General features: G+C 43.5%; 1 protein-coding gene across 2 annotated transcripts; it reads right to left on the bottom strand.

Annotated features, from left to right (window-relative positions):
* Positions 1 to 680: 680 nt before the first annotated feature.
* Positions 681 to 153,769, bottom strand: ASAP1 (ArfGAP with SH3 domain, ankyrin repeat and PH domain 1). Of its 2 annotated transcripts, none has more exons than XM_081949857.1 (29): positions 153,696 to 153,769; positions 118,373 to 118,502; positions 92,912 to 92,984; positions 87,850 to 87,995; positions 78,284 to 78,358; positions 77,551 to 77,600; positions 76,026 to 76,155; positions 73,078 to 73,163; positions 71,718 to 71,793; positions 69,881 to 69,967; positions 58,588 to 58,688; positions 53,204 to 53,273; positions 50,512 to 50,599; positions 48,656 to 48,704; positions 47,665 to 47,828; positions 46,084 to 46,217; positions 41,185 to 41,276; positions 38,218 to 38,404; positions 30,993 to 31,078; positions 29,009 to 29,124; positions 26,497 to 26,564; positions 25,604 to 25,711; positions 23,246 to 23,477; positions 15,865 to 16,035; positions 8,758 to 8,824; positions 7,217 to 7,275; positions 5,698 to 6,149; positions 3,580 to 3,702; positions 681 to 1,116 (listed from the first exon to the last, which is right to left on the bottom strand). In XM_081949857.1, the coding sequence occupies exons 1-29, from the start codon at positions 153,752 to 153,754 to the stop codon at positions 1,042 to 1,044; spliced, it is 3,354 nt and encodes a 1,117-aa protein (XP_081805983.1). In that variant the 5' UTR covers positions 153,755 to 153,769; the 3' UTR covers positions 681 to 1,041. The 2 variants fall into 2 exon arrangements, with proteins under 2 accessions (XP_081805983.1, XP_081805984.1); XM_081949858.1 differs by lacking the exon at positions 153,696 to 153,769 and adding an exon at positions 119,418 to 119,591.
* Positions 153,770 to 288,358: the final 134,589 nt, after the last annotated feature.

Below are 288,358 nucleotides of genomic sequence, written 5' to 3' on the forward strand. Positions count from 1 at the left end.
AAAAAAATTATCTCTTCAAAATCTTGTTGCGTCTTATACTCCGGTGCGTCTTATAGCCCAAATAATATGGTAGTTAGCCAGCACACCGGCTGATATTTCAATCTGGGTGGTAAAGAGATCATTGCCCCCGAAACTGCCCTGCTTGAAGCCAAAAGACAACAGCTGATAAATGTTTTAAGTTCCCGCCTGAACTGAGACGATAAGCAGGGATTCGAAGCAGCAGCCATGCAGGCAGGAATGTACTTTGTAGCAAATGCTTCAGCCAGGAATCTTGCGGTGGTTTCCTTTGCGAGAAGGGAATCGTTTTTATTGGGAGACTTTGCGAGGGAGCCCGGTGAGGTAAAAGACCAAAGTTACAGAATACAAACATGAACAGGTGGCCTACGCACCGTTAACAAAACCCTACCGGTTTTACCTGTAGCATTAGTGCCTATTTCTGTTTGTTAGATGGATACATCGGACACACACATACGCACACACACATACATATATATATATTTCTTAATGAATACCAAGGAAGGGGATTTCACAAGCTGTCCACGGTGCAGGTGGGGTAGCCGTCGACGGACATCGGCCGTTCCTTTGGGGGGGGGGGGGGGAAAGGAACGGCGCTAGCTAGCTACTTCCGAGAATACTGATGTATTATTAAGGGCGGTAAATTCTGTACAGCTGAACGGGAGTGAATGGGACGAACAGTTTATTTAGAAAGCTGGCAGTTCATACACACAGACGGATTTTTTGTTTTCTTAAGTGCTTGATGCCAAGAATGGCTTGAGCAACCCAATAAGGCATGCCAGCTCCGACAATGACCATAATACTGGCAATGGCAAAGGAACACCTTCTATATACAATTGCAGGTATGACGAGCCCTTCGCATGGGCAGGACCGACTTCTCGTCTGGTTAACAGCAGTTTTATATATATATACATCGATATCCACAATTATGCACAGAATTACAGGGATGCAGCAGCTGTCTCGCTTCGTGCTTTAAAGCCTGACTCGCAGGAATGATGTGCAATGCTCAAAGGTTTCTGGCTGGAGTTAGTCTGACAAAATGTGGACAAAGGAGACGGGGAAGACGCCTTTCCGTTCCGGCTTTCCTTCAATGTGGCCAATCTGCAAATAAAGACCCAAGAGTGTGAGGTGTAATTTGGCAGGAGGTGCTCTTGCTCGTGTTCTGACCCAGCTTCCCAAACACGACAAATCCTCTGATGTTAATTCAAAGATTCTTTTATAAGGAGCCCCAGCAGCCCCAGCCAGGTTTCTCTCTCAATTCAGGCCAACAAGCCCATCCGGCATGGAGACGAATAATTGTCTGCCTCATATGTTCATCTCCGCCCCCTGCCTTCTATCCCCAGAACTAGGGTGGGGCTTCATTAGCAGCAGTGGTTCTTCTGGCCCAAGGATCGGCCCATGGATTTCCACTGCTCTCCTCTCCTCTGCCTTCAGCACATCTGGCACTGGATCCAGCTATTCCTCCTCTTTCTCATCAACCACCTCCACACCTGGGGGCTGTTGACTCTCCATCTGAGTGCTGACAGATGGCCCAGGCTCCACCTCTGTTTCTCTCTCTCTCTGCCAGCTCCATTCCCTCTTCCCCCTTAAGAGCTCTCAAGTGGCCTTGATGCTGACCCTGGACTCCCACACCTCCTCCTCTGATTAGGCTGCTGGAGGGGTTGGTGGCCGATAAGCCACAAAAGCGAGGAGGTAGCGTTTGAGAGGCATCTACCGTTGTGCACAGGTAGTCCTCGACTTACGACCACAAGTCTGTGCAACATTTCTGTTGCTAAGCGAGAACAAGTTGTCAAGTGGATTATGCCCCGTTGCACAATCTGTCTTGCCATAGCTGTTCAGGAATTACAAGGCTTGGCAAACATAAACATTACAAATTGTATGGAAAACGGGTGTCCCAAAGGTGCTTTTTTCCTTGAAGACTTTTCACTGCTCATCCAAGAAGCTGCTTCAGCTCTGACTGGATGGCGGGGAATGGCAGGATTTATATTCTTTGCAGACAAGCTGGTCATTTCTGTCTACAAGGAATATAAATCCTTCCACTTCCCATCTGTGAGGAATATAAATCTTTCCATTTCCTGTCTGCAAGGAAGGAAGGACCCCCGCCATCCAGTCAGAGCTGAAGAAGCTTCTTGGATGAGAAGTGAAACTTCTTCAAAGAAAAACCAGAAAGTCCAGTTATCTCTTAAAAAAAAAAAGCACCTCTGGAACAACCAGGACCTGGATGACATAGATATTGATAACGGGGTGCAGGCAGTGGTGGGTTCCGGAATCCGATGCAACTGGTACAGTGCAATGGGGCCCAGCATCCACCATGCGTGCAGTACACAGACAAGGTGCGCATGCGTACTTACCGCTTGCGACGCTCCAGCTATTTGGCGGAGCGTTGCGCAGGCTCCGTATGCTCCGTGAGCATGCTTGGAAGTGCCAAAGAGCTCACATACCAGTAAGGAGCGTGGGCAGGCAGACGAGCCCTCCGGAGCACCGCACCAGAACGGTACCCGGTGCTCACGCAGGCACCGGTACGCCTGTACTGGGGTGTATCGGTCGTAATCCACCACTGGTTTGAGGTCAAATTTCCAGGGGCCAAAAGAAACCAACCTTAGGTTTCTTTTTCCAGATGCAATAATGTAAAAACAGCCAATTACGGTTGTATGAGGCCTTGTACTTAACAACAACATCGCAGTGTCCACGTGGCTCAGTGGTTGGAGTGCAGTACTGCAGGCTACTTCTGCTGCCAGCCGGCTGCCTGCAATTTGGCAGATCGAATCTCACCAGGCTCAAGGTAGACTCAGCCTTCCCTCCTTCCGAGGTGGGTAAAAACAATCCCCAGATTGTTGGGGGCGAGAGGCTGACTCCGTTAACCGCTTAGAGAGGGCTGTGAAGCGGTATATAAGTCTATTGCTACCCATTGTCAGTTCTGACCTGCCCTGACATCTCCCTACAAGCAAATCAGTAGGGAAACCAGCGAGAGGTCAAAAATAGTGATCATGTGACATCCTCCCTTAATGACCCACCATAGTTTACTTAACGACAGCAGCCCAAAGTGGCAGAATTTCCATGGTGGTCATGCGATGTTGCACTTTCTACTATATCCCTTAGTGATGGAAATGCCAGTCCCAATTATTGCTGTTTATTGAGGACCACTTAGTAAAGGTTCCCCTCGCACATAGGTGCTCGTCGTTCCCGACTCTAGGAGGCAGTGCTCATCTCCATTTCAAAGCTGAAGAGCCAGCGCTGTCTGAAGATGTCTACATGGTCATGTGGCCGGCATGACTAAACGCCGAAGGCGCATGGAACGCTGTTACCTTCCCACCAAAGGTGGTCCCTATTTTTCTACTTGCATTTTTTACATTGCTTTCGAACTGCTAGGTTGGCAGAAGCTGGGACAAGTAACAGGAGCTCACTCCGTTATGTGGCGCTAGGGATTCGAGCCGCCGAACTGCCAACCTTTCTGATCAACAAGCTCAGCGTCTTAGCCACCGCGTCCCTGTTGTATACTGTTCTGTATTGTATCCTCAAAAGTTTATTTTATTTAACTGTTAAAAGTAGAGGGGAAACACTTACCCACCACTCTTGATCCTCCTCTCCTGTTACAATAATAATTTCACCTTCCACAAACGTAAGCTCGTCGTCGTTATCTGCTTGGCAATCGTAGATTGTCTTCACTCTCCTGACTTTATTCTTTCCCTGAGTAACAAAAGGAAACGGGGTAACATTTTAGCGAAGATGGAACAAAAATTGTTATTTGTTCGGTTGCTAATTGTAAGCGGAATGGGACAACCTACCACAGCCAAGTTGCCACAGCCAGTGCAGCGCCGGGTAACTCCCTGTGGGACAATTTAACAATTCTATTTGGTTACTTAAAATAAATAAAAACATATTTTAAGTTTTGCCATGCACATTTTATTCTGTCCCTCCTTCTGCATCCTTTCTTGAATGATTCTATTTCTATTTCTATTCCATTTCTGTTAGTGTAACTCTTGTCCTGCAGTGAGTTTGCCAGGGTAAGTTGGCTGTAGCGAATTAACAGATTAACAGAGCTTGAAGGGACCTTGTAGGTCATCTAGTCCAACCCCCTGTCCAAGCAGGAGATCCTACACCATTTCTGACAAGTGGCAATCCAGTCCTTTCTTGAAAGCCTCCAGTGATGAAGCTCCTACAACTTCTGAAGGCAACTTCTGTTCCATTGGTTGATTGCTCTACCTGTCAGAAAGTTCCTCTTTATTTCTAAGTTGAATCTCTCCTTGTTCAGTTTCCATCCATTATTCCTTGTCTGGCCTTCAGGTGCTTTGGAGAATAACCTGATACCTTCCTCTCTGTGGCAGCCCCTCAAATATTGGAAGGCTGCTATCATGTCGCCCCTGGTCCTTCTCTTCACTAGACTAGCCATGCCCAGTTCCTGCAACCGTTCATCGTATGTTTTAGCCTCCAGACTCCTAATAATCCTGGTCGCTCTTCTCTGCACTCTTTTGAGTGTCTCAACATCTTTTTTATAGTGTGGTGACCAAAGCTGGACTTGTCATAGATCCAATTGTAAGACCAATGAGCCTATTCAGATGCAGCCAGAAAATCTAGGGCAGGTTTCTGTGCCACTGAGCTGAGGCTCGTCCTCTTGTGGCAAAATCTTTCCACTTGATGATGCAATTGTCTCTTTCGGAACATGCATAGCAATCCTTGCTTTACTGATCATCTAGAAAACTAAAGATTTCTTGCTCTCAAAGCCATCACATTTTATAGGTATAATTTATCCCGTCGTGCAGGTGTATTTCTGAAATGCTGAATTCATACATATGCCAATAATTCTGATCAACCAACCAACATACCTGTGCCTGGAGATTATACAAATTTGGAGAATAATTAAGTCCTGCTTAGCATCTGCTTGCCTATTTGTTTTAGGATTACAGGTAGTGCTTGCCTTGAGACCACAACAGAGTCCAAAACTTCTGTTGCTAAGTGAAACAGTTAATTTGACTCCATTGTACAAAACCTTTCTTGCCACAGTTCACTGTTATGTGAACCTGGTTTTCGCTCTTGACTTTGTTTGTCAGGTCATAAAATGGGATCACATGACCCCGGGACACTACAGCTGTCATAAATATGAACCGGTTGCCAAGCGTCCAAATTTTGATCCCTGGACCATGGGGATGCTACAGTGGTTGTAAGTGTGAAAAACGACCATGTCACTTTTTTCAGTGCTGTTGTAACTTCTAATGTTCACTAAATGAATGGTTGTAAGTCAAGGACTAGCTATAGGGCACCATAGAACACTTCACAGAAGTAGTGCAATAGTGAAAGACAGAGACCGACCTAACTAGTGGTGGGTTGCAAGCGGTACGCCCCGGTACGAGTGTGCCAGAGTCTGCCTGGAGCACTGGATACCGTTCCGGTACGGTGCTCTGGAGGGCCCGCCCACCGGCCCAAGCTCCTTACCTGTCTTTTAAGGCGTACAGTGCCTGCGCGACACTCCGTGGAGCAGCTAGAGCGTCGCGGAGGCGCTAAGATGCATGTGTTCCATGTGAATGCCGCCGGGCCCCGTTCCAACCATACCGGTTGGAATGGGATCCAGAACCCACCACTGGACCTAACCCACAGAATCATTAAGAGTTGGACGTGACTGAATTGACATCATCGTCATCACAACAGCATGGGCGACAACATCAAAAGCAGAAGCTATCTACCTACCACGTTTATTTTTCTCGGAAGTGGCACAGGGGTTTCAGCTGACCCCGGGGTCGTATCTCCAGAGTCTTCAGATGTTTGTTTCTGGACCATCTCTTTCGATTGTATCTTTGGGGAAAGATCCATATTGGGCGATTTCTGATTGGCCTCGGGAGGCTGAGATCTGGGGGATTGTTCCCCACCAGGAGATTTTGCCAAAGTTTCTCCTAGTTGTGGCTTTGGAGGGAGGTCCTTCATTTGGGGTTTTGGAGGTAAGTCGGCTAGCTGGGGTTTGGGGGGCAGGTCCCCCAGTTGGGGTTTGGGGGGTAATTCCCCTGGCTTGGGGGCTAAATCTGCAGGCTGGGGCTTCTGGGGCAGATCGATGCAAAGAGAGGCCGACTTTTGAAAGATTTCAGAGTGGTGGCTGGATTTGTCTAGTGAAGGAAGGTGAATTGTTTCTATTTTTCGTAATGCCACTAAAACAGAAAGCAAAAACAATGTGAGAATTTCAGATGAAACCTTTCTTCTTTTCCTTCCTGTTTTCGTTAAAACAAACCCCATCTGTCTCCAATGCCATTTTAAAAACTGCGAATCTATTGAGCAGAATACATTGATTTATACTGGGACCTGCTGACAGCAGAAGAAGAAATGATAAGCATGCAATCTCAAAAGCCCAAACGCAATTTTTTGCTACAGCACCATGTTTTATTTATTTTTTTCTTGCAAAGATACTATTCTGACAATGGCTTCCCAAGAGCCTGAAGCAAACTCCTTGTCCTGACAAACACCCATTTTATTAATTTACTGAGAATTCTGCTCATTCCCATCCAGCAAAGTCTTTCAAGTGAGGATTTACAGTCATAGACCTTATCTGGCTTGGAGAGCTGCCAGGCCGATATCTGCAAATCTTGGCAAGGAGTCTCAGAGAATCACGAGCCAATTAAGAGAACTAATTGTGTCCTGCAAACTCCACTCCCCTTTTGCTCCTCTTTTATTTCCTCTGGGAGGGGCCATTCATCGTCCACCTGTGGCCTTACTCCCAAGTCGTCCCTTGTTCCTTAGCTGTTCCCTTCGTCTGGCAACTCTGCACATGCGCACACTGGGAACAGGCTCCAGCTGTTCGTCTGCCTCACTGATGTCTGACTCTGAAGGCATCTGATAACTGGCATACAGTTCTGGCCCCATCTCTGCCTCTGACCCAGAGCCCTCATCAGAGCCTTCCTCAGACTCCAGGACTGGCCCATGTTCCTCCCCAACCTCCCCACTGTCCGAATCTGCTGCCAACTCCACTGGCGGGCCACAACACTCAGATTGTCCAGGGTTTTCTTTTTTGGAAGTGAAAACCACTCAGCATAATACACGCTCACATAAAATCCCCCTTGAGTCAACTTCAACAGTTCTTAATAATGAAATTCTTTCATGGTTTTTCCCCTCCCTGCCTCAAGCTCTCATTTCACTTACAGCTCTGAGATATTCTTGCGGTTTCCCATTCCAAAGCTAACCTTGTCTGACCCTGCTTAGCTTGTTTCATGATCAGACTTACCTTTCTGAGGTAGTTTGGGAAGCACTCTTGGGCCCAGGGCAGTCTTAGCAGTCCCGGTGCTGATGAAGAAATACACAAGGGTTTAAATTCCGTAATTAATTATACATCCATCCATCTCTGTGTGTGCGTGGGCTCCAGCATAACTCTGGAATGCCTAGAGCAATTTCAACCCAACTTGGTACACAGATGACTTACTCTCTGGAAACAAATACTGTGGGGGTAAGACGCCCCTAAAAAACCCCGGGGTGTGTGTTCTGTTAAGATACAGCCTGTTGTGCCTTAACATGGCTTCTGCTGTACTGCCTTAAAATGGCTTCTACTGTACAGCAGTGGAGTTGCCGTGGTAACGGCTACACAGTACTCCATAAAGGGGCTCCCTCTGGTAAGGGGGAAAAGCCAAAATTAAAAATTACGTTTCATCTGGACATTTCCCCCCTACAAATAAATACTTGGGCAACACCGGGTTATCAGCTAGTAATATTTTTAAAAAGCCCCATATCTGGAATAGAGGCATCCACCAACATGGCCAACATAAACATATTCAGACTGAAAATCTTAACAGTGGCATTTATTATCATTTTTAACACGCTTACTAAGCAAACCCTGAGGTCTTTAAGTGAACTCAGCTTCCCTGATTGACTTCGCTTGTTGGGAGTCAGTTAAGGAAGGTCACAAATGCCGGTTGTGAGATCGCAAGATGCTGAAAACTTTGTAAATGTGGGTCGGTTGCCAAGGGCCCTGATTGCGGTGTGACTGTGGAGAAAGGGGCACCAATTGGAAACTAATCAAGGAGAGAACCAACTTAGAACTGAGGAGAAATTTCCTGACAGTTAGAACAATTAATCAGTGGAACAGAAGTTGCCTCCAGAAGTTGTGAATGACCCAACACTGGAAGTCTTTAAGAAGATGTTGGATAGCCATTTGTCTGAAACGGTATAGGGTTTCCTGCCTAGGCAGGGGGTTGGACTAGAAGACCTCCAAGGTCCCTTCCAACTCTGCTATTGTATTATTGTATTACTAATTGTAACTTCCAAGGATGGATCATAAACCACTTTTTCCAAGAGCATCGTAACTGTCAGCCATCATTAAATGAATGATTGTTAAGTCGAGGATTACCATTGGCTAGAACAGGGGTTGGCAACCTTAAACAAAGAGCCACCAAGGTCCTAACTGGAAGCCCCCCCCCCCGTTCAATTCTGGAGCCAACTGGAAATCCAGTTCTTCCACCATAGAGTCCCCTCCTAGCACGGCATTCTTTTCCTCAACTGAAAGCCCTATCAATTGTGGAGCCGACCAGCAACAAGGAGCCACAGCAAAGGGATGAAAGAGCCACATGTGGCTCCAGAGCTGCGGGTTTGTGACCCCCTGGGCTAGAAGAAGCTAAGAAAAAGGGGATAGCAATGTGTGTGTGTGTGTTTGTGTGTGTGTCTTTGTGTGTGTGTCTGTAAACTCCTTTACAACATGACAATTATATCTACTTTTACACAGTTTGTGCGATGACAGGAAGTATAAAAAGTAACATCAACACATAAATATCTCACCCTGACTGTTGAGACATCCCTTCAAATTTGTTTGCCGTTTTGGTGGCTGGTGGACCCAAATCATTACCTAAAAGTAAGAAAATTGAACCATTAAATATTTTAAATGCAGCAGCCCTGACATGAAATGAATAGAATCCTTACTAGATGCGGTATAAAGATTTGGATATATATTCTTATTTATAATGACTTAAAGCAAAAGATGCATTGCTTTCCAACACATTATAGGTAGTCCTCAACTTACGACCACAATGGAAGCCCAACATTTATGTTGTCAAGTAAGACAGTTAAGGGAGTTTTGGCCCCTTTTTATGACTTTTTTTGTCACAGTTGTTAAGTAAATCACTGCAGCTGTTAAGTTAATAACCTGGTTGTTAAGTGAACCCCATGGAGTTTGCTTGTCAGAAGGTCGCAAAAAGGGGAATTACATGACCCCGGGACAATTGCAAACGTCATAAATATGAACCGTTCGCCAAGTGTCAGAATTTTGAGCATGTAACCGTAGGGATGCTACAACAATCATAAATGTGAAAGACGGTCATAAGTCACTTTTTTTTTGTGCCGCTGTAACTTTGAACTTGTCACTTAAAAAGGGTTGTAAGTTGAGGACTATCTGTAATTTGAGACAAGAAAAACCAGGCTGCTAGTGGCAAAAGAATATTCAAAATGAAACACTTAATTCAACCTAATGTCAAACTCTTATTTCATCTACATTACGGGTGACAACCTCGCGATATGACGTTGGCGTCATGTGACTTCCCGCAATGTTTTCCCCCTTCACAGAGCTGGGGTGGATGTAGCCTGCGCGTGACACACCTGGCCTGCGGGCCGCTTGTTCAACACCCCTGATTTACATCGTTCAACACTGACTGCATCTCGGAGTCTGTCTGTCTATCATGCCTATATCTCTATCTCTATCATCAATCGTGTTTCCCCCCAAATAAGACAGGGTCTTATATTAAGGTTTGCTCAGAAAGACACATTAAGGCTTATTTTTGGAGAAATACAGCACTAAAATGTGTACGTCCAGTTGACAATCTTAATGGGGGCTTATTTTGGGGATAGGGCTTATATTATGCGCATCCTGAAAAATCATGCTAAGGCTTATTTTTCGGTTTGGTCATATTTTTCAGGGAAACATAATATCTATCATCCATCCATCCATCCATCCATCCATCCATCCATCCATCCATCCATCCATCCATCCATCCATCCCTTTCTTTCTTTCTTTCTATCTATCTATCTATCTATCTATCTATCTATCTATCTATCTATCTATCTATCTATCTATCTATCTATCTATCTATCTATCTATCATCATCTATCTACCTACCTACCTACCTACCTACCTACCTACCTACCTACCTACCTACCTACCTACCTAATATCTATCATTCATCCATCCATCTCTCTCGCTCTCTTTATCTACCTACCTACCTATCACATGTATCTATCCATCTCTATATATCTATATCATATTTGTCTGTCTGTCTATCATTATCCATCTACCCATGCAGCCACCCACCCATCCAATTTGTCTATCTATAAAATTAGTTGGCTGCCCATCTTACCACAAGGTAACTCTAGGTTTCTTACAGTCATAAAAATATATATCTACATTAAAACATAAATTAAAACCAAATATTAAAATCTAAGGACATGTGGGGAAGGTAGAGAGGGAGGGGGAGAATGGGGGCAGGTGGGACCTGTTGTTACTCGATCAACCACTGTGCTGTTACCCCCCCCCGGGCCCCAAGGCAACTGGCTTAGCCAGAATCTACAAAAAAAAACAGATCAACCCCAACTTTTTTGTGCACATCCATTCCCGCTACACCAGGGCTGTCAAGGCCAGGTGCGTCACACGCTGGCCACGCCCGTGCCTGTTTTAGCAAAGGGGGGGGGAAGTTCCGATACGTCACGTGACGCCGCTGTGATGACATGAGTTTGACACCCCGGCTCTACATTGTTTGTGGCTAAGAAGCTAGGCAGGAGATTGAAGAAGAAATTAAAATTTGACCTCACACTTGCTTTCAACTTTGTCAAAATTTGTCCAGATACGGAGATCACTATTTATGTAATGATGGATGGATAGATATTTTTAAAAAGTATAAGAAACTTCTTTTGTATTTTTCTTTCACTAAGCAGTGGCTACACATCCCATTTTTAGCCCGTTCCAGCCGCCTATTCCCGCTGCCTGGAATGGGCCAAAAAAGGGATGCGCAGAAACGAAAAATGAGGCAAATGGAGGCTGAAAATGGGATGTGCGGAGGCCAAAAATGGGGCACGTGGAGGCACCAAGAGGTGGCAGCAGTGATGGGCGGCAGTGATCCCCGTAGCCTGGAACAGCTGATAGGAGGTATTGCGGGAGGCAGATCCAACCACCAATCAGCTACTCATGCTGAATCAGACTGTGCTGAAGCTGACCAGTCTGTTTGCTGTTTGCTGCAAGGAGGCGAATTGTTGGAAGGCAGAGGCCAAAGGGTGGGGGCCAGCAGATGGGCGGGGCTTCGGCAACATTCGCTCTATAAGACACACAGAGATTTCCACCCACTTTTTGGGGTGGGGGGAAAGTGCATCTTATACTCCAAAAATACGGTATATACTGGTCAGTGGTGGGTTCCTGCTGGATCGCACCGGATCGCCCGCGCTCCCTTTCAGCGCTCCACCTGGCTTGCGCGCTCCCTTTCAGCGCTCCACCTGGCTCTCGCGCTCCCTTCCGGCGCTGAAACCGGAAGTACAGTCTTGCCCCGCCCCTGGCGAAGCAACGACGCCTGCCTGCGCTCCACCAGCTCGGCTGGGAACGGAGATGTTTCCTCAGCGGAGCGGAGCGCCTGAAAAGACTTTTCAGGCGCTCCGCTCCGCTGAGGAAACATCTCCGTTCCCAGCCGAGCTGGTGGAGCGCAGACAGGCGTCGTTGCTTCGCCAGGGCCGGGCAAAACTGTACTTCCGGTTTCAGCGCCGGAAGGGAGCGCGAGAGCCAGGTGGAGCGCTGAAAGGGAGCGCGCAAGCCAGGTGGAGCGCTGAAAGGGAGCGCGCAAGCCAGGTGGAGCGCTGAAAGGGAGCGCGCAAGCCAGGTGGAGCGCTGAAAGGGAGCGCGCAAGCCAGGTGGAGCGCTGAAAGGGAGCGCGCAAGCCAGGTGGAGCGCTGAAAGGGAGCGCGCGCGATCCGGTGCGATCCAGGAGGAACCCACCACTGATACTGGTGCTTAAAAGGTTGTGCACCCTTTTGAATTCTCAATTTTTTTATTTTTATTTTTTATGAATACGACATAAAACTAAATATGGCTTCCCTTGATTTGTTCTCCACCCGAGTCCTAAAAGAAGAGAACAATTTTATACCAATCCGTTAAAAACATTGTATTTTAATTTATTTATTGGAAGATGATCCAAAGCTACATATTTGTATTTTCTTTATCTAGTTTTTGGACGTGTGTGGAGAATAGATAATGTTTTAGCTCATGTTTATGTACAAATATTGAAATTATGCACACATTTAAAAGGGTTTAAAACTGTAGGGGGTGTTGAAACTCATTTTGTACATACTCATTCCTCCATTTCTAATGAAAAGTTTACTTAAAATTCAAAACGTACACCAAAAATTGCAAAACAACTGAGGTAATAAAAACAGACAAAATACATTCATCACATGAAAACTGCAGATACGCTAACACCAAAAACAATGCACAATACAGGGTCTACAAATTCCGTTCTTCCCCTCACCTTTCACTCTTACTACAGATTCAGAAGCTGACTTGTAATTTATAGTTAATTTTATTTTTTATCTGTCTTCTGCTGTTTAATTATGTTCAGGTTTGATCTAGTGCAGGGGTGTCCAAACTTGGGAACTTTAAGACTTGTGGACTTCAACATTCTGGGAGTTGAAGTCCACAAGTCTTAAAGTTCCCAAGTTTGGACACCCCTGATCTAGTGGCTAAGGCACTAGGCTAGCTAGAAAGTGGGAGACCATGAGCTCAAATCCCACCTTACTCATGAAAGCCAGCTAGGTGACTGTGAGCCAATTACCAGGAGACAGGGAATTCTAGTCCCACCTTACGCATGAAAGCCAGCTGGGTGACTTTGGGCCAATCACTCTCTCTCTCAGCCCAACTCACCTCACAGGGTTGTTGTTGTGGGAAAAATGGGAGGAGGAGTTTTAAGCATATTAACCACCTTGAGTTATTTTAAAAAAAATAATAAAGGGATATAAATAAAACATAATTTGGTAGTCAAAACAATATAGAATAAAATAACATAGTGGGAAGGGACCTTGAAGGTCTTCTAATCCAACCCCCTGCTTAGGCTGGAAACGTTACACCACTTAAAACAAATGGCTATCCAACATCTTCTTAAAAACTTCCAGTGTTGGAGCATTCACAACTTCTGAAGGAAAGTTGTTCCACTGATTAATTGTTCTATCTGTCAGAAAATTTATCCTTAGTTCTAAATTGTTTCTCTCTTTGATTAGTTTCCACCCATTGCTTCTTGTCTTGCCCTCAGGTGCTTTGGAGAATAACTTGATTCCTTCTTCTTTGTGGCAACCCCTGAGATATGGGAAGACTGCTATATATGAAGGTAAAGGTTCCCCTTGCATATATGTGCTAGTCCTCCCCCGACTCTAGGGGGCGGGGTGGGGCTCATCTCCATTTCAAGGCCGAAGAGCCAGCGTTGCCCGAAGACACCTCCTAAATGCCTAAGGCTCATGGAATGTTGTTACCTTCCCACCAAACTGGTCCCTATTTTTCTACTTGCATTTTTACATGCTTTTGTTGGCAGAAGCTGGGACAAGTAATGGGAGCACACTCCGTTATGCCGCACTAGGGATTCGAACCGCTGACCTTTCTGTTCAACAAGCTCAGTATCTTAGCCACTGAGCCATCGCGTCCTTCCTGATCTATCTATCTATCTATCTATCTATCTATCTATCTATCTATCTATCTATCTATCTATCTATCTATCTATCTATCATCTATCATCTATCTATCTATCATATATATATATATATATATGTATGTATGTATGTATGTATGTATGTATGTATGTATGTATGTATATATATATATATATATATATATATATATATATATATATATATATATATATATATATATATATATATATATATATATATATATATATGAATATATAATTCAACAGATTCCTGTTCAGCTGTTTTGCGCTTCAGAGAAGAACTACATTTTGTATAAATCTAGAAATATATCTGGCTATCATTATATGTCATTTGCACTGATGTATAAGAGACTTGAATATGTAGCAACTGCTGATAACCTTATAAAGAGATTAATTTGATTGTTAATCTGATATAAAGTCCACTCATCTAGAGCACCAGTGATTAAATATGACAGCCTCCACTAAGTTATGAATCAATGTTCCATTTCTATTAAATTTCAGTAGTCTTTTAGAAACAGTTTTTAAAATATTGAACATAAATCAACTGCTAAGTTTTTCAGTTCACTAATCTTTATGCTGTTAGACTCAAAACCATTCATAATACAGTATGTGGTTCTAACAATCCTTAGACCCTTTTTTAGAGCTAAAATTAAAAACAGATAACTTAATGCACAGAATCATAACAACCTAATCAAGTAAAAGTTTAAGGCCTCTGGAATGTTCTGAAACTATAACTGAAACAACCTGTTTTTATTAATTGCTTTTTAGCATTATAAAATTCTAATTTAAACCATTTTCCACACAACAGTAAATTCATGTGTTAGAGTAGGTCAACAGTTGGATGACAATAGGTTTCCTAGGATGTTTCAAAACTTACTGTCAACTCGTCTCCCAACACAAAATATACACTAATTTAAAGACTGTTATTCTAACAAACTTCCTGGCTTATAAAGGAGGTCATAAATTTCTATCTATGACAAGTTTCAGAAAAAACCCAATGAGCTACCCTGTTTCCTCGAAAATCAGATCTCCCTGGATAATAAGCCCAATTGGAGATAGAAAGAAGGAAAGATAGTAGAAAGAAGGACTAGGGGAGACATGATAGCAGCGTTCCAATATATCAGGGTTGCCACAAAGAAGCGGGAGTCAAACTATTCTCCAAAGCTCCTGAGGGCAGGACAAGAAGCAATGGGTGGAAACTAATCAAGGACAGAAGCAACTTAGAACTGAGGAGAAATTTCCTGACAGTTAGAACAATTAATCAGTGGAACAGCTTGCCTCCAGAAGTTGTGAATGCCCCAACACTGGAAGTCTTTAAGAAGATGTTGGATAGCCATTTGTCTGAAACAGTATTGGGTTTCCTGCCTAGGTAGCGGGTTGGACTAGAAGACCTCCAAGGTCCCTTCCAACTCTGCTATTGTATTAATTGGGCTTTTGAGCGCATGCACTAAAAAAAGCCCTCCCCCCAAAATAACCCCTCCCCAAAAATATTGCAACACAGCAGCAGCCATGAGGTAACCATGCTCACTGCCTCCTGCACCTCAAAATAATAAGACCTCCCTGAAAATAAGGCCAAGTGCTTATTTTGGGGGCAAAAAGAAAATAAGACCCCGTCTTATTTTGGGGAAAACATGGTACAACATTTTGGGTTAACTCTAAAATGTCAGCAGGAGCATCTAATTTAAAATCAGTGGTTCCAGCTCGATTAAAACATCATATCCAATCATAGTTGGTTCTAAAGTTGTAGAGAATTGCAACCACGGCTTAAACTTTCAAATGTTAAGACTATTTTTTTAACCTGTTTCCATTTTGAATTTGTTTTTATATTCTTTCACGTAGAAGGACACCAGACACACAGTAACATAAGATTTGTCAAGACTTCACACCAAGCCAACAGTGGGAATCATATTTCCGAAAGATCAAACCATAACACGGGACACCAGTTAGGACTGGGATCGCCTACGAGCTGGCAATTTAATCTCCCACTACAGTAAATCATAATGTGGATCTAATCAACTAACAGTCAGCATTACATTGGCATTAGGAAAGACTTAATGGAATTCAAGGGGGATCTGGATTTTGATCATTTGTGGGAACGTAATGATTCCAGGCTGGTTCCTCTCTTGACTCCATCCCCAGGCGCTCCCTGTTCTTCTCCTATAAGTGTTGAAACTGAATCAGTATGAATATTATTATAACTCACCCCAAGACATTTGGGCCTTATTCTGGGGCCCATGTGGTTGTGGGCTGGGTGGGTCTGATAGGGTTCTTTTGTGTCCAGGGGGTGGGGGAGGGGGCTTCTTCTTAGACAGGGTGGAGCTGCCACTAGAGGCTGGAGTGCTTAATGGGAGAGTTGAAGGAGGGCATGTTGGACCTGTGGAGATAAACAAATATCTTCTTATCAACACAAAGATGGGTTAACACCAATACAGCACACAGGAAACTCAAAAATCGGACAACAGGAAAATACAGCAAAGGACTAGGGGGAAAGAACAACAATTGGACATTCCAAAAAAATGCAAAATTATTTTCCTACTATTAACTTTTCCAGCAATTACTGTGAAGGGAGAAGCAGGTACATGTGGTAGAGACATACACATGGTTTCAGAGAGAAGGTAACACAAAGAAATTTAAGATATTAAGATGCAGGAAGAGTAGTTTACATATAATACCAAGTAAATCCACTGAATCCAATCTAGGTCGGTCATGGGGACTAGAGATTTAATCTTCGGAGCTTTCAGATTCATGCTGGAACCCATCCTCAGAGAACTTCTCTCTCACCAGAATGGGTCTCATGCATTCTTGTGTGAGAGACGCTCCCTTTGGGTGGACTCCAGCATGAGTCCAAAAGCTCAGATTACAAAACCTCTGGTCCAGAAACCGACCCGGATTGGATCCTGCAACATTATTCAGGGACATGTATATTTGTCTTCATTCGTAAATCAACAGGCTTACGTAAAGGGAAAGGTTCCCCTCGCACATATGTGCTAGTCATTCCTGACTCTAGGGGGCGGTGTTCATCTCCGTTTGAAAGCCGAAGAGCCAGCACTGTCTGAAGACGTCTCCGTGGTCATGTGGCCGGCATGACTCAATGCCGAAGGCACACAGAACGCTGTTACCTTCCCACCAAAGGTGGTTCCTATTTTTCTACTTGCATTTTTACACGCTTTCGAACTGCTAGGTTGGCAGAAGCTGGGACAAGGAACGGGAGTTCACTCCATTATGCAGTGCTAGGGATTTGAACCACCGAACTGGTGACCATTCTGATTGACAAGCTCAGCCACTGAGCCACCATGTCCCAATGGCTTATATTAAACCCATTATGAAATGTCTTTCAATATTAGTATTCAAAGATATTTCATAACAACATTCATTAGAATATTAAACCCATTATTTCAGCGGATGTACTTAAGAATAACTGGGTGCAATATATAAATACATTTAAGAATACAAATATTAAAACAAAAAATCATCTCTGGTCTCAACCTTACATTTTGGTAAAAGAGCTAATGCAAAGAGTGTTATTATTTAAATGGTGATTATGTCCCATAAAAATTATCTGCACTATGTTGAGTCTTAAAAATAGAATAAGTTAGTTACTATTGTAAATCTCATTCATCAAAGTTGGTGATTAAGACTAGATCTGACTCACTGTTTTCCAATAAAAATATTCATCAACATTGGTATGAGTAAATCTAAGCAATAATTTAACTTATTATATCTAAGGTTAAATCTAAAAGAATAGCGTCGACAGCCAAAAGTATAGATTTAATACAGTAAAGGCCCCAAGTTCAAAACACTAACAAGCCAAGGAGAACAATGATTTATCATTGTGAAATAGACTATTCTTGATTATGCATTTAACTATGTTGAATGTCATTTGAATTGAATTACGTATCTTTAACAAATGGATTCAGCAAGATCTAGTCTTGGAATAGATACGTTTCAACACTGTTATATCTGTTGTTTGTTTTTATATTAATTTCAGATTATTTATATTTTTGCTTTGATTCATTCTTCCTCTAGAAAATAACTGGATGTAGGATTATACGCAAATACATTACTACTACTACTACTACTACTACTACTACTACTACTACTACTACTACTATTTTAATGACCCCGTAATCGCATGTATCGGGATGGAATCATGGCAACTGAATGGAGCGGAGTGATTACTAGCCGGATGCCCTTCCTGACACCAATGTAGAGTTCACAGCAGAGATATTCTCATTGTGCCCAGAGAGAGAAACATCTACCTCTACCTAGGATCAAACTCACAGCCTCCTAATTGTGAGGTGGGAGCTCCACCTCTAGGCCACCATACCATTCAAGCAAACACATTAATGAAATAGATTTAATCCAACTATTCATTTTTGGGTGGTGTGCATACTAAGCAACAACACAGCATATACCAGTGATGGCGAACCTTTTTGGCTTTGCGTGCCAAAAGGGTGGGAGGGAAGGGGGGGTCATGGCCATGCGTGCCAAACCCATAATCCTATGCGTGCAGACCCCAATGCGCATGTGCATGTAACTACCACCACCCCCCGGGCATGCGCGTGCGACCCCCGCCCTCCCCCTTACTTTTGTTACGTGATGGTCCCGTTTTTTTACCCTTCCCAGGCTCCAGAGGATTTCTAGGGCCTGGGGAGGGTGAAAACGCCCCCACGCAGGCCCTCCGGAGGCTTCCAGCACGTTCCACTCACACCCGCAGGACCTGCTGCACCCTGCCGCCTTTAGAGCGCTGGCCTTGGCAGCAGGAAACTGAGCTTGGATAACTAATTGGAGGTGGCATGTGCTCTTCCTCCCTCCCTGCCTCTCTGTCCAGGCATACTGCAATTTGAGAAGGGGGAAAGGGGGCTTTCTTTCCCCTCAAGTCCATGGAAGGAGCAGCGCTGCGCTGAGGTGTCCCACCAGCCGTTTTGATTCTGAAGGAAATCTCCCTCCGTGGACTTGAGAAAAAGGGAGGGAGTGTGTGCGCTCACTCTCGCCTCCCGGATGGCTTTTCTGGCAGAGTTCCCAATGGGGGAGATGGGGTTCCCTCCTCCTCCTGCAACCCATTATGAAGGAGAAGCCCTGGCAGCCACGATGGGCGAGGAGGAATATGTGCCGGGGCGATTGCTGCTTCCTTCCCCCCCCCCTCCAGCTCGCCTGTCTCTTTAAATCGCACCTCTTTGCCTAAAGTGCCGGGACAAAGCAATTGGGAAAGGATTTGTGTGTGTGTGTGAGTGAGAGATAGAGAGAGAGACGGTGGGTGGGTGGAGGAGAATAAGACAAGGAGGAAGAACGGAGGCATTTTTGCTCGCCTCCCGGACTCTGTGTCCCTCCGCCCAGCTGGGCTTCATGGGTGTGCTGCTCCTGGGCTCATCAGCCTCCGGACAGACATCAGATTCCCACCCTCCAGCACCAGTTCAGGGAGGAAAAGGCAGGGCATCCCAACACAGGAACCTCTGCTATCCGGGAGGTGAGAGTGAGCCGAGAAGCCTCTGTCCTTCCTCCTTACCTTATTTCCCCCAGCCCAAAACACACACAAACCTTTCCCAATTGCTTTCTACTGAGGATGAGGTCATTTCAGGGGGAGACAAAGAGACGTGAATTAAAGAGACAGGCGATGCGGGGTGGGAGAGACTGTTTCATGAGCTTTTTAGCCCCGCAAATGATGGTGAGAACGGCACCCTCACAGGTCAGCTGCTCTTGGCCCAGCAGAGGGGGGGGGGGGTTTCACAAGCTACCCCACCAAGAAAAGCGGCTGCCTCCAAAGGCGGCGGGGTGCAGCTGCTGTGGATGGAAGGTGCTGGGCATTGGGGCCGCCGTGGTTTGCAACAGCGCTGAGAAAGCCGCAAGCTTAAAGGTGCCCTCGCTCCTGTGTGCAAACCGGGATCTCCTCACCCCCTCAGCTGCCGCTTTACCCCTCCTGTGGCTCCTGACCAGCGCTCTCTCTTCTATCTCCCCTTCGCCTCCCCACACTTGTTTACTCATCCCAGAAAGCTTGGGCTACCCCTCCCTCTGACGCTGCCGGCATCGCTCCTGAGCAAACTCCCTCCGACCCCACGGCTGTTGCAAAGCACAACCCAACATGCAAACTTCGTTCCCGAAGTTCCGGTTTCTGTGTTGGGTTGTTTTTTGCCCTCCGGAGGCGGGCGAAAAATGGCCAAAAATGAAGGCCAAAGTCAGCTGGCTAGTGCGCATGCGCACTGGAGCTGACAGGGCAACCCCTCGCGTGCCCTAAGAAATGGCTCCGCGTGCCACCTGTGGCATGCGTGCCATAGGTTCGCCATCACGGGCATATACAGTACCTTCCTTCATTCTATTAAGCTTGATTAGCATCCTGATAAAGAAGTGCAAGTCAGGCTAAGCTGCAATGGTTTATTAACCGTAATCACCAGCTTCTTTGCATTGTCAATTAAACCATTTTATTTGGAACAAGGCAATGTATATCACCTGAATTACAGAAGAATTAAATCAGATTAAATCTGTGTCCATTGCTCGAGAGGGAGAATGTATCAATTGATAAGGGGGTTTTCACCTCTTTTAGGTGTCTGTCATAGTTGGACATGACTACAATTAACCTTATGTAGACACTTCAGAGCCATCAAGCACTATAAAGCAAGATACCTTATTTTTCAGACTATAAGACGCACTGGAGTGTAAGACGCACCATGATTTTGAACAGATAATTTTTTTAAAAAACCGTTTTTGCACTCTGCAAGCCTCCCAAACCCCCTGCATGCCTTGTTTTTGCAAAGGGAACAGGGTTTCGGTAGGCCCAAAATGCTGTATTTAGTGTATAAGACGCACCCAGATTTTCACCCTCTTTTTTGAGGGAAAAAGGTGCATCTTACACTCCGAAAAATACGGTAGTTCATTTATGAAAAGGATGGAAAGCTATGGGTTCAAATCACCATGGGTATAGTAGGATGTGCAAAGGCAATCAACGAAGTTCTTCCTCCTTGATTACAATAAAGATTCCTTCAGATAAAAATGTGTCTGCAAAGGTTCTTTCGAACCCAAGCCTAGGCTTCAACTTTGCTAGCCAAAGTTATGCGGTCTCTGACTAAATTCAAAGCATTTCAAGAATGCTTTGAATTCAGTGTCAGCAGAACGATTCCCCTGAGTGTAGTCTGCATGGACTACTGCAACCACTAAAACAAAGAATTAAGTGTGTCCCTTGTCCTTTATTGCATCAATATATTTGTCTGTGACAGTGGCCCTTTTCCCATTCTGATTTGTCAGGTGAGAATAGCAATTCCAGAGAAGGGATCTATGCCTAAAAAAATTATGCACCATTTTTTTCGGAGTATAAGATGCACCAGAGTATAAGACACCCCAAGATTTTGAAGAGGTAGATTTTTTTAAAAAAAGTTGTTGTGAAAAACGGGGCATGCAGAGTTTGAGAGGTCTGCAAAGTGCTCCTGTGGGCTGGGGGGGGGGCAAAAACAAGCAAAAAACAGCCCGTTTTTCACCAAAAAAGGGCATGCATAGCCTTTAGGAGGCTTGTAGAGTGCTCCTGGGAACCGGGGGGGGGGGGGGGAGAGGGAATGAGCCCGGGTTTTGCTCATTTTTGCCCTCCCCAGCCCCCAGGAGTACTTTGCAGGCCTCCCAAACCCTCTGCACGTCCATTTTTGTAAAGGGGGCGGGGTTTTGGGAAGCCAAGAATGCTGTATTCAGTGTATAACCCAGATTTTCACCCTCTTTTCTGGGGCGAAAAGGTGTGTCTTATACTCCGAAAAATACGGTAGTTATTCCCCAATTTATGACCACAATTAAGAGTAGAATTTCTATTGCTGTTAAGTGAACATGGTACCCAATGTTCACAACTTTTTGGGTGTGCAGTGCATGCCAAGTGTCTCACTGCAATTATGAATTGAACGATGCAGTCCTTAAGGCAGGAGTGTCCAAACTTGGGAACTTTAAGACTTGTGGACTTCAACTCCCAGAATTCCCCAGCCAGCCATGCTGGCTGGGGAATTCTGGGAGTTGAAGTCCACAAGTCTTAAAGTTCCCAAGTTTGGACACCCCTGCCTTAAGCAAATCCAGTTTTGACTTGGCTTGTCAGAAACTGGCTGGGAAGGTTATAAATGGCGATAACATGACCCCGGAATTATACAAATGTCATGCTGGTTGCCAAGGATCTGAATCGGGTGGGATCCTACCAGTTTAACAACCAGTTCACTGAGCGGGTGCTTCGTGCCCACTTCGTGCCGACCTTACGGATTACTGCTTGGGAAGGAAAACAGCGGAGGTGTTGCAAACCACTCTGCCACACGACTCATCTGAGATAAAAGTAGGTAAAACGTGGGGGTGGGCGGGCAGGCCCACTTGATCTTGGGAGCGAACCGGTTCACTCCCAGATGATAGTCAGAGCTACCAGTTCAGGCAAATTCCACCACTGATCTGAATTTCCTTGTATCTTCTTGGAAGGAAAAAGAATGGAGTCACTTAATTGCTTGGACAAATAATCTGCTACCTGTTCATTACACCTTTAGTAGGTATGCACAAAAGTAGCTCTTTTAGGGTACTAATATTAATACACCCATGTTGGAAGCATCAAAGGGCTTCCGGTGGTGAAAGGATTTGCCAGTGACGTCATCATTGCCCAGGGGAGATCCAGTTGGAGGCTCCTTTCGCATCACCAAGAAGCTTTCGTACTGCTGGGTTAGCTGGAGCCAGAGCGTGGGACAGGAGTTCAACGCGTCCCGCAGCAGCAAACGAGTCTCGAGCGCGAGGCTGCCAATTGTCAGCCCAGCCTTCTTAACGCAGGAGCCGCCCTGCTCGTTTTGGGGCGATCTGTGCTCAAAACATTTATTTGAGTTATTGCTGGCTGAAGAATTCTGTGAGTTTGAAATCTTAAAATGGCATTTTGAAAAAGGCTGACATACGTTAACAGAATAACTAGAAGAATTTAAAAGTATTGCATGAAAATTTCACTCAGCAAGGTTTTTTAAATCTGTCATCTCTGATTATAAACAGGCTCTTTTTCTGGGGTTTTTAATTCTACATGCTACTCTATGGGGAAAAAAGCATAGTTTTATAGTTATATAATTGCAAAACATTAATGCCTGCCTATATAAGAGCCGAGGTGGCGCAGTGGTTAGATTGCAGTACTGCAGGCTAATTCACCTGACTGCTAGCTGCAGTTCGGCAGTTCAAATCTCACCAGCTCAAGGTTGACTCACCCTTCCATCTTTCTGAAGTGAGTAAAATGAGGACCCAGACTGTTGAGGGCAAGATGCTGAGTCTGAAAACTGCTTAGAGAGGCTGTAAAGCACCATGAAGCGGTATATAAGTCTAAGCGCTATTGCTATAAGTGCTATATAAGTCACTGTCCAGAAATTTTGGAATTTATAGCCTCGGTGCAATGCCCTTTAAAAATGTTACTCAGCTTTGTATAATACATAAAAGAGAAATAAGTTGTTCACATTTCTATAAATATGCTACTCATCACCAGGGTTCACCACACCATTTGAAAATCCTCTTCTTCCAGAAAGCTAAAATTAAACAGTTAGGTTTCTATAGGATTGGGGGCAAAACAGAAATCACACCCCATTCCCGCAACACTCACAACAGCGCCGAACAAATACCTTTTCCAGCATTTCTTGGAGGAAGCGGGGGCCCATCCACAATTGTTGGTGAAGTGGCAGAGTCGATGCTGCCAGAGACAAAAATCTGATGTGGGAAGGCACCGTAGGAGAGCCTCTGTTTGTCTCGTGGAGTGCTAAGACCTGGGAGAGCCATTTTGTCTTGAGGGGAAATACTGGAAGAATGACAAAAACTCTGGGGTCTCGGAGAACGTTCTTTCTTAATCGGACTAGGCTGTGGGGACAAAAAACAACAACACTTTTATTTCAAGGTACCCTCTCTATTTAACTAGTAAAAGTCAAAACTTTCCAGCTGAAGGACAGGAAATGATGTTGCTGGGTAAACTACCGAGGCATGAACAGTGATTTTCAGTTTTGTCATATGAAGTTTCCTTATTTATTTCAGCGACGGGTACAATTTTGCATTATACATCTCGTGAGAGAGAGAAAAAATCTACTGCAAAAAAGACGTTCTTGAGCTCATGGAAAGCTCAGGAACTCTTCTAAACTCCCCCATGAATCTTAGAAGTGTAAAAGGCAAGAAACTAGGTTAATGAATTACCATATTTTTCAGAATATAAGACGCACTGGAGTATAAGACGCACCAAGATTTTGAAGAGGTAAATAAAAAAAAAAAAGATTTTGCACTCTGCAGGCCTCTCAAACTCTCTGCACACCTCGTTTTTATGGGGCATGCAGAGAGTTTAAAGAGGCCTGCAAAGTGCTCCTGGGGACTGAGGGAGGACAAAAACGAGCAAAAAATTGCCTTTTTTTTGGCAAATAAACTGGGCATGCATAGGCTTTGGGAGGCTTGTAGGGTGCTCTGGGGGCTGGGGCAAAACGGAGCAAGAAATGGCCCATTTGTTTGCTCATTTTTGCCCTCCCCAGCCCCAAGGAGCACTTTGCAGGCCTCCCAAACCCTCTGCACATCCATTTTTGAGAAGGGGGGGGTTCAGTAGGCCAAAAATGCTGTATTCAGTGTATAAGATGCCCCCAGATTTTCACCCTCTTTTTTGGGAGGAAAATGTCCGTCTTATACTTCGAAAAACACGGTATACATGGACATATACTGTAGTTTCTAAATATATTTCATTATTGTCAGGTGCAAGTAACCAGAACTAACTTATGAACAAGTCAGTAACTTTACTACCATCTACCATGTTTCTCCGAAAACACGACCTACCCCAAAAAGCAGCCCAACCCTAATTTTTTGAGGGTGGGCCTAATAGTACCCCAATCCTGAAAATAAGCCCGGGGGGGGGATAGGCGTGAGCAGCATGTGTGGTGCCACGGGGGGGGGGGGGCAGCACAAATCCCGCTTTTGCCCTCCTCTTTCTGAGTGCAGTGCTTCTGCTTGTTGAGCAGTTTCCCCGAAGCCAACAGCTGTGTGGCCAGCTGCTCTGCTTTTCCCCTCTTTTTGGGAGGCTCATGGGAGGACGGTCCCTGTGATTGGTGCATTGAAACTGAAAACTAATTCAGGTAGCCCTTGACTTACAACCAAAATTTAAGCCCCAAGTTTTTGTTGTTAAGTGAGATAGTTGTTAAGTGAGTTTTGTCCCATTTTTAGATCTTTCCTGCCACAATTGTTAGGTGAATCCCTGCAGTTGTTAAGTTAGTAACACATTTATTATACCTTACAATCTATGCATAACTAGTTGTTAAGCCCCAAAGGTGCTTTTTTCAAGAGGCAACTGGACTTTCTGGTTTTTCTTTGGAAGATGTTTCGCTTCTCATCCAAGATGCTTCTTCAGCTCTGACTGGGTGGTGGGGGATGGAAGGATTTTATACTCCTTGCAGACAGCTGGTCATTTGCATTATTTTAAGAGAGTCGTTGAGGCTACTGGGAGGTTTATTTGTGTCTTCAGGGTCACCTTAGTACAAATGGGGAGGAGCTTTCTTGTAGCTGCTGAAAGGACTGTGTTGAGTAGACAGTTCTGTTCCACTCCTTCCATTCCTCACCACCCAGTCAGAGCTGAAGAAGCCTCTTAGATTAGAAGTGAAACATCTTCAAAGAAAAACCAGAAAGTCCAGTTGCCTCTTGAAAAAAGGACCTTTGGGACAACTATGACCTGGATAACTGAGAATCTCCAGAAACAGTTCTTAAGTGAATCCCCATTGATCACAAGATCACATGACCCAGGACACGGCAACCATCACGAATATGAGTCAGTTGCCCAGTTGCCCAGTTGCCCAGGGTCCAAATTTTCATTACGTGACCATGAGGATGCTGCAACGGGCATAAGTGTGAAAAATGGTCGTAAGTCACTTTTTTTCAGTGTCGTTGCAACTTTGAAGGGCCGCTAAGTGGACTGTTGCAAACCGAGGACTACCTGTAAACCCCCCCCCCCCATTCTTCTTTACCTTGTCATCGAGGTCATCGTCACTTTCATCCATTTCTTCCTGCCGAAGGTTCCACTCGTATTCGACGTGAACGTGGGGATTTAGTTTCCCCACTTTGGCCTGGGAAAGCTGAAACAACAGGTAATTCTGAAACGTTCGCCTTTTGTGCTTGTGAAAAGCATGTTCGCTTCTTGGCAGAGACATTTTGTACTATACTGAAATGCCTGGCTTTGTTCTGACTGATGAAAATCCTTTGTGATTGTAAAAGAAATTAAGAAATAAGGTAAAGGTTCCCTTTGCACATATGTGCTAGTTGTTCTTGACTCTAGGGGGCGGTGCTCATCTCCCTTTCAAAGCCGAAGAGCCAGCGCTGCCCGAAGACGTCTCCGTGGTCATGTGGCCGGCATGACTAGACGCCGAAGGCGCACGGAACGCTGTTACCTTCCCACCAAAAATGGTCCCTATTTTTCTACTTGCATTTTTACATGCTTTCGAATTGCTAGGTTGGCAGAAGCTGGGACATGTAACGGGAGCTCACTCCATTACGTGGTGTTAGGGATTCGAACTGCCGACCTTTCTGATCGACAAGCTCAGTGTCTTAGCCACTGAGCCACCGTGTCCCTACTAAATTAAGAAATAAAGCCTGGTAAACTTTCTAATGCAAGGGTTCATGCTTTCATCATCATCTTTTAACGAACCCATACTCCCTTGCGGGGTGGAGACTGGGCAAATGAATGGAGCAAGCAGAGTCTTTTAAGGCTGAAAAAGAACAAAATATCAGTCTGGAGTCTCTGTTTGTAGCCAATTCATCCCATTCTACATGTGCAAAAGACAGAGGGAGGGAGGGAGAAACAAATTTTCACGCAAATTTCCCCTTCTCATCTTTCAATGGTAAACAAGCATGATTTTCTTACCAAATCTTCACACTGGATAGCTTTCTGTCTCTTTGCCGTGTCCAGGGCAGTTTCGCCAGCTTGATTTACTGCAAATTGTCAGGATAAAATGAAACTATCAAACGTTGCAATAAAGTTCAATATTCATTCACCGTTAAAAGAAAAAATGCAACGAAAATTGTACAAATTCCTTCTTTTCTTTTCTAAAAAAGGTTTTTTTTAAAAAAGTTATTTTCCATTTAAAAATATATATAAACATTTCATCTCTCCTTAAAAAAAGTTTTTTATTCATTTTCCATTTTTTAAAAAAATATAAACATTTTATCTCTCCTTGAGCAGTGTGTCATCTGGGTACAAATATTTCTGTGCAACTCCTGTTATCAGTTGCCATTTTGTTCTTATCTCTATCTAAATATATCGCCACGATGTAAAAAAGATGTGGAGACTCTAGAAAGAGTGCAGAGAAGAGCAACAAAGATGATTAGGGGACTGGAGACTAAAACATATGAAGAACGGTTGCAGGAACTGGGTATGTCTAGCTTAATAGAAAGAAGGAGCAGGGGAGACATGATAGCAGTGTTCCAATATCTCAGGGGTTGCCACAAAGAAGAGGGAGTCAAACTATTTTCCAAGGCATCTGAGGGTAGAACAAGAAGCAATGGGTGGAAACTAATCAAGGAGAGAAGCAACTTAGAACTGAGGAGAAATTTCCTGACAGTTAGAACAATTAATCAATGGAACAGCTTGCCTCTAGAAGTTGTGAATGCCCCAACACTGGAAGTCTTTAAGAAGAGGTTGGATAGCCATTTGTCTGAAACAGTATAGGGTTTCCTTCCTAGGCAGGGGGTTGGACTAGAAGACCTCCAAAGTCCCTTCCAACTCTGCTTTTGTATTATTGTATTCTATTCTTCTTGTAAGGCAAATTCCTTCTATGTCTAACCACACTTGGCCAAATAAGTAATATGTATATATATAAAACTACAGGAAGGAGGCACTGTGAATTGGTTGCTTCTCCTTTCTAAAAAAGACCTCCAGAAAAAGTAAGTGGACTGAGGCATGACCAGGAGGGGAGAGGCCCCAGTGTTTGAGACCCAGGGAGTGGAGCATGTAGTGCCTCATGGGGTGGAGGAGCTCAGGGCAGGGCCACATGGCAGATGGGGAGGTGCTGCAATGCAGGCTGAGGCCTGTGTCAAGCTTCCAAGGGTGTCCCCGCTCCTGTGCACACCCCATGCTCCGTTTAACAACCCATGAGGTCACTAGACTACTGCAACAGGGCCAGTAGTCATTAAAATGCGATCATATGAGTACCTCCCTTAACAACCATCACAACTTACAACCAGTGAAATTCTCTGAAGTCTGCTACTGGTTTGCTTGCGCGTGCATGCACATGTTTCTTTCTTTTTAAGCATTTTTTTGCTACCGGTTCGGGCAAACCGGCCCGAACCGGTAGCATTTCACCCCTGCTTACAACCATAATTCTGGGCTTAATTGTGGTGGTAAGTTGAGGACTACCTGCAATTAGAATACATGGAAATTTATATGTGAGTCAGATAGACTGCACTTCAGAAGAAAAATACAAGATATTTTTCGAAGATGGCAAATTGGCAAAACGAAAATCATGTTTTGCTTTTGACCACGTGAGGAAATAGGCACAAACTGGGTTCTTGATTACCGGTGTAAAAACTAGATAGGGGAATCAAAGAAACAGAATAGCAAATTATGGTCCTTCCCATATTATATTTCATTTATGAATGTTGGGACCACACTTGAAAATTGTTCATTATTCAACCCTTTGATCAAGGGCATCTTATTTTAACAAGTTAGCTTCAAAAGCAGTGACAGCTTTGGTAAATCATCAAAGGCCTAACTGAAATATGAACAAAATGCAAATTGAGAATCATCAGAGATTGCACAGTGGGAAAAGCTTTTTAGGGTAATTACTAGAGGAATATTGATAATTACTTCCAGTCAACTGTGCCTATTTTATAGTGAACTAGCCGACAACCTGGCATTGCCCTGGTATTTATTTATAAGGGCAAAATGTCCAGACCAAACGTAATTTCTAATGTTGGATTTTCCCTCTTACCAAAGGGAGCCCCCTTGTGGAGTACTGTGAAGCTGTTACCATGGCAAGTCCATTGCGCTGTACAGTGGAAGCTATTTTTACGGCAGGTACAGTAGAAGCCATTTTAAGGCGCAACAGGCTGTATCTTAACAGAGCTCACACCCCAAGGGGTTTTAGGGGTGTCTTACCCCCACAATATTTGTTTCCAGATAGTAAGTCATCTGTGTACCTAGTTAAGCTGGAACACACACACACACAAAGCCTTTATATACATACATACATACATACATACATACATACATACATACATACATACTGTACATACGTACATACACAGAGGGAGGGAGGGAGGGAAAGAGAGAGAATTTTTAAAGTATATATTCACAGACACACACAGATGTATGTGTATCTGTGAATATATACTTCCAGTACTTTTTAATTGACTAATAGTGAAGAGAACATACTCACCTATATGCAAAGTTGGCTTCCCCTTCAAAACCAACTTCAAACACTCTGGCTTGTTATATATACTGCAATAATGTAGAACGGTATTCCCCAACACTGTTTGCTTATCCAGGTTTCCACTAGAAAAATAAAGGAGAAAAAAAAATCCTATATTCATTTTCATGCCTAATCATGGATTTAACCTTTGGGATATGCAGTACATATCCGTGAATTCATTTCATTCTGTAAAAAGTGTATAATAGACGCGAACCACTATGACTATGAAATGTGGAGACTCTTCAGGTAGTCCTTGGCTTACAACCATTCATTCAGTGACTATTCAAAGTTGCAATGAAAAAAGGGGATTTATTGCCATCTCTCACATTTTCACGATCTTTGCAGCATCCCCATGGTCACGTGATCAAAATTTGGAAGCTTGGCAACTGGCATGTATTTATGACAGTTGCAGTGTCCTGGAGTCTTGTGATCATTTTTTGCGACATTTTGACAAGCAAAGTCAATGGGAGAAGCCAGTTTCTCTTAACCCCTGGGTTCTTAACAACTGCAGTAATTCACTTAACTGTGGCAAGAAAGGTGGCACAGTGGGGCAAAATTCACTTTAAAACTGTCTTGCATAGCAACAGGAATTTGGGGCTCAATTGTAATGGTAAGTCGAGAACCAGCTACCTATTCAACATCAAGAGCCAAGAAGCCCTCACCCCCAGCTGACTCTCTCTCTCTTATCATATCTGTATGTATATCTATCTATCATCTATCTATCTATCTATCTATCTATCTATCTATCTATCTATCTATCTATCTATCTATCATCATCTATCATGTCATATCAGTCTGTCCTCTCTTTCTCTCTCTCTCTATTATCATATCTGTCATCTATCTATCATCTATCTATCTACTATCTATCTATCTTCTATCTATTATCTATATCTATCTAAATCTATCTATCATCTACTATCTATCATCTTATTTTTATCTATCTATCTATCTATCTATCTATCTATCTATCTATCTATCTATCTATCTATCCATCCACCTACCTACCTATCTACCCACCTACTATCTATCTATCTATCATGTCATATCATATCTGTCTGTTATCTCTTTCTCTCTCTCTCGTCTGTCTGTCTATCTATCTCTATCTATCTATGTCATCATATCTGTCTGTCATCTCTCTCTCTCTCTCTCTCTCTCTCTCTCTCTCTCTCTCATCTGTCTGTCTATGTCAAATCACATCTGTCTGTCATCTCTCTCTCTCGTCTGTCTGTCTATGTCATATCATATCTGTCTGTCATCTCTCTCTCTCTCGTCTGTCTATATATCTATGTCATATCATCTGTCATCTCTTTCTCTCTCTTGTCTGTCTGTCTGTCTGTCTATCTATCTATCTATCTATCTATCTATCTATCTATCTATCTATCTATCTATCTATCTATCTATCTATCTATCTATCTATCTATCTATCTATCTATCTATCTATCATCTATCTATCTATCTATCTATCTATCTATCTATCTATCTATCTATCATCTATCTATCTATCTATCTATCTATCTATCTATCTATCTATCTATCATCTATCTATCATCTGTCTATCTATATCTGTCTAATCTGTCATTCTATCTCTTTCTATCTACCATTCTAACTAACTATCATTTTTAAGAACTGACCATCTCCTTCACAGAGGGACGCTGGATGATGAACAATAAATATCGAAAGCATAAAAAACAGCATGTAAAATTGAAAAGAGGCCAGAAACGATGAGGGGAGAATTTTGAGGGTGCTAATCAGCCCCATGGCTGTCTTCTTATCTGCTTGCCCAATGAAGGGGACAGACCCATGTTTTGACTCACTTACGGAAGGGTCTACCCCACCAAGGTCAGGGGAGAGGAGAGAGTGAGCCCTGAGCTATGCATGTGATTACACCGTACAAGTCAGGGAGGTCGTATTTTTATGCTTATATGCCACCGTAAAAACAAAGAGCTGTTACCAGTTTTGTACAAGGAAGTCGATCAGATGGAGTGTGGTGTGATCAGCAGTCCGGACTGCAAAATGAAGAGCAGTTTCGCCTGACTCCTAAAGAGAGAAAGAAAAGATGAAAATTAGCAGCTTCTGGGAACGTTTGTGTCCTCACAGAATAACAGACTTGAAAGAGACCTCAGAGGTCCTCTAGTCCAACCCCCTGCTCAGGCAGGAAACCCTATAGTACCATTTCAGACAAATGATTGTCCAATCTCCAGTGATAAAGTTACAGCAGAACTGATAAAAAACGAGTTACGGCCAGTCCTCACACTTACGACTGTTGCAGCATCCTGGGGTCAGGTGATCCTCGTTTGTGACCTTCCCAGCTGGCTTCCAACTAGCAAACTCAATGGGGGAAGCTGGATTCACTTAATGGCCTTGTGTGTCCTTTAACAACTGGGGTGACTCACTTAACAACCATGGGGAAAAAAACCTCATAAATTCAGGTGCGTCTCCCTTAGCAACTGCCTCACTTAGCAACCGAGGTGCCCATCGTAACTGCAGTCATAAGTCAAGGATTACTATCAAAAATGTTTTTCAAAAAAAAATTATTAATGTTAACAATCAAGGCTGCGGATGTAACTGGACATGTGTCACACAATAGGAGCTTACTTCGCTAACGAAGTGGATGTGAGGTTTGTTTAATGTATGTATGTGTGAAGAAACATCTAGGCCGGGAACAATGAGGTCAAACACAAGGTGAGGCAAACGTCTATGAAGATTCTCAATCATCCAGGTCACGGTTGTCCCAAAAGGTGCTTTTTTCAGGAGAATCTTCAGCCAACACAACATACGTGCGCACTTTAAACCCAAGAATACATTAAGCTTGTCCACCCCAAGGACAAAACAATCAAGACAGAAACGGAGCAACATTGCATGCAGTACAACGCAGGGAGGAGCCACGGGCAGATCTCTACCTTGGGGAAACAAAACAGCCACTTCACAAATGCGTGGCACAACACAGGAGAACAAACCCCATCAGGAGAAGATTTAGCAGTCCATCTGCATTTAAACGACAAAGGCCGCTCTTTTGAAGAAAGCAAAGTCCACATTTTGGGTAGAGAGGATCGCTGGTTTGAAAGAAGGATTAAAGAGGCAATCTATGTCAAAATTAACAGGCCTCTCTCAACGGAGGGTAAGGGATACGCCATCATGTGTCTCCAGACTACAACACCGTCCTTTCAACAGTTACAAGAAGGCTCCACACCCATCTGCACCACTCGGGTGGTCTTGAGGATACAGATAAACCTCCAAGTGGTCTCAACGTCTCTATAAAAAGAATGCAAATGACCAGCTGTCTACAAGGAGCATCAATCCTTCTATTCCCTACCATCCACCTAGAGCTGAAGAAGCTTCTTGGGTGGAAAGCAAAACGCCTTCAAAGAAAAACAAGAAAGTCCAGTTGCCTCTTGAAAAGAGCATCGTTGGTAGCAAAATAATGAAAGTATTCCAGAGGTGTTTCTTTCGTCCAACTTCCTGAAAACCGTTCTGCACAATTCTGAGCGCAGAAGACAGATGAAAAGGACAGTGCAGTCCTATGCTGAGCAGAGGAGAGATGCTAATCGTATTTTTGCTTTCAAGATCATCATTGAAATGTGTGTGTGTGAAAAACAAATTATAATAACCCTCTTTTTTGCATTAGTGTTTGATTAGCCAGTCGAAGTTTGGCTGCTGAGGGAGATAAGAGTGAAACATAATGGAAGGAAAGACAAATGTTTAGCAAATGTCTCAGCACCGAGCAAGAAGTAAGACAATGGAAATGCAGAGTTGGAAGGGACCTTGGAGGTCTGCTAGTCCAACCCCCTGCCTAGGCAGGAAACCCTATATGGTTCCAGACAAATGGCTATCCAACATCTTCTTAAAGACTTCCAGTGTTGGGGCATTCACAACCTCTGGAGGCAAGCTGTTCCACTGATTAATTATTCTAACTGTCAGGAAGTTTCTCCTCAGTTCTAAGTTGCTTCTCTCCTTGATTAGTTTCCACCCATTGCTTCTTGTCCTGTCCTCAGGTGCCTTGGAGAATAGTTTGACTCCCTCTTCTTTGTAGCAACCCCTGAGATATTGGAACACTGCTATCATGTCTCCCCTAGTCCTTCTTTTCATTAAACTAGACATACCCAGTTCCTGCAACCGTTCTTCATACGTTTTAGCCTCCAGTCCCCTAATCATCTTTGTTGCTCTTCTCTGCACTCTTTCTAGAGTCTCCACATCTTTTTTACATCGTGGCGACCAGAACTGAATGCAATATTCCAAGTGTGGCCTTACCAAGGCATTATAAAGTGGTATTAACACTTCACATGATCTTGATTCTATCCCTCTGTTGATGCAGCCTAGAACTGTGTTGGCTTTTTGGGCAGCTGCTGCACACTGCTGGCTCATATTTAAATGGTTGTCCACTAGGACTCCAAGATTCCAGTGTTTGGTTAACCCAGAACGGAGTCCAACAAGTGAATCATAGACCTATTTCAATACTCACTTCTACACGCATGCGTGCACATTCACTGCTACAAATTATATATTACAAACAATGGTGGGATTCCAGATGTTTTCCTACCGGTTGTATGAGAGAGCCCTAACTGCACACATGCAACACTCAAAGACTGCCCTCAGTGTCAGCGCTGGTGAGCTGAGCTGTTCTTAGCTCAGCTGAGGTGCAATAATAATAATAATAATAATAATAATAATAATAATAATAATAACAACAACAACAACAACAACAACAACAACTCTGCCGTTGCCGGTCCCAAGCCCGGATGAGAAAGGAGGAGGGTTGAGGTCAGGTTGGCAACCTGGCCCCATAAAAAAACCCGCCAACCCATATAACATGGTGAAAGAAACAAATAAAAATTCTATACCGCATCGGTCGTCGCACGGGTTAACAAGGGCCGCGGCGGATGTTGAGGTCCCTGGACATCCGTCGACAAGTGGGCTACAAGTGGACCAGCCAACAAAACGACAAAAATATAGTGCCGATGAAAACCGTGCCATAATGGCCTGTTATTACAACTCAGAGCCTGGGAAAAGAGGTTATTTAAAGCGAATGTATGAATTATGGAAACAACAACATCCAGATTCAAATGTTAGTGAACAACGACTTGCAGATCAAAGGCGATTTATTACACGGAATAAAGTGTTTAGTGAAGTTGAACTTGAGGAAATTCAAGCAAATTGCAAAACTGAGAAAACAACATCACAAGCAGAAATAACTGATACTCAAGACACACCTAAAGGCATTGTAGTAGAACTCCCAGAAGAAGCTGTCGGGGAGGAAATAACAACACTATCACCAGAACCAGTTATCACTGAACCAACTGATGAACTAACTCAGAAACAAAAAGAATTGAAGGACAAGATCATGGAGCATTTTCTGCTTAATAAGGAACGGCAACGTTTACCATCATTAAAAACTGTGCCTAAGAAAATTTTGGCCCCTATCATGAAAATGGTTAATGCAGTGCTTTCAACAATTGAATCGGGATCCATCTTGGAAACGAACCAGTTAATGTACAGCGCAGCCGCAATAGTCACTAATGAACTAGGCATTAAAATCAAAGCACCTAGTTACACAACAGAAAAAGCATCAAAGCCAAAGTGGAAAATCCGATTGGAACAAAAAGTCAAAAAATTAAGGGCAGATGCTAGCAAATTGAAGAACATGCGTGAGCAACGACTTAGAAACAACAAAATTATAGATCAGCTAATCAGAAGGTATAGATTGGATACAAGAAACATCAATGAAGCTGTAGAGATTGTAAAACAGCAGATAACAGCAACAGCTAGGAAAATTGAAAGATATGAGGCACGAATCATCCAGTATAAATAAAATCAGCAATTTCGATCAGACCAACGGCGTTTTTATCAAAGTCTTAATGTGAATGATGACACCAAAAGTCAAAAACCAGAAAAGCAGGCCACAGTTGAATTCTGGAAAGAATTGTGGGAAAATGCAAAGGACTACAATAAGGAAGAAAAATGGATACATGACTTTGAGAAAAGCATTGGCAACAAACAAATGCAAGTATTAGAAATAACAACTGAGATGGTCAAAAATCGAGTAAAAAAAGTAAAGAATTGGACATCACCTGGAAAGGACCAATTACATGGTTTCTGGCTCAAATATCTGACCAGTTTACATGCAATATTGGCCAGGCAACTGAATGAGATTTTACAAAATGGCCAAATTGATGAATGGTTGACAACTGGAAAAACATACTTGATTCAGAAAGATGCAACTAAAGGAACAATACCTGAAAACTACAGACCAATAACATGCTTGCCAACAACCTTCAAATTACTCACAGGCATTATTGCAGATAACATTATGGATTATTTGGAAACAAACAACATCTTGCCAGTAGAGCAGAAAGGCAACAAAAGAAGGAGCAGGGGCACAAAAGATCAGCTCCTAATTGATAAAATGATATTAGAAAATTATAAGAACAGAAAAACGAACTTGAATATGGTCTGGATTGATTACAAAAAGGCATTTGACTCATTGCCGCATAGTTGGATCATAAAATGCTTAGAAACAACTGGCATTAGCAAAAATATTACATCCTTTACTGAAAAGGCGATGAAACAATGGAGAACCGAGTTGGCAGTAGGGAATGAGAACTATGGAATGGTTAATATCAAGCGAGGAATTTTCCAGGGTGATTCACTTTCACCTCTTCTCTTCATCATCGCGATGATCCCACTATCAGTAATCTTAAAAAAAATGAAATTAGGCTACCAAACAGGCAAAGAAGCCAAAAAAAATTCGCATTTATTATATATGGATGATTTGAAACTCTATGGAAAGTCAGAAATAGAAATCCAATCATTGACAAACACAGTCCGAGTATTCAGCACCGATATTTCAATGAAGTTTGGCATGGAAAAATGTGCCACTGTATCCATAAAAAGAGGCAAAATCACTGTGAGGGAATTGAAATGCCCAATGGCCAACTAATTAAATGCAATGAAAATGAAGCCTACAAATACTTAGGCATTCTGCAGTTGGATAACATCAAGCATGGAGAAGTAAAAAATATTGTCAGGAGAGAGTACACCAACAGAGTTAGGAAAATTTTGAAATCTAAATTGAATGGTGGAAATACAATCAAGGCCATAAACACCTGGGCAATACCAGTTATAAGATACACAGCTGGTATTGTTAACTGGACACAAGCTGATTTGGACATTTTAGACCGAAAAACCAGGAAACTAATGACAATGCACTACAGTTTACATCCACGTGGTGATATTGATAGACTATACCTACCCCGGAAATCAGGTGGCAGAGGATTATTACAAGTGAAGCAAATAGTTGAAGAAGAAAAACATGCACTGGCTGATTATTTAAAAGAAAGTCAAGAACATCTATTAATCGAAGTAAAGAACAAAAATCTATTGAAGGCCCAACAGACGAAACAAGAATACAAAAAAGATGTGATAAAATTAAGAATGGAGAGTTGGCAGAACAAAGCATTGCATGGCCAATTTCTGGAAAAAATAAAAGATAAAGTGGACAGTGAAAAAACTTGGTTATGGTTAACAGCAGGTACGTTAAAGAAAGAAACAGAGTCACTAGTCCTGGCTGCGCAAGAACAAGCTATCCGCACAAATGCCATTAAGACCAAAATCGAAAAATCCTCTGATGATGCCAAATGTAGACTTTGCAAAGAGGCTGATGAAACTGTTGACCACATACTCAGCTGCTGTAAAAAAATTGCGCAGACTGACTATAAAATGCGGCACAATTCAGTGGCACAAATGATCCACTGGAATTTGTGCAAAAATTATAACATTAAAACAGCAACAAACTGGTGGGAACATAAGCCTGAAAAAGTCGTCGAGGGTCAGATGGTCAAGATCTTGTGGGATTTTCGCATACAAACGGATAAAATACTGGCGCATAATACACCAGACATCACACTGGTTGAGAAAAAGAAGGTTACAATCATAGACATCGCAATACCAGGTGATAGCAGGGTCGCCGAGAAGGAATATGAAAAAATCGCAAAATACCAGGACTTAAAAATTGAAATTCAACGATTATGGCACAAACCAGCAGTGGTAATTCCAGTGGTAATTGGCACACTGGGTGCTATTCCAAAAGCACTGGAATTACATTTAAAACAGTTAAAAATTGACAAAATCACCATCAGTCAAATGCAAAAGGCCGCACTGCTTGGATCCGCACACATATTACGAAAATACGTTACGACGTCCTAGGCCCCTGGGTGGGGCCCGACTAGTAATCAATGCCAAATCCGGCGAAACAACTGGCCGCTGTGATACAATTCTGTTGATGCAATAATAATAATAATAATAATAATAATAATAATAATAATAATAATAATAATAATAATAATAATAATAATAATAATAATAATAATTTATTAAATTTCTAGACCGCCCCCTCTCCCCGGAGGGACAATCCACTCTGTTGTGCGAATCAGCTGAACTAAAAAACAAGGGAATAGAGGATGTGGAACGGCGGGGGTGGGAGGAGGGCGGGGCCAAAAAGACGTGGTACTTGCCGGTTCCCCGAACTACTCAAAATTTCCGCTACCAGTTCGCCCAAACCGGTTTGAACCGGCTGAATACCACCTCGGATTACAAAACCACATTACAAAAAAGACGTTGAGACTTTGGAAAAAGTGCAGAAAAAGAGCAACTAAGACGATCGAAGGCCTGGAGACAAAAACATATGAAGAACGTTTGCAGGATTTGGGTTTGCCTAGTCTAGAGAAAAGAAGGACTAGGGGGGCACATGGTAGCGGCATTTCAGTATTCGAGGGGCTGCCACAAAGAGGAGGGGGTCAATTTATTTTCCAAAGCAGCAGAGGACAGGACAAGAAAAAAATGAATGGACACTAATCAAGGAGAGAAGCAACCTGGAATTAAGGAAAAACTAACAGTGAGGACAATTAACCAGTGGAACAGAGGTTGCCTTCAGAAGTTGTAGGTGCTTCATCCCTGGAGGTTTTTAAGAAAAGACTGCACAGCCACCTGTATGAAACGGTATAGGGTCTCCTCCTTGAGTAGAGGGCTGGACTAGAAGACCCCCAAGGCCTCTTCCAGCTTTATTCTGATTAAAATATTATGACTATGATGCGATCCTCGTTCTTTTTTTATTTCGCTTTTGTTTGTGCGTATGCGTATCTCTTAAATGTATGTAAATTCAGATCCTTAGTCAGAGATCTCACCTGTCCAGGATCTAAGAGTGGTTCCATTAGCTCGACTCCTTCTGCATAGACTTGAAGTAGTGCAAGTAAATCCCTGGATCGAACAGCCTCTAGTAGTTCGTTCAGCTTAGCTGCTGCCGACACGCAGGTCTTTCTGGAGTACTTATGATCGACATATTTAGCAGTAATAAATTCTTTGCGGGCAGTCCTGAAAAACCAAACAAAGCAAAAACATTAACAGACTGCTTTTTTTTAACAGAAATGACCCAGTTCAAAGTTACATTTCAGACCAACCCTTCAGTTTGATGGAGAAAACATGGAGAAAATTGAAGAAGCAATTGGTCATCTTGGTTCATCTAGTCTCCATATTCCACAGATCCTCAAACTATGGCCCGCGGACCGGATATGGCCCGCCAATTCAAAGTATCCGGCCCACGGAGTGGTGGGATTCAGCCCCTCTCCTCTTCCTGCCCCTCATCGTTGGCCTTATCTTCCAGCCACAATCCACTCCAGCTGCACTTCTGGTTCGTTATTTCACCGGTTGAGCTGCACTTCTGATCCCACGGCTGCTGCCGAAGGTAAGGCCGAAGGGTGCGGGGGAGGGCCAGCTGACTGGGGGGTGATCTCCCCAGTGCAGCCACGTGATCCAGGGCCGGTGGGTGAATAGAGGAGGGGCTGCTGCCGGCTTGTAAAGTAGTGCTTTAAAAGTCTTTAAAAACGCTTTTAAAGCAGCCCTTCAGGTGAGTAGGGGAGGGGCAAGTACAGCAAGGACAAAGGCAAAATGGACTGTTAAATTGGCCACCCCCATCCAGTCACATGACCACCTAACCACGCCCCCCCCAGCCAGTCCGTCCCCCCCAGCAGTCTGAGGGACCGTGAATCGGACCCCTGTTTAAAACGTTTGAGGACCCCTGCCATAATCCATAATGGTCTACTAGTGAGATGCTTCAGTTGGGGAGTGTGGAAAATCAGCAAGCTCCTCGTCAGCTTTTGGGGCAGCTGTACCTACACACACGTGGTGAGTTGCAGGTGGTATGCCCCGGTGCAGGCGTACCGGTGCCTGCTGAGAGCACTGGGTACTGTTCTGGTACGGTGCTCTGGAGGGCCCACCCGCCAGCGCCAAGCTCCTTACTTGTATTTGAGCTCTTCGGCGCTTCCGTGCATGAGGCGTACGGCGCCTGCACAACGCTCCGCCGAGCAGCTGGAGCGTTGTGGAGGCATCGTGGAGGTAAGGACGCATGCATGCACGTACTGCCCATGTGAATATGGGGGACGCTGGGCCCCGTTGCACCACACCAGTTGCACTGGGATCCGGAACTCACCACTGCTACACACAGCTAGGGAGGTTATACTCATAGTCATGCCTGAGCTCATGTCTGGACTACTGCAAGGCACTCTACATGGGTTTAGTCTTGAAGAGCATTCAGGACCTTCCACTAGTGGAGAATGAGGCTGAATGGGCAGTAAAAAGCATCAGGTGTTTGATACAGGTAACACCACCGCTTTATTGAACTGCTTGCCAATGTGTTTCTGAATGCAATTCAAGGTGCTGCTAATCACCTGTAAAGCTTCTCATGACTTGGGGCTGGGTTTACCTAAGGGACCACCTTCTCCCAGTTGTTTCCACCTATCCTAGTCAGGCAGACAGGATGGGCATGCTGTGGGTGCCATCAGCCGGGGAATGCCAGCTGGCAACAATTGGGAGACGTGCCTTCCCTGCCATTTACCTCTGGAATATTCTCCCTTCAGGTAGGAAGACAGCAGCTGCATTTGGACTTATATACCGCTTCACCGTGCTTTTACAGCCCTCTCTAAGCAGTTTACAGAGTCGGCTTCTTCCCCCCCAACAATCTGAGTCCTCATTTTACCGACTTCGGAAGGATGAAAGGCTGAGTCAACCTTGAGCCTGGTAGGATTCGAACTGCTGGCAGTCGGCAGAATTAGCCTGCGATACTGCACTCTTAACCACCACTCCATCATAGCTCCCAGGATAAATTCAACCTGTGGGCATTTCACAAGTCCGTGAAGACGCCTGTGTCTGTGGCTCCGAGTGTATTAAGGGCCCCATTCCCTAGCTGTATTAACATCCAGAGTAACAGTTTTACGTGGCGTGATATGCATTTGTTTTGAACTGTTTTAACAGTTTCAATTGCTCGAACGGCGAGATAAATTTGAGAATTAAAAATTGTCTTTGTTCTTATGATGTGCACCAGTGGCTCCCCGACCCCTGGGCTGCAGTCTTCTAGTCTGCCAGAAATCATGGCTCATGGAAACAAGCAAAGCCCCATCGATGAGATGCAGATCGCACACAAAATCACGCCAGCACCGGTCTGCGGAAAAACCTCTCTCCGCGTAACCGCTCCCTGGTGCCCGAAAGGTTGGGGGCCGCTGATGTACAACACTCAGATAAATTTGATAACTAAATAATAAAAACTGTCTTGGTTTTTATGCTTTATGACAGGGGTGTCAAGCTCGATTTCACTGAGGGCCACATCAGGGTTGTGTTTGACCTTGGGGGACCTGGGTGAGCATGTTGGGGGGTGCCTGTGGTGGCCCGAGAGCTCTGTCAGCGAAAACAGATTCCCAAGCTCCGTTTTTGGCTGGGAGGGGCTCTGCCAGTGAAAACGGAGTTCGGGAGGGCAGTAGCCTTCCCAAGCTCCGTTTTTCACTGGCAGAGGCACCTCGGGCTGGTCCTTCACTGTTTCCAGGGCGGCTCTGTGGGCCAAATCTAAGCACCCTGCGGGCCGGTTCCGGCCTCTGGGCCTTGAGTTTGACACCCCTGCTATACATCACCCAGAGTAAGTTGAGATGGCCAGCTACAGAAATCAAATAAACAAAAACATCTACAGAAGGGTCCTGAAGCAGCCCCCACCCTCCAATTTTGCAGCTTTCAGAAGAGCATCAGAGGAACATGTCATTCCCAAATGAAGTCTTTGATGATTTGAACAAGCCTAATAGCTGCAAATTGTGCTTTTTTGGGTTACTTACATATCGCTTGATGGAGTGGGTTTTGGAGACGGAGTCGGTAAGTTTCCCTCCATAATGTCATTAAAACTATTATTTCCTATATTCTTGGCCAGCTAAGAAGGAAACAAAAAGGAAAAAAGAGCATGCCATTAAACATATGCCATTAATCTAAGGCTTTTCAACCACAATATACACTATATTGTATTTTAAGCCTATTTGATGTTCAAAAACTATCCTTCCACACAATTTCATAAATACTGAGAGGCTGAAAAGCAAATGCAAGACTTCCATTGTCTATGTTAGTGATGGAGATCCTTTTCGGCACAGTGCCCAAATCGGAATGCGCATGCATGCACGCGCACTGGACTGGAAACCTGAAGACCAGCTGGCCGGTGCGTGCATGCCTGTTTTGGGACCATTTTTCTGGCCATTTTCAGTCCAAAAAAATGCCTCAAAAATGACTGAAAAATAGCTGGAAAATGGCCTATTTTGGGGGGGCGTTTTCCAGCGCTCCGTCAGAAGAGCAGCTGGCGATGGCACACATGCCCATAGAGAGGACTCTGTGTGCCACCTCAACAGCCCAGGAGCTTTGCAGAAGATGACCTGCTTTGGTGGTCAGAAAATTCAGCCTCTGACAACCCAAAGGTGTTTTGTTCAAAAGGCAACTGGACATTGTTTTTTCCCATGAAGTTATTTCGCTTCTCATTCAAGAAACTTCTTCAGCTCTGATCGAATGATGGGGGAATGGAAGGATTTGTTCTTTCTGAGAGTCATTGAGGCCACTTGAAGGATTATCTATTCCCTCAGGGTCACCTGTATAGCGCAAATGGGTGTGGAACCTTCTTGGAACTGCTGAAAGGACTGTATCGTAAACAGGAGATAGGTTAGTGATGGCTAATCTTTTATATATAAGCATGTCGTTTGGTTACAGGTTTTTGTGCATCAATTTTTACAATTAGAAATAAAATCACTGAAATAAAATCAAACATGACTAAATACATCACTATCATTGAGCATCCTGTGTTCAGGTTACCATTACTAATCCTTCATTTCTAAAAAACCTTATTTCCTTAAATCCTTAATTATCTATTAAGCAACAATAAATCTTTATAAAATTATAAAATCACGTATCTCTATCTATTGGTCTTACAAAAAATAAAAATAGTAATATTAAAAAAAGAAAGAAAAAAGATTTCCCATCGACTCATATTGTAAATCATTACTTTCAATTAACCACAATGTCACCAATCAACCATAGAATACTTATAGTGTAACATATTCAACTCCAGCAATAATTTTCCATTCGTGATGGCTAACTTTTTGTCGTTTTGTGTCAAAAGTATAATGCAATGCACGTGTGACCCACCCACCCAATGCCCCATTTTGGGTCTAGTAGGCCTCCCTGTAGCCTCCTGGGACCAAAAACGGCGCCCTGGGAGGGCACCCCCCCCACATGCACACACAACCCCCTCACCTCTGCCACGCATGCATCTGTGTCTCCCACATGCACCCCTCCCCGCATATGCGCGGCAGAGACCCAAAAATCAGCTGGCCAGTGGGAGGCACGGCTGCATGCGCGGTGGAGCTGAGCTGGCTCTGCGCACCACAGGTTCCCCATCACAGATATTGGTGGTGCTGTATTCCCCCCCTCTGTTGAGAGAGGGCTGTTCAATCGTAATGTAGATGGTCTCTCTGACCCCTCTTTCAAAGCATCGGCCCTCTCTGTCCAGGATGTGGACGTTGCTGTCTTCAAAATAGTGCCCCGTGTCTTTCAAATGCAGATAGACTGCTGAATCTTGTCCACTCTCAGGAAGAATGCTAACGAGCAGATGACTGCAAGGAGTATAAATCCTTCCAGGCTCCCACCATTCTTCTTGGAGAAGCTTCTTGGGTGAGAAGTGAAATGTCTTCAAGGAAAAAGGAAAGTCCAGTTGCCTTTGGAAAAAAAGTACCTTTGGGACAACCGTGACCTGGATGACTCAGTGTCTCCATAAACCAGTGGTGGGTTCTGGATTCCGTTGCAAACGGTACAGTGCAACGGGGCCCGACGTCTACCACATGAATGCACACAGCACACGGATGCGTCCTTACCTCCTGCGACGCCTCCACGATGCTCCAGCTGTTGGTGGAGCATCGCACTGGCACTGTACACTCCGTGTGCAGTAAACACCGAAGAGCTCAAAATACAGGTAAGGATGGGCCCTCCGGAGCACCGTACCGGAACGGTACCAGGTGCTCCTGGCAGGCTCCGGTACCCCCATACCGGGGCGTTCCGCCTGCAACCCACCACTACCATAGACATTTAATCTCTGACAACAGAAGTATGGTCCAAGTGTGGTCCAAAGGTGCCTTCTGCAGATCTTAAAAGCCAAAAAGATTTGTAAAGGGAGATATGTTCCCTTGCGTTGTTAATGCCCTAAGCCAGGGGTGTCCAAACTTGGGAACTTTAAGACTTGTGGACTTCAACTTCCAGAATTCCCCAGCCAGCAGCTGGCTGGGGAATTCTGGGAGTTGAAGTCCACAAGTCTTAAAGTTCCCAAGTTTGGACACCCTGCCCTAAGCAATTAAGGAGGCAGCAGATTAAAGAGCTGAAGAAGCTTCTTGGATGAGAAGCAAAAGGTCTTCAAAGAAAAACAGCTGCCTCTCGAAAAAAAGCACTGACAATCTCCACCAACATTCAGCACATTAAATTGTACCTCCCAAACAACTGGAAAAGTGCTAAGATATTTTGGTACAGGTGACATATGGTCAGGCAATTGAGTTAACACTCCTACACACTAATTACAACTTCTGGTCACTTTTCAAAAGTATTTCTGCAGAGAGCATGTTGCAAACTGTCAAAGCAGTAATTTAATCAAGCCCCGGATAATCACTCTTAAATTTGATCAGTGCAAGAATAGTCAGTCACAGCTGGCCTGCTGGTCAGCAAAGTTCTCCTCCTCTCAGCTGCCACCTGCAAGTTAGTAGGAGTTGATCATAGAATAATCCTCAACTGCAAATCTGCTGTCAGGAGGACTGCAACCTCCCAAAAACAGGATTAACCTCAGTTCCTGACTCTAGTTTCATGTTTAGCGATAACACATTTGCTATTTGATTTGCCTTGTCTGGATTCAATTCAATAGGCTTTCCTCAACCCATTTCTGATCTGAGCATGCTCTGAACTTCATGGAAACTTCCTGAGAAGGCCCAATCTCTTAAAAACCACATTATATTAGTTTTAAAGCACAACAGGCTGTATCTTAACAGAACACACAGCCCGAGCTATATATATTCAACCCCTAGCATCCCTCGGGCTGTGTGTTCTGTTAAGATACAGCCTGTTGTGCTTTAAAATGGCTTCTACTGTACAGCGCAGTGGAGTTGCCATAGCAGCAGCTTCACAGTACTCCACAAGGGGGATCCCTCTGGTAAGGGGGAAAATCTAACATTAGTTTGGTCTGGACATTTTCCCCCTATAAATAAATACCCGGGTTATTGGCTAGTCTTCTATATAGGAAGAGACTCCGGGTATCTTGGATATGGTGTTGCAGACAAAACCAATCTGTTTCAGGACCAGAATTCCCTGGAACACCCCAAACTGCCTCAACTCCAGAATGAACATAGATTTCTGAAGAATTATCAGTGCAGAGTCAGTTTGGTCTAGTGGAAGAGACGGTTCGATCTAGTGCAGACGGTTTGATCACATGCTCATTTTAAGACATGTGGACTTCAACTCCCAGAATTCTCCAGCCAGTCATGCTGGATGAGGAATTTTGGGAGTTAAAAGCCCACAGATCATAAAAGTTGTCAAGTTTGAATATCCTTGGTCTAGTGGTTAAGACATCAGGCTAGACCGTGAGTTCACAAAAGGGTGAGTGACTTTGGACCAATCACTCTATGTCTCAGCCCAACTCACCTCATTAGTGTCAAGAGTATACACAGTGTGACTACAATTTTGAGACAAGCCAGGAGCAAAATACAGTACACAGAGGTTTTGTCTTTCAAACAGTGGTTTATCTACAAGGTCTGTCTGTCTGTCTGTCTGTCTATCAACTATCTATCTATCTATCTATCTATCTATCTATCTATCTATCTATCTATCTATCTATCATCTATCTATCTATCTATCTATCTATCTATCTATCATCTATCTATCATCTATCTATCTATCTATCTATCTATCTATCTATCTATCATCTATCTATCATCTATCTATCTATCTATCTATCATCTATCTATCTATCTATCTATCTATCTATCTATCTATCATCTATCTATCTATCTATCTATCTATCATCTATCTATCTATCTATCTATCTATCTATCTATCTATCATCTATCTATCATCTATCTATCTATCTATCTATCTATCTATCTATCTATCTATCTATCTATCTATCTATCTATCTATCATCTATCTATCTATCTATCATCTATCTTCAACTATAAAACGGAAGCACACAGGGAGAGAGAAACCACCCTCACAGGGCCTCTCTTATTTAGACATTCTCTTAAAGTGATAACTCTGCTGAGGTAATGATGATTTAATAGCTGACCGGCTGCTGTAAGGCTGTAAACTGAGATGCTGCAATGAGAATGAGTCAGCAGTTATCACTTTAAGAGGCTGTTTATATAAGAGAGGCCTTGGGAGGGTGGTTTCTCTCTCCCTGTGTGCTTCTGTGTTAAGAGTTGAAGATTGATTGATTGCCTGGTTTTGCCGTGTTTGTGTGTGTGTGTGTGTGTGTGTGTGTGTGTGTGTGTGTGTAGATATAATTAGGGTGGTTGTTTTGGGGAAAATAAAAGGAGTAGAGAGTAATAGGTTTGTTTGCTGCCTTGAGTTACTTATAACAATAATAAAGGTGGAACATAAATGCTAGTCTGACAACTTTTTCCCTTATAATTACAGCAAGTGCATAATACATATTTCATAAAGCTGTTTACCAAGAGTTCGGATGTTCCCAATTTGTCCAGTTCTAAAGATTGGATCCGAGAAATATGAACACCCATTTCTCTGTGTATTCCGGAACATTCTATACAGGTTAAAATGCCCAGGTTAGTGGAAAGCCAAGTTGGATCTGAAGAAAATGAAAAATAGGTAAGAATAACATTGCAAATCTTTTTTAAAAAAATATCTTCAATGACAATGACGACTTTGGGTACAGATTGTCCTCGACTTATGACCAATGGATATGACATTTCCATTGCTAAGCGAGATATTTGTTAAGGTGGTTTTGCCCCGTTTTATGACCTTTCTCGTTATTAAGTGAATGACTGTAGTTAAGTTGGTAACACAGTTGTAAAGCGAATTTGGCTTCCCCGTTGACTTTGCTTGCGAGAAGGTCACAAAAGGGGATCAGGTGACCCCAGGATGCTGCAACCCATCATAAATATGAGCTAGCTGTCAAGAGCCTGATTTTTGATCATGTGACCCTGAGGATGCTGCAGCGGTCGTAAATGTGAAAAATGGTCATAAGTCACTTTTTTTATTGCTGCTGTAACTTCGAACGGTCACTAAATGAATGGCTGTAAGTTCAAGACTATGTATAGTTTATTGTAATTGCAAATACCAAATGCTTCTTGATGCGTCTGTTAAACTTTAGACTGTGTATCCAGCAGTGGGATTCAGCCGGTTCTTGCTGGTTCGAGAGAACTGGATATTAATTTTACATCCAGTTTGAGGAGCCGGTAGTTCTGACGACCTGCTGGCCTCTGTGAGTTGGGAAGCCATTTTTTTTCAATAAATAGAAAGAAAGATACAAGACCAACTACATGGCACACCCTGGCATATATCAAAATATTTCAGAAGCAGTATAATGCAACTTCCAAGACCTTCAAGTGGGCATTGCGCACAACCCGGAGACTACCATATAAGGGCGAATCGTTTATTGCAAAGATCGTTTGGAGGTGGAAGATATTTCTTATGTAATCTACCAGATCTCCTTCATGGACTGCCTCTGTGATCATGTCGGACAGATGGGGAGGAAGCTGATCACCAGATTGCAAGAACACAAGCGGTCAGACGAGGGCACCTGAACTCATTGGTAGATTCACCTTGCAATGAACAAGGACATCCATTCAATTTCACAGCTACTAAGATTGTTGGCAGAGCAGGTACAAAAATAGCCAGGGAAATGGTTGAAGCCTTGGAAAGAGGCCCTTTATCAGTCAACAGGAATGCTTATATATCATTGGCTTATCAGGTACTTAAGAGCCCTAGGAAACAACACTGCTGGATCTACCTGCCTCAGGGTTATGTTTGCTATGGGTGTATTACTTGGAACTTTGACACAGCCAATGGCTTAATACTTGGCCATCAACACCCCAATCAATGAACAAAAAGACAGACACAATGGAATATCCCAAAGGACACATTCTGCAGGGACAGAAGTTCCCTGAGGATGGACTCCAGCATGAGTCCAAAAGCTCGGAAGACTAAACCTCTGGTCCTGGTGACCCAGATTGGATCTTGCAATAAACAAACACACTTCCTAAGCAAGTTATTGTTAATGTACACCCAAGTACCTGGTGATCCGCAGTCACAACAGATATCATTTCCAGCCAATCTCTGGACGTCATCAATGATGGCTTTTGTAAGATCTTCTAGACTGTTCTCCCCCGTGCTCTGTTCTCCACGGAAGGCCATATTTAAAGCTTCTTCTTTGCTATTGGTCAGCACTGATATCCACCTAAAACAAGACAGAAATGATCACAACATAATTTACCCAACGCAAGAAACTACAAAAGAAACACAACAGGAAAGGAACAAAATAGGAAAATTGCTCTATATCCTTATGTTATTCCATCGCCTTCAAACTTTGAAGGAGGTGAAACAAAAAAGTCTAAAAGACATGACACCATGCAGATAGTCCTTGACCTATTACCCAAAGTTTCCGTGGCTAAGCAAGACAGCTGTTAAATGAGTTATGTCCCATTTTATGAACTTTTTTTTTTGCCACAGTTGTAAAGTGAATCCCTCTGATGGTTAAGTTAGTAACACAGTACATAAATGAATCTGGCTTCCACATTGACTTGGCTTGTCAGAAGGTCACAAGAGGTGATCACATCACCCTGGGGCACTGCAACCGTCCTAAGTACATGCCAGTTGCCAAAGCATCTGAATTTTGATCTACTAGGACCAAAACGGGGCACGGGGGGGGGCACACGTGCATGGACAGGGGGAGTACAGGGGGTCATGTGTGCATGCACAGGGGGAGGGGGGTCACGCGTGCATGTGCAGGGGGCAGGACTAATGGGGGGGTTGTCACACGGGCATTGCATTATGTATGTGGGTGCGTGTGTTTTTGCCACGCAACGACAAAAAGGTTACCCATCACTGGTCTAGAATAACATGCTAGTGTGAAAATAACCTGGAAAGAGACAATGAGGCATTCACACATTGTGTGAAGTGCTAAAATATACACCCATTTTGCCAGCCAACATCAATCTTGTTTATTATTGGACAAAAACGAACTTTTCTAAAAAAAAAATATTCCAGGAATGAAAATGTCCTTACGCGACATAATCTTGCTCATCTTCTGCCTGAAAGTGGTATGTTCTGTTATCTGGAACATAAACATGCAAATCTTTCAAAATAATGAACGTATTAATTGCATTCTTAGAGGGGAAAAAAAATTATTTACAGACTTAAAAGTCAACATTTAGTAACTAAGCACATATGCTGAAATGAGTCAGGGAACCTTCAGAAGTTCTATTTTCAGTGGAAAACATTTTGTTCACATTTATTTTTATTTTTAAAAAAGAGCTAACTTGCTCTTACAAAAATATCCAAGCAAGAATAGCTTGCCTCCAGAAGTTGTGAATGTCCCAACACTGGAAGTCTTTAAGAAGATGTTGGACAGACATTTGTCTGAAACAATGTAGGGTTTCCTGCCTAGGCAGGGGGTTGGACTAGAAGACCTCCAAGGTCCCTTCCAACTCTGCTATTGTATTATTATTGAATAGTTCTAAATCAGAGATGGGCAATTATTTTTCCCAAGGGGCTGCATGAGAAACTGGGATTGTTATGGAGGGCTGACACTGCCCCCCTCCTGCCTCTGCCCCCCCCCAATGCCACCACTGTACCTGACCTCTGCCGCCAACTCTGCCGATGCCCCACCCAAACCGCCAATACCGTGGGCCTGATTGGAACCATCCAGAGTCCAGATATGTCCCAAGATCCAAGATATGTCAGGGTTCCAAATAACACCCCCAACAAAAGAAGACCCTGAGACTTGTAAGTTCCTCAAAGTTCCATTTTATTAAGGATATCATATTGGCACATGTGGGAAAACCCGAATCTGAAAGCTTCCAGGTTTTCCCCACTCAAATGAAAGTCCAAGTCCCTGCCTAGCACTCACATGTCCGTCACATGGCCCAATCAAGCACCATCCCCACTGGTGATGCCTCCCAGTCACACTACTCCAGGTGCAGGGCAAGACGTCCTTGACTCTCTGAGAAAGGAATGTTATTTTGACTATATCTATCCCACTCATATGATTCCCCGCTCCCAATTTCCCACAGCATTAAACGTGGCAGGTGGAAAGCCCAATTGAGTGGCCCAATGTAAAAGATGGCTTCCAGGCCTGATACAGGCGCTATAAAATGCCTAGGTCAGTTCTAAATAGATACATTGTAGGAGATGACTAGGCTGAGCCTGAGGGAGGAGTCAAATGCATCGTAAGTCTCAAGCCCTTGTGCACCCGCAAGAAATTTATATGTAGCCCATCTTGAATGCTTTTCTTATCTCCCGCTCATTACTCTTGACTGTTAGTTGGTCAGATTCTTGTAGCAAGCTTAAGCTTGCGCTAAGTCTTTATACTCATTTGAAGTGCCTAGGTCAGTTCTAAATAGATATATTGTAGGAGATGATTAGGCTGAGCCCGAGGGAGGAGTCAAATGCATCATTAGTCTCAAGTCCCTGTGCACCCACAAGAAATTTATATGTAGCTCATTTTGAATGCTTTTCTTATCTCCCTTGACTGTTAGTTGGTCAGATTCTTGTAGCAAGCTTAAACTAAGTCTTTATACTCATTTGAAGTGCCTAGGTCAGTTTTCTAAATCGATATATTGTAGGAAATGATTAGACTGAGCCCGAGGGAGGAGTCAAATGCATCGTTAGTCTCAAGTCCTTGTGCACCCACAAGAAATTTATATGTAGCTCATTTTGAATGCTTTTCTTATCTCCCTTGACTGTTAGTTGGTCAGATTCTTGTAGCAAGCTTAAGCTAAGTCTTTATACTCATCTGAAGTGCCTCACACTCTTGATTGCCCCTTTTCCTGCTTAACATGTATATCTTCCAACAACTGTTCAAGATAGCCCCAATCCTAAGCAACCATTTAACATGCAAGTAATTAACTTTAAAGACATACGTGATATCAGGTCAAATGACTTCTTGTCTTCGGCGTTTGGTTTCACTTGGCATGTAAGCAGATTTAACTTAGCAGGTTGCCTGTTTGACTTAAGCATAAGAAAAACACAATTTCACTTTGCTTAATGTTTGTTTTGTTAGATTTTTAACTGAAAGATCATTCCCGCACAGACGCTGTATTTTTTCCTCCCTTGTCCATTGCTAAATGTGTTGACATTTTCATATACATCAATAGGCCTTGGTGGCTAACAAGGGTGCATTAACAGAAATAAACATTTTCATCTTATCTGCAAGTCATTACTGAGAAACGTTAGAATGTTTGGGAGACTGAAATTGATTTTTTTCATGAGATGGCGGGAGGCATATTCATTTTCTTTTCTTCTGTTCAATGGCGTCTGATTCTTAGAGACTGTCTGGATAGATTTCTCTGTAATTTTCTTGGGAAGGTTTTTCAGAAGTGGTTTGCCATTGCCTCTTTCCTAGGGCTCAGAGAGACACTGGGCCAGAGTCACTCAGCTAGCTTTGTGCCTAAGGTGGGACTAGAATTCCCCATCTCCTGGTGATCGGTCCAAAGTCACCCAGCAGGCTTTGAAGCCTAAGGCGGGACTAGAATTCCCAGTTTCCTGGCGATTGGTCCAAACTCGTTGACCTGGCTTTCATGGCTAAGGTGGGACTTGAACTTTCAGTCTCCTAGTGATTACTCCAAAGTCAACAACCTGGCTTTCAGGGCCAAGGCAGGACTAGAACTCACTGTCTCCTGGTTTATAACCTGGTGCCTTCATCACTACACTAATATTGCTCTCCATTACTTGTTTACGGTACTCTAAAGGCTCCACGAAGTGCATTGTTAGAAAAAAGAAACAGAAATATTCATAAAGAAAAACAGCCATCATTAGTTTAACTTTTTAAAATCAAAATGGGCTTGGTTATTAATGATTTCCAAAAATAAAGTTCTACTATATGAATTTGGCCAGACATGGATGAAGACATATCATTTTGCAGCTATACCTGTTCAGGTGAAATACTGAGAAAAAACTATTTCTTCCCCAATCCATTAGGAAATGGATTGAATAGAAACTATCCCCCAATTACTGATGACAGCTTGTCCTTGAATTCAGGCACTCCTCGACTTACAACCACAATTGAGCCCAACATTTCTGTTGTTAAACGAGATGTTTGCTAAGTGAGTTTTGCCCCATTTTCCAACCTTTCTTGCCACAGTTATTAAGTGAATCACCGCAGTTGATAACTTAGTAACACAGTTGTTAAGTGAATCTGGCTTCCCCATTGACTTTGCTTGTCAGAAGGTCACCCCGGGGACACTGCAACCGTCATAAATTTGAACCAGTTGTCAAGCATCTAAATTTTCATCACATGATCATGGGGGAAGCTGCAAAGGTCGTAACTGTGAAAAACGGTCATAAGGCACATTTTTCAGTGCTGTTGTAACTTCAAACGGTCACTAAACGAACTGTTGTAAGTCGAGGACTACCTGCACCAAATTCAGCCTCATTTTCCAGAGACTAAGAATGTTTGGGAAATGGGTCGAACACAAGGGGGCGCTATTCGGCTGACAATTAATGAATCAGACTGGAATTTTTCCTTGCTATTTCTAACCTCTTAGAAGCAACTTTGGCTCAAACATGATTTAACATTTTAAACGCTCTATTTTAAGTCACTGAAACCAATGAAGCTATTTCTCCTAATGATGGTCATTAAGTGATCGTGCAGAATTGCAAACCTCCTCAATTTTGAATTTCTTTTATATAATGGGACACATCGAACTATCAAAAATTGTTTTCAAATGCTAAATTTCCCTGGCGCGTGCCTTCCATAGGCTTGAAGTGAACTTCTGGCTAGGATAGCTATTAAGTATTATGGGAGCTAATAACAAGGAAGATTCCTAATACCAAACCTCTTAAATGGAGTACATTTAAATTAATTACATGGACAATAGATTTGTTGATCTACGTAATACTATTATTTAGTTTAGTTTATTGTCATTGCACCTCGTACAACGAAATTGAATGCCATCTTCACTGTACACTAGGGGCCATTCATCATCCACCTGTGGCCTTACTCCCAAGTCGATCCCTGTTCTTTAGCTGTTCCCTTCCTCTGCGCATGCGCACACTGGGAACAGGCTCCAGCTGTTCGTCTGCCTCACTGATCTCCAACTCTGAAGGCAGTTGATAACTGGCATACGGCCCTGGCCCTATCTCTGCCTCCGACACAGAGCTCTCATCAGAGCCTTCCCCAGACTCCAGGACTGGCCCATGTTCCTCCCCAACCTCTCACTGTCCGATTCTGCTGCCAGCTCTGCTGCTCGCTGACGGGCCACAACAATATTTTGTGACTTTCTGACAAGCAGAGTCAATGGAGAAGCCAGCTTCCAGCAAATATATATTTATATATATGCCCATTTGAAATATTGGATTCACACTTATAATCACTATATTCATTTAAGGACCATAGCAAAAAAAAGTCTTAAAATCACTTCTGGCCACATGGGTACCTCAACGTATGACGAGTCCCAATTGGGTTTGTCAGTTGAAGATAACTGTATGGTTCTACTGCTATTCAGCCACAAATGAAATTGATCTGATCTGTTCTAATCACCAAATGCCTTCACATTCACTTCACTTCACAGGGTAGGGAGCTGTTTACATTTACAATATAAAAGGACTACTCACAGTTGCATGGGAAATGGTCAAGATGCCATTTTTAACTGTGCATTTTCTTCTCTGCCAAACTTTCCGTATGCTGATAAAAAAAAAAGCAATATGAATCAATCAGGTGTTGTTCAAAATTAAGATATCTTTTTCCCATCAGGTGATGCAGAACAAGCAGGCACGACCTCATATACATCGCGCATTTGTCAGAAATATACACAATTTGTATTTAAATAGGAAAAAAAAAATAACCCCACTGTATTACTCAAGGACACAAACAGGACTACTGATAGCAGAGAGTATTTGTAGCTCAGAGTAGAACTGTAGGGTCCCTGGTGCTCTTTGATCTGGATGGTTTTCTTGCAGAGGTTTCATTACCAAACTAGGTAACAACATCAGTGCACTAGTGAATGAAACAACTGCAAAAAAAAAAAAAAAGCACCAAGCTCAGAGAACATCAAGGACATGTGTGATTTTCACCGCCCAGTTGAATTTCTTGACTTATATATAAGTGATGTGCAGTGACACAAGCAGTCAAACAATCTACTATCTCAGAATGATGGTGAAGCTTTTGGGCTCAGTGGGTCAAAAATTCAGAAAACGCCTAACTTACATCTCCCAATGTACAATACAAACCCTCCTTCTGACAAACAATTCATAACAATACTATGTTGAATTTTTTTAAAAAGTATTTAAGTTTATTAGTGAATAAATAAAAAAACTTCCGTAACTGTGAATATATTTTTTTCCCCAAGTGCCTCTCTGAGGCATCTCCAGGTTGCAAGAGACCTGGAAATTTGGGAGAATGCTCCTGCATGGCTGAAATACGCTAAAAAGAGTAGGAAACAGGCCCGATTTTTGTGCAGGAGATCAGGCTCTCTGTTGTGATCCAGAAAGTCTAGAGAGGCCTGATGTATCCCCCAAAATAAAAACAGGTATCACCTGTGCTGTCACACACCTGTCTTAGGTTTGTTATTACCAGTCTAACAGCCAAAAGGTATGTTAGCATAAATAGGTTAGTTATATGTTAACAAGTAACAAAAAAGATGGTATGGGATTTCCTACTTGAGCAGGGGATTGGAGTAGATGACCTCCAAGATCCCTTCCAAATCTGTCTATTTTGTTCTGTTCTGTTCTGTTCCTTTTTCTATTCTATTCTGTTCTATTCTACTTTCTATTTCTATTCTATAGAGTAGAATAGAAATAGAAAGTAGAATTGAATAGAGCAAAACAGAACAGAATTACAGAATAGATTATTCTGGAATTTTGTAAAGGGGCAGGTGCAGACTGTAATTCTGCTTGTAATTCAGCAAAACTGGGTTGAAACAGCTACATTATTCTCCCCAGCGTACGTCCCATTCCTTCTTTGTAATGCTGGGAGGCATTTTATTTTTCCTCATGCACAAGAGGTACTTTTCTGAAAAGAAAAGACTGTGTTATGTTTCCCCCCCCCTTCCGTGATCTACATTTCTCTTTACAAAAGCTCTTTCATTAGGTTTCTTACCCATAACCTCAAGGCCAGAGGCCTGCACGTGGCTCAAAATAAGCCTTAATAACTAAGCATATGAGGAACAGCTACATTAATTTATTAATTCAATTGAAGTAACACCAAGGAGAGATGCTGAAGCTCAGATACAAATGGGAAGAGACCATGATGTTGGGGAAAAAAATGGAAGGCAGAGGGAGAAAGGGACGCCTGCTCTGACTTAGGCTTCCCAAGAGCATGAAGCAGACTCCTTGTCCCGACAAAACCCCTTTTTATTAAGCTAATGTGAATTCTGCTCATTCACATCCAGCAAACAGTCTTTCAAGGGAGGATTTACAACCACAGACCTTATCAGGCTTGGAGAGCTGCCAGGCCGATATCTTCCAAACGGAACGCTGTGCAAGAAAATAGTTGGCAAGGAGCCTCCGAGAGTCACGAACAAATGTTCACACTAATTAAATGAACAAATTGCTTCACTGTCCTTTCGCTCCTCTTTATTCCCTATGGGAGGGGCCTTTCACCCTCCACCTGTGCCTTTACTCCCGAGTCAGCCTTTGTTCCTTAACTGTTCCCTTCTCAAGGAAGCTATGTGCATGCAGATATCAGGAACAGGCTCCAGCTGTTCTTCTGCCCCACTGATCTCCCGACTCCGAAGGCAGATGATAACTGTCGGACGGCCCTGGACCCATCTCTGCCTCCAACACAGAGCACTCCACAGAGCCTTCTCCAGGACTGGCCCATATTCCTCCCCAACCTCCTCACTGTCTGAGTCTGACACCAGTTCCGTTGGCAAGCCACAACACCACCAGAGGATGAGATTGTGAGATAGTGTCATTGATGCAATGACTATGACTTTTGGCAAACTCTAGAAGGCAACGAAGGACAGGTGGGCCTGGTGCGCTATGGTCCATGGGGTCGCTAAGAGTCGGACATGACTAAGCCGCTGAACAACATCAACAAACTGCACCTCCCGATGCAAAGTTGGATTAGTTTTAATCTGCACAACATTATACCTAATATCATTAGTCTTTTATTAATAGAAATTAGCAACTCACCTACTGGCACACACCTGGAAGTCTTACTAATTTCAGTTCAAAGTTTTTGCGTTATTGATTGATTGATATAGTGCAGTGATGGCTAATCTTTTTGACGTTGTGTGCCAAAAGCACGTGCAACAGCGCCTGCACTCGCCCGCCCGCACTCATAATGCCATGCCCATGTGACACACACCCCTGCCTGCCCTTCCTTCCCCCCCTGCAATTGTGCGCGTGGCCCCCACCCCGTGTTCGGCATAGCAAGCCTCCCTGCAGCCTCCTGGGACCAAAAGCAGGCCACGGGGGGGGATGCCACACTCCCCCCTACCCCCGTGTATACGCACGTGACCTGACTCCCCCACACATGCGTGGCAGAGACCCCAAAATCAATTGGCCAGCGGGAGGCACATGCGTGGTGGAGCTGAGCTGGAGCAACAGTTTGCGTGCCCGCTGAGTGGCCTCTGCGTACCACCTGTTGTACGCGTACCATAGGTTCGCCATCACGGATATAGTAGGAAGGTTGTCAAAGTGCATATTCCTATTTCTCTAAAACAGGGGCGTTCAACAACTTTTGGCATCTTTAAGATCTGTGGATTTCCCAGTTCCAGAAGCGTGGCTGGCTGGGGGATTCTGGGAATTGAAGTCCATCGGTCTTAAAACTGCCAAAGTTGTTGGGCACTCTTGTTTTAGAGAGATCACAATCTGCAATAATTTTAACGTCGGATGACAGCCTTTCTACTATGTCGATCAATAAATAATGCAAAAACAATAAGCATCTCATTAAAAGATAAAGACCGAACTTTAAAATTATTGACATGTTTACATATTTCCCCACATCTGAGTTATCACATTCCACTGGGTTATAATAAATGGAGTTTGGGCTGAATTTTTAATTATATTTAACTCCTTAATCTCTCTTTCAGAGTTAGGAAGAAAGTTGAAAGAGATTGATTTTTTGTGGGGGGGAGGTGGGGATTTGTGACTGATCAATAACCACAATAAAACAGGCCGCCTTCCTATGCAGTTTTATTTTTCTGATTTATGGGCAAATAATCTTGAGATTCCACAGTGCTCAGCTATGAAATAGGGCATAATGGTTAAGAGTGCTTGGTACCACGTCAATTTTTCTAATTGTGTGTTTTTATTTTTCAGGAATATGCACGTTGTGCCAGCTTAGGTTAAAAAAACCAACTCATTTCAATACATGCTGATTTATTTTTAAAATAAATAAAGCCATGAACATTGAAAATGCTTACAACTTTTCTATATTTTCCCTTTTCTACCCTTTTCTTTCCCCTATTTTTCCTGTTGTTTGCTTTTGTACTTTTTGTATTTTATATTATAAACTTTAAAAAAAGGCCGATTTATTAGCTATATAAAAAGATTCATACCCTAGTTCTCAACCAACCACATGGCTCTCCTAAATTGCTGTGAGATGTTTGGTTGGAAAAGAATCGGGGGGGAAAGGTCTCACCAGCATTAAACGAAGCCAATTTTTCAAACCCTGAAAGTTTTAGAATATATATATATATAAAATATATATATATAGTATATATAGTAGTATATATGTTACTGTGAAAGTCCGAAATCTGGTGAATGTCGACATTCACCGGTGAATGTCGACATTCACATAGTCGCTTGGTGTATGTCCGAAATATTTGCTAAATACCCTTATCCTCTCGACACCCTTACCCTAATACCCTTACCCTAATACCTCGGCTCCTCGCTTCCTTTTAAGCGTCTTCTATTCGCGGACTCTTTTTTTTTTAAAACCTGCGATCCTGCGCGGTTAGAACGAGTAGTTTCCAGGACCGCGAATTGAAAAGCAAAAGTAAAGCGTTACGCTGACTCGTTATATATATGTCACCGTGAAAGACCGAAATTGGTATGTGTCGACATTCACCGGTGAATGTCGACATTCACCAATTTCGGTCTTTCACGGTGACATATATATATATATATGTGTGTGTGTGTGTGTGTGTGTGTGTGTGTGTGTGCGTGTGTTGTATTTGTGCTGATAAATAAATAAAGGGAGACTAGTATAGATCCATTTCAAGCTATTTAGCTCTCATCAGCTAGCCATACCCTTACTGGGATTTGAACCTGGGCTGTATTACATATTAGGCAGGAGTCTTAGCCACTAAGCCACAGGCTCTTCCTCCTTTATCAGGTGAGCCAGGGAAATAAAATTTTAAGCCCAAGCTTGAAGATGGCAGGTGAGATCCTGCCGAAACGTTGCAAAGACAATCTCAACCTTACACGGGAAAAGACCCGAATACAACAAAACCAGCATACCTACACCCGTGAAAATCTACGAATATATATATATATATATATATATATATATATATATATATATGTGTGTGTGTGTGTGTGTGTGTGTGTGTGTGTGTGTGTGTGTGTGTGTGTGTGTGTGTGTGTGTGTGTGTGGTGTGTGTGTGTATATACACACACACACACACACACACACTCTGGAACGCCTTGAGCAATTTCAACCAAACTTGGTACACAGATGACTTACTCTATGGAGACAAATACTGGGGGGGGGGGGGGTAAGACACCCCTAACACCCCTCAGGGTGTATGTTCTGTTAAGATGCAGTCTGTTGTGGCTTTAAATGATTTCTACTGCCATAAAATGGCTTCTACTGTACAGCACAGTGGAGCTGCCATGGTAATAGCTTCACAGTACTCCATAAGGGGGTTCCCTCTGGTAAGGGGGAAAATCCAACATTAGAAATTACATTTGGTCCAGACATTTCTTCCCCTATAAATAAATACCCAGACAACACCGGGTTATCAGGTAGTGGAATATGAAAGAGAGTTTTGCATTTAAAAAAAATCATTTCACTCCATCTGTCAAAAATAGCTGCCTGAAATCCATACCCATCGCTTTTCTTTAAAATGTATCCTTTCTTTTCACTGCCATACTCCTTATTTCCCTGAAGTTGATGCATGCTGTATCCACCTTGCCGGCTCTGTGAATCCTAGACAAAAAGAAAGGGACAAATATATTGATATTTTCCTTCCTCTGACTAGCTCTTTGGCTTGTTTGCTTCATGTTAATTCGTTTATTTATAGAGCTACAGCACAAAGAATGATTTTGTTTACAGAAGACTGAGACACAGAATGTTTATTATTTACTTATTTTTTGGCTTAGCAGATAAAGGATTATTTGCATACTTCCAGTGCCGAAAAGCTCTGCATGAAAAATCTTAGCACATGTAGTTAAAAAATCAAATCAAAATGTCCAATGTAAGAAATGTAGAAAGAGATGGCAGCCAGCAAGCTATATACACACATGTAAACCACATGTATATTGATTGTTCAATGATATTTCCAACGATTCAGGTTTTTTTTTTCCTTGTTCTTAGTTTGAAATTAGAATGAAAATTCAAGGTATACATGTGCGGGATGCCTGTATATACCTGTGGCAAACATACACAAATACACAAGCCTGATGGAAATGTGACGACAGTGAAGACAAGATCTGCAAATTTACTGTGAATTTAAATAGCCATTAAAGCATTGACTTACTCTCCTAGACTTCGATCAGAGAAGGCAAAAGAAACAAAGAGAAAAAGAAAAGTAAGACAATTTATTTTTCTAAAAGAACAAAGCTAAACACTTTGCAGCCTTATTTCAATGCACAATTAGTAAGGGCAGTAATAAAAACAGTCCCAAAAGGGGCATGGATTGTCTTTCATAATAAAATTATTATTTTAAAAAATCATGTTTCATTTCTTTTATTTATATAACTTTCAATTTCCATCGAACAGTGTGTAATCTGGGCACAGTATTTTTAAACAATCCACATATTTGTTGTAGTATTCATCACAATGATATTGATAATAATATAATAACAATAATACTTAACATCTTCTTTAGCAACTATCCACATTTAAATTTCCTCTTTTTCTGTCTCCTCCTTTCTGACTTTTTGTTTCTGTTGTTTAGCCATTGATAAAATACAGCCCATATAAAAAATATTCAGTTTCTTCCTTGTCCTTAATAGTGAGTGTTAATCTATCCATTTCTGTGCATTCTAATATTTTCTTAATTACATTGTCATCTGACGGAATCACATCGTTTTTCCAAATACTGTGCAGCTGCAATTCTGGTTGCGGTTAGTATATGTAAAACCAGATACTGTCTACAGTCTTTTTATCATATTTTACCGGTATAATGCCCAATAAAAATATCTCTAGTTTCAAGTCTATAGACTTTCAAATCTATAGACTTTCATGCCTTGGTAAGGCCACACTTGGAACACTGCATTCAGTTCTGGTCGCCACGATGTAAAAAAGATGTGGAGATCCTAGAAAGAGTGCAGAGAAGAGCAACCAAGATGATTAGGGGACTGGAGACTAAAACATATGAAGAACGGTTGCAGGAACTGGGTATGTTTAGCTTAAGAGAAAGAAGGACTAGAGGAGAGATGATAGCAGTCTTCCAATATCTCAGGGGTTGCCACAAAGAAGAGGGAGTCAAACTATTCTCCAAGGCACCTGAGGGTAGAACAAGAAGCAATGGGTGGAAACTAATCAAGGAGAGAAGCAACTTAGAACTGAGGAGAAACTTCCTGACAGTTAGAACGATTAATCAGTGGAACAGAATTTGCCTCCAGAAGTTGTGAATGCCCCAACACTGGAAGTCTTTAAGAAGATGTTGGATCGCTATTTGTCTGAAACGGTATAGGGTTTCCTGCCTAGGCAGGGGGTTGGACTAGAAGACCTCCAAGGTCCCTTCCAACTCTGCTATTGTATTATTGTATAATAAAATTCTTAATGCTGATGGAAAGATGTTACACAAATCTCCACGGAAATAGTGTACACAGGTAGTCCTCAACTTACGACTGGCACCTTACCAACCATTCTAAGTTACAATGGAAATCCCTAGGATACTTACAACCCTATTCCAAAAATCCTATTGCTGCGCCCCCCCCCCCTCAGGGTCATGTGATTACAATTTGGGTGCTTAGCAACTGGCCTGCCTTTATGGCCGTTTGCCACATCCTATGGTCACGTGTCCACAATGTACAATGTGTTTTGTTGTAAACTGACGTTTATGCCCAGTTTCCAGCAAAAACAATCCACCACTTGCAAAGAATGGATTCATTTAACAACTGCAGTGTTCGCTTAACGACCACTGCGGGGGAAAAAAGTCATAAAATCGGGTGCAATCACAGGATGACCTGCTTAACAACTGACAAAACCTATGGCTCAATTGTGATCATAAGTCAAGGGTCACCTTTATGTGTCTATGCTTTTTTTGTAAAGATATAAGAGAACAGCAATACTTAGAACTGAATTACAGCCCATCCTATAGCACAGGGGTGTCCAAACTTGGGAACTTTAAGACTTGTGGACTTCAACTCCCAGAATTCCCCAGGCTGGGGAATTCTGGGAGTTGAAGTCCACAAGTCTTAAAGTTCCCAAGGTTGGACACCTCTGCTATAGCATATCTTCTCATAAATGGCCACTGATTCCGAATTTGAAATTAGCCAGAATTTAACCAGAATTTGTTCATTTTCATTAAGATTTGTTGAATATGAAGCAAGGGCACTTGATTTCCCACAAGATTTTTTTTAATAATAAAAGTTTTTTTTTATATTTTCATTTTCATACAAATAATCGCATGTATACCATTACATAACCGACACTATTTTGTATTATTAAATATTTATGTCAATTCGTCTTACCATCAACCCCCAAGAACTATTATTGGCTCTTCTGCTCTCCATATACCATATTTGTACCTTATCCATCACTTTCTTCTCCCTCTCTCCTCCCCCTCCCTACCTCCTTTCTTCCCTTTGTCACCCTCCTCTTATCTACTTCCCCCTCCTCTCTCCTTCTCCTCTCTCCCTTTCCACTCCTTCTTTCTCTCCTCCTCTTCCCCCCCCCCCCGCCCTGCCCTCTCTCCTAACCCTCTCTTCTTCCTCTTACCTCTCTCCCACACTCTTCATCTCATTTACATGGTGTATTTCAGCCTCTGAGCAAGCTCCATTTTACGTTGATGGTATTTCCCACAAGATTGGAGTCCTTTTTTTTTAAAATCACATCAACTAATTCAATGAACGCAATCCCGGTTTTGGTAGGATGGGTAAATTTGGGAAACATGGAAAATTCCCTTCAAGGGGATTTTTTTTCTACCCCCAAATGTAACAGGATGGCGATACCCCTTCATCCTTCTACATACATGCTTTTGTTTCCCCAAACTGCTTTGTCTCCTCTAACCTTCCTGACCGAGATCCAGAATGGCAAAGGTGGTTTTTTTGCCATTTTTACAGGGAACAAAGCAACAAAGGCGATGATCCGGTTAGCAGAGAAGAGTTTTAAAACCAAGCATTTTCTCTACCTTCTTCTACTTTTAACAGCAGCCTCGGGGGAAATTATCTGTTTTTATTAGGGGGCACTAATTAGAAACCTATGGTAAGTAAACCTATTTTCCTAGGAAGTGCTTTTCATTGCAGAAAACGCTACACAAAATGCCAGCTTTCGTGTTGCTTTCTTCATCATGCAAAAAAACAACAATCCGCAAACAGATTTCCGAGAGTATTTAATACAAAAGCTGTAACACTAAAGAATTGTTTGAAGGGCAGGCATGTGCCCATGTATTAGAGCAACAAATCTAACTTTTTAATCCCATCCTACATATGTCCAATGAGAAAAATGACCTTTGAAATGTGTTGGTGTTTCATTTGCAAAAGTTGGGCAGGGCTGGTATTGAACAATAGGACTGGGAGAAAAATAAATACTGGGCATAATGAGATATATTACTCATATTTCTACACTCCTTCTTTCCATTCAAAGGTTTCCCCAGAAATAATGTGTTGACTCTTGAGAGTTTGGGCCACCAGGAAGGCTGAGCGCCAAAGAATGGATGCTTTCGAACAGTGATGTTGGAGAAGATCCTTCAATGTCCCTTGGACTGCAAGGAAATTGAATCAAGTCAATCCTAAAGGAAATCAACCTTGACTGACAGATGCTGAAGCTCAAATGCTTTGGCCACCAAATGAAAAGAGAGAACTCCTCGGAAAAGACCACAATGTTGGGAAAGATGGAAGGCCAAAGGAGAAGGGATGAGATAGTTAGATAGTTTCATCAACGCAATGAACTGAGAGACAGTGGAGGACAGCGGGGCCTGGTGTGGCTATGGTCCATGAGGTTGCCAAGAGCTCGATATGATTTAGCATCTTGAAGAACAACAACCTGTGTGATCATCATCCTTATTTAAAAACCCCATAATCCCTTGTGGGGTGGAATCTGGGCAACTGAATGGAGCTAGCAGTGCGTTTAATGGCCGGATGCCCTTCCTGTCGATTGTAGGGTCTTTGGAAGAAGGACAAAGCAACCATAATAGTTTCTGAAACTAAGAGCTTTCCACAGAGATCGTTGCTGAGAGAAACATCTGGGCCAAGGCTACTTGCAAAGGCCTGGCATTGTTCATCGCCTGGGATTTCCCAAGGGACACAAAGCAAAGGTTGCATTCATCCAAAGAATGAAGCTTGCTGTTGCAACAATGCCATTTTGTGGGATGGACCCAGGGGTGGGATTCAAAAATTCCAGCAATGGTTTCTCTGCCCAGTCGCTGGATGGGCGTGGCCATGGTAGGCATGGCCTAGATGGCCTCCTGCACCACAGGGCCCCCCATTTTCGGCTTTCCCAGGCTCTGGAGGCTTTCCTCGAGGATGGCAAAAGCTGCCCTCCGGAGGCCAAAACAGACCCATTTCCGGTCTTCTGGAACTTTTGGGAGGCCCATTCTCCCCCTCCCCGAACCTCTCCGCGGGCCCTGCACTTTACCTGGTGTCCAAAACGGGCTGCGTGGAGACTCTTGGGAGGCGAGGGTGGGGCGGGGCTAGCCAGGGGTGGGATCTGGAGGTTCTCTAAACCGGCCATAATGTTAGCTACGGGTTTTCCCGAACTCGGTTAAACCCGTAGCAGTCCACCCCCGGATAGACCTTTCAAGGCCATATGGCTAAGGCCAGGAGACAAGGGAGTAGAAGTAATCATCCACCTCCTTCAATCCTCCATGCGTAAAATGAAGAGTAAATTAAGTTTAACGAGCTAGGCCAGGGATGTCCAATCTTGGTAACTTTTAAGACTTGTGAGCTTGAACTCCCAGCATTCCCAGCCAGCCATGCTGGCTAGAGAATTCTGGGGTTTGAAGTCCACAAGTCTTAAAGTTGCCAGGGTTGGGCACCCCTGAGCTAAGCTATTTAAAGTTGAATCAAAGAGGGCAAACTAAAACAAAAACAATATTCTAGGAGAAGGGAAAAAACAGGAAGCTCCAGAAACAAAAAAGTTATCATTATGGCAATCACCATAATTAAAGAATTCCAGGAGAGATACATTTAGCCAGGGTTGTGGAGCATCAGATAAATAAAACATGCTAATAACTGAATTAAACTAGTACCAATAAAATGCTAAGCATCCTGTAACTGGGTGTTTTAAAGTACTTCTTTCAAATATTTAAGCCTAACTGGCCTTTTGAGATTGGCCACAAAAATATAGGTCACCATGCTACTTGCAGGGCATTAAATTGGCAGGCATGAGACACAACCTTGTCAGTGGACTTCTGTGGCTACATAATTTCTCTTTCAAAGATATAATTTCTACTTCCTCTGCAGAATGTTTTCAACTGGAATCTTAAAAACCTGCTTTTGCATCTGTTTTGCAAAATCTGGTCTTAAAAATAGAATGCAAAAGTTGCGGTCATTTCAAGGAGGACTTAGGGATGAATTTTGTTTGTGTGTGATTCTTAGCGTACACTTTGCATTCTTTTCATCACTAACTTGAAAGTATGTTTCCTTTTGAGAAAGACGCTTCAGCTCTGAAATGTAGTATTAAAAGTTGTTAAAATAAATAGGGTATTGCTCCTCAGCTTTTCACTGAAAAATATTTGAATGATTCATTTAGCAGTCAGCTTCAGTCAAGAGCTAGAACCTGTTCTCCAAAGAAACAAAATAGGTTTTGAATAGTTTTAAAGATGAAACTACAAAAATTTAACTTGGTGGGCCATAGAATATCAATTTAAAGGTGATTCCTACTGTAACACTTGGCGCAATTCATTGGTTGTCAACTATAAAGCCCTTTAAGACTTAGGATCCGATTACTTATAGGACCATCTTCCTCCTCTTTCTGTCTGACCTATCATATCTGAGAGGCTTTCTGCAGTCCAAGTCCCCTCTATAAAAATTGTCACCTTGAAGGAGAAGAGAATGGAATGGAAGTGGAAGTAGAAGTAGAAGAAGACTAGACGAGACTAAACCAGACTAGACTAGACTAGACTAGTTGGAAGGGACCTTGGAGATCTTCTACTCCAGCCCCCTGTTGAAACAGGACACTGTTGTGGTCCACCAGCAGCCAGCAGTGCTGGCAGCAGATTCTGACAGTGAGGAGGTTGGGGAGGAACATGGGCCAGTCCTGAAGTCTGGGGAAGGCTCTGAAGAGGGCTCTGTGTCAGAGGCAGAGAGGGAACCAGAGCCGTATGCCAGTTATCAGCTGTCTTCAGAGTCAGACATCAGTGAGGCAGACGAACAGCTGGAGCCTGTTCCCAGTGTGTGTTTGCGCAGAGTTTCCAGATGAAGGGAACAGCTAAAGAACAGGTGTCAACTTGGGAGTAAGGCCACAGGTAGACGATGAATGGCCCCTCCCAGAGGGAATAAAAGAGGAGTGAAAGGAGAGTGGAGTTTGCAGGAGACAATTAGTTTGCTTAATTGGTTCGTGACTCTCTGAGACTCCTTGCCAGGTTTTGCAGATATCGGCCTGCCAGCTCTCCAAGCCAGATAAGGTCTGTGACTTTAAATCCTCCCTTGAAAGGCTTTGCTGGAAGTGAATGAGCAGAATTGACAGTAAATTAATAAAAGGATTTTTTGTCGGGACAAGGAGTTTGCTTCAGGCTCTTGGGAAGACTAGATCAGAACAGAGACCCTATACCATTTCAGACAAGTGGTTGTCCAATCTCTTCTTAAAACCTCGAGTGATGAAGCCTTACAACCTCTGAAGGCAAGCCATTCCAAGATGAATGGTCTGTGGGATCAGCCTTGGGAGGAGGAAGGGCAACCAAGATCAAGTAAGAGTGGCATCTCAGAAGGGAGCCTCTGAAGTTCCATGGAAAGGGAAGGCAAGGAAGCAGCAATGTGTTTTGAGACTCGCAAGATTGATGGCAGTCCTTCAAGGTAGCCCAGACAAGAAACCAACACCATAAGGAATGTCATACTTTAACTATCAGGCTATAATAAATTAATCTTTTGAGGTGCTTTCCACACCCTTATTTCTTCTGTGAGCTTAGCAGGCGGGTCTTCTCTTAAGCTGTGTGTACCCTATCAAACAATATCCTCCCAAAACAATGGAAATGTTATGTGCGAATGACCTTGGGACACAGGGGGAGGAGCCACAGTTAGGGGAATGGCTGGATAAGAGGTAGCTTAGCCCACAGAAGGAATGTAGGCGTGCAAACGGCTCAGAAGGGGCCCTTCCCAGTTTCTTGGGCTGTAAAGGCAATGGGGAAGAAAGATTCTTTCAGGCTTGCAAGATTCTGTTTATAATAAAGTGCAATTAGTTCAACAGGGTGTGCTTCCTGTCTGGATTACAGGTATATATGACCCATACGCTGTTGGTTCTTTCATAAAGCTATAAAAACACACTTCTAAAGTAGGGTGATCTGCTCCCTGATAATTTATCCTGATGGGTACGAATAGGTGTGAGTTGATTGGGTTTCTCTAGTGCATGATATGCATTTATGTCTTTTGTTGTTTCTATTACCGGTTTTCTGATTTAACCGTAATATGTAAGGTACGTTGAGTTACATCCCTGATGGGTGTAAGGAGCTGGTTGGCTGGCAGGGTAGCTGATAGATGGAAGGATAAAAAGATAAAGGTTCCCCTCGCACATATACGCTAGTTGTTCTTGACTCTGGGGGGGGGGGGGGTGCTCAGCTCCATTTCAAAGCTGAAGAGCCAGTGCTGTCCGAAGATGTCTCCGTAGTTATGTAGTCGGCATGACTCAACGCCAAAGGCACACGTAACGCTGTTACCTTCCCACCAAAGGTGGTCCCTATTTTTCTACTTGCATTTTTAACGTGCTTTCAAACTGCTAGGTTGGCAGAAGCTGGGACAAGTAATGGGTGCTCACTCTGTTATTAGGGATTAGGGATTCGAATCGCCGACCTTTCTGATCGACAAGCACAGCATTTTAGCAACTTCTATAGAAAACAGCTGGATAAGCAAATGATTATCAAATACTCAGAAAGAACTCCATGCTGAGAGAGAGAGCGAAAGCTAACCACTTCACAAACAGATAAAACATATTGGCAGAATACCTAAGTACTTAATGGGAAATATGGAAGGGATGGTTTGAAAAGGGCACTAAATGACCTCATATTTTGCTGCACAGTATTTTTCATTCACCTGAGCTGATCTAAGAATACGCCCAATTTCAACCAAATCTAGTAAAACCATCATAGATACCAGCAAGGAAAAGAAATGGTAGCAATTGATTTGTGTACCTATTTGGAGTTGAAGTTTTACTTCCACGGATAGGTAACATTAAATGCTTCATTCAGACTTATCATGGTAGGCAGCCCTTGACTATGATGGTTTTTCTGCATCTCACGGATGGGGCTTCACTTGCTTGCACGGACCAGTTTCTGGCATACTACAGCCCGGTGCCGATCCATAGAATGGGGGTTGGGGACCCCTGCTTAATGGAACACACATATACACCTACATCAAAGTGTTAAGAATGAAGGTGGTGTGGCTTGTCGTCTGCTGGCCCCTCCAGGAGCCGAATCGGAGGAGGAGACGTGGGAATCAGGGCTGGCATCAAGGAAACCTGAGAGCTCCGAGGGGGAAGAGGGAATGGAGCTGGCAGAGAGAGAGACAGAGGCGGAGCCTGGGCTGTCCATTAGCCTTCAAATGGAGAGTAAACAGCCACCAGGTCTGGCTGATGAGGAAGAGAAGAAGCGTTTGGGTCCAGTGCCTGATGCACAGAAGTTAGAGGAGAGGAGAGCAATGGAAATCTGTGGGCAGGTCCTTTGGACAGAACAGCCACTGCTGCTAGAAAAGCCCCATCCTAGCTCTGGGGATAAAAGGCAGGGGACGGAGATGAATAGGTGTGGCAGATAACTATTCATCTCCCTGCCAGATGGACTTGTTAGCCTGCGGTGAGAGAGAAACTTTTTTCCTGGGCTGCCGGCGCTCCTAATAAAGGAATCATTGATTTAAATACAGAGGGTTTGTCGTGTTTGGGGAGCTGGGTCAGAACAGAAGGTTTTTAAAGTCATCTTTATGGAATATGAAAGAACTGAGAAAGAAAACACAATACACGGCAGAAAAAAGTGTGACCGTCTCCTTGTGTTCTGCAGGCCTGAGAGGGACACTTTGTCCACACGTAACTTGCAATTCAAAGGAAACGGACAGAACACACAATATATTCCATATGTACTTTTGAACCTCAAGGAGCTTGAGGAATAGAATCCACAGATGAGAAAAGAGTAAAGACCAAAGCTTTCTATTTCCTTCCAGAAAGCAGAAGGGCATTCTGGTGGGAAGAAAAAGAATGCTATATGGTAAGAAAGCAATGCGCATAAATCAGAGGCGCAGAGACAGAAACAGAGAACAGATAAACGACGGACTCTTTCAACTTCTCTTATTAGGTAGGAGACCCTCAAGCGTAAATTGTGAAGTCCATCGCTCGAAACAACTGAGAAGGGGGCACTCCTGACTGAAGTAGGAGACAGAGGATTAAAGAAGGCAACAGAAAAATCCTCAGAAAATTAAGGGATCCCCATTACCTTCCCAGCTGGCTTGCAACAAGCAAGTCAAGGGAGAAAGACAGATTTGCGTAATGTGATTCGCTTAACAATGGCGGTCATTCGCTTAAGAACCATGGCAAAAAGGTTATAAAATGGAACCTAACAGGGGTGAAAATTCAACAGGTTCTGACAAGTTCTGGAGAACCAGTAGCGGAAAGTTTGAGTAGTTCGGAGAACCGGCAAATGCCACCTCTGGCTGACCCCAGAGTGGGGTGGGAGTGGAGATTTTTGCAATATAACTTACCACGCCCACCAAGCCACGTCCACCGAACCGGTAGTAAAAAAAATTGAATTTCACCACTGAACCCAACTCACTGTGGTCATAAGTCAAGGACTGCCCGTATAAGAAAATGGAACAGGTTCAGAAAACAGCAACAAGGATGATCAGGGAATTCATGACTATGAAAAGATGAAGGGGATGGATACAGGTACGCTTAATCTTAACAGAAGATGATTGAAGGAGATAACTGTCTGCAGAAACGATGCCATGCAAAGAAAGTGAACACCGCTCTCCTTATAGAAGACTGGACATCAATCAATAAATTTAAATACCGTATTTTTCAGACTATAAGACGCAGGGACTATAAGACGCACCTAGCTTTTGAGAAGGAAAACAAGGGGGAAAAAATCTGCCTCTGCCTCCCAGCATCCATCCGGTATTCGTCTGGCCTGCTTGCTGCGGCCCGTCCAGCATGGCCCATTCACCGTGGCTCCTTTGATCCAGCCTGTTCACTGAGGCCCATTCACCACCGCCGCCCATTCGCTGCTACCGCAGCAGCCCATTCGCCATTGCTGCGGCCCGTTCGTAGCCACCACTGCGGCCTGTTTGCAGCTGCGGCCCTTTCTAGAATGGCTGATCGGCGCTGCACCAACCTGCTCCCCCGCTGCAAATTTGGAGTATAGGACACACAGACATTTCCAACTCCTTTTTTAAGGGGAGTGCGTCTTATACTCCGAAAAATACGGTAATTAAAAAAATACAATCCACTGGCGTAAACGGGGAAAACCGTCACAGCCATAGAGCAACCAATTCCTCAGAAAGCAAGTTGTTTTCTCTCACAGAGAACACGCTGTTAAGAATGGGTTCAAGCAATAACAAGAAAGTTGAACTTGAAGATCAACAATTCTCTGGTATTTTCTACCACAAGAATTATACTAAAAATGTCTCAATTGACGGCCTTAAAGGACAAAAAGTATCAAGGCAGTATCAAGGCAGTGATCAGACAAGTACAGCTTGAGCCCGTTCCAAGATAATAATTTGACAAAATGCCTCAGAGAGGTCCCTCCCCAACTGTGCGCCACCACAGCTCTTAGTATATAAGTAACTCAGACGGATACTAGTTTTGCTTGTGATTCTTACCTCCTTTTGGTCAAGTTGTAAAGAGGATTTTATCAAGTCCCTCAATGCAGTAAGTTGCTTCTTTTCTTCATCTTGTGTCTGTTTTATCTAGAGCAAAAATATCCACAATTTGTTACCCAGGTGCAATTTCTTTATTATTTGGATCAACACAAATATATTTAAGTGTGTTTCTTTGTGTCTGTGTGTAATATTAGATTTTCATCCCTCCTTTATTAGTATATATAATACAATACAATACAATACAATACAATACAATACAATACAATACAATACAATACAATAGTAGAGTTGGAAGGGACCTTGGAGGTCTTCTAGTCCAACCCCCTGCCTAGGCAGGAAACTCTATAAACCCTATACCTCCTGCCTAGGCAAGAAACCCTATATAAGTAACTCAAGGCAGCAAACACGACTAATACTCCCTCCTCCTATTTTTCTCAACAACAACCCTGTGAGGCAAGTTGGCTGAGTGTGTGTGACTAGCCCAAGGTCACACAACTGGCTTTCATTCCTAAACCAGGACTAGAATTTACAGACTCCTGCTGATTGGCCAAAAGTCATTCGGTTGGCTTTCATGCTTGAGGTGGGACTAGAACTCACAGTCTCCTGGTGATTGGCCCAAAGTCACCCAGGCAGCTTTCACGCCTAAGGCGGGCCTAGAATTCATAGACTTCTGCTGATTGGCCCCAAATCACCCAGCTGGCTTTTATGCCTAAAGTGGGACTAGAATTCACAATCTCCTGGTGATTGGCCCCAAGTCACCCAACCGGCTTTCATGCTTAGGGCAGAACTAGAACTCACAGTCTCCTAGTTCCTAGCCTCATGCCTCATACTTTAATCATCTACAGTGGAAGTAAAATATGTTTTTGCCCTCTCTTCATTATTCTCTGAAAACCATAATGAGCTCAGTCCAGAAGGGAAGTTTTGAGAATGCAGATTTTCTTTACACTCCCCCCCCCCCCGAATATATATTCAAAACAAGCTACATTGAGGAAGTGTGTTCAATCTCTTTTAAAAGAACCAGTGTCACTTTCAAGAAATGGATTGACCACAAAGAACGGCATTCCTCACGCGACAAAACACCATTTGACAACATTAACCCTTTTCCCCCCATAAACCGCCTGCACATAAGGCTCTCAGAACAGCGGCCCTGGGTTGATTATAAACTTAGGCATGTAAGAGTATTGGATGGCCACTGAATTCATGCTTGTTGATCATTTTTCTAGAAATATAGTTAAGACTAAAAAAGAAAATTGCTGACACAAATTCCCAAAGAACTTTGAAAAGATGTCTTAATATCCAAATGAGTGCAGGGCACAGGAGTTTCAAAAAAGGTATAGGGTTAGAGTAGTGTTTCTCAACCTGGGCAACTTTTAAGCTCTGTGGACTTCAACTCCCAGAATTCCGCAGCCAGCTTAGCTAGGGAATTCTGGGAGTTGAAGTCTGCACATCTTAAAGTTGCCAAGGTTGAGAAAGATTGGCTTAAAAGCGCCCCAGAAGTGTCTAAAATTATAACAAGGTTATTTATTTCTATAATGTACCAAGACAGAGCCAATCTACCAGAGGGGCCATTCAAATGTGTAGCTTACTTTTCAAGCAATATAGGAAAATGGACTCATGATAACATATAGCATAAACAATGTCCTTCCACTTGAGGTCACAGTTCTTAACAATCTGAGCAAACTAGTCTAGCTGGTTTAAGAAATCTGAAAGTCATCAAGGCCAGAGCTAGTCCACTTGTGAAAGTAATTTTGTGAACCTTACCTCACTTTTTATTCTTGGCTATGCGTACCCAACCGCAGGGAATTATCAAATAGGCCCTACCTTATGGATGACTTACGTTATATAAATCAGCAGCTAGCTTTTCAATATACTGTTTGAGTTTATCAGCTGTCTTCAAGCCGTCTTGAAAGAAACTATAATGGAAATAAAATATTATTCATCAGCAATGTTGGAACCTGGTTTTAAATTTTAGTGGTTTCCCCCCCTAATACATATGTATTTTTGGGACTATAAGACGCACCGGAGTATAAGACACACCAAGATTTTGAAGAGGTAAGTAAGAAAAAAAAGTTTTTGCCTTTCCTCAGCCCCCAGGAGCACTCTGCAGGCTTCAGCAGGCTTGGGGGAAGGCAAGAACGCCCCCGTTTTTGCAAAAAGCAGGTAGAAAAAGGGCCGTTTTTCGCCCTGCTGAAGAGCCTGGGGGCTGGGGGAAGGCAAAAACGGCTCCATTTTTTGCAAAAATGGGATGCAGGGGCGAAGCTTCAGGAGGGCAAAAATGGCTGTAATTGGTGTGTAAGTTTCACCAACATTTCAACGCTCTTTTAGGTGGGGGGAAAAGGTGTGTCTTGTACTCTGAAAAATACGGTAGGTTAGACCCATTCCACACACACCCATATCAACAGACAACCAGAGATATCTATAGATGGCTCTATTTCGGAGGTGAAAATACTCATTCTCTATGTGGGGTTTCTAGATGCTTGCAATATTTCCGGAGTATAATACTGAATTTAATTTTTTTTATGACTGTGAGTGCATGTGTGCTCTTTTTAATCTGATTGTTGTAAACCACCCAGAGTCACTTTGTGTGAGATGGGTAGCCATATAAATTTGATTATAGACAGTCCTCAACCTGCAACCATTGGTTTAGTGACTGTTCGGAGTTACAACGGCACTGAAAAAAGTGACCTATGGCCAGTTTTCACAGCATCCCAATGGTCAAGTGATCAAAATTTAGGCGCTTGGCAATTGGCTTCTATTAATGACTATTTTAGTTGATCACATTTTCATCCTTACCACAAGAAAAGTCAAAGGGGAAATCAGATTCATTTAATGACCGCATGACTCACTTAACAACTACAGGCCAAGCAATAGCACATTTCCTTCAATGTGAATTATATCTTACATTCAAGGTAGCCTTTTCGTCTCTTTCTAGATTACATCAAGTCACCTCTTGACTCATTATTCAAACCAGTGTGCATGACAGTGAAAGAATAATCAAGTCGAACCTTCTATGCAGAAAACAATAGGAATTCAATATCTGCAACTTTGAACAAAGGGCATTCAATTTTTTATTTTTTTTACATCGAGAAATCTCAATAAAAGCAGGTAATGTCATCCCTGAAGAGAAAAAGGCTTCTATATTTTTTTTAAAAAAAGCACAGTGCAGATGAAGAGCTGGGAAAAAAAAGTATACTCACTTGCATTGTGCATGATAATACTTAATAAGATTTTGTAAAAGGTCCACACCCTTTTTCGTCTTGATTTCATTAACCTTAATGAGATACTATGGAGAGAGAGAGAAAAAAAATCAAAGCTCAGTAGATAATTATACATTTGGGCCTAGCTGCATTCAAAGGCAGTTTCCATTTGAAATCTATTTTAACAAATTTAGCAATTATCTTGCAAGTTGTTTACAGCAGCATCTGAAGGCACTCTGCTAATATGTGATTAAAATCGTGCTGCATATAGAACAGTAAAACATAGCAAGGATATTTTACATTAAGCCAATACTGTGATGAATAGTGCTTTCTAAGTTGTCTAATGCTATTGTTATTTGTTCCTTCCTAATACAATTACTATCCTTTTTAGACATCGAATAGCTAGGTCTAAATTTCCATTAAGTGCTTTAAAGTAGTAATATTGTTCTGAAGTATGGCATTGCACTAAATACATTTGGAGGCTTGAAAACTCTCGGGTTTAAACGTCCTTCAATATGACACAATATCATAAGCAAATTCCAAGGCCATAAATGATGCTGACGAATTAGGCTAGCTTCACTTTTTTTTAAAAAAAAATTTGATTATCCGTAAAGCACCTAGAATCCCTTTGGATTGTGATAGGTATAATCGACACAAATTAATAAATATCCCCTTTAGTGCCAATCCAAAATCTTGAGTTATCATTGTGAAGAGTCACATGAAATGGTAAGGAGAATGAATAGGCAATGAACAAGAAAATAGTACATGCTATTCTAGGCTGCTAAAAGTTCTCGTCAAGATGATCGGTGGTTTATTTAACTTTACTGCAAATCTGAAATTCTGGTTTCATTTCTCTCTTATAAAGCCAGAATTCATAAACCAACAGCAATCCACAATTTTTTAGGGTGGGGGGTGGGGGAAACCAGAGTCTTCTTTTCATACATAACTTTACTTAAATCATAGTTAGGCTCTGTGCTATCTGGATTTATTATCCACTGTTAGTTAGGTAGAGCAAAGTAGAGCAAATAAGAATTCTTCATAAACTTTGCATGTGCTGTTAGAGGCATAGAACTGTCACTTCCTTAAAGGTTCCACAGCATGAATTATATCTTGCATTTTTTTAAAATCCCAAACAACCAACAACAATCATCTTGCAGCTGCATATAAACAATTTATGAACTTGCACCAAAAAATTAGGATTAGAACATCCAATTAGATTCTAGAATTATTGTGGGCCACCACATGGGTTAATGCTGGCTGTGGAATTCTGGGAGCTGAAGTCCACACATCTTACGTTTGCTGAGGTTGAGAAACACTTATCTAGGCCAGCGGCCCTCAATTTTTTGCCACCAGGGATTGCTTCTGTAGAGAAAGGTTTTTCCACGGGCTGGAGGGTGCGTGGTTTGGTGGGCTGCCTGCATCCCACAGATGGGCCTTCGCTTGTTTGCATGGACCAGTTACTGGCACGCTGTGGCCTGATGCCGGTCCACAGACCGGGGATTGGAGACCCCTCATCTTGGCTATATTTGCACAAGCAGTGAAGCAGTCATTTTGTTGCACCACTATAAGGAATCAGGACCAAGTTTCTCCAATGAAAACTCTGAAGCAAACCTGGCTGAAGCCATCTTTAGCTGCCTCATAGTTGCCACATACTTTGAGGGGTGGGGAAGGGTGAAGAGAGGGGGAAGTAGACTTGCAGACAAAACAAAGATCTCTCCCCTGGGAACCAAGGTCATCCCAACAGGTGGAAACTGGAAGAGGGAAGGAGTGACCAAGGAACCTGCCAAATGCATTAATTGAACAATGTGACCTTTGACACTTGGGGAGGGTAACAATTGCTCTTTTAATTATATCACAAATGTGGGTGACATGATGTGTCCAATAAACATGTTCTTTGAGGAATCTACCTGCCTCTGAGTTCTGACTTTAATGGATGAGTTACTCGAAATGCTGACAGAAAGATTAAATGCAATCACACAGTTTGTGCAAATGCAACTTTTATCCACTTTTTTTGTGAATTAACCCTAAAACAGTTATTGAATTTGATACAAAATTGGTAAGTGCTTGTTAATTGGGGAAGGGGTAGGGAGAGTTTTGAGTTCCAATAGAGAAGTATCTGTAGTTCAGGGTTGAATTGTGGCTATTTGGGGGCTTTCTGAGCTTGGTGGTTTGCTTGCAGATGTTTCAATAACCAACTAACTAACATCTTCAGTGCAAGCAAGAGTTTGCTGCCAGTTAATGCCATGTGCTCAGCACATGGACACTCAACCACAGTTTCAGCTGGGAAAGTATTCGTTATCTGAGCATCCAAGCCAATTTCCTGAAGCTTGGCATTCAAATAAATCACCTATCAAAAGACACATAGCGAAATACCACTTAGTTTGCATGCCACTTAGAACAGACAATAAAAAACCTTGAGAGGAAACAAAAAGAATGGAACACACCCCCTTCAGCAGCTAATATTCAGATAAGCAGGGATTAATACCAGACAAATGATAAGCCAGAAAGCTAATGAACCAGGAAGGAGAAAACTACAGCCTGCAAAAACTGGCAGATAAGCTACTACATATAAACACTAACGGGCCCTGATGACGTTACCTAGTTTGGTAGTGAAACATCTGTAGGCAAACAACCAAGTTTATACAGCACCAGGAACACTGGTTCAAGTTGTTTTATACATTGTGGCCAGGATAAATAGATGTATGGAATGTTTAATCACAGAATGCTTAATCATGAGAGGTCCTTGGTGTTCTCTGAGCTTGCTTATTTTCTTGCAGATGTTTCATTACCCAATGCTAGCACTGATGATAATACCTAGTTTGAGTAATGAAACATCTGCAGAAAACAAGCAAGCTCAGAGAGCACCAAGGACCCCTCATGTCAACCCTGAGCTACAGAAATTCTCCTTTATTAATGTTTAATCATTTACATTTTAAAACGTGACTTACTTCACACATCTGTAGCTGAAACAGCCTTCTCTCTTTCTCCATTTCCTCCGCTATCTCAGCTCCAGTAATCTCTGTTCGTATCATCCCATGTTGCTTGGCGTGTTCCCTTTTTTCCTTTTCAATTTTCGTGCTGTCAAATGGCAAAACAAACCCACAAAAAGGCTAAACCTGTCAAACTTTTTTGACAATCACAGGGATCCACAAGCCGAATCCAACTAATATAGAAGCAATGACATTTCTCATGTTTTCCATTTCACCAGACTTCATCAAACAATAAATTTCAAACCAAAATAGCTCTCCACCTTAAAAGCAAGCTGTTAAGTGCTAAAAAGCAGAAGGAGGAATCCAGGATTTTAAAAATCCAACATAAACACGTCAAGGACAATTTGAGTTCTATAGCACCTTGGCATTTGAGGTTTTTTTTCCAATCTACCCTTCATGTTAAGAAAATTAACTTTGGAATCAATCCTGTTCCAAAAAAGAATTGTAATATGTTTTGAATCCTTTTTTAAAGGTAAAGGTTCCCCTCGCACATATGTGCTAGTCGTTCCCGACTCTAGGGGGTGGTACTCATCTCTGTTTCAAAGCTGAAGAGCCAGCGCTGTCCGAAGACGTCTCCGTGGTCATGTGGCTGGCATGACTAAACGCTGAAGGCGCATGGAACGCTGTTACCTTCCCACCAAAGGTGGTTCCTATTTTTCTACTTGCATTTTTACATGCTTTCGAACTGCTAGATTGGCAGAAGCTGGGACAAGTAACGGGAGCTCACTCCGTTACGCGGCGCTAGGGATTCGAACCGCCGAACTGCCGACCTTTTTTCCTTATTACTTATTGCTTTTAAAAATTGTAATATGATTCACTGATTCATGATGCACTGGTACAGATTCCTAAGTGGGACTGAGTTATATGCAATTATTTTTTACACAACGAACCACATGATACACATGTGAAAAGAGTTCAAGGACAGGTAGTCCTCGACTTACAACTCTTCGTTTAGTGACCGTTCTCTGACTCAACTGACTCATATTTATGACGGTCGCAGAATCCCAGGTTATATGATCTGCTTTTCCGACCTTCTGACAAGCAACGTCTATGGCAGGGGTGTCCAAACTTGGGAACTTTAAGACTTGTGGACTTCAACTCCCAGAATTCCCCAGGGAGTTGAAGTCCACAAGTCTTAAAGTTCCCAAGTTTGGACACCCCTGGTCTATGGGGAAGCCAGATTCACTTAACGGCCGTGCTACTAAGTTAACAACTGAAATGATTCACTTAACCACTGTGGCAAGAAAGGTCGTAAAATGGGGCAAAACTCACTTAACAAATGTTTCATTGAGCCACCTAAATTTTGGGCTCAATTGTGGTCGTAAGTTGAGGACTACCTGTACAGAAAGACAGGAGGTTATTTTATTTAATTTTTTACATTTCCGTCCCACCCGTCCTGCTCAAAGAGAGACTCTAAGCCGTAGACAATAAACTTCTTGACCTTAAGCACAATTGTTTGTTCAGCAAAGTTAACCATACTTACAATTTGGTCTCATAATCCTTCCAGGCTTTATCAAAAGGCTTTTTGAGATCCTTAAGAAAGAGAAAATTAACTTAAAATAAGTTTATGGCAGTGCTTAAAAATGCCCCCTTAAGGTACTGGTCCATGATTATAAAATGACTTAAAAGCTTAAAGTATTTTCGCCCCAGGGAATCTTAAGAGCTCATATAACTCAAGTTTTTTTTCATTTTAAAAAAACGGATTGATGGGAAATATAAGTCTGCAGTTACAAGTAGATGTTATCAGATGTTCATGCAAATGTGATAACGTCCCCGCTATATTGATAAGGTAAAGGTAAAGGTTCCCCTCACACATATGTGCTAGTTGTTTCCGACTCTAGGGGGCAGTGCTTATCTCCGTTTCAAAGCTGAAGAGCCAGCGCTGTCCGAAGATTTCTCCGTGGTCATGTGACCGGCATGACTTAATGCCAAAGGCGCATGGAACGCTGTTACCTTCCCACCAAAGGTGGTTCCTATTTTTCTACTTGCATTTTTTACATGCTTTCGAACTGCTAGGTTGGCAGAAGCTGGGACAAGTAACAGGAGCTCACCTCGTTACGTGAAACTAGGGATTCGAACAGCTGAGCTGCAACCATTCTTATTGACAAGCTCAGAGTCTTATCCACCGGGTCCCTACCATATTGATAGATGACAACAAAAGTGCAGAAATCACCACCCATTATTAAAGCCCATATTAAATGTGTAGGCTTACTTACCCCTTTAATTCCTTTCAAATCTCCTTTCAACAGGGAGTCCAAGGTGAAGATAACATTATGGCTCAACCCTTGCAGCTAGGAAGAGAAAACAATATTATTCAGTATTTGAAAATCAGTGAACTTAAAATAGACTCCAGGCATCCACTCGACTTACAATCGTCCATTTAGGGACGGTTCAAAGTTACAACAGCACTGAAAAAAAGTGACTTATGACCATTTTTCACACTTACGACTGTTATAGTATCTCCATGGTCATGCAATCAAAATTTAGACACTTAGCAACTGACTCATATCTTTGACAGATGCAGTGTCCTGAGGTCATTTGATTATCTTTTGCAATCTTCTGACAGGCAAAGTCAATGGGGAAGCTAGATTCATTTAATGACCATTTTACTACATTTTAAAGACTTTACCTTACTTCACTGATATCTGTCTGTCTGTCTATCAATCATCTATCTATCTATCTATCTATCTATCTATCTATCTATCTATCTATCATCTATCTATCTATCTATCTATTTATCTATCATCCATCTATCTATCGTCCATCTATCTATCGTCTATCTATCTATCTATCATCTATCTATCTATCATCTATCTATCTATCATCCATCTATCTATCGTCTATCTATCATCTATCTATCTATCTATCATCCATCTATCTATCCATCCATCATCTATCTATCTATCATCTATCTATCTATCTATCATCTATCTATCTATCTATCTATCTATCTATCTATCTATCTATCTATCATCATCTATCTATCGTCTATCATCTATCTATCTATCTATCTATCTATCTATCTATCTATCATCTATCATCTATCATCTATCTATCTATCTATCTATCTATCATCTATCTATCATCTATCTATCTATCTATCTATCTATCTATCTATCTATCTATCTATCTATCTATCTATCTACCTACCTACCTACCTACATACATACATATCTCTATCTATCTATCATCTATCTATCTATCTATCTATCTATCTATCTATCTATCTATCTATCTATCTATCATCTATCTATCTATCAATCATCTATCATCTATCATCTATCATCTATCTATCATCTATCTATCTATCTATCTATCTATCTATCTATCTATCTATCATCTATCTACCTACCTACCTACCTACCTACATACATACATACCTCTATCATCTATCTATCTATCTATCTATCTATCTATCTATCTATCTATCTATCTATCTATCTATCTATCTATCTATCATCTATCTATCTATCTATCTATCATCTATCTATCTATCTATCTATCTATCTATCTATCTATCATCTACCTACCTACCTACCTACCTACCTACCTACCTACCTACCTACCTACCTACCGTGTTTCCCTGAAAATAAGACAGGGTCTTATTTTCTTTTTACCCACAAAATATGGCTTGGGCCTTATTATCAGGGGAGGTCTTATTGGTTTGGAGTTGCTGGGTGGTGAACGGCTGTGTTGCGCTGTTGCAGCAGCACAGCACAACAGCCATGAAGCGACCACGCTCGCGAGCAGCCACCCGGCAAACACCCTTTCAAGCCGGGCACAGCGCCATTCACTGACCTACGGGTATCGCCAAGCCGCGTGAGCGCCTGTTCGCTGCGGCCCGGCTCTCGCGGCTTGGCGCCTTCGAAAGGCCAGTGAATGGTGTTCTCCCGTTCAAGCACTGCACAACAATATTCAGCCAACACAGCTTAACTGAAGATCATAGTTGGGCTTTCCAGGTTCAAAAGATTTTACTCCTTTAAAGCAGCTGGAATTCTTTTGAATTTAAGAGTGCTTTTCGAAGGAGGGAGAAGTTCTCCTTTTTTTCCACTTTCAGTTTTTCAAAACTAAAACAGAACCGGGGAGGATATCTTGAAGAGCAGGCAAACTGTTCTTCTGTTGAAACATTTTATGTATTTATTTCAGGGGGTTTATATGGCTGCCCACTCACTCTCTGTGACCCTGGGCTGCTTACGAAAATAAAAACCCAACAGGCAAGCAGTTAAAAACAATAACGCTTCCCCCCACCCCCACCCCCACCCCGGTAAATAACCATCAATCAGATAAGCCATTTGATGGGCTGCGTCCCACTCTGGGTTCCCCAGGATTTGTCCCTTTTGTAAAGAAAGAAAAAGTAAAATTCTTTGAACGCTGAGACTTTGAGTCAAATTGTGAAGCTTTTTTGAGGGATGATGGCAAAGCAAAGCAATTTTGAGACACAAGGGAAGGGAACAGGATGGGTGGACTTCAACTCCCAGAATTCCCCAGCCAACCTGAAGTCTACAAACTTCCATTTTCCCAGGTTGAAAAAGAAAAGTTATATACAGGTAGTCCTCGACTTAACAACAGATCATTTAGGGCCTGTTCCGAGTTGCAACGGCATTGAAAAAGTGACTTATGAGCGTCTTTCACAGTTACGATCTTTGCAGCATCCTCATTGTCATGTAATCAAAATTCAGCCGCTCGGCAATTGACTCATATTTATGACGGTTGCAAGGGTCCCGGGGGTCAAGTGATCCCCTTTTGTGACCTTCTGACCAGCAAAGTCAATGGGGAAGCCAGATTCACTTAACAATCGGATTACTAGTGGAACAACTGCAGTGATTCACTTAGCAAGTGTGGCAGGAAATGTCGTAAAATGGGGCAAAACTCACTTATCAGATGCCTCAGTTAACAACAGAAATTTTGGGCTCAATTGTGGTCATAAGTTGAGGACCACCTACATATGAAATCTCACCCCTGAGAACCAGTTTCTGTTCTGACCGAGGCTTCCCAAGAGCATGAAGCAAACTCCTTGTCCCGATAAAAAACCCTTTTATTAATTTACTGTGAATTCTGCTCATTCACAGCCAGGAAAGTCTTTCAAGGGAGGATTTACTGTCACAGACCTTATCTGGCTTGGAGAGCTGACAGGCCGATATCTGCAAAACTTGGCTAAGAGTCTCGGAGAGTCACGAACCAATTAAGCGAACTAATTGTCTCCTGCAAACTCCACTCCCCTTTCGCTCCTCTTTTATTTCCTCTGGGAGGGGCCATTCATCGTCCACCTGTGGCCTTACTCCCAAGTCGACCCCTGTTCTTTAGCTGTTCCCTTCGTCTGGCAACTCTGCGCATGCGCACACTGGGAACAGGCTCCAGCTGTTCATCTGCCTCACTGATGTCTGACTCTGAAGGCAGCTGATAACTGGCATACGGCTCTGGCCTCATCTCTGCCTCAGACACAAAGTCCTCATCAGAGCCTTCCCCAGACTCCAGGACTGATCCATGTTTCTCCCCAACCATCCCACTGTCCGAATCTGCTGCCAGCTCTGCTGGCTGCTGGTGGGCCACAACAGTTTCAAATGTTTCTGCATCTCTCAACTGTTAGCAGATTTACAGTTCATCTTATAAAAACTATTTATCCAAAAGACCACAAGATGATGGACCAAATTAGACAGCTACCCTCATTGAGTTTGCTTGTCAGAAGTTTGCTTTGTGAGAAGGTCACGAAGGTAATGTGACTTCGGGACACCGCAACTGTTTTAAATACATGCCAGTTGCCAAATGCCCAAATTGTGATCACGTGACCCTGGGGAATGTTGTGTGAGGATCAGTTACTTTTTTGTGTGTTGTAACTTTGAACACTCACTACAAGAATAGTTGTAGATGGAGGACTACTTGCATTGATTTGGAAGAATAATGAGGAGTGAATTCGCTTTTGAAGATGTAGAAACTTCGATGTTGAATATGGAAGTTGAAGATATTCATATTACATGAACTCAACCAGAGGTGGTTTTCACCAGGTTCTGACCAGTTCTGGAGAACCGGTAGTGGAAATTTTAAGTAGTTCAGAGAACTGGTAAATACCACCTGTGATTCCCCCTGCCCCCATCTATTCTCTGCCTCCCGAGTCCCAGCTGATCGGAAGGGAATGGGGATTTTACAGTATCCTTCCCTTCCCTTGCCATGCCCACCAAGCCATGCCCACCAAGTCACGCGCACAGAACCAGTAGTAAACATTTTTTGAATCCCACCACTGAACTCAATGCTGCTGAGTACTGACATTCAAGACTTTGAAGACTTCAAGAGTTTGTGATGGAAAACCTAAATTTCAGAGTAAGAAAAGACCTGGGGTAACTGGGGAAAAGGCCTTTACCCTTGACAAGCCAGAAGGGCAATTTTGGAAGGCTCCAAAGGTCTACTCCTAAAAATAGCAATAACACTTAGACTTATTTACCACTTTACAGTGTTTTACAGCCCTCTCTAAGCGGTTTACAAAGTCAGCATATTTTCCCCAACAATCTGGGTCCTCATTGTACCAACCTCGTAAGGATGGAAGCCTAACTCAACCTTGAGCTTGGTGAGATTTGCCAAATTGCAGACAGCTGGCAGTCAGCTGAAGTAGCCTGCAGCACTGCACTCTAACCCAGAGGTTCCCAATCTTTTTCGGTTTGCGGCTCCCATAACACTTCGGATTTTTTCCGCGGCTCCCTTAATAGGTACATCCGATTTTTTTAAATTTTTGACTTTTTAAGGATTTGGAAATCTACTTTTTAGTTCGTTAAGGTTAGGTTAATTGAAAAATAAATTAAACACGAGCTTTAAATTCACAATTTATTGAACATCGTTTAATGATTTAAAATTATTAATGGGATGGATGGGCTTGTTGTTCGCTGCACAACTTCTCAAATCTTGGAATAAAATTGGAAATGGCGACTCTCATTTCTTGCTCGACGTTAATTTTCGAGCGATATTTACTTTTTATTACCGCGACTGCCGAAAACCCAGCTTCGCACAAATAGGATCGCGGATCCTCATCAGAGCCGTAGGCTGGAGCCGTGCAAGAAGTCCGCTTGGGTGGGGAGGGAGGGAAGCCCTTGGCCGCCCGTCCTCGCCACCGCCACCCCTTCAGCCCTGGTACTGGGACGCCTTGGCAGCGCTCGCCTCGCGCGGCAGCAAAGTGTGTGTGTGTGTGTAATGGGGGTCTGGCTGGGACCGATCAGCTGAGAGGCTGGCGAAGAAGCGGCGCTTGGAGGAAGAAGGCAGAGATGCTGGCTGGCATTCGCTTCCCTTATTTTTCGCCGCCGCTGCCCCGACAGAAAGGAGCATTACCACCCCTCCCTGCTGGTTGCAGCCCAGGCCCCGCCTGCCCTGCTTAGCTGAAAGTGGCGAGGGAGCAAGCCGCGATGAGCAGGAAGGGAAATGAGCGCCGGCCACACACACACACACCACTTGTTGCCGTGCAAGGTGAGCGCTGCTGGGGAGAAATCAGGGGGGAGGGGGGAGAAGACCATCCCTAGCAGAAGATTGTTTTCTTCTCCCCCTCCCAGATTTCTCCCCAGCAGCGCTGATCTCGCACGGCAACAAGCGGTGTGTGTGTGTGTGTGTGTGTGTGTAATGGGCTGGATGGGACCGATCACCTGAGAGGCTGGCAAAGAAGTCTTCCCCACTGCCGCGAAAAGGCAGGGATAGTGGCCAGCGCTCATTTCCCTTCCTGCTCATCGCGGCTTGCTCCCTCGCCACTTTCAGCTAAGCAGGGCAGGCGGGGCCTGGGCTGCAACCAGCAGGGAGGGGGTGGTAATGCTCTGTCCTGCCGGGGCGGCAGCAGCAAAAAGTAAGGGAAGCGAATGCCAGCCAGCATCTCTGCCTTCTTCCTCCGAGCGCCGCTTCTTTGCCAGCCTCTCAGCTGATCGGTCCCAGCCAGACCCCCATTACACACACGCACACACACACTTTGCTGCCGCGTGAGGCGAGCGCTGCCAGGGAGAGATCAGGGGGAGGCGAGGGGGGGAGAAGGCATCCCTAGCAGAAGTTTGTGTTCTTCTCCCCCTCCTGCTGATTTCTCCCCGGCAGCGCTAGTTGAATATTTGAATATTAATTAATTGAATATTTCGCGGCGCCCTTATGACGATAGCGCGGCTCCCCAGGGAGCCGCGGCGCACACTTTGGGAATCACTGCTCTAACCACTGTACCACCTTTCTCCTAAAGATGATAGTAGCTCATAGCAATAGTTACTAGTTAATATTCAGGCTGGGAAAGAAATGGAGGTAGTGACAGATTTTATTTTCTTGGGCTCCAAGATCACCGCAGATGGGGACTGCAGCCAAGAAATTAAAAGACGCTTCCTCTTGGGGAGGAAAGCTATGGTAAATCTAGGCACCATACGAAAAAGCAGAGACATCACCCTGCCAACAAAAGTGCATATAGTCAAGGCAATGGTTTTCCCAGTTGTAATGGATGGCTGTGAAAGTTAGAAAGATTGAGCGCCAAAGAATGGAGGCCTTTGAACTCTGGTGCTGGAGAAGACTCCTGCGAGTCCCTTGGGCTGCAAGGTGATCAAACCGGTCAGTCCTAGAGGAGATCAACCCTGACTGCTCTTTAGAAGGCCAGATCCTGGAGAGGAAACTCAAAGACTTTGGCCACCTAATGAGAAGGAAAGACTCACTGGAGAAGAGCCTCATGCTGGGAAAGATTGAGGGCAAAAGAAGAAGGGGACGACAGAAAATGAGGTGGCTGGATGGAGTAACCGAAGCAGAAGGTGTGAGCTCAAATGGACTCCAGAGGTTGCTAGAGGACAGGAAGGCCTGGAGGAACATTGTCCATGGGGTCGCAATGGGTCGGGCATGACTTCACAACAACAACAATATTCATGCAAGATACTATTGTCTTGATGTAAAGAGCCTTGAGGAGGTATTCTTATAGTCATGAATGTCCAAGACTCCTGCTGCTTTCTTCAAAATAACAAAAGGCTGCCTCTTCTGAATGTATGTGCAACATCAAAACACTCATTAAAAAATGGGTGTCACCGCTCCCAGGTAAATCAGACAGGAATCACAACTAAATGAACTAATTCTACTGTACTGTAAGACTACATTAGCAGAATCTTGCAAGTTTGCAGGTACAAACTTCCTGCTACTGCCTTTAATTGCATGACACATTTAGAACACTGGTCCTTCTTTAGTTTCTTTGTCTGACTATTGAGCCACTGGGGGCTCCTGCCTCTCTTATCTGAATGTTTCCTAGGCAGTATCTCTTCCCCTTGTTCCCCAAAGTCATCCACACATTCCACTGGAATGAGTGAGGCTCGTGTTACACGATACAATGCTGCTTTTGTCAGACTGATGCTCTTTGGAAGTTGTTGCATCTGATGGATTTGACATAATAATTGAGCTTGCTTTCCAAATACAACTTTGGAGAGACTTAGCCATAGCTTCAACTAGGAAGCTGTGACAGCCTAGACGAAGCTAAATCCAAAAATCCTAGAAAATTTGTAGAAGCTTTGCATTCAGACAAATCAGCCATCTACAGACCGATAGAGATAAATCACATTTACACAGCATTCAAAAGAGGCAACAAGAAAGCTAAGAAGGGAACAAAAAGACCAGAACACATCTTTTCCCGCAACCAAGACCTAGAAATACAGGGATTAACATTAGACGACCAATCAAGGAGAAAACAATAGCCTAATCAGGCAACTAACAAAAAAGGCATACCAACACTTGTTGACCAAGCTACTGTATATTAACAGGAAGCAAAACTCACACTCAGTAGCACCGATGATATTAGCTTGACGAGTAATGAAGTATCTGTAAGGTCAGAGAGCAGCAAGGACTCCACAGAAATAACTGCTTATAATTTCCCTTACACCAGGGGCCTTCAAACTTGGCAATTTGAGGACTCCCAGAATTCCTCACGTAGGCTGGGGAATTCTGGGAGTTGAAGCCCACAAGTCTTAAAGTTGTCAAGTTTGGAGACCTTTGCTTTATGCCAATGGAACAAATTCAAATATAACATTTAGAATATAACAAATACTACATGTTGGCTTCACACAGTATTAAGAGAAGGAAAGAGAGCCAGTTTGGTGTAGTGGTTAGAGACATTAGGCTAGAACCCAGGATGCTGTAAGTTCCAGTCCCACCTTAAATATAGAGCCAACTTGTTGACTTTGGGCCAGTTATACTTTTTTAGTTCTAACAAGAAAGGGAGACACCACTTCCTAAAAATCTACCTACCTACCTAAATGGGTGTGGGTGTGTGTGTGTGTGTGTGTGTGAGTGAGTGAGAGAGAGAGAGAGAGAGAGAGAGAGAGAGAGAGAGAGAGAGAGAGAGAGAGAGAGAGAGAGAGAGAGAGAGTGTTCCAGCATAACTGTGGAACGTCTTGAGCAATTTCAACCAAACTTGGTACCCAGATGACTTACTCTCTAGAAACAAATACTGTGGTGATAAGACACCCCTTAAGCCCCTTGGTGTGTGTGTTCTGATAAGAGAGCAAGCCTGTTGTGCCTTAAAATGGCTTCTACTGTACCACGCAGTAGAGTTGCCATGATAACGGCTTCACAGTATTCCACGAGGGGTAAAGGGAGAAATCCAACATTAGAAATTACATTTGGTCTGGACATTTCCCCCTTATAAATAAATATGTGGGCAATGCTGGGTTATTGGCTAGCATTACCATAAAAACTGCCTAAACAAGTCAAAAATGTCTACAGTGACTTGAAGGCACACCCCAAATTAAATACAACTCATTTACAGGAACAGGATTTCTATTGCATGCTCCCATACTGAACCTTAATCACCACTTAACTACTTCCCAGTTTAGGGCAGTCACAGGTTGCCAGCACATCCAAGATACTAACCTTCCAAATTAGAATTACAAGGGAGAATTAAAGAAGAGAGCATGAAAGAAGAGAAAAAAGAAGGATGGAGCGCATAAATCCAAATTAAGATTGCATGTTGGATCTGATATCACATACATTCTATTGTTTATATATCATGGTGGGCCATGGTGGTATAGTGGTAAGAATGCAGTATTGCAGGCTGACTCTGCCCACTGCCAGGAGTTCGATCCTGACGAGCTTATAATTGACTCAGCCTTCCATCCTTCCGAGGTCAGTAAAATGAGGACCCAGATTGTTGGAGGCAATATGCCGACTCTGCACACCACTTAGAGAGGGCTGTTAAAGCACTGTGAAGCGGTATATAAGTCTATGTGCTATTGCATCACTCAAAATAAGCTAACTTGTATTTTGCACCTTGCAGTAATAATTCCTATACATTTGGAGAGTAAATACAATATTTATAGCTTTAAAGCTTTGTGTTCTGAGGAATGGAAAACCTATTATTTTAATAGTGAACAGATTTATGAAATGTACTGTACTGAACAGGAGGAGATTAAAGGAGAAGAAAAATGCATTTCACTTAAAAAATTCATTTCAACTATTTCTCCAGAATTATCCAGTGCAATAACCAAACAAGAGAGTTAATTTTAAAACCCAAATTTAGGGTGAATGCTATTACAAATGACTGCATAGACTGAATAGCTCCAGTCATTCACAAAGCTATATACCAAGTGCTTAAAAACACTGCATTAGTACTCAATAAACCTAATTTTTTTTTCCATAGCTGCATCGAACTGGATTTAAAATATAATGCTCCCTCCAGAAATGTAAACATTTCGGTTGCTTATTACAATCAATACTTATGTAACAGTATAACCTACATTTTATATAACTTATATAACAACCCTTATATAATAATAATTGTAAATATTTTAAAGGACAAAAAGATTAAGGAGCGTCTTACCAGATTTTTAAGCAGTGTTGACAATTCCTTAGTTAGCGTGGAAAATTTGACAAAAGCAGTGCCCAGGTCTGGATTATCTCGACTTAAGAAATTACTTCCAAATTTATCTAGCACTTGTGCATAGTTTTCTTCATTTTGGCTATGTTCTGAAAGAGAGAAATGTTCAGTTAATTCTACTTTACAAGAAGACAAAATAATAACGACGAGAAACAGCAAGTATTTTTTTCTAAGAGAACAAGGCTAAAATCGGCCATTTGTTCATTTCAAAGATATTAAAAGTTAGATTATTTTAAGTTAGTTATTTTCAGCTCTTTATGCCAGTAAAACCTGGGGGGGTGTCAGCAAGTATGTTAACAAGAGACTTGGCGTCTTCCAACAAAGATGTCATCATTGAATCCTAAAGATTCGCTATTTTGACCACGTTATTAACGAGGAAGTGCTCCTGCAAATTACATAAGATAATCACACGCAAAAGATTCCAACTTGCAGGTCATACGGAGAATAATCGAATTCCCAACACAGCAATGAGATAATAATGATGCCAAACGACCAACAGGATGCCCTTGAAATACATGATGAAGAATGTTCATAGATGACTTAAAGACCTTAAACATCACATGGGAACAGGGGTAGGATTCAGGCAATTTGGACTGGTTCAGGCGAACCAGTAGGTGATCTGACAATCAGCTGAGACGATCAGGTGGGCCCACCTGTCTACCCCTGGGCTTTACTTACCTATATCCTCTCAGCTGATTTGCGTGGCAGAGTGGATTGCGACACCTCAGCCGCATTGCTCCCCAAGAGTAATGTGGAAGGTACGTTTTGTTAAAACTGCGCATGCGCGCTGAGCAAAACACGCGATCGCTGAATTGGTTGTTAAACCGGCAGGATCCCACCACTGCGTGGGAAGACACCGAAGTCTTTGCCCCAAATACATAGCATGGGATGCCCTAAAGCAGGGGTCCCCAACATGTGGGCTGCGACCTATTGGTCACTGGGCCATGTGAGTGGCTGGCCAGTGCACGCATGTGTGAACACACACACAGGCCCACTCACAAGAGCATCACGAGTGTTAGCAGCCCTACTCATGCGGGCATTCGCGGCCCCACCTGTGTGGGAACTTCCAATTCCACTCATGTGACACTCGCGGCCCCACCTGGGTGGAGACTTCCGATTCCACTCATGCGGGCACTCGCAGCCCCACTCGCATGATCAATGGGTGTTTGTGCGCATGCATTTCCGTGTGCATGTGTCTGCTGTTCCCATAAAACCATCCCCTCTTCCCTCTCTTCCCCCACTCCAGACCACAAACCCAGAAAGTTTGGGGAACTCCCTAATGCTAATTGCAGTAGCAGTATTGAACTTTTAGGGAGAAATTATCCTAATCATGTTTTGCTCTCTTACAAAGAGTCAGAGTTGAGACTATTAAAAAAAAGAATGTGAAGAATGACTTAGGAATAAAAATTCAACATCCACAGCCCATCATCATTCCAAGAACATCTTGCGGTAGCATATACAGGTAGTTCTCAGCTTGCAACCGTTCATTTTGTAACCATTTGAAGTTACAACAGTACTGAAAAAAGGGACTTACGACTGATTGCAGCATCCCCGTGGTCATGTGACCAAAATTCAGATGCTTAGCAACTGACTATGACCCTTGCAGTGTCCCAGGGTCATGGCATCACCTTTTGTCGCCTTCTGACAAGTCAATGAGGAAGCCAGATTCACTTAACAACCATGTTACTAACTTAAGAACTGCAGTGATTCACTTAACAACAACAACACTAACAAGAACTGCAGTGATTCACCCTATTTTCTGGCAAGAAAGGCCAGAAACTAGGGTGACATGATAGCAGTGTTCTGATATCTCAGGGTCTGCCATAAAGAAGAGGGAGTCAAACTATTCTCCAAGGCACCTGAGGGTAGGACAAGAAGCAATGGGTGGAAACTAATCAAGGAGAGAAGCAACTTAGAACTGAGGAGAAACTTCCTGACAGTTAGAACAATTAATCAGTGGAACAGCTTGCCTCCAGAAGTTGTGAATGCCCCAACACTGGAAGTCTTTAAGAAGATGTTGGATAGCCATTTGTCTGAAATGATATAGGGCTGTGATGGCGAACCTATGGCACGCATGCCAGAAATGGCACGCAGAGCCCTATCTGTGGGCACGGGCACAATCACCAGCTGGTGTTTGCCGGCACTGGAGTGCTGGAAAATGCCCTGAAAATGGCTTGAATAACAACCTAAAACCAGGCCGGTTTTGGGCTGTTTTCCATGCAGTTTCCGGGGCTGTTTTGAGGCCATTTTTGGACCCTTTTCAAGCCGTTTTGGGGACATTTTCAGGACCGTTTTAAGGCCATTTTTAGCCCAAAAAACATTTCAAAAACGGCCTGAAAAGAAAGTCCCTTCCAACTCTGTTATTCTGTTCTGTTCTATGGCAAAACTCACTTAACAAATGTTTTGCTTAGCAACAGAAATTCTGCCCTCAATTTGTAATCATAATTCAAGGTCTCCCTGTACCAGAATCTGAACAGACTAAAGTCTGCTCCCTGCTTCAACCATGAAGGCACAGCATATTAATTTTTTTTTAAAAAAATCATCATGCTTTAATAGCACATAAATTAAAGAAAGAACAGCAGCAGTGTCCAACAAAAGAAACAAGCGATGAAACTGGAAAAACAAGCAAAAAAAAAAAAAAAAAAAGAATGTTTCCTAAAAGAAAACAGAGGTTTTCTACATTGAGTCAGTAACAAATTATTCATGGAAGAGTTTTGGTCTCCTGGACTGGGATTGAGTAACCAAGGGCATGGCATAAATAAAGGCTGTGAATCACAGCAAAGAAACGAAAGGCTAATTAAAAATCTCTCCTGTTCTGTCACCATCCTACAAAAGCTGTATTCGACATGAGAGTCAAATATTTCTTAATATTATGATTGAATATATCAATAGTGCTAAATAAGTGCATCACAGCCAGTGAGTCTCAACCTTCCTAATGCCGCGACCCTTTAATACAGTTCCTCGTGTCGTGGTGACCCCCAACCATAAAATTGTTTTATGTTTTCCGTATTTTTTCCGAAAATATGTGTTTTCCGATGGTCTTAGGCCACCCGTGTTCAAACTTGATATCTTTAAGACTTGTGGACTTCAACTCCCAGAATTCCTCCTCCCATTCGTCATCTTGATGATGTGCGGACCAGAGGGGGGGAAGGAGCTAGAACCGGTTCTAAATGGCACTGTAGATTTGTGGAACCTCTTCTATAGAAGAGGTTAGAACTGGCAGGAACCCACCCCTGATTGTGGTCATACGTCGAGGACTTCCTGTATCAGATTTATTTTATTTGGCAGAACCCTTTGTTCTCTAGGACTAGATCTGGATGAGAAATAGCAAATCAGTTAATTATCTCTCTCTGTAATTCAATTTTCAAGGCCCGGTTACCACTATTCCAGCCTTTAAGGTGTCAGACTGACAACAACTCTCAATATTTTTCTTTTTCACCTACGAAAAATGCAAGCACGTTTCTTTTTTAATGCAGGGGAGAGAGATTAAAAATTAATGATGAATGTAAACAACGCTGCAGAATTGCCACTGTGCTGAATGTCACACTTATCACCTTTAGCGCTAAAAGCAGATGTTATTATAGGAAAACTGTTAATAATCGGCCAGTAAGATTTATTAGTGCATGAATATAAAATCACTCAGCTACTACCTGGATGATGACTGAGATAGCTGTTGAGGAATCTTATGGTGCCTTTGGTTGTCTGAAATGATTTTATTACCGTTTGAGTGTTGTTGTGAGCCGCCCAGAGTTGTGTTGCGTAAGAAGAGCATTCCATATAAATATTTTAAATAACTATGGGCTGGCAAATGGAAATAGAAGGAAGCCTTCTCAAATACTGGTTCTCCAGATTTTAATCAGTATGTCAAATATATATCCAAAAATATATTTTGAAGTAAAAAAAAATTGAAAGAACACCATAACTATTCCGAAGGTTTATGAGTATTGTTCTCACCTAGGCTTCCTGATACAGTAAAAAGCACACGCTTAGACCCAAAAACCCTCTTTTTATTTCAAAGGCTGTGAATTATGTTCATTCACAGCCCGTAATGAGTCCCAAATAGTTGTAAAGAGTCCTACAGTAGGCTGCCAAAGTCTTTCGGGATAAGGCTGATAAGCACCCACCTTTATCTTCCTTGAAACGCTGCCAAAGACTTAATTGGCAATTAGTTTGGCAAGGCCACACGGAGCAAAGAGTCAAAACGGAGCTTCAGAAGGTAAACTGACTAGCATGAAAGTTGCTTCCTGCAAAGGCTCACATATCCTATGGTAGGGGCCAATCACTTCCAAGCCTTACTCCCAAGTCGTCCCTTCTTTCTTAACTGTTCTTGCCTTCTGGCAGCTCTTAACTCCCAGATGGCCCTGGACCCCTCTCTGCCTCTGATGCAGAGCCCTCATCCGAGCCTTCCCCAGACTCCAGGACTGGCCCATGTTCCTCCCCAACCTCCTCGCTGTCCGACTCTGCTGCCAGCTCCGCAGGCTGCCGGCGGACCACAATAAGTATTTTTTTAAAAATATATTGATAATACAAAGAACTATACAGAGGTAGTCCTTGACTTATGACTACAATTGAGCCCAAAATTTGTTACTAAGAGAGACGTTTGTTAAGTGAATTTTGCCCCATTTTACAACCTTTCTTAAGTTGTTCAGTGAATCACTGCAGTTGCTAAGTTAGTAACATGCTTGTTAAGTGAACCTGTCTTTTACTTGCTTAATAGAGACATATATAGTGAGAGAGACACTGAAAAGGTTCTGAACCTTTAAATAATTCCTAAGAATATAAAAAGGATATAAACTGAAAAAAAATACATTTAAAAAATGTTTAAAGTTACTGTCTTTAGTCTCCTTCATCTCTTGTGAAAATATTATAATAAAAATCTGTATTTTTCACCCTCCATTATATTTTGAAATTCTCCCTAATCCCTATAATTCAAAACAATTTATTTCAAATGTATGTATTATTTGTTAAGATGCAGCAAATAATAACATAGCAAAATAAAGCTTACCTTGCCCAGAATTATATATTGCTTTTACAGATTTTTTCACTTTTTGTAGTGCAGTTCTGTCCTGATCTAAAACCTAGAAGGAGAAAGAAAACAGAGGGAAAGAAAGTCAAATCAGGGAAAAGGAACTCAATTTTATACAGGTAGTCCTCAACTTACGACTACAATGGAGCCTAAAATTTCTGTTTCTAAATGAGACAGTTGTTAACTGAATTTTGCCTCATCTTGCAAGCTCAGAGAGCACTGCAGACCCCTCATTTCAACCCTGAGTTACAAATATTACTTGCATGCAAGTGGCTATATTATGTAGTAATTGGTAACCCCGCCTTGCCCGGGTATTTATTTATAGGGGGAAAATGTCAGGACCAAACGTAATTTCAAATTTTGGATTTTCCCCCTTAGCAGAGGGAGCACCCTTGTGGAGTACTGTGAAGCGGTTACCATGGCAGCTCAACTGTGCTGTACACAGTGGTGGGTTCCTACCGACTTGGATCAGTTTGACTGAACCGGTAGTGGTTTGGCGGCCTGGCCCTGAACCGGTTCCCTGGGTGGGGGCGGTGGCGGCGCCATCTTGTTTTTCAGTTCTGCACATGCGCAGAACAATTTTAATTGCACTGCACATGTGAACGCAGTGTGTATCAACCGAACCGGCAGTAGTGCCTGCTGGAACCCACCCTGGCTGTACAGTAGAAGCCATTTTAGGGCACAACAGGCTGTTTCTTAACAGAACACACATCCCGAGGGGTGCTAGGGACAGTATTTGTTTCCAAAGAGTAAGTCATCTGTGTACCAAGTTTGGTTGAAATTGCTTGAGGCATTCCAGAGTTATGCTAGCACGCGCGCACACACACACATACACACACACACACACACACAGAGCCATAGATGGATGGATAGATGGATGGATAGATAGATTTCAGTCTACGAATAAATGCCATTTTTGTTACTTCTGATTGTTTTGGGTTTTTTTTTCCTTTTTAAAATTTCCAGATTGTTTATTTTTGAGTTTGTTTTTGTACTCGGTTAATAAAAACCAAATATTAAAAGACGGGCTGAATAAAAGCCCATAGCGCTGAAAGCTTAGACAATTAAGAAGAAATTTTATTTTTATTTTTCAAGTGTACTAAATTATTAATACCATGTTCATTAGGTGAACAATTATGTGAGAAAGAAAGCATTCTAAATGGAAAGTATTCCTTTGAAATGTACTTGATAATTGCTTAAAAAAAGAGAACTTACATTTTTGTAAAAAGGAATCAAAATAATGATCAATATACTAAAGAATAAGCTTCATATCTCTGCAAGATTATTCCGTTTAATTAGTTCTACAAATGAAATACAGCATCTGGTCTGCAAGATTCACTGATAAGATAGAGAGCCTTTCACTGTGAGGACCTCAAATAATCCAGCTCTGATCAACAATTCAAAAATGTTACTCTCTGTTTGGTCTCTAGCATCTTGTTATCCAAGCTAAAGAATATTTTCAGTGCACTCTCCCATAAGTAAAATTAGAGACCCTTGGTTAATTATCTTTAACTAGCAAGGTTAAAAAAAAATTATACTTGCATTTTATACCTGCAATTATTATGGTAAACTCAGCCACTACAAAATAAGTTAATCAAGTTCAATACCTTGGCTTAATAACTAGTTTTCAGGGGCATATTTGCCCAGAAAAATCTAGGACAAAATACAACTTGCAATGAACACTACCAAAAAATATTTTGCAAAGTAATATTTCCACACTCCAGTTACTTTAATTTTCTTTTAATTAAAAAGGCTAAGGAAGAACTTTTCAAGTTCAAGTTTACAAATTAGACTAATGTTAGGTTTCAGTAAAAATAATGAAGGAGGCTAGCTAGCTTAAGAGAAAGAAGGACTAGGGGAGACATGATAACAGTGTTCCAATATCTCAAGGGTTGCCACAAAGAAGAGGGAGTCAAACTATTCTCCAAGGCACCTGAGGGTAGAACAAGAAGCAATGGATGGAAACTAATCAAGGAGAGAAGCAACTTAGAACTGAGGAGAAATTTCCTGACAGAACAATTAATCAGTGGAACAGCTTGCCTCCAGAAGTTGTGAATGCCCCAACACTGGAGGTCTTTAAGAAGATGTTGAATAGCCATTTGCCTGAAAGGGTATAGGGTTTCCTGCCTAGGCAGGGGGTTGGACTAGAAGACCTCCAAGGTCCCTTCCAACTCTGCTATTGTATTATTGTATCTTGAAGAGTTGTGATTTGAGGGATCCAATCTGGGTCAATCACCGGGACCAGAGGTTTTGTTCTGAGCTTTCGGACTGGTGCTGGAGCCCATCCTCAGGGAGGTTCTCTCTAGTGGAATCTGAATCAAGATTTTTTGTTGGTATTTGATTGTAGCATCGACATCTCAAGTTTAATGTTAAAAAACAATCTTAGAAGTCCATATTATCTCCCCGCCACCAGTGGTGGGTTCCTACCAGTTCGGACTGGTTCAGCTGAATAGGTAGTAATTTGGCCTGCGATGCCCCCAAACAGATTTTCCTGGCGCTGCCATCTTGTTTTTGGCTTCTGCACAGGCGCAGAAGCATTTTTTAGTACTGTGCATGCACGCATTGCACACATCAAGCGCGCATGTGCAGCAAACCGGCAGTAGCAGCAGCCCGGAACCGACTCTTCCCCCCCCCAAAAAAAACCCTACACGTCATCATGCTCTTGGTAACAACTTGAGTAGTCTACGTTGATCTATCATCCTACAATATACCCTTAACTGATTTCTTTTCTACATTTCAAAGATTGTCTTTTCCACTGACTTGCTGTTCAAAACTAATTGGTGATTTTCTCCTCTCTAGAACCGTGATTGCGAATCTATGGCACACGTGCCACAGGTGGCATGCAGAGTCCTCTCTGCAGGCACATGAGCCATCACCCAAGTTCAGTTCTACCGTGCAGGTGCACATGCCACCCGCCATCCAGCTGTTTTTCCGGTCTCTGCCGTGCATGTGCGGGGAGCAGGGCACATGCAGGACATGTGTGCGCATGCATGGGGGTGGGGGGGTTGCGCACGCATGCGGGGGACAGGGGGCGCCCACCCGCGGCCCGTTTTTGGTTTCAGGAGGCTGCAGGAAGGCCTACTAGGCCCAAAACAGAGCGTGTGGGGGGGTTGCGCACATGGGGGGAGGGGGTTGAGCTGAGGGTGGTTGCGCATGTATGCACAGGGGGCACCACTCATATTGCTTTTGTTTCATTCTGTAAAACGCTTAGAGAAGGCTGTGAAGTTACTGTGAAGCAGTATATAAATCGAAGTGCAATTGCTATAGCAGACATACAGAGTTTGACACTTGGAATATTTTCCATTCCCTTAATGATAACTTAGCTCTGGGTCATGTGACCAGGAAGTATGGAGCAGACACCAATATTCTGAGCCCTTGCTTTGCTATGTCTCCCAATGGGATGAATTGGTGGGTTTTATTATTTTTTTCTCCTTGCAGTCTCTATCCTGATTTAGTTCCATTTTCTCATCTGATCCCCCCCCCCCCCCAGGCGCTGGCTTCTAATCCACACCAGATTTGATCCGTTTGGTTATTTTGGACAGTTATGCTACCGATGGACATTTTACTCACATTCTTTCTGGCATTGCATTGGATTGGAAAGAAAAATGAAAACGAATCTCTCCTTGCAGAAACCCAAAGCGTTGTCAAAACAGAATAATGTCATATTTGTTTGACTCTATATTCATTCCTGGTAATTATCATTATGCACTTTGACTATGTGCATATCTATCTATGTATATATTTGATTATATTATATGTGATTATATTATAGCTGATTATAGTGTAAATATAATTTGTGGGAATCCTGCTGAATGGGATCAAGTGCCTATTTCAGAGAATATCCTGTTTCATAAAACATCCAAACAGATGTTTCTGGAAAGTCTTACATATAAGATATAAAGACAGTAAAATTTCAGCAGTTTAGCATCTGGTATTCCAAAGGGATCTAAACGTAATGCTGAAACACAGGTAGTCCTCCACTTATGACCTCAATTGAGCCCAAAATTTTGTTGCTAAGCGAGACCATTGTTAAGTGAGTTTTGCTCAATTTAATGACCTTTCTTGCCACAGTTGTTAAGTCAATCACTGCAGTTAAGTTAGTAACAAGTTTGTTAAGTGAATCTGGCTTCCCCATTGGTTTTGCTTGTCCAAAGGTCACAAAAGGAGATTCTGTTAACCCAGGACACTGTAACCGTCATAAATATGAGTCAGTTGCCAAGCGTCAGTTGCCATAGTCATTAAGTCGAGGATATCTGAACTAGATAACTTCATATTTACATGATAAGCATTATCCTCTCCTGAATCTTAGAGAACATAGGTTTCTTACAGCAACTGTCACCACAGATAATTAATTCAAAAACTGACTTTCTAAAAGTCATATAAATTTAAAGCCAGCTGATACTCTAAGGTAGTTAAGCAGCAAATTGTTCCATCCTACAGGTATTTTTTTGAGAAAAGTCTTCTTCGTTAGATTGCAATTATCTTAACAACCTATTCATTAGGAGTAAAATGGATTAAAACTCTTCCACAATTTCCTGAAATTGAGTAAAGACATACCAAGACATGACTCATTCCAATTTTCTGTACCACTATTTACGTTAAGAAGTCAAAAATCAGAAAGAGTCGGATTTTAAAATCACCAAATGTGATTAAAAGGCGGAAGGTTTCGTGAGCTGCGGTTCACTTGGAAAGCAGATAAATAATAAAATCTGCTCGCTTGAAAACATGTCACAAAACACCTTCAGATGTTTTGCTCCCATGCAGTAGCATAGCTCTCCTCCTATATTTGCTCAGGTAATCCTCGAATTACGACTGGTTGCTTAGTGAGCATTTGAATTTCTGACGGACTTACTTCGGGGTTAAGTACAACCCAAATTTGAAGTTCCAATGGTCGCCCTCCCCCCCATCACGTGACTGCACAACTGAGCTGCTTGCAGCATCCCATAATCACAGGACTGCATTTTACAATAGTGTTGCTGAAAACTATTGAATTTACTTCTGGTTTTCAGCAAAACTGCATTCATAGCGACTCACTGGTTCACTTAAGAATTGTAGCATTTGTTTAACAACCATCACAAAGGGTGTAAAATCAGGTCAATTCGAGTTTTATAACCAACATGAGTTATGCCCATAATGATCAAGGATCCATTACAGTTGAAATTCTAGGACTAACTATAATTAGTTAGTATCAGTTTTTAATTGCCCTGGTTTACAAATACCTCTGCTCCATCTACTATAGGGAGTCCTTGACTTACCACCACAATTGAGCCCAACATTTCTGTTGTTAAGTGAGACAGTTGTTCAGTGAGTTTTGTCCCATTTTATGACCTTTCTTGATACAGCTTTTAAGAGTCACGGCAGTTCTTAAGTTAGGTTGCAGGAATTGGGTATATCTAGTTTAGTGAAAAGAAGGAGTAGGGATGACATGATAGCAGTGGCCCAATATCTAAGAGGCTTCCACCAAAAAAGAGGGAGCCAAGCTATTCTCCAAAGCACCTGAGGGCAGGACAAGAAGCAATGGGTGGAAACTAAGCAAGGAGAGAAGCAACCTAGAACTAATGAGAAATTTCCTGACTGTTACAATTAGTGGAATCAACTTGCCTCTAGAGGTGGTAGATGGTCCAACATTGGAGGTTTTTAAGAATAGATTGGACAACCATTTGTCTGTAATGGTATCGTGTCTCCTGCTTGAGTAGGGGATTGGACTAGAAGACCTCCAAGGTCCCTTGCAACTCTATTATTCTGTTATTCTATTTTGTTATTAGTAATACTGTCGTTAATTGAATCTGGCTTCCCCATTGACTTTGCTTGTGAGAAGAGCGCAACATGTGATCACATGATCCTGGGACAACCACAACAGTGGCTCATAAATATGAGCCAGTTGTGATCAACAGATCCCAAGACAGTGCCACAGTGGTTCATAAATATTTTTTTGCCAAATATCTGACTTTTGATCATGTGTTCATGGGGATGCAATGGTTGTACAAAACAGTCATAAGTCACTTTTTTCAGTGTTATGAAATGGTCATTAAATGAATTGTTGTAAGTTGAGGACTAATGTTGCAGCCCGCCAGCGTCCAGGGGATCTGGAAGGTTGGGGAAGGACATGGGCCAATCCTAGAGTCTGGGGAAGGCTCTGATGAGGGCTCTGCGTCAGAGACAGAGATGGGGCCAGGGTTACCAGCTGCCTTTGGGGTCAGACATCAGTGGGGCAGAAGAACAGCTAGAGCCTGTTCCCAGTGTGCGTATGCACAGTTGCCAGGAGAAGGGAACAGCTAAGGAACAAAGGCCAACTCGGGAGTAAAGGCACAGGTGGACGGTGAATGGCTCCTCCCATAGGGAATAAAGAGGAGTGAAAGGGGAGGGGAGTTTGCAGGAGATAATTAGTTCAATTCCTTAGGGTGAAGATCTGTTCCTGACTTCTTGCCAAGTATTGTCGGCTACAGCGTGGCATTTGGAAGATATCGGCCTGGCAGCTCTCCAAGCCTGATAAAGGTCTGTAGTTGTGAAATCTCTTGAAAGACTGTTTGCCGGGACTTTGCTGGAGAAGAATTCTCTTTAACTTAAATAAAAGAGGTTTTATTGGGACGAGGAGTTGGCTTCATGCTTTTGGGAATCCTAGGTCAGAACAACTATCTACACTCAAAACTACTTGTAACTATGCACATACATGATGCTGTATAACAATTCAATGACTAACAACAGGAAGTTCTACAGTATCTGCTTCATGAAAAAAAAGAAACAGAAGTTGAACATTCTTTTTTCCCAATACATGAATATGCAGTCAAAAATGCTGTAAAATTGTTTGTGATTCATAAAGAATTTGTAAGGTCAACACTTCATAGCATCAAAGGGGAAAAATGCACACATGTCATTCACATACTCAACTCCAAAAGCACGCATATGTGTCACTGTGTTCTGGAAACACATTGGTTGCAAAGTCATTCCTTTTACTGTAAATGCCAACAACAGTTTAAACTCCAAGTCAAGAAAATAACTGAAGCTGAAAAAGACTTGAGAGTAAAGATACTGGCTGACAGATTACGTCGAATCCCAGTCTTGCCCTATTACTTCATTACTTGTGCTGTTATAATCATATCTAAGGCATTCTTTAAAACAAACATTTTTTTAAAAAAATCACCTGTGGTGGTAGCAAGATCATAAATCAAATCTACTTAGCTCTGATAAGGCTCAAACAATAACTGCTACTGTCTTTAAACTTTGGGAAAATGTAGCCTCGTATGAGCTGCTACATTTGCACAACGTGTTTAAACGGACCACATACATACCTAGCTAAGGTCTTTTTAATGGTATAGTAAAGAGTGAATAGAGCGAAATCAGCTACATACACTATATAGTTCATAAATCCCAAAAAACATTTCATTTAAATCCAGCAAATTGCACAATCCATGTACAGACCAGAAGAGACCCAATAGAATAGAATAGAATAGAATAGAATAGAATAGGAATATTGACCAAGTATGATAGACACACAAGGAATTTGTCTCCGGTGCATAAGCTCTCAGTGTACATGCAAAACAACAAAGTAATAATAATCATAATACGGATACAATAAGACAGGGGTCTTGCAATGATACGTTGTTGTTACTGGACATATCGCAACTTCCCCCTCCCCCTTTGCTAAAATGGGAATGGGCATAGCTAATGCGTAATGCTTCCGGGCCACAGGCCGTGAGTTTAACACCCCTGCAATAAGAGACGGTAGTGGAACGTATGAGAAGGATGATAGTAATACAGTCATACTACATGGCTAAATAGAGATAACTATAGAGACAGTATTGTAGGACAGCATGTTGTTTAACCTCCGTTAAATGTGTGCACAGAATGCAATCTTAGTAACTTTATACAAATACCAACTGGAAATAAAATCTATATTCCCTGCTTCCAACAGACCTCCATTTAAATAGATTAATCAGGGATAAGTACTTATGTCCCAAAGCATGGCTTATAGAACAAAAGAAAAAAAAACTAATGAGTGGTATAATTTTAAAAGATGTTAAATTAAAGATATAATCACTCTCAAAGGTATTTGAAAACCCGAACCTACTTTCCTAATTGCCCAACTATTCCACTCTTCCGTGGATCGCTAGTAACCATAGAAGACACTACAGTAATTAGGATTTTCCCAAACATAGAAAGCTTTTTGTAAATCACATAAAAACCAATGATTTGGCACAAAATGAAGATATTTTGGCCAGAGAGATAGAATAGCAGAGTTAGAAGGGACCTTGGAGGTTTTCTAATCCAATTCCCTGCTCAAGCAGGAGACCTATACCAATCTGGAAAAATAGCCGTCCAATTTTTTCTTTAAAAACTTCCAGCGATGGAGCATTCATAACCTCTGAAGGCAACCCATTCCACAGGTTGGTTTTTCTCACTGCCAGGAAATGTCTCCTTAGTTCAGGGTTGCTTCTCTTCTTAGTTAGTTTCCATCCATTGCTTCCTTGTTTTGCCTTCAGGTGCTTTGGAAAACAGGTTGACCTCTCGTCTTTGTGGCAGCCCCCCAAATATTGGAACGCTGCTGTCATGTCACCCCTAGTTCTTACATTCATTCATCTATCTATTTGGTTGACTTTAAAACGTGTCACCACATTTCTTTCCAGACTGTTTATGAACTTGGAGAATTGCCAACCATGTTTGGTATCCATCATGACACTATTTTTTTAAAAAAACCAACACAATTCTTACACACAGCTATACCTAAAACATTACTCACGCTCAACAACAATTTCATCGGATATTTTCATACTAATATTAGATGGGTAATTTCTGCTCACCTAAGGGGACTTGCTCATTGTTCTTCTTCCTGCTAGCCTGCAAACACACACACACACACACACACACACTTTCCCCAATATTCCAATTTGATCCAAAGGGCCCCCAACTACTCAAGACACATCTGGATGATACGTGAGTAGAAAAAAACATTCTGTTGGCAGATTCTGTTCTGTTAGCAGATGGGAACCATTGGAAATGGCTTATGTTCATTTACATCTACGAGTAGCAATAAGCTTGGAGGAAAAACAACTACAGCAGATAAAACGGCAAAAACAGGGAAAGCAAAAGTTAAACAGCATCACAACAAAGTGAGAGAAAGCTGTAACCGTTGTCTAAAACCATTGGTTTTAAAACTGAAAAACCTGACTTAAAAAGAAAAATTGCCAAATTTGCTGATTTTCATGTCTAAGGTGGGTATAGAACTCGGAGTCGCCTGGTGATTGGCGCACGGTCATCTAACTAATTTCCATGGCTAAAGTGGGATTAGAACTCACAGTCTCCTGGTGATTAGCCAAAGTCAACCTACATTTGTGTAAAAACTGTTGCACAACATAAATTTCATATACCTACAAAATCAGAATAACAATCCTTACCTGAAAGGTATAGCAAAAACAGATTTCCTGTAAGGATTTATTTTAAAATGCTGTCTTTACTGATAACAAAATTAGTCAGAGGTAAAAAGAATTTTAGCTCATGGATTAATGCTGTAAGATGTGGGAGGAACAGGTTGAAACATGGGATACTTCAAAAGTCTTTTGTTCTTCTATTTTTGAAGATCAACATGAGCAGCGTTCTTCCACCTACCTTAAGATACATATTTGTCAGCTACTTAAAAATACACATGAGGCCAATCTGCAATGTTCAGATTGCAGGAATATGACCAGCTTGTTCAGGCTAAGGATTTTTTTTTAAATATTAGGTTGGACAAATGATTTAAAAAAAAAAAGAAATTACCATCTGCTAATCACCAAAATGAACGTGCAGCACAGTCTTTCTCAATCTTGGCAACTTTAAGATGTGTGGACTTCAACTCCCAGAATTCGCGAGCCTGCGTGACTGACTATGGAATTCTGGGAGTTGACCTCCATTATGTCTAAAAAACTGTGAGTTGAAGTCCACACATCTGACCAAGATTGAGAAACACTGATTTAAGGAATAATGAACATCAAGATAGAAAAAAACTACAATGCTAAAAACTATGGATGTTTAGATGTAGATTCCCCCCCCCCCCGTTCTACTTACCTTTAAGGTACGCTCAGCAGCAGGCTCCACCCACCCACCCAGACATCATATCCGTTTTTGACACTACGCGCATGCGCAGAAGGTCCTGCGCATGCAAAGGTGGCATGTGCAAACAGAGCGAACGCGCATGTACGCTCACATTTGCGAACCAGTAACGAAGTTAAGTAGATTTCACTTCTGAATCTTAGTTATATTTTTCTAAACTCTAAATATAAGACAGTCCCATCGTCTTCTACCAAACAGTTTTCAAAAGTTTATTTTTGAAGGAATAAATACAATCTTAATATTAATTTTAAGTGTAGCACGATAAAAGGGACGTAGATATGTTATTAATGCAACTCCTTAAAGTAAACTTCCTCGTAAAGGTCATTTTTCAATTACATGTTCACGAATACGTGTGTGTGTGTGTGTGTGTAAATAAGCTACTGAAATTGCTAATTTGAGATGTAGCATATAATTTTATTCATCCAGAAAAACATAAGCAGCAGCATAAATCAACTTCACTTATGTCCCAATGTGCTAGGGAAGTGATGTACAAAAAATTCCATAGCAATGGTATCTAGAGATAGCTTTTGGCTTAAAAGCAGTTGCTCAGCAACTATTCAAAATTATGACAGCCCCCCCCCCCGAATCTACTTACAACCCAGATTCAAAATAATGGCAGCTGTCCCGTTTCCCCCCCCCTTCCAAAATCACATCACTGCACTTTGATACTTGGCACTGGGTCACATTTAAATCTGTTTGCAGTGTCCTGCAGTCACGTGACCATATTTTATAACTATTTTGCCGAGAGCAACTCAAAGCCAGACAAGGAATAAATGGATGGAAATTGACCAAGGAGAGATTCAACCTGGAAATAAGGTGAAACTTCCTGACAGGGAGAGCAACCAACCCATGGAACAGAAGTTGCCTTCAGAGGTTGTGGGAGCTTCATCAGTTGAAACTTTCAAGAAGAGACTGGACTGCCATTTGTCAGAAATGGTGTAGGATCTCCTGGTTGGGGGAGGGGGGTTGGACTAGATGATTTACAAGGTCCCTTCCAACTCTATTAATCTGTAATATGAGTTGGGTTAGCCGATTGACAATGGTCACACAAATTACGACTGAAATGGGTTAGCTCCATTACAGTCGTAATTCGAAGGACTACCTGTATTTCGGGGGGGGGGGGGAATTACAATCTTAACCAAGATAAAGTAAAAGAACAATTAACTTTTAACCTACATTAAAACAAGCCAATATTAATTCAATATTAAATACAAATGCCAAATAACAATTTAGACAATGTCATTCACCTTCTTTATCATTGTTTGTGCAGTAGCTTGGATAGGAAATGAATTCAGGGATGGCAACACATCAGTGTATGCTGAATACCAGGGGTGTCAAACTCAAGGCCCGCGGACCAGATCCGCCCCACGGGGTGTTTAAATCTGGCCCATGGGGCTGCCCTGAAAACAGTGAAGGACCAGCCAGCGAAAATGGAGCTCAGCAGGGCTGTGCGTGGCCCTCCAGGGCTCCGTTTTCGGCTGCAACACCCCCTTCAGGGGGGGGGCTGCAGGAGGTTGTCGCAGCCAAAAATGAAGCTGCTGTATGCCAAGCTGGCCATGCCCCCCCAACCATGCCCCCCCCAGTCTCCCCAAACTTAAACACAACCCTGATACGGCCCTCAATGAAATCGAGTTTGACACCCCTGCTATATACAAGCACTGTGTACTGCATGGATATTGTGCAATGATGATTCTCTAGTTGTGTAATGGAATGTCTGCAAGCAGACAACCAGGCTTAGAGAGCACCAAGGACTTCATATGAACATTATCTCCATTTTAAGCTTCTCAGCCACTCCAAACTTGACAAATTGAGGTCCACCTTTGCTTAATTATGAAAAGCCACAAACCAAGTCTAGAAATATAATAATTTTAGAACTTGCTGATACCGCATTTTGGGAGGTGTGAATAAAAACCGGAGAGAAATACAACATGTATTTCATTACCAAACCTAAAATTCTGAATATCTGCAAACCTGCCTGCCAATTGATCACTACCCCCAATATCCAATTTTCTATAAAAGAGGAGATCTAATAGTATAGTCTTTACTTGTTATCCTTTTTAGCATGAGAAAGTAACAAGCAGATTTATTTTTTCTTGAGCAATAAAGTAAGTTAAATATGCGGCACCCACATTTATCCATTTTATTCAAGCAAATACAGTTCGGTCAAAAATAGCAACATTTAAATTTTGTTAGATTTCAGAAACGGAAAGTTTTTTTTTTTTAGAAAAAAACCAAAATTACACAAAAACAGAAAAAAGGGAAGGGAGACAACAGGACAATTATACTGTATTCTATATATTTATATGTTAACAATAAAAATGTATTTAAAAAAATACAGATACCATGATAAAATACTCCCTTGTTCTAGTACAGCCAAAAAGTGAATACAAAACTAATATGCATATAAAAGATACATATACAAAACCATCAAATAATAACACCAATCTATAATATCATAACCAAAAATAGCAACATCTGAAAAATACAGTATTTGAACACGATCTGAGAGCTCTATTTCATATGGGCATTTAAAAGGGAGGGAGATTTGCATCACTTGAAACAAATTTCCATATGTTCAATTGTCAGTTTACTCTTTCTAAAATTTTAAACATCCACTGTGGATTTAAAAACCAAGGACTCTGAATCAGATCCTGGGTTAGCCATGCCACCATGACGTAGGAAGAATTCATTTGGCAGAAATTGAGACTGCAAACGTAAACCAAACCTTAGAAACTACAATCTCTAGCATCGTTTTTCCAAAAAACACACTACATATTTTGTAATGTTGCTCTTTGTAATTACAGCCCTTAGTAACAATAGTAATTAACTTATTTTTCAAATTAGAATGAAAGCATTCGCCGCGGTATAAATTCACAGAATTTTTTAAAAGACCTCTTGAAATAAAAGGTCTCACAACATTCTAGTAGTTGAAAAAGAGGATTTTTTGTGAAAGATGAGGTTTAGAAGTTCATCCATCTGTCTGCTCTGCATCCTTTCCCCCCCGACAAGCTCAGGATGTGTTCATTTTCATATCATTACAGTTTGCCCTGGCTTAGCCAAAACAGACTGTTGTTTAGTGGAAAACAGAAGCAATCTACTTTTTTAGTAGCTTTGGTATGAAAAGGAAAGAAAAGACTTGTCTTTATCACACTCGGGGTGGATTTGATTTAAAGACGATTTAAATCATGATTTAAATCACAAGTAAAAAGGCTTGATTTAAATCAACTAGATTTAAATCATGATTTTTAAAGAGCAACTGTCATCTCTGTCCCTTAGTGGCTCCTCCTCTGACTGCAATATTGCAGAATATACAGCCTCGTGCTACGTAACTAAGCTCCATTTCATGCTGAATAGACTAAATTATTAATGTATCTTAAATAGAAAACTATCTTGAGATAGATTTTTTTTTACTCCAAAAGCATTTTATTAAAATAAATTTCATAAAAATATAAAAAAAAATGGATTTAAATTTAAAAGACCGGATTTAAATTTTTAAAAAGAAATCTGGGTTTTTTAAAATTTATTTTTAAAATCATCTATTTTCATCCATCCTGATCACACTGTTATGTCTAACAGCATTTGCTTCAGAATTTCAAAAGTGAGAATGCAAAAGATATATATCAATGGAAGTGAATAGTTGTAGCTAAGGGTTGAACTGAAGGTCCTTGGTGCTCTCTGAGTTTGGATGAGTTTTTGCAGACATTTCATTACCCAACTAGGTAACATCTTCAGTGCTTGGGTGCGCTGAAGATGCACTGAGTCCTTCTGAAGTGCCCTGAAGATGTTACCTAGTTGGGTAATGAAAGGTTTGCAAGAAAACAACCAAGCTCAGAGATCACCAAGGACCCCACAGTTTAACCTTGAGTCAGAAATATTCTTCTTTATTGAAACTCCACACTCACTAGCACTGATAATGTTACCTAGTTGGGTAATGAAAGGCTGCAAGAAAACAACCAAGCTCAGAAAGCACCAAAGACCCCATAAAAGATATTCAAACAACATTTTTCCCAATATCCTTTCCCTATTTATAATGCTGCCCCTGGTTCCAATCCTAGATCAATGTCCAAAATATCTCAGTGGCTTGGCTAGTGCCGGACGTTTTAAAAATAAAATCCATAGATCTGAAGGACATTAAGGTTGGAGCCAGCGACCTACATTTTCCCTACTTCTTCTATCTGACTCAGCTCAATTTTGAACAAATTCACTGGAAAACAGTCACAGCAGAATAAACTTAAGAGAGAAAGCCATTCAGTTCTAGGAAATAATCAGGCAACTTTTTTTTTCTTTGGAAAGCAAATTACAGAAGGATTCTGGTGGTTCATTTAAAACATTTTTTTTTTTACAAAAGCCAGACTCAAAAGGAGAGGGAAATTCCAGTTGTGTAGAGGAAAAAAACAAAGTACTTCTCCAAAAGGTCATCTGGGGTTTGTAGGATAAGAAGAAAGACGAAAGAATTCAGCTGGTGGCTATCAACTCAGATTGGAAATTCATGTCCAGGCAGCTTCTGGGACTTAATTATAACTATAATGTGATTTAGCAATCGTCCCCCACATCTATTTGTTGCCCTTCTTATGAATCATTCTCTTTAAAAAAAAAAAAAAACTACAGATATGCTGGTTTAGTTACACTGAGTTTTATTTTGTAACGAATTGTTTTCTGTCCTAACAATAACTGGATGTTCTGCTTAAACATTCATTGGGCATTAACATTTTTCTTTTAGCATTTGACCACAAGCACTAAAGGTAAAGGTTCCCCTTGCACATATGTGCTAGTCGTTCCTGACTCTAGGGGGCGGTGCTCATCTCATGTTTCAAAGCCAAAAAGCCAGCGCTGTCCGAAGACGTCACCATGGTCATGTGGCCCGCATGACTAAACGCCAATGGCGCACGGAGCGCTATTACCTTCCCACCAAAGGTGGTTCCTATTTTCCTACTTGCATTTTTACATGCTTTCCAACTGGTAGCTTGGCAGAAGCTGGGATGAGTAATGGGAGCTCACTCTGTTACGTGGTGGTAGGGATTCAAACCGGCGAACCGCCGACCTTTCTGATCGACAAGCTCAGTGTCTTAACCACTGAGCCACTGTGTTCCCAGCAAGCAGTAGGATAAGATAAAACACTACTATAGAAAAGGAAAGAAAGGTTGGGTTTCAAGCTATTCATATGCTATCTTGTGTGTGTGTGTGTGTGTGTGTGTGTGTGTGTGTGTGTGTGTGTTGCCACAGTCTTAAATCCTCATTTAAGACTTCAATCGGGATCATGGGTGGGGAAGCATGTTGTGTTCAAGTAATGCTATGCTTTACCTTTTGTACATCTACATTTTGAAAAAAATAAAAATAAACGTCAAACAAATCCTCAAAACACAGCTATGGTTTTAGAATCAAGAGTTATAATCAAAAAATATATAATTAACTATAAATAGCTGTATTTAAATCTCTGTGAGACAAAAGCAGTCCCTTTAAAATCATCTAAGTATTATGATCCCATTTTTGGCTGTACTGTCCATCACCACAATGCAAGGAAAATGCTAATAGTGTGTGTGTGTGTGTGTGTGTGTGTGTGTGTTGTGTCAGAACCCCTGGTATGCCCAATTATGGGAGGGAGCATACTGCTTCCCATTTGCCTTTCAGCTCCACCCTAGGAGCCATACAGGCAGAAAGCCATTTTTTAAATGTTGCCTTGTTACATTTGTGTTGCTTTCGTGCTGATAAATAAATAAAGGGAGACTAGTATAGATCTATTTCAAGCTATTTAGCTCTCATCAGCTAGCCATACCCTTACTGGGAATTGAACCTGGGCTGTATTACATATTAGGCAGTTGTATTAGCCACTAAGCCACAGGCTCTCCTCCTTTATCAGCTAAGCCAGGGAAATAGGTCTGTATTGTGTTACAACGTGATAAAGGAGGAGAGCCTGTGGCTTAGTAGCTAATACAACTGCCTAATATGTAATACAGCCCAGGTTCAATTCCCAGTAAGGGTATGGCTAGCTGATGAGAGCTAAATAGCTTGAAATAGATCTATACTAGCCTCCCTTTATTTATTTATCAGCACAAATGCAATATATATGTAGTTTAGGATTGAAGTCTTTGATCTTCTTTGTTTTCCTGAAGACTTTTCATTACAACTAAGTAACATCTTCAGTGCTGATAGGGAGTGGCCTTTGCTTTCAATTTAGAACAGAACAGAATAACAGTTGGAAGGGTCCTTGAAGGTCTTCAAGTCAAACCCCTTCCTCAGGCTGGAAATTCTATACTATTTCAGACAAATGGTTCAGACAATTTCTTCTTAAAAATTTCCAGTGTTGGAGGATTCACAATTTCTGGAGGCAAGTTGTTCCACTGATTAATTGTTCTAATTGTCTATTTTTTTCCTTAGTTCTAGGTTGCTTCTCTCCTTGATTAGTTTTCACCCATTGCTTCTTGTCTTGCCTTCTGGTATTTTGGAGAATAGCTTGACTCCCTCTTCTTTGTGGCAGCCCTTCAAATATTGGAACACGACTATCATGTCACCCCTTTTTTTCATTAAACTAGACATACTCAATTCCTGCAACCGTTCTTTATATGTTTTAGGCTTCAGTCCCCTAATCATCTTTGTTGTTCTTCTCTTCATTCTTTCTAGAGTCTCAACATCTGTTTTACATTGTAGTGACCAAAACTGGATGCAAAATTCTAAGTGTGGTCTTATCAAAGCATTATAAAGTGGTATAATAACACTTCACGTGATCTTGGTTCCATCCCTTTGTTAATGCAGCATAACATACAATATATATAATAGGTTGCCCTGCTAGTGTTGGTGAGAATGTGGTTTTCTTCTTAGTAGTTCCATGATTAAGGTATGGTTTTCCTAATTGTGTAAAAAGGTAAAGTTTCCCCCTATCAGTCGTGTCTGATGCTACAGGTATATTCATCACCACTTCTTGGCCAAGGGAGCCAGCATTGTCCGAAGACACTTCCATGGTAAAGTGGCCAGCATGACTATACACCAAGTTACATACAACGCCATTACCTTCCCACCAAAGTGGTACCTTTTTATCTACTTGCATTTTCATGCTTTTGGGCAGGAGCTGCAGCAAGGGACCGGAGCTAATCCATTGGGTGACACTCAGCATTCCAGCTGACAAGCTCAGTGTCTTGAACCATTGAGCCATCGTGCCCCTCCTAATTGTTTAGGGTATTAATTATTTGAAAAGAATCACATGGACACAGAACTCTGGAAAAATCAACCCATTGCTCCTACGAATCTTGCAAGTCTTAAGCCAAAGAGCCAACTCATAACTTGCTATTGGCTGACTTGCTTTACAGTATACTTCCTGCCATTTCTACACCAGTAGGAGAAAGGTATTAATTACAACAACAAACTGCATAATCATATCTGCCAACATCCTCAAGTAAAACCCAGGTGGAATTTCAATTCAGTTTGTATTATATAGCCCCACTGCCATGGAATCTGAAGACGAAAATGTGTAGCAAGCATGTCTAGTGATTAGAGGCACCTGCGTACACCAGGCCCACGCACACAGCAGACCTCTAAAGGCAAAATTTCAGAGCGAGCCTCAACCAAATATAGTCACAAAAAACAATGAATATAAATATTGTGCAACGTAAACCCACTCTGTAGCATTTGCTGCTGGGTTCGGTTTCCTTAAAGCCATTGCCGCATATAGTTGCATGCTTAAAACATTCAAACTACACTGGCTTAAGAAATATGTCATTTTCATTTAGCACACTAAAAGGACTATGCTAATGTGCATGAAAAAAAAAGTAATTTATACTGAAGAACCCTCAATGATGAGGCGTTAACTATTGTTGCATATCCTGAAAGAAAATGATTGCACATGATATTTATTTGAATACACATATGCATTGTTCACTGCCTAAAAACTGCCGGGTTGACACACTTCAGAATAATGATTCAAGAATTACTTAATTAGTATAACATATTTGTTTGATATTATACCAACAGTAAGTTTTCAACTTCTACAACATCCTGTTTCCTCTCTCCTTTGTCACAAATTGCAGAAAGCAAAAAAAGAAAACTACAGAGTAGGACTTTTATTGTCAACAGAATGGAGCATTTCATCAAAATTTAATTTTATGGGAAACTTTTCCTCTCATGTTTTCTTTACAAGTTAAAAGCCTGTTTAAATGTTTAAGCACTGGTGAAGTCACACTTGGGAGTGCTGCATCTAATTCTGTTCACCATGATACAAAAAAAGATTTTGAGACTCTAGAAAGAGTGCAGAGAAGAGCAACAAAGGAGATTAAGGGTCTGGAGGTTAAGCTATATGATGAATGATCGAGGGAACTGGGTATGTCTAGTCTAACGAAGAGAAGGACTCAGGGGTGATATGATAGTAATTGTCCAGTACTTGAGGGTTGTCACAGAGGGGAAGGGGTCAAGATCCAATCTGGGATGGTCACCAGGACCAGAAGTTCAGTCTTCTGAGTTTTTGGACTTGTGTTGGTGCCCATTCTCAGCGAACTTCTCTCTCACCAGAATATGACACATTCTAGTGAGAGAGAAATTCTCTTGAGGATGGGCTCCAGCATGAGTCTGAAAGCTTAGAAGACAACCTCTGGTCCCTGTGATTGACCTAAATTGGATCCTGCGATATTATCCTGGGACACATACGGGTATATTTGCCTTCATTGATAAGAGGGGGTCAGCCTATTCTCCAAAACACCCGAGGATAGGTCAAGAAGTAACAGATGGAAGAGCATTAAAGTGAGAACCAACCTAGAACTAAGAAGAAACTTCCTGATAGCGAGAACAACTACCATATTTTTTGGAGTATAAGATGCACCGGAGTATAAGACGCAGCAAGGTTTTGAAGAAGAAATTTTTTTTAAAAAAGTTTTTGCACTCTGCAAACCTCCCAAAGTTTGAATAGCTTTTTGGGAGCTTGCAGAGTGCTTCGGGGGGAGGGGGGGGACAAACAAAAAACATCCTGTTTTTCGTTTTAAAAAAAGGGGGCATGGATAGCCTGTGCTCCTGGGGGCTGGAGGGGGGTAAAATTGAGCAAACAAGGGGCCATTTTTTGCTCATTTCTGCCCTCCCCAGCCTCCAGGAGCTCTCTGAAAGCCTTCTACAGGCCATGTACAGCCATTTTGGTGAAGGGGCGGGGTTTTGGGAGGCAAAAAATGCTGTATTCAGTGTATAAGACTCACCCAGATTTTCAGCCTTTTTTTGAGGGGAAAAGGTGCGTGTTATACTCCGAAAAATATGGTAATCAGTGGAACTGGCTTGCCTCCAGAAGTAGTGGGTGCTCAATCATTTGTCCAGAATCGTATAGGATCTCCTGCCATGGATAGAGGGTTGGTCTAGAAGACCTCCAAGGTCCCTTCCAACCATATTATTCTATGTTCTAGAACTTAACATGCTTAAATTTGATAAGAAATCGTTAATAATTATTTTTAATCCCCCAAAAGCAGCAGTGTTTGTGTTTGGGGCAGCTCAAAGCTTGAAGAATCAATAAGAATCAACAGCAAATTTAAAACCAGGATTAAAAGATGATGTTCATGAAACAAATTGCTGGAAAACCACCTTTCACTTTGTGGTAGGTAAGAGAATTCCAAAATACAACTATGCCGGAGTTCACATTCTACATTAGGCCTTGATTTGTATAACGGTTTCTCAAAATTGGAACAACTGAATGGATTCATACTCTATGATACTCTACATCGGGGATCATGGCTGGCTAAGGGATTCTGGGAGCTGAAGTCCACAAGTTTTAAAGTTGATCCCTCATCTTTCATTAACCATGGTTCACAGATCACACAGACCACACCACATTAGAGCTCAGTGTAATGCATAATTTTGAACTCTTGATGCTGTCTGCTGAATCTCAACTAGTACTACTAAGATAAGGAACTTTTAGCTGCCCCACATATTACTAACAAGAGTTGGTGCCAGGTAAACAGAGCTATAACACTACCCATCCCTTTAAATTAAAGCTACTACAGAATACAATGCCAGACTCTGACACTGATCAAGAAAGAATGAATTTTAAAACAGTATTTCTCAACCCTGTAAACTTTTGGTCACATGATCAAAATTCGAACAGTTGGCAACTGACTCACATTTACGACAGTTGCAGTTTCCTGGGGGTCATGGGATCCCCTTTTGCGACCTTCTAACAAACAAAGTCAATGGGGAAGCCAGATTCATTTAACAACCGTGTTACTAGCTTAACTGCAGTGATTGACTTAACAACTGTGGCATGAAAGGTCATTAAATTGAGCAAAACTCACTTAACAACCATCTTGCTTAGCAACAAAACGTTGGGCTCATCTGGGGTCATAAATTGAGGAGTACCTGTATTTTACCTTTAATTTTAAATGCCTTTGGAATACCAGATGCTATCCAAAACAGCTAAAAATTTTACTGTCTTTATATCTTATACGTAAGACTTTCCAGAAACATCTGTTTGGATGTTTTATGAAACAGGATATTCTCTGAAATAGGCACTTGATCACATTCAGCAGGATTCCCACAAATTATATTTACACTATAATCAGCTATAATATAATCACATATAACATATTAAATATATACACATATATACATAGATAGATATGCATAAGTACATAGTCAAACTGCATAATGATAATTACCAGGAATGAATAAAGAGTCAAACAAATATGACATAATTCTGTTTTATATAATTTGAATGCTATGCTTTGGATTTCTGCAAGGAGAGATTCTTTTTTATTTTTCTTTCCAATCCAATGCAATGCCAGAAAGAATGTGAGTAAAATGTCCATCGGTAGCAAAACTGTCAAAATAACCAAACGGATCAAAACTGGTGTGGATTAGAAACCAGCAAGAAAAAAAATCAGATTAGAAAAAGAAACTGGATCAGGATAGAAACTACAAAGGGGGGGGGGGATTAAAACCTACCAATTCATTCCATTGGGAGACATAGCAAAGCAAGGGCTCAGAATATTGGTGTCTGCTCCATACTTCCTTCCTGGTCACATTACTCAGAGCTGCTTTATTATGAAAGGAATGGAAAACATTCCAAGTGTCAAACTCTGCATGCCTGTTATGGCAATAGCAATAAGACTCATATACCACTTCGTAGTGCTTTTACAACCCTCTCTAAGCAGTTTACAGAGTCAATCTCTTTCCCCCCAACAATCTGGGTCCTCATTTTACCCACCTCGGAAGGATAGACAGCTGAGTCAACCTTGAGCCGGTCAGGATCGAACTGCTGGCAGTGCGCAGCCTGCAATACTGCATTTTAACCATTGTGCCACCCCGGTTCTATCAATCCATCAATTACAACACATGGGTCTTCTGGATTTTGTTGTTGTTCAGTCACTAAGTCATGACCAACTGTTCGTGACCCCTTGGACCACAGCATGCCAGCCTCTCACCGTCCTCCACTATCTCCCAGAGTTTGTCCAAATTCATGTTCATTGCATCAATAACTCTATCTAGCCATCTCATCCTCTGCTATCCCTTTCTCCTTTTGCCTTCCCATCTTTCAAAACATCAGTCTTTTCCAAGGACTCCTCTCTTCTCATTTGTGGTCCAAAGCATTTGAGGCTCAGCTTCAGCATCTGTCCTTCCAAAGAACGGACAGGATTGATCCCGTGACTGGTTTGATCTCGTTGCAGTCCAAGGGATTCTTAAAAGTCTTCTCCAACACCCCAGTTTAAAAGCAGTCTTCTGGATACCCCTTCTCAATAACCTGAAACTGGTCATATTATTCACGCAGCCATCCTCCATCTGATTTATATGGTCACCCCATTAGTTGAAGTGTGGAAAGTCTATCTCAGGTTTTAGGCTGGCTGGGGAATTCTGGAAGCTGAAATCCATCCTCCATAAAGTTGCCAACTTTGAAAACACCAGTCTACACAATGGATTACTGCCTTTGGGAATAAACTCTAATCTGGCAAAGTCCTGAAGAGGCTTCAGAGAACTGGTTCCAAATGCACTTAGACAGCAAAAAAAAAAAAAAAAACGGTAGCCATTTTGGATCTGGTCCCATTCAAAATGCTAACTTTCTTCTTTGAAGCTCTGAAATACAGGTAGCCTTACAACCACAACAGAGCTGAACATTTCTGTTGCTAAATGAAACATTTGTTAAGTGAGTTTTACCTCATTTGACAACTTTTCTTGCCAAGTGAATCACTGAAGTTAATAAATTGGTAACACGGTTGTTAAGTGAAACTGGTTTTCCCATTGAATTTTCTTGTCAGAAAGTCGCAAAAGAGGATCACAGGATCCTGGGACACTACAATCTTCAGAAATATGAGTCAGTTGCCAAGCCTCTGAAGTTTGAGCATGTGACCATGGGGATGCTGCATTGGTTTGTAAGTGTGAAAAAGGTTCGTGTCACTTTTTAAAACACTAGTTGTAACTTTGAGCCATCACTAAAAGGAACTGTTGGTAAGTTGACAACTATCTGTACTTCCAATAAGCCAATGTTGCCAGAGTAATATGGAAGAGAAAACTAGAGACAATATGATTATTATTTTTTTGGAGACATCTCAATAAATCACACAGAAAATTTCCAATAAATGCTCATTACATTTCTCCATGTTGTAAAATCTTTGGCATTTGAGCAGTATGGGCAAACAATATTGGCGATATCAGAATACCAACATGGGCACCTGAGGAAGAAAAAGATCTTTGCCTGGTGTAATTATGTGCATGATTATTGGTGTATAATCACTTAATAATTTTAATATTTTATTTGCTGTTTTAGGATGCTGTGAGCTGCCCGGAGTCACTTGACAGTTAAGATGAGTGACATATACATTTAATAAATAAATAAATATAGTACTACTGCATTTTTTTTTCTATCCCAACATCTTTCAGCAAGTGATATAGAACTATTTTGAAAAAAAAGTACTGGTAATTATTCTTAAAAATATAATTCGCAGGTAGAGTACGGATTTTATCAACTGCAACCATTTCTGCTTCAAACGTTTCACTAAATAGTTTTCAATTGGCCATTTTGAGGGTTTTTTTTTTCTCCAGCAGAGAAAAATTAAGTCCTTAAAATGTTACAGGAAAATCATTAAGTCTTTATATAACCAAGCAATCAACAATCTGGCTTGCTACTTAAACAACAACAACAACAAATGACAATCAATAAAACCATTGAGTGTCATTATTTCCCTTTCTTTCTCCCTTTATTTTATTTGTTGACAGAGAAAATAGAAAAGGCATGTATTTGCTTTCTTGTTAAGGGGTGTGTGTGATTTTTTTTTTTAAAAAAATACTGATATTTATTATTTTCTTAGAAAACACAGGTTCCATGATTAACCAAAGAAAAGAAATGCATTAATTACTGTAAGAAGACATGGTATAAAGTCCTAATCCTTACTTTAAGATACATGGATTTCAATTCCCAGAATTTCCCAGCCAGCATGAGGAATTCTGGGAATTGTAGTCCACATATCTTGAAGTTGCCTGGTCTTAAAAATCCTGGCTTAGTCCAACAATATTTCTCAGCATTCTCAAAAAGAAAAAATCTCTGAATTCACTGTTCTGAACATTCCCAAGGATTTGAACACATGCTGAGGTAATAATTGTATCCAATTTATTTCAAGAATTTACTTTACCCAAGATGCTTAAAACCGCAGCCTTAAAGAAAATACTTTCATAACACATTTTAGCCAAAATGTAGCAGTTTCTTTCTTCCGCTCAGTACAAAACTAATGGAAAAAAAAATTCTAGTCACACACCAAGGGTAAACTTTTAATAGATTGATACACTTAGTATATGCGGCTAACACAGAAGGCCACTGTGAATACATTTTGTCTGGCGAGAGTGTTTATTTGAGTAACATACTGTCTTTTAGCATTTCACAGTTGCAACTGGATTTAAAACCGCTTGCTAAACAACAACAATCCTCAAAGGCACTTTATGAAAGCTTGAAGGTCACCCAGGAAAAAAAAGTCCTGAATTGTCAGATTCCAGCTGCTACCCCACCCCATCCAGGCAAGATGACAGAGGATCATATGATTTCTAAATCCCTCCTGTCTACATCTTTTGGGGATCAGAAACCCAAAGATCCATGGTAGCAGCAGGAGTGATTATCTTTTGTCGAAGTGAAAAGCAAAGCTCTGATTTTCTTTCATCTTTACTAAACTCCTTTCAGAGTAAAGCTTGAAAGATGACATAAGGGGATTTAAAAGAAGCGGTGAAGATTGTTGATTCAGATCCCAACAAACCTTGGAAGAGCCAGCCAAGGGGATTCAAGTCCAAACCCACCAACCCCCCATAACAGACTGTTCCCTTAAACTGACTGAACAAGCAATAGGAGCATTTGATTGGCTACATTCACTATTTGGGAAATTGTACAAAAGAGTACTTACACAGCAAAAACTGACACAGCACAGTAAAAGTTATAATTCTGAAACAATACCATTCTTCCAACAAGACATCCTTACGACATTTATCTTATCCTTTGGTTCTATTACCCAATTAGTTAACAACATTAAAATGGCTTTAAGCAAGACATCTTTGAATGAAGACACAATTACCACCAATCTTTCAGAATGTCATTTTATCTTCCCTAAAGGAAAAACGTTATCAGGGCAATCTCCGTGTCAGGGAATTAAAGCTCTTTCAAGAAGGCCAGAAAACATTTTCTGCCAGCAATAATTTAAATGATGCCAGAAAAACTACCAGCTTAATTCGATAGCCTTGTTAAAATCAATGGCTGTAAGATGCTGGGATAACGATTCAAGGAATGATACGGATAAATGACAGGACAGAAAAATGAAAGAGATTAGTTTTGCTTCATTTTGCAGAAATGTCTTCTACTATGCATTATTGAAAAACAAAGCCTCTGGTCTGCAAGATTTTGCACAGTCCATTCCACACATATATTTTGCAGAAGTCAAGAATGACACCTATATCTATGTTAATCATGACATTTAATTTTGGGGGAAATGGATTAGACTGAGCAAGTTACTACTGCCACAAAATAACCCACCACACCGCATCCTCCTTTACTTTCATCATCTTCCAACTTCTCATCAGTGCCTTTGCTGGAGTTCCGCATTTGTGAGCAATTTCCTCCACTCCTTGCCACTAATTATTTACTGTTCACCTGTGCCAAAGATACACCAAGCTTCATTCATTCCATACAACCATTTCCTCTGTGTAATTATATGGACAAACAATCCTGCCTCTGTTGCCCCTAGTGTCATCATGAATGCAAAATAAATAGCAGGATATGGAAGAGAGAGCATGCAGCCTCTGAGCTTTTCAAAAGGGTGCAGGAGACCCCGGAGACCCTTATTGTCCAGAGCACACATGTCACAATCACGAAGAACACAAGGCAGCAACCCGCAAACCGAAAAGGAGAGGACAAGTATTGATGTACTGTACCTCTTCTAGCAGCGTGACGGTGTTCCTGCAGTTCTGTAGCCGGGTGGTAAAACTGGACGTGGTTGGGGAATTGTAATCTTCCGTCGTCTCAGCAATAAACTCCGACACAGTGATCTGGTCCGGCATGATCCTGCCCCACGGGGACAGTCGAAAAGCCACAAGGAGAAGAAAGGAGAGACAAGGAGAGAGTGAGAGCATTAAACAAGAAGGCAGGGCATCAAGGAGGGGAGATCAGCTGGGCTCCTGACTGCAGTGGGAGCCTGCTGGAAAGAGAAGAGAAGCAGGATGCCCTTCCTGGTAGAGATTATACTAACTAGGGGTGGGGTGGGGGAGCCATCTCCCCTGGGTCACGTCTGTCTGACTCAGAGCAGCTCTTCTTCCACCACCCAAAGTCAGCAGGAGCAGTTCAGGTTGTCTCAGAGCCCCTATTCCCCAAAGGGGGGCGGGTCCCAGGCTCACCCCAACTATCCCCCCCAATACTTTGCCAACAAGCGCATAAGAGCACCAGCCTGCCTACCATCCCTGTCCTACTGTCCCCACTAATTTGTATCCATTTTCTGTATTCAGAATTATGTTTATACTTATAGCTGTTATCTTACACATGCTTGACAAAATAAATAAAATAAATTAAATTCAGCTGCCAGCCCAGTGCCAGGTCCAGCCATGTACCCCTCCCCTTTTGCAAAAAAAATGCAAAGTGATCCCTCCCAGCTTCGGAAAGCTCCTGGATCTCTCCTGGTCCCAGCAAAGGGAAGGAGAGGAGTGGGATGGGCAGGAGAGGAAGGGGCGCTCCGCCAAGATCTCCTCTCCAGCCCCGAGAGAGACGTCGCGCTTCCAGGGTACTACAGCAGCTCCTTGGCATCTCCCCTTCCCCAAAATAGGAGAAATCCATATCTTGCTTCTTGGCCTGAGTCGCGCCCCCTCCCCACCCACCATCCTGGAAACTGGGGAGGTGGGGTTGGAAACTGCTTTGCAAGGGACGGACCACCACCCCCTTGGCGGGGTTGCTGCAGGAGGGTCTCCCCTTCTCCCCAGAGCTACTAACTTGCGCAGGCGCCCCCTCTGACCCTCCGCTGCGCCCCCCCAAGATGGAGCGTGGGGGCGAGGAGGGACCCGGCGAGGGGGGAATCAGCAACAGCAGCGGAGGAGGAGGAGGAGGAGGAGGAGGAGAACGGAGACCCCGGCTGCAACCTCCCGAGCAAGACCGCCGAGCCTGCCCGTCCGTCCGTCCGCTCTCCAGACGCGCCTCTTCCTCCCTCCCTCCACGCGCGCGCGCGCTCCCGCGCCGCCTGCTGCAGCCGCCTCCGCCAGCGGGCGGGCGGGGGCAGCAAAACGCACGCGCCTGCCTGCTCGCCTGCCCCGCCTACTCCGGAGTCAGAGAGAGAAAGAGCGCGGGCATAAACGCGCAGGCGCTCTCTCCTTCGGGTTCGCTTGATGCCTCCAGCGACGCATGCGCTCTGGTGGGGTTTTGTTTTAAAGACAGAGGAGGGAGGGAGGAGGATGATTTACCAACGCGCGGCCCGCCCACTTTCTCCTCGTCCTCCTGCTTCGCCGCCGCGCCTCGCGGTCACGTGAGGAAAACAAGGAAGTGGCCGGCGCACGCGCCTCGTCCCTTCCCTCCCCCCCCCCCCGCTGCGGCGGAACTCTGGCATTGGGGCGAGCGGGGACGCGCGCGCGTGGGGGGGGGGGAGAGAGAAGAGCTCCTCCTCCGTGCGTGTGCCCGCGGCGGCGCCAGCTGTGGTCCAGCCCCCCCCCCCCCCCGCAGCCCGGGATGGTGGCAAAGTTTTATTTCCTAAATCATACAAAAAAAATATGACTGGACTTTGCTGAGGGAGAAAGGTCCCAAAGGTGCTTTTTTTCCTGAGGCGACTGGACGCTTATTTTTTTTTTCTTTTGAAGGCGTTTCTCTTCTCATCCAAGAAGCTTCTTCAGCTCTGACAGGATAGTGGGGGGAATGGAAGAAGTCTGACACTATCCAGTCAGAGCTGAAGAAGCTTCTTGGATGAGAAGAGAAACGCCTTCAAAAGAAAAAAGAACACCAAGCACATCTAGTTGCCTTCTGCCCAAAAAGCCCCTTTGGGAAAACCAAGACCTGGATGACTGAGAACTCTCTACAGACTTTTGAGCTATACAATTTGGGATGAACCCCTTTGGAATGGTGTGGGAATAAGGAACGGATTTCCAGAGGGGAAAAAATTGCAGACTACAGGAACCATTCCCATTACTCAGGTGACCTGAGGACACAAATAAACCTCCAAGTGCTTCAAGGACCCTCTAAAAGGATGCAAAGGATTAGCTGCCTGCAAGGAATGTAAATCCTTCCATTCTTCCACGTCCTGTCAGCCCAAGAAGCTTCTTGGATGAGAAGCGAAACGTCTTCAAAAGAAAAAAAATCAGAAAGTCCAATTGCTTTTTGAAAAAAAAAAGCACCTTTGGGACAACCATAACCTGGGTGACTGAGAATCTCTACAGACTCTTAGGGAGAAACTCAAAAGAGAGACACTGAAAAGCCCAAAGGCTTTGTGTTTCGTTTCTAGCTTTTATTTGGGAATAAAGAATATCCTAGTTCAGAGGAAGAGGACTTCCTCAGTTCAGAATAACAGACTTGGAAGCCCAACTCTTGGTGTAGGGTCTCTTGCTTGAGCAGGGGGTTGGACTAGAAGACCTCCAAGGTCCCTTCCAACCCTATTCTGATTGATTGATAACCCTATAAGGCTTCAGATAAACGGTTGTCCACTCCAAGGTACAAAACTATGGAGACAGACTCCGTTAAAAAAGATTTAATTTTTGAACACAATGACTCGAGGAATTATTTTATCTGAAAGAGCCAGTTTGGTCTAATTGTTAAGACATAGAAAGCAGATGACATTGAGTTCTAGTTCTGCTTTAGCCATTGAAGCTGGATGGGGGATTCTGGGCCACTCACCAGGAGTTTGGGAATTCTAGTCCCTCCTTAGCCACGAAAGGTGGCTGGTTGACTTTGGGCCAACATTTGGAGACTGTGGCTTCTAGTCTTGGGAACTCATGCAAAAAGATACTCCTCTAGAATGTAATCTCACAAACTGAATTAAAAAGAAAACTGGTGCAAATTTTGGAGGGAAGAAAAGACCACAAACGGCGTAATTCTCCTTTGTCACACCACACTTTCTCTTTTTAAAAGTAGGCTGACCCACATTTCCTTTACAAACTTGTTTCTTTGTTTGTTGCTCGGAGAAGTGGGGGAGGCAGGGAAGGATAAGGTGCAATCAGCTGGACCTTCTCAGCTGAATTCAAAGAATTTCAAAGGTTAAAAGTCAAAGTGAGATTGGCTTCGCTTTGCAGGATGGGAAGGCTTTTCAGGTTCCTGTGAGCAGAAGTAGCCAAATAGGAACATTTAGACAAATGGGGCTGCTGTGCTGGTTTGAGAAGTCGGACTGATTCATTTGCAGGAGATTGCAAAAATGGGGCAACTCCAGCACTGATCATCTAAGACAGTGTTTCTCAAACTTGGCGACTTTAAGTCCTGTGGACTTCAACTCCCAGAATTCCCCAGCCGGCTGGGGGATTCTGGGAGTTGAAGTCCACAGGACTTAAAGTCGCCAAGTTTGAGAAACACTGATCTAAGACAAAGGAGGAACCAAGAGTGTGGAGACCTCAGTACTCTCTGAGCCTGGTGGTTTTCTTGAAGACAGTTCATTACCCAGCCAGGTAACATCATCACTTCCCCCAAGTCCATACCTTAGTACTCTACAGAAACGAATGTATATTAATTGCCAGGCAGCGGGGCATGACAGGGAAATGCTGAAATTGGCAGGTGACGCCACACCCATTCAACAGAAAATAAGGTCAGCGCGATTGCCCCCGATTCAAATCACACCTTTCCCTGCTAAAGAGAAAATGTCACAGATTTTGCACATTTGTCTTTCGATGGAAGGGGAAGAAAAAGGATAAGCTTACTCTTATTGGTAAAGCTAAGAATCTGACCACAAGATGAAGCAACTTCATGGAGATGCTGCAGGGGGGGGGGGGAAAGGTGTAACTGAGGCATGTTAATACCAAGGTATGGGAGGGGGGGCTGCCCTATATTACTCTCACCTCGTGAAAATGCAGTGTTTGATGTGGCTTCTTTGTATGTGTGGGAATTCCTTCGACCTCCACAGAAATGGGTGTGTTTGTGTATGTGTGAAAAATGATCTCCTACCATCTGTTGAACCTCCTTTTTACATGACAAAGTGAACTAACTCACAACCTGAAATGTACGTGGTAGTAAACCCTGACCCTTACTCACCGTAGCATCTCAGGTCAGGCAAGAAGCAATGGGTGAAAACTCCAAAGAGAGAGATATGGAAATATGGAGGACTTTCCAGACTGTGAGAGCAATTAACCAATGGAATAGCTTGCTTCCAGGAGCTGTGGATGCTCCATTGCTGGAGATTTTCAAGAAAAGATTGGAGAAAACCAGTGGTGAGACTCAGCCGGTTTGGGCTGGTTCGAGTGAACCGGTTGTTAAATTGCTGGCTGGCCCTGTCCCTTCCAGGGGTGCCCATATGCCCTGTTTTGGCTCCCAGGTAAGTGCAGGGAGGCCTATTAGGCCCAAAATGTGGGGGGGCACCCCCCAGAGTCTGTTTTTGCTCCCTGTGGGATGCAGGAGGCTGAGTGCTGCCTGTCACACACCCTGGCCACACCCATCCAGCTAGCCATTAGGGCAGAGAACAGTTTGTTAAATTATTTGAATCCCATCACTGGCAAAACCATTTCTCCAGAATGGTATAAGGACTCCTGCCATAGGCAGGGTGGTTGGATTTGATGACCTCCAAGGTCTCTTTATGAATCCATGAAACATATTGCTCTTGAGGCTGGAGTGCCTGAGGACTGAACTGTGTTACTCACAATCTAATCAGGAAAAAAAACAGACTAGGAGAGGTATTACTTAACTCTTTCCCTTCCTGCTATTTTAGTCTCACAAATTGCCTTGGGCGATTTAGCTTTCCACATCCGTCACTTTATATTCCTCAGTGGATTTTCAATCAAATATGTTTCACTGGAATGTCAGTTAATTTACATGCAGACTTAGTGAAGCAAGGGAATGCAAGGGAAAGGATTTAAAGTTTTATTTTTCCTTTTACCCTTCCTGTTCTGTCTGCAATTATAGGAGTCCCCTTTATGTTCATTGTAGCCTTTGGTTAACTTACTCTTTCTGCCCCGTTTTAATGCTTTAAAAAAATGTGTATGTCTCAATAGTTCCAAATTTAATAAAGCCAAAAGGAGGTTTAATCTTCATTTTCTGGCATCTTTTCTTCGTGCTTTCATAAATATCATTAAGATTGGAATCTGGGGAATGACAAATACTTTGTAATTTAAACATCTGTTGAAATCCCACAAATTTCAGAGGGATTTAGACTCACCAAATATTCTTATTTTAGAATTACAAATTCAAAAAGGGGCTGTAACTCAAACATTCCACGTTTAGTCCCATTCTCTGGTGTTTGTAACTATATCTGGGGGGAATCTAACTGAAAAGGGGCCAACTGACTCTTTCTTAATTTAATAACCTTTGGATCTGTTCGGTTTCCACTCTCATAATCCTCCTCCAGCATTGCTGGTGTAAACAACAGTGAGCTGGATAGATGCTAAGACTTTTGTTTTGCTTTGTTATTTTGGTTCTGTCCTAAAAGTTACTATTTTGGCAAGTATAAAGCGATGGAATTATAGTCATTGTTTTGCCAGTATGAAGTCAGGGAACATCAGATGGCTTTAGCACTGTAAACAATACAGATGTTTAGCAGTTGCCCTAAAATAAATTATTATGCAACTGACCTCATGGCAGTTACTAATAGAGGTAGACCTTGACTTACGACCCCATTTGAGTCCAAAATGTATGTTGCTAAGCAAGTCAGTTAAGTGAACTTTGCCCCATTTTATGACTTTCCTTGCCACCGTTGTTAAGTGAATCACTGCAGTTGTTAAGTTGCTAAGTGAATCTGGCTTCTCCACTGACTTTGCTTGTCAGAAGGTCTCAAAAGGGGATCACATGACCCCAGGACACTGCAACCGTCATAAATATGAATCAGTTACCAAACATCTGAGTTTCGATTATGTCATTCTGCAAATACTGCAATGGTCATATGTGTGAAAAACATTCATAAGTCACTCTTTTCAGTGCTGTTGTAAATTTGAACAGTCTAAATCAATTGTTATAAGTTGAGGACTACCCGTGAATAATGGATAAAGATAGAAAAGGAGGACAATGGACAGGAAAATGAAGACCCTTCAGCACATCTTACTCCAGTCTTAGGCATCTCATTCTTTGCTACGTCTTCTGTCCTAACACCTAACTCAACCAGAGGTGGCATTCAGCAGGTTCTGACCAGTTCTGGAGAATTGCTAGCAGAAATTTTGAGTAGTTGGGAGAACCGGTAAATACCACCTCTGACTGGCCACGCCCCCATCTCTTCTCTGCCTCCCGAGTCCCAGCTGATCAGGAGAGAATGGAGATTTTGCAGTATCCTTCCCCTGCCACGCCACCAAGCCACACCCACAGAACCGTAGTAAAAAAAAAATGAATCCCGCCACTGAACTCAACTCATCCTATCTTGAACGGTTGCAGGAACTGGGCATGGCTAGTCTAGTGAAGAGAAGGACCAGGGGAGGCAGGATAGCAGTGTTCCAATATTTGAGCAGCTGCCACAGAGAGGAGGGGAAGAAGCTATGTTCCAAAGCACCTGAAGGCCAGATAAGGAATAATGGATGGAAACTGACCAAGGAGAGATTCAACCTGGAAATAAAGATAAATTTTCTGACAGTGAGAGCGATCAACCAATCGAACACCTCACATTCAGAAGTCACTGAAAGCTTTCAAGAAGAGACTGGTCTGCCCTCTGTCAAAAATGATGTAGGGTCTGCTTGGGTGGGGGGGTTGGACTAGATGACCTACAAGGTCCCAGATACAGATAACTCTGTTAATCTGTATCTGTATCAGAATAGAGGATGTTCAGATGGGGGAACCTTCATTCCTAAACCAGCTACTATCCATTGGTGTCCACTGTGGGACCTTGCAAATTGTCAATCCTAAATAGAAGCCCTGTTCACACCTTTGTGTGACCAATATGCATTTACCACAATTGTAACTTACTGATAGACTATTTGTAGCTCATGGGTGGACTATGGGGTCCTTGGTGCGTTCTGAGCTTGGTACTTTTTTTTGGAAAACATTTCAGTACCAAACTAGGCCAACACTGATGATGTCACCTAGTTTGGTAATGAAATGTCTGCACGAAAACAATCAAGCTCAGAGAGCACCGAGGACTCCACAGTTGCAGCATACCTGGGTATTGTTAGCAGCACTTGACAATTGCCATGTATTTACTATGGTTGTAGAGGAAAGTCCAATATACCAATATACTTTCATAGAAAGTCCAATATACCATTCTGAAGTGCCATACAAAGACCAAATAAAAGTGTAATCAATAGCAGCCTTGAAATGTAGGGCATTTTAGCTGTTTTGAACCTTTCACTGTGAAACGCAAGGGGCCAACTTCATTTTAAGTTTTCAGATGAGAAGAAAGTGATTCCCATCACATCAAGAGAATTTAGCATCATCATATCCCGGTAATACTATTTAATGCTGCCATCAGCAGCCTTACAGTATGCATTTCAAATGCAAAACTTGATGTGAATTTAAATGCCTTTATTATAGGGACAAATTCCCTGTATATGTATTACTTCCTCCTATTTTCCCTACAATAACAACCCTGTGAAGTGAGTTGGACTGAGAGAGAGTGACTGGCCCAAGCCACCCAGCCGGTTTTCATGCCTAAGGCGAGACGAGAACTCACTGACTCCTGGTGATTGGCCCAAAGTCACCCAGCTGGTTTTCGTGTCTAAGACAGAACTAGAACTCAGTCTCCTAGTGAATTGGCCCAAAGTCACCCAGCCAGCTTTCATGCCTAAAATGGGACTAAAACTCACAGTCTCCTAATTTCTAGCCTTGTACCTCAGTCACTAGGTCCGTGATGGCAAACCTATGGCACACGTGCTGGAAGTGGCACACTGAGCCATCTCTCTGGGCATACGAGGTGTTGCCCATATCTCTTCTGGGTTCCAGCATGCTAACTAGCTGGTCTTCACACATGCGGGAGTGCCAGAAACCGGAACAGCAGCTGCCTGGAGCGCATGCGCATGACAGGAAGATGGTCTTCCAGTTTCCGGCATGCACATGCTCAACGACCACCTCATCTTTCAGTTTCTGGCACACATGCACACCAGAAACTGGAAGACCAGGTGGCCAGCGCGCATGCACGTGGCGGGAATACTTGTGCACTTCAGTGGTGGGATTCAAAACTTTTTACCACCAGTTCTATGGGTTTGGGCGTGGCGTGGCTTTGTGGGCATGGCTTTGTGGGTGTGGCAGGGGAAGGATACTATAAAATCCCCATTCCCTCCCTACTCCAGGGGAAGGATACTGCAAAATCCCCATTCCCTCCCCACTCCTGGGGGAAGGTTATTGCAAAATCCCCATTCCCTCCACACCACACTAACCTGCTTTCCAGCTCCGTTCTCCTGTTCAGGGTAACAAATAAAATCAGCTGGGAGGCAGCAGGGGCGGGGCCAGCCTGTTTGCTGAACTACTCAAAATTTCCTCTACCAGAACCTTTCCAGAACCTATCAGAACTGGCTGAATGCCACTTCTGGCACACTCCTGTTTCGGTACTCGGTGCCAAAAAGGTTCACCAACACTGCACTAGACCAAACTGAGTCTCTTAATGCTTTCAATGCTTTCATAGTGTTTCGTCTGCAATTTAGCTGTGGTAATTGGGCAGAGGACTTGGACTTTGGGAGGAATCTCACCATTTCCCCACCCCCTCTTGCAAAGCACAAACATTAAATAAAAAAATTAAAAGTTTAAATGGCAAGACCTTTCACTGAAATTTCCTCCTGGTATGCTTCTTGGAGAAGATAGTGGAAGCATCAGATAAGAATCTTCCACTTAATATCCCTACCCATGCATTTTCTCCATATTTCTGTTTCAACCTCCTCTGGATAGAGTTGGCTCAGATCCTAGCCTTTAATTAAACTTGTCATTAGATGGCTTGCATGTCTTACTTTGGCTTGGCTTGGATTCTTAGCATAGTACAGCTATGAATCAAAAATGGAATCTAGTGCAGGGAAACCAGAGAAAAATGTTTGTTTTTTAAAAAAATCCTCTGTGTTTTTTTTTTTTTGGGGGGGGGAAGGGTGTGGCTCTGGGATGGAACAGGTAAAGAGCTCTTTCAGTGGCACTAGGAATATATTTTCCCTTTGTTCTTTGGGGAGTGGACAGTAAACAAATGATAATTTTAAATCTTTGTAGGCAGATTCCAGCAAAGTCTAATGAAAGTCTTGTCCCGGTATTCAAGACTAGCCTGTTGTGGCCCACCAGCGGCCAGCAGAGCTGGCAGCAGAGTCAGACAATGAGGAGGTTGGGGAGGAGCATGGGCCAGTCCTGGAGGCTGGGGAAGGCTCGGATGAGGGCTCTGCATCAGAAGCAGAGACGGGGCTAAGCCTGTCTGGCAGTGATCAGGTGCCTATGGAGCTCAACAGCAGTGAGGCAGAGGAACAGTTAGAGCCTGTTCCCAGTGTGTGCATGCACAGAGCTGCCAGAAGAACAATTCACAAATCAGGGTAGACTTGGGAGTAAAGTCACAGGTGATTGGCCCCTCCCATAGGAAATAAAAGAGGAGCAAAAAGGGAGTGGGTTTTTGCAGGGAACAATTCGTTCGTTTGTTAGATTTGTTTCAGGAGTGTGAAGATCTGTCTGTGAATCTCAGAGACCCTGTCTTTCCTTGCACAGCACCTCATTTGGACAATATTTATATGGCAGCTTTCCAAGATAGATAAGGTCTGTGGTCATAATTACGCCTTTGAAAGACTGTTTGCCAGGCCTTGCTGACTGTGAATGAGAGGAATTCTCATTCGTTTAATAAAAGGGGTTTTGTCGGGACCAGGACTCTGCCTCGTGCTTTTTGGGGAAGCCCAGATCAGAACATAGCTTTACCCTGTTGGAAATACCTCTTTCCTGTTTCTTACACTTAGAACTCTATCAATACAATTGGTCCTCAATTTATGCTCGGTTGCTAAGCAACCGTTTGAAGTTATGATGGATCCCAAAAAAGGTACTTATGACCCGGATTTTGCTTCTGAACACCCTCTCAAGGTCACATTACCACATACTAGGTGAATTTTGGGGAATTTGCAGTGTCCTGAGGTCAATTGACAATTCGCATCACTTTTTTTCCTAAAAACCAGCATTTATTTCTGGTTTCCTGCAAAAGAACACCCATCGTGAATAATGGCTTTGCTTAACAACTGCCCCAAAGAAGTCATAAAATCAGGCATGGTCATGTGGATGACCTGCTTAATGACCATCATGACTTCCAACTATAACTGCAAAAATACAATTGTAAGCCTTCTTAGAGTTGTGTTTTTAAAAATATATGTACCAATTAACCATCCTTTATGCAATTATTCCGATTTTCTTGATTAGCCTGACACACTGAGCCCTAAACTCCGATGAGCTCCTAAAACACAAACACAAATGTGATTTGTTTCTTTGTAGTTTAATTTATCATGTAAAGGGAGCCATAGTCTTATGATTCTTCTTCTAGGATGTTCTATGGTGAGAAACATCCACTGTGTTTACTCAGCATGGTTAATTTGGTTACCGAATCTACCCATTTTCTGTGTTTACACAATACACTGAACAATGAACCAACCAAGTGTAAAAGTAAACAAACCTAGAATTCTGCATGAAGGGGCACTGAGACCATTCAATCCATTTGGGTAAGTGGTTTGTGGTTCTTTTTTGAATTGTGGATGATTTTGTTATAATACTTTTCCAAACTAAAATTCCTTTTTAAAATTTACCACGTCACGTATATCCATACTTAACCCATGAATAGGTTAAGAGCACAATTGAACCCAACATTGCTTTGCTAAGCAATACAGTTATTGAGTTTAGCCCCATTTTACTATCTGTCTTGCCACAGTTGTTAAGTGAGTCACTGTAATTGTTAGTAAACCGGTTGTTAAGTGAATCTGGCTTCACTTAACAACCCTTGACTTTGCTTGTCAGAAAGTCGCAAAAGGGGATCACAAGACCCTTGGACACTGCAACCAGAGGTGGGTTGTTACCAGTTTGCACCGGTTTGCACCAGTTTGCACTGGTTCAGGCGAACCTGTGGGGGTGGCAGGCTCGCCACACCCCCGAACCGGTTCCCCGGTCGCTGCTACATGTTTTTTTGACATTTTCAATGTTTTACAAGCAACTGTGCATGCGTTCGGAGCACTGAACCTGCAGTAACGCGCCAGTTGCCAATTTTGATCATAATGACCGTAGGACAGTGTTTCTCAACCTTGGCGACTTTAAGTCCTGTGGACTTCAACTCCCAGAATTCCCCAGCCAGCTGGCTGGAGGATTCTGGGAGTTGAAGTCCACAGGACTTAAAGTCGCCAAGGTTAAGAAACACTGCCGTAGGATGTTGCAACAGCCATGTGAAAAATGGTTATGTCACATTTTTCAGTGCTGTTCTAACTTTGAATGGTCATTTAACAAATGATTGTCCGTCAAGGACCACCTGCATTGACTCTTTACAAGGATTTGGGCAAACATGTTAGCTTAATAACTGGCTGGCTTGTTTGCAGTTCTCTGCATCGTATGGACTCCCAGCACATCATATTTCTGTGCTTTGCTTCTTCATCATTCTGTTTATAGTTGTCAGCTTTCATCATTTTCAGCATTTTTATGATCTAGCTGTCTATTCTCATCTAGAGTTCTCATATTTCAGCAAAAAAATCATAGCCATCACTCATTCATGTCTCTACCAAGTCTCTCCGGTACTAGTGCCTATAACCTTTTAGCTCCTATATGCTAAATTCATGCTCTTTCTGACGTCTCCCACATTCCCGGCTGTTGGCTGATCTGCATTGATGTTATGTAGGTCATATCCAAATACCTCAGGAAAGAAAAAGGACATAGGCTATGTTTTTGCATAAGCCAAAAAGGAGACAATCACATTTTAGCTTACTGTGAGTATGTCGCTTTGTGTGTGTGCGTGTGTGTGGGAAATTAGGCCCATTAGATCTCAGTGGCTAAAACGCTGAGCTTGTTTATCAGAAAGGTCGGCAGTTCAGTGGTTCGAATCCCTAGCGCTGCATAATGGAGTGAGCTCCCGTTCCTTGTCCCAGCTTCTGCCAACCTAGCAGTTCGAAAGCATGTAAAAATGCAAGTAGAAAAATAGGAACCACCTTCAGTGGGAAGGTAACAGCGTTCCATGTGCCTTTGGCGTTTAATCATGCCAGCCATATGACTACGGAGACATCTTCAGACAGTGCTGGTCCTTCGGCTTTGAAACAGAGATGAACACCGCCCCCTAGAGTTGGGAACAACCAGCACATATGTGCGAGGAGAACCTTTACCTTTACCTTAAATATTAAAAAAAGATATTGAGAATGCAGAGTGGAACAACAAAGTTGATTAAGGGACTAGAGGTTAAAATGTATGAAGAATGGTTGCAGGAATTGGGTATGTCTAGTTTAATGGAAAGAACAACCAGGAGTGATGTAATAGCAGAGTTCCAACATTTGAGGGGCTGCCATATAGAAGAAGAGGTCAACCTATTTTCCAAAGCATCTGAAGACAGAAGAAGCAGCAATGGATGGAAACTTACGAAGGAGAGAACCAACCTAGAACTAAGGAGAAATTTCCTGACAGTGAGAACAATCAACCAATGGAATGCCTGCAGAACTTGTACTTGCTCCATTACTGGAGGTTTTCAAGAACTTTAACTTTAACTTTTATTTGATTTCTAGACCGCCCCTCTCCCAGAAGGGACTCGGGGCGGAGTACAGTCATATTAAAAACAATAAATATATATAATATAAATATAAATAAATATAGGTGTGGCTGGAGGAGGTAGCAGTAGTTTACTGTACAATAGTTAAAAGTTAAATTTAAAATTTAAGAATTTAAAATACATTAAAACACCCCTAAAAACTATCCCAGAATAAAAATATTTGCCAGGAGGTATAAATGGGACTATAAATGGGCCAGGCCAGAAGAGATTAGTCAGTCGTTTGTCCAAAATGGTACAGGTTCTCCTGCTTGAGCAGAGGACTAGAAGACCTCCAAGGTCCCTTCCAACTCTGTTATTCTGTTAGATAATCTTCAGATTATTTGTTCAGCAACTCAGAGCTTCCCCCACTCTCGAGACACTCTGCATAATGACTATAATGGGGAAGAGCAGGGATTGCATGGGTGCATTGCTTAATGACAGCAACAGCTTAATGTCCCTTAATTCTGGACTCAATTGTGCTCCTAAGTTGAGGACTATCTGTATTGCTTTCATCCAATGGCCAGGAATTTTGAGAGAGCTGTAACTAGGGGTGGGCTTCAAATATTTCAGCAACTGGTTCTCTGCTCGGTTGCTGGGTGGGTGTGGGCATGGTGGGCATGGCCTAGTCAGCCTCCTGCACCATTGGGGTTTGTGTGTGTGTGTGTGTGTGTGTGTGTGAGAGTCTCTGGGAAGGTGAAAACTGTCTCCCCTGGGCTCCGGAGGCCTTCCAGGAGCCCTGTTTTTCCCCCTTCCTCAGCTTCCATGTGGGCCCTGCATTTACCTCACATCCAAAATGGACCACATGGAGTCACCTGGGAGGGGCGTGATGGGATGGCAGCGGTAGGGTATGGTGGGCGGGGCCAGCCAGGGGTGGGATTTGGAGATTCTCTGAAACGGCCATAACATTAGCTACGAGTTCTCCCGATCCTGGGCAAAACCGTAGCAGCCCACCCTGGCTATAACCCCAATTCATTGGAAAGCAAACAGACTGAGGAGAACTGGACTAGTTTCAACTTTGTTCATAATACTAGTCCATTTTACCCCAAATTCCCATCAGCAGGGTTGTCTGCATAGGTGGGTCAAAAAAATTCAATATGGTGGCCACAGCCATCCAGTCCATACCAACCACCCAGGGAGAAATTAAGCAGGTTCTGACAGGTTCTAGAGAACCGGTAGCGGAAATCTTGAGTAGTTTGGAGAACCGGCAAATACTACCTCTGGCTGGTTCCAGAGTGGGGCGAGAATGGAGCTTTTGCAGTATCCTTCCCCTGCCACGCCCACAGAACCAGTAGTAAAAAAAATTGAATTTCACCACTGCCACTACCTTTCTCATAAGTATCATAACATACGTTAAAAACAGGGCTTTGATACTCTGTAACTGACATCTTGACTTTTTCGACTTACTTCCTGTAGAACAAGCTGCCCATCGCCTTATACTACATCTGGGAAATCAGTCTGGCTTTAACAGATTTAAGATATTCAGCTTCTGTTGTTGCAGAAGGTTTAACAATCTGCTTAAACTCTTAATCATAACATCTAACTAGAAAGTGTGTTCCCTATGAATATTCCAGCTTGATTTAAAATGGGTAAAATTAGGACATTAATGTTGTGTATTGTTTCCATATGATAATGTGTTCTTATAATAAAGTAATTCATGTTAAGAAACAGCACACCTATAATCCATCCTGATATATCAGTATTTTCTTGAGAGACAAGCGAAGTTTCCATCTTAGGTGATTAATTCACTTAGTGCTTTTTCGGATCAATTTAAACTCACTGTAGGTGGGATAGAGCTTAGAAAGGAAACGTAGGAGTACGAAATATTTCCAGGTGCTTTGTACCCCACGTTTTGTGTATCTGTACCTGTTTAAATTCTCTTTATTTTCTGCAGTCTCTCTAAACTGCTGTCTAATAGGAAACTGTGTACAATAGCTGCTTTTGATTTCATGAAATCATAACTTGGAATAAATCCTCCTGTGCTAAAATAGAGGTTCAACATAATATTCCATATCTTCAGCACTTTATGGCAAATTACAAACTAGGTATGAAGGATCAAAAGAAGGAGACACTATACAACTTCTTAGTGTCGTGGCCCACCAGCGGCCAGCAGAGTTGGCAGCAGATTTGGACAGTGAGGAGGTTGGGGAGAAACATGGGTCAGTCCTGGAGTCTGGCGAAGGCTCTAATGAGGGCTCTGTGTTGGAGGCAGAGAGTGGGCCAGGGCCGTCTGACAGATGAACAGCTGGAGTCTGTTCCCAGTGTGTGCATGCACAGTTGCCAGACAAAGTTAACAGCTAAAGAACAGGGGACAAGTTGGGAGTAAGGCCACAGGTGGATGATGAATGGCTCCTCCCAGAGGAAATAGAAGAGGAGTGAAAGGGAAGTGGAGTTTGCAGGAGATCATTACTTCACTTAATTGGTTTGTAACTCTCCGAGACTCTTTGCCAAGTTTTGCAGATATCAGCCTATCAGCTCTCCAAGCCAGATAAGGTCTCTGACTGTAAATCTTCCCTTGAAAGACTGGATGTGAATGAGCAGAATTCACAATAATAAAAGAGTTTTTTGTTGGGACAAGGAGTTTGCTTCATGCTCTCGGGAAGCCTCAGTCAGAACACTAAGAAGTTTACAGAGTCAGCATATTGCCCCCAACAATTTGGGTCCTAATACTTGCAATATGATTTTTGTAGTACTATTGCACTGGCTCTAGGGCCGGATTTGGCCATCAGCCAGAAAATTGCCAACAATTAAATGGTCTTATAAAAACAACTTAGAATACATGGGCCGGTCAGTTGTGCAGCGTACAGGAAAGATTATATATTTGACGTCTATTGAACATGGCATAGCTTCCCATGTTTGGCTAGGGTTTTATTTATGTATGTATTACATCTAATAAATTAAATCAAATATGATTTATTTATCACATTTGAACGATCAAATATGATTTATTTATTATATTTGCATAGCCATCCATCTCATATAGTGAGGCTGGGCGGAATGCCTAATAAAACAAGAATACATAAAAGCAAAATGCATTAAAAACAATAAAACCAGAATTTTAAAGTATAAATAAAAACAAGCAAAATAGCCAACATGGTGGCCAGCACGTAGGGAGCTCACCAGTTTGTGATCAATTGGTTCAAATGGTTAAATGGTTAAGTGTGGGCTACAGTTGGTCTAGTTAGTTACGACACCAAGTTAGAAGCCAGGTAGCTTTAGTTCTAGTTTTGTGTTAAGACATGAAAGCCAGCTGGGTGACTTTGGGCCACTTGCCAGGAGACTGTGAGTTCTAGTCCAACTCTAGGCATGAAAACTTGACTGGGTGACTTTGGGCCAATCCCTCTCTCTCAGCCCAATCTTCTGCACAGTGTGGTTGTTGTGGGGATAATAGAAGGAGGAAGTTACATTGTGGGTGTTTGCTGCCTTGAGTTATTTATACAAAATAAGAAAGGCAGGATATAAAATAAATAAATAAAATTACATACAGGTCGTCCTCCTCTTACAACCACAATGGAGCCCAAAATTTCTGCCGCTAAGCGAGACAGATGTTAAGTGAGTTTTGCCCCACTGTGCGACCTTTTCTCGTCGCTGTTGCTAAGTGAAGCACTGCAATTGTTCAAGTTAGGAACACGGCTGTTTTAACGAATCCGGCTTCCCCATTGACTTGGCTTGTCAGAAGGTCCCAAAGGAGGATCGCGTGACTTTGGCAGACTGCAAGTGTCATAAATGCATGGCAGTGGCCGAATTTTGGTCAGGTGACCATGGAGACGCTACCACAGTCAGATGTCAGGTCCCAAAGGATCCTGTCCCTTTTTTCCCTGTGCCGTTGTAACTACGAATGATCACTGAACCAATGGTTTTAAGACGAGGACTGCCTGTAACCATCCTGGGAGGGCAAAAATCAAATGACCAATGGTAACTCAGCGATATTGACAGAAGAAAAGAGTTGGAAGGGACCTTGGAGGTCTTCTAGTCTAACCCCCTGCTCAAAGAAGGACCCTATAGCAGTGATGGCGAACCTTTTTGGCACCAAGTGACGAAAAGGTCACGTAGAAACACACACACACACACACACACACACACACACTTGTTGCGGCCGCACTCCAGAAAAGCCAAACTTCCGGGTCCTAGCATGGTATGCGCGCCTGAAAATCAGCTGACTGGCACGCATGTGCAGGCCAATTTTTGGCACTGCCACGCATGTGAAGGGACCACACTCCGAAAAAGCCAAATTTCTGGGCTCTGGCACGCATGCACACCCAACAATGGCCAGCGTGCATGCCAGTTTTCGGTATTGCCTGCATGCGAAGGACAGCTGATGGTTGTGTGCGCATGCACGCCAGAAACCCAGAAGACAAACAGGCAAGGCTGCACATGGGCACGCGTGCCATAGGTTCACCATCACGGCCCTATAGCATTCAGACAAATGTTTGTCCATGCTGTTCTTAAAACTTCCAGTCTACCATGGGATCTCCAGCTTGTTTTAAATCTGCAAACTATCAAAATAGAAGCTCATATACCGTATTTTTCAGAGTATTTTCCCTCAAAAAAGAGGCTGAAAATCTGGGTGCATCTTATACACTGAATACAGCATTTTTTTTTGCCTCCCAAAACCCCACCCCCTTCACTAAAATGTCCATGCATAGCCTTTAGGAGGCTTATAGAGTGCTCCTGGGAGCTGGGGAGGGCAGAAATGAATGAACAATGGGGCGTTTTTTGCTCAATTTCTCCTCCCCCCCCCGCAGCCTTCAGGAGCACTGTATAAGTTGCCTAAAGGCTATCCATGCCCTCTTTTTTTTGACAAAAAAACGCAAAAAATGGGCTGTTTTTGCTTGTTTTTGCCCCCCACTCTCAGGAGCACTCTACAAGCTTCCTAAAGGCTATTCATGCCCTTAAAAAATAAATTAAAAAAAACAGGCCCGTTTTCGTGAAGGTCTGCAGAGTGCAAAAACTTTTTTTAAAAAAATTTGCCTCTTCAAAATTTGGGTGCGTCTTATACTCTGGTGCGTCTTATACTCCGAAAAATATGGTAAACCCCACATGGGCTTGGCTGCACAACATATATAGGCTCCAGTGAAGCCCAGCGAATCATGAATTGAGTCTCTTACCGGTTGTAAAAAGAACAGGCAAGCAGCTACATGTCCCATATCAAGATCCATTTATCTACCTCTCTTTGAAATGTCCCTTTGACCCCGTTGTGTTAGGTAATTCCATTTCAGAAGACAGGGAAAACAAAGGATGGTAGTGGTAATATTCATTAACGTCAGTCTTAGGCTATGGAAAGAAACCCCTAATTCATTTGCCCTCTTTCACTCAGCTGAGGCCATCCATTTCATTTTGGATAGGTCAAGAAATCAATTGCCTGGCAGGTCACTCGCTTTTTGCCATTAGCTGATGACTCTCGTTTTGCCTGACTGTATCCCCCTTCCATCTGTAGATTTCATCTCTACTTAACCCCGGAGATTTTCAGATGCCATCAAAGCAGTCCCTTGGGGCAAAGAATTCTGGCTAATTTAGTGCTATAAATGCCTGGGAAAAGCTTCTGTCCCTTGATCTACCTTCTTTTTATGACCTTCATTGTTTTTTGGATCTTCACTTTTTGTTTTTTGTTTTGCAGTCGTCTTGACTACTGCTGTTGTCTTTTATTTCCTCCCTACTTGGAACTTTTTGTTATAACTTTTAGTACATGTGTTGCAAGAACTTTCGCTTGCCATAAACTTTTGTACCTATCAGCTTCTCTTGTGCTGGAGCTAAACTAACCATCATTAGTTGTTGTCCCAAAAGTGCTTTTTCAAGAGGCAACTGGACTTTCTGGTTTTTGTTTGAAGATGTTTCACTTCTCATCCAAGAAGCTTCTTCGGCTTTAGTTCATCCAAGAAGCTTCTTGGATGAGAAGAAGCTGAAGAAGCTTCTTGGATGAACTAAAGAAGCTTCTTGGATGAAAAGAGGCTGAAGAAGCTTCTTGGATGAGAAGGAGCTGAAGAAGCTTCTTGGATGAGAAGAAGCTGAAGAAGCTTCTTGGATCAGAAGGAGCTGAAGAAGCTTCTTGGATGAGAAGAAGCTGAAGAAGCTTCCTGGATAAGCTAAAGAAGCTTCTTGGATGAAAAGGAGCTGAAGAAGTTTCTTGGATGAGGAGAAGCTGAAGAAACTTCTTGGACAAGACGAAGACATTTCTTGGATGAGAAGAAGCTGAAGAAACTTCTTGGATGAGCTGAAGAAACTTCTTGGATGAGAAGAAGCTGAAGAAACTTCTTGGATCAGAAGGAGCTGAAGAAGCTTCTTGGATGAGGAGAAGCTGAAGAAACTTCTTGGACAAGCTGAAGACATTTCTTGGATGAGAAGAAGCTGAAGAAACTTCTTGGATGAGCTGAAGAAGCTCTCTTGGACGAGAAGAAGCTGAAGAAACTTCTTGGATGAGAAGGAGATGAAGAAGCTTCTTGGACAAGCTGAAGATATTTCTTGGATGAGAAGAAGCTAAAAAAGCTTCTTGGATGAGCTGAAGAAGCTTTTTGGATGAGAAGAAGCTGAAGAAGCTTCTTGGATGAGAAGGAGCTGAAGAAGCTTCTTGGACAAGCTGAAGACATTTCTTGGATGAGAAGAAGCTGAAGAAGCTTCTTGGATGAGAAGAAGCTGAAGACATTTCTTCGATGAGAAGAAGCTGAAGAAACTTCTTGGATGAGCTGAATAAGCTCCTTGGATGAGAAGGAGTTGAAATAGCTTCTTGGATGAGAAGGAACGGAAGAAGCTTCTTGGATGAGAAGCGAAACATCTTCATAGAAAAACCAGAAAGTCCAGTTGCCCCTTGGAAAAGCACCCCTGGAACAACCATGACCTGGATGACTAGGAATCTCCAGAGACATCACTTGTTGTTTTTAGTCATGTCTGGCTCTTGGCATCTTTATAGGCAAATGCTCTCCATGCTACCTTGTCAAGCACAGCTTTTTTCAATTGTTGGATGTTCAACTTTGTCTCAGATATGACATTAGCAAGCCAGTGTGTTCTTTGTTTGCCCCTTCTTCTTTTCCCACTAACCATTCCTAGCATATTGACTTCTCCAATGAATTTGCACGCATGACATGGGCAAAATAAACCAGACGTAGTCTTATGATTTTTAGCTTCTAGTGACGTGTCTGGTTTTATACGATTTAACACCTCTCTGTTAGTTATTCTGGCTGTCCATAGTAGTCTGCATTAATTTAGTCAGCACCACAATTCAAAGGTCTCAATTCTTCTTTGATCAGCCATTCTTAGTGTCCAACTCTCCCACCCATACGTCATTATAGGGAAGACTATTGCTCTAACTAGCCTGCTTTTTGTCTTTATATCAATATCTCTGCTTTTCCAGAACCATCACTAGGAACTGAAAGTTGAAGAGCAACTAAGATGATTAACAGCAACTAAGATGATTAAAGGCCTGGAGACTAAAACATATGAAGAATTTGGGTTGCAGGATTTGAGTTTGGCTAGTCTAGAGAAAAGAAGGACTAAGGGGGACATGAGAGCAGTATTCCAGTATTTGAAATACTGCCACAAAGAGAAATGGGTCAATCTATTTTCCAACGAACCAGAGGACAGGACAAGAAACAACGGACGGAAACTAATCAAGGACAGAAGCAACCTGGAATTGAAAAGAAACTTTCTAACAGTGAGGACCATTAACCAATGGAACAGCTTGCCTTCAAACGTTGTGGGTGCTGCATCAGTGGAGGTTTTTTAGAAGAGGCTGGACAGTCACTTGTCTGAAATGGTATATAGGATCTCCTGCTTGAGCAGGGGGCTAGACTAGAAGACCTCTAAGTTGCCTTCCAGCTCTATTCTGATTCTGAGACTCCAGAGTGCAGAGAAGAGCAACAAAGATGATTGGGGGCTGGAGGCTAAAACATATGATATTGAGGGAACTGGGTATGTCTAATTTAATGAAAAGAAGGACTATGGGTGGCATAATAGCATCTTCCAATATCTCAGGGGCTGCCCCAAAGAAGAGGGGGTCAACCTATCCTCCAAAGCAGCTGAAGGCAGGACAAGAAGCAATGGATAGAAACTAATCAAGGAGAGAAGCAACTTAGAACTTAAGAGAAATTTCCTGATGATTACAACAATTAATTGGTGGAATAACTTGCTTGCTAACAGAGGTTGTGGGTACTCCAACACTGGATGTTTTTAGAAGAGATTGGACAACCATTTGCCTGAAATGTTATCGAGGTTCCTGCCTGAGCAGGGGGTTGGTCTAGAAGACCTCCAAGGTCCCTTCCAACTCTGTTATTCTGTTACAGCCAACAAAGACTTAAAAGAAGCATATACACATATTTTGGTGTCGCAAACAGTCTCTGCATGTAGCAAATTCTGCCAGAAGTTTATATAAAGAGTAGTAGAGTACTATGTCAATTTAAGCATTTTTTTTTTTATTTTAGCATTTTTTAACAGCAATCATTTCTGGTACTTGCTTCTAGGAACCATATCCAGAGGCACCTAATGCTGAATACATGAACAGAGAAATCTTCCCCCCCCCCCCTTGACATTAAGTGCCTATTTTAGATACACGTACCAGATGATATGATATCAAAACCAACCAGCAGCTGTAATCTGAAAGAAGTGTTGGTAGACGAGGGGCTGACGAAACAGAGGTTTGGGCTTACAGTTAGAAGCAGAGGTGCAAGAAAACTATTTCGGGAGCTGCGATGTGATTTTAGGGTTTTCAAGTGGTAAATGGGAGTGAAAAAAACTCGTTTAAAATTAAATGATGCTATTAATATGACAGAGGAATGCTCAGTAGCTAAGATGCTGAGCTTGTCGATCAGAAAGGTTGGCAGTTTGGTGGTTCGAATCCCGAGTGGCGCATAACGGAGTGAGCTCCCGTTCCTTGGCCCAGCTTCTGCCAACCTAGCAATTCGAAAGCATGTAAAAATGCAAGGAGAAGAATAGGAACCACCTTTGGTGGGAAGGTAACAGCGTTCTGTGAGCCTTCAGTATCTAGTCATGCTGGCCACATGACCATGGAGACCCCTAGAGTCAGGAACAACTAGCACATATGTGTGAGGGGAACCTTTACCTTTATTAATATGATGAACGAATGATAGCCAAATAAATAAGTGCTTTTGCAAGAGGCATCTGTACTTTGTTTATCTTTGAAGACATTTTGCTTCTCATCCAAGAAGCTTCTTCAGTTCTGACAGTGAGGATGAGAAGCTTCTTCTTGGATGAGGAGCAAAATGTCTTCAAAGGAAAACCGGAAAGTTCAATTGCCTCTAGAAAAAAAGAGCACCTTTTGGGACAACCATGACCTGGATGACTGAGAATCTCCATAGTCAATGGATAGAAACTAACAAGGAGAGAAGCAACCTAGAAGTAAGGATAAATTTCCGAACAGTGAGAGCCATCACGGAATGGAACAGCCTACAGAGGATGTGGGTGCTCCACAGTGGTGAGATTCAAAAAATTTTACTACTGGTTCTGTGGGCATGGCTTTCTGGGCGTGGCAGGGGAAGGATACTGCAAAATCCCCATTCCCTCCCCACTCCAGGGGAAGGATACTGCAAAATCCCCATTCCCTCCCCACTCCAGGGAAAGGATACTGCAAAATCTCCAATCCAACCCCACTCCAGGGGAAGGATACTGCAAAATCCCCATTCCCTCCCCACTCCAGGGGAAGGATACTGCAAAATCTCCAATCCAACCCCACTCCAGGGGAAGGATACTGCAAAATCCCCATTCCCTCCCCACTCCAGGGGAAGGATACTGCAAAATCCCCATTCCCTCCCCACTCCAGGGGAAGGATACTGCAAAATCCCCATTCCCTCCCCACTCCAGGGGAAGGATACTGGAAAATCCCCATTCCCTCCCCACTCCAGGGGAAGGATACTGGAAAATCCCCATCCCCTCCCCACTCCAGGGGAAGGATACTGCAAAATCCCCATTCCCTCCCCACTCCAGGGGAAGGATACTGCAAAATCCCCATTCCCTCCCCACTCCAGGGGAAGGATACTGCAAAATCCCCATTCCCTCCCCACTCCAGGGGAAGGATACTGGAAAATCCCCATCCCCTCCCCACTCCAGGGGAAGGATACTGCAAAATCCCCATTCCCTCCCCACTCCAGGGGAAGGATACTGGAAAATCCCCATCCCCTCCCCACTCCAGGGGAAGGATACTGCAAAATCCCCATTCCCTCCCCACTCCAGGGGAAGGATACTGCAAAATCCCCATTCCCTCCCCACTCCAGGGGAAGGATACTGCAAAATCCCCATTCCCTCCCCACTCCAGGGGAAGGATACTGGAAAATCCCCATCCCCTCCCCACTCCAGGGGAAGGATACTGCAAAATCCCCATTCCCTCCCCACTCCAGGGGAAGGATACTGGAAAATCCCCATTCCCTCCTCACTCCAGGGGAAGGATACTGCAAAATCCCCATTCCCTCCCCACTCCAGGGGAAGGATACTGCAAAATCCCCATTCCCTCTCCACTCCTGAAGGAAGGATACTGCAAAATCCCCATTCCCTCCCCATCCCACTAACCTGCTTTCCAGCTCTGTTTTCCTGTTCAGGGCAACAAAAGAAGTTCAGCTGGGATGCTGGAAGGCGCCAGGGGCGGGGCCAGCCTATTTGCCAGTTCTCCGAACTATTCAAAATTTCCGCTACTAGTTCTCCAGAACATGTCAGAACTGGCTGAATACCACCTCTGGTGCGCCATCACTGGAGGCTTTTAAGAAGAGACTGAACAGTCATTTGTCTGAAATAGTATAGGGCAGTGATGGCAAACCATTTTTGTCTCAGGTGCTAAAAGCATGCACGCATGCGCTAGCATGCTCACACACATACCTACCTGTTCTGACCCCCCTCTTCCCCCGCCAACACAGACACACTCCGAGCCAAAGATACTTCACGATGGTTTATTGTACAGACAGACAGATCCTTGGCAGCAATCCAACACGACTAGACCTTCAGAATCCTCCGGCATTGATACGCAATAGCAGCTATCCAGTCTGCCACGCTCACAAGACTGTACTTCCACAATAGTTCCTGTGTTGACGTCTGCAAAAAGGCGTGTCCACAAGCAGTCCTTTTATAGTCTGGAGAGGAGTCTAATTATGAGCAGCTGAGAGCAATTACCTCCGGTAACTGCGCAATTGCTCCTGACGCCGCTTAGCGCGCCGATAACCAGCATTCAATAACTCACTGCTGATGTCTGACTCGCTGTCCCGTGACTCCTCCCCACTGCTCCAAGGCCTGACATCAGGAGCAGCCCCCCTTTGGCTTTCACCACTGCTCCATGCCTCAGGCGCCTCCTGTTGGCCGACCAGCCTCTCTGATCCCTGCTCGGAGTCAGAACCCTGCCCAGGGTCCTCCACATCCTCCAGAGCCGACTCATAGGGACCCTCGCTGTCGGAGTCTGGTGGCAGTTCCAACGGCTCCTGCCGGGCCACAACACCTACCCCATAATTTAATGCTCCCCAATGCCGCGCACCCTGAGCATGCTGCATGACACGCTGCCCCACGCATATGCGCTTTCTGGGAGCCTAGGAAGGGCAAAAACGGCCTTCCTGCTCACCTGGAGGCCCTCCGGAGGCGGGAAACTGTCCCTTTTCTAACTTCCAGTGGGCCCGGGAGGTCCGTTTTTCGCCCTCCCTAGGCTCCAGAGGCTTTCTAGGAGCCTGGGGAGGGTGAAAAACAGCCCAACATGCAAACCAGAAGTTCGGGAACTGACTTCTGGGTTGCCCATTGGGCTGTGTTTCTCCTTCCGGAGCTTCAGGAGGCTTCTCTGAAGCCTCCAGAGGGCAAAAAACAGCCGAAGCCTCCAGTTTGCATGTTGGGCAGTTTTTCGCCCTTCGGAGGCTTCAGGTCATCATCCGGAGGGTGAAAAATGGCCAAAAATCAAGGCTGAAAATCAGCTGGGCAGTGCACGCATGCATGTGCACTGGAGCTGACAGGGCAACGCCTCATGTGCCCTCAGAAATGGCTCTGCATGCCACCTGTGGCACGCGTGCCATAGGTTCACCATCTCTGGTATAGGGTTTCCTGCTCGAGCTGGGGGTTGGACTAGAAGACCTCCAAGGTCCCTTCCAGCTCTGTTATTCTATGCTCTATGCTTTTCAGAGAATTTATCAAAATCCACTGTCTTGCTGACATTTCTTGGAGGACTGGGAGCTACTGAAGGAACAAAGGAACGTCGCCTAGTGTAGACTCCCTGGGTGACACGCCTTCATCCCTTTGCATTCTCCTCTGTGCCTCAAAAGTATTAAAGGGAACTGATGTTTTGTATTTAAGTGGCAAGATTAAAGGCCTATGAAAATCTGAAAGTTGACTCTTTTAGCAGGTGAGCCTCCCATTTCCAAAGCTGCTTTCAACCATCTGTCTTTAAAAAAAAAAATTCCGGAAGGAAAAAAAAATCCTCAGAAGTTGAAGGGAAGCTGAACCCGGAGCCACAGATGATAAGCTGACTTACTTGCTGATTTAGTTTGGCCTTTGTGTTTTGAAGCCGTCATGCCAGAGCAAGTTACGCTTTAACAAAGGCATTTAAGGCATTCACGATTTGCAAGAACAATAAGCAATAAAGCCCTATACTTTGGAACGGCGGCATTCAGGAAAATGCAGCAAATGAGAAATGCATAAAGAGCCGGAGAGGGCTAGGAGGTGTGTTTGGCAGGGGTGGGAGGAAGATAATGGGATTGCTGGAATTGAGTCGCTTTTCCGTTCTACTTTCTCTGTGCAAAAAGCTGTTGGCAATTGCTAAAATTGTCAAGTGTAAAGAATAATCATAGGATGAAATCATTGACCCTATAACAAAATAACAGAGTAGGAAGGGACCTTGGAGGTTTTCCAGTTCAACCCCCTGCCCGAGCAGGAAACCCTATACCAGCGATGGCGAACCTTTTTTGGCTTGCGTGCCACAAGTGGGGGGAGCGCGGGGGGGGGTCGTGTGCAGGCGTGCCGCACCCATAATGCAATGCGCTTCCCAGTGCACATGCGCGCACAACGCGCCCATTTTTGCATGCTTTTTTCGCCCTCCCCAGGCTCCAGAGGCTTTATAGGAACCTGGGGAGGGCGAAAAGAGCCTCCCCCGGCCCCCGGAGGCCCTCCGGAGGCTTCAGGGAATGTCCGGAGGCTTCCCTGAAGCCTTCGGAGCGCTTAAAACCACCCTCCGAGCAACCCGGAAGTGATTTCCGGGTTGCTCGGATGGTCGTTTTAAGCGCTCTGAAGGCTTCAGGGAAGCCTCGGGACGGTCCCTGAACAGGCACGAGACGTGCGTCTCCATCGCCCGGGCCTGGATCGCCTCCGCCGCGTGGCGCCTTGGGCCCGGCGTCCCTGCGCCGCTCCGCTCAGCCTCTGCGCACTCGCCTGGGCCCGGCCTTCACATCGCTGCCGCCGCCACCGCCACCAGGATGGGCTCGGCCGAAGGGAAGTCCGTCAGGCCTCGGCCGCGCCGCCCTCGCCTCCTCCTCCTCCTCCTCCTCCTCCTCCTCTAGCCGTGCCACGCCAGGCAGGCCGCGCAGCCGCCTCGATCCCGGCCTCAGGTGGCGCCGCGCCGCGCTCAATAGTCGCAACTCGGCTGCCTGCCGCCTTTCCCCTCCTTTGTCTCCCAGCCGGGGTGGCCCGCCGCCGAGTTGCGACTATTGCCGCCGCTGCTGCCGCCGTTCACAGGACCCGCCTCTCACCCTCTTCCTCCAGTCGGCAGGCTCCGACTCGTTCGCTGCCTGCCGGGCCCCGGCGCCGCATTTGAGCCAGAGGGGGAAAGGAGGAGAAGGAGAAGGAGGACAACAAAGCCCCCTTCGCTTTCCCCGTCCCCCCCTTTCGGCTTAATCCTTGCGATGCCCGCGCAAAGCCCCGAGGGGACGGATTCCTGTGCAGGACGCATGGCAGGAAGGCTATAGAGTCCCCCCTCCCTCCGCCGTCCAGACGGTCCCTGAAGCCTTCGGAACGCTTAAAACGACCCTCCGAGCAACCCGGAAGTTGGGGGGGGGCGGGGGAAGCTCTTTTCGCCCTCCCCAGGCTCCTATAAAGCCTCTGGAGCTTGGGGAAGGCGAAAAATAGCTTTTAAAAAGGTGAACTCAGCTGACACGCATGCCATAGGTTCGCCATCACGGCCCTATACCATTTCAGACAAATAGTTGTCCAATCTCTTAAAAAACGTCCAGTGTTGAAGCATTCACAACTTTTGGAGGCAAGTTGTTCCACTGAAGGGCCCTTGGAGGTCTTCTAATCCAGGGGTGTCCAAACTTGGGAACTTTAAGACTTGTGGACTTCAACTCCCAGAATTCCCCAGCCAGCCAGAAGGAGGCTCTGTGTATTTCCAAACAAATGGCTGTCCAACTTCTTCTTAAAAACCTGCAGCGATGGAGCCCTCGTAACTTCTGGAGTCAAGTCGTTCCACTGGTTAATTGTTCACACTGTCAGGAAATTGCTCCTCAGTTCTTGGCTGGTTCTTTCCTTGATGAGTTTCCCTCCATCATCGCTTCTCCTGCCTTCAGGTGCTTTGGAGAATAGGTTGACCTACTCTTCTTTGTGGAAACCCCCCAGATATTGGAATATGATTAGCTGCAGCAAAACTTCCCAAACTGACTACTGTACAGGTAGTCTAATAATAAAGTATAATAAAGCAGTCCTTTACAGACCTTATGATTTTATATATATGTTTGTAAGTGTGTGTGTGTTTGTGTGTGTGTGTGCACACACACACACACACGCAGTAACATTTTCAATCAAAAATCCACTGCCTTTGTTCTGACCTGGACTTCCCAAGATCATGAAGCAGGATCCTTGTCCGGATAAAACCTCTTTTATTTAAGTTAAAGAGAATTCCTCTCCAGCAAAGTCCCGGCAAACAGTCTTTCAAGAGATTTCACAGCTACAGAATTTTATCAGGCTTGGAGAGTTGCCAGGACGACATCTTCCAAACGCCACTCTGTAGCCGACAATACTTGGCAAGAAAACAGGAACAGATCTTCACCCTAATGAATTGAACTAATTGTCTCCTGCAAACTCCCCTCCCCTTTTGCTCCTCTTTTATTCCCTATGGGAGGGGCCATTAACCATCCACCTGTGCTTTTACTCCCGAGTCGGCCCTTGTTCCTTAGCTGTTCCCTTCTCTTGGCAGCTCTGTGCATGCGCACATCGGGAACAGGCTCCAGCTGTTCTTCTGCCCCATTGATCTCTGACTCTGAAGGCAGCTGATAACTGTTGGATTGCCCCATCTCTGCCTCTGATGCAGAGCCCTGGTCAGGGCCTTCCCCAGACTCCAGGACTGGCCCATCTTCCTCCCCAAACTCCTCATTGTCTGAACCTGCCACCAGCTTCACTGGCCGCACCCAGGCCACAACAGCCTTGCTGAAATTTCTTGGAGATCTGGAAGCTATTGAAGAATCAAAGGTATGTAATTTAGCGTAGGTCCTGCACGCTACAGTTGCTTGATGACCATCTGAAGTTAAAGAACAGATGAAAAAAAGGAGACTGACAACCTGGATCCAAAGTTGTGATCCCCCCCCCCTAGTCACATGATCACACTTCTGGCACTTGGCAACGCAGCTGCATTGACTGCCGTTTGTGGTGCCCTGCGGTTTTACAACAGTTTTGCCCCAAACTGCCATTTACTTCTAGTTTTCGGCAAAATTGTGCCGCCGTGAACAATGGGTTCACTTAACAATGGCACGATTGGGTTCACAACTCCCGCATTCGCCTTAACAACCTCCTCAAAAAACATTGCGAAATCGGGTTGGTCACATGACTGCCCCGTTTTACAACCGTTACGACTTGCAACTGTAATGAACAAGGTCCTTTGGGGTTCTAACTTGAGGGCTACCTGTATTGTAATCTATTTATTTTTAGATTTTCCTTTTAAGCACTCTCCCAGGTTTTTTTTAAAATTATTATTATTATTTTTGATGCTTTTGCTTCACAGACTCTCTTCACACTGAGCAAATTCATTTTATTACCAGAAAATGAAAAGCATTGCATTATTTATTTAAGGCGGAGGAAAAATTAATGAAAACAATAATTCCAGAGGTTATGAATAGCTATAGTAAAGCAGCAGATGACAGTCTAATAAAACAGTCCTTTCCAGACCTTATGATTACATATGTATGATTTTCAATCATGTAAATAAAAGAAAAATCTAGGTCAGGAATGGGGATCCTAGTCTGGCATAGTTAGAGATTAAACCAGGTTGGGCAAGGATACTGGACAATAGACAGAAATCTACACCAGTAAATCCCCCCCAATTCCTTTTGGACCCCTCCCCAAAATTGAACTTTAAAAGAGTCCAAAATACTAAAATATTAATGCCTTGGTTTTATAGCAACTACCAGTTGCAACTATCTGAGTGTGGGGATAACTGAATGTTTCAATTAAAATTCTCCCAAGCTTGGATTGCTCACTCTTTTTTAATTAGAAAAAAGCGAGTAAGAATACTTGACTGTTCAATGTGAGAAACAGTTAGAAAAGATTGTCAGAATCTTTTGCTCGTGTGCAGGGCATCTGTGATGACGTCTGGATAGATGGGAGGAGCCTCCTGCTGTTGCCATTACCGGTTCCCCCAAACCCCGGGCGATTCACCAGAATACCACCTCCGGTTGGGGAGCATTAAATTGAGGGAAACATGAGAATTAGGTTCACAAAACCCATGCTTGATTTCCTATTCAATGATGAAATCCTCAGTTATCCTAGCCTACCTCCAAAGATTACTGTGAGAATAAAAGAGAGGAAACATGTACGCTACTCTGATCTTTTAGAATTAGGAATGGAGTAGGGATGGTCTTTGCCTCCTCCAACTCCCTACTGTGAACTTAAGCTCCCAGTAAAAAAAAACTTCCTTTCAGTATTCCGTATGTCAAGAAATTGTAAGTCTTGTGGTGTCACCATAACTGGCAGCATTGCTGATTTTACTCTTCTGGGATGGTAGGTTAATAATGCATCCTATGTAATCTCTCCTGGGTACTTATAAATTCTAGTAATAAATTTCTGTCTAGATTTATTATAATATAAATATAAATGATTCTAGACAAAAGCACGTTTAAACAAATATAGTTAAATGAGAATGATGGTATATTGATGGTATAAAGATTTTCGATTTAAAATGTACAATTCAACATGAATGAAATATAAAGAATGAGTGTAGTAACGCACGAAATTTATTTGTAACCAATCGACATGCTTTCTGGAAGATGCAATGAAGAATGAAAAAAAAAAAAGCATCCTACTTTGAGTTGTTCAACTTTCTCAGTTTGCATATGAGGAAGTTAAGATGTTTATTGCAGGATCGGGGTCGGATGCCGAGACCAGAGATTTAGTCTTCCAAGCTTTCAAACTTGTGCTGGAGCCCATTCTCAAGAGGAACTTCTCTCTACTGGAATGTGTGCTTTGAGCTATTCTATGCATCCTATTATGGGGGTGCAGTGGCTCAGTGGCTAAGATGCTGAGCTTGTCAATCAGAATGTCGGCAATTCAGCGGCTCAAGTCCCTAGCGCCATGTAACGGAGTGAGTTCCCGTGACTTGTCCCAGCTTCTGCCAACCCGACCTCCTCACTGTACGAATCTGCTGCCAGCTCCACAGGCTGCCGGCAGGTCACAACACTTAGAGAGGACGGTAAAGCACTGTGAAGTGGTATGTAAGTCTAAGTGCTATTGCTATTATAAAGTCCATCCTACAAGGCCTCAGTCAGCACCAATGAACTGGGTTGTCAATATTAATCAAGCAACTGTAGAATCCGTGCATGGCTTGTGACTAGTAGGACAGAGGGGGGGAAGAAAGTCCCATGAGAAGATCCAAACTCATTTGTAGCCTCATTTTGTAATGAACAAAGACACACATTCAATTTTGCAGCTACTAAGATTGTTGGACGAGCGGGCGCAAAAGCAGCCAGGGAAATGACTGACGCCTGGGAAACGGGCCCTTGTTATTCAACAGGAGTGGTGAACTACTACCGGCTTCGAAAGCACGTAAGAAATGCAAGTAGAAAAATAGGGACCACGTTTGGTGGGAAGGTAACAGCGTTCTGTGTGCCTTCGGCATTGAGTCATGCCGGCCACATGACCATGGAGACGTCTTCGGACAGCGCTGGCTCTTCGGCTTTGAAACAGAGATGAGCACCACCTCTAGACCCGGAAACAATTAGCACACATCTGTAGGGGAATCTTTACTTTTTTATGCATCCTATTTATGTGGTGCCTAGTTGGGTGTGGTTTCTTACTGGTTGGTAGGAGTGTTCACAGCTGGTTATTAAGTCGTTGGCTGTTGTTTCCTTGTGCTGCCAAGTTCTCTGCTCCTAAGTACTTGATAAGCCGATAGTAGTTCACCACTCCTGTTGAACAACAAGGGCCCGTTTCCCAGGCGTCAGTCATTTCCCTGGCTGCTTTTGCGCCCGCTCGTCCAACAATCTTAGTAGCTGCAAAATTGAATGTGTGTCTTTGTTCATTACAAAATGAGGCTACAAATGAGTTTGGATCTTCTCATGGGACTTTCTTCCCCCCCTCTGTCCTACTAGTCACAAGCCATGCACGGATTCTACAGTTGCTTGATTAATATTGACAACCCAGTTCATTGGTGCTGACTGAGGCCTTGTAGGATGGACTTTATAATAGCAATAGCACTTAGACTTACATACCACTTCACAGTGCTTTACCGTCCTCTCTAAGTGTTGTGACCTGCCGGCAGCCTGTGGAGCTGGCAGCAGATTCGTACAGTGAGGAGATCGGGGAGAAACATGGGCCAGTCTGAAGTTTGGGGAAGGCTCTGATGAGGACTCTGTGTCAGAGGCAGAGATGGGGCCAGGGCCGTCCGACAGTTATCAGCTGCCTTCAAAGTCAGACATCAGTGAGGCAGACCAACAGCTGGAGCCTGTTCCCAGTGTGTGCATGCGCAGAGGTGTCAGATGAAGGGAACAACTAAAGAACAGGGGTCGACTTGGGAGTAAGGCCAGACAATGAATGGCCCCTCCCATAGGAAATAAAAGAGGAGTAAAAGGGGAGTGGAGTTTGCAGGAAACAATTAGTTCGCTAATTGTTTAGTGGCTCTCCAGCCCGTCAGCTCTGCAAGCCAGATAAGATTTGTGACCGTAAATCCTCCTTTGAAAGATTTTGCCAGCTCTGAATGAGCAGAATTCACTGTAAATTAATAAAAGAGTTTTTTGTCGGGACAAGGAGTTTGCTTCATGCTCCTGGGAAGCCTCAGTCAGAACACTAAGAAGTTTACAGAGTCAGCATATTGCCCCCAACAATTTGGATCCTAATACTTGCAATATGGTTTTTGTAGTACTATTGCACTGACTCTAGGGCCAGATTTGGCCATCAGCCAGAAAATTGCCAACAATTAAATGGTCTTATAAAAACAAGCATCTCCCACTTATTAAACCTGAAGCCCACCAGCTGTTTCGCTTTCAACTTTTATAATTCCCAGTAAAGAAGGAGAGGCTACCTTTGAAGCTCTAATCTGCTTTCACTTGCGGTAACCTTGGGATAATATTATCAGTTTATCAAAGGAGGTTGCTACAAAACTAATTTGGATTAAGTGCTTTGATCAGCCAAACTACTCTGCATAAAATTAAGCACTGCTATCAATATTCCTATAGAATTTAGAGATGGGAGTAAATACTGACAGGATAAAATACCCCATCAACATCTCCAGCCCCGGAAAGCTTGGCTTACGACCACAGTGGTTGAGACTCAAAGTTTTGTTGCAAGTGAAGTATTTGGTTGTGAACGTTGCCTCGTTTTATGACCTTTTGTGGCACAGTTGTTAAGTGAATCACTGCAAGTTGCTAAGTTAGTGGCATGGTTGTTAAGCGAATCTTTGCTTCTCCATTGACTTTGCTGGTCAGAAGGTCGCAAAAGGGGATCACGTGACACCCCTCCCCCCCCCGGACACTGCAACCGTCATAAATATGAGTCAGTGGCCAAGCATCGGAATTTTGGTCCCGTGGCCATGGGGATGCTGCAAAGGGTCATAAGTGTGAAAAACGGTCGTCAGTTGCATTTTTCAGTGCTGTCGTAACTTTGAACGGTCATTAAACAAACTGTTGTAAGTCAAGAACTACCTATAAAAGTAATGCTGTAAGATACTACCATTATTATTATTATTATTATTATTATTATTATTATTATTATTATTATTATTATTATTATTATTATTATTATTATTATACGATTGTATCACAGCGGCCAGTTGATTCGCCGGATTTGGCATTGATTACTAGTCGGGCCCCACCCAGGGGCCTAGGACGTCGTAACGTATTTTCGTAATATACGTGCAGATCCAAGCAGTGCAGCTTTTTGCATTTGACTGATGGTGATTTTGTCAAGTTTTAACTGTTTTAAATGTAATTCCAGTGCTTTTGGAATAGCACCCAGTGTGCCGATTATTATTATTATTATTATTATTATTATTATTATTATTATTATTATTATTATTATTATTATTATTATTATTATTATTATTATTATTATACTATTTACCCAATGTGTATCAGATTTTCATTAGGACTGAAAGCAGATGTGTCCCAAATCTTGTTCTCCCCCTGCAGTGTCTTCTTCCTTACCTTATTCACATTTATTTATTTATAAAATTTATACAGTACAATACAATAGCAGAGATGGAAGGGACCTTGGAGGTCTTCTAGTCCAACCCCCTGCCTAGGCAGGAAACCCTATACCCTTTCAGACAAATGGCTATCCAACATCTTCTTAAAGACTTCCAGTGTTGGGGCATTCACAACTTCTGGAGGCAAGCTGTTCCACTGATTAATTGTTCTAACTGTCAGGGAATTTCTCCTCAGTTCTAAATTGCTTCTCTCCTTGATTAGTTTCCACCCATTGCTTCTTGTTCTGCCCTCAGGTGCCTTGGAGAATAGTTTGACTCCCTCTTCTTTGTGGCAACCCCTGAGATATTGGAACATTGCTATCATGTCTCCCCTCGTCCTTCTTTTCATTAAATGAGACATACCCAGTTCCTACAATGTTCCTCATATGTTTTAGCCTCCAGTCCCCTAATCCTCTTTGTTGCTCTTCTCTGCACTCTTTCTAGAGTCTCCACATCTTTTCTACATCGTGGTGACCAAAACTGAATGCAGTATTTATAGGCTGCTCATCTTATCTTGAAGCAATTCCGGGCGGCTTATATACAGAAGCATTACATATTCACATACAGAAAACCTTCAATAAGATTCTGGAGAAAGAACAGAGCAGGATCAGCCACATCAATTGTGCCACAACTTATTGCTCCAATATATTATATACTAGCCGATAACCAGGCATTATCCGGGTATTTATTTATAGGGGGAAAATGTCCGTACCAAATATAATTTCTAATGTTGGATTTCCCCCCTTACCAGAGTACTTGTGGAGTACTGTGAAGCCATTACCATGGCAACTCCACTGTGCTGTACAGTAGAAGCCATTTAAGGCACAACAGGCTGTATCTTAACAGAACACCCCCACCACTCCCAAGGGATGTTGGGGGGTTTCTTACCCCACAGTATTTCTCCAGAGAGTAAGTCATCTGTGTACCAAGTTTGGTTGAAATTGCTCGAGGCGTTCCAGAGATGCTGGAACACACACACACACACACACACACACACACACACACACACACAAACACACACACAGTGTGTGTGTAGTCCTTGGTTTATGACCGGAATTGAGATCAGAACTATTGATAAACGAGGTGGTCATTAAGTTGTGCCCAATTTTCCACCCTTTTTTGCTGCGGTTATTAAGCAAATCTCCACAGTCATTAAGTGAAACACATGGTCATTAAGCAAATCCGGCTTCATCTCCACTGCCTTTGCTTGTTGGAAGTGAGCTGGGAAGGTTTCAAACATTGCAACTGTTCTAAGTACATCCTGGTTTGCCAAGTACCTGAATTTTGGTCATGACTACGGGATGCTGCAATGTCCATAAAACTAGACATAAATCACTTTTTCCCCCCAGTGTCATCATAATTTTGAACGGTTGTTAAACAAATGATTGTAAGTCGAGATTTACCGCATGTGAAAAGGCCACGAACCTCACTCATTGTCAAGGATTTCCATCTTATTTCCCTGTTTATTAAATGGCCATCATAGCCACTTTTATAGAGATCAGGAAATATTATCTCTTTTCTTTTTGTTATTGTATTTGCATCCCATCTTTCTCTGTTCAAATGACATTGGCTGCCTGTGTGTGTGTGTGTTTCTTTTCTCTGTTCATGGGTCATTGTGCTTATTTTTTTTATTATCTCAATCAAAACAAGACCAGTGTTTTATCAATGAATGCAGCAAGGATCAAACATCAAGTTTAGCATTAAAAAAAAACACCGATATGATTTTTTTAAAAATAGGATATTAAAATCTCCAAAAGTAGAGCAAGGGAAGAGACAGATTTTCCAAAATTGCAGAACCGTTTCTCAAAAAGCCACAATTTTATAACTCCTAACAACAGACAGGAGTCTTCAACGCAACGTTACATTTCAGAAGATTTCACCAAGCTGTTTTTTTTTTTTGGCTTAAAATACTGTTTCTTACCGATTCCATAATGAATCTCTTGAGGAGAAGCTGGACAATCTGGAAGCTGAAGATCTCATGTCTCAACCCAAGAAAATTACCTACAGAAGTTTGAGGGGCGAGGGAGGGAAAAGAAGGATACGCTAATTAAAATCAAAGAGAATAGATCCATGAAAAGGCATACTTATTAAGCACACCTATGCACTCTTTTCTCAATAGCTCACTTCATACTCGAACAAGCAAAAACAATGTCTACAGTTACAAGATATAATTCCCACAGGAACTGCCGCCAAGTCATTTGACATTAAAAAAAAATTGTTCTGAAGTAAACAATTAAACTTCTTGTACTGTAGTTGACACAGCAATTTTGTCTTTATCTCTGTGTGGCAGAAACTGTTCAAACTATAACCATTTCATCCCACATCCCAGCTGATTAAGGAAATTCTTCCTGTAACTATCCCTTGAGAAGAAGAAAAAAAGAAATGCGCACTAAACCCTTATGTCCATATTAATAAAATCTTGCTCCTGCATTTCCATAATATAGCTTGACCAAATAAATAAACTCTCATTACATCTTAACACAATGACCAGGCTAAGGCAGTGATAAAGATAAATAAGTAAATAAATTGCTAGTCAATTTGAGGTAAGCATTCATACCACCATAACACCTTTAAGGTCAGATTCACACATAATGCTAAATCATAAATCACATTTAATTTTATTTGGTCACCGCAGAGTAGTTGATAACCTAATTTACATTATTCGTTCATAATCACAAATACAGCCATATATATTTTATATGCCTTTTATGTAACTATTTATATCTCCCTACACTTTTTTTTGCAACACTTATATACCCATGTCTTCTTTAATGGACTGTATTCTTCCACCATGCCTTACAATACAATACAATAGTAGAGTTGGAAGGGACCTTGGAGGTCTTCTAGTCCAACCCCCTGCCTAGGCTGGAAACCCTATACCATTTCAGACAAATGGCTATCCAGTATCTTCTTAAAGACTTCCAGTGTTGGGGCATTCACAACTTCTAGAGGCAAGCTGTTCCACTGATTCATTGTTCTTTTAATTAATTGTACTGGTCTAGGACCATAATAAAGATTGGTTACATTTCATTTAATTTTCTTTTTGTCAAAGTCTAGGTTCATATGTCAGTGTACGTCAAAACCAGTACAACAGAAGCACTGCTTAGTCTAATTCTTTAATCCAAGCCATGATGTCATGTGTTTCTTTTCATTGCCAAGAGAAAACAGGAAAAAAAAAAACCTTTAAGAATAGAAATACAACCCTGTTGTTCAAACTGAGGGCCAATCTGGGTCAGGATTCTGCATCATAATTATGACACAGGTACCAACAGGAAGCCCTCAAGCATGGCATTCGGTCCATTCTGCCTTAATATTAAGAGATTTTTGTAGGCGTTGTGTTAGTAGACGTCTATTGCTTATGCCTTTATTGGAAGTAAATGTTGTGGCCCACAGAGGGGGCAGCAGATTCGGACTGTGAGGAGGTTGGGGAAGAACATGGGCCAGTCCTGGAGTCTGGGGAAGGCTTGGATGAGGGCTCTGCAACGGAGGTAGAGAGGGGACCAAGGCCATCTGGTAGTTATTTGCTGCCTCCAGAGCCTCCTGAGTCTTACATCAGCGAGGCAGAAGAACAGCGGGAGCCTGTTCCCAGTGTGCACATGCGCAGAGCTGCCAGAAGGCAAGAGCAATTAAGAAAACAGGGTCGACTTGGGAGATGATTGGCCCCTCCCATAAGACATAAAAGAAGAGCAAATGGGACGTGAGCTTTTGCAGGAAGCAATTAGTTCATCTGGCCGATTCAAGCTTTGAAAAGTTCTGTTTGACTGTGCTAAGTTTGGCCTTGCTCTGCATTTGGCAATTAGGTCTCTGGCTGCATTCCAAGGAAGATAAGGTGGGTGTTTATTAACATTCCCCTCAAAGACTGTGGCAACTCGAGCAGACCTCTGTTGGAATCTTCACAGACTGTTTGTGAAGCCTTGCAGGCTATGAATGACCATAATTCACAGCCGTATAAATAAAAGAGGGTTTTTGGGACTAGGATTGTGTTTTATGCTTTGTCAGGAACAAAATCCAGCTGGGTGACTTTGGGTCAATCACCAGGGGATTGAAATTTATAGTTCCGTTTTAGGCATGAAAGCCGGCTGGGTGACTTGGGCTATTCACTCTCTCTCAGTCCATCCCACCTCACAAGGTTGCTGTTATGAGGAAAACAAGAGAGGAAGGAAGATTATGTTCACCGCTTTGAGTTATTTATAAAAATAATAGAAGTAGGGGGGAAATCTAAAATAATTTTTTTAAAAAAATAAACAATGATTTTATTTTGAATGAGGTACTTGGGAGCTCATGAATTTTTGTCATTTTTGCATTTATTTACAAATACATTGGGCAGAGTGGACTCGGTACATCTTATGGAACAGGTTGTATTAGTTCTTCACCAAACTATTTAGATCAGGGGTGTCAAACTCAAGGCCCAGGAGCTAGATCCGGTCCATGGGATGCTTAGATCTGGCCCGTGGGGGGCACCCTGGAGACAGCGAAGGACTGTCCGACGGTGCCTTCGCCAACGAAAACAGAGCTCGGGAGGGCCACCGTGGGTTATCATGGGGGTACCTAGGTGCTCCCATGTTACACCCCTTTTAGGCAGCCTGCACTGGTTGCCGGTTGTTTTCTGGGTGCGATTCAAGGTGTTAATTATGACTTTAAAGCGCTCCATGGCTTAGGCCCAGGGTACCTGCGAGACCAACTACTGCCACCAGTAGCCTCCCACCGTCCAGTGCGATCCCACAGGGTTGGTCTCCTCAGGGTCCCTTTGGCCAGACAGTGTTGCCTCGCGACCCCCAGGGGGAGAGCCTTCTCTGTGGGAGCGCCTTCCCTCTGGAATGAGCTGCCTCCGGAGCTTCGCATAATCCCCGACCTCCGGTCCTTCCGACGCATCCTAAAAAGTTGGCTTTTCCAGCAAGCCGGCCTGGCCTGTTAATTTTATCTAATTTTTAAAATGTTAGTGTTATATTAATTGGGTTTGTTTTTTGGATACTTATCTAATTTCCTTTTAACTTTTGTGACATGTGTTTTTTAATTTTGTACGCCGCCCTGAGTCCTTTGGGAGAAGGGCGGCATATAAATCCAATAAATCCAATCCAATCCAATCCACCTGTGGGGCGCCTCTGGCCATGCCCACCCCGGCCCCCCAAGATCAAACACAACCCTGATGCGGCCCTCAATGAAATCGAGTTTGACACCCCTGATTTAGAGAATAGGCAAATGCTCCTTTTTCTGAATTTTTTCTTAAAGGTTGCTGCATTTCTGCAGATTCCAGAGAGCCTTCAGACTTCTATCTCATATGTTATTTACGAACTAATATATTGGCACTCATTTATGTTTGTTGGAACCTGAGAGAGCAATTTTCTCATTTGTGAAGATTAATTGTGAATATTAGTATCAACATCCCTAATAAAACTGGATTGGGGTTAGCAAAAAAAAAAAGAGAGAGAGAGAAAAGAAAACATGTTATCAAATCCATGTTAATTTTGTTGCTGTAGCCGTTGTCTCTCAACGGTAGCTTAAATCACAGAGTTCTGACCTTGAGCTTAAATGCAAGCAGAGCATAATTATAGTTCTTCGTTCTGTGTAAGCAAACAGATGAGATATTTGAGAGAGGCTGGTTCACATACTACATTTTTCCCCCAACAAATGGGGAAAACTTGGGGAAAAGAGATCGTTTGATGCGTCTGTCATCTGCACCTCTATAACTGTCTGGTTTGGCTCTGCAATCCAAGAAGACAGAGACAGACTTCAGAGGATAATTAGAACTGCAGGAAAAACAATGGCTACCAACTTGCCTTCCACTGAGGATCTGTACACTGCACGAGTCAAAAAGAGGGCCGTGAAAATATCTACATACACCTCACATCCTGGACATAAATTCCTTCATTCTACTCTCCAAACGAGGCTATAGGGCACTGCACACCAAGACAACTAGACCCAAGGACAGTTTTCCCCCCGAATGACATCACTCTGCTAAACAACTAATTCCCACAACACTGTCAAATTATTTACTAAGACTGTATTACTATTCTTTGTCTCAGCCTTCCTAGTACCAATGGTTATTACTATAACCATGTTTCTTGTATCTTTAAAATTGATATTGTTTTATTGTTTCCTAGTATGATTTGATTGCTTATTAGTATCCTATGACTATCGCTAAGTGTTGTGTCTTATGATTCCTGATGAATATATTTTATTTTTTCTTTATGTACACTGAGAGCATATGCACCAAAGACAAATCCCTTGTGTGTCCAACCACACTTGGCCAATAAAGAATTCTATTCTATTCTATTCTATTCTGTTCTGTTCTGTTCTGTTCTGTTCTGTTCTACCCTACCCTACCCTACGCTACCCTACCCTACCCTACTCTATTATTCAGAAACAGGAGGAAATTTTTGCTTTTGGAGGAAATAACTCAGTAGCAGAAGTTACCAGCATTATATCAATGGCAATCATCAGCATGATGACAAAGCAACTTATAAATCAGTGGGTAATGCATGTGGGTGTGTTTATGGTTATGGCAACTTTTGAAACACCAGGCACTATGGTGTGATCTCACCGGATGGCCTGCCAACAAACCTTTTCCAACTCTGCTTAAAATATCGAGATCAGCACATTTTCTACAATTTCACTCTGAGATCTTGAATGAGAAAACAAACCAATTTCACACACTTTTGGTTTCCTAGTGCAACATCGCCCAAGCTTCCCTGGGGATGAGGTCTCAGGAGCGTCAATTTTTGGAGAGAATGGAGAACTGGGGAATATTTGAGGGAGGCAGGAAGAGGCTGAACCCCATCCTTAGAAGAATCTCCATTGGCCAGTGGCAAGTTTATATATTTAATGTCAGAAATAGCAAGGATTGACAGCTCCTGGTTGTTTAAATATCAATAGAATAGAATAGAATAGAATAGAATAGAATAGAAGAGTTGGAAGGGACCTTGGAGGTCTTCTAATCCAACCCCCTGCTTAGGCAGGAAACCCTATGCCATTTCAGATGAATAGTTGTCCAATCTCTTCTTAAACTTCTGAAGGCAAATTATTCCACTGATTAATTATTCTCACTGTCAGGAAAGTTCTCTTTAGTTCTAGGTTGTTTCTCTCCTTGATTAGTTCCCATCCATCCTTTCTTGTCCTGCCTTCAGGTGCTTTGGAGAATAGCTTGACTCCCTCTTCTTTGTGGCAGCCCCTGAGATATTGGAAGATTGCTATCATGCAACCCTTGGTCCTTCTTTTCATTAAACTAGACATGCCCAGTTCCTGCAACCTTTCTTCGTATGTTTTACCCTCCAGTTCCCTAATCATCTTTGTTGCTCTTCTCTCCATGAACGATTGTGCCATTCTATGGCTACCCCTGTTCTACCCAGTCACATGTCCTCCGATGGATAGACAGACAAAGAGAAGGACAGGCAGGCAGACAAATGAACAGAGGGGCATAAAGTGACAGAGGAAAAATAATAATTTCCAAATCAGGGAAGGATTTGATGATGTCAGTGATACCAACAGAAGCTTGGAGATATCTGCAGGTCAGTGCTTCTCAACCTTGGTAAGTTGAAGATGTGTGGACTTCAACTCCACATGCACCTTGCCAAGACTGAGAAGCACTCTTCTAGGTTAATGGGACAGATGGAGGAAGGAACTCTACAATAAAGACCGCTACAGATTCTATTAATAATTGAATGGCTCAGTAGATGTTCTCTGGATCCTTGCCAAAGTGCAATAATTCTATCTCTGTTGCAAATCAAAATGCAGCGCAATATCATGAAGTACATGATAATGATGACCGCTGGCTTTGGCCAAGACTATCAGTTGGTAGCTCTTCAGTCAACTGTCTCCATGTATTGGGGAGACATGCAAAAGGCTGTAGCCAAGGAAACAAACAAATGGATCATTGGGCACGTAAACCAGAGGTTCTTTCTTGACGCACAAATGACCAGGCTGAAGTTACTGCACCCTGGACATCTATGCAAAGACCAAACTCTGTGGTGAAGGTGGAAGGAAAGAGAAGAAGAGGATAACCAGCAGCAAGAGGGATGGACAGAATGCTCTTGTTGTGGCCTGTTGGCTGCCGGCCTCTTCAGCAGCCAAATCAGAGGAGGGGGAGGTGTAGGAGTCAGGATCAACATCAAGGCAACCGGAGAGTTCCGAGGGGGAAGAGGGAATGGAGCTGGCAGACAGAGAGACAGAGGCGGAGCCTGGACCATCCATCAGCCTTCAGATGGAGAGTCAACAGCCCCCAGATCTGGAGGTGGCTGATGAGGAAGAGGAGGAACAGCTGGGTCCAGTGCCTGGTGCATGGGTGAGCAGAAAGCAGAGGAGAGGAGAGCAGTGGAAATCAGTGGGCTGATCCTTGGGAAGGAAGAACCACTGCTACTAGTGAAGCCCCAACTCTGGGGATAAAAGGCAGGGGGCAGAGATGAATAGCTGAATCAGACAACTATTCATCTTCTGGATGGACGGACCTGTTAGCCTGTGAGAGAAACTTTTTGCTGGGGCTGCTGGCATTCATAATAAAGGGAGCTTCTGAGTTCTCATCAGATGGTTTGTCATGTTTGGGGAGCTGGGTCAGAACAGTTCTCTTGCAGACATTTCATTACCCAACTTGGGTATGAAACGTCTGCTAGGAAACAACCAAGCTCAGAGCGCATGGAGGACCCCATAGTTCAACCCTGAGCTACAAATATTCTTCTCTGTTGGGATGGATTCAACTACAGAGATGATGAGTGCACCATTAGAAGACCTGAAAGGGAAGGTCAGGGATAGATCATCATGGAGGAAAATCTGTCTACGTGGTCACACCAACTTGGTGGCATGTAATCCATCCATCATTGAGTTAAGAAAGCCACCTCTGTCACTTTCTTCAGAGCTGAAGAAGCTTCTTGGATGAGAAGTGAAATGTCTTCAAAGAAAAACCATAAAGTCCAGTTGCCTCTTGAAAAAGTCCCTTTGGGACAACCATGACCTGGATGACTGAGAATCTCCATAGCCACCACTGTGGCTTTTAAGCAACCATATAACTGAGCAGTGGAACTAATCCCATATAACAGTGATAGCTAACCTTTGGGGTGCCGAGTGCCGAAAGCACCCGCAAAGCCCCCAAATGCAATATGAGGGCCCTAGCACATGCTCCCTGTGCATGCACCCCCCCACCCGCACATGCGCACACATCTCCCATACATGGGCCCCACCTCCCTTCACCCAGTTTTGGCTTCCAGGTTGGTGCAGGCGGTCTTCTAGGCCCAAAATAGGGTGTGAGGAGGAGCATGCATGCGCGTGAACTCCCAGAATGCAATAGGAGCAAACAGATGAGATATTTGAGAGAGGCTGGTTCACACACTACATTTCCCCCCCCAACAAATGGGGAAAACTTGGGGAAAAGAGATTGTTTGATGAGTCTGTCATCTGCACCTCCACAACTGTCTGTTTGGCTCTGCAACCATACAAGACAGACACAGACTTCAGAGGATAATCAGAACTGCAGAAAAAACAATGGCTACCAACCTGCCTTCCATTGAGGACCTGTACACTGCACGAGTCAAAAAGAGGGCTGTGAAAATATCTACAGACCCCTCACATCCTGGACATAAATTGTTTCAACTCCTAACCTCAAAAATGACGCACACCAGAACAACTAGACACAAGGACAGTTTTTCCCCAAATGACATCACTCTGCTAAGCAACTAATTCCCACAACACTGTCAAATTATTTACTAAGACTGTATTGCTATTCTTCGTCTCATCCTTCCTAGTAGCAATGGTTATTACTATAACCACGTTTCTTGTATCTTTAAAATTGATATTGTTTTATTGTTTCCTAGTATGATTTGATTGCTTATTAGTATCCTATGACTATCGCTAAGTGTTGTGTCTTATGATTCCTGATGAATATATTTTATTTTTTCTTTATGTACACTGAGAGCATATGCACCAAAGACAAATCCCTTGTGTGTCCAACCACACTTGGCCAATAAAGAATTCTATTCTATTCTATTCTGTTCTGTTCTGTTCTGTTCTGTTCTGTTCTACCCTACCCTACCCTACCCTACCCTACCCTACCCTATCCTACCCTACCCTACCCTACCCCACCCTTGTACCTATGGTTATGACTATAACCATGTTACATGAACATGTACTGGCCATGTTCCTCCCCACATGCACATACGCACAAGCATCCCCCAAGCGCATGCATAGTGGAGACCCAAAGACCAGCTGGCCCTCAGGGGGCACATGTGCATGCCTGGCGGAGCTGGGCTGGGGCAACGGTTGGCATGCCCGCAGAGAGGGCTCTACATGCCACCTGTGGCACACATGCCATAGGTTTGCCATCATGGCCGTATAACATCTAGCCAAGGATACATATTATCTTTTGTAGTAAATAGGATTGGCAAACAATCCTCAGGGGGAAAAATCAACTCTTTGAAGAAGTGACTCCTTCTGGATGATTTTGGATGCCAGAACAATTTCTTCGATTTATGATTTGTCTCTTGCTGAGATTTTGTTTGGCAAAAGACTCTTATTTACTTAGGTGGCTTACAGCCAACAGACGCTCCTGAGGTTGCAACTGGTTGCATAAGAAGACCCAAAGGTTCTGCTATGGATTTTGCTACCCTTGAAATCTAGAGTCTGCCTTTTTTAGTGGCACTGCTTGGGCTATGCCAACCATTGTGGTACACGATGTTCCTTGCTTCCATGAATTGGGGACATGAACACTGGGGCAGGAGTGGATGTAGAGGGAAAGGAAATTGTGAATGAAGAACCTTTCAAAAGCATAGCGAAGGGCACTGAAAAATTAAAAAAAAAAAGATTTCAGAAGAAATCACTCTGTACAGACGAGCCAGGATCTGCAGCAACAGAAATCTTTACTACCGCTTCTGTGGGCGTGGCTTGGTGGGTGTGGCTTGGTGGGTGTGGCTTGGTGGGCATGGCAGCGGAAGGATACCATAAAATATTGCAAAATTTGTAGCAACTATCAGTTGTAACTATCTGAGTGTGGGGATAACTGAATATTTCAATTAAAATTCTCCCAAGCTGGGATTGCTCACTCTTTTTTTAATTTTTTTTTTTTAAATTTGACTGTTCAATGTGGAAAAACCATAGAAGAGATTGTCAGAACTGGCAGTGCTGTAAAGAACAATAGCACTTAGACTTATATACCGCTTTACAGTGCTCTACAGCCTGTGATGAGATTCAAAAAATTGTACTACTTGTTATGTGGGCATGGCTTGGTGGGCGTGGCAGGGGAAGGTTACTGCAAAATCCCCATTCCCACCTGATCAGCTGGGACTCAGGAGGCAGAGGATAGATGGGGGCAGGGCCAGTCAGAGGTGGTATTTACCGGTTTTCCAAACTACTCAAAATTTCCGCTACCGGTTCTCCAGAACTGGTCAGAACCTGCTGAATGCCACCTCTGATCTGCAGCGCTCCAAAGAAATAATACTGACAAGGTGTTTGAAAGATGTAGAAATCTATCTTTATTTTCTTAAAAGTAGAAAGATGTGGGAGTAGGTCTATCTTTAAGAATTCGGCAGTGGCTGCATGATAAGGAAACCACTTGCGACTCACTTGTAGAACAGTAGCTATTTTTAATATGTAGATATACTAAGGACTCCACAACTGCTTCATATTTGTCTGTGGAATTAGTAGCTAAATTGACGTTAATACTAGAATTCGGGTTCATCTTAAGCTCTCTTTTAGTGATGCCAGAAGAGCACACCTGATTCCACCTCAAGTCACAAGGTGTAAGCTGTTTGCATGGTCCAGTTTTTGGCATGCTGTGGCCCAGTGCTAGCCCATGGACCAGGAGTTGGGGGACCCCTGCTGTAACCTCAAAGAACCAATTTTGCCAACTTTGTTGACTGTTCTGTCTTTCAGTTATGTAATCTAAAAGAGGCAGTTTGGTCCAGTGGTTAAAGCATCAGGCTAGAAAGCAGGGGAGGAAAGCTATGGCAAATCTAGACAGCATACTAAAAAGCAGAGACATCACCCTGCCAGCAAAAGTGCGTATAGTCAAGGCGATGGTGTTTCCAGTTGCAATTTATGGTTGTGAAAGTTGGACCCTAAGAAAGTCTGAGTGCCAAAGAATGGAGGCCTTTGAACTATGGTGCTGGAGAAGACTCCTGCGAGTCCCTTGGACTGCAAGGCGATCCAACCGGTCAGTCCTAGAGGAGATCAACCTTGACTGCTCTTTAGAAGGCCAGATCCTAAAGAGGAAACTCAAAGACTTTGGCCACCTAATGAGAAGGAAGGACTCACTGGAGAAGATCCTGATGCTGGGAAAGATGGAAGGCAAAAGAAGAAGGAGAAGAACAGAAGAATAGGTGGTTGGATTGAGTCACTGAAGCAGTAGGCCTCATCTTAAATGGACTGGGGGATGGTAGAGGACAGGAAGGCCTGGAGGAACATTGTCCATGGGGTATGAGGGGTCGGAGACGACTTCGCAACTAACAACAAAGAAAGCAGGAGACACTGAGTTCTAGTCCTGCCTTAGGCATGAAAGTTGGCTGGGTGGTTTTGGGGCCAGTCACTCTCTCTTAGCCCAACTCACCTCACAGGGTTGTAGTTGCAGGGAAAATAGGAGGAGAAAATTGTGTTGGATATGCTCCCCACTTTGAGTTAATTGTAAAACTAATAAAAAGGGTATGCAAAAAAACAAAAACAAATAAATTGCAGTTGCACACACGAGATGACCTCCTGGTGCATCAAATATTCTGTACCTAATGGATATTTCATAAACTCGTTAGCTATCAACCCAGGGACTCCTCCTTTTTCAATCTGTAAGTTGGCTTCGTTCTCGAAACAAATATTTGTCTACATCAACTGCTTTGATCAGTGCTCTTGAACTTAAGTGGATGCCAAATTGCAGGCTGTACGTTTTATGAGAACGATGGAAAGACTGTAATAATCCGGGAGGACCGAAAAAAAATGGCAATCTTTCTTCTTAACCCTTTGATCAGAATTGTCAGTTTCCACTGCTTATTTCTCTTTATTGGAGATTTGAATTCTTGCGAGAGCTTACAGGCCCGAACCTAAGCACAGTGGCAAAAGGGCACAGGACAATTAAATGGCAGAACAGTTCCATTTCAAAAGTGCTAGTTTTAATCTGCTGATTTACTCATCTATCTGCCCTATTTTTTGGAGTATAAGACACACCGGAGTATAAGATGCACCAAGATTTTGAAGAGGCAAATTAAAAAAAAAGTTTTTGCACTCTGCAGATCTCCCAATAACGGCCCATTTTTCGTGAAAACGGGCCCGTTTTTAAAAAAAGAAATGGGCATGAATAACTTTTAAGAGGCTTTTAGAGTGCTCCTGGAGAGTGTCCCCCCCCCTCCAAATGAGCAAAAAATGGCCTGTTTTTTGTCAAAAAAATTGCATGCATAGCCTAGGGGCAGGGGGCGGGGCAAAATTGAGCAAAAAACGCCCTGTTTTTTCTACCCTCCCAAGCCCCCAGAAGCACTCTGAAAGCCTCCTAAAGGCTATGCACAGCCATTTTGGTAAAGCGGGCAGGAGTTTGGGAGGCAAAAAGTGCTGTATTCAGTGTATAAGACGCACCCAGATTTTCAGCCTCTTTTTTGAGGGAAAAAGGTGCGTTATACTCTGAAAAATACTCTATCATCTATCTATCTATCTATCTATCTATCTATCTATCTATCTATCTATCTATCTATCTATTTATCCATCTATCTATCATCTATCATCTATCTATCTACTGGTATCTATCTACCGGTATCTATCTATCTATCATCTATCTGTCTGTCTGTCTGTCTGTCTGTCTGTCTGTCTGTCTGTCTGTCTGTCTATCCATCCATCCATCCATCCATCCATCCATCCATCCATCTATCTATCTACCGGTATCTATCTGTCTGTCTGTCTGTCTGTCTGTCCGTCTGTCCGTCCGTCCGTCCGTCCGTCCATCCATCCATCCATCCATCCATCCATCTATCATCTATCCATCTATCTATCTATCTATCATCTATCTATCTATCATCTATCTATCTATCATCTATCTATCTATCTATCTATCTATCTATCTATCTATCTATCTATCTATCTATCTATCTATCTATCTATCTATCTATCTATCTATAGCCAGTGATGGCGAACCTTTTCGACACCAAGTGCCGAAAAGGCAGTGCGTGTGTGCCCAGAAGAGAAGCTGCCAAGTGGGCATGTGCATGCCAGGAAATCAACTTCCGGTTTCCGGCACTCTCATGAGCACCGGCCAGCTTGTCTTCCGGTTACTGGCATGCATGCATGACAATCAGCTGGCCGGTGCACATACACACAACTGAAAATGGAAGACCAGCTCTTCTGGCTTCTGGCACTACCACATGCGCAAAAAAGAGCTGACTGCTGTGTGTGCATGCATGCCAGAAACCTGCAAGAGGAATGCGTGATGCAATGCATGCCAGCTGTCACTTCGGGCACGTGTGCCATAGGTTCGCCAGGAAATAAAGTAATATATATATAAATGTCTTGAATGGGGGCTTAGTCCAGAATGTTGATGGACATGAGCTAAAAAACTAGAGTTCTTGAAAAAATATGTAAGATAGTATAGGAAGTCAGTCCCCACGCCTCTCCTAGAAAAATGAGATATTTTAGGAAATATTAAAAGGGCAGAATATTTCCCCTAAAAGAGAGGCAGACACTTAGCCCCCCCCCACCTTTGTCAATGGGCCATTAAGGCCTGAGCCAGTCCATTCTACCTAACACAGATCTACCTCCTTCAGGCAGAGCCATAGTAAAAATTGCCCATCTCATCACATGGCAGATTACGTCCTCCAGCAAGGCTCAACCAAGCCTGGGGCTCAGGAGAGTTGCCTCTACATGACCCCATGGGAGTCTGCCAACCCATTGACTACAAGCTCAAATTCAAAAGCCAGAGGGGGCATAAAACCCAGGGACTCTCAGCATCTCTTCCCTTTTTTGCCCAGGACCTCAAACCATGTGGTCCTGTCCACCATTAAAACCCTCTTTCCAAGCAGTTTCCATGTTTCCAGTGTCTTTCTTCCCATTTGGAACTGAACCCAGATGGACATTTCTTCCCACGATAGGAAAGGCTCACTCCTATCTGAACTGCATTTTGAACCGAAAGAAGAGCGAGAGAAACAGGAAGTTATCTTGTCTTTCAAAGAATAGACTCATTTTGCTAACAATAAACCAGCCGAGAAACAGAAACAGAAACAGAGGCAGTACACAAAGAGTCTTTCCTATATCTTTGTCTTGCCGTTTATCCCAGTAGTCAATTAAACTTACAAACAAACAAACAAACAAACAAAATATACCATCTTATTTATATATCTATTTACTTGGTGCCGTACCTACTTACTTACTTATTCACAGTCCAGAAGATAGTTCTGATTTGGCATTTTTGACCATTGGATTCTTCCCAAGGACATATGACAATAAAGACTTGATTGTAATATACTGTATGTGCTGTTCCCTAAAATGCAACTTTTGGTAACTTACAAATTGAGATTCTGCCTATCCTTACTGTGTCCAATTAACAAAAAAACAGAGTTGGGAGGGACCTTGGAGATCTTCTAGTCCAACCCCCTGCTCAAGCAGGACACCCTATAACATTTCAGACAAATGGTTATCCAATCTCTTCTTTAAAAACATTGAGTGTCGGAAGTTTCTGGAGGCAAGTTGTTCCACGGATTAATTGTTCTAATTGTCAGGAAATTTCTCCTTAGTTCTAGGTTGCTTCTCTCCTTGATTAGTTTCCACCCATTGCTTCTTTTCCTGCCCTCAGGTGCTTTGGAAAATAGGTTGACGCCCACTCTTTGTCGCAGCCCCTGAGATATTGGAACATTACTGTCAATTCTAGTCCTTCTTTTCATTAAACTAGACATACCCAATTCCTGAAACCATTTCATGGCCACCAAAACTGGATACAGTATTCCAAATGTGGTCTTCGAATATTGGAATAATGTCATATATTATAAAATAGTACTACAATTGCTTTAGACAATCCTCTTCATCTCTTCCTTCTTTCTATATTTATCAATTAGCCGATAACCCGGCGTTATCTGGGTATTTATTTGTAGGGGGGAAATGTCTGGACCAAATGTAATTTCTAATGTTGGATTCTTCCCCCCCACTCCTTATCAGAGGGAGCCCCCTTGTGGAATACTGTGAAGTCATTTACTAGGACAACTCCACTGCACTGCACAATAGAAGCCATTTTACAGCAGTACAGTAGAAGCCATTTTAAAGCACAACAGGCTGTATCTCAACAGAACACACACACTGAGGGGTTTTAGGGGTGTCTTACAATACAATAGCAGAGATGGAAGGGACCTTGGAGGTCTTCTAGTCCAACCCCCTGCCTAGGCAGGAAACCCTATATGGTTCCAGACAAATGGCTATCCAACATCTTCTTAAAGACTTCCAGTGTTGGGGCATTCACAACCTCTGGAGGCAACTTCTGTTCCACTGATTAATTGTTCTAACTGTCAGGAAGTTTCTCCTCAGTTCTAAGTTGCTTCTCTCCTTGATTAGTTTCCACCCATTGCTTCTTGTTCTACCCTCAGGTGCCTTGGAAAATAGTTTGACTCCCTCTTCTTTGTGGCAACCTCTGAGATATTGGAACACTGCTATCATGTCTCCCCTAGTCCTTCTTTTCATTAGACTAGACATACCCAGTTCCTGCAACTGTTCTTCATATGTTTTAGTCTCAACTCCCCTAATCATCTTTGTTGCTCTTCTCTGCACTCTTTCTAGAGTCTCCACATCTTTTTTACATCGTGGCGACCAGAACTGAATGCAGTATTCCAAGTGTGGCCTTACCAAGGCATTATAAAGTGGTATTAACACTTCACGTGATCTTGATTCTATCCCTCTGTTGATGCAGCCTAGAACTGTGTTGGCTTTTTTGGCAGCTGCTGCACACTGCTGGCTCATATTTAAATGGTTGTCCACTAGGACTCCAAGATCCCTTTCACAGTTACTACTACTGAGTAAGGTATCACCTATACTGTACCTGTGCATTCCGTTTTTGTTGCCTAAATGTAGAACCTTACTCTTTTCACCATTGAATTTCATTTTATTAGATAGTGCCCAATGTTCAAGTTTGTCAAGATCCTTCTGTATCTTAAGCCTATCTTCTGGAGTGTTGGCTATTCCTGCCAGCTTGGTGTCATCTTGGTGTCATTACCACCACAGTATTTGTTTCCAGAGTGTAAGTCACCTGTGTACCAAGTTTGGTTGAAAGCACATTATCTTGAGTTTGATATTATCCTGATCCTGCTGGTATATCAGAACACTGAGAGATGCGGGTATGCAAAGAACTAAAAATACAGCCTGTGTCTATAAATGTTAAGTAAGGCAGGCTTCCCTAACACAATGTACAACTGCCAGAATTGTGAGTCAGTAGAACTGCTTGTGTTCATTTTGTACTTCTCATTGAGTTCCTTCTCAAGTTTCTTACAATGCCATTTTTATTGCTCTGTTACCATGAGTTAGAATTTATGATGATGTTTCTATGATTCCCCCCCCCCTGCAATAAGCTGCTATGAATGGCTGTTCAAATGGCTCTTCAAATTGGCAGAGAAAGCAAATCGTCTCTAAATCTATATTTATGTATTTATTTATTTATTTATTTATTTTTATTTATCAACATGTACAAGGTAACAGGTATTAGTGTAGGCATGGACATTTTTGCATGAGATGGGTACATATATGTATGTATATATATACATACATACATATACATATACATACATACATACATACATACGTGTGTGTGTGTGTGTGTGTTACAACCCCTGGTATGCCCAAATATGGGAGGGAGCTCACTACTCCCCCTTTCTGTCCTTCGGCTCATTACAGAAGACTATCCAGGCAGAAAACCATATTTTTATTTTTAATGTTGCCTTTGCTATGTTTGTGTTGTATTTGTGCTGATAAATGTATGTATGTATGTATGTATGTATGTATGTATGTATGTATGTATAACTTGGCGATGAACACATAAAATGAGTATATATCAATGGGGACAGTAGGACTGGGAAGGCAGGCATAGTGGTGCCCTTATGCACACACACCATTTAGGGACCTTTTAGGAAACATGTGAGGTCCACGGTGGACAGTTTAAGATTAAAAATATGGGAGTTTGAGGAACTAACAACGGAATCAGGTAATGGAGGTACTTTGAGGTAATGAAACATCTGCAAGAAAACAAGCAAACTCAGAGAGCATCAAGGGCCCACCAATTGCCATGAAAGGGGAAGATATTATCCATACCTGGACAAGAGCTATTCTCCAAAAGTAGCAAATAAAGATGAGATACAGTTTAGGTCCAGCGCCACCTAGAGATGAAACTGTACAATGACATTTCCCATGCTGTGTTGTGTGGAAGGCATTCCTTAAGTTTACCACTTGGCAGCCCTTTTGAAATGGGATTGTTCTGCTATTTAATTGTCTCCGAGCCTTTAATCATCTTAGCTGCTCTTCTCCGCGCTTTTTCCAAAGTCTCAACCTCTTTTTTTTTGTAATGTGATGACCAAACCCGGACGCGGTATTCCAGATGTGGTCTTACTAAGGCTGTATAAAGCGGTACTAATAATTTCAAGAGACGTTTCATCTGAAACTGGAAAACCCATTTGCCTTCTCCCTCTAATAGATCTCAAAAGACGCTGTCAGCTTTTTCTCTTAATGAGCATGCAGTCTCCCCATTCACTGATATTTCAGAGCACGAACCAGTCTGATTTATCTATTTCCACTCAGTCACCATGAAAGAAAGTCTTGCAAATGTTTGCAGACGAGAGTTGGACCACTGTACGCCAGCTGTTGCATTGCCACTTTCCCTTCCTTTGTTCCTTGCTCAGAATAGATCAAATCGTCACTGAGCCTCTTTAAGTCCCTATATCCATAGCGGGGAACAAATTGGTTTCTCATAATCTCAACCATGCCTTCCTCCAAAAGTTGCCACTTTTCTCTATGGGCGTTGGCCAACATCTGTAGACAATGCAAAATGTATGTGTTTTTTCTGGCAGAGGCTTCTGTCCCAAGATTTATACCCTTCTTTCCAGTCCAACGAAAGCTGCTTATTTTAAAATGCCGTATTCTTTCATTTCACCACATTTAATTCACTGGATATCCTCATTTCGGATTCCAGATTGTCACAGTATCTTCTCGAGCGCATACAATCAACTTGGCTGCTGCTCAAATGACAAAGGCCAGAAGTCAAACCCAGAGGAAATGGTGGATAAATTGTCATTTTCCTTCAAATACCGCTTGTGTGTTTTGATAGAGGATAAAGTGGATATTTTGCAGGTTGGATTTCCCAGGTCCAAATTATGGCATTTAGTGGGTGGGTGGATGGATGGATGGGGGGAAATGGGCTCTCAGCATAATCCCAAAATACTACACACAGATGGCTGCATCCATGCCACAGGTGGTCCTTGACTTAGGACCACAATTTATGTTGCTAAGCAAGATAGTTGTTGTGAGTTTTGCTCCATTTTATGACCTTTCTTGCCACAGTTGTTAAATGTTAACTGCAGTCATCATCATCATAATCATCATCATCATGTCATTATCATATTTTAATTTTTGTCAGATGTTGGACATGCGTTTATCCCAAACATGTTTAAACTTAGTTACTGATGATTAACTCACTACCTTTCCTGGAAGTTGGCTCCAAGCTTTCACTACTTTTTCTGTGAAATAATTGTTGTTGCTGATAGTCGCGAAGTCATGTCTCACCCATTGTGACCTCATGGACAACGTTCCTCCAGGCCTTCCTGTCCTCTACCATCTTCTGGAGTCCATTTAAGCTGACGTCGACTGCTTCGGTGACTCCATCCAGCCACCTCAGTCTCTGCCGTCCCCTTCTTCTTTTGCCCTCCATCTTCCCAGCATGAGGCTCTTCTCCAGGGAGTCCTTCCTTCTCATTAGATGGCCAAAGTATTTGAGTTTCCTCTTCAGGATCTGGCCTTCTAAAGAGCAGTCAGGGTTGATCTCCTCTAGGATTGATTTGTTTGATCGCCTTGCAGTCCAAGGGACTCACAGGAGTCTTCTCCAGCACCATAGTTCAAAGGTCTCCATTCTTTGGCGCTCAGCCTTTCTTAGGGTCCAACCTTCACAGCCATCCATTGCAACTGGGGAAACCATAGCCTTGACTATACGCGCTTTTGTTGGCAGGGTGATGTCCTTGCTTTTTAGTATGCTGTCTAGATTTGCCATAGCTTTCCTCCCCTGCTTTCTAGCCTGATGCTTTAACCACTGGACCAAACTGTCTCTTTTAGATTACATAACTGAAAGACAGAACAGTCAACAAAGTTGGCAAAATTGGTTCTTTGAGGTTACAGTAGGGGTCCCCCAACTCCTGTCTAAATTCCATAGCTTTCCTCCCCAGGAGCAGGCATCTTTTAATTTCTTGGCTGCAGTCCCCATCTGCGGTGATCTTGGAGCCCAAGAAAATAAAATCTGTCACTACCTCGATTTCTTCCTCATCTATTTGCCAGGAATTGAGAGAGCCGGATGCCATGATCTTAGTTTCCTTAATGTTGAGTTTCAAGGCAACTTTTGCACTCTCCCTCTTCACCCGCATTAAGAGGCTCTTAAGTTCCTCTTCACTTTCTGCCATTAGAGCCTTAGAGGTGTGAAATAATACTTTCTAACAATTCTTTTGAATTTCCCTCCTGTCAGTTTGAAGTTATGCCCCCGAGTTCTTGATTCTTTGCTTAATATTGAAAATACTGCCTTCTACTACCTTATTCATACCCTTATTGTATTTAAAGATTCCCCCTCCCTTTCCCTTTTGCCCCCCAGGCTATGCATATTCAGTTCCTCCAATCTTTCATCATACGTTTTGTCCCTTACTCAGCCTTTGCACCACTTTTGTTGTCCATCTCAATCTTATCAATTTCTTTTCTTTAAGTGAGGTCTCAGAACTGGACACAAGTATCCCAAATGAGGCCAGACATGATAGCAGTGTTCCGATATTTGAGGGGCTGCCACAAAGAAGAGGGAGTCAAGCTATTCTCCAGAGCACTTGAGGGCAGAACAAGAAGCAATGGATGGAAACGAATCAAGGAGAGAAGCAACCTAGAACCGAGGAGAAATTTCCTGACAGTGAGAACAATTAACCAGTGGAACAGCTTGCCTCCAGAAGTTGTGAATGCTCCGACACTGGAAGCTTTTAAGAAGATGTTGGATAGCCATTTGTCTGAAACGGTATAGGGTTTCCTGCCTAGGCAGGGGGTTGGACTAGAAGACCTCCAAGGTACCTTCCAACTCTGTTATTCTGTTAAAGAAAGAACTCCTGGTTTACCTTTGATGATCCATTCGTTTGTTTTCCTGCCAAAGATCTTTTGGATGTCTCTGGCTATAAATGGAGATCGTGGGCCGAAGATCTACCAGTTGGCAATCTTGCCCAAAGTAGCTCAATCGTGGTGGTTCTACTTCATGAGATTTTGCATTGCTTTTTTCGGTTTCCTGCAAGGATGGGATTATTGCTTTTGGGCAAGGCTCCAAAGAGCCCCCACTGAGCCATTCAATTATTAATAGAGAACGTAATTGAGATGTGTATCAGACCTCTAACATGTCTTTGATGGTAACTACCTCTGATGGTTGGGCTGGTTCCTGCATATTAGAGTCAATTCCTTCAGTTCCTGAGCAGAATGGAACATAAAAGAGAGCAGAGGCAATGGAACAAATGGCTCTTCGGAATGCAGCTGAGCTTTTCTGCAGAAAAGAGTTCCTTTCATAACACTGAACCTCTGTTCTCATTTTAGTTGTGCAGAAACTGTTCCTTTTATCCCCCCAGCAAGGTAGGGTAATATTATTCCCATAGGTCCTCTTTGGAGTCTTTTATCTTGCATTTCAAGCTAAAATTACTCATTCCTGGGTATCGGCCACTGAGCATTTCCCAAAATGAAACAGTTAGTGAACTTTTTCAGTTCACTTCTTATAGCAATGGGGATGTGAGAGCTAATTTGGCACGCAGGTGGCACAAAGAGCCCTCTCTGCAGGCACATGAGCTGTCTCCCCAGCTCAGCTACACTGCACATGAGCGCGCATCTCTCACCAGCTGGGTTTTGGGTCCCTGCCGCGCATGTGCAAGGGGAGGGGCACATGTGGGAGATATACGTGCATACGTGGGGTGCAGGGGGGGTACCTGCGCATGCACAGGGGTGGAGGGAGCAAGGGGGTGTGGAGCAGCCCCCGAACCCCATTTTTGATCCCAGGAGGCTGCAGGGAGGACTGCTACGCCAAAAATGGGGCACATTGGAGGGCGTCGTGTACAGATGCACCGGGTTGTGTGTGTTAATGCATGCATGCACAGGGGGCGCGAGGATGTGTGTCATGCACGCATTGCATTATGGGTGTGGACACACGTGGGCGCTTTCAGCATGCAGCAACAAAAAGGTTAGCCATCACTGATCTAGTGGTTAAAGCACCAGTCTAGAAATCAGGAGACCGTGAGTTCTAGTCCCACCCTAGAGATGAAACGTGACTTTGGGTAACTTTGGGCCAATCACCAGGAGACTGTGAGTTCTAGTCCTTATTAGTCATGAAAACTACCTGGCTCTGAATCAGTGTCTTATTCCGACCACTTCACAAGGTTGTTGTTGGGGAAAAGATGAGATGGGGAATATTAACTGAGCAATACAAAATAAAGGTGAGATACAGATATCTGAAGAAAGAGCAGTTTAGGTGCAGAGGTTCAGTGCTTCTCATACTTTTAGTTTGATGAAAAGAAGGACTACAGGTCACATTATAGCAGCGTTCTGATATCTCAGGGGTTGCCACAAAGAAGAGGGAGTCAAGCTATTCTCCAAGGCACCTGAGGGTAGAACAAGAAGCAATGGGTGGAAACTAATCAAGGAGAGAAGCAACTCAGAACTGAGGAGAAATTCCCTGACAGTTAGAACAATTAATCAGTGGGACAACTTGCCTCCAGGAGTTGTGGGTGCTCCAACACAGGAAAAGAAGCTATTGAACTTGTTAGTCTTTAAATTGAAATAGGAAGACCAATTTTCAATGAAATTGGTAAGGCCACGCTTGGAATACTGCATCCAGTTTTGGTCACCACCATGTAGAAAAGCTGTGGAGACTCTAGAAAGAGTGCAGAGAAGAGCAGCAAAGATGATTAGGGGACTGGAGACTAAAACATATGAAGAACGGTTGCAGGAACTGGGTATGTCTAGTTTAATGAAAAGAAGGACTAGGGGAGACATGATAGCATTGTTCCAATATCTCAGGGGTTGCCACAAAGAAGAGGGAGTCAAACTATTCTTCAAGGCACCTGAGGGTAGAACAAGAAGCAATGGGTGGAAACTAATCAAGGAGAGAAGCAACTTAGAACTGAGGAGAAACTTCCTGACAGTTAGAACAATTAATCAGTGGAACAGCTTGCCTCCAGAAGTTGTGAATGCCCCAACACTGGAAGTCTTTAAGAAGATGTTGGATATACATTTGTCTGAAATGGTATAGGGTTTCCTGCCTAGGCAGGGGGTTGGACTAGAAGACCTCCAAGGCCCCTTCAAACTCTGTTTATTCTATTTTATTCTATTCTATTCTATTCCATTCCATTTTATTACACAACTTACAACAATTTGTTGAGGGACCATTTAAAGTTACAATGCTGCTGAAAAAAGTGATTTATGACATTTTTTCACACTTACAACCATAGCGGCATTCCCATGGTCATGTGATCAAAATTCACACGCTTGGCAACCGACTCATACTTATGACCGTTGCAGTGGGGTCCTGGGGTCATGTGATCAAGCAAAGTCAATGGGGAAGCCAGATTCACTTAACAACTGTGTTGCTTACTTAGCAACTGCTACGATTCACTTGGCAACTTGTGGTGAGAAAGGTCGCAAAAACGAGGCAAAATTCACTGAACCAATGTGTCCTTTAGCACCAGAAATGTTGTGCTTCGTAGAGGCCATAAGTCGAGGACCATGACTAAACTAGAAGTAACTCGACACTAATCCATTTCTTAATTTTTCTGAAACATTTGGTTGATACTTTGAACATAATACAATAGTAGAGTTGGAAGGGACCTTGGAGGTCTTCTAGTCCAACCCCCTGCCTAGGCAGGAAACCCTATACCATTCCAGACAGATGGCTATCCAACATCTTCTTAAAGACCTCCAGTGTTGGGGCATTCACAACTTCTGGAGGCAACTTCTGTTCCACTGATTCATTGTTCTAACTGTCAGGAAATTTCTCCTCAGTTCTAAGTTGCTTCTCTCCTTGATTAGTTTCTTTGTGAAAGAGCAGTGAAAACCTTGTCACATATATAGTTTTATTAAGCTTTAAAGGTGGCCGGAAGAAGCACAACTGGGAAAGCATCCAATAACTGGTGTTTAGAATTGTGTGTGTGTGTGTGTGTGCACATATTTATTGGCACGAGGTCTGAGCTGGAAAATTTCTAAAGCATTCTGTCCCAAAGGAATTGTGGTGTCTGACAGTTATTCCAAAATAACTAAGAGGGAGAGAGAGAGAAAGAGAGAGAAAATGTATTCGTTTGCCCCTGCTGTGCGCAAAAATGTGCTTGTGTTTTAGTAAACAATCATGAATGCTTTCCTCTTCCTAGCTAGAAAGCTGCACTGCTTTGACAGGATGGAAACGTGACCTTCAGGTAGCCCATATTTAAATCCTGACATCTCCTTACTTTGGAAAGGGATGAGAAAAACTTCAGCCTGAAATTCTGCTCTGACAATTGGACTAGTCAGGAAAAAAAATAGGCAGCTTCTTAATCCTATGGAGACCATTAGCACGGTCCCCTCCTAACGATTTATGGGTTGAGTTTAGACAATATTTTTAATAGGTTTGGGAGAGAATAAGGGTGTGATGTGACAAATCCAATGCAGTCGAAAGGGAGGCAATTATAAAGCCCCACCTGGTGGAGAAGAAGGTGGAGGAGGAGGTGGAGGAAGGAGGAGGAGGAAAGAGGGGGAGGCAGAAGAGGAGGGTGTTATCACGTGAAGAATCCAATCCTGTCCAAAGGGAGGCAATTATATAGCTCCACCTGGTGGAGAAGAAGGTGAAGGAAAGAGGTGGAAGAGGAGGAGGGGGGAGGAAGTAGATGAGGAAGTTGGGGAAGAAGGAGGAGGAGGAGGGTATTGTATGAAGAATTCAATCCAGTCAAAAGGGAGGCAATTATAAAGCCCTGTCTGGTGGAGAAGAAAGAGAAAGTGGAGGAGGAGGAGGAGGAAAAAGAGAAGAAGGAGGAGGAGGAGAAAGAGAAGAAGGAGAAAAAGGAGGAGGAGGGGGAAGGGGATGGAAGGGGAGGAGGAGAAGGAGAAAGGGAAAAGAGAAGGGGAAGGAGAAGGAAAAAGAGAAGAAGGAGGAGAAAGATAAGAAGGAGGAGAAGGAGAAGGAAAAAGAGAAGAAGGAGAAGGAGAAAGAGAAGGAGGAGGAGGAGGAGGGGTGGGTGGGGTTTGCTGCCTATCTGCTGTATATAGCTTGCCTTGCCAGTTTTGGTGAAGGTTTCTTCCTTAGACATTCCTTGATAGGTCCCATGTCTACAACCTTATTAATCTCATCCCCTCTGTCCAATCAGATGTTCTCAGTAGAGGTTCTACCTGCATACAATCAGAGTAAGTGGATCAAAATGGAATTTCTATCATTTTATCTGCTGGATACCCTGTGAAGTCTAGCAAATGTCCATGACAGAATATCATAGAAATGGAGAAAAAAAATCGTACTCCCCCCCCCACCCCTAATCCAAATTCTAATCCAATACCATTCTTGGTGCAAGATACACCAGAGTTTTTCAAACATGATGGACAGAGAGACATCTCCAATCGTGGCCCATGACGTCAGAATAGCAAACGAAACAAGGTGACTGAAATCCATTTAGAGACTGTTGATCATGGCTGCAGATCAGCCAGTTCTGTCTGGTTCTGGAGAACCGGTAGCAGAAATAGGCTGGCCCCGCCCCTGTTGCCTCCCAGCTGATCTTCTTTTGTTGCCCTGAACAGGAGAACGGAGCTGGAAAGCAGGTTAGTGGGGTGGGGAGGGAATGGGTTTTTTGCAGTAACCTTCCCCCAGGAGTGGGGAGGGAATGGAGATTTTGCAATATCCTTCCCCTGCAATGCCCAACAAGCCAGGCCCACAGAACTGGTAGTAAGAAAAATTGAATCCCATCCCTGCTGCAGATGCCACTGGCTGGACATCAAAGATGTTCAAGAAGATTGTGCCAGGTGCGTCAACCTCTCCCCGTTGGTTAGACAGGAAGCCGTGGGCATGGAAAGACTGGGAAAGGAAAAGGAAGTGCTCTGAATCCCGATTCAGCCTTAGGCTTACAATAGCCACTGTCTCTCATTGTAATGGAATGCGTGGATGACCTTGGAGAAAGAAGGGAATAGATGTTGCCTAGGAAACAATCAGACCAGAGAGGCAGGAGCCCCCAATGGCTTTACAGTCAGAGAAAGCAGCTTAGGAAGGACCTGACTTAATGGAACAAGCAATTAACAGATTAAGAGAGTTGGAAGAGACCTTGTAGGCCTTCTAGTCCAACCCCCCCACCCACCCAAGCAGGAGAACCTACACTGTTTCTGACAAATGGCAGTCCAGTCCCTTCTTGAAAGTCTCCAGTGATGAAGCTCCCACAACCTCTGAAGGCAATAGCACTTAGACTTGTATACTGCTTCATAGTGCTTTTACAGCCTTCTCTAAGCGGTTTACAGAGTCAACATGTTGCCCCCAACAATCCGGCTCCTCATTTTACTCACCCCGGAAGGATGGAAGGATCAAGGCAAGCTGTTCCATTGGTTCAATGTTCTCCCCGTCAGAAAATGTATCCTTATTTCCAGGCTGAATCTCTTCTTGTTCAGTTTCCATCCATTGTTCCTTGTCTGGCCGTTGGGTGCTTTGGAAAATAGATTGAACCCCTCCTCTTTGTGGCAGCCCCTCAGATATTGGAAGGCTGCTATCATGTTTCCCTTGGTCCTTCTCTTCACTAGACTAATCGTGCCCGGTTCCTGCAACCGTTCTTCATATGTTTTAGCCTCCAATCCCCTAATAATCCTGGTTGCTCTTCTCTGCACTTTTTCTAGCGTCTCAACATTCTAGAGACTCTAGAAAAAGTGCAGAGAAGAGCAACCAGGATGATAGTGTGGTGATGATAGTTTGGCGATCAAAACTGGATGCAGTACTCTAGCTGTGGTCTTACTAAGGCTTTATAGAGTGGTATTAGTCACTTGATCTTGATTGAATCCCTCTGTTAATGCAATTTAGGATTGCACTGGCTTTTTTGGCAGCTGCTGCACCTTGTTGGCTCATATTTAGCTGGTTGTCCACTAAGACTCCATGATCCCTCTCACAGTTACTGCTATTAAGCCTGGTTTCACTCTGTCTCTATGTGTACTTTTGGTTTGGGGAAGTTTGTAGCTTCCGATTGCAAAATTTTGGTAAAGTAGTCTTTCCATAAAGTAGAATTAGTTCATCTAGTTGTCTGAATTACCTTAGGATGGGTTGACCCTCATTTGGCGCCCTTCTTTCTAGTGACATCTGTGCCCCATCACACAACACATCCCCCTTCTGATCCCTGCCCAGGATTTCCCCCACTCAGAGCCACAGAGCAGGGTGGGTTCTGACAAGCACTACTGTCGGTTCGCTCATGTGTGCGCTGCGTGCGCATGCACAATGCAATAAAAATTGTTCCGCGCATGCGCCGAAGCAAAAACTAAGAGAACCGGTTCAGGGGCGCTGCCGGTTCCAGCAACCCAAGCTGCCAAACCACTACCGGTTTGGCCGAACTGGTAGGAACCCACCACTGCCACAGAGAGCAAAACAAAGTAATCCCTTCAAGATAAGTGTTGGATGTTGGATATCCATTTGTCTGAAACGGTATAGGGTTTCCTGCCTAGGCAGGGGGTTGGACTAGAAGACCTCCAAGGTCCCTTTCAACTCTGCTATTGTATTGTATTGTAAGTCAGGTCAAGAAACAGATACAGTTAGGTTTCCCTTACAACTGTTTCATTTCATGACTGTTTGAAAGTACAACAGCACTGAAAAAGGTAACTTTATGACCAATTGTTCTGACCCAGCTTCCCAAACATGACAAACCCTCTGTGGTTAAATCAATGTTTCCTTTATTAGAAGCACCAGCAGCCCCGATAAAAAGTCTCTCTCTCTCTCTCACCGCAGGCTAGTAAGTCTTTCCGGCATGGAGATGAATAGTTGTTTGCAACACCTATTCCTCTCCTCCCCATGCCTTTTATCCCCAGAGCTAGGATGAAGCTTCGTTAGCAGTGATGGCTCTTCCGTCCCAAGGATCAGCCCATGGATTTCCACTGCTCTCCTCTCCTCTGTCTTCTGCAGATCCATGTGTCAGGCACTGGGCCCAGCTCTTCCTCCTCTTCCTCATCAGCCACCTCCAGACCTGGAGCTGTTGACTCTCCATCTGAGGGCTGATGGACAGCCCAGACTCTGCTTCTCTCTCTCTCTCTCTCTCTCTCTCCATTCCCTCTTCCACCTCAGAGCTCTCAGGTTGCCTTGATGCTGGCCCTGATTCCCACATCCCCTTCTCATCTGGTTTGGCTCCTGGAGGGGCCGGTGGCCGAGAGGCCACAACACCAATGCTTGCATTTGTAACCATCGCAACATCCTGTGGTTATGTGATCACCATTTGTGTGCTTTGTAACTGGCTTGTGACAAACAGACGCAACGGAGAAGGCAGGAGTAAAATCAGAAGCTATGGGGCCATGAGTTCTCACTTATCAACTGCAATACTTAGCAATGGTGATAACATTCCCAATTGTGGACTCTAAGCAAAGAGTATCTGCAATAAGAAACTGCTGGAACTCTTATTTTACTATTACAGGTAGTCCTCAACTTACAACCACAATTCAGCCCAAAATTTCTGCTCTGAAAAAAAAAAAGGCTTATGGCCGTTTTTTCACACTTACGACCGTTGCAGCATCCCCATGGTCACACGCTCAAAATTCAGGCAGTTAGCAACTGGCATGTATTTATGACGGTTGCAGAGTCCCGGGGTCATGGGATCCCCATTTGTGACTGTCTGAAAAGCAAAGTCAATGGGGAAGCCAGATTCTACTAACTTAACAACTGCAGCAACTCACTTAACAACTCTGGCAAGAAAGGTTGTTAAATGGGGAAAAATCCACATAATTAGCAATGGAAATTTTGAGCTCGGTTGTGGTCATAAGTTCAGGGCTACCTATATTTTCTTAAGGGGAAGAACTGTTGATATTCCCCTCCTTACATGTTAACTGTTTTGTGGTTACCTGCAACCACAAAATGGTTTCAGCAGCTTTTTCATTTCCTGTTAACTAACTTACTTCTCACTGCTTATGTTCAGAAGATAAATGTGTCTGGCAAAGCCCAGGAAAACTCTTAGGAAGAAGAGATTCAGGAAGCTCACCGGGGGTTTTATAAATGAAGAAAAGCAAAATCAGAGTGAAGATATTCTGACAACAAGCATCATATTTTCTAAATGGTCCCCACGGAAAAATTATGGCTGCCACATCCCAGCTTAGGAGAGGGGAAATTTTTTTTTCTGTCTTTCTTTCTCATTCTCTTCCTCCAGTAATGTTGATAATTCTCGGGGGAAAATGTCACCAGATTTCTCAGGTACGTATTTTGAATCCCACAGGGGCAGAAGAAGCAGCTGGAAGGAGGAGAATCCAACAGGGACTAGTAGCATGCAGAAAAAGAGCGTTTCATATTCTTCTAATCCTTCATGCTTATTTGTCACACACCCAGAAAGGAAAAGAAAAAAAAAAAGCGGGGGGGGGGGGGAGGAAATAACTAAAGCCGTCCTTTTGCTCCCCACTCGTCAACCAAGAACGACAGAGATTCAATCTTATGTGGGAACAACAGTGAATTCTTTTTTGGTGCGAGGATTTGGGACTTTTGTGCCAAATGATAAAAATGGCACATCCTTTTGCCAGGAGACCTCAGTGGAATGGGCTCAGTTTCCTGTGTCTGTTTTGCCAACAAAAAGAAAAGCTTTTTCCTGTCCAGGGAGTTGTGCAGTCTGCAAATACTTAAGAAGCCATTCACACCCCCCCCCCCCTCCAAGAGTAGCTTATGAGCCACATCTTAAGAAAAGTTTGGTGGTTAGCTCCCAATTCACTTCCTACCAGGATACCTCTGTTATTACAGTCATCTGTCGTATTGCACTCCAATTGAAATTGAAATTAGTTCGGGGGGTGGGGGGGGGAGAAATATTGTTAATGCAAATGACAGGGTTTAAAAAAAAAAGATCTATAGGCAAACTTTAGAGAAGCTAGAAAAAGTTTTACCCAGCAGCAAGACGAGATTGGATGAGAAAGACATGGTGATGCAACTTTTCAAAAAGATGTTGTATAGGAGAGAGCAAAAATTGTTCTTTGATATCTTAGAGCAGGGGTGAAATCTAGCAGGTTCTGATAGGTTCTGGAGAACCGGTAGCGGACGTTTTGAGTAGTTCGGAGAACGGGCAAATACCACCTCTGGCTGGCCTCAGAGTGGGGAGGGAATGGAGATTTTACAGTATCCTTCCCCTGTCATGCCCACCAAGCCACGCCCACAGAACTGGTAGTAAAAAAATTAGAATTTCACCACTGTCTTAGAGGAATTTATGTATATATGTATGCACGTACATATGTATGTATGTGAAACCGCACCCCCTCCCCCGGAAAAATGAAATATTTGGGGGGATATTAAAAAGGCAGGATAAAATATTTCCCCTAAAGAAGAAATGAAAAAAAAAAACACCTTACTTTACTTTACTTTTATTTAATTTATATACCGCGCCCTCTCCCAGAAGGGACTCGGGGCGGTGTACAGTCATATTAAAACAACAATATAAATACATAAATATAGATAAATATAGATGGAGGGGGTAACATATAAACTGTACAGTAATAATTAAAATTAACCTTTATGGGAGGCAGAAACCAGCGCGTTTTCCTGCCCCAAGCGGAAACTGAGGAGGCCACCAAATGAAGATTTGGTAATCCATTCAGAAAGACTGGGCCAGACAGAAACTCCAGATAAGCCACCAGCCAAAGATTGATAAGATTAGCTCAGACAAACACCTAGGATTTAGCAACACAATTAGGGAAGCCAAAAGTGGACAACACTAACTCAGACAAACACCTAGGATTTGCATCTCCCCTTTTGCCTGTAGAGCCAACCATGATCCCTACGTGACCCATAGAAATCCAGAAGGTATAAAAGCTATCCACTCTAAACTCCATTTTGTCAGCTGTCCCAGAATCCCATGTGGTTGGCAGTTCTGTTTCATCCATAAAGGGAACCTTTCTTTCCAATTAGTCTCCGGTTTCCATTTTATTTCCAGTGCTTTCCCCCCGGCTTGGAACTGGACCAGGATATTTCTCCCAATGTATGTATATATGTATGAATGTATGGATGTACATCTGTAATTTTTTTAATGTGCCCATCTCACTATCAAGCAACTCTGGGTGGCTTACAGGCATCACGAAATCAGAAATTCATTTGGGGTCGTAAGATGAGGCCTACCTGCCTCACCATGGCAAATTGAAATATTTGATATGGAGAAGACCTTTAATAAAATTTGCAGATGACACCAGGCTGGCAGGAATAGCCAACACTCCAGAAGATAGGCTTAAGATACAGAAGGATCTTGACAAACTTGAACATTGGGCACTATCTAATAAAATGAAATTCAATGGTGAAAAGAGTAAGGTTCTACATTTAGGCAACAAAAATGGAATGCACAGGTACAGTATAGGTGGTACCTTGCTCAGTAGTAGTAACTGTGAAAGGGATCTTGGAGTCCTAGTGGACAACCATTTAAATAGGAGCCAGCAGTGTGCAGCAGCTGCCAAAAAAGCCAACACAGTCCTAGGCTGCATCAACAGAGGGATAGAATCAAGATCATGTGAAGTGTTGATGCCGCTTTATAATGCCTTGGTGAGGCCACACTTGGAATACTGCATTCAGCTCTCTCGCCTCTCCTGTTCAACGCATATGTGAAGCCGCTGGGTGAGATCATCCGTGGTTTTGGGGTTGAGTACCATCTTTACGCTGATGATACCCAGCTGTATATTTCAACCCCAAACCACCCCAACGAGGCTGTCGAAGTGATGTCCCGGTGTTTGGAAGCCGTCGGGGTCTGGATGGGGGACAACAGACTCAAACTCAACCCCTCCAAGACCGAGTGGCTGTGGTTACCGGCACCTCGGTTCAGCCAGCTGACTCCATCGCTGGCCATAGGGGGCGAACAATTGTCCCCTGTGGAGCGGGCGCGCAATTTGGGCGTCCTCCTTGATGCCCGGCTGTCAATGGAGGACCATGTGGCAGCCGTAGCAAGGGGGGCGTTCCACCAGGTTCGCCTGGTGCGCCAATTGCGCCCCCTACTGGACCGGAGTGCCCTGCGCATGGTCACTCATGCGCTGGTGACGTCTCGCCTGGACTACTGCAATGCCCTCTACATGGGGCTTCCCTTGGGACGCATCCGGAGACTGCAGCTAGTTCAGAACGCAGCCGCGCGGGTTATTATGGGAAGTACACGTTACTCCCACGTAACACCTCTCCTGCGCGAGCTGCACTGGCTACCTGTGGCCTTTCGGGTGCGTTTCAAGGTATTGATCACCATCTTTAAAGCGCTCCATGGCAGAGGACCTAGTTACCTGCAGGATCGCATCCTACCACACACGTCCCTGCGACCTATCCGCTCACACAGAGAGGGGCTCCTCCTGGTGCCGTCTGCTAGGCAATGCCAGCGGGCGACACCTAGGAGCAGATCCTTCTCTGTGATGGGCCCAACCCTCTGGAATGACCTCCCCCCAGACATTTGAACTACCACCGACCTCCGTTCCTTCCGGCAAAAGTTAAAGACTCACCTGTTTCAATCAGCTGGCCTGGCACTTTCTTAGTTTTACCTCCCAGGGATTTATTTTATTTTAGGGTTTGGGGTTTTAATTGTGATGTTTTAAGATTAGAATTATTTATTTCTTAGTACAGCCTATCTCCCCCTCCAAATGTATCTTAAATGTAGTTTAAATGTATTTAATTATTATGACTGATTTTATAATATTGACTGTACACCGCCCCGAGTCCCTTTTAGGGAGAGGGGCGGTCTAAAAATCTAAGAAATAAATAAATAAATAAAGCTCTGGTCACCACGATGTAAAAAAGATGTGGAGACTCTAGAAAGAGTGCAGAGAAGAGCAACAAAGATGATTAGGAGACTGGAGACTAAAACATATGAAGAACGGTTGCAGGAACTGGGTATGTCTAGTTTAATGAAAAGAAGGACTAAGGGAGACATGACAGCAGTGTTCCAATATCTCAGGGGTTGCCACAAAGAAGAGGGAGTCAAACTATTCTCCAAGGCACCTGAGGGTAGAACAAGAAGCAATGGGTGGAAACTAATCAAGGAGAGAAGCAACTTAGAACTGAGGAGAAACTTCCTGACAGTTAGAACAATTAATCAGTGGAACAGCTTGCCTCCAGAAATTGTGAATGCCCCAACACTGGAAGTCTTTAAGAAGATGTTGGATAGCCATTTGTCTGAAATGGTATAGGGTTTCCTGCCTAGGCAGGGGGTTGGACTAGAAGGCCTCCAAGGTCCCTTCCAACTCTACTATTGTATTGTATTGTAAAATAAAAGTGGAGAAATGGGATCCTTTTGAGGGTCCAGGTAGAAATTGAACAGGTAACTGCTATGGATGCTGTAAACCAGAGTGCTGTCATAGAGGATACCTCATTGTCTTACATAATATTACGGTGGGAAATCCATCAAATTAATCAGTCTAGGCTGGAATAAATAAAGGATAGTTTTCCCTATTTTTAAGTGGCATCCTGTGACAGATTGTGGGGAAGCTGGGAAGGAAAGGAACAGAGAGTTGTTTATAAACAAACAAGGGGTAGAAGGTGATATATTGGCAGCAGGGGTAGGCTGCTGGTGGTTTGCACAGGTTCGAGCCATCCTCTAGCTAGGATTCTACCCAGTTCAATGAACCCCTAAATGCTACCCCTGGCTGGCCACACCCATTCCGCCTTGCCCCTCCCTGCCCCTCCCTCCAAGGAGTCTCCACGCGGCCTGTTCATCATGCCAGGTAAGTGCAGAGCCACGCGGAGGCTCGAGCCTGGGGAGAGTGAAACACCCCCCCCCCCACCGTGGTGCAAGAGGCCGGCTTGGTCACGCCCACCCAGCAACGGGGCAGCGAACCCTTTGCTGCAATTTTTGAAACCCACCCCTGATTGGCAGGTTATAAGATCAATGGCAAGCCGGCCCAGATGCTGAGAAACCAGGAAATAAACCTTTCAAATTACTCAGACATTTCATTATAAATGAAAGTGAAAATTACAAGGTCCTGCATTTATCCCAGGATGAGTAAAGTTTGACACAACCCAGAAAGCTAAGAGTTCTTTCATTGCAACTTGGTAAGTAGTGACTTTTATAAGGGCCCTGCTGGATTAGGTTGTTTGCTGACTCTAGCATCTCTTTTCCCAGAAGGACCAGCCAATGTTTCTGAGAGGTTTTAAAGCAAGCAATGAGGACTTTTCATATTTGGGAGTGTTTACTTTTGTAAAACAGGAAGGACAATGAACTAAGGGTTTATGCAAGTAGACAGATTTTTCCTCTTTTCATAAAATCAATATTGTGCCCCATCACAATCATAGGGCTTGATGCTGTATTGGAAAATTAGGTTGTGTTTTCCCCCTGCTTTTCATTCAGTTTGATAAAATATTTTACTTTTTTATTTTTTCAAAAAGAAAAACCAACTGCAAGTGAAATTCTCATGGACAAAGTATGCAGCTGTCGAACTCAATAAGTTACAAAGGGTAGATACAAATGTAATCATTTTCCCCCCAATTGTTTATATCTTTGGCTTCCTGTGTTTCTTCTAAAAATAAAAGGTAAAGGTAAAGGTTCCCTTCGTACATATGTGCTAGTCGTTCCTGACTCTAGGGGGCGATGTTCATCTCCGTTTCAAAGCCAAAGAGCTAGCACTGTCCGTGCTGACACATACTTATTTCCCTGGCTCAGCTGATAAAGGAGGAGAAGCCTGTGGCATAGTGGCTAAGACTCTTGCCTAGTGTATAACACAGCCCAGGTTTGAATCCCAGTAAGGGTATGGCTAGCTGATGAGAGCTAAATAGCTCGAAATGGATCTATACTAGTCTCCCTTTATTTTATCAGCATAAATACAACACAAATATAAAAAGGCAACATTAAAAATAAAAATATGGGTTTCTGCCTGGATGGTTTTCTGTGATGAGCCGAAAGGACAGAAAGAGGGAGGAGTGAGCTCCCTCCCATATTTAGGCATACCAGGGGTTGTAACACAAACACATACTTATTTCCCTGGCTCAGTTGATAAAGGAGGAGAAGCCTGTGGCATAGTGGCTAAGACTCTTGCCTAGTGTATAACACAGCCCAGGTTCGAATCCCAGTAAGGGTATGGCTAGCTGATGAGAGCTAAATAGCTCGAAATGGATCTATACTAGTCTCCCTTTATTTTATCAGCATAAATACAACATATATTTATATATATATGTGTGTGTGTGTGTGTGTGTGTGTGTGTGTGTTACAACCCCTGGTATTTCCAAATGGCTAGCTGATGAGAGCTAAACAGCTTGAAATGGATCCATACTAGTCTCCCTTTATTTATTTATCAGCACAAATACAACACACACACACACACACACACACACACACACACAGATATATATATATATATATATATATATGTATGTATGTATGTATGTATGTATGTATGTATGTATGTATGTATGTATGTATGTATGTATGTATATATATATATATATATATATATATATATATATATATATATATATATATATATATATATATATATATATATATATATATATATATATATATATATATATATATATATATATATATATATATATATATATATATATATATATATATATATATATATATATATATATATATATATATATATATATATATATATATATATATATATATATATATATATATATATATATATATATATATATATATATATATATATATATATATATATATTACATCAACAGGATGCAATGCAGAAATGATAACCTGCGAGTCAGATTAAACTCCAGTGGGTTCATTCCAGAACCTGAGTCTTGGTTTTCCATATCTAAATATATATTTTTTTGGTGGGGGGGGGGGAGAAAACCAGCATAAATCTGCCCCACTCCTTCATATACAAATCCATAGCAAGCGACCCACTTCAAATCATCAGGTCGGCTAAAACTATTTGCAGACACATCCGCTGAATATTGCATCCTGTAAATTAGGTTTATGACTAAAGTGTGGAAAGGAAACGCTTCAAAATTAAACTCAAATTGGACATTTGCTGGCGCAGAACTTCGTGGCTGAATCTAATTAATGGGAAATGCAGCTGGCCTGCTCTCGTTTTTTACTGGTGGGTTCTCAAAGCCATCTTAGGCTCGCCTAGTTACAATACAACAATGTCAGTAAAAAAAACCCCACAACTATCAGGTTTCCCAATGATATCAGATAGAGGAGTGTTTCTCAACATTGGCAACTTTTTTAAAAATGTGAACTTTAACTTTCAGAATTCTTCAGCCAACATGCTCTAGAACACGCGTCCCCAACCTTTCGCATCTCAGAGACTACTAAATTCATAATTTTAAATCCCGCGGCCCACTAATACGATCTGCCTAATGACTGATTGGGTGGGCGTGGCTAGGTGGTCATGTGACTGGATGGGTGTGGTCAACTCAACGTCACTCACATCGAGGGGAACCTCGCTGACTTCTACTCGCCCCTCCCCTCCCAGCCACTTCTCACCTGCCCGCCCAGGCTCCTTAGGGCCCCAACAGGAAGCAGTTGCTGGAGCTAAGCAGCCAACGTGAGAAAGAGTTGGTAAACGAGCTGGCTCAGTTCAAACTGGATCTGACCGAGAAGGAGGCTCAGCAGAAACACCTCACTGAGGACTATGAGCATAGGCTTTCCAAGCAGAGGGAAGACCTGCGGGAGTGGAAAGCCAGGTACCGGCCCCTGGAGGCTCACTGCGCTGAGATGGTCAACCAGTTCCAGGCCATGATGCAGTCCCAATGGAACAAGGCCCTCTGGCTCTTCGCAGCCGGAGAGCGGCACTTCCCTCAAGCCTTTGCCTAAAGCCCCACACCAGGAGGCTGAAGCAGACCCCAATTTGGAATTTCTGCCCCACACAAAAAGACCCCGAAGGGGGAGACTCTCTGCAGCAATATAAATGTTCATTGCACGTATCCAATCCAGGGGCCATAGTTTGAGGACCCCTGATTTAGTGCAATATAAAAAACGCAAACACTTTTTCTGCAGACCACCAAAATTTTCTCGTGGACCACCAGTGGTCCACAGACCACCAGTTGGTGACTGCTGGTTTAGAGCAGTGTTTCTCAAACGTGGCAACTTTAAGATGGGTAGACTTTTAACTCACAAAATTCCCAGCCAGCATGTGAAGTTGTGTAGAAGATATCTTTCAGGATATGTGTCCCTTGTCCTTAAGACCTTAGTTAGAGTTACAACCTCAACTGAGCCCAAAAGTTTGCAAAAGGTGATCTCATGATCCCAAGACCAGTGCAACCATCATAAGTATGAGTCAGTTGCCAAGCATCTGAATTTTGAGCATGCCACCATGGAGATGCTACAATGGTCATAAGTCACTTTGTTCAATGCCATTGTAACGAATGATCCATTGTGAGTGGGTCATTAAGGCCTGAGCCAGTCTATTCTACATAACAAAAGATCTACCTCTTCAGGCAGAGCCATAATAGCCCCTTCATTACATCATCATCCAGCAAGGCTCAACCAAGCCTGGGACTCAGGACAGCCTATAGAGTTACTCTTGCATGACCCCATGGGAGTCTGACAACCAATCAGAATACAAGCTCAAATTCAAAAGCTCAGAGAGGGCATACAATTGGGGCACTCTCAGCATCGCTTCCCTTTTCCCCCACGACCTCACATCACGTGGTCCTGTCCACCATGAAAAACCATCTTTCCAACCAGTCTCCATGTTTCCCGTGTCTTTCTCCACCCCTCGAAATGAAACCTGATGGGCAGTCCTTCCAACAGTGTGTCATCAAGTTGCTGAAGAGGCACTGTCCATATAAATCAATGAATGAATAAATCAATGAAGTTTTCTCTCTAAACTTCACACAAAGGCAAATGTTTTAAATGCAATTTTTATCACCTTTTCTGCACAAACCTTGAAGAATGCACACTAAACCTCTCCTTCAGTGGATTTCAATATTGCATACAGTCCTGGGATCTTAAAATATCTCAGATTTCATGGAAAGGATGCAAAATAATGACCCAATTCACTGGAGTTTACTTCTGAGTTATTAGTTATTATTGTTGAAGTAACTGGCTCCTGCAAATTTTGCCTTATTCCCTGGTAAGGATTGGCTACCGTAATGTAGATTATACCACTTAAATAGCAAAAAAAAAGTTGATCTGAATTTGAATGTACTTTCTAAATAACATTTAGGATTAAAATAGTCAGATCACAGCTTTATCGCCTTGAAGGTAATCTAAAGGTCTTATTTTTAAAAAAATTTCACCAAGTTCTTATTGCTTCTCTCGGCAAGAAAACTTTAGGAGTAAAATTAGCTCTTTGCTGACTGCTCGACTTTGCTTTATCTCCTTTGGCTCAGAGAGATTTGAAAAGTAATTTAGTCTCTGCATTGGGCTCAAATTAAAAAGAAATAAAACCCGTGGCAACCTTGATATGGAACGGGCTTCGAAACGATGCAAATAAGACTCATCCACCACGATGATGTTGTTTGAAGTGGGAAGAAGGAAAGAAAACTTTTCATTTAAGTTTGATTTTTAGCCAGGATCAGGGCGATCGCTGGACATGTGGCTTCTTTTGCAGAACCAGAAATCTGCCCAAAAGTGTTGTTCTTAAAATGAATATTTCCCCCCCACCAAAGTAAGGATTTTTGAGCCTGGAAATGGTTCTGAATTACATATTTAGCAACAACATAGTTCAGTGAAAAGCGTGCATCCCCCAGCAGTTAAATATATATAAACGTATCCATAAAGCAAATAGTTTTGCGGTCTGTGACTTGTTATTTAAAACATCCCAACTTAAGGAACATAAAGTTGGCCTGGACAATTTTTTTCCCTTAATCCACAATCCCTAAACTGGCAGCTTTTAACTCACCAAGATTCGTCCAGTTTGAAGTCCCATTCCAGAAGAGTGTGCCAAAAAGAACGCTATCATTCCATTGTTTTGAAAGTGCTAAAATTATTTTCCAACACGGAGCTGGAAAAAAAAAAGGAGAGAAAAGGAAAGAAAAAAAGAAAAAAAAGAGAGAAGACGACACGCTGCACCAATAGGAAATTTGCAGGAATTTTGGTTGTGGTTATTTGCTCGCTAGCTTAAAAACAAAGCACATCCTAAAGTCCAGGGATCCAGATATATATTTTTGGGAGGTTTTTTTTTTTGCATAAAACGTTTTGATTTTCACCCATGAAAATCTTGGCCGGTGAGAAGACAGCAATACAGTTGGGAAGAAAAGTCCAACCATGTGAGCTGAAAAGAAGGGGAGGAAAAGGCCATGCACTGGACACCCTTCAGACTGATAGATTTCAGGAAATCCAAACATTTAAACAGGAAATCTGAATACTAGATAAACATTCTATAATCTCCAGTGTTAGCTTGGAACTTGGCTGGTTAACCCTTCCGTGGCCGAGAGCTGGAGAGGAAAACTCAGTCAGATGGGCTTTTTTGTAACTGGATATTTTAACAGTTCTCTCTTTGCTTCCGTGTGCCAACAGCAAGATTTTGCTCTGAATGCTTTTCTCCCTTCCCTACCCCCATTTATTTTTTAAAAAGTTACTAGCATCTGGCCAAAGAAATTTATTCATTCTCTCTCTCTCTCTCCCTCTCCCTCTCCCTCTCCCCCTCTCTCTCTCTCTTCCTCAGTGTCTGAATCACTAGCCAGCAAAGCTTTAGGGAAAAGGCATGGGAATGTTTGGCTAATATTTTCCACCAGACAGACATATCTTAGGGGAAAAAAAAAGAAATTGTGTATCTTCCACAGGTCCATTTTTGTCCATCTAGGGCAGGGGTTTCAAACTCAGATCTGGCCCGCAGAGTGCTTAGATTCTGGCCCACTGGGCTAACCTGGAAACAGTGAAGGACCAGCCCACGGTGACTCTCTGTCCAAAATGTGGACTTTACTTTCTTCAAAAGAGCGGCCTGTGTCTTTTAAATGCAGATGGACTGCTGAATCTTCCCCTGATGGGTTTGTTCTCCTATGTTGTGCCATGCATTTGTGAAGTGGCTGTTTTGTTTCCCCAGACAGGGCTCACTGCATTGTACTATATATGCCATGTTGCTCAGTTTGTGTCAGAATAGATACTCCCTAGTCTCATCTTCCTCCACTGGAGAGAATGGATCCCACCAGCCCCACCCAGGCCACCACAGGTGGCGCAGACACGAGTGACATTGAGCTGGCCATGCTGACCCTGGCCACGCCCACTCCAGACATGCCCTGATGCGCCCCTCAATGAAATCGAGTTCGACACCCCTGATCTAGAGAGTCAGTTGGTCTACTGGATAAGGCATCAGAATTAGAAAGCGGGAGACCATGAATTCTAGTCTCACGTTAGCCATGAAAAAGAGCTGGGTGATTTTGGGCCAATCACTAGCAGCCTGGGAGTTCTAGTTACACCTTAGACCTGAAAGCCAGCTGGGGGACTTTGGGCTAATCAATAGGAGATTGTGAGTTCTAGTCTTGCGTTAGGCTTGAAAGCTGGTTGGGGATCTTTGCGCCAATCACCAGGAGACTGTGAGTTCTAGTCCTTCCTTAAGCATGAAAGCCGGCTGCGCAATTACTGTGAGTACTAGTCCCACTTTAGGCATGAAAAGTGGATGAAGGACTTTGGGGCAGTCACTCAGCCCAACCCACCTCACAGGATTATTGTTATGAGGAAAATAGAAGAAGGAAGGTGTGTGGGATATGTTTGCCATCTTAAATTATTTGTAAGAATAATAAATGCAGAATACAAATAAATATATAAAAAATCTTCCTTGCCCAATGGTTCTTTCTACTCATTCATGTAATTTCCCCATTTTATTGGGTCTCTTCTCTCCTGCCACGGCTTTATGCCAGCTGGTTTTATATCTCAATTGTGCCGCTAGAAAGGTTAATTTCAGGATCTTATCTGTGGATTAATTTTATCAGCTTTCTGGTTCTCTGCACTGCACGAAAAGAGTGAAAGAAAGAAGAAAAATGACAGCGCTATAATAACTTTTTGCAGTCCAATCTAGTAGACCTAATTTTAAATATATGTTATAATGATGAACGAGAGATCAAAATATTTTCCGGCAGGCTCAGAGATACAGCCTCAGGAGTCCCTCTTTTCTCCCAAAACCCTAATAAATTAACTCATACTTTATTCCCCAATTTTTCTTTAACTTAACCTGGGCCAGAAAAGTCAAAATGATGGCCACAGTGATTGTCAGAGGTTGTTGCAGAAGTCAAACCCAGAAAGCACACACAGATAACTGATTCAGCAGGATTCATTCACTTCTTTATACACATAATAACACATGAGTAAATGCACAATACCAACAGTGGATTCGCCAATGGTGGTAGTAGTTATAGGCAAAACGCAGACAGAAGAGAGATTGGTTTCCAGTTTCAATTCAGAGAGCAGACTAGATTAGTTCTCTTGCACAGACTCAGAGCTACACATACACTATCTTGCCAAAAGTATTCACTCACCCATCCAAATAATCAGAATCAGGTGTTCCAATCACTTCCATGGCCACAGGGGTATAAAATCAAGTCCCTAGGCATGCAGACTGTTTTTACAAACATTGGTGAAAGAATGGGTCGCTCTCAGGAGCTCAGTGAATTCCAGCGTGCAACTGTGATAGGATGCCACCTGTGCAACAAATCCAGTGGTGGAATTTCCTCGCTCCTAAATATTCCACAGTCAACTGTCAGCTGTATTATAAGAACGTGGAAGTGTTTGGGAACGACAGCAACTCAGCCACGAAGTGGTAGGCCACGTAAACTCCTCCAACATCAGTGTATGATCTCACAAATGCGCTTCTGGAAGAATGGTCAAAAATTCCCATCAACACACTCCTGAACCTTGTGGACAGCCTTCCCAGAAGAGTTGAAGCTGTTATAGCTACAAAGGGTGGACTGACGTCATATTGAACCCTATGGATTAGGAATGGGATGTCACGTACAGTAAGTTCCTATGGGAGGAAAGGCAGGTGAGTGAATACTTTTGGCAATATAGTGTATAAGCCATGCCCAGGCTCTCAGTCACCAAATAATTCCCATTGGCTGATCCAGTTGCCATGACTATACCAGTGGCTGGCAACCCAGGCCTGCCACGCCCCTGAACCGGTTCTCCTGGTGGCGCTGTAGGCACTGCCATCTTGTTTTTGGCTTCTGTGCATGCACAGAACAAATTTTATTGTACTGCGTATGTGCATACAGTGCGCATCAAGCATGTGCAGTATGCATCAAGCGCATGTGCATGCTGCACACCCACAAGCGAACCAGCAGTAGTGGCTGTGGGAACCCACCCCTGGCCTATACATTGACTGACCTTGTTACCATGTCCTATTCCAGTTCATGAATATTCTGACAATGATGGAAGCTCTGGCCATTTTCCCCCCACATTTGCTTTGCTTGGCCAACAGCCTTTTATCTAGGCATATTAACAGAACACAGTTGTTTACAGCAGGGGTCCCAAACCCTGGGCCACGGCCCACTACTGCGGCACTACTGTGCCACTATTGTGCCATGGCCTATTTACAATCGCGGCCACGCAAGTGGCAGCCTAGTGCTTGTGCATGCAGCTTGATTTGCATGAGTGATTTGGCCGGTGCACTTACACACAAATGCATAGCTCAGTTTGTGGAAGTTGAGCTGCATGCACATGTGTACATGTGCTGGCCCACCCCTCACACAAGTTGAACTGCTCTGGCACATGTGTGATGACCTGCCACTTATGTGGCTCAGTTCCCCTCCGCCCCCAACCGCCAGTCCCCCAGCTGCAAAAGTTGGGGACCGCTGGTTTACAGCATGCTCCAAAACCCATTGTGTAGATTGTGTCCATCCATTCTCCTTCACAATGTGTAGAAATTAACAGCAACAATATCCACATAAAAGGGAAGCCAGGAGAAACAGAATATTATGAGTCACTGTGGCGCAATGGTTAGAGTGCAGCACTACAAGGCTACTTCTGCTGACTGCCGGCTGCCTGCAATTTGGCAGTTGGAATCTCACCAGGCTCAAGGTTGACTCAGCCTTCCATCCTTCTGACGTCAGTGAAATGAGGACCCAGATTGTTGGGGGCAAGAAGCTGACTCTGTAAACCGCTCCGAGAGGGCTGTAAAACACTGTGAAGCGGTATATAAGTGCTATTATAGTATGCTTATTTTTCTCTTGAGCATAGAAGACAAATGCTTGCTCCTCACAGATGCTCCCACGGGGATCTTCCCTGCTATGTACTTTTTACAGTGACGGGAAGCAAAATTCTGGAACTAAGAGTTTACTCAGTCCTGGATTTCATAATAGGATCCCTGGCAAATGATAGTAGAGATGACTAAAACTACATTGAGAGAAAGCGAATAAACACCGACAGCCCTGTTACTACATAAACGGAGTTTTGATGATCACATTCAGCAATGGGCCAGCTTAAGGACTATCTATGGAGATTCTCAGTCATCCAGGTCCAAGAACTGAAGAAGCTTCTTGGATGAGAAGCATAACATTTTCAAAGAAAAAAACAGAAAGTCCAGTTGCCTCTTGAAAAAAGCACCTTTGGGACAGCTTAAGGACTCCTTGTTGGGTTGGAAAAATGTTTTGTCTTCTGCCTTTTGGAATTTAGCCCAGTTTTTGCTCCTTCTCCTTAAATGAGCAGCCATGCAGGGTTCTTCAGGCTTGTCATTCTTTGTGACAGAGTTGGGAGGGACCTAGGAGGTCTTCTAGTCCAACCCCCTGCTCAAGCAGGAGACTCCATACCATTTCAGATGAATGGCTGTCCAATCTCTTCTTAAAAACCTCCAATGATGTAGCACCCATAAGTTCTAGAGGCAAGTTGTTCCACTGATTAATTTGTTCTATGTGTCAAGAAGTATCAGAAGAGAACTTTGGTTCTCTCCATTAGTTCCCATCCACTGCTTCTTCCTCTCCTTTTTATTCTGGTTTCTTTCTCTCCTTATCTAGAGTAGAAGCAAAATGCCACTTCATGTGCATCTAGCTTGCCTCATACAAGACACAGGTCATCCCTCTAACTCATCCACCCAGTTCATTAAGAAGGCAGATCCTAGAAACTGAATTTTAACAACAATGTCTTTAAACCAAACATAGTCCTTTTGTTATCCCAATTACCCCTCTGAAATGATGCCACATTGGAATAAAGACAAGAACTTCCTACATTTTATGCACTTCAGAACTAAAGAAGCTTCTTGGAGGAGAAGCAAAAGGTTTTCACAGGGAAAGGGGAAAGGGGAGCAGGAGCGGGAGGGAAAAGAGGAAGAGAAAAAGGAGGAGGAGGAGGAAGAAAAACAAAAGGAGGAGGAGGAGGAGAAGGAGGAGGAGGAGGTGGAGAAAAAGAAGGAGAGGGAGGAGGAGGAGAAGGAGGAGGGAGAGGAGAAGGAGGAAGAGGAGGAGGAGAAGGAGAAGAAGGAGGAGGAGAAGGAGGTGGAGAAGAAGGAGGAGGAGGTGGTGGAGGAGAAGAACGAGGAGGAGGGGGATAAGGAGGAGGTGGAGAAGAAAGAGGAGGGGGAGGAGAAAACGAGAAGGAGGAGGAGGTGGAGAAGAAGGAAAAGGAGGGGGGAGAAGAAGGAGGAGGAGGAGGAGAGGGAGGGGGAGGAGAAGAACAAGGAGGAGGAGGAGGAGAAGGAGGAGGAGGAGAAGGAGGAGAAGGAGGAGGAGGTGGAGAAGAAGGAGAAGGAGGACGAGTGGGAGGAGGAGAAGGAGGACGAGTGGGAGGAGGAGAAGGAGGACGAGGGGGAGGAGAAGGAGAAGGAGGAGGAGAAGTAGTAGTGGTGACAGGAGAAAGATTTTGAGTCATTAAATGTTTTTCTATCACTCCAAACTGATTTGTAAAGTAAGTCAAACTTCCAAAAAAGACCTAATCCCAGCTGCAAATAAAAACTCCCACATTCAAAGGAGTTTCAACAGCAACTTTAATCAACTCTAAACTCCAGCTTCCAAGATCATTCTGTTACTTTCTTAATAGAGTAAGCATTTCTTTTTCTTTTTCTATCACTCTGAGTATGTAAGAGAGATGTTTTGTATCAGTTCAGCTTGTCTGGACCCTCTGCCTCTGCTGATCTTTCTTTTGTGTATCTTTGTAATGGCTTTTTAATTGTGAGTGTTTCTGTTCGTTGGCAAATAAGCTCTTTCAGCGCGTTAACAGTTAGATTGGATCAGTCAAAGACCGATTGTTTGTGGCCGGAGACTTCAACCCTTGTGATACAAGGACTGCTCTCCAGAGAAGGCACTGGTGAGGCTAACGGTTTTCCTAGTTTGGCCCAGACATGAAAATACTGCAGATGGGTGGGAGCTTAATGGCAAAAACAGCTTCTGGCCATGATCCAACCAAGACTGAAGCCTGCTGGAGCCAACTGAAACCCTATAACCTATTAGGCACTAACGTGTTGTGAACCCTGTGTTGGATTTTGGCCTACAGCAATTAGCTAGAAGAGTGAAATTCAAACACTGAGGTTCAGTTCCCTTGGTATCAAGCAATATTTTAAGAATCAATAGACACGATCTTTGGCGACAGTCTCTTCCATCTGGCCGTTCTCCCTAATCAGCATTGACCATGGATGGCAGGGAAGAAATTAATTTAACAGCTGTGACAGGAAAGTTCATAAAATGGGGCAAAATGTCTCACTCATCAACAGAAATGTTGGTCGTAAGTTGAGAACTATCTGGGTTTGAAGGCAAGCTAACCCGTAATTGTGTGCACTTTTGACGCTACATATGAATTGAAATTCAGGTAATCTTTGATAAACATCTCCCCAAAATATATATTCAGGTATGTCTGCCTAGCATCTTGAAAGCATGCAAATGGAAGTAGATGAACAGGTACCCCTTATAGGTAATAACTTTCTGTTTGCCGGGGTATAGCCATACTGGCCATACTGGCCTTGGGGTATAGCCATACTGGCCACATGACCACAAAAATATTTTCAGATCAGGGGTGGTATTCACTTACTTTCCTTACTGGTTCGCAAATATGCACTCATATTTAGAGAGGGCAATAAAGCACTGTGAAGCGATATATAAGTCTAAGGGCTACTGCTACTGCTATCTGAATTCACTGCCAGGAGTTTGAGTCTCACCATGCTCAAGGTTGACTCAGCCTTCCATCCTTCTGACGTCAGTGAAATGAGGACCCAGATTGTTGGGGGCAAGAGGCTGTCTCTGTAAACCGCTTAGAGAGGGCTGTAAAGCACTGTAAAGCAGTATATAAGTCTAAGTGCAATTGCTATTACCTGCGTTTCCTGGACAAGGAGTCCTAGTGGTTGTAGCTGCCTGCTGGATTCTTTGTTCTCTTTGAGTGCACTTCCTGGCTTGTCCCCATCTATGTACATTATTTGCTGGGAAACAATGCTGATCGCTGTCATTCCCTCTCTTGGCAGTTTCTCTGTAATTGCCCAGAGCTCTGTCACCCTCAGCAAGAGTATTTAGCAGTGTTTGCACCTTTTGCTAATACACAAAGTGGCACAAGATGTTTCCGTGGGCGCTGGCATTACGCAGAATCACAACACCAGCTGGCATAGACAAGCTCGTGTGTGCCGACACGCCGAGTTGCAATCGGAAGAAGAGCACTCTGCAGCTGATCTGCACTCTTTAAAGACAGGGGGAAGAGGCAAACGGATTTCTGTTGGCCAAAAAATGGCTCCGAGTAGAGAAAAATGGGGAAAAAAGAGCCTTTACAAATAGCAATAGCACTTGGACTTATATACCACTTCACAGTGCTTTTACAACACTCTCTAAGTGGTTGACACAGTCAGCCTGTTGCCCTCAACAACCTGGGTCTTCATTTTGCCGACTTCGGATCGATGGAAGGCTGAGTCAACCTTCAGCCTGGTGAGATTCGATCTGCCGAATTGCAGGCAGCTGGAATCACCTTTATGCTTAACAAATGAAGTTACAACTGACCCAAAAAAGGGGATTTATGACCTTGATCCCAAATCCCAAAAGTCAGTCCTGCCCCTCCAGATATGTCACCACACTTGGCAAACTGGCCGCACTTTCAGCTGGAAAAGCCAGCTGGACGACTTTCTGCCAATCATGGAAGACTGTGAGTTCTAGTCCTAACTTAGGCATGAAAGGTGACTGGGTGACTTTGGGACAATCAACAGGAGACAGTGAGTTCTAGTCTCATTTTAGGCATGAAAACCAGCTGGGTGGCTTTGGGCCAATCACCAGGAGGAATTGAGTTCCAATCTCACCTTAGGGATGAAAGCTAGCTAGAGAACTTTGGGCCAATCACCAGGAGATGGTGAATTCTAGTGCTTTCTCTCCTTGCCCTCTTGCCAGCAGACTAGAGGAGTGCATGGCGCCTACACAGAGCTGGATCGGACTCAATTTATTCTCCTGACTGTGTGGCACTCTTATTTACATTCAATTTCTAATTTCCAGTTGACCTCATTCTGGCCTGACAGGGAGAGCCAAAGGGCAAGATATGGCACTGGGGCTGTAAAATGCACAGGTCTCTTTTAGATATTCTTCACAGGCAGCCCCATGTAGAGCACATTACCATAGTCCATTTGGAAGAGGACCAGGACATGAATAAATGAAAGCAGTTACTATCAACACATTGTGTCTGTTGCTACTATTGCCAGGTTGAAGAGATAAAGTTTGCAGCATTAGAAGAAATAGAGAATAATTGGCAACTCCAAATCTCAACCAACAAATGCTCTGTCTTACACATTGGCAACAAAAATCAGAACATCAAATACAAGCTGGGCAGATATGACCTCATAGATGACCCTCACTCTGTCAAAGACCATGGAGATCTCAAATGACCTAAGCCCAGAGCTCACTGCAACAGCATTGCCAAAAGGCTATTAAGAGTTGTTAACCTAATTTTGCAAAGCTTCTTCTCTGGTAACATTGTACTGCAAACTAGGGCATACAAAACTTTTGCCAGACCAATTCTTGAATACAGCTCATCTGCCTGGAATCCACACTGTATATCGGGCATCAATACAACTGAGAGAGTCCAGAGGTATTTCACGAGAAGAGTACTCCACTCTTCTGCTCACAATATAATTCCCTTATGCCACCAGGCTTGAAAATTTGGGCTTGGAAAATCTAGAACTGCGCTGACTAAGGTCTGATCTAAGCATAGTACACAAAATTGTCTGCTACAACGTCCTACCTGTCAATGACTACTTCAGCTTCAACCGCAATAATACACGGGCAAACAATAGATACAAACTCAAGGTAAACTGCTCCAAACTCGATTGCAGAAAATATGACTTCAGCCACAGAGTGGTCAGTGCCTGGAATGCTCTACCTGTTGTTACATCCTCAACCCGCCCCCCCCGACCCATAGCTTCAACCTTAAACTGACTAGCGTGGACCTCAGCCCTTTCCTAAGAGGTCCGTAAAGGCGGTGTGCATAAGCGCACCATCCCTGTCCTACTGTCCCCATTTATTTGTATTCATTTTCTTTATTCATGTCCATGTTTATACTGATACCTGTTATCTCGTACATGTTTGGCAAACTAAATAAACAAAATAAATAATAAATAAATAGAATAATATTCTCTCGTAACAGAGCAACTCTGAATCTGAAACCTCGGAGCAGTTTGCCTTCAGACATTGTAGGTACTTCATCACTGGAGGTTCTTAAGAAAAGACTGGACAGCCACCTATATGAAATGGAATTGGCTTGAGCAGGGGGTTGGACTAGAAGACCTCTGAGGTCCCTTCCAGCTCTATTCCGATTGATTGAATCTGCTCTGTGGTCCAAGGATTTCCTACTGAAAGATTAAAATCGATGGGATGAATGTGTAATCTCTCTTTAGGCATTGAGCATATTTGTTTGGGCTATTAAACATGAAGCTCAGAATATGCAATATTAAAATGCACTGGGGGGTTATGGTAAATCTTACTCCAAATCTCATCAGCATATCAGTCTTGGTTGCATTGTTCCTTTTTTAAGATTCAGTTTCTTAAAAATGAACAAATCAGCATGAGACTTTGGATGTGGAATACTACCAGGAGCTGGAATTCAATTGATTTAAAAGGAAACTGTACATTAATAACCAAATGTAGAATTGCAGCCAACATTCTTAATACATTTGAATTATATTTTCAGCTAATGAACTAATGTAATATTACATCAGTTATGTAACATTTATAACTGATCTATCTATCTATCTATCTATCCATCTATCTATCTATCTATCTATCTATATATCATCTATCTATCTCTATATTTTCTCTACATACCTATTATCATCTTTCTTTTTTTCTTTCTCTTTTCTTGTCTCTAACTACATCTATCTCTATCTATCTATCTATCTATCTATCTATCTATCTATCTATCTATCTATCTATCTATCTATCTATCATCTCTAACAACATACCTATTATCATCTTTCTTTCTTTCCTTTTCTCTATATTCATCTATCTATCATCTATCTATCTATCTATCTATCTATCTATCTATCTTTATATCTATCTATCTATCTATCTATCTATCTATCTATCTATCTATCTATCATCTATCTATCATCTATCTATCATTTATCAATAATGAGTTCATGGAATAGCTTGCATTATTTCCATCATATTATCTATGACATTGTTCTTACTAACATCTGCAGAGCATAAAGTCACCTACTTTGGGCAACAGAATCAGTTGACCTTAAATGTCCATTGACTTTAAGAAGGGTAGAAGAATCTAATCTGTGTTTGCACACATACACCAATGAAAAACAAAATATATCCCCTGCAGGGAACATCACAACAATCCAAGCGAAGATATTAACAGAGTCAGATAAGCTCCTGCTTCAATTCCTGCTTCACTGGCTGATTTCCATTGCTAGATATTTTGCTTCCTACTTAGAGGGAGATAGGAACAAAGGCAGACACGCACATTTGGGTAACAAGGGAATACAGTGTGGCTTATTTATATGCAAGCTTAGTGCAAAGTGTACACATAGACGCATACACACAGAGTGTACAAGAAGTCAGACCTCATAGTCAAAGTCAAATTCTAGACAATTTGACCTCAATGAATCAAACTCCTTTATTATAATTGCAAAAAGAAAAAAAAGAATATGGCATGGTTCTTCTCTCCACCCAAACTCGATTATCTATACTGTAGTCTTAAAGGTAAAAGGTAAAGGTTCCCCTCACACATAAGTGCTAGTCGTTCCTGACTCTAGGGGGCAGTGCTCATCTTCATTTCAAAGCCAAAAAGCCAGTGCTGTCTGAAGACGTCTCCGTGGTTATGTGGCCAGCATGACTAAACAGCAAAGGTGCACGGAATGCTGTTACCTTCCCACCAAATTAGTCCCTTTTTTTCTACTTGCATTTTTTACGTGCTTTCGAACTGCTAGGTTGGCAGAAGCTGGGACAAGTAACGGGAGCTCACTCCATTACGCAGCCCTAGGGATTCGAACTGCTGAAATGCCAACCTTTCTGATCACCAAGCTCAGCATCTTAGCCACTGAGCCACCCTTGTTACTGTGTAGTAGCACTTTTCCTGACTAACTGGGACTTCATTAAAGTTCATTATTTTCCCTCCTTGTCATCTTTTACAGTATCTGAAATACTTCGGCATTCTGCATTGCCTCCATCTGCAGTCCAGAGCAGTTTTTTTTTCCTTTCTGTCGATTCTCTGTTGATCGCTTTGGCTTCAGCTGGGTCAACCTTCCTTCAGGTGTCCTTTCTGTGGCTGTGGATCATTTGGTGCTCAACTATCTCAGCCGCTACCTCCTTTGTCCACATCCCATCTAGTCATCTTTCATTCAAGGGGCATCCTCTGCCAAAGCTAGAAAAACCTTTTCATCTCATCCTGCTTTCTCTATCCATTATGGATTCTTTTATCCCTCTCTCCCTCCCTCCCTCCCTTTCTGAATGGATGGAAAGATTGAGGCAAAGACTGTGATATTTGACACTGCAGTGTATAAAAGGATCCACCAAAACTCTACAAGTTTCCCAGGCTCCGTGAACCAAGGAAGTCACATAAACTTACTTCTAAATAGTTTCCCTTATTTTTCCTCTCTTATGGATAAAGATCTTGCCAAACGAAAGCAACTACTTGCATCGTTAAAGATATACTTTGAGAACTTCTAGGGAGGAGCTGTTTTGACCCTTTCCCTCTCAACAAACTATCTAAATTTTGCTGTCTCTTGTTCCTCTGGAATGCAACCCCTCTCCCCTGGGAATTCAGGCTACATTCCACCACATCAAATCATTTGTGAAACTCCATTTGGGGTTTCATTTGAGGCATCCATATTAAACTAGAACACCAGGATACATCTTCTTAAATCTCAGCCTTTGTTAGTCTGGTGCTCTGAAGAAAAGTTATTTTTTAAATAACAACAACAACAACAACTGGGATACCAAATCTCAAACCAACATGGCAAGATAAATAAGTATATGCAATAACAAAGTCGAAACTGTTTCACATTTAATATGTGAATGCAGCAAAATTGCACAAACTGATTACAAAGCTAGACATGACCGAGTTGCTAAATTAATCCACTGGTCATTATGTAAAAAATATGATTTACCCGTATCCAGAAAGTCATGGGAACATAAAGTGGAAAAAGTTATCGAAAATGAAAAGGTGAAGATCTGGTGGGACTTTCGAATACAAACGGATCGTAATTTGGAGCACAACATGCCAGATATCACGGTTGTAGAGGGCCGAAGTGTACAGTTTATTGATATCGCTGTTCCTGAAGATGCGAAACTACACGGCTATGGATGAAGCATGTCACAGTGATACCCATTGTCATCGAGGCACTTGCCACCATGGCCAAGAATTTTACAAGATACATCCACAAATTGCAGCTTCCTGCAATAACACCACTGGAAATGCAAAAAACTGCACTACTCGGAACATCTTATATTTTAAGAAGGTCCTTGGTTGATACCTAGGACACTGGTAACAAACCACATCAACCATTAGCACCAGTCACTGGTATTTGTAATGCATTTTTGAATGTTCAGTTGGCTGAGTTTCATGTTTAATGAATAAAGTATATAATAGTAATAATTACATTTTCCAACATTTAAAAAACAAAACACAAAATGCAAATTTATACTTGTAACAGCTTTTCCATATTGGTATGCCGTATTTTTCGGAGTAGAGGATGCATCTTTTTCCCTCAAAAAAAGAGGCTGAAAATCTGGGTGCGTCTTATACACTGAATGCAGCATTTTTGCCTCCTGAAACCTTCACCAAAATGGTCTTGCATAGCCTTTAGGAGGTTTTCAGAGTGCTCCTGGGGGCTGGGGAGGGCAGAAATGAGCGAAAAATGAGCCGTTTTCTGCTCAATTTTGTCCCCTCCAGCCCCCAGGAGCACTCTGCAAGCCTACTAAAGGCTATGCATGCTCTTTTTTTGAAAAAAAAAACTGGACCTGTTTTCACAAAAAACGGGCTGTTTTGGGGAGGTCTGCAGAGTGCAAAACCTTTTTTAAAAAAATTTGCTTCTTTAAAATCTTGGTCCGTCTTATACTGTGAAAAATATGGTATATATTTTCCATAGCAATCCTATTTACAAAAAATTCTATCTCTATATCACTATTCTAAATTATGTCCTTATTTAAATACTCTCTCTATATATAATACTTTTACCCTTTATACCTTAAGTTTTACATTTATTCTCAAGCCAGGAATACCATCTATCCAAATTTGATAATATTCGGTATCTTCCCACTCCTTCATTTCCATAGACAGTCTATCCATTTCTGCACGTTCATAGATTTTCCTTCTTATAATTGGGTCTGGGGGGGAATATCTGTTTGTTTCCAGTGCTGTGCTAGAAGAATTCTACCTGCAGTTAATGTGCGTAATATTATGTAATGTAATTTTTTCTCCATTTTCCCATCAAAGATTCCCAGGAGAAACAATTCTGGCTTCAGCTCTATCCTTTGCTCAGTTATCTGTTCTTGAGCCTAATTGCATCGAAAGTAGAATAGAAAAGAATAGAATAGAATAGAATAACAGAGTTGGAAGGGACCTTGGAGGTCTTCTAGTCCAAAGCCCTGCCTAGGCAGGAAACTGTACACCACTTCAGACAAATGGATATCCAACATCTTCTTTAAAAACTTCCAGTGTTGGAGCATTCACAACTTCTGGAGGCAAGTTGTTCCACTGATTAATTGTTCTAACTGTTAGGAAATGTCTCCTCAGTTCTAAGTTGCTTCTCTCCTTGATTAGTTTCCACCCATTGCTTCTTGTTTTGCCCTCAGGTGCTTTGGAGAATAGCTTGATTCCATCTTCTTTGTGGCAAACCTTGAGATATTGGAACACTGCTATCATGTCTCCCCTAGTCCTTCTTTCTCTTAAGCTTGACATACTCAGTTCCTGCAACCGTTCTTCATATGTTTTAGTCTCCAGTCCCCTAATCATCTTTGTTGCTCTTCTCTGCATTCTATCTAGCGTCTCCACATCTTTTCTACATCGTGGTGACCAAAACTGAATGCAGTATCTCCTGAAGGAAAGTTCTATTTCTCGTTTTTATTTATTTGTATCCTGCTTTCATTATGTTCAGAAATAATTCAAGGTGGTGAACTTACTTAATTCTCTGTCAGAAGTAGTATAGGGTTTCCTGCTCAGGTGGGGTGATATTTAGTGCCCCCAAAGTCATTTGATTCATAGGGTGACACCATTGAATGTAATATTTAGAATGTGCAGATATGGACTTAGGTTAATTCTATATTTCAAAGCATTTCAAATTTTTTCCTACCAGTTCTTCTTTGATTTAGTGACAGATAATTGCTCTTTCTTGCAAACAACAACATTTGAGGAATTTCACATGGGGAAAGTTCTTGTACTTACTAGGGTTATTGGAGAACCCAGGATACGTACATATTTAAAGGAGAATATCTGTAGCTCAGGGTTGAATGATGGAGTCCTTGGTGCTCTCTGAGTTTGTTTGCGTTCTTTGACCCTGCTTAAGGATCAGCAACTTACAATCTCCATAGCAGCATTTGGCCTCCAATGTGGGCTTGGTTTGGCTTGGTAGCTCTTGGTTTCCTCTTCAACCCTGCCAACAAATTGTAAGAGTAGGGTAGGTGACACATGAAACTGAAATGCAATCTACCCATTAAAGACGAACCATTTTATCAGTGGTGAAATTTAGCCGGTTCTACCCGGTTTCTGCGAAGTGGTAGAGGCGGCAGCAGGAGGCTCCATTGCTGCAATCACGCCCTGTTTTTGATACTTTGCACATGCGCAGAAGGTCCTGCGCGTGCTCAGAAGTGGTGTGGCCGAGTGAAGCAAGCACCCCTGTGCACGTGCTCACATTTGCAAACCGGTAGCGAAGGTAAGTTGATTTCAGCCTTGCATTTTATATATACATATTCCTCTTCAATTTGCATCAACACTCACCCACCGCAGTTCCAAATTAGCCTTAAATATTCCACACACACACACCAGGCTTCAAAAGGCTGCCCACCTTCCTCATACATTTTGCTATAACACAGATGATGTTATCCTATGACTAAGCAATGCTCAACTTATTATTATTATTTTTTTTAAAAGCCTTTCTCAGCTCAGGGCCAAACCTGTCTCTGTGGCTGAGCTGAATCCAGCCAAGAGAGTAGGAAATTCGGAATGGCGAGCAATTGAGCAATGGGGACGAGGTACAGGCAGTCCCCCACTTATGACCCCTTTTCACATTTACAACTGTTGCAGCATCCCCAAGGTCACGTGATCAAAATTCGGACACTTGTTAACTGGTTCATATTTATGACAGTTACAGTGTCCTGGGCTCATGGGATCCCTTTTTGAGTAATCACCTTTGGACAAGCAAGCAAAGCTCAATGGGAAATCAAGATTCACTTAATAACCGTGTTACTAGCTTAACAACTGCAGTGGTTCACTTAACAACAGTGGCAAGAAAGGTTGTAAAATGGGGTAAAATTCACTTAACAACTATCTCTCTCAGCAACAGAAGTTTTGAGGTCTATCTGGTATCGGGATGATGTTATATTGCATGGGTCCAGAGGTGGCATTCAGCTGGTTCGGATTGGTTCAGACGAACCGGTAGTGGCAAAATGCCGTTGGGGGCCCACCCTCCCCAGCTCTATGCTGTCCTGTTTAGCCATGTTTTTAAAGATGCACACATGCATGCAAGTCACACGCATAAGCAAAGCACATGAATGGAAGACCTCACACATGCACAGAAGGTGCTTGTGCTCATGAAGCGAGCATGTGTGCACACTGGAACTGGTGATAAACGTATGTGAAACCCACCTCTGCAAGGGTCTCAAAATAGGTTTAACCTTGAAAGCCATTTGAGAAATGTCAGTGTCATTTCTTGTTCCTCAAAAGCATCGTTACATCTCTTAATTTGTTTTATTTTGCTGGCTACGAGTCAGTTTTGACTTTGGGCAATTGCCTGCGGAAATCTATGAACATTTATTTGTCTTTATTTTCAGAAATGGTTTTGCTCTGACCTTTTTCTTCTCAGGACTGAGACGCAGTGACTGGCCCAAGGTCACCCATCTGCCTTTATGCCTAAGGCAGGACCAGACCTCACGTTTTCCCATTTTTAGCTTGGTTCTTTAACCACTGCACCAAACTGGCTCTCTATCAGTTAATTAGTATTCCTGTAAAGAGAGCAGAAAGCTTGTTTGTTCTGCTTACTTGAAGAAATAACGGTCCGATATCCTGAAAGCTTCCCTTTGTTGTTTTGCACCAGTGAAAACTTCACGTCTCCCCAAGGTGCTTCTAGAGATCAAGCTTTCGTTTCCTTTGCCGATGGAAGAAAAATAACTCTAATAGCTTCTCTGCTTTGCAGTGGCAAATCAGAAGACAGACTGGGAGCAAATTGCTCCAAGATCAGCAATCTGGAAGGATGCCAGATCGAAGGTTGTGACGGATTCTTTACAAAAAGGGGAAGAGGAGGAAGATTTTATGAGTAAATCCCGAGTTTGCATAACACAGCCTGCCAAAACCAGCCAGAATACTTCACAAGGCAAAGTGGCTTGTTAAAATCATGGACTTGTTTCCGGCTTCCAAACGCACAAGGCATTCAGAAAAATCCATGCAAAGTCTTCAGCACTGGACTGTGAACAAATTAAAGGTCAATGTTTCCCCTGTCCAGTCGTGTCCGATTCTAAGGGGTGGTGCTCATCTCTGTTTCTTAGCTGAAGGAACCAATATTGTCCGAAGACCCTTCTGGGGTCATGTGGCCAGCATAGCTATAGGTAGAGGCGCACGGAATGCTGTTACTTTCCTACTGAAGTGGTACTTATTTATCTACTAGCATTTGCATGCTTTGGAACTACTGGATGGATAGGAGCTGGAGCCAGGAACGGGAGCTCACTGTCATACTTGGGTCTCAAACTTGGTGTTCTGACCCAGCCCCCAAACACGACAAACCCCCTGTAGTTAAATCAATGATTCCTTTATTATTAACGCCAGCAGCCCCGACAAAATGTCTCTCTCTCACCACAGGCTAACAAGTCTGTCTGGCAGGGAGATGAATAGTTGCCTGCCACATCTATTCATCTCCGTCCCCTGCCTTTTATCCCCAGAGTTGGGTTTCGCTAGCAAAGGTGGCTGTTCCATCTCAAGGTTTGGGCCATAGATTTCCACTGCTCTCCTCTGCCTTCTGTGCATCTGCACATCAGGCACTGGAGCCAGCTATTCCTCCTATTCCTCATCAGCCACCTCCAGACCTGGGGACTGTTGACTCTCTATCTGAGGGCTGATGGATGGCCCAGGCTTTGTCTCTCTCTCTCTGACAGCTCCATTCCCTCTTCCCCTTTCGAGCTCTCAGGTTGCCTTGATGCTGGCCCTGACTCCCACGGCCCCTCCTTCTCTTTTTTTTTTTATTGTAAAATTTTTATTGGTTTTTACAAATGTTTTAAGGAAAAGGGTAAATAGGTATAGAAAATTTTGAAAACTACATCATGCGGGAGATAGAAATCCCCCCAAATCTCACAATTTTTACAAAAAAGAAGAAAAAAAACCATCAACATTTGAATAAACATTGGCAGCTTTTGATTTTACATTCAATCATCAATATATTCAATCATCTTTTGTATCACTTCCAAGAATTACATTATAACAACGATTGCAATAATGTTTCAACTCATTTTTGTGACCTGAGTCTTCTAAATGTTGCATCCTCCCCCCTGTCTGCTGGCAGAGCCACGGCCCCACCCTCCTTCATATCTTGTATACTGTCCCCTGTTTCATCTAGGAGGGCACTATGTTTTCTAATGAAGGCCTCTGCCTCCACAACTGTGTTAATTCTAATTCTACTACCCCCCTCCTTCTCTGATTCGGCTGCTGGAGGGGCCAGCGGCTGACAGGCCACCACACCTGGGCTGTCAGCTTTCCAGCTAACAAGCTCAGTGCCTTCAATCGCTGAGCCATCATACCCCTGAACAAATTAAAACTGTAAAATTCAAGGCTAACAATTATGTACAATCCAGCAAAGATTATGGAGAGTTTTCTTTGTTTTACTGTGAGAATCTAGGCCAGTGGTTCTCAACCTGTGGGTCGGGACCCCTTTGGGGGTCGAACAATCCTTTTGCAGGGGTCGCCTAAGACCATCGGAAAACACATATTTTCAATGGTCTTAGGAACCGAGACACCAATTTTATGGTTGGGGGTCACCACAACATGAGGAACTGCATTAAAGGGTCGCGGCATTGGGAAGGTTGAGAACCACTGATCTAGGTACTTCTGAGCTTAGTTGTTTTCTTGCAGATGTTGTTTCATTAACCAACTAGGTAACATCATCATAGCAGTGATGGCATTACCTAGCTGGGTAATTAAATGTCTGCAAGAAAGCAACCACGCCCAGGAAGCACCAAAGTTTTCATAGTTCAATCCTGTGCTACATATATTGTCTTCTATATTTGTAAAAAAAAATTCCATAATTTGACCTTTATTAACACTCATGCAATATTGGTGTTAAACAATGAGAAGAAGAGACTTTTCCAATTTGGTCCATTCTTAATGCAATTTCTTTCTTATAGCCCCCAATTTATCTGGTGTTTCTTCCTAAAACCTTTCTTCCCCATTTTATGGGCCCATTCCAGGAATGACGTGTCCTGGAGAAATGAGCCTTGGCAAACATCTGTTGAAGCCGTCTGTTCTTTCAACTATGCACTGAGTAAGGATTCTGAAGCAGGTGAAAAAGTCAGATGTAGTGGATTATTGAGATCTTTAACATCAAGATTTGACAACCGAATGTGGAAACTGTGACGATGAGCTCATCTAAAGGAAAGTAGCAATTGGCAGAACCTTTGACCAACGTTTCAGTGAATTCAGGGGAGAATCTGGGATTTTTTGGTCCGCAGGTTGCTTGTAACTTACATAATCTGGTAGGAAAGAGTGGCGCTATGATTCATTGCTGCCTAAACAAATCCACACTATTCATGGAGGTGAGAAAGCTGCCAGATCTCATTAATGGAATCTCTATAAATGGTGGGGAAAACCAACATTTGCCTAACAAGTCACGCATCACCCATTTAATGCAAGCCTCCGTCATGAATTTACTCTCTTTTTCCCCCTCTATTTTATTTATTTTATTTATTTTTAAATTGCTATTAACATTTATCTATTCATCATTAATCTTTATCGTTATTTTCTTACAAATATATAGAATACAGTTTGGGTCACTTTCTTGCCGCCCCATGCCTCCATCTTATTTTGCAACAACCTTGCTCCTTCTCTCTTCTCAACCTCCCTTCTCTGCCTTCTTTCCTCGTCTCCTTTCCCCTTTCTTCCTCCCCTCTTCTCCTCCTTCTTACCCTCTCTCCTACTCTTATTTCCCCTCCCTTACTTCTTTCCTCCTCTCCTTCCTCCTTTCTTCTTCCCCTCTCTTCTCCCCCCTCCTCCCCTCTTCTCCTCCTTCTTACCCTCTCTCCTACTCTTACTTCCCCTCCCTTACTCCCTCTGCTTTACCCTTTCTTCCTTTCCCTCCTCATCCTTCCTCCCTTCCGTTGTTGCCCTTGCTTATTTACTTTCTCTGATGGGTTTTTGGGGTGGCATTTCAGCAATCCCAACTTTATATTTTCTTTTTTTTATTGAAAAAGTTTTACACAAACAAATTTTTTCTCCCCCCTTTTTACCCCCCCCCAACATATAATATAGATCACATACAAATACTATACCCTCTTATGAATTTACTCTCTTAAATTTAGCATGAAAACAATGGATATCTTTCTCAGAGCAGAAAAAAGTGACTTTTATGAGCATTTTTCACATACTGTACTTAAACACCATTTCACTCTCCTTGTGGTCCCAGGATCAAAACTCAAGTGCTTGGCAACAGACTTATATTTATGACAATTGCAGGGTCATATGAGATAATCTGTTGTAGCCTTCTAACAAGCAAAGTAAATGGGGAAGCCTAATTGCAGTGATTCCCTTAACAAATGCAGCCAGAAAGGTCATAAAATGGGGGCAAAACTCATCAAACAACTGTCTTGCTCAGCAACGGATATTTTGGGCTCCATTGTGGATTTAAATTGAGGATTATCAATAATATCGATCGATCTGAGAGAGAGGAGGACGGAGGTAGTATTCAGCTGGTTCTCTCTGGTTTGGGCGAACCGGTAGCAGCAGCTGTGAGAGACTCCGTCCACCCGCCCCGATGAAATGCAAGAGCACTGCGCATGCGCTGATGCGGCATGTGCGAGCAAAGCAAGCCTATGCATGCGCCAGTGGTGGGATACAACTGGTATGCCCCGGTTCAGGCATACCGATGCCTGCTGGGAGCACCAGGTACCGTTCCAGTATGGTGCTCTGGAGGGCCCACCTGACCGCCCGCTCTATTTGAGCTGATCAGGGCTTTCGCACTCCACCGAGCAGCCGGAACGTTGCAGGCAGTAAGTATGCATGCGCACACCACACACATGCTGTGTTCGTTCACATGGTGAATGCTGGGCCCCGTTGCATCGGAACCCACCACTGGCATGCGCTCACATTTGCAAACCGGTAGGGAAGGTACTGTATTTTTCAAAGTATAAGATGCACCTTCCCCCCCCTAAAAGAGCGTGGAAATGTTGGTGGGTCTTATACACCAAATACAATCATTTTTGGCCTCCAGAAGTCCCACCCCTACACCCCATTTTTGCGAAAAATGGACAAACAATGGGTAGTTTTTCAAAAAACTGAGGCGTTTTTGCCTCCCCTCAGCCTCCAGCAGCACTCTGCAGGCTTCAGCAGGGCTGGGGGAAGGCAAAAATGCCCCCATTTTGCAAAAAATGGATGAATAACGGCCCATTTTTGGCAAAAACCGAGGCGTTTTTGCCTTCCCTCAGCCCTGCTGAAGCCTGCAGAGTGCTCCTGGTGGCTGGGGAGGACAAAAACTTTTTTTCTTAATTACCTCTTCGAAATCTTGGCGCGTCTTATACACCAGTGTGTCTTATAGTCCGAAAAATACGGTAAGTGAATCCCACCTCTGGAGAAGGAGTTTACATGACCTACTTTAAAAGACTTTACAATCGTTCTCCGGCCCTTCCTACGCGAACGTTAACCAAATTTAAAATGATATTAAAGCCAACGGGATCAACAGCCTCCATTCTTCTAAGGAGGCGTCAGATGAGGGTGAGAAACGTGTTTCTCACAAGGCCTCATTATTTACTTCGGAGACATGATTTCCAAACAGATGTGTCATTAGAGAAAAATATTTTTCCTCTCCCCTGTGATGCCATTGTAATCGGATGCTCATAAAAAGACTCATTTAAATTTTAATTTCCTGCAAGTCAGCCACTGCTTCTGCAAGCAGCTAGATAGCCTTGTAGAAGATGGAACCATTTTCTTCTCCTGGCGAAGAGAAAGTGATAATAACAACAGCGACAACTATAATAGATATTGGCACTGCTCTCTCTCCCTCTCCCTCTCTCTCCCCCCCTCTCTCTCCCCCTCCCTGTCTCTCCCTCTCTCTCTCCCCCTCTGTCTCTCTCTTTCCCTCGCTCCCTCCCTCTCCATCTCTCTTTCCCCCTCTCTTTCTTTTCCTCTCTCCCCCCTCTCTCTTTCCCTCCCTCTCTCTCCTTCCCCCTCGCTTTCCCCCTCTCTCTCTTTCCCTCTCCCTCCCTCCCTCCCTCTTTCCCCCTCTCTCCCACTTCTCTTCCCCCCTCTCTCTTTCTCTTTCTCTCCCTCCATCCCTCTCTTTCCCTCTCTCTCTCCCTCCCTCCCTCTCCATCCCCTCTCTCTTTCCCTCTCTCTCTCCATCCCCTCTCTCTTTCCCTCTCTCTCTCCCTCCCTCTCTCTCTTTCCTCCCTCCCCCTCTTTCTTTCCCTCTCTCTCTTTCCCCCTCTCTCCCCTTCTCTTTCCCCCCTCTCTTTCTCTTTCCCTCTCTCTCTCCATCCCCTCTCTCTTTCCCTCTCTCTTGCTTTCCCCCCTCTCTCTCCCTCCCTCTCTCTCTTTCCTCCCTCCCTCCCTCCCCCTCTCTCTTTCCCCCTCTCTCTTTCCCTCTCCCTTCCTCCCTCCCTTTCCCCCCTCTCCCTCCCTCCCTCCCTTTCTCTTTCCCCCTCTCCCTCCCTCTCTCTCCATCCCCTCTCTCTTTCCCTCTCTCTCTCTTTCCCTCTCCCTCCCTCCCTCTTTCCCCCTCTCTCCCCCTTCTCTTTCCCCCCTCTCTTTCCCTTTCTCTCCCTCCCTCCCTCCCTTTCTCTTTCCCCCCTCTCTCTCTCCCTCTCTCCATCCCCTCTCTCTTTCCCTCTCACTCTTTCCTCCCTCCCTCCCCCTCTCTCTTTCCCTCTCCCTCCCTCCTGCTCTCTCTCCCTCTCTCTTTCCCCCCCTCTCTTTCCCTCCCTCCCTCTTTCCCTCTGTCTCTCTCTCTCTCTTTCCCGTTGAGAGTCTGTCGGCTGCAGAATAACTAACTTCAGCAAGCTTTCCAAATCGTTCTGTTTACGCATTCCTTCCGTTTGGAATTTGGAAGCTGCAGCAAGGACAGCAGCGGGAGGAGATCGAGGCTGCATACAGATGAGCTTTAATCCCTCATGTCTGACTATCCATCTCAAATGTACGATGCGGTTGGCGCCTAAGTTGAAGAGCACCTACGAATTGGCCCCAGGAGTGAGATTTGCATGGAAATTAAGTGCATTAAAAATAGCCACTGTTCGGTGAAGAATCGGTGCTCATTGTACCCAGATGGAGCATCCAATGGTACCTGCAAGACTTCGACTTGCATAATAGCTCACCAGAGTTCATCCACACCACAACGCCTTGAGATGGGAGGAGAAGACCTCAACAGAGATAGGGCCCTTCCCAGAATGAGGAGGTGGGTGGGCACTGCTGCCTGCATCCAGTTGAAATTTTTGTGGGCAGTGATTGGGGGGGTTCCTGGCCAGCCTTTTCCCTCCCCTTCCCCATCACCGCTAATCGACCCCTAAGATGCAGGGGTGAACAGCTGGGCAGTCAAGTTCTCACTTGGGGCTTATAATCACAGAGTGCTTTAAAAAAAAAGGCATTTACACTGGTAAAAGTGAACTCACTGCTACAGGGGTCTGCCTGCTCCACTGGCCGAAAGCTTACGTATATGGTCAGGAGAATTGTAGCCTGATCATTTAATTTTCTACTGTTGTGGAACATTTGAACTAGTGACATGATTTGTTACTTTTATATACTGCCATTAACTCAGTGCTTCTCAATTATTTTCTGTCATGCCCCCCCCTAGGAAGAAGAAAACATTTCGCCCCCCCCCCCCCGCGCGACTGTAAATAGTATAATTTGTCTATAAAATTGTTATAAGTACACCTCTGCATAACATAGCACACCGGTCTTTCCTCGTCTCCCACCGTAGTCTCATGCTTTCTTTCCTCTTTCCCTCTTACTTGTCTATCCTTCCTTCCACCCTCCCTTCCTCCTTCCCTTCCTTCCTGCCTCCCTTCCAGTTCCCTCCTTCCTCTTTCCCCCTGCCTGCCTGCCTTCTTTCCTCTTTCCCTATCCTCCTATCCTTCCTTTCTCCCTCCCTCCTTCCCTGCCTCCCTTCCAGTTCCATTCTTCCCTCCTTCCTTCTGCCTCCTTCCTGCCTGCTTGCCTTCTTTCCTCTTTCCCTCTTGCTTGTCTATCCTTCCTTCCTTCCACCCTCCCTTCCTCCTTCCCTTCCTTCCTGCCTCCCTTCCAGTTCCCTCCTTCCTCTTTCCCCCTGCCTGCCTGCCTTCTTTCCTCTTTCCCTATCCTCCTATCCTTCCTTTCTCCCTCCCTCCTTCCCTGCCTCCCTTCCAGTTCCATTCTTCCCTCCTTCCTTCTGCCTCCTTCCTGCCTGCTTGCCTTCTTTCCTCTTTCCCTCTTGCTTGTCTATCCTTCCTTCCTTCCACCCTCCCTTCCTCCTTCCCTTCCTTCCTGCCTCCCTTCCAGTTCCCTCCTTCCTCTTTCCCCCTGCCTGCCTGCCTTCTTTCCTCTTCCCCTATCCTCCTATCCTTCCTTTCTCCCTCCCTCCTTCCCTGCCTCCCTTCCAGTTCCCTCCTTCCTCTTTCCTCCTGCCTGCCTGCCTTCTTTCCCTCCTGCTTATCTATGCTTCCTTCCTTCCTTGCACCTCCCTCCCTTCTGCCTGCCTGCCTTCTTTCCTCTTTCCCTATCCTCCTATCCTTCCTTTCTCCCTCCCTCCTTCCCTGCCTCCCTTCCAGTTCCATTCTTCCCTCCTTCCTTCTGCCTCCTTCCTGCCTGCTTGCCTTCTTTCCTCTTTCCCTCTTACTTGTCTATCCTTCCTTCCACCCTCCCTTCTTCCTTCCCTTCCTTCCTGCCTCCCTTCTAGTTCCCTCCTTCCTCTTTCCCCCTGCCTGCCTGCCTTCTTTCCTCTTTCCCTATCCTCCTATCCTTCCTTTCTCCCTCCCTCCTTCCCTGCCTCCCTTCCAGTTCCATTCTTCCCTCCTTCCTTCTGCCTCCTTCCTGCCTGCTTGCCTTCTTTCCTCTTTCCCTCTTGCTTGTCTATCCTTACTCCCTCCTCCCCTTCTTCCCTCCCTCCCTGCCAGCAGCTCCTCCAGCATCCCAGCTGGAAGCAGCAGCACAACAGTCGCCGTTACCAGGGGCGAAGGGGTGGCCGTGGCAAGATCGGGCGACCGCCGCCCCTTTGTCCCTTCCCCAACAGCGGCTGTTGCGCTTCCGCTTCCAGACGGAATGCTGGCGGTGGAGCTGCTGGCGGGGAGGCGAGCTACCTGCATAAAGACGCCGCCGAGGGCATGGCAGAATATATCCCGGCTTGAAGTGGCAGCGCTGGGGACTGCTCAGAGACTCATCAGAGCCGCGGGCTGGAGCTGTGCAAAAAGTCTGCTTGGGCTGGGGGGGGGGGGGGAAGGGAGGGAAGCCTGGGACAGCCATGCTTCCCTCCCTCCCACCCCCGCCCGAGCAGGCTTCTTGCACAGCTCCAGCCCGCGGCTCCAATGAAAATCCACAGTCCGAAGTGCTGCCACTTCCAGGCGGGATATATTATGCCTCGCCCACGCCGCCGCCGCCGTTGCACCCAGATGGAAAGGGAGCCTTCGCGCCCCCCTTTACGGAGCCTCGCGCCCCCCCAGGGGGGCGCGCCCCACTATTTGAGAACCGCTGCATTAACTGAAGAGCTGCCTAGGGCCCCCTCCTTCCATTTTTCCAACAATAAATCTGTAAAAGTTCCATCCATTCTGTCTGTCTGTCTGTCTGTCTGTCTGTCTGTCTGTCTGTCTATCATCTATTTCTCTTTCTCTCCCCATCCATCCATCCATCTATCCCCTATATCTGTCTGTCTGTCTAGTGTCTGTCTGTCTGTCTGTCTGTCCGTCCATCCATCCATCCATCCATCCATCCATCCATCCATCCATCCATCCATCTATCTACTCTCTCTCCCTCCCTCCCTCCCTCCACCCATCCACCCTCTATATCTGTCTGTCTGTCTGTCTGTCTGTCTGTCTATCTATCTATCTATCTATCTATCTATCTATCTATCTATCTATCTACCTATCTATCTATCATCTATCTATCATCTATTTTTCTCTCCCTCTCCCTCTCCCCCTCCCTCCACCCACCCACCCATCCATCCATTATCTATCATCTATCTATCTATCTATCTATCTATCTATCTATCTATCTATCTATCTATCTATCATCTTCTTTCTTTCTTTCTTTCTTTCTTTCTTTCTTTCTTTCTTTCTTTCTATCTTTCTAACTAACTAACTAACTAACTAACTAACTAACTAACTAACTATCATCTATTTCCTCTCTCCATCCATCATTATCTATCTATCTATCTATCTATCATCTATCTATCTATCTATCTATCTATCTATCTATCTATCTATCTATCTATCTATCCACATCTCTCCCTCTATTTCTCTAATTTTTTATCTTCTATCTCTCTCTATCATAACATCATCGTCATTATCATCATCATCTCTTGATGAGCTGAAGAGATCTTGCTGCAGATCTTGCTTGCTCTTTCTCTCTCCCTCCTCATGAGCTCAACTGAGGGGAACAAAACCATCAGGACAGGATTCAACAGTCCATCTCCATCTGAAGGACGAATGCCACCCTTTTGAAGACAGCAAACTTCACATTCTGGACAGAGTGGGCCACTGGTTTGAAAGAGGGGTCCAAGAAGCCACCTGTGTTAAAACTGAACAGCGCTCCCTCAACAGAAAGGGAGGGATACGGCACCACCATCTCCTGTCTATAACACAGTCCTTTCCGCAGACCTAAGAAGGTCATCCCAAAGGTGCTTTTTTTAGGAGGCATCTGGACTTTCTTGTTTTTTTCCTTTGAAGACGTTTCTCTTCTCATCCAAGAAGCTTCTTCAGCTCTGTCAACATAGTGGGGAGTGGAAGAGCTGAAGAAGCTTCTTGAATGAGAAGCAAAGTATCTTCAAAAGAAGAAACAAGAAAGTCCAGTTGCCTGTCTGAGAACCTCTACAGATCCAAGAAGGTCCCACACTCATTTGCCCTCTGATGCAGGTGACTTCTTTCAGGAAGACTGAGGCCCTGTTCGTATCCTTTCAGCCGTCATCTCTGGGCCACAGGGTGACACCTTCCATGGTGGGCCATTGCCTGCGGGCTTATATAGAGCCTACAAGAGCCAGGCTCTTCCAGTGCCCCGGGGGATCACAGCCCATTCTACAAGAAGTCTGGCCACTATGGCTGCTTGGGCTACCTAGGCATCAGTGGAGGAGATATATAGGGCAGCAACGTGGACATCAATGGTGTACCTTCATCCGCCGTTAAAAACTTGATGCATATAGAAAATATTAAACATATAAGTATATATTCAAGTGCGAGATATAAAGGGGGGAAACATATCCAGGGTGAATAGTGAAGGAAGAGAATAAGAAATGATACTAAATTATATTTGGGCTGATGGAAATACCATCCCAAAGAAACATAAACTGAGTTTTGAAATATACACCAACAATAATAGACAAAGAAAGAGAGAGAGGAGGAGAGAAAGAAAGGAAGACGGGGGAAAGAAGAAAGAGGTAAGGAGAGGAGGATGGAAGGGAGAGCAAGAGAAGGAGAGAAGGTAGGAAGGGGAAGAGGAAGAACAGGAGTAGGAGAAAGGTAAGGGAAGAAGGAAGGGGAAGGAGAGGAAGAAGGAAGAAAGTAGAGAAAGGAGGGAGGGAGAAAAGAAAGGGAAAACAAAGAGGTGTTACAAAAGGAGGAAGGGATGGTAAATAAAGCAACCCAAATTGTACATTATAACTTATTAAATAAAGTAATAAATGTATAAGAATGATAAATGTAAAGAAGAATGACAATTATGTGAATGTATATTTAAAATGGTATGTAAGAGAATAAAAAAAAATGTTTTAAAAAATGTCTCCCCCCCCCCCACCTGCCATGGTACAGGCGGCCGACTAGGTATAGGGTTTCCTGCCTAGGCAGGGGGTTGGACTAGAAGACCTCCAAGGTCCCTTCCAACTCTACTATTGTATTGTATTGTATTGTATTGTATTATTATTATTATTGTATTTTATTATTATTGTAAAATGGTATGTAAGAGAATAAAAAATAAATAAAAATTCTTGGAGAAAAAAAGACTTGATGCATATTCCTCAGCAGAAGTGGCGTTTGGGTGGCGTGTGCTTCAGAGAGTACATGAGGAGGACGGCACTTTGGGCGAAGACCGATCCTGCCCGTAGGACTTCCAAGGCTTTGGTATGTCCCATCCTGGACTCTCCTGTGGATACCAGGGAGAAGGGGCGTTGGTCTTACCTGTGAATGCCCTTCCTCATGACAATTGATGGGAGAATTCAGACCTGCCTGATTGACTGTTTGGCCAGTTGCCAGGAGAGAGAGAGAAGTTTGGACTGGACAGAGAACAAGATTCCACTCGCTTCATCTTCATTGTTCGACTGAGGACAGTTACCAGGGAGGGATGTCTTCAGAATTTCAATTCAGTCAACGAGCTAGCAGCCTAGAACAGGGGTGTCCAAACTTGGGAACTTTAAGACTTGTGGACTTCAACTCCCAGAATTCCCCAGCCAGCCATGCTGGCTGGGGAATTCTGGGAGTTGAAGTCCACAAGTCTTAAAGTTCCCAAGTTTGGACACCCCTGGCCTAGACTAACCCTTTCAGAGAGCTAACAACAGACCCTCAGAGTACCAATGACCAGGCGACCGCAAAGAATATAAATCCTTCCATTCCCCACCATTCAGTCAGAACTAAAGAAGCTTCTTGGGTGAGAAGCAAAATGTTTTCAAGCAAAACAAAAAACCCTCACCAAGACAGTCCAGTTGGGACTTTGGGGAAAGCATCTTTGGGACAACCATGACCTGGATGACTGAAAATCTCCACAGACATATTTTGATATGTGTGACTTCATTTCTTATGCAAGGTCAGCTTGTTGTGCTCATTCCTGGTTCAATGTACAGTATTGCATAGATTTAGAAAATGCTAACTCTATTCCACGTCACAGTTGCTGTATTTTTCAGAGTATAAGACGCACCTTTTCCCCTCAAAAAAGAGGCTGAAAATCTGGGTGCGTCTTATACACTGAATACAGCATTTTTGGCCTCCTGAACCCCTCCCTCGCCTTCACCAAAATGGCCATGCAGAGCTTTTAGGAGGCTTTCAGAGAGCTTCTGGGGAGGGCAGAAATGAGTGAAAAACGGGCTGGTTTTTTGCTCAATTTTGCCCCCCAGCCCCCAGGAGCACCCTATAAGCCTCCTAAAGGCTATTAATGCCCTTTTTAAAATAAAAGTGGGCCATCTTTTGCTTGTTTTTACCCCCCCCCCCAGGAGCACTCTACAAGCCTTCTAAAGGCTATTCATGTTCTTTTTTTGAAAAAAAAAAAACCAGGCCCGTTTTTGCGAAAAAAGGGGCCGTTTTTGGGAGGTCTGCAGAGTCCAAAACCTTTTTTTTTAAAAAAATTGCCTCTTTAAAACCTTGGTGCATCTTATACTCTGAAAAATACGGTAATATGTCACAGGGAGTAAAGTGTGGGGAGAAAGTGACACAAGGAGAAAAAAAAAAGCAGAGAGTTTTTGCAATTTCAGCCAATGCAGGAAGATACGTGGATAAATCCTTTTTAAAGAGCTGTTTCCAAATATGCTGATGAATTCTGTTTGCCCTTTAAGAAAAAGTAGTACTGGAACTGGATAATACATAGATAAATATATAAAGAAGGATACTGGATATGTTAATGAGATCAATGTAGCTATGTACGATAAGTAGAAACTGTATTTGTTGTTTTTGGTGTGTGTGTCTGTGTCTGTGTGTATATATATATGATAGATAGATAGATAGGTAGGTAGGTAGGTAGGTAGGTAGGTAGGTAGGTAGGTAGAAATGACAAAGCCAGAAAAGTTGCTCTATGTCCAATGTTTTTAGTATTTATTCAATAATTTCTTTTTAAAAAAGAAGTATTTTATCATATCTTCTTGGCAGAGCTGAAAAAGTAGCAACTACCATAGCAGCAGCAGCAGAAATATATTTAGTATGTGTCACAAAAGTTGAGTAATTTTCTGCAATAAACAAGGATTGCCTTTTTACTTACAATTTTCCAATAATTTCTTAGCTCAAGTTTTTTTTCCTTGCGTGGGCCTGTACCCAGCATCTTCTTAGTGTAGGGACTTCATAGGTATGAACTTTGTCATTTTTTCCTCCTCTCTTACATACCAGAAACCTGTAGAAATCTAGACTCAGAATATCTACTTGCACAGGAAATATCCAAAGGTCTTGGAGCATCCTCAAATATACAAACATACATACAAACATACATACAAACATATATACAAACATACATATATACATACATACATACATACATACATACATACATACATACATACATAATGCCTGATGCTCTTGTGGACTAAAGAGCATTCCATTAGCAGTTAGTCATCCATGAAACTTCCATTAAATCAATCAGTTAATGAAAGGCATATAAATCTGATTGTCCACCAATAAAATGTTTCCCCATAATTAAAATGCCAAGGGAAAGAAGGAAGGAAGAAGGAGAGGAAGGGAGGGAGGGAGGGAGAGAGGGAAGGGAAGGAACCAGTGATGGGATTCCAAAAATGTTACTATCGGTTCTGTGGGCGTGGCTTGGTGGGCGTGATGGAGCTTGGTGGGCATGGCAGGGAAAGAATGCTGTAAAAATCCCCATTCCCACCCACTCCAGGGGAAGGTTACTGCAAAATCCCCTTTCAGCTGGGATTCGGGAGGCAGAGAATAGATGGGGATGGGGCCTGTCGGAGGTGGTATTTGCCCGTTCTCCAAACTACTCAAAATTTCTGCTACCGGTTCTCCAGAATTGGTCAGAACCTGCTGAATACCACCTCTGGAACAAAGGGAAGAAGGGAGGGAGGGAATGTGAGTCAGTGAAGGAGAGGAAGGGAAGAAGGGAGAAGGGAGGGAAGGGGAGGGAGAGAGAGAGGGAGGAATGAAGGAAAGGTGACGGAGGGAGGACACACACACACACAATCATGAAACAGCTTTGTATTTGTATGAGGGAATGACCTTGGAAGACAGAACAGCTGCAGACTATATAAAGATCAGGCAAACAGCAACTGAGTCCACAGAAGAAATATAGGTGTGACAAACATCTCAGAAGGGACCTTTTCTGGTTCCTTGGGCATAAAGGTGGAAGAGAGTGAGAGAGAGTGCAAGAGAGTGTGTGAGAGAAAGATGTACTTTCAATCTTGCAAGATTAATGCCAGCCTTAGGAAGCAATGAAGGTAAGACGCACAACCAGAAATACTGTGTGTAATTGTAAGTTTACGTTAATAGACTCTGGCAAGTAGACAATATAGAAGTGACTGGAAGGAAAGGGAAGGGAAGGGAAGGAAAAAAGGGAAAAGGAAGGGAAAAAGGGAAGGGAAAAGGAAGGAAAAAGGGAAGAGAAAAGGGAAGGGAAAAGGGAAGGGAAAAGGAAAGGAAAAAGGGAAAAGGAAGGGAAAAGGGAAGGGAAAAGGAAAGGAAAAAAAGGAAAAAGAAAGGGAAAAGGAAGGGAAAAAGGAAAGAGAAAAGGAAAGGGAAAAAAGGAAAAAGGAAGAGAAAAAGGAAGGAAAAAGGAAATGAAAAAAGAAAGGAAAAAGGAAATGAAAAAAGAAAGGTAAGGTAAGGGAAAAAATGGCTGCTACCAAGACAGCCTTCCTTGAATTTTAAAGAAATACATAACTTCTCTTAGATAAAAATCTGCCCTTTTGTTCTTAACTAACAGTCTGTGAACATCTATGATTTATTATTTGTTGCAGGCACCATTCCAGATTACCATATGGAGAGTGGGGCTAAGGGTTGACCTCTCTAGTTAGTCGCCCTCTTTGTTTAAAACGCATCCATCAGTCCTTTGGTGAGATGCCTTCTTTTGTGTCTTCCTGTCCTTGTCAGGGAAGAAATGCACGTCCTGTCCTTGTTTTCCTTTCACTCTGGTGGCCTTGGGCTCTTTTATGAAAGGGAACAGAGTCACATAAGCTCTGTGACTGGAGGGGAGGACATGCATCCTGAGTGACCTCTCTGTGATAGTCTGGAGAAGCCTTCTAAGAGAGCCTTGCTTCAGGGTCAATGCTTGGGGTCTCCTTGCTGAAATGGTCCATCCATTTATACATTGTGCTCCAGTATGAGCAATGACAAAAGAGCCACAAACAAATGCTTTTAGAATACCTTGTTGATGTGTGTGTGTGTGTGTGTGTGTGTGTGTGTGTGTGTTGCATTTGTGCTGATGAATAAATAAAGGGAGGCTAGTATAGATCTATTTCAAGCTATTTAGCTCTCATCAGCTAGCCATACCCTTACTGGGGTTCAAATCCCAGTAAGAGTATGGCTAGCTGATGAGAGCTAAATAGCTTGAAATAGATCTATACTAGTCTCCCTTTATTTATTTATCAGCACAAATGCAACCCCAAAATGGCTGATAAGGGAGGGGAGCTTGTGGCTTAGTGGCTAATACAACTGCCTAACATGTAAAAACAGCCCAGGTTTGAATCCCAGTAAGGGTATGGCTAGCTGATGAGAGCTAAATGGCTTGACATAGATCTATACTAGTCCCCCTTTATTTATTTATCAGCACAAATGCAACACAAAAATGGTTTCCTGCCTGGAAGGCTCCTAGGGTGGAGCTGAAAGGCAAAAGGGAAGGAGTATGCTCCCTCCCATATTTGGGCATACCAGGTGCTTTGACATAACACTTATATATACATTTCTTTTTTAAAAAACCCTAATGCAATTTTCTCAATCTTCTCAAAACATCTTGCCAACATTGTTCCCTCAAGGACAAAGCACTGCTTGGGAACTCATTTGCCTTCCCTACCATTCCCTCTAAAAAGGGACAAGGTGGCTCAGTGGCTAAGATGCTGAGCTTGTCAATCAGAAAGGTCGGCAGTTCGGCGGCTCGAATTCCTAGCACTGCATAACAGAGTGAGCTCCCATTACTTGTCCCAGCTTCTGCCAATCTAGCAGTTCAAAAGCATGTAAAAATGCAAGTAGAAAAATAGGAACTACCTTTGGTGGGATGGTAACAGCATTCCATGCGCCTTTGTCATTTAGTTATGCTTGCCACATGACCACACAGACGTTTTCAGACAGCACTGGCTCTTCGGCTTTGAAACGAAGATAAGCAGCGCCCCCTAGAGTTGGGAACGACTAGCACACATGTGCGAGGGGAATCTTTACCTTTATCTAGGTTAATTTTGCCCATTTCACTGGGGATTGCAAAGATGGGGGGGTAGACTAAGGGTCTCCAAACGTGGCCACTTTAAGGCTTGTGGACTTCATCTCCCAGAATTCTCCAGCCATGCTGAGGATGGTGGACAGGACCACATGCTTCCAGATCTTCAGTGGAAAAAAAAAAAGGGCAGAGATGCCGAGAGTGCCTGGGTTTCATGCCGGCTCTGAGCTTTTGAATTTGAGTTTATATTCTGATTGGTTGTCAGACTTCCATGGGGCCGTGCAGGGGTAACTTTGTAGGTTGTTTTTTTTAAGTCCCAGGCTTGGTTGACTCTTGCTGGGTGATGATGTAATGAAGGGGCTTTGGGCAATTCCTTCTATGGCTCTGTCTGAATGAGGTAGATCTAGACTATGTAGAATAGACTGGTTCAGGCCTTAATGGCCCATTGACAAATGTGGTGGTGTGAGTTTCTGCCTCTCTTTTAGGGGAAATATTCTGTCCTTTTAACATTTCCTAAAATATCTCATTTTCCTAGGAGAGGGGTGGGTGCTAACTTCCTACATTACCTAGTAGGGTAACGAAAAGTCTGCAAGGAAACAGCCAAGGTCAGAGAGCACCAAGGAACCCTGCAGATAATGGCCCATTGTCAGAGGTGTACATAGGCCTTATATGATGGGAAAAGGCTCTTGGCTAAGATTCACACACCCATCAAGTGGACATCTGAGTTAATCCAAGACATTGTGGATTTTTCAATGTTATATATAGGCAGATCAACCATATTACGTTTTAATGGACTAAGACAATGACCAGACTATTTAATCTAAACATCTTCTGGAAATGGATCATGAAAACATCAAGAAGGAAGACGAATGAAACTGTTCTGTGTGATTGCTTATGTTAGGGTTCCAAATAACATCCAAAAGTGAATCAGAGTCCAAAGCAAAGGATTCCTCAAAGTTCACAATTTGTTAAGAGAGCCATGTTGGCACATCTGGGAAAACCCAAATCTGAAGTTGTCCCGGTATATAGTCCAACCTTCCACTGCCATGCTGGCAGCTTCCACCCATCCAGTTCTGGTCAGATGCAGAGGTGCAGAGACAAAAGATGACCTTGGCTTTCTAGAAAGAATTTTGTTATGGCTACATAGCACACAACTTCGTATAATCCCACTTCCACTTTCCCACAATAGAAAATGCATAGTAGAATAATAGAAAGTATGGCAGGCCAAAGATCCAAAAGAAAAGATGGCTTGCAGGCCTGACAGCTTACTTCATTAGCTACACAATGGGTTCAAGACCCCTCTCCCCGAAGACCTGCCCCTTTCTTCATAGAAAATAGGTTGACACCTTCTTGATGTATCATCTTGTTGAATGCTTCGGTCTTAATTTCGAGCAAGCAAGTTTGTTAATTGGAAAGCATTTCATTCCCCTGTCTAAAATCCAATGAATTAAAGTTAATGGGATACCGTGGAGCATTTATTTCAAATAAAGTATCTCTTATCTTCCTTCATTGATCTAATAAGCACTTAGAGCTAAAATTGCTTTTTTGTTCTTGGAATTATTTTCTAATTAGCCAGCACTGATTTCCTAATCTCTGTGTGAATCCATGATAAATATGGTAAGTAAACTCAATTCCCTAGATAAAGAGATAGATAGTTGATAGGTATAGGTATAGATGGGGGACGGGGACGGGGACATTAACATGACCCACATTTTTTTCCCCTTCCTTGTCTTTTTCTTTGCAATATTTTATTGCATTTTTCAGTTATCATCTCTTAAGTTTACCCAGTTCCCATTTTTCTCCAATGTGTGGGGAGAAGGAATGACAGTCACGGCTTTTGCCAAGAGATTGCAGATTCTACAATAACAAAAATATTGTTTCTGTAAAACATCCAAATTGAATTCTGATGGCACAGCATCAGTGTTTTTCATAGCAAGAATTCCACTCCTTGCTACAAAGAAAACAATCTTGGTATTATATTTGGGTAGTGCAAACTAAACATGCGTTCTCTGCATCAAGTTCTATTAGGGAAGAATGGGACATACCTGCAGACCAGTTTAATCTTAAAATCTCTTTTTTTTCCAAAAAGCTATTATATCTGCTGACTGCAACTTCTGACTCTTATGTAAAAAAGATGTTGAGACTCTGGAAAGAGTGCAGAGAAGAGCAACCAGGATGATTAGTGGACTGGAGGCTAAAACATATGAAGAACGGTTGCAGGAACCGGGCACGGCTAGTCTAGTGAAGAAAAGGACCAGGGGAGACGTGATAGCTGTCTTCCAATATTCGAGGGGCTGCCACAGAGAGGAAGGGGGTCAAGCTATTTTCCAAGGCACCTGAAGGCCAGAGAAGGAATAATGAATGGAAGCAGATCAAGGAGAGATTCAACCTAGAAATAAGGAGACATTTTCTGACAGGGAGAACAATCAACCAATGGAACAGTTTGCCTTCAGAAGTTGTAAGAGCTTCATCACTGGAGGCTTTTAAGAAGAGATTGGACTGCCATTTGTCAGGGATGGTGTAGGGCAGTGATGGCTAGCCTTTTTTGGATCGCTTGCCAAAAATGGGGGGAGCAAAGGGGGGGGGGTCGTGTGTGGACGTGCCCACACCCATAATGCTATGTGTGTGACCCAGCACACATGCACGCGTGACCAGTGCTTGCCCCCACTTTTGCCATGCTTTTTTCACCGTCCCCAGGCTCTAGAGGCTTTCTAGGAGCCCGGGGAGAGCGAAAACAGAGCCCCCCAGAGGTACCAAAGTTCGGGAATGGTGACTTCCTGTTTGCTCATAGGGCCATTTTTTGCCTTCCGGAGCCTTCAGGAGGCTTCCCTGAAGGCTCCGGAGGGCGAAAAATGGCCCTATGAGCAAACCGGAAGTCACCGTTCTTGAAGGAAGGAAGGAAGCCTCTGGAGGGTGAAAAATGGCTTAAAAGAAGGCCCAAATGAGCTGGCCATCATGCGCATGTGCGCTGAAGCTGACAGAGCAATGCCTCGCATGTCCTAACAAATAGCTTGGCATGCCACCTGTGGTACACGTGCCATAGATTTGCCATCATGGGCGTAGGGTTTTCTGCTTTGCAGGGGTGGGGGGATTGGACTAGATGACCTGCAGTACCAAGGTCCTTTCCAACTCTTGTTAATTTGTTGACTGAAACATGAGCCAACAGTGTGCAGCAGCCGCTAAAAAAGTCAATGCAATCCTAAGTTGCATTAACAGGGGGATAGAATCAAGATCCCATGAAGGACTAATACTGCTTTAGAAAGCCTTGCTAAGACCACACTTGGAATACTTCATTCAGTTTTGGTCACCACAATGCAGAAAAGATGTTGAGTCTTTGGAAAGAGTTCAGAGAAGAGCAGCAAAAATGATCTAGAAGCTAAAACGTACAAAGAACGATTGCACGAACTGGGTATATCTAGTCTAGTAAAAAGAAAGACCGGGGGTGACATGATAGCAGTCTTCTGATACTTGAAGGGCTGCCACAAGGAAGAGGAAGCCAACGTATTCACCAAAGCACCTGAAGGCAGGACAAAAAACAATGGTTGGAAACTAACCAAGGAGAGAAGCAACCTAGAACTAAGGAGAAATTTCCTGATAGTGAGAACAATTAACCAGTGGACTAAATTGCTTTCGGAAGTTGTGGGTGCCTCATCACTGGAAGCTTTTAAGAGGAGACTGGATACCCATTTATCAGAAATAGTATAGATCTCCTGTGAAAGCATGGTGTTACAGGCATTATGTCTCCTTATATGCAGCTCTACCATTTCTCTCTGTTGTAGTTGTATCCTTTATCACATTGCCACTCTAGGATTCATCTGTATTGTTCCTGTGATGCATTTCCTGTTCCTGTTGTATTACACACTCTCTAGTAAAATGGTTTCTGCACAGTGATGGCCTGTAGTGTGTTTACTTACTTTACATGAAACATGGTGTCAGAAGTGGGATCAATGCAAATTCTGATCTTCTCAGGCTTCCTAATAACAACCATGTTGCTTATCCAATCAGTGGGCTCAGATACTGAAGGAATATGTCCTTCAGCTTCATACTTGTCCAGTTGCACGTTGACTTGTGGCTATTGGCACATTGTGTGGGGCACATTGTACAGGCGAAATGGCAGGATGAAGTTCAAAATGAACCTTTCCTGAAACAGATATTATGGGGTCCTCAAACCCCTCATTGTAAACTCAGATGATTTGCTGTTTTGTCAGTGGCCTTGTCAAAGGTTTTGAGGGGTGAATCCCAACATTGTGTAAATGTTGGAATTGTCAACTGCCTCAAACCCAGACACTCACATATTGATGTAGTGTCAACTTGAAAAGCATCCTTGGCCTGCTCTCAAGTTGCCATAGGCTGGCAAAGCAGCACAGCAGCCACAAACAGAAGCACATTCCAGGCAGATCTTTCTCAAGGCTGTATCCCAGGTTACCAGCAGCAGCCGGAGGGGAATGATCTCTACAGCCCGTGAAAGTGCTCCATTTGAGAATGTGATTTAAGACATACCCGGGGGGAGGGAGTGGGAAACAGGGTCATAACTGGACTGTAAATTACGTGGGGTCAGAGTTGCTTCCACTTGGGTACTACCGACATGTTGCTCCGTGTACAGCTGAAGACCCACCTCTTTCAATTATCTGGCCTGGCTCAACCGTAATTTTTCTCACTCCTCCTGACTGTCTTTTTAAATTTTAAATTTTAATTGTACATTGGGTCTTTTACAATTGGGGTATTTTAATGGGGATTTTAACTGTCTAAATGTTGTAATTGGTTACCTCCTCCGTGCATGTGTGTCTCTGTATTTTTGTATGTTTATGTGTTTGTACACATGTTTCTATGTTTTATATGCCCATTGTACGCCGCCTCGAGTCCTGCCTGGAAAGGGAGCGGCTAATAAATTCAAATTTATTATTTATTATTATTATTATATAATAAATAACTGGATTTCTTTTGAAGCTTGGCTTGAGGCTCATGATTTAATTAGGGCATCCATTGGAACCCTGACATCCAGACAATAGCAGCTTCTGATTCTACATGAAGGATTGGACTAGATCAGGGGTGTCAATTTCAAGACCTGGGAGGGCGGATCCGGCCCGCGGGTTGCTTAGATCTTACACATGGGGCCACCCTGGAAACATTGAAGGACTGGCCCTCTCAAGCTCTGTTTTCCTTGGCAGAAGGTTGCAGGAGGCTGTCGCAGCTGAAAATGGAGCTCAGGAGCCCATTTTCTCTGGCAGAGTGCTCAGGCCACCACAGGCACCCGCAACACGAGTGATGTCGAGCTGGCCACGCCCTCCCCGGCCACACCCACCCAGGCCCCAAGGTCAAACACAACCTTGATGCAGCCCTCAATGAACTCAATTTTTGACACCTCTGGACTAGATGACCTCCAAGGTCCTTTACAACTCTGTTACTGTTACCGAACAAGCAGGCAACATCCAAGTTACTAAATCTGAGTTGCTAATTATTATTATTTTTTTGCAGCCAGTCCTTCGACTGCAGCTGTTGGCTTAGTAGCACATTGGGAGAGTAAATTTTTAATCAGCAAAGTGGAGGGGGTGTGATCAATGCCTATCTGTGATGAAGGGTTAAAATTTGCATCGAAAACGCCTCTCCTCTGCCAACAGAGCCATCACGAGCAGAAGAAAGATCAGCCAGAAGCAAAGACCAGCAAATGTTTGTTTTCCACCCATTAAAAAGTTGGAAGCGATCCTTCAGTCACTTTGCGATTATTATGTTTTAAAAGGGGGGTGGAAGGTGGGGTGTCCTCACTCGCACCATGCGGTCTGGCTAAGTTTTCCTTGAATTTGTTTTGCTTTTTGCCTCCAACTCCTTAAAGTAAAAACAAGCTACATCTTAAAACTGTCTTGTGAAAACATTTTTGGGGGTGGTGGTGAGCAGGAAGGGGATTCAGCCAATCCCAAGATATGATTGGATCACAGGCCCCCAGGATCGTCTTAATTTCAATGTGTGTTTTGAAGCCACAGGAGATCCTGATGATATGGTGAGTGGCCATCAGCCAAAGCCCTGCAGCTTTGCTTCTTTGCAAAGAAAAGTCTGCAAACTCCAATTTTGTCACTTCCAGCTGTTGCTACTTCTTTGGAAAAAATAAAAACCACACAATTCTTTCAGCAGTGGCTAGGATAAAGCCTTCTGCGTGTCTCTCTAGGCTCAGTCACATACACACAAACACACAAATACTCTTAGTACAATATTTGGACAGGTGTTTGGCTGGGGAGTTGCAGGGATCAAGAAGGTGAAACAGCTACCAGTTTGGATGTTTTGGCTGAGATCAAAAGCTTCTTGAAAGCCTTCATTGATGAAGCTCCCACAACTTCTGAAGGCAAGTTGTTCCATTGGTTGATTGCTCTCACTGTCAGAAAATTTCTCCTTATTTCTAGGATGACTCTCTCCTTGGTCAGTTTCCATTCATTATTCCTTGTCTGGCCTCCAGGTGCTTTGGAGAATAGCCTGACCCCTTCCTCTCTGTGGCAGCCCCTCAAATATTGGAACACTGTTATCACTTCTCCCCTGGTCCTTCTCTTCACTAGACTAGCCATGCCCAGTTCCAGTATCCATTCTTTATATGTTTTTGCCTCCATTTCAGAGGTGGTATTCAGCAGGTTCTGACCGGTTCTGGAGAACTGGTAATGGAAATTTTGAGTAATTCAGAGAACCAGTAAATACCACCTCTGACTGGCCCTGACCCCATTTATTATCTGCCTCCTGAGTCCCACTGATCAGGAGTAAATGGGGATTTTGCAGTACCTTCCCCCTGGATTGGGGAGGGAATGGAGATTTTACAGAATCCTTCCCCTGTTACGTCCACCAAGCCATGCCCTGGCTGTGAGTGGATGGATCTTTATAGGGTTCTGGCATTTTGTATTTGAGATGCTCCAGGGTGTGTGTGCAATGTAGTGAGCCTTGTGGCCTTTGCTATTTCAATGATGATGGATTAATCCTATTATGTCCTAGAGGTCGTGTCCCATCCTTAGAATTTGTGCAGGGTAAATTCTTAATCCCATCATCTGTGGGAGCTGTGGCTGAAGACATTTTGTTTATGAATAGATTGACCCAGTCTTTCTTAAATAAGTACAAAACATCCATCTCTAAAGAATTGGAGCTTCTGCTTGAGGCTATTAAGAAAAACTGCAGCTACTTTCTGCCTTTGTTAAGATTTTTCCTCCATTTCTCCTTTGGAGAAATAAAACATTCTACTTGTTCTAATATTCCCCCAAAATATTTCATTCTCGGAGTGATGGTGGTGGAGGCTTCCCACAGAGTGAAAAACAATCATAAGTCACTTTTTTCAGTGCTGCTGGAACGGTCACTAAATGCTCTGGGCATATGTGCATCTGGAAGAGGCCCCAGCTGTTCTTCCTCCTCACTCATATCAGCCTCCAAAGGCAGCTGCCTCTCCGGTGGCTGGGGAATGTCAGACGGCCCTGGTTCTATCTCTGCATCCGACGCAGGGCATCCATCAGAGCCTTCTGCAGACTCCAGAACAGGCCCAGGTTCTTACCCAACCTCCTCCTCATCCATCATCTGGCTGGCAGTCTACAACAGATAGCTACATCACCTCAGAAATGTCTTCAGACAGTGCTGGATCAATAGCCTTGAAAGGGAGATGAGCAACCTCTCCCCCCTATAGTAGCAATGATTAAATGAGTAAAATCTGCAGGGATTTCCTTGGTCTTTTTTTAAAAAAAAAACAATTGTTGGAAGAAATGTCTTTCTAGGTTCAGTTCCAAGTGAAGAAAAAGACACTGTGGGGAAAAGGATTCATGGAAATTGCTTGGAACGGAGGTTTATTGATGATGGACAGGATCACATGGTTTGAGGTTCTGGGGGAAAAGGCACATGGGTGAGAGAGAGAGATTTATACCCTCTCCTGAGCCCCACCTTAGAGCTTCCTGTTCCTGTGTAAGAAATGTATTCCGATTGGTGGTCAGACTCCTAGGGGCCGGGGGTCTTAGCTAACTTTGTAGGCTGTCTGTCTCCCAGGCTTGGTTGAGCCTTGCTGACTGATGTAATCTTCCCAGGTGCCACGTGGTGAGATGGGTAGAGGGTTAGGCCTGTCATGTCCTGAGGACCATGTTTTTTGTGTTGCAGTTGAGCTGGCTCAGGCCTTAATGGCCCATTAACAAAGGTGTGTGTGTGTGAGAGAGAGTTTCTGCTCCCTTTTTAATATTTCCTAAAACATTTCATTTTCCTAGGAGAGGGGTGGGTGCTAACGTCCTACAGAAACAAATAAAGTAACAAGAAGAAATACTACCCAGCAATCCTGATAAGAACCACTGGCACAGGATAGGCCTGTTCAGCAGAGGATTACACACACACACACACACACACACACACACACACACACACACCAAGATTCCTCTGTTTTCCTGGCGTGGGGAATCTGGAGAACAACCGAACAACGAATGCACGTAGGAAAAAAAAAATCCTTCTTTTAGAATCCATGCAAAGATTCTCTCTTCAACTTCTACTTTCCTCCATTAAATCTTACATCTTCCCAGCCCTGCTGGCTTTCCTTTCGACTGTTTTATTGAACCCCCAGTTGCTGCTGTGAAGTTGTATGTTGCGTTCGATGCAGCTGGTTGCACAGAGGCGTCTGCGCCTTCTGGAAGCTCAGCAGGCCCAGATTATGTGGTGGCACATCTTGGCGCAATTAAACGCTCCCTCCTTTTTTTAAAAAAACAAAACAAAACGAGGAAGATGAGGCAAAATATTGGCTGTAATTTAGTTAAAACCAGTTGGCATATTAATCATAACGTTTGGCCTGTTCTTTTCTCTCGCTTGGTGGTTTGGGTCCATTCCCAACTGGTCTTTCCACTGTGTGGGTTGCTCCATTTAGTCCTTGGCTGTCCTCATCCTTCGGCAAGGATTGTGCTTCCTCCTCGCGTAATGATAGCCTGCGGGATGTATCAGAGAGCAAATTGCTAGCTGTGCCACACACAGTCGCTGGGCTATGAAGGAGTGACGTGTCCTTGTGACTCTCTGACTAGCCGGGTTTTCAGCATCTGAATGGATGAAATCTCTGGACAGAAATAAATGGGTTTCAGGATACATCCAGTTTGGGTCCACCGTACACTCTCGGGGCCTCCTCCCAAAGGCAAGTGAAGGTTTCGTAGCTAGTTGATGAACATTTCCAGATCGGATTGGAGACACAAGATTTAAGTTTATTTTTTGATATTGAAGCCCTTGAAGAGACTCTCTGAGGCAGGATCCTTACCAGTGTTTGGCAGCATTTTATAGCAATAGCATTTAAACTTATACACTGGTTGACATTTTTTAGCAACCAGTTCTCTGTCCGTTTGCTGGATAGGCATGGCCTACTCAGCCTCCTGCACCATGACCAAGGGGGGACATTTTCACCCTCCCCAGGCTCCGGAGGCTTTCCTTGAGCCTCTGGGAGGGTGAAAACAGCCTCCCCGGGCTCCAGAGACCCTCTGGAGGCCGGAAATGGGCCTGTTTCCAGATTTCTGGAACTTCCGGAAGGCCTGGTTTTTGCCCTCCCCAGGCTCCGGAGGCATTCCTCAAGTCTCCGGGAGGGCAAAAACGGCTTCCCCTGGCCTCCGGAGGCCCTCCAGAAGCTGGAAAGAGGCCCATTTTCAGACTTCCAGAGCTTCAGGGAGATCCATTTTTGCCCTCCCAGAGCCTCTGCGGACCCTGCACTTACCTGACATCCAAAACAGGCTGCATTGAGGCTCCTGGGAGGGATGGAGCAGGGTGGGCGTGGCCAGCCAGTCCTTGCAACAACCAGTTCGGTGAACCAGATGTAAAATTAGCATTCAGTTCACCTGAACCGTTCCAAACCATCTGAATCCCACTCCTGTTCCTCATTTTACCCACCTCAGAAGGATGGAAGGCTGAGTTAACGGTGAGCCTGGTGAGATTCTAACTGCCAAATTGCAGGCAGCCGGCAATTAGCAGAAGTAGCCTGCAGTACTGTGTTCTAACCACTGTGTCACCACGGCTCTTAGGCTAATATACCAACCCGTAGTGCTTTTATATCCCTCTCTAAGTGGTTTATAGAGTCAGCATGTTGCCCCCAACAATTTGGGTCTTCGTTTTACTGACCTCGGAAGGATGGAAGGCTGACTCAACTTTGAGTTGAGGCAGAGTTTGCCTGCAATACTGCACTCTGCAACCAGGGCTATTATTATAGCTATCGCTATGCCAGGGTAACAATGTCAAGATTTTCCATTGTCCTATTGATGGCAGGGTAATGCTAGAAGAACAATCAAAGTCTAGCATGGGAATCCCGTGGGAAAAGTTAAGTGATCTCACAGGGTTGCTTTATGGAGAAAAGCGGGGGATGAGACCGTTATGTACGCTGATTTTTGCTCCTCTGAGTGAATCCATCCACCTTGTCTCTAGTTGCCCTGTTCTTCACTTTCCTTCTATTCTTATGGCATTAGAAATTTCTCACGAGAGTTAAGTCACTGCATAATATATCCAAACTATGATAACTTGAGCCCGGTCATTCTGCATTGACTTTGGATTGATTTTGAAGGCATTTGGTGATCCATTTGTTTGTTTTCTTGGCTGTCTATGGTACAGGTAGTCTTTGACGTATGCCAGTTCATTTAGTGGCCATTCAAAGTTACAACCGCACTGGAAAAAGTGACTTATGGCTATTTTTCGTATTTACGACTGTGAAAACCTCCCCATGGTAACGTGATCAAAATTCAGTTGCTTGGCAAGTGGCATGTACTTATGATGGTTGCAGTGTCTTGTTGGGGTCATGCCATCCAGGGGTGGGTTCCAATTAAAATTGTTCTGTGCACGCACAGAACTGAAAAACAAGATGGCGCTGCCAACGGTGCTGACCAGGGAACTGATTCGGGTGTGTGGCAGGCCTTGGTCGCTGCCAGTTCCAGAGACCCAGGCCGCCAAACCACTACCGATTCGGTCGAACCGGTCCAAACCGGTAGGAACCCCCCACTGATGCAATCTCCTTTTGCAACGTACTAACAAGCAAAGTCAATAAGGAAATCCTATTCACTTAACAACTTAGCAAACCACAGTTCACTTAACTGTTATTAAGTGAACTAACTATTCAGTTAATAACAGTCTCATTTACCAAGACATTTTGGATTCCATTGTGGTCATAAGTTGAGGACTACCTAATAGTGTGGTCTTACCAAGGCATTATAAGGTGATATTGACCCTTTGTGTAACCTTGATACTATCTTGTGTTGACTGTATGGTTGCCTCCATATTTTGTTTGGTAAAAATGCAAAAATATATTTCTATTGCTCTCCTTTTGGGATGTTTTGTCAAGCTTAGAGCCCTGAGATATTATGTGGTCTCCCATCCAAGTACCAACCATATCTACACCTGCTTAGCTTTTCTTCAAGATCCAATTATGGTCATTGGTCCTAGTATCTCTTAAACGTAGTAAACAAGAGATGCACTCAATTTAACCTAAAAGACAGAAGGGATATTCAGTCAGTTTAATGTTCTGCTTGAAGGGACATCAGAAACAATAGAATTTAACGTTGAGAAAAATCTACGTTTGCACTTATTCCAGCTCTGGGCAATGCATTCATTCAGGCATAAGCATCAAGAGTGCATAATTTTAAAATGGGGAGAAGGCAAAGAAGAAGACAAAAGATAACAGTTTTATAGTTCACACAGAGGGCACTTTTGTGCACTGCAAACAACCAGCCACTGATCTTGTGATAAAATTAAATTAACTGGGACATAGTGATTGGACTCATTAGCAACACTGTGGCTGCAAAACTGCTGTCTTTGTGAGAGACCGGCTGTATTTATTTAGTGTTTCAGGCAAAGGCCAAGAAAACTGAAGCTAAAATGTCGTTTGGCTGGCAGATGTAGACTCCAAATGTAAACTGTAAAAATTAGCATCCAGCGTTGGATATTCTAGCCCAGAATTAAAATTTCCAAGTTTGGAAAACACCATTCTTGCTTTTCCTCTTTTAGTGCAAATGACAAACTTCATTTGATTGTCTATACCCATTTTCTTGATTTCTAAATCTGTTGCATATGATTTATGATTTCTTGCAAAGGGGCTGCAATGCTGTAGTGTCAGGTATTTATTTTGCAACCGCCCCACTTCTATGTTATGACCTAGGCTTCCCAAAAGCATGAAGCCGACTCCTCATCCTTTAATTTTATTTAGGTTAAAGGGAATTCCTCTCCAGCAAAGTCCTGGCCAACAGTCTTTCAAGAGATTTCACAACTACAGACCTTTATCAGGCTTGGAGAGCTGCCAAGCCGATATCTTCCAAACGCCACTCTGTAGCAGACAATACTTGGTAAGAAGTCAGGAACAGATCTTCACCCTAATGAATTGAATGAATTGTCTCCTGCAAACTCCACTCCGCTTTCGCTCCTCTTTATTCTCTATGGGAGGGGCCATTCACCATCCACCTGTGCCTTTACTCCTGAGTTGACCCTTGTTCCTTAGCTGTTCCCTTCTCCCGGCAGCTCTGCACATGCACACACTGGGAACAGGCTCCAACTGTTCTTCTGCCCCACTAATGTCTGACTCCAAAGGCAGCTGATAACTGGCATATGGCCCTGGCCCCATTTCTGCCTCTGATGCAGAGCCCTCCTCACAGCCTTCCCCAGACTCCAGGACTGGCCCATGTTCCTCCCCAACCTCCTCACTGTCTGAGTCTGCCACCAGCTCCACTGGCTGCTGGCGGGCCACAACATTCTGATGGATTGTCAAAGTAAAGAGTTCTATTGAGAACACAACTGTAAGGAGTGGTGTGTGTGAGATGGATGGTAGAAAGGCTTAACGTCCATATGCACAACCACAACTCCTGACTCAGATTTTTAATGTCTACTCCACCTTGCAAGGGCATTCAAGGTTAGGCTACACTAGCAAAATGTTAAAATGTTGACAAAAAAGAGTCAGAGATTTGTGATCTGTATGAACCAGAGAATAAGGCACACTCTTGGAGAACAGGAGCTGACATCACTAGGACACTCAAGGGACTATGACCAGAGGTGGCAGTCTGCCAGTTCAGACCAGTTCACCCAAACTGGGAGCGGAAATCACCTGCCCAGCTGCCCACCCACCCTGGCTCTTTGCCATCTTATTTAGGCACTTTTTAAAAGCCAAAGCACATGGATTTTCACATTTGCAAAGTGGTAGGGAAGGTCAGTGAATACCACAGCTGACTATGACCCTGAATTAACGCAATATGAGAGGCAGTTTGATGTAGTGGTTAAGGCATCAAGCTAGAAACCAGGAGATGGTGAATTCTAGTCTTGCCTTAGGCATTAAAGCCATCTGGGCGACTTTGGGGCAATCACCAAGAGACTGTGAATTCGAATCCTACCTTAGGCATGAAAGTGACGGGATGACTTTGGGCCAATTATCAGGAGATGGTGAATTCTAGTCCTGCGTTAGTCAGCTGGGTGACTTTCACCAATCACCAGGAGATGGCGAATTCTAGTCTTTCCTTAGGCATTAAAGCCAGCTGGGTAGCTTTGGGTGACTTATCAGGAGACTGAGTTCTAATCCTGCCTGAGACATGAAAGTGATCGGATGGCTTAGGGTCAATCATCAGGAGACTGTGAGTTCTAGTCCACCTTAGGCATTTATTTATTTCTTTATTTCTTTAGATTTCTAAACCGCCCCCTCTCCCAAAAAGGGACTCGGGGCATGAAAGCCGACTGGGTGACTTTGAGCTAGTCACACTCTCACACCCCAAACTACTTCACAAAGTTGCTGTTGTGGAGAAAATAGGAGAAAGGAGTATTCGGCATACGCATTGCCTTGAGTTATTTATTTAAAAAATAATAATGAAGGCTGGATAAAAAAATAGTAATAAAAAAATAAAATACTATCTGGGTCAATATACCCTGTTTCCCTGAAAACAAGACCTCCCCGGATAATAAGCCCAAGCAGGCTTTTACGCGCATGCACTAAAATAAGCCTTCCCCCCAAAATAAGCCCTCCCTGAAAATATTGCAACACAGCAGCAGCCACGAGATGACCACGCTCACCGCCTCCTGCACCTCAAAAATAATAAGACCTCCCCCAAAATAAGGCCAAGTGCTTATATCAGGGGTCAAAAGAAAATAAGACCCTGTCTTATTTTTGGGGAAACATGGTAGTTATATGAGCCTTGAAGAAAACTGTTTGATCTAAGAGAAAGCAATCCATTCCTAGCTGGAGCATCATGTGCAAAGAGGACTTGGTGCGCTCTCTCTTCAGCCTTCCACCCCATCTACCATGTCTAATAATGTTGATAGACTCACATTCACTGACTTGCTCTGCGCCTCTGGCTCTTGAAAGATAGGCTGAATTCACCCAGTGAGATATATCAAGGTTTGACGGCCTTATTCCCCCCCCCCCCAGCTTCCTTCTTTGTCAGTTGTCAGAGGCAGGAAAATCGGCCTGATGGATGAATTCTCCAGCTCTGCTTAAAACCATGAGTCACTTTTGTAATCCAGCGTACGGTGATGGATGACAAGTTCATTCCACCACTGGCAAAAATCATCTGACGGAGAAGCTTTGTGGAGCTGCTGCTTCAGCAGCAGAGAAGAAGAAGCAAAAGGCAGAAAGGAAGTTTGATTTCCTATAGAACAACTAACAGCTTCTGTAGAAAGTCAGCCCCCAACCACCCTCCTGGAGAATGAAATACTTTGGGGAATATTAAAAAGGCAGGCTAGAATATTTCCCCTAAAGGAGAAATGAGGGGGGGGGGAATCTTAAGGGAGGTAGAAACCAAGCAGAAACTGAGGAGGCCAGCTTTTAGAAATGCAGATTTGGTAAATCCATTTGGAAAGACTGGGTCAGACAGAAACTCCAGATAAGGAACACAATTAGATAAACCAAAGATTGATAAGATTAGCTCAGATACACATCTAGGATTTTCATTTCCCCTTTTGCCTATAGAGCCAGCCATGACCCCTACATGACCCTAAGGAAACAAGAAGATATAAAAAACCCCACCCACTCTCAACTCCATTTTGTCAGCTGTCTCAGAACCACACGCTGTGTACATGTTGATTCTACTCATCAATAAACGTATCTTTCTTTCTTAAGCAGCCTCCATTTTATTCCTGGCTTGGAATTGGATTTTTCTTCCAACACCTTGTTCTGACCTGGAATTCCCCAAAAAGCAGGAAGCAGATTTCTGGTTCTGTCAAAACCCCTTTTATTAAATGAATGTGAATTCCTCTCATTCACACTCAGCAAAGGTCTAGTAAACATTCTTTCAAAGGTGAATTTATGACCACAGACCTTATCTAGCTTGGAAAGCTGCCATGTAAATATTGTCCAAACGCAGTGCTATGCAAAGACTTGGCACAGAGTCTCGGAGATTCATGGACAGATCTTCACACTCCTGAAATGCATGAATGAATTGTTTCCTGCCAAAGCTCACTCCCCTTTCGCTCCTCTTTCATTTCCTATGGGAGGGGTTATTCACCATCCACCTGTGGCTTTACTCCCAAGTCGACCCTGATTTCTTAGCTGTTCTTTTCTTCTGGTAGCTCTGCGCACTGGGAACAGGCTCCAGCTGTTACTCTGCCTCACTGCTGTCTAGCTCCAACGACAGCTGAGAACTGCCAGACGGCCTTGATCCCCTCTCTGCCTTCGACGCAGAGCCCCCATCTGAGCCTTCCTCAGCCTCCAGAACTGGTCCATGTTCCTCCCCAACCTCCTCGCTGTCCAACTCCGCTGCCAGTTCTGCTGACTGCTGGCAGACTACCACAACAAGGCTGACCTTTTACAAAATTGCAAAATTATCACCAGGAGTTGCTAATAGGCAAGTGCAAACCATGAAAGGTTCAATTTAGATGAGCAGCTGAATCGAAACCACCCTTTGGAGATAGCCAGCCCTTGCTCTTTAAGTCAAATTGATCTGTTTGATTCAATAAAGGATATTATTTGATTCAATAAAGGGATTCAGTAAAGGTTGGAAGTATTAGTACCACTTTACTTAATAAGATCACACATGGAATTCTTGTATTGCATCCAATTTAGGTCACCGTTATATAAAAAAAAAGATGTTGAGACATTGGAACGAGTACAGAGAAGAGCAACAAGGCTGATTAGGGAGCTGGAGGCTAAAACATATGAAGAATTGTTACAGAAATTGGGTATGTCTAGTCTAATGAAAAGAAGGACTAGGGGAGACATGATAACAGTGTTCCAATATTTGAGGGGCTCCTACAAAAGATCAGAGGGTCAACCTATTTTCCAAAGCACCTGATGGCAAGACAAGAAGCAATGGATGGAAACTAATCAAGGAGATAAGCAACCTAGAACTAAGGAGAAATTTTCTAACGGTGAGAGTAATTAACCAGTGGACTGCTTTACCTTCATAAGTTGTGGGTGTCCCATCACTGGAGGCTTTTAAGAAGAAATTGGACAACAATTTCTCCTGAATGGTCTAGGGTCTCCTGATCAGGCAGGGGGTTGGACTAGAAGTCCTCCAAAGTCCCTTCCAACTCTGTTATTCTATGTTCTAGGGGAGGGGTGTCTCTCTGTACACTGGAATAAAAATCTGTTCAGCCTCTGAATTGGTTTGAAAGAAGCTGATTTGATTGTCAGGCAGCAAAACAATTTGGTCCGGTGACTTAGTTCCGAATGGGGTTTTGCTCAAATCACTTCCAACGGATTCTTCAGATAAAAGCTTTGCATAATCCTAGTTGCTGAGGGATCAACAATAGATCTCCTAAAACAGGGGAGTCAAACTCAATTTCATTGAGGGCCGCATGACAGTTGCGTTTTACCTTGGGTGGGCCGGGATGGGTTAGAAGTATGGAAACAATAGATATAAGTAAGTCATACAATATCAAGTTCCTATTTTTAAAAAATCTTTCTATATGAAATACTGTACGAATAAAAGAAAAATGGACAGATATCTCCAAATAACAAATAACAATATTTCTCTGTGCTTGATGATGAACCGGTTGTGATTTCATCCTCCCTCCCAGCTTGGAGAGAAAAGCTCCTGTTAATTGTCCCAGCTTCTGCCAACCTAGCAATTTGAAAACATGTAAAAAATGCAAGTAGAAAAATAGGGACCACCTTTGGTACGACGGTAACAGTGTTCCATGTGCCTTTGGCATTGAGTCATGCCGGCCACATGACCACGGAGACGTCTTCGGACAGCACTGGCTCTTCGGCTTTGAAACGGAGATGAGCACCGCCCCCTAAAGTCGGGAACAACTAGCACATATGTGCGAGGGGAACCTTTACCTTTACTTATCCAACTTAAAGGTCCAACTTTCACAGTCATACATTGCAACTGGGAAAACCATAGCCTTGACCACTTTCGTTGGCACGGCGATGTTTCTGCTTTTTAGTATGCTGTCTAGATTTGCCATCTATGGTAACCATAGATACTCTTTAAAAAGAATGGTCCACTTGCAATTCCACTTGCAAGGTGAAAAAAGCTTATCAGATGTCTCTTTCTTGCTCGCTATTTATTTATTGATGGGGTGGCAATTCTTGGAATTCCTTATAAATTCCAAAATTGGCACTATACATAGTCCTTGACTTATCCTAGAACCGATCAATCCAGAGGTTCAAATAACGAGGCTCAAATTATCCTACTGCAGGCACATTATGTGAAACTTTCTGGAGAAGGCTCTACTGCTGGGAAAGTTGGAATGAAAGAGAAGAAGAAGAAGAGAACCAGCAACAAGGTGGATGGGTCAATTACACTGCTGATGCGGCCACCATTGGAAACCGCAAAGGACCAGGCTAGGGATAGATAATCTGTGCAATTGCTAGGAATTGATACTAACTTGATGGCATATAATCAATCAATCAATCAATCAATCATCAATCAATCAATCAATCACTTTCTCCTTTTTCTTACTGACCATGTTGAATATATGTCCATCAGTGAATGAAGAGAAGGAAAGGAAAATGGGAGGAATCATATCACAGAACCCTTCACCCAAAGACCTTGACTGACAAAGAAGGACCAGGCAGTGATATGATAATGCTGCAGCAATTAAGAAGTCTAATGTATGTACATACATGAATACAATGTATGGCTATGAAAGTTGGACCATAAGAAAGGCTGAGCGCCAAGGAATTGAGGCCTTTGACCTATGGTGCTGGAGAAGACTCCTGCGAGTCCCTTGGACTGCAAGGCAATCAAACCAGTCAGTCCTAGAGGAGATCCACCCTGACTGCTCTTTAGAAGGCCAGATCCTGAAGAGGAAACTCAAATACTTTGGCCACCTAATGAGAAGAAAGAAGAGCCTAATGCTGGGAAAGATTGAGGGCAAAAGAAGAAGTGAGGTGGCTGGATGGAGTCACTGAAGCAGTCGACGTGAGCTTAAATCGACTCCAGAGGATGGTAGAGGATTAGAAGGCCTGGAGGAACGTTGTCCATGGGGTCATGATGGGTTGGACATGACTTTGCAACTAACAACAATAACAACAATAACAACAAAGGAATGCGATGGAGAGTTCACAGCATGGTTCCCTCTAGGAGAAGAAATGGCAGAGGCTGAGGGTGGAGTTAAAAGAGAAATCAGCCTAGAATCCCTACGTAGCCACAAGTGAACTACGTCCAGCCTCTCTTGAGTTTTCTAACTCTAAGCAGGTGCTGACTGTTAGTTGAGAAGATTCTTGCGCATGGCAATAAATCAGTTTAATTGAACCTTCATGTATGGACCTGGCCTTTTGCACCTGATACCCACCTACCTGTCCCTGGACCTCAGAATGTGCTGCTTTGTCTCCCGGGAAGGCTGTTCTAACCAAGGCTTCCCAAGAACATGAAGCAACTCCTTGTCCCCACAAACCCCCCCTTTTATTAATTTACTGTGAATTCTGCTCATTCACATCCAGCAAAGTCTTTCAAGGGAGGATTTACAGTCACAGACCTTATCTGGCTTGGAGAGCTGACAGGCCAATATCTGCAGAACTTGGCAAAGAGTCTCAGAGAGTCAAAAACAATTAAGCAAACTAATTGTCTCCTGCAAACTCCACTCCCCTTTCGCTCCTCTTTTATTTCCTCTGGGAGAGGCCATTCATTGTCCACCTGTGGCCTTACTCCCAAGTCAACCCCTGTTCTTTAGCTGTTTCCTTCATCTGGCAATTCTATGCATGCGCACACTGGTAACAGGCTCCAGCTGTTCATCTGCCTCACTGATCTCTGACTCTGAAGGCAGCTGATAACTGTCAGACGGCTCTGGCCCCCTCTCTGCCTCTGACCCAGAGCCCTCATCAGAGCCTTCTCCAGACTCCAGGACTGGCCCATCTTCCTCCCCAACCTCCTCAGCCAGCTCTCCTAGCCACTGGCAGGACACAACAAAGGCTGCCTGGCTGCCATGTATTTGGGGAGAGATGCTTCTACAGTGATACTCCAATGAAGTTGGCCTAGCTTGTATCTCATCCGACTTCTCTGGTGCTCCTAAGAAACCCAGCTAAAGCGAAGACCAGATGGCAGAGTGTGATTTATATCTTCCTGTTTAAGGAGAAGGAGCGAAATTTGTTCTTCCGGGCAGGTTGACATGTTTGTTTCCCCTGTTTGCCCTCTTCCTCCGCCTTCAGCATTTTATGTCATGGTAGCAAAACAAGGGAGCACAGCCTGAATTTTCCATTTAGGACAGGAGGCTGGGCGGTGGCCAGACTTTTAGGGCACAATGCAAGGAAAGCATTTCCTTGAATCTTTTAAAACTGCAGCTTGCCTGCTGGAACAGTTTGTTCCTTACAGCGAGCTGCTTTTTTCAAAGAAAGATTCTGGATTTTGGCAGGGGTGTGGAAGAGAAGTGTGGAAAAAACTTTTTGTTAAAGAAGGCTCCGATTTACGAAACACAGAACGAGAGCTTTTCAAAATGCCCATGCAAACAACTAGCCAAATGGAAAGAAACGCTATTGTTCCTGAAGGCAATGATCCAAAGGCCTCTTGCTTGGGTCAGTCAGGTTCAGGAGTATGAATTACTCAGAGTCTTACTCCATGATTAGGATAACCCTCTTGGCACTCTTAGAGATTGCAAGGTTTCACCGTGTTGGTAATACAGTGGGAATTATTGCACCGAAATATAAACACTCTTAAATAAAGAATCACTAGCCAGTATAAAAAATGAGATGAATGAATGGTTGAATGAATGGTTGAATGAATGAATAAAAAAATAAATAAATGAAAATAAATAAATGAAAATAAAAAAATGAAAATAAATAAATAAAATAAAAATAAAAAATAAATATAAATCACCCCGACTCTTCAGTATATAAAATGTATTGACTTGTTTGTTTATTCATAAGTTTAGATACCGTATTTTTCGGAGTATAAGACGCACCTTCCCCCCCCCCAAAAAAGAGAGTGAAAATCTGGGTGCGCCTTATACATTGAATACAACATTTTTGGCCTCCCAAAACCCCATCCCGCCCATTCCATTTTTCACAAAAATGGATTGCCAGAGGGTTTGGGAGTCCTGTAGAATGCTCCTGGGGGCTGGGGAGGGCAGAAACTAGTGAAAAGGGGCCCATTTTTCACAAAACAGGGGTGTTTTTGCCCTCCCAAGCCCCTAGGAGCATTCTGCAGGCATTCCAAACTCTGCACATCCCGTTTTCACAAAAAACAGGCCATTTTTTTTGCTCGTTTTTGCCCTCCCCAGCCCCCAGGAGCCGTCTACAGGCCTCCCACATCCTCTGAAACTCCTGTTTTTTGCAAAAAAACGGGCCCATTTTTGCCCCCCAAACCCCTCATGTGTCACATTTTTCCCATCCCCGGTCCCCAAACTCTCTCCATGCCCCATTTTTCACCAAAAATGTGCTCCTGGGGGCCGGGGAGGGTAAAAACCTTTTTTTTAAAGTTACATCTTCAAAATCTTGGTGCGTCTTATACTCCAGTGTGTCTTATAATCCAAAAAAAAAAAAATTACAGTAAATAAAGTGTAAAATGGGGACCCAGATTGTTGGGGGCAATATGCCGACTCTGTAAACCGCTTAGAGAGGACTGTAAAGCGATGTGCTATTGCTTTTTGCTGTATAAATTTCTAGTATGCTTTAGTCTAGATCAGCGGTTCCCAATGTGGGGCCCACCCCCCACAGGGGGGAAATTTGATTTTTAATGGGGGCAACTGGAACCTTGTTTAAACCTAGTTAATGGCCTCTTAGGTTTCCTCCGCGTGAGTAGAGTTCACTTTTTGAGTAAAATAAAAATTACGTGTCACGGGGGTGGGAGGTGGGGAGGGGCATCAGGATTTTAGAGATGCTTAGGTGGGGCATGGCCCAAAAAAGTTTGGGGATCACTGGTCTAGATCAATGTTTCTCAACTGTGGCAACTTTAAGATGTTTCTGGACTTCAATTCCCAGAAACTAGGCTGGCTGGGGAATTCTGGGAATCGAAGTCCAGACATCTCCAAAAAGTTACTAAGGTTAAGAAACACTGGTCTAGATTACTGTTTTTCCAGTGATCTATAGAGGTGTGTGGGCTTCAACCCCCAAAATTCCTTAGCTGGTTAAAATCATTAGATTTTTTTTAAAAAAGTATTGTCTAGTCTTAGGAAAATGTCAAATAAATGTTAACTCTCCAATTCATGAGGCTCTGGGTGCCAAAATCCACCACCCTTACAGATGTACCACTGCAGTGCTGTTGATTCTGATTTTATCTGCAAATATTTTTTCCCTCGCTCTAAAGTTTTAAAAGTTGGTTATAAAAAGAAAGAAAAGCACTTCTTTTTTTGAAGAATGCGATTAAATTGTAGGGCACAGGAAGATCTGTAACTGAGTTAGACATGTTTCTCTCTGCGTTGCTTGCAAATGCTTTCTAGATTTTCACATGCTTTTTTCTCCTTGTTTACTAAGGTTTCAGCCACAGGGCCTAGGCAATGTTGCCATAGCATACGAGCGATTTGGAAATTATCTCCTCAAACAGCTTTTTAATTTGCCAAACAGAAATGTTACATCCAAGAGCCTCGAATGATTGGAAGAAAAGGAAAAAGAAGGTGTGTGTGTGTGTGGGGGGGAATAAAACCCATGCAGAGGGATTTGGCTTCCCTCAGAAAAAGCTGAGTCACTCTTGCCTGAAAACTCATTTTTCTTGGTAAATCTATTCCTTAGATGCTGCCTCTGTTTATTTGCTTTGGATGGTGTGATACTCAGTTAATGTTTTAAGAAAATGTCATTGTCTTTTGATGGGGACAGTGAAATAGACTTTTAATCTGTTTTGTGGGAAGTTGCATTTTCCCAAAGGTTGGACAGGGATTATGGTATCTGTGGTTTGACACACCTAGAAAGGAATTCTGGTAAGATTATAGGAAGGAAGGAAGGAAGGAAGGAAGGAAGGAAGGAAGGAAGGAAGGAAGAAAGAAAGAAAGAAAGAAAGAAAGAAAGAAAGAAGGAAAGAAAGAAACATCAGGGTAGACCACTATCTCGTCCACCCCGTGCTGATAGGAGTGTCATTGAGTTTGTATACTAGAACTGCCATATCTGAGCTGCAAAAACCCAGATCACCACTAGATGGCAGCAAACAGAGGTGGAAAACTAGCTCCTTGGTACCATCTAGTGCAGGGGTGGCAAACAAGTTCGACAAAAAGAGCCAAAATTTTAAACTGTGAGAGTCAGAGAGCCACACCACGCAGTGACCTGCCAAAACAGACCCGGAAGCAATGTTCCCTCTAATTTTTTTCCGATGTGAGCAGAAAAGTATAGTGTTTGAGCGGCACATTTTCATGCCTGAGCACCCGAATTTTTTTCACAGATGTCACCTAAGACAACAACGAAATCAGTATTATTTGAAACTCAAAGTTATGTTTCTTCAAGGTACCCGCTTAATTCAAAGTGTTATATAATATCAGTATCACTTAACAACGCTCCTGCTTAGCAACCAAAATGTTGGCTCAGAAACTCTGGCATTTGAAGCACGCAACTCTTAAAGCTGTCAAGTTACAAGACCCTTGCACCCCTAACCCTTTAGGGAAAAAAAACCCCAGGGGTCTTCAAACCTGACAGCTTTAACACTTGTGGACTTCAACTTCCAGAATTCCTCCTCCAGTCATGTTGCAGCGATGTCATCTGCGTGGATCTGCTCCATCTTTGCTTTCTTCATTGTGGGCAGGGCTTCTGCTGAAGATGCCGACGAGTACGAGTTGCCACCAGAATAACTGCTGCTACCTCCTCCTCCTCCTCCTCCAACAGAATCACCAGATTTGCTCCTGAGCTCAGCGCTGGGTTACCTCTGCCCCCTCCCCCTCCTCCGTGCTTTTGAGGAGCCATGAGGCTTTTTTTCCCCTGCTCCCCCCGCCTTCCTACTGGCTCCTGCAGCCTCATGGCTCCTCAAAAGCACGGCGGAGGAGGAGGAGGGGGCAGGGGTAACCCAGCGCTGACTGAGCTCAGCTGCTCCGAGCGGAGGAGAGGCGCCGCTGCCACGCGCGGAGATGCCAGCTGGAGCTTTGGCGGCTTCATCTCAGCCGCAGCGCCGGGCGGCAAATCCGGCAGTGCTGCCTGTTAGAGGAGGATGAGGAGGAGGTGGCAGCAGTTCTTCCGGTGGCGGTGGGGGCTTTGGGGCTTCACAACTAGCCTCAGTCGCCCCGTGCTCCTCAAAGCAAGTCTGGGGAAGTCCTTTGCAGGTGGCCCGTTCTAGCTGCCTGCAAAGGACCTCCCCAGCTTCCGAAAGGGAGCGCGCGATCCGAGCCACAGTATACTAAATAATGATAAGAGGCAAAGAGCCTCATTTATTTTGGCCGGGAGCCGCATGTGGCTCGTGAGCCGCGTGTTCACCACCCCTGATCTAGTGGCTTTCCAGAATATTGCATTTGTGAATATGGCAACCCTACTATACAATACTTTTTCCCCATTCCCCTAATATGTCCAGCTACAGACAGTTACTAGGAGGCTGGAAAGATACCATTTTTAATTTTTTTTATACTGTGATTTATACAGTGCATTTCTGGGAAATGCAAGGGTTTACAGTGACTCAGTAAGTTAAGTGTATCATGGGTTCACCCAAAAGAAGGAAGTTTATTCAAATTGCAAAGCTTCTGTTGTGGCCGGCCAGCAGAGCCAGTAGCAGATTCGAACAGTGAAGAGGTTGGGGAGGAACATGGGCCAGTCTTGGAGTTTGGGAAAAGTCTGCTTAACTTGGAGAATTTTTCATTGTAGCACAGCAATCTTTAGAAAAAACAGAGCTGGATTCATTTCATTTGATAAGTTTTTGCCGCAATTTCCATACAAGTGTTTATTATTTCCATTCCATCGAAATACATATTGGAGGTTTTTTTCCTAACAAACTTTATTATACTGGAAAAACTGGCCAGGGTTTTCCAGTTATATGTAATCGATAGAGAAAAAGAATTTCATGAATAAATAATCCATTGATGGCTTCTACTCACACTTATATGGCTATTTTAAATTTTCCTTCTCCCTCCCAAAGCAACATAGTCATTTGATGTGGAGCCAAAGAGGAAGATATTATTATGGGCATTGTTGAGATGCTAGCAGGAAGTTCTACAGGTTTTTTTGATGCCTGGAGCTGTTGAATTTCGAACTTATATTTACTTGGCTGGCTCTTGGTGTCTTAATTGACTTTCTTGTACACAACATTTTCCTGTACATATTCTGAAGAGGTACAATGTAGGCCAAGCTCAACTCCCAGTGATGACATTCTTGACGTTTTCTCAACAGTATTACAAAATGATCTGCAGAAATGTTTTTAGTGATTTATTTTTTTGGGGGAGGGAGGACTTTCTAATTCAAGTATTAACTATGGCTGATGCTGCTTATGTTCTCACTGACTCTGCCACGTGCTAGACCTATTTACAGAAGCAACTAGAATGGATCTACAAAACAGAGTATTTTATTTTGAGTATCTTAACTGACTGCGCCTGTGTGTGGTTTGCCAATTGCACAGTGGCAGATAGGACAGCACTCCAGAGGGTCAACGTCATTGGCCAGAGGATCATGGGTTGTTCTCTCCCCTCTTTGGAAGAGCTTTATAGCTCCCGCTGCCTTAAGAAAGTTCAAAACATTCTTAAAGATCCATCTCTTCCTGGGCAACCTTTTTTTTGAACTATTACCATCTGGCAGACGGTACAGGACAATAAAAACAAGGACAAATAGGCTGAAAAACAGCTTCTATCCAAGAGCAGCAGCTATATTGAATCTATGGTATAATGCAATATTATTGCATATCAGGGTTTTCAATTTCAATTATATAGCATGTAAAGGATGTGTTATTTTTATTTTTATAGTTATAATGTACACTGAAGTTGGCATTTAATTTTGTTTTACGATGTGCAATGACAATAAAATAAACCAAGCCAAGCCAAGCCAAGCCAAGCCAAGCCAAGCCAAGCCAAGCCAAGCCAAGCCAAGCCAAGCCAAGCCAAGCCAAGCCAAGCCAAGCCAAGCCAAGCCAAGCCAAGCCAAGCCAAGCCAAGCCAAGCCATGCCAAGCCAAGCCAAGCCAAGCCAAGCTAAGCTAAGCCAAGCCAAACCAAACCAAACCAAACCAAACTAGAGGATGGATTAAAATTTGAATCCGTCCCCATGGGCCAGATCTAAGTACTCCGTGGGCCAGATCTGGCCCCCAGGCCTTGAGTTTGACACCCTTGCTCTATTCTCTTGATTGATTGAACTTTCACAGATAACCTTGGTTAGGATTTGACAACTTCCATGTCTAATCTACAGCCAATGTATCCCAGTTGAGATTTCCCAACTATGAAATTCCTTTCTCGTCTACCTAATGATTGGTGATAGGTTTTATTGGCTTTTATCACCAATTAAATAACTATCCATTCACCAAGATTTGTGCTACTGTGTTTTGAGGTCTTTCCCTCTCATTAAGACCTCTGACAGGCTTTCAAGATTGTGATATAACTTATCACTATAAAGTACCGTTAGTCCAGTTCAGTGAAAAGAAGGACTAGTGGTGACATGATCAGAGGAGGGTTGAGCCCGCATCGGGGAAACCGGTAGTAGCACTGGCGGGAGGCTCCACCCACCTGCCCAGATGCTTCTGCGCATCCTTAGGAAAAAAATTGGCAACCCACCACTGGACATGATGGCAGTGTTCTTTTTTTTTTAATTTTATTGTTTTAATTAGACAGAAAACACACACACAAAACACTCTTCAATACATCTTCCAGCTAGCATGTCGATTGGTTACAATTAAATTCCGTGCATTACTACAATCATTCTTTATATTTCATTCAAATTGAATTGTACATTTTAAATCAAAAATCTTTATACCGTCAATATACCAACATTCTCCTTTAACTGCATTTGTTTGAAAGTACTTTTATCCAGAATCATTCATATTTATATTATCCAATGCATAAACATTTTAACACCGACAACAATCTGTAAGAGCTACCACATTCTGCTTATTTATCGCCTAGGATTCTTATTTCTTTCCTCCATCCACCTATACCATTTATCCCATGTCTGATAGAATTCTGATTCTTCTTTTCCCTGGATTTCTTTAGTTAGCTTGTCCATTTCAACACAGTCCATCACATTTCTTATTATTTCATCTTCACTTGGAGTTAGCTTGTTTTTCCATTTCTGGGCATAGGCAATCCTTGCCGCCGTTATTATATGCAATATTAAATACTGGGTTTCTTTTTTGTATTTTGTAGGCAGTAATCCTAATAAGAAGATTTCCGGTTTCCATTCTATTTTAACTCCCGTTATTGCCTCCAGCCAGTTTTTGATCTTTTTCCAAAACTTTTTAGCCTCCTCACAGGTCCACCATAAGTGGTAATACGTTCCGTGTATCGATTCACATTTCCAACATTTTGGAGATGTATTTGACGATATTTTAGCTAACCTTGTTGGTGCCAGGTGCCATCTATAAAACATTTTATACTGGTTTTCCTTATATGCGACTGAGAGTGTCATTTTTAAGTTTGTTCCCCAAAATTTTTCCCATTTGTCTAATTCAATATTGTGTCCAAAGTTCTGTGCCCATTTTATCATTTGTTCTTTCACAATTTCCTCTTCCATTTTATATTTCAGGAGAAATTTATATATTCTCCCTATCATTTTTCTATCTGGGCTTTGAATGATTTTATCCAATTCGTGTGATTCTGTTTCAATGTCATATAATTTGGTATCATTATTGTATTTAGTTTTGATTTGCAGGTAGGTTAACCAGTCCACTTTCATGTTCTGTTCTGCCAATTCTTCAATTGTTTTTAAGTTTCCCTGTCTATCAATTAAGTCTCTATATCTTAGTATTTTGTTCCAATCTATAAAATTTGGGTGAGTCATCCTTTCTGTCAGTGATAGCCAATTCGGGATTTTCACGTAATGAGTTTTTTTTATTTTGAGCCATTTTTGCAATAACGCTCTTCTAATTAAGTGTTTTTGAAAGTATTTGTGCGTTTTATTTTTATCATCCCATAGGAAAGTGTGCCAGCCTGCTTGGAAATCATGGCCTTCCAGGGTCAAAATTCTTTTATTCTTTAGCTCTATCCAATCCTTCACCCATGTTATTGATACTGCCAATGCGTATAAGTCCCAATTTGGTAATGCTAAACCTCTTGCAATGACTTTAGTTTGATCCTCGCTTTTCATCCCTGTATGGCAGTGTTCTAATATATAAGGAGCTGCCAGAAAGAAGAGGGAGTCAAGCTATTCTCCAAAGCACCTGAAGGCAAGACAAGAAGCAGTGGATGGAAACTGACCAAGGAGAGATTCAACCTACAACTAAGGAGAAATTTCCTGAGAGTTAGAACAATTAACCAGTGGAACAGCTTGTCTCCAGAAGTTGTGAATGCCCCAACACTGGAAACTTTTAAGAAGATGTTGGACAACCATCTGTCTGAAATGCTATAGGGATGACGGCTAACCTCTTTGTCCTCGCTTGCTGAAAGCAGGTGTGTATGCACAACAGCATGTCCACACCCATAATGCTATGCATGCATGACACCCACTGCGTGCCTTGCCCCCCCACGCATGCATGCACGACCCCCGCAGCCTGTTTTTGGCCTAGCAGGCCTCCCAAAAGCCTTCTGGGACCAAAAATAGGGCACCGGGGGTGCTGTACCCCTTGAGCTCTCCCCTGCCCCCGGACATGCACATGAGCTGGCCGGTGGGAGGCACATGCATGTGCAGTGGAGCTGAGCTGGGCGACGGCTTGTGTGTCCACATGTGCCATAGGTTCTGTTGTGGTCCAGCAGCAGCTGGCTGAGTTGTTGTTGGACTCTGACAGCTCAGACCATTGTGGGACTGCTCTGGAGGATGAGGAGGACTCTGGAGGGTGTTTGGAGTCAGAGCAGGAACTGGAGAAGCCTGTTGGCCACCAGGTGGCATCTGAGTCAGGGAGCAGTGAGGAGGAACAGAGGGAGGTTGTCCCTGATGTGCGTAGACCTCAAATTGATAGGAGACAGGAACAGCTGTGGAGAAGATGTCATAGAAGGAAGTAGGGACAGCTGGTTAAAGATGTGGCCCCTCCCAAAGTGTTTATAAGTGGAGCGAAGGGAGGGGAATCTTTGCAGGAGACAACAGTCCATACTCAAGCCGTTGCGAAAGCCTTCTGTAAGTGTTATCTTGTGTTTGTGAAGAGAACTTTCTAGGCTCCCAGCCAAGGGTTGGCTTTATCTATGTAATTAGTCATGGCAGACAGCCAAGCCTGGGTCTGCATATTCATTGGAATCACGGGACAGAACAGGTTCGCCATCACGGCTATAGGGTTTCTTGCCTAAGCAGGGGGTTGGACTAGAAGACCTCCAAGGTCCCTTCCGACTCTATTATTCTGTTAATAGGCATTTCTGGAATCCATGCAGTGTCTATTTCTTGGCCTACCCAACCTCCTAGGATTGGCATCAGTCTCGAAAGTCTGCCAGAGTTTTCTTCTCTCCTATCTTATACCAAAGAAAATTAAGATAGGATTACTTTGAGGTTTTTTTTCTCCCCCTCATGCTTCTCGTATCTCTGGGCTGTATAATATCTTGTCTACGTTCTTTCTTAAAAGGTTACTCATAACTTACCCAAGGCTAGCTTTAAATATCTTCACACTTGGCTTCCCATGTTTCCAATAAACTGCAAGAGAAACTCTCATGTGGAAACTTCACCGGAAGCCTGTTTCAATAGCAATGCTGCTGTCATAGCTGAAGGGAGAAGAATTCACTTTTGGGAAATGGGTAATTTCTCCTTCCTTTGAATGAATTCTGAGATATTGTCTACCCAGCTTCTCTGTTGACTTGACGGTTGGGCATTAACTCAAGCTGGTCATTAGAGCAGAAGTTCATAATCAATCATGAGTCCTTCCTCCTAGGAGGCCATAGCATACCAGCCTACGGGATGAGGAGAAATTTTCCTTTCTTCTTGCAAATCCTGAATATCATTGAGTCTTAACCTTTGACCTCAAGATGATTATTTGGATGAAATAAGTTTCTCTCTTTTTCTGATTATTGTATTTCCAATTGAATTCCCCTTTGTTATCAGTTTTTTTAATAAAAAAAAACCTCTTGTCTGTTTCAACAAGGTGTATTCTTTCTAATGGGCAAGTGAACAGATGGGTACAGATTAACAGAGTTGGAAGGGACCTTGTAGGTCATCTAGTCCAACCCCTCACCCAAGCAGACTCTACACCATTTTTGACAAATGGCAGTCCAGTCTCTTCTTGAAAGCTTCCAGTGATGAAGCTCCCACAACTTCTGGAGGCAAGCTGTTCCATTGGTTGATTGTCCTCACTGTCAGAAAAGTTTCTCCTTATTTCCAGGTTTAATCTCTCCTTGATTTGCTTCCATCCATTGTTCCTTGCCTGGCCTTCAGGTACTTTGGAAAATAGCTTGATCCCCTCCTCTCTGTGGCAAATATATCCCCATAAATATTGGAACACTGCATTCCTCCTCATTGCTTGCATAAAATATAGAATCATAGGGTTAAAATGGACCTTGGAGGTCTTCTAGTCCAACCAGCTGTTCAAGTCAGGAGCCTTATACCATCCCAACAAATGGTTGTCTAATCGATTATTGAAAACCTCCAGTTGATGGAGCACCTACAACTTCTGGAGACAAGTTGATCAATTGTTCAGAAATTCCCTGTTGTCAGGGAATTTCACCTTAGTGCTCGGTTGGATCCAGGGGTGGGCTGCTGGGGGTTCGCACGGGTTTGTGCGATCCTCTAGCTAGGATTTTGCCCAGTTCGGTGAACCCCCAAATGCCACCCTTGTCTGGCCACGCTTATTCCTCCCCTCTCAGGAGTCTCCACATGGCCCATTCATCATGCCAGGTAAGTGCAGGGCCCACGGAGAGGCTCGGGAGTAGAGGGAGAGGAAATGGGCCTATAGGAGGTTCCGGAAATCCAGAAATGGCCCTGTTTGTGGCCTCTGGAGGGCCTCCGGTGCCCGGGAAAGCAGTTTTCGTCCTCCTGGAGGCACAAGGAAAGCCTCCGGAGCCTGGGGAGGATGAAAAACTCCCCCTGCAATGGTGCAGGAGGCCGACTAGGCCACGCCCACCCAGCAATGGGGTAGCGAAACTTTTTGCTGCAATTTTTGAAGCCCACCCCTAGTTGGATGTCTCTTTAACAAGCTTTCACCCGTTATTTCTTGTCATGCCCTCTGGTGCTTTAGAGAATAATTCAATCCCCTCTTTTCTCTGACATAGAAAGTCAGTCATCATGTCCCTCCTAATCAGTGGTGAAATCTATTTCCCCCCCCTCACCGGTTCTGTGGGCGTGGCTTAGTGGGGGCGGTCATGTGACTGGGTGGGTGTGGCCAGCTTTTGTTTTTCACTTGTTAAAGCATTTTTTTCCCCGCTGGTTCGGGTGAATAGGCAGGGGAAAAAATGCTTTAAAAAGTGAAGAAAAAAATGCTTCCAATGATAACGCAGTTGACAGCTGATCTGCGCCATCACCAGAAGATTTTTTCCACTTTTTAAAGCATTTTTTCCTGCCTATTCACCCGAACTGGCAGGAAAAAAAATGCTTTAAAAGGCAGGAAAAAAGCGCGACCCTCGGAAGCTTTTTTTTTTTTACTACCGGTTCGTAGAACCAAGGACAATCGTCCCTACTGGTTCGGCCGAACTGGGCCAAACCGGAAGGATTTCATTCCCGCTCCTAATCTAGACCACACAAACATTCATCATACCATTACAGGGCTCCTGAATTTTTTAAATTAAAGTCAACCTTATCAGTTTATAGGGAGGAAGGAACAGCATCTCTGGTAGACTTCCAGACATGTTTAAAAATACAAACCCCACTTCCACCTCCAAAAGGGCAAATACTTCAGTGCCCAACTGTAGATAAAAAATCAAGTTTTACCATTAATCATGCTGTATCAGAATAAATATAAAACAGAAGATGGACATATTAGGGCCTCTGTGAGAAGAGATGTCCATTGACCAATAGATGGTCCAGGATTACCAATCAGGTTTCTATAAATGAGGATGAAAAACACCTCAGCGCATGTCAGCGCAATCTTAAAATCTAGAATAAATTCGACTTTATTCCGAAATCTAAATCGGGATGCAGCTACTGTCTTTTGGTTAAAGGCAGATAATTTCATCCGCCACCCACAGAATTTATCTTACTAGCTTATTAGCTGATATTACGCATCTAACATTTCTAACTTTGAAATATTACATTAAACGTCCTTCCCACCTAATCTTTTTTCCCCTTCCTGACTCCAGGATAGATATGAGTTATATTACTTGCTTTAGAAATATCAATGGATTTTTAAGGCAAAAGCTAGAGAACAAGGAGATGAAATCTGAAATACTTCAAGCACTTTTCAAATGCTTTATCATTTTCACCCTAAATTCTTTAACCAAAAACTTGATAAGGTATGATTTGTTGGACACCACCCAGAGTCACTTGCTTGTGAGATGGACAGCTGTGTAATTTAGATAAGTAGAATAAAAAGAATAAATATCAGTCGTTATCTCCTGTAGCTTGATCTTCTCAACTAAGGCCTCCGTTGGAAAGTATTTGGAGATGTTTTGGTAGCACGCTTAACTAGGTCAGTTAGTCACCGCAGGGGTGTCAAACCAGGGGTGAAATGCAGCAGTTTCTGACAGGTTCTGGAAAGCCGGTAGCGGAAATTTTGAGTAGGTCAGAGAACCGGCAAATGCCGCCTCTGGCTGGCCCCAGAGTGGGGTGGGAATGGAGATTTTGCAATATCCTTCCCCTGCCACGCCCACCAAGCCACGCCCGCAGAACCGGTAGTAAAAAAAAAATGAATTTCACCACTGTGTCAAACTCAAGGCCTGCAGGCTAGATCCAGCCAGATCCAGCCCATGTGGTGCTTAGATCTTGCCCTGTGTGTATGTCTCTCTCTCTCTGTGTGTGTGTGTGTGTGTGCGTGCTTAGATCTGGTTGGGGGGAGGGCTGCCCTGAAATAGCAAAGGACCAGCCTGCAGTGCCCCTGCCAGCAAAAACTGGCCCCCCGCAGCACTCCCCAGCTGCAGAAGGGCTGCTCTCCCTGGTCTCGCCTTCCTCCACTGGAGACAATGAACCCCCCCCCCCCCAGCCCATCCGGGCCATCATAGGTGCCCCCGACATGAGTGACGGTGATCTGGCCATGCCCACCCCAGTGTTGTGGCCCGTCAGCAGCCAACGGAGCTGGTGGCAGACTCAGATAGTGAGGAGGTTGGGGAGGAACGTGGGCCAGTCCTGGAGTCTGGGGAAGGCTCTGATGAGAGCTCTGTGTCAGAGGCAGAGATGGGGCCAGGGCCGTCTGACAGTTATCAGCTGCCTTCCGAGTCAGAGATCAGTGGGGCAGGAAAAGATCTGGAGCCTGTTCCCAATGTGCGCATGCGCAGAGCTGCCAGGAGAAGGGAACAGCTAAGGAACAAGGGGTGACTCGGGAGTAAAGGCACAGGGGGATGGTGAATGGCCCCTCCCATAGGGAATAAAGAGGAACGAAAGGGGAGTGGAGTTTGCAGGAGACAACTTGTTCGTTTAATTAGTGTGAAGATTCGTTCGTGACTCTCAGAGACTCCTTGCCAAGCATTTTCTTGTACAGTGTTGCATTTGGAAGGTATCGGCCTGGCAGCTCTCCAAGCCTGATGAGGTCTGTTGTTGTAAATTCACCCTTGAAAGACTCTTTGCTGAAACTTTGCTGGATGTGAATGAGAGGAAATCACATGAGCTTAATAAAAAGGAGTTTTGTTGGGAGAAGGAGTCTGCTTCGTGATTTGGTGAAGCCTAGGTCAAAATACCCAGCCATACCCACCCCGGACCTCCAAGGTCAAACATAACCCTGATATGGCCCTCAATGAAATTGAGTTTGACACCCCTGCCTTGGAGGCTAGTTAAATTTAATCTTGATTTCTTTAAACCTGGTTTAGCTGCTTGAAGGTTGAGTATTTGAATTGTTTAATGGGTCGAACATCTTGGGTGAAGCCAGAGAATAAGTTGTGTGGACACATGCAAATTTATTTTGTTTTAGACTGGAAAGTGGGAATGTGAGTTCAGTTCTGAATGTTTTATGTTTTACTTTAGTACGAACTGCTCAAACACTCTCAAAGTGTCTAGATAAAATATACATGTTTCATCAGAAAGCATATCTCAAGATAATTTCTTGTATGCTGAATGGACACAAGATAAATCTGTTTATTTCCATGTTCTTTGTGTATATGAGATGGAGGAGAAATATTGCACTCACACTTATTTGAAGCTTGGGCTGCTTGTTCTGCAATAATTTTTTTTGAGAGACAGTTTAGTGAGATGGTTAAGGCACCAGGCTGGAAAGCAGGAGATTATAAATCCTAATCCCACTTTAGGCATGAATGCTGGCTGGGTAACTTTGAGCCCATCACCAGGGGAGCTTGAGTCCTGCCTTAGGCATGAAAGCCAGCTGGATGATTTTGGACCAATCCCCAGGAAACTGTGAGTTCTAGTCCCACCTTAAGCATGAAAGATGGTTGGGTGACTTTGGGCCAGTCACGCTCCCGCAGCCAATCTATTTCATAAGTTTGTTGCTGTTGCAGGGAAAGTAGGAGGAGGAAGGAGCATTGTGTATCTTTGCCACCTTAAGCGCCTCCCATTTCATCCTGTGTGTGGACCCGCCCTGCCGGCTGCAGCCTGGGCCCCACCTGGTCAGTTGGTTGGCTGGCTGGCCAGGAAAGCAGTGAGCAGGCAGGTGGCCAGGATCAGCTTGGCCTCCAATGCTCCATCCAGCAGGGGTTGGAAGGGAAGGGTGCAGTGGCGGGGGAGGCTGGCTGTCCCCCAAGCTGGCTCTTGGAGGAAAGAGTCAGGGATGCCGAGCCAGGGCTCATTTCCCTTACTGCTTGCCGCCGCCACCCCTGCAGGTTGGAGCATTGGAGGCCAGGCTGGGCCCACCTGCCCATTTCCACCTCACTTGCCTCTTTCCCTCCCGGCTGCCCAGTTGACCAGGCAGGGCCCAGGTTGCAGCCAGCAGGGAGGGGGGGGCTAGGCTAGCGCGAATACTGCTTACCTGTATATAGGCAGGAGGAGGCAGTTCTGTGGATCCACATGGTGAAGGTGAGACAGGGCAAGCATCGGAGTGGGCCAGTTCATGGGCATGGCCAGCCAGCACAATAAAAATTGCTCTGCGCATGTGCAAAAGCAAAAACCCAAGATGACGGCACCTACAGCGCTGCCGGGAGAACCAGTTTGGGGCCGTGGCAGACCTGGGTCACTGCTGGTTCCACTGACCCAGGCCAACAAACCACTATCAGTTTGGATGAATCAGTCCAAACCGGTAGGAACCCACCTGTGCATGTGCTGGCCATGCCCAAACTCGGTGTAGTGAGGGGGAGAGGGAGTAGAAGGTCTAACTCCTTAGCATTGACACATGTTAATATAATACTGTATAAGGAATACTGATGATCTGATGATTTCAAAAAATCCTTTCTTAGCAAGCATCTCGAAGCCAAGAGGAACATCCGTGCCAAATTTCAAGTTTGTAGGCTTTACGATTCTGGAAATTTCATGATGAGTTAATAGTATCTGACTTATATATATATATATATATTCAATTTTTTTTACTACCAGTTCTGTGGACGTGGCTTGGTGGGCGTGGCAGGGGAAGGATACTGCAAAATCCCCATTTCCTCCTGATCAGCTGGGACTCGGGAAGCAGAGAATAGATGGGGGCGGGGCCAGCCAGAGGTGGTATTTACCGGTTCTCCGAACTACTCAAAATTTCCACTTTCAGTTCTCTAGAACCTGTCAGACGCTGCTGAATTTACCTCTGTAGATACCACATTAAGCTTGCTTTTTCAATATTCCGTAGTAATCTGGGTATGTGTGTTTATCTATGTGTGTGTGTGTGTACACATACATGTACACACACACGTATATATACACACATACACATACATACACACATATACTGTACATACATACACACATATGCATACATATACATACATATAATACACACTTACACACGCACACATACAGTATACACTCAGATTATTATGGAACAATAAAAGTTTACTGGGATTTGTGGATTGTTAGTGGTGGACTTATCTGATGAAGAATCCCAGCTGGGTAAAGATGGAGCAGAGTTCACTGATGAAGAGGAAACATCTGAGTCAGAGCAGGCGATTTAGTCAAACTGACAAGTCAACCATCTTGTTTGACCGAGTTCCCCCACTATTTCCTTAATATCACAGGTTGAATCGCAGAGTCTGCTCTAGTTCAGAAGGGCAATGAAGAGCTACCTCTGGCAAGGAAGGACGAGAATCTCGGCTCCCTTCTTTTGGCTCTCCCACACTTGTCATCTTCCACCTTTCATTGACTTTATTCTCATTTCTTGCTTTGAGTGCTGTCAGCAACCCAGAGTCATTAGGAGTCAGCCGGCATATCAATTGAATAAATAAACAAACTAGGACGATGTGACAAGCCCCCCCCCCATTTTAGAATGGTGCAACAGTGCACCCTCAAACATGGGATAAATTGCCCTCCGCTGAGAGATGGATGGATGAATAGATGCCTTGTGAGTCCCACGAATAACTTCTCCCATCTGATCCCATTGATACAAAGGCACAGCTGCAGAAAACAACAACAGGGATTGTACCTTTATAATTCCACTCACGTTTCTTAAGAGGTAATGTTTTGCCCTTAGATAATTTCTGCTTTGCTGTTGCCATTACAGGCAGTGGATGTGTGTTGAACCCAAGTCCTTATTCCAGGAGATAATAAAAAAACAAGTCCGATTGCTTCAATTTCCTTTAGTCATAAACAGATTTAACCAGGTTAACGGAGTTGGAAGGGACCTTGTAGGTCATCTAGTCCAACCCCTCGCCCAAGCAGGAGACACCTACCTACACCATTTAGTTTAGTTTGCTTTATTGTCATTGCGCCTCATACAATGAAATTAAACGCCATCTTCAGTGTACATCCTTCATAAGAAAACTATTAAAATAAAACAAAAACACACATCCGTCACATTCTATACAATTGAATTGAAAACCCCTGATATTGCATTAGCATTACACTATACAGTAGAATTCAATATAGTTACTGCTCTGGGATAGAAGCTGTTTTTCAGCCTATTTGTCCTTGTTTTTATTATCCTGTACCGTCTGCCAGATGGAAATAGTTCAAAAAAAGGGTGCCCAGGATGAGATGGATCTTTAAGGATGTTTTGAACTTTCTTAAGGCAGCGGGAGCTATAAAGCTCTTCCAAGGAGGGGAGAGAGCAACCCAAGATCCTCTGAGCAATGGCGTTAACCCTCTGGAGTGCTGTCCTATGTGACACTGTGCAATTGGCAAGCCATACACAGGTGCAGTAAGTTAAAACACTCTCTATGGTGCAGCAGTAGAAGGTCACCAGCAGTTTTTCATTTCTGGAGAAGTATCATCTCTGCTGGGCCCTTTTGATCACGACTACAATGTGAGCGCTCCAGGTCAGGTCCTCTTTTATGATAACACCCAGAAACCTAAAACTGGCCACTTGGTCTCCATTGATAACCAAGGATTGGATGTCTGATCTATTCCTTCTGTAGTCCACTATAAGCTCTTAGGTCTTATTTGTGTTGAGAACCAAGTTATTGTCTCCACACCACGAAAGCAACGAAAGCAACCGGTCCACCTCATCTCGATAGGCAGACTCATCCCCCCGGAGATGAGTCCCACCACTGTTGCATCATCTGCAAATTTCTGACAGATGGCAGTCCAGCCTCTCCTTGAAAGCTTCCAGTGATGAAGATCCCACAACTTCTGAAGGCAACTTCTGAATTCTCCTTTATGACCTTCCAACAAGCAAAGTCAATGTGGAAGCCAGGTTCGCTTAACTACCGTGTAACTCACGTAACAATTGCAGTGACGCAGTTAACCACTATGGCAAGAAAGGTTGTAAAATGGGGGAAGATTTCACTAACAAACGTCTTGCTTAGCAACAGATATTTGGGGGCTCAGTTGGAGTCGTACCTTGAGGACTACTTGTATAGATCTCTTGCTAGTACACCAATCCCACCATTAGCATAAATACAAGATCTCGCTCCTCCAACTTGCTCCTCAAATCTTCCCCCTCTCATTAATTTGGGTGGTTTTACCCAGTTGAAGCTAAATGAATGCCCCCCACTCAGTTCTTAATAACTCTTGTCATTTAACTAAGTGGTATAAAAGAGATCTGACAAGAAAACCCACATAGACTTCGAGACAAAAGCAGGAGCCATGAATATTAAAGCCATCAATCAGGGAGGGGAAAAAAAGGGGGGGGGCTTAAAACCATGCAGTACAATGAAATATAAAATTCTTTTCATACCTTTTCATGTCACAGGCAGGAAAATGACTGCAAGCAGGGTGATGATTCAATGCTTTGGGAAGAAGAAAGTATGTAAAATGTTCTTTTTTGGAATAAAACCAGGGTTGAATTTCACAAACTGGGGAAAAAAACAACCCAACAACAACAAATGAGAAGGAAGTTATAAAAAGAAGAGGCAGGAAAGTTGAATCAATAAAATACAATACAATAGCAGAGTTGGAAGGGACATTGGAGGTCTTCTAGTCCAACCCCCTGCCTAGGCAGGAAACCCTATACCGTTTCAGACAAATGGCTATCCAACATCTTCTTAAAGACTTCCAGTGTTGGAGCATTCACAACTTCTGGAGGCAAGCTGTTCCACTGATTAATTGTTCTAACTGTCAGGAAATTTCTCCTCAGTTCTAAGTTGCTTCTCTCCTTGATCAGTTTCCACCCATTGCTTCTTGTTCTACCCTCAGGTGCCTTGGAGAATAGTTTGACTTCCTCTTCTTTGTGGCAACCCCTGAGATATTGGAACACTGCTATCATGTCTCCCCTAGCCCTTCTTTCTATTAAACTAGACATACCCAGTTCCTGCAACCGTTCTTCATATGTTTTAACCTCCAGTCCCCTAATCATCTTGGTTGCTCTTCTCTGCACTCTTTCTAGAGTCTCCACATCTTTTCTACATCATAGCGACCAAAACTGAATGCAGTATTCCAAGTGTGACCTTACCAAGGCATTATAGAATGGTATTAACACTTCACATGATTTTGATTCTATCCCTCTGTTTATGCAGCCTAGAACAGTGTTATCAAAGTCCTACATAACTTGGGAACAAGTTATTGGAAGGACCAGCTTTCACCCTATTACTGTGATGGCGAACCTATGCCACGCGTGCTGGAAGTGGAGCCATCTCTCCGGGCACGCGAGCTGTCTCCCTCTCCCTCTTCTCCTTCCTTTCTTGCATCTTGCTTTCTCCTCCTTTCTTCCTCTCCTCTCCTCCCTTCCCTCCCCTTCTCCCTCCCTCTTCTCCTTCCTTTTTTGCATCTTGCTTCCTCCTCCTTTCTTCCTCTCCTCCACTCCCTCCCTTCTTCTTCTCCTTCCCCCTCTTCCCCTTCCTTTCTTGCGTTTTGCTTCCTCCTCCTTTCTTCCTCTCCTCTCCTGTCCTCCATCCCTCCCTTCCTTCTTCTGTCCGAACAGAGATGTTACTTGATGATACTTCTTAACTGTAGGCATATTTTGGCATCTCCTGAACTAAGAAAGGGAATAAAAATGTGAAACAAAATCTGGAATGGGTGCCATCTTGTGGCAGTAGCCTTGTATAGCCTGAAAGGCCACTTATTCCTTCAAGTGCAAGGAGCTCTTAAGAAAAGGAGCTCTTAAGAAAAGGAAGCATTGAAAGAGAGACTTTACTGCCTGTTGCTACAAATTCTCACAGAGATAAAAAGAGGGGATTTCCCCCCTGTAGTGTGCTGTTTCCCAACCCGATGAATTCCCAGATGTGTGTACTGCAATTCCAAGAATTCCAAGGTATGATTATACTATATATAATTGTGAACGCTCCAACACTGGAAGTTTTTAAGGAGATGTTGGACAACCCTTTGTCTGAAGTGGTGTAGGGTTTCCTGACTAAACAGGGGGTTGGACTAGAAGACCACCAAGGTCCCTTCCAACTCTGTTATTCTATATTCTATAATTTGGGAGTCCCTATAACCTTGCCACCTGGGGATTATGGATTTAGAGCAGACTGGCAGAGCAGGCTAAAGAGTTTGTCTTCCAGCTGTTCCTTGCTGTTCTTGAAGATGGCTTTAAAAATCCCATCTTCTTGGCAAGGATTTGGCAACGTGGGGCATGCTACTACCTGTCCAGATTATAGACATCACAAGGCCCAACTGGTTAAAAGTGCAGCGAAAAGCATCAAAGGTTATGAGGGGGCTAGAGGCTAAACCATACAATGATTGATTGAGGGAAGGAAGAGCTGTGGTGGCACAGTGGTTAGAGCGCAGTACTGCATTTTATGATCTTCCTTGCTTCAGTCGTTAAGTGAATCACCACGGTTGTTAAGTTGGTAACACAGTTGTTAAGTGAATCTGGCTTCCTCGTCGACTTTGCTTGTCAGAAGGTCACCAATGGTGTCACATGACTCTGGGATACTGGAAATGTTGCAGGAATGAGACCAAACCAGCTCTTTTTGTCGAAGGGAAAGGTTTATTGCGCAAAGTTCAGCAGCGATACTCAAGCAGAATCTGAACCCCGGAGGGCAGTTGGTTACAGGTTTTTATACTTTATCAGCCAGGATATTGATCATTCTCCTAAGTCAGGGGTGTCCAAACTTGGGAACTTTAAGACTTGTGGACTTCAACTCCCAGAATTCCCCAGCCAGCATGGCTGGCTGGGGAATTCTGGGAGTTGAAGTCCACAAGTCTTAAAGTTCCCAAGTTTGGACACCCCTGTCCTAAGTACACATTCTTCCCGTGTCACGTATGCCTCGTACACATTAACCCCTACTGACAGGATATCTTGATTGCCTTATAAGGATATAATTTTACCAATTTCCTGGCTCGACCTAAGATAATCAATCCCCTGTTGCATGGATAAAGTATCGGGGGGTGGGGGTGGGGGGTTCTTGCCTGGCTTAACCTTACCGATATGTTAACTTTCTACTTTACAACCATCAAACGTAAATACTTGCCAGCTGCCAAATGTCTGAATTTGGATCATAGGTTGTGATGGCCGTACGTGTAAAAAATGGCCATCGGTCATTTTTTTCACTGCTGTTATAACTTGAGTCAGTGGTCACTAAATGAATGTAAGTTGGGGACTATCAGTAAACAGAGTTCAATAGTGAAAAATAAAGCAAAAGCAATCAGAAAAACAAAACAGGAGACTGAAATCTTTGCAACCTCGACCTCATTGACTTAATGGCCAGCTCTAATGCTTTCTAACTGCACCTCTGCAAATCAATGGTACAACATCAAAGATTCTAGCTCTGTGATGGCGAACCTATGCCACACGTGCCGGAAGTGGAGGCATCTCTCCGGGCACGCGAGCTGTCGCCTGTTGCTCTTCCGGATTCCGGCCTGCTGGCCCGCTGGCCTTCATGTATGTGGGAGCGCTGGAAACTGGAAGATCAGCCGCTTGGTACCAGAGGTGGGATTCAGTCGGTTCAGACCAGATTGAGTGAACCAGATGCTAATTTTACATCTGGTTCACTGAACCAGTATTTGCAAGGACTGGCTGGCCCTGTCACTGCGTTAATTGGTTTGCTAGCCGAGCTGAACTGAGAATAATTACTGCGCAGGTCATAAGCTTTATCAGCAATGATTTACTGCGCATGCTTAACATGTTTATAATACATCACACATTCCAGAGACTTCTTCCCTTTTGATCTTTGTTCATCTGCCGAAGAAGGTGGACAACATTTGTTCTTGCCAAAATGTAACAACTAGATAGATTTGTTTTATTTCTATTTTCATTTTATTTTCATATTAAAGTTTGTTTTCATTAGAACATGTTCTCGGGGGTTTTTCCCCCCTGCTTCTTGAGGATATGCTGTTTGGAAAAGCCGTCGATTCCAGACCTCATTAGTTCAGGATGAAATTTCCCCTGACAGGCCCTGCCCACCCCTCCCCTCCCCTCCCCTCCCCTCCCAGGAGCCTCCAGGTGGCCCATTTTGGATGCCAAGTAAGTGCAGGGCACGTGTGGAGGCTCTGGGAGCGCAAAAAATGGGCTTCCTGGAAGTCTGGAAATGGGCCCATTTCCAGCCACCGGAGGATCTCTGGAGCCAGAAGGAGGCCATTTTTGCCCTTCCGAAGTCTTGAGAAAAGCCTCCGGAGCCTGCGGAGGGTGAAAATGCTCCCCCCACTATGGTGCAGGAGGCTGAGTACGCCACACCCACCTAGCAACCAGGCAGAGAACCAGTCACTAAAATTTTTGAATCCCACCCCTGCCCGGTGCGCATGGTCTTCCAGTTTCTGGTGCACATGCGCACATGAACACCAGCTGGCTGATGCACATGCATGCGCCAGAAATTGAAAGATCATCTTCCCGGCGTGCACATGGTTCACCAACACTTCTCTAGTTGAAAGGAACTTGAAATAAGAGGAAAAGCAAAAAAAAAAAAAAAAAAGATAGAGAACTGGTTTTGTGATGTCCCATTTCCTAAAAACCACACAGAATGATGATTCAGGTGGGCTCAAAACATCAAGGTTTTATTTGGGGGAGAAGAATGAATTTCGTTTTGTCTCTGTGGTCTTCCGGATGCCAACTGGAACTATTGCAAAAGATGGTCTACAAACACGGGCTCATCCCTTCTCTTTTTGGGAGAGATGAGAGAATTAAGTCGGGTTTTTCAGAAGAGGTTTGGTTGAATGTACATTCTGAGCATTCCACATTGTTGCCCGAGCATCATTAATTCCGGCATGGACACAATCAAAAGACAGATTGAACTAATTTGTCCATCCTGAAGGTAGGCGTAGATGAAAGACATGGAGATTTCAGCCAGATGGTGTTTCTACCTCTTTTATACAAACTTTGATCTCACATCTGTTTCAGCTTCCAATGCCCAAAGCCTGATCAGACAAGCTGCTGGACTCCTACCATCTAACTTATAGAATTCAACAGAGTTGGAAGGCACCTTGGAGATCTTTTAGTTCAACCCACTGTTCAAGCCAGAGACCTTATACCCGTGATGGCAAACCTACGGCACACGTGTTACAGGTGGCACACAAAACCCTCCCTGCAGGCACACGAGCCAGTGCCCCAGCTCAGCTCCACCATGCATGCGTGTGGGCCTCCCGCCGGCCAGCTGATTTTTGGGTCTCTGCCATGTATGCGCGGGGGGCGAGGAAAGTGCGGGGGAAGTGCAGGGGGTGCGGTGCTCCCCCGTGGCCATTTTAGGTCTCAGGAGGCTGCAGGGAGCCAACGTCGCGACGATACGGACGTGTGGTCTCGATGCTCCTGGACTCTGGGGGATGGTAGAGGACAGGAAGGCCTGGAGGAACGTTGTCCATGGGGTCGCGATGGGTCGGACCTGATTTTGCAACTAACAACAACACTACAAAGTTGCCCCTGCATGGCCCCATGGGAGTCTGACAACCAGTCAGAAAACAAGCTCAAATTCAAAAGCCCAGAGAGGGCAAAAAACTGAGATTCAGTTCTGCATTCAGTTCTGGTCGCCACGATGTAAAAAAGATGTGGAGATTCTAGAAAGAGTGCAGAGAAGAGCAACAAAGATGATTAGGGGACTGGAGACTAAAACATATGAAGAACGGTTGCAGGAACTGGGTATGTCTAGCTTAAGAGAAAGAAGGACTAGGGGAGACATGATAGCAGTGTTCCAATATCTCAGGGGCTGCCACAAAGAAGAGGGAGTCAAACTATTCTCCAAGGCACCTGAGGGTAGAACAAGAAGCAATGGGTGGAAACTAATCAAGGAGAGAAGCAACTTAGAACTGAGGAGAAATTTCCTGACAGTGAGAACAATTAATCAGTGGAACAGAAGTTGCCTCCAGAAGTTGTGAATGCCCCAACACTGGAAGTCTTTAAGAAGATGTTGGATAGCCATTTGTCTGAAACGGTATAGGGTTTCCTGCCTAGGCAGGGGGTTGGACTAGAAGGCCTCCAAGGTCCCTTCCACCTCTACTATTGTATTGTATTGTATTGAGACATGTAAAGAAAAATTGTGTAATAAAAATAAATATTTTAAAAAAACCCTGAGGCCCTCTTAGCATCTCTTCCCTTTTCCCCCTGACATCTCAAGCCATGTGATCCTGTCTACCATTAAACCATCTTTCCAAACAGCCTCCATGTTTCCAGTGTCTTTCTCTCCACTCGGAACTGAACCCAGAGGAACCTTTCTTCCAACATACACATGAGCAATACATCAACTTAGCTTTTCTAGAACTTAATGCTTGGTCCTGATTCTTTGTGCCTGACAAGCTCCTTTGAAATCCTCTGTGCAGCTGCCAAAGGAAGCCCTAGAAAATCCTGCTGTGGAGAAGATGAAGTGCTAATTGCAGCCCAATATAGACCAGAAAAGGAAATAATTCACAAATCTAAGTAATTAATATATCATAGCACATGATTGGACACCCTGGTGCCTTCTGTCTATGTTTCACTTCAATGGCCAATTTAAAGGGATATTGACGACAAGACTAATGCAATAATAGAAGAGGAGAGTAGAAGATAATGTAATAATCTTTGTTAAAATAAAGCAGCTGAAAGCATTTGAAAACATTTAAAGGCGGGAGTGCAAATCCTTGCAGGGACTACATATATGAATGCATGTTTCATCTTTCTTACCACAGTTCCAATTTCCTTCTGTAGGAAGTTAGAACCCACCCCTCTCCTAGGAAAGTGAAATATTTTAGGAAATATTTCCCCTAAAAGGGAGGCAGAAACTCTGCCCCTCCCCCACCTTTGTCAATGGGCCATTAAGGCCTGAGCCAGTCAATTCTACATAACAAAAATCTACCCCCTTCAGCTCCAGGGTGATGGGCTTAAGACATGGCCCTCAAGACATGATAGGATTAGCCCTCTACCCATCTCACCACATGGTACCTGGGAAGATTACATCACCCAGCAAAGCTCAACCAAGCCTGGGACACAGACAGCCTATAAAGTTAGCTAAGACCCCCGGCCCCTAGGAGTATAACCACCAATCAGAATACAAAAGAAAGGGAAAACAAGGAGATGTTACAAAAGAAGGAAGGGATGGTAAATAAAGCAACCCAAATTGTACATTATAACTTATTAAATGAAATAATAAATGTATAAGAATGATAAATGTAAAGAAGAATGACAATTATGTGAATGTATACTTAAAATGGTATGTAAGAGAATTAAAAAATAAATAATACATTCTTTGGGGGGAAAAAGAATACATTTCTTACACAGGAACAGGAAACTCTAAGCTGGTGCCCAAGAGAGGGCATAAAACCCAGGCACTCTCAGCATCTCTTCCTTTTCCCCCCAACATCTCAAGCCATGTGATCCCGTCCACCATCAAACCATCTTTCCAAGCAGCCACCATGTTTCCAGTCTCTTTTCCCCCCACTTTGGAGCTGAACCCAGATGGGCATTTCTTCCAACAATTCCATTTGTCTTTCCATTTGATTGAAGCAGGGGTGAAGTCCAGCAGGTTCTGACAGGTTCTGGAGAACCGGTAGTGGAAATTTTGAGTAGTTCGGAGAACCAGCAAATGCCACCTCTGGCTGGCGCCAGAGTGGGCTGGGAATGGAGGTTTTGCCAGGGACGTGCGGTCAGGGGAGGCAGGGGAGGCAGAGCCTCACCGCTCTCATCATGAAAAAAAAAGGGAAAAAGCGCTGAGGAGCCTCGGGGAATGTGACTGCGCGAGCCGCGGTCCCATTCATGTTGACTCAGGAAGGCGGGGAATGGGACCACGTGTGCAGGACTGAGGGAGGTGCAGGAGGCTCCTCTAGCCTCAGCCTCCCTCCTGTACATGTGGTCCCATTCCCTGCCTTCTGTCGGGTTCTGACGCCGGAGCTCCTAGTTCCAGGGCGAATGTGCATGCGCGAGCAGCTCCCTTCCTCGCACTGAGCAACGGCAGGTTTATGGGAAGTTGCTCGCAAAAGGACGGACTTTTCGGACCGTAGGCTACTGTTTCCCTGCCAGCTCGCTCGTGAAAGGACCCTGGAAACCGAGTCGTGGCCGACAACTTGCTAAGAATTCTCTGCCTTCCTGATGACGTCACCAGTGTCACCAGCCATAAACCTCACCGCACGTCACTGGGTTTTGCAGTATCCTTCCCCTGCCGTGCCCACAAAGCCACACCCACAAAGGCACACCATGCCCACAAAGCCATACCCACAGAACTGGTAGTAAAAAACATTTGAATTTCACCACTGGATTTAAGGGGTGACAATACCACAAAAAGCAGAACATGCACCCACCAATTGAAGAACTGCAAGAAAACTGATATTCTTGCAATCCACGGATACAAGGGAGACCACACTTGGGATATTGCATCTGATTTCAGTTGCCACTATATTAAAAAGATTTTGAGGATATTTACAGAGATCTTGTCTGGAGAGGAATTTTAAAAAGGCCATAATATTCCTCTCTTCATCACTGTGCAAATCCCTATTCCTCCCCTCTCCCCCTACTCACTGAGGATGCCTACAGTTGTGTTCACTGATGTGAAATCAAAAGTTTTGTTGACATGCATTACCTTCCATTCTGGCTTTGTTCTCCATTATAAAAGGAAGCATTCTTACCGAGCTATTTTCCAATTTGACTGTTCTCTCATCTAAACCAGATTAAGCCCCCCAGCACTGTCTCTGGACTTCCCACTGCTCTGAAAAATGAAACATGCTTGATGATACTGAAATTCTGACTTAAGAAAATGCAGGATGATGGTTTTAAGCAAATTCGAAGCCCTGCTGTGATATCCAAAATGCATTTTAAAAAAATGCATATGTATTGATTTGCACTGGTGGGGCCGTTAATTTTTAATCCACTAATCAGTTAAAAAAGGGATGAGGGTTCAGTAGAGATGCTTTATGAATTGCCCTTGAATATCTGCTAAATGCATTTAGAATCATAGAATCATCGGGCTGGAAGGGACCTGGGAGGTCTTCCAGTCCAACACCTGTCAGCGGCAGGGGTCCTTACCTGTTGTGGCGGAGGTTGGGGAGGATCATGGGCCAGTCCTGGAAGCTGAGGAAAACTCAGACGAGGGCTCTGCGTCGGAGGCAGAGTGGGAGCTGGACAGCAGTGAGGCAGAGGAACAACTGGAGCCTGTTCCCAGTGTGCGCATGCACAGAGCTGTCAGAAGACAAGAACAACTAAGAAAGCAGGGTAGACGTAGGAATATAGCCACACCTTGGAGGTGATTGGACCCTCTCATAGGACATAAAAGAGGAGAGGACGGGGAGGGGGCTTCTGCAGGAAGCAATTCATTCATTTGGTTGTTTCAAGAGTGGAAAGTTCTTTTTGTGACTATAAGAGTCTGTGCCAAGTTTTTCTTTGCCCTGCATTTGGAAACTACATAGTTATCTGGCAGCTCTCCAAACGAGATAAGGTTCGTGTTGATAAATATTCTTCTGAAAGACTGTTTGCTAAGCCTTGCCGACTGTGAATGAAAGGAATTCACTGTCGTGTAAATGAAAGAGGTTTTGTTGGAACCAAGACTCTGCTTCTTGCTTTTTAAGGAAGCTTGGGTCAGAACATTACCTACCATTAAATCCACTGAGAGATATCAGCAATAACCATATATTTATTTCAATTTTCATTAAATCAACCAACTTTATATTTCTTGTTGTAGTGTAGTTTTGAGAGGGAAAAAAGATTAAATACAGATAGCCCTTGACTTACTCCCATTCATTGAATGACCATTCGAAGTTACAATGGCACTGAAAAAAGTGACCTATGACCATTTTTCAAACTTATGACCATTGCAGCATTTCCATGGTCACCGGATCCAAATTTGGAAGCTCAGCAATTGCTTCATATTTCTGATGGTTGCAGTATCTCAGGGTCACGTGATCACTTTTTGCCAACTTCTGACAAGCAAACCAATGAGGAAGCCACATTCACAACAGCTATGTTTCTAATTTAACAACTGCCCACATTCACTTAACAATGGTGGCAAGAAAGGTGGTAAAATGGGACTTAACAACTGTTTTGCTTAGCAACAGAAATTTTGGGCTCAATTTTGGTTGAGCATTAGCTTATCAGTGGCCTAAGGGCAAATTAATGTTTATTGCCTTAATCATTTTAATGATTCTCTCCCCAAAGTCCATAGTGTTTAGCTGCATCAACATAAACTGCCAGTTCACGTTATCAAATGCCTTCTGTGCATCAAGGAACAACAATGCAATTTGCTTCTCTGATTGTACTTCATAGTACAATCTAGCGTGTTTAAGATTATCCTCGTATTGTTTTTTATTTGTCTCTTTGGTAGATCCTGCTTTCTAGCAAACCTAAATTGCGCAGCATAGCTGTCCCCCCCCTTCATTGTTCTACTTACCTTTGCAGACTCAGAAAAGGTTTCTTAGCGCCTGCATATCGCATACATTTGGCGCCAGTGGTGGGTTACAGGAGGTATGCTCTGGTACGGGCGTACCGGTGCCTGCCCGGAGCACCGGGTACCGTTCTGGTACGGTGCACCGGAGGGACCACCCGCCCGCCCATCATCCTTACCTGTCTTTAAACTTTTCAGTGCTACCGCGCACGTGCATGGCACATACAGCGCCTGCACTTAGCTGAGCAGCTGGAGCATCGCAGAGGCTCAAGGAGGCGTTGCTGGAGGGTAGGACGCATGCGCGTGTGTGTGTTCATGCGGAGGACGCCGGGCCCCATTGCAATCGTACTGGTTGCAACGGGATCCGGAACCCACCACTGTTTGGCGCACATGTGTGTGAAGTGTGCATGCGTGTGCAAGCGAACCAGTAGCAGACTTCAGAGCATTTCACCCCTGATCTAAAGGACTAAAGTTGAAGAAAAACTTAACTATGCTTCATATAGAAGTTGTGCAACTGACTTTTGTAGCAAAGACGTGAAGAGCAGTGAGGATAAAATCTTGCCCTATATATGGGATTTTTTTGGTTCACTTCCCAGAGTCCTTTAGTAGATGAGTGGCTACACACACACGCACACACACACACACACACACACACACACACGATTAATATAAATTAAAATAATAATTGTCACTCTTTTTCTTAGAAATAGGGTTGATTACTGTATTCTTGGGGACCGAATAAAAGGCCCTATTTTCTTTTTTTGGAAAATCCAGTATTTGAAATGTTTAACTTCTATGGCTGGATTATCTTTATATCATCTATGAACCATGGGCAGCACAGAGGCATGCCCGGTGTGTGTGTGTGTGTGTGTGTGTGTGTGTGTGTGTGTGTGAAAGAGAGAGAGAGAGAAAGTCGTGATGAAAGGTACAACAATATGAATCAAACTCTGCTGCTCTGTACGCTTATAAAAAAAAATGGGGAGAGAGACTTCATTATTATATCTGGAAGGTCCCTGCCTGCCATATTCTCATCTACATGCACATTCTAATTTTGTCTTTGTCAGCAAGGCCTTGAAGGTTCATGTATTATTTCAAAAACCCGGACAACTTGTTTGATGAGAACTGATTGCAGGGGAGGAAAAGATAGTCGTCAGCTTGCCCTCTAAAAAATAAAACAAGAGAACCAGTGAGAGAGCTTTAAGTAAACATCATCCTTCCATATTTTTAAAAGCTCTTGGTTGAAAACCTTGAAACATGCTTTCCTGAATCAGGGTGCCACAAAGTTCTAAGGAACTCCTACCTGCTTAGGGTGTTTTGAGAATTCTCAGCAGGCCAGGCCTAAAAATCTGTGGAGACTTTTTAAGTTATTTTCTCTTGGAGACTTTAGTTCATTAGAAGAGTTTTGAGAGAGTAGACAGGAGAGCAAATAAGACTAACGAAGAGATTGATGAACTGTTCAGATGCATTTGAAGAATAGCAGTTAAGGAGTCTAAGTAAATGATATGAAAGAGGCTGCACACCATTGAATAGGACTCAGTGAAGGGAGGAGGAGGAGCGCGTGCGGGGCGGTGCCAGCTGGGCAACTGGCGGAGGCAGGAGGGTTCGCGGAAGCGCCAATAACCTTCCTGCCTCCGCTGTACTTTGCGCGCTCCTCGCGACTGCAATAGACATCCAGAAGTGGCAGGGGCTGTTGGGCTGGAAGCCCAAACCCCATTAGCCACAAAAGCTGCTTCTGGACGTATATTGCAGTCGCGAGGAGCGCTCGAAATCCAGCAGAGGCAGGAAGGTTCTCGTCATTCCCCAGTCGCTTTCGTGGCTTCGCCATCAAGACAAAGTCCAGGAGCACCGACAACATTTCTGCCTCCGCTGGACTTCGTCTTGATGATGTCACTGCAGCTGCCATGCGCAGACGGATGGAGGTAGCCAGAGTGGCGCCGAGGCAGTCCGGCGGACGAGCAACCGAGGATCAGGCTGCCTGATCCTCCATCGCTCGCTCGCTCTTTCGTCCGCCTGGACCCCTCAGCGCCATTCTGGTTACCTCTGTCCGGCCACGCCCAGCAGCTGCGGTGACGTCATCAAGACGAAGTGGCTTGGAGGCGAAGTGCTTTTCAGTGCTTTTCTGTGCGTCTGGCAGATAGCCGGATGTCCTAAGCGCCAGACGCACAGAAAAGCACTGAAAAGCAGCTGCTGTTGGGGATCGCGGAGCGCGAGCCGGTGGAGCGCGCTCAGGAAGGCAGGAATGGGATCACGTGTGCTGGAGGCTGAGGCTGCCGTGGTCCCATTCCCCGCCTTCCTGATGACGTCACCAGCCTCACCAGCGATAAACCTCACCGCACGTCACTGCTACCAAGAATCCGACATTAACATCTTCCAAGGATTAATAAAAACTCTTAACATTAACTGTTGACCGTGAATCTCACAATGGCCTCTTCTTTACCCAAATGTAGCTTTGGGAGAGGCAATTATTTAATTTAGAGGGTGGATGCTCCCAGCATCCAGTCCATGGGGAATGTCATGTGGAAATTGGCAATAAAACAGAAGGATGGCCTTCAGAAATTAACCACAAGAAAGGGCTTAATCAATCCCATTTAAAAGAAAAGCAATAGCATTTGCAATTAACTTGATGAAATGTCAAGGAAGCTGATTGGGTTTAACCCCCCCCCCTCCACTGAATGCTGACTCTGAAGAAAGAAGGCATTGCTGTGATATAGTAATACTCTCCGGATGACGTAAGGGCAGTTAAAATCAGGGGTGGCACATTTTAGACCTGTAGATGTCTATGATTCTCCGTCGTCCAGGTCATGGTTGTCCCAAAGGTGCTTTTTCAAGAGGCAATTGGACTTCCTGGTTTTTATTTGAAGGTGTTTCAATTCTCATCCAAGAAGCTTCTTCAGCTCAGACTGGATAGTAGGCAATGGAAGGATTTATATTCTTTGCAGATAGCTGGTCATCTGCATTCATTTTGAGGGTCACTGAAGCACTTGGAGGTTTATCCCTATCCTCAAGGTCACCACCTCATTTGAGTGGTGCAAATGGGTGTGGAATCTCCTTGGAACTGTTTTTTTTAAAATTATTTATTTATAGAAAGAGCAAAAATTCCACTGTCTATATAAACAGTGTGCTGTCTGGGTATAGTTATGTTGGAACTGTTGAGTGGACTGTGTTGTAGACTGGAGATAGACGATGTCATCTCTCTCTCCCTCTGTTGAGAGAGGGCTGTTCCGTTTAGATATAGATGGCCCCTTTGAGCCCTCTTTCAAACCAGCAATCCTCTCTCTCCAAAATGTTTGCTGTCTTCAAAAGAGTGGCCTTTATTTTTTAAATGCAGATGGACTGCTGAATCTAGTCCTGGTGGGTTTGTTTTCCTATGTTGTGCCATGTGTTTGCGAAGTGGTTGTTTGGTTTCCCCAATGTAGAGATGTACACGTGGCTCACTGCATTACCATTTTAGTCCTGTAGACTTCAATTCCCAGAATTCCCCAGTCAACCAAGTCATTCCGTGAAATCTGATCTGTTTGTTCTCACCGGAAGGCAAGCAGTCTTGGGAGATTCTTGTAAGATAGGTAGAGCACAATAAAGTTGCCAGGTTGGATCTTTCTCAGGTCGATGTAGTTCTTTGCACCTGACAGTTGGGTTGCTATATAAATTTGAGCATAGAACATAGAATTGTAGGGCTGGAAGGGACCCTGGAAATATTCTAGTCCAGCCCTGCTCAAGGCAAGAGGCCTTGTAACAGCCCAGTCAAATGGTTGTCCAGTCTATTTTTGAAAACTTCCAGTGATGAAGTACCCACAACTCTGGGAGGAAAGCTATTCCATTGATGAATTGTTCTCGCTGTCAGAAAATTTTTACCAACTTCTAGGTTGGATCTCTCTTGAACAAGCTTCCACCCATTGCTTGTCCTACCCTTTGGAGCTTTGGATAATAAGTCAATCCCCTTTTCTCTAAGACAGCCCCTCAAGTAATGGAGGACGGTTATCATGTCCCCTCTAATCCTTCTCTTACGTAGGCTACACTCAACTGTTCATCATATGATTTAGCCTCCATACCCTTTATCCAGGAGTGGGCTGCTGGGGGTTTGCATGGGTTTGGGCAGGGGTGGGTTCCTGCCAGTTCTAACCTCTTCTATAGAAGAGGTTCCACAAATCTATAGTGCTGTTTGAACCGGTTCCAGGTCCCTCTCCCTGCCCATCTGCACATCATCAAGATGAAGAGCGAGAGGAGGAATTCTGGGAGTTGAAGTCCACAAGTCTTAAAGCTGTCAAGTTTGAACACCCCTGGGTTTTTTTCCCTAAAGGGTTAGGGGTGCAAGGGTCTTGTAACTTGACAGCTTTAAGACTTGCACACTTCAATGCCAGAATTCCTGAGCCAACATGACTGGAGGAGGAATTTTGGGAGTTGAAGTCCACAAGTCTTAAAGCTGTCAAGTTTGAACACCCCTGGTGTTTTTTTTTCTAAAGGGTTGGGGTGAAAGGGTCTTGTAACTTGACAGCTTTAAGACTTGCGTGCTTCAAATGCCAGAGTTTCTGACCCAACATTTTGGTTGCTAAGCAAGAGTGTTGTTAAGTGAGTTTCACCACATTTTACAAGTTGGCCATGCCCACCCAGTCACATGGCCAGCAAGCCACTCCCACTCGGTCACATGGCCGGCAAGCCACTCCCACAAATCAGGCCACGCCTACAGAAGAGGTTCTAAAAAATTTTGAAACCCACCACTGGGTTTGGGTGATCCTCTAGCTAGGATACTGCCCAGTTTGGTGAACCCCCAAATGTCATCCCTGGCTGGCCCCTCCCACCCCACCCCGCCCCTCCCAGGAATCTCCATGTGGCCCGTTCATTATGCCAGGTAAGCGCAGGGCCCGCACGGAGGCTCAGGGAGGGGTGTGAAACGGGTCTATCAGAGGTTCCAGAACTCCAGAAATGGGCCAGGGGAAAGCAGTTTTCGCCCTCCCAGAGGCTCCGGAGCTTGGGGAGGGTGAAAAATGGGCCTACTGGAAGTTCCAGAAGTCCAGAAATGGGCCTGTTTCCTGCCTCCAGAAATCCTCGGGAGCCCGACGGGAAGCAATTTTCACTCACCCCGCCGTGGTGCAGGAGGGCAACTAGGCCACGCCCACCATGGCCACGCCCACCCAGTGAACCCGTTGCTTCAATTTTTGAAGCCCACCCCTGCCTATATCACATTAGTTGTCCTTCTCTGGACATTTTCTAGGGCCTCAGCATCTTTTTTGTATCCTAGTGACCAAATGTATTCCCGGTCATTTAATATTCCCTCCCTCTTATCACATTGCAAATTACTTTGGGGGTGGGTGAGAGGGTTTTCAGAGTGAAATCTAAAATTTGAAAGATGTTTCTGAGACTCCCCTCTCCCCCCCCTCAAACCTACGCATGCAGAACTAGTCTGTATTTGGGAACAATTATCTGACCGAAGTTTCTGGCTAGAGTTTGCCATAAGATGGCAGCAGAGGAAAACTAAAAATGTCAACATTAAGGGCATTCAAGGATAAGGACTTTTCCAACTGTGATTAAGTTGCTGAAAATAGCGATATGTTTGAACCTGGAACTCTTAGGGAAGGGGGAAAAAAACACCTGGTGAGAAAGGAACATATTGAAAAGTATTTTCAATTCATCCTGAGCTTCTTGGAAGTGTAATATAATTAAAGTTATAAAGCTGCTGCCTTCTGAATCTGGCCTTGGTTGATCTCCAACTGTATATTCCAGCTTGCAGATGATTTCCATCACATTCAACCTGTACTTTCCTCCTCCAGTTAGTGTAGTTCCTTTCGTTGGGCATTTATGCAAACTAGATCTTTTGGGTGTTAATCCCCAGGCAAAGCAAAATGGAATTGCCGGAAGACACTGTAGGAAGTTAAAACCCACCCCTCTGCTAGAAAACTGAAATATCCTGGGAAATATTAAGAAGGCAGAATATTATATTTCCCTGGATGTGAAAAGAAACATGTTTTCAAAGACAAAGTAGTTCCCTGCAGCTTCCTGCCCCCCCCACCTTTGTCAATGAGTCATTAAAGCCTGAGCTAGTCTACTTTACATAATAAAGGTAGGATTAGCATTCTACAGAAACTCACCATCTGGGAACTCAACCAAACTTCGACTCAAAACACAGCCTAGATAGTTGCCCCTGCATGGCCCCATGGGAGTCTGACAATCAATCAGAGTCCATTTCTTACACAGGAACAGGAAACAGAGAAGTGGGGCCAAACAGAGTATATACAAAACAGCAAGCCCCGTCTTTTCTCTCTTCTTCAACCAACATCTTGAAGCATGTGATCCCCTTTTCTGTTCAGGAGCTCAAGCCATGTGATTCTGTCCACCATTAAACCATCTTTCCAAGCAGCCTCCATGTTTCCAGTGTCTTTCCCCCCACTTGGAACTGAACCCAGAAGGACATTTCTTCCAACAACACCTTAACCAGGAGAGGACAGATTGTGAGTGATTTAGGGTTTCACTAGAACAGAGGTGGGGAACAATGGCCCTTTTATAACTTGTGGACTTCAACTCCCAGAATGCCATTATCCAAACACAACTAGAAAGAGTGCAGAGAAGAGCAACGAAGATGATTAGGGGACTGGAGGCTAAAACATATGAAGAACGGTTGCAGGAACTGGGTATGTTTAGCTTAAGAGAAAGAAGGACTAGGGGAGACAGGATAGCAGTGTTCCAATATCTCAGGGTTGCCACAAAGAGGAGGGAGTCAAACTATTCTCCAAGGCACCTGAGGGTAGAACAAGAAGCAATGGGTGGAAACTAATCAAGGAGAGAAGCAACTTAGAACTGAGGAGAAATTTCCTGACAGTTAGAACAATTAATCAGTGGAACAACTTGCCTCCAGAAGTTGTGAATGCCCCAACACTGGAAGTCTTTAAGAAGATGTAGGATAGCCATTTGTCTGAAACGGTATAGGGTTTCCTGCCTAGGCAGGGGGTTGGACTAGAAGACCTCCAAGGTCCCTTTCAACTCTACTATTGTATTGTATTGTATTGCCTGTGCCAATTTGAAGACTATTTGTATGGTCTAGGCAGCTTGCTTCCTTGCAGGTGTTTCAATACCCAAACTAGGTAACACCATCAGTGCTTCTGTGGTAAGTGGCCGATCGCTGCAACCACTAGCACTGATGATGTTACCTAGTTCGGGTAATGAAATGTCTGTGAGGAAACAAGCTAGCTCAGAGAGCGCCAAGGGCCCCTCATGTCAACCCTGAGCTATTTTGGAAGAAATATCCAGGTCCAGGTCGAAGCCAGGAGAAAGGCACTGGAAACAAAATGGAGGCTGGAGGCTGATTGGAAAGATGGTCCATTTATTGATGAAGCAGAACTACATTGTTCTGACCTAGGCTTCTCCCAAAAGCACAAGGCAGAGTCCTGGTCCCGACAAAACCCCTTTTATTAAACGAATGTGAATTCCTCTCATTCACATTCAGCAAGGTCTGGCAAACAGTCTTTCAAAGGAATATTTATGACCACAGACCTTATCTAGCTTGGAAAGCTGCCATGTAAATATTTTTCAAATGAGATGCTGTGCAATGAAAGACTGGGCACGGGGTCTCTGAGATTGACAGACACATCTTCACACTCTGGAAACGAATCTAACAACCAAGCAAACAAATTGTTCGCTGCAAAAGTCCATTCCCCTTTCGCTCCTCTTTTATTTCCTATGGGAGGGGCCAATCACCTTCCACCTGTGACTTTACTCCCAAGTCTACCCTGATTTTTGAGTTGTTCTTTTAGTCTGGCAGCTCTGCGCATGCGCACACTGGGAACAGGCTCCAGCTGTTCCTCTGCCTCACTGCTGTCTAGCTCTGTAGGCATCTGATCACTGCCAAATGGCCTCATCCCTGTCTCTGCCTCCAACCACAGCCCTTGTCCGATCCTTCTCCAGCCTCTAGGACTGGCCCATGCTCCTCCCCAACCTCCTCACTCTCCAAGCTCTGCTGGCTGCTGGCGGGCCACAATACACATGGATTTATGGTTCTGGTGCAGCTGACCATATGGAGTTGAGAAAGGTGTGTGTTATATTTCTCCTAGGCTTTGTATTTGAGCTTCCTGTTCCTGTGCAAGAACATGTGTTCTATTGGCTGTTATCAGATTCCTATGGGATCATGGAGGGGTTATGTAGGGGTCATAGCTGGGTCCTTAGGCAAAAGAGGAAATGAAAATCCTAGGTGTTTGTCTGCGCTCCCAGGTTTGGATTGCTCTGAGATGATGTCATGAAAAGGCTTGTGTTCTGAATGGGTGTTGGGCAATTCCTATTGTGGCAAAAGAGGAAATGCAAACCCTAAATGTTTGTCTAAGCTAAGTTTGGTTGAAGTTTGGACTGCTCAGGCAATTCCTATCATGGCTTAATGGCTTTGCCTTGTGTTGGATCTTGAGTGAGAGCCATTCTGCCTTCGTTTCAAAATATCTTGTCTTGAATGGATTACCAAATCTGCATTTCTAAAAGCTGGCCTCCTCAGTTTCTGCTTGGGGGCAGGGTGACTGGGGCTGCTTTCTGTCTTTTTCCATTTATCCTTTAGGGAAATATAATATCTTGCCTTCTTAATACTTCCCAAAACATTTCATTCAATGAGGAGGTTTCCCACAGCTATAAATTTTCTCCCTTGTTCCTCCTGCAATTTGTGGGGAAAAAAAATCTGCACAAAATTTCTCAGCTGATCTCCCTCCTCCACCCCTCACCTTATAAAATTTTACACATGCTCGTATTTTTTTTAAAATGTTAAAGTCAATGGGCGCAACAAGTATTGCATACGGCAGTTCTTTTCTGTAAAACCTGATCAAGATCCTCCATTGTTTGCGCAACTGTCATCCCAATCTGTTCCTCCATAAGATGATACAGATATTTGTGTGTGTGTGTTTTTTCCCCCCTTGCTAATTAACAAGAGGCCTTGATCTTCCTTCAGAATCAAAGAAACAGAAGCACGGATCAAAGTGAGCAACGAATGAATTGGCCCAAGCCTGTTAGAAGTGGTTGTTCTTTTTTTTTTAAAAAAAAAAAATTCTATCTAATCTTTTTCTGTAACTCTAGAATTACTCAGACGACTTAGTTTTCATCTTTTGCATAATGATACCGTCATTATGAAATGATGTAAATTACCACCACCTTACATTTTCATATCTAACTCAGAGGTGGGAGGCTGGGGATTCACAGGGGGTTGGGAGAACCTCTTGCTAAGATTCTGTGCAGTTCGGAGAATCCCCAAATCCCACTCCTGGCTGGCCCCTCCCCTCCCAGGAGTCCCCACACAGCCTATTTTGGATGCAGGTAAGTGCAGGGCACAGGCGGAGGCTTGAGGAGGGCAAAAAACAGGCCTAATGGAAGGTTGGGAATGCTGGAAATGGGCCCATTTCTGGCCTCCAGACGGCCTCCAGAGCCTGGGGTGGCCATTTCCGCCCTCCTGGAGGTTCGAGGAAAACCTCCAGAGCCTGGGGAGGGCACAAACTCCCCCCAGTCATGGTGCAGGAGGCTGACTAGGCCACACCCATCATGGCCATACCCACCCAGCAACCAGGCAGAGAACCCCTTGCTAAAATTTTTGAAGCCCACCCCATCACAGATTCCATAATATAGGTACAGTAGACTCCCATAGTTGACCATCTCCCTCCACTGATCACTTCCTTAAGTTGACCTAATTTTCTTAGACTAGACATACACTATATTTACACCATAGAAGGCTATACTATACACTCTATACTGACCCCCTCTATAAGTTGTATCTTGACCACCTGAATACCTTGACACATGATATTAATTGACTAAAACTTGACCAGTTCAGTTGAGTCTCAGTGGTTAGGTTTCCATTTATTTTACTACTGGTTCGCTCGTGCACCTGTACGTGCTTGTATGCTCGCGTGACACTTCTGCACATATGCAGAAGCATCCAGGCGGCTGGGCGGAGCCTTCCATTGCTTCCACTAAGATTTCCAAGCACCAAGTGGTTGTCTCAAGAAATTTAAACTGCAGCACGAAATCTCCCAGAAAGTACTTTGTGGTGAATCTGATGGAGTTTCAGTAGAAGTTGTTGAAGAGTTCAACTGTTCACGAGACTCTCCTTGGCACAGAACATGGGTGTCAAACTCAAGGCCCAGTAGATAGACCTGGACTGCGGGATGCTTAGATCTGACCCACAGAGTCACCTGGAAACAGCAAAGTACCGGCCCACAGTGCCTCTGCCAGCAAAAATGGAGCTCGGGAGCGCCGCCCATAGCCATCACAAACTCTGATTTCGCTGGCAGAAGGTTGCAGGAGCCTTTTGCAGCCCAAAAACAGAGCTTGCAAGATCAGTGGGCAGCCCTCCCAAGCTCCATTTTTGCTGCCAGAGCACTCGGGCCACCACAGCAGAGATGGGTTCCTACAGGTTTGGACTGGTTCAGCTGAGTAGGTAGTAACTCGGCTGCAACAGGCTCCTACAACCTTCCAAACCAGTTCTATCAGCAACGTCATAGGTGCTGCCATCTTGTTTTTTGCTTCTACGCATGCACAGAAGCAACTTTTTTTACTACTGTGCATGTGCAGGTAGCACGCATCAAGTGCTCACACACGCGAAGCGCATCCCCGAGTGAACCAGCAGTAACAGAAGCTGGAACCCACACCTGCAGAGATGGTTTTCTGCTGGTTCGCCCCAGCTCCGTTTTCGGCTGCAAGAGGCTCCAGAGTTCGCGATGGCTATGGACGGCCGTACTGAGCTCCATTTTTGCTGGCAGAGGCAACGCGGGCTGGTCCTTTGCTATTTCAGGCTGCCTCCGTGGGCCAGTTCTAAGCATCCCACGGCAGCGGGAGGCTCCACCCACCTGTCTAAACATCATTGCAGATGCTCTGTGCATGCGCAGAAGCACCGCACATGAGAGAAGCTTGCTGCACACATGCGCGCTCCCGATTCCAAACCAGTAGCGAAGATAAGAGGATACCATTACTGCACCACAGGCATCCCCGACATGAGTGATGTCAAGCTGACTACGCCCACTCTGGCCATGCCCCCGCCCCCCAAGATTAAACACAACTGATGCGCCTGTCAATGAAATTGAGTTTGACACCCCTGGCATAGAATATGATTAACAGAATAGATAAGTCAGGAAATATTTTCATTTCCTCGCTGCTAAAAAATGGATCCTGAACTGACGAATGACACGAATAAAGTGCTAATACAGTATGATATTATTGTGCTAATAAGGATGGCATTGTTGCACTTATTTATTGCTGTGTCACTTTAGCTTGTGTTATGACTTTTTTCAATGATTTTTACGGTGCCTTGATTTTTTTTTTATGGCAGTCCATGAATCATTTTCTAAATAATTTGATCACTCCTACAATAATGTAAGGTGTTATGGCACCATGCTTCTATCCATCTGCAGACTTAAACCAAGAGGAAAAAAAATGGATTCAATGCAGATCTATTTTCCTTTAAAAAAAAAGAAAGGAAATACCAGATGAAAGGTTTATTTAAAAAAAAAATACTGGCGGAACATCTTTCACTACAGTATTTTTCTGAGTATAAGACGCACCTTTTTTCCTCAAAAAAGAGGCTGAAAATCTGGGTGCATCTTATACATCGAATACAGCATTTTTGCATCCCGAAGCCCTGCCCCTTCACCAAAATGGCCATGCACAGCCTTGTAGAGGCTTTCAGAGAGCTCCTGGGGGCTGGGGAGGGCAGAAATGAGCAAAAAATGGGCCGTTTCCCCCCCCCCTCCTCAGCAGCACTCTATAAGCCTCCATAATACTATGCATGCAATTTGTTTGACAAAAACAGGCCCATTTTCTCATTTTTGACCCCCACCCCACCCCCAGGAGCATTCTGCAAGCCCCCCCTATTCATGCCTTTAAAAAAAACCAGCCCGTTTTTGCAAAAAGAGGGCCGTTTTTGAGAGCTTTGCAGAGTGCAAAAACTTTTTTTTCCTTTAAGAAAGCTCTTTAGTTAAAATGATTGATGAGAATTAGATTGATTAAGTGCTGTGCCAGTATAAAGTCTTAGATGCTGCAGATTGTCAGTGATTTCTTTGTCCAGCACATAGATAAATACACCTGGAAACATCTACCTACCTACCTACTCTCTCTCTCTTCCTACCTACCTACTGTATTTCTCTCTCTGTCTCTGTCTGTCTGTCTCTCTCTCTCTCTCTTCCTACCTACCTACTGTATTTCTGTCTCTCTCTCTCTCTGTCTCTGTCTCTCTCTCTCTCTCTCCCTACCTATCTACTGTATTTCTCTCTCTCTCCCTACCTATCTACTGTATTTCTCTATATCTTTCTATTTTTCTCTCTCTATCCCTCTACCTACCTACCTACACACACACTCTCTCTCACTCCCTACCTACCTATTGTATTTCTCTATTTCTCTCTCTATCCCTTTATCTATCTACCTACTTACTTTCTCTCTCTCTCTCTCTCTCTCTCCCTACCTACCTACTGTATCTCTCTCTCTTTCTTTCCCTCTCTATCCCTCTATCTACCTACCTACTTTTTTAAAAAAAAAATGCTCCTTCAAAACCTTGGTGCGTCTTATACTCCGGTGCGTCTTATACTCCGAAAAATACGGCAGTTCTTTTTTAATAACTGCTTGCCTGCAGCTAAATATGTCTTCTCCGTGACAGTGTTATCATTTTTAGCTCTAAGTAATTAATCCTCCAATTGATTCCATTCTTCTCCAGAGCATAAGATGCTTGTTCTGCTGAACCAAGAAGGTTTTCCATTAAGAAGATGGAGTTGTGTCCAACATTTGTAAGGGGAAACAAAATGAAAACCGGGAAAGCTGTGGCCTGAACTTTAATATACTGCTGATGTTGAAAAAAAAATCTTCCCTAATAGCAATGACTTAATTTTATCAGTTGTATTCACAGATTAATACCTGAGTAGAGATCTAAATGTGCTCTGTTGTGCCTTAAGGAAATGAATAACAGTTAAGCAGGGAAGAAATGTGTGTTTGTGTTTAAAGGACAAGGAGAAAGAGACTTGGACACACCTGCAAAGGAGATCATAGCTTCAAGGTGTGCTCTTTTGCTGCTGGTAAATGTGTCACATAGAACAGTCTGGATCGTGTCTTTAACATATAATGCTATTCCTCTTTTCTTTTGATCAGCTAATGCCATGTAAAGTTACCCAATCTAGGATATTCCAAGATCTGGATCTGTCGTTTAGTTATATGGACCTCTTGCATTGCAATTATAATTCAAATGTTTTGTTTGTTTGTTTGTTTGTTTTATTGGATTTATATGTTTTAGTTTATTAAAGGTTGTTTCCTTTTCTGGGGTAAGTTTAGACCATTGATACTCAATGATAGAATCTTGATTTCTCCTGACATGATTCTATGTGTATTTAGGTGGTGTGCTTCTTGTTGCCCTTATCTCTCTCACATCTTTTGGTTCTTCCCCTTTTTTCTCTAAAACAACTTTTTTCTCCTTTCTTGTCTCCACTAGTTCCTTTTCTCTATGCCAACATCTAAAGCGTTTCCATGACTACTATCAACTTGAGAAAGGGGGAAAATGCCATGCATACTTTTGGCCAGAGTAAAAAGTCACATATGTCTGTAACTGGGATGTAAATGTGCATGTCCAGAACCCTGCCGTAACGTCCTGTTGGAGAATGTGATTGATGACTTCAGGCAGAGGGGAGGGGACAGGGGTAAAGTTCAGATGCCATTAAGTGGGATTTAGTTTCGGCTCCACAGAAGTCCGTGCCAAGATGTTAGTCCCAATAAATGAATGGGTTATTTTTTTAACTTTATCTCGAGGCTCGTAAATTAATTGTCAGCTCTTGGAAACTTCACAGAGAGCCGAAACTGACTTTTAAAAATCTATTAAGATTTCCGGGTCTCCTGAATCCCGGGCACTCCAAACACTCCTCCAATATTTGGGTGCGTGGAGGGAAAATCAGGCAACAGGAGGCTGAAGGAAAAGACTGATCACAGCTGGAGGTATGCGGCAATGCCAAGCAGCGATATCTTCCCCAGCAGCAGAAGCGAGAAAAGATGAGTACTTTTGGAAATCAACCTCTAAAGCAGCTGAGGTGGAATTCCCTTGCCCTAGTCCCCAGATACAGGGAAGAGTCTCAAGAAAGCTGGCAAGAGTGGACTGGAGGTGGGACTGGAAACAAGCAAGGCTCCCAAAGCCCCAGATGGAATCCCTAGGGAGTGCAATAGAGCAACTGAAGGAGGATCTTGACTGGGCCACCCTTGGTGATGAGGGGCCATCATGCCGCCCAAAAGAGAGGGGAAGGATATCTGATCCTGTTGAGGGGAGGAGATGCAGACTGGAGCGCAGCCCCCTCCTCCTCCTGATAGAACGAGAAGGAGCCCAAAATGGCAACTAGTGCCTCTCCCATGCAGCAGGCAGGCTGCCAAGAGCAGGCAACCCCCTCCCTCTCTCCAAACTAGGGGTGAAGAAGACGGCCAGCCATATCAGGCGAAAGCATACAGAGGCCGACAGGAGGTTGGAGGAGTAGGGCTGAACAACCCACCCCAATTCAGGGGAAAGTTTGATGGAGGCTCAGATCAGCTAGCCCTATTCCTTGATTCAGCTGATATCCATCTAGAACACTATGGGCACCTCTACCCATCCCCCAGAACCATGGTGAATGCCACCGCAGAGGGTCTAGAGCAGTGTTTCTCAAACTTGGCGACTTTAAGTCCTGTGGACTTCAACTCCCAGAATTCCCCAGCCAGCTATGCTGGCTGGGGGATTCTGGGAGTTGAAGTCCACAGGACTTAAAGTCGCCAAGTTTGAGAAACACTGGTCTAGAGGCAGAAGCAAGGGAATGGCTAGCAGTCCTCCACAAGAGGAGAGCTCCCTAACTGCAAGACATAAATGACTTCCTGCGACTGCTAGAGGCCAGATTTGAGGAGGGGGAGGAGGAGGACCCATATACGGAAGAGGAACCCAGCAAACTAAAGCAGAGGGGCCGCCCCATCAAAGAGCATTTCCATGAATTTAGGAGGGTCATAGGAAGGCTACCCCATTTACCAGAACGACTGCTGGTGCATTTCTTCAGAATAAGCCTGGCCAAGCAAATTGCCCAGTTAACCGCATACCGCGACATCCCAAATAAACTCTCTGAGTGGTTCTGGGTAGCAACAGAAGTCGACAGCGGGCTGCGTGCCAAGGACATGAGAAAGCAACTGGACACAAAAGAGAGAGGTCAACCTGACCTGAAACCACCCAATTGACAGGGAACCACAGTACCACAGCAGGCCCTGAGACCAGCCCTCCCTCGAAGTCTGCTGAAATGCTACAGATGCGGGGGGGATGGGCCACATGGCAGCTGCATGTCCAACCCCAGCCCCCAAACCAAGGAAGACCAACCCAGGGCACAACCAGAATGAGGCCCCAAACGGACCACCAACACATCTAGGAAAGCCCTCCAGGATGCAGATGCCCCTCCCCTGCAGGCGAAAGTGGTGGAATCCCAGGCAACAACCAGTTGCCCGAACCATATGACAGCGAGGGCGAGGGGGAAAATGACCCAATGGTGAGAGAACCAATTCACCCTTTCCTTTTCCCAATATGCCTCACAGCTCCCAAAACAGGAAACCAGGGGGATATTCAAGTCCTAATAGACTCAGGCTGCACAAGGTGCTTGGTCAACCTAACCACAGTCCTGAAACTGGGGATCAGAGCAAAAAGACCGGTCCACCCGATCTGGTTTGAGCAGGTGGATGGGTCCTAATGGGAGGAGCCTATGCCACCCACCTGACTGAACCAGTGAGGCTAGAGCTAGCGGATCACTGGGAAGTAATTTGATTCATAAAAGCCCCCAAAATGACAGACACAGTCATACTGTGACTTTCCTGCCAAGACAAGTGGGGACCAACTATATGGTGGCAGACTTAGGATATCAAGGGGCCCCCAACCCCTCCCACACCAGCAAGCAGAAACACCACCCATGCTGGAAACCCCCCAAAAGAGCCCACAAGAACAACTGGCAACCACATCTGACAAAACCCAGAGGCCAAACTGATTCCGATGGAATATCAGGACCTCGCAGAAGTATTCAGTGCAATGTTCTGCCTCCCCACCAGGAGACAGACTGTACCATTGAAATCATCCCCGGGGCAAAACTACCCAAGCCCAAACTGTACGCCATGACACCCGGGAAATGCAAGAGATTGGCAAATACATAGATAAAACCTAGCAAGGGGGTTCATTGAGCTAGCCAAGCCACGGGTCGCAGTGCCAGTCCTCTTCAAAGAAAAAAAAGATGGAACTATGAGGTTGTGTGTGCGTACCCAACCTATACCCTCTCCCCCTCATGACATGCTATCTCATCTGGCCAGGGGAAAAGTCTTCACCAAACTAGACCTCAGAGAAGCATACTATCGAGTACATATCAGAGAGGGAGATGAGTGGAAAACAGCGTTCAACTGCCCCCAGGGAGCTTTCAGTTCAAAGTGATGCCTTTCAGACTGCAGGGCCCTCCAGCAGTATTCATGCAGTTAATAAATGAGGTGTTGCACGAGCACCTCTACAGACGATGGGCTGCGTGGGAAAAGGAGGCTTTTGCAGTGAGATGGGCACTGCTAACCTAGAGACACCTGTTGGAAGGGGGCCAGAAACCGTTCGAAGTCTGAACTGACCACAAAAATCTGGAGGCACTTAGGACCCCACGGAAACTATCACCCAAACAAGTCTGATGGGCTCAATACTTCAACTGTTTTGATTTTGTTTTAAAGCACATTCCAGGGGGGAGGAACTTTCTAGCTGATGCCTTCTCCTGCATGCCTCAGTACAAATGTGAACGGGAGCACGTAGTGGACGCCATCATTCCCTCTACCCAAACTGCTGCCCAAGTGACCACCAGACGGCAACGCCGTGACTGGCAAGACCAACTCACAAGTGATCTAACCACGAGGCTCAAAACCAAA

This window comes from Natrix helvetica (assembly GCF_964273705.1).
Source record: "Natrix helvetica genome assembly, chromosome: 4".
NCBI lineage: Eukaryota > Metazoa > Chordata > Lepidosauria > Squamata > Natricidae > Natrix > Natrix helvetica.

Bases quoted from the DNA above. Each gene is read 5' to 3' on its own strand.
- ASAP1 (XM_081949857.1), bottom strand. From the start codon at position 153,754: ATGAGATCTTCAGCTTCCAGATTGTCCAGCTTCTCCTCAAGAGATTCA. The intron at 76,156-77,550 runs GTAAGTATGGTT...GCCATTTGACAG, and splicing joins AAGGATTATGAGACCAAATT to CACGAAAATTGAAAAGGAAA. The intron at 3,703-5,697 runs GTAGGTAGATAG...TTTGTTACTCAG, and splicing joins TTCCGAGAAAAATAAACGTG to GGAAAGAATAAAGTCAGGAG.